The sequence below is a fragment of the Pelodiscus sinensis genome, chromosome 19 (genome assembly GCF_052426305.1).
Source record: "Pelodiscus sinensis isolate ZL-2025 chromosome 19, ASM5242630v1, whole genome shotgun sequence".
Classification (NCBI taxonomy): Eukaryota; Metazoa; Chordata; order Testudines; family Trionychidae; genus Pelodiscus; species Pelodiscus sinensis.
This window is the reverse complement of record NC_143070.1, coordinates 25,155,706-25,385,377: the sequence shown is the minus strand read 5'-3', so window position 1 is coordinate 25,385,377 and position 229,672 is coordinate 25,155,706. Positions and strand designations below refer to the sequence as shown.

Here is a 229,672-nt window from a genome sequence, read left to right as displayed (position 1 = left end):
CCACCAGTTCTCTGGCCTACCTGCAAAGCTCTCAGCCTTCTCTTGTTTCTCCTTCCCTGTCCATAGCAGGCAGCTAAACAAGGGCAAGTCACCAAACCAAACAGCCCTGTGGCTAGAAACCACAACCTTGGTGTTATTAGCACCACTCTCTAACCAACTGCACTCACCAGCCTACAGAAACCTATCTCGTAAGTAACACTTTCAGGGGGGTATCACAGGCAGCTGCAGGGATGCCTCTGCAGCTGCTAAGGGCTCTTCCCTGGCAGAGACACTAGTGACTCACTGTGATGTGGGCTGGCTAGTCCAGATGCTTTGAGGTTTGGTCAAGGTGGCTGGTGGCCAGCATGGCGCGCTGAGACCCAGGGCAAAGAGGCAGCCGGAATCTCTTGCTGCCAGCACCTTGCCTCCTGGCTTCTTCCCTGTCAGCAGCAGCCGCAGCCCCTTTCAACCACATGGTCAGGCCAGGAAGGGAGGCAGGAATGGGGCCAAGTAGCGAGTCAGTCTGAGGAAGGCAGGAAAAGCTCGTCTTGCCTTGCAGGGCCGCTGGCAACAGCTTCTCTCTTGTGTGCTGCTGAGGAGAAAAATGCACTGAGAGGGACCATAAAGACCAATTTAGATGAGCACTTAGAGGTGGGCACCTGTTAGCGCCATCGGGACAAGAGTTGGAGTCTTGCAGCTGCTGGAACCACACGTGAGAACATCAGGGGAAGCAGCAAGCTCCAGCCAGATTGTAAGTTCCAGGGCCCATCCGAACCAGAGACTGAGCTCCGGGTGTGTCAGACACCCGGCCTCTGGAAAAGGAAGTCAAAGCACAGGAACTGGAAGGGCTTACACTTGTCAGAAAAGAGCGTAGCTGTTGCACAAGAAGCCCTGTCTTCTGACACCGTACTGTAAATCTCCTTGCGCAAGAGTAGGTGGACGGTATGGATGCTCTGAGGATTCTTGCGCAAGAACAGCCATTCTTGAGCATGAGCCCTCCAGTGTACACATAGCCTTTGTGTGTTAGGCAAATGTGAGAACCACTACGCCACAGAAACACCTATAAATCCATTTTCTGATGGACTTCAACTTGGACAAATATTCCACAAGGTTCTCCGATAGGTTCCTGGCCTCACTCATCTCTCTTCCCCAGGCTGGCACCAAGACTCTTGGTCACTGGAGGCAAAAAAAAGACTTGTCAGGCAGTGGTGAACACTTGGCTCCTGATACCCTGTAATGGGGTGTGAGAAGGCTTTTTGGCACCCAAACTGCCTAGCTCAGTTGGTAGAGCATGAGACTCTTAATCTCAGGGTCATGGGTTCAAGCCCCATGCTGGGCGATTCCCCTTCTTCAAGTCACATTCTCAGTTTGCAAACAATTCACTTGCAGCTTTCATCAGGGTTTTAGAAAGAAAAAGTCTAGTTCTGGGGTCCAGCTTTAGGAGAACCAGAGAGAGAACAAACTGCAATTTCCATCTTCTGAGGAGAAGGGAAGAGGATTTTCTTCTCCTCAGTTCTAGCCACATCAACCCAGGGAGGAGAAAAAATAACCCTCTGCCTGCTGATTGTCCCTGTCAGCTTCTGTAGCTTCACCTCCAGCCACAGCAGTGCCAGCTTTGAGCTACAAATCTCAAGGGGCTGGTGAGGAAATGAGGAGCTGGCAGCTCGGGTTAGTGGCTTCCCTGAGAACAAGAGGTGGAGTGTTCACAAGGTGCATTCGCCTCCCCTGCAGAGCAGGGTGTTGGAAAGAGCCAGGAACAGAACAGTCAGCCAAGTTCCACCCCTATTGAGTTATGTTTCTGTGGTGTAGTGGTTATCACATTTGTTTAACATGCAAAAGGTCCCTGGTTCAAAACCAGGCAGAAACACAGGTTTTCCTCTTATTGCTGCTCCCCTGGGTGGACAGGTAAGTGCAGCTCCTGCTGCCAGGCCTGTGCCTGAGATGAGCCCAAATCCCATGTGATAGGGGAGTGACATCAGCTGAGAATGCCCCTTGGTGCCAGCCTGGGGAAGCCAGATGGGTCAGGCTGGAGGCTTGTGGCTTGGCCTCCCCTGCCCTTGGAGGCTGGCGTATGGGGTTGGCTCTTCCCACTGTCTCCCTTGTGTGACTGGCCCATGAAGGAAATGAGGCAGGAATGGGGCAGAGGAGGGAGGCCAAGCTGAGGGGGGCAGGGCATGAGCTCAGCACCTCTGTGGGATTCAGTGGGGTGAGCAGAGCCCCTCCCCTCCGTTCTGCCAAAGCCTTTGGGGTGGGGCCGACTGTGGGGAGGCAGAGTCCTGTGCCTGTCCCAGGGAATCCCAGGGATACTCCTTGCAGCCCAGGAGAAGAAGTCAGAAGGAAAACAAGTAAAGCAGGTCCCCGTGGGAATGACCTGGGGCACCAGTTTGGCCCAGTTGAGTGAGGGGTGGTTGGTTCAGGTCCCATGGTGTCAAGGGCAGCGCTCAGGACTCTGAATCCTGCAATCTGAACCCTAACCCCCTCCCCCACTTCCTAGTTGCTCTCCCCAAAAACCAGCCATGCTGGGGCAGAGAGCTGTTGGACACTAGCCCTCCTGGGCCAGGCAGTGCCAGAACACTGGAGGCAGGGGGCAGGTGGGGCAGAATTAGCTCCATTGGAAAAGTGCTGCCTTTGTGCCCGAGAGGGAGCTTTCCCAATCTCCACTGGTATTTCCTTGGGCTCTGTGTAGGGGATTGGGCTTGGCCATCTTCTCCACTGGAAATGCCTCTTCTTTGGTAAGCAGCTCCCAGGAGCTCATGGAACTTCTTCTTCTTCTTGGGAATGGGACAAGCAAGGGGCGACGGGACAGGGGTTTATGTGATGATGACGGGTGCAGAAATTATTTTCTCTCCTACTAAAGAACCAGGGTGACAGAATGAAACTGATAAGTAATCAAGTTAAAAATAGACCAAAAGGAAGCATTTTGCACCCAGTGGAACTCCTTGCCAGAGGATGTTGCAAAAGTGAAATCTGCAAGAAGGGCCAAAACAAAACTGGATAATTTAATGCAGGAAAAGTCAATCAATGGCATTTAACCGGGATGGACAGGGCAGGTGTCCCTAGCTGGTGCATTCCAGAAGCTGGGAATGGGAGATGGGAAGGATCACTTAATAACTGTCTGTCCTGAGGATTGAAATTGGCTGCTGTTGTGAGACAGGATCCTGGGCTAGTTGGACAACTGGCATGGCCCAGTCTGGCTGCTTCGATGTTCTGTTTGGCTGTTCTTGTCCCTCTGGACAAGGGACAATGGTCCCCCCCCCATCCTGATGTGGACAGAAAATGGCTGGCAAAAAGCTAGTGTAGGTGAGCAAAGAGGTATGTTTTATGTGTCCCTGATGGTCTAGTGGTTAGGATCCAGCACTCTCACTGCTGTGGCCTGGGTTCGATTCCCAGTCAGGGAAGGTAGCCTCAATCTTCACATGACAACTGTCTAGCCATTTTTCTCACTATCGCATGTTACAGCAGCTGTGACCCAAGAGGTTACTTCAGGATTCTTCCCACCTCTCCCTCACTGCTAAGACAACACTTGCCATTTTCAGAAGGGGCAGAGCTGGTGACTCAAACTGCCCCTTTCCTCTTCCATGTGGGCAGCCCTGCAGGAAGCTCTGTGGCACACACAGCACTATCCCAGCACAGTGTCAGGTTGGCACAAGATCCATTGGTTTGCTTTGATTGTTGAAGGAGACAACCCAGAACTGGCTCCAGCCCCCACTCAGTAACCTGGGGAAATGACCCACCAGGCCTGGGCCCCTTGGAGAGGCAACGATTCCCCACTGGCCAGGGCAGAGCCTCCCTCTGACACAGTCATGGAGCCTTCTCCTCCTGGGCCTGCCTCCCCCTTCACTCAGCTCTCACTGCTCGGTGCTGCCAGGGAGGGGCCTCACTGCTGGTCAGTGTTCCTGTTCCTGGAGCAGGGTGAGTTTCGTCTTGTGCACCAATATTGAGTCTGTGGGCACTTGTTTGGGGGTGAGCCCCCGCGGCACCTGCCAGTTACTAACAAATATCTTAGCTACAAGTTATGGGAGAAAGACACTAACCCAAGGGATAATTAACACCTGGCTGCGACTAGTCTCTGCCTCCCACAGGGCCACTAGGGAACAGATGAAGAACAAGGAATGAAGCAGATCCAAGAGGCTGGCTAAGTCCAGTGTGAGAAGCACATGGAAAAAGACCCAAAGGCAGGTGAGAGAAGCGACATCAGGATCAGGACCAGAGTAGCACATGTAAAACCAGGAACTCAAGAAAAGCCAGGACAGGATTATGAAGTGAAATCCCTCCTCCTCTCTACTTCAAAACTAATTTTGAACTTTTTGACAGTAGCCAACCACTCAGCCTGTGCTCTCTTCCTCCAGCTTCCCAACAGGAAAGAAGGAACAACCATCAACAGCAGACAACAATTACATCAAAGCCACACTATCCACTTGCTTCATGCTTAGAAGAAAACACTATCACTCCTTCTCATGGCTAGCAAGACCAACCACTTTCAACAGCATTTCTCTAACTACCAACTATAGAAATGATCCCTGAAAGTAAAGTCTTAACAGCAGCCTGCTCGCTACACACTCACCCTCATGTGCATCCACTTTCTCCTCATGGGGAATGTTTTCACACAACACTTAGAAAACTAAAGAACAGAAATAATCTCAGCAAAGTGCTTGTCCCATTCAAACACTCTCCACCAGGTTTAGAAATCTGCATATTAGAATATGCTCCATGTCCCTGTTTACAGCAACACGCCTCCTGATTAGCATGTGGAGCACCTGGCAGCCAATCAAAATCTCCTGCTGTTTCTTCCTGAAACTGCAGTTCCTGGGGCTCCTCTAAGTCAGTGGTAACAAACTGCCAGTCCACGGACCAGCAAGGGGCTGAAAACCCCCTGCCTGCCAGGCAGAAGTGGAAAGTGACTAAGTAGAAATACTTGATTACACTACGCAAGACCTTTTTTGAGTATTTGTACTTTACTCAAGTAATTTATTTTTGTCACACTTTGATTTTTATTCAAGTTATTTTTTTAGACAATATTGTACTTTTTACTCCACTCCCATTTCCAGAGGTGCTGGGTTACTCACGACTTGCATCGTTCTGATTTGCTAAAGCCCAGCTGCATGTGCAAGCACCAGTCATCCAAGGAATAGCCAATCCACAAGCACAATGCCCCTGCCAAGGAAGAAGCCTTTTAATAGCTGCTCCAACACCTTGTCATTCAAACCCAGTATCCCTGCAGGCCCTGCCAGCCTGAGACCTGAGCGAGCAGGGCGGCTGCCCAGGGCTCCGTGCTGAGGGGGGTATATGAGCAGTCTCATGTGACCTTACCTGGGGCCAGGCAGCTAAACAGGAGGGAACCCAGCACCTGGGGTCACGGGGGACAGAGGCACTTACTTGTGCCGGGTGAATCCTCTGCTCTGGGGGGAGCAGCAGCAGGGTAGGTGGGTGCCGGGGGCAGGGGCTCCCCATTCCCCCTGGGACAGAGGCCCCTGTGGAAGCCCTGTGGGGGGTGGGGCAGGCTGTGCTGGAAGAGGCTGGGGGTGGGTGGCTGGGGGGGGATTGAAGAAGCGTCTGTGTGGGCACTTGGGCAGCCAGCTCGTCAGTGAGCAGCAGAGCACACGGGCCCGTCGCGCCCCCCCAGCCGAGCCCCCCAGCTGCTCTCCCAGGGCTGTGGCCGACCAGCCTGCACTGCTGCCAGCCCGGGCTCAGCTCTGCCACGACCTGCCCAGCTGCCTCCCTGCCAGGGGCTGCAGACGTGTCTGGTGGGGTAGAGAGGAGGGACGTGTCTGCCCAGCCAATGTGAGGGGTGCACCTTTGGGACAGAGAATTTCTGTCCCTTCTGCTTGCTTCTTGTCTGGCCCCAGTGGCCTAATGGACAAGGCACTTGTCGCTGGAGTTGTAGGTTCAAGTCGCACCTGAGGTATAGAACTGTGACCTTCTGAGGGTTGATTGGGAAGCCCTGGCTTGATTTCCCCCCCATGGGAACTGAGAGATGGTTTCCTGAGAAGTGCCACATCCCATAGGACAGCAGCTGTCTAGTCCCACCAGCTCCAGGAGTGACTCAGAACTAGGGGGCTGAAGCAGAGCAGGGTCTGTCTGGTGACAAGGCAGAGGCTGAGGACGGGCAGCTCTGGCTCAGTAGGAGCAAGGGGGGAGCTACTTTGGCCTGGCCCTTTTACAAAGCCCTTGAGCATGGGGCTGGCATTGGGGGAAAGTTCCCTCATCAATGGGATGGGGAGGAGGCTGGGCTAGGAAGGCACCGTTCTCCCTGCTCTTGCTCCCAGATGACATGGCTGCCAGGCCTGGGTGCGGGCAGACTGGCAGTTGCTGCACCAACACGGGCAGGAGGCCCCGCTGATGGGGGGGAGGCAGCCCCACCAGCAGGCACAAGGCTGGGTCAGCATATGGTGGGAGCTGTTTGATTGTGTTTCCCTGCTGACATGGCGCTAAGATTGCCAGGTGTCCGGTTTTGAACCAGACAGTCCAGTATTTGAGCTTTCTGATCAGGAAACAAACTGAGAAAATAGAAATGTCCGTTAGTTTCTAAATAACAATAATAACAATAATGTCGATTGTGATGTCATGTCAAGTGTCTCCGGTATTTTTGTAGAAACCATCTAGCATCCTACACAGAGCCCAGGTGACAGGACACCTCCTAGTACTCACTGCTGCTAGCAACACCCTCACACCACTCCTCACAGCTCCCCCCACCATGGGGCAGGCAGGAGGGATTGTTCCCCCCAACTGACAGAGGGAGGGACAAAGGCTGAGAAAGGCAAAGGGCCTTGTCTGACCTCACACAGCCAGTCTGGGGCAGCGCTGGGCACAGGACCCAGATGCTGAAACTCCCCCTCAGTCTGGAGTTTCACACCCTGACTGATCAGAATAACGTGACCTCCAGTGAGATACAGCCCCACAGCCCAGCCTAGGGATGGCTCAGCCAGTGGGGTAGAAGCACCGGGACACAGAGAAACTCAGGAGCTGCTCAGAAACAACCACTGGCGAGAAACAAAACAATTCCCCGAGCAGACGAGAAGTTCTGGCTCATTTGCTGGGACTTAAGGAGAACAAGGAAGTCCTGAGTCTCCTCCCTGTGACTTCCTCCCAGCTCAGCCAATCAGAACTGGGACTAGAACTGGAAGGCTATGTCCACACTGATGGGCTATGTCAACACAGGCGGGTTATTGTGCAAGAAGGGCCGTTCTTCCGCAGAGCATCCACACTGCCCACTCGCTCTTGTGCAAGAAGTTTTACAGTAAAGTGTGGTAAGAAAGGGCTTCTTGTGCAAGAGCTACGCTCTTTTCTAACAGGTGTAAGTCCTCTTGCGCAAGAGGGCAGTGTGGATGCAGGACAAGGGTTTCTTGCCCTATGGCTAAAATGGCCATCAGAGCTTTCTTGCACAGGAGAGCATCCACACTGCCATGGATCCTCCTGCACATGGCAAGATGCCACCAGACATAGCCAAAGGGACCTTCAGAGATCAAGTCCAGTCCCCTGCCCTCATAGCAGGGCAAATCACCATCCAGATGGATGTCTGTCTAAAGGAGGAAGCTACCAGGAGTGGGGTTTGAACCCACGCAGACAAACATGTATTGGATCTTAAGTCCAACACCTTAACCACTCAGCCATCCTGAGGATAGGGGGAAGGCTAGATGTGTGCATGTTCTCTCACCAAATAGCCCAGGGACTCGCTCTCAGAGCATCTTCCAGGCCCATCCCTGTACCAGGGCTTCCCACAGAAAGGGTGAGAGAGCCTCCCCCTTCTCCCCAGTGAGGAGGAAAGCAGGGAAAGGGGAAACCAAACAAGACAAAACCCAACATCCCCAGGGATTCCGTGGGACAAAGGTCTGGTGGGGAAAATACCCCCCACCTTCACCTAGGCTATGTCTACACTCCCAGCTTCTTGCGTGAGAAATATGCAAATGAGCCTAAGTGTGGAATATCATGGAGCCTCATTTACATACTTAATGAGCCACCATTTTTGCAGAAGAGGTTCTTGTGCCAGAAGGAGCTGTCTACACTGCCCCTTCTTGTGCAAACAAACCCCTCTTGTGCAATGTCTTTCTTCCTGAAAATAATAGATGTAACGGCATTGCACAAGAGGGTTTTTCGTGCGCAAGACGGGGCAGTTTAGACAGCTCCTTCTGGTGCAAGAGCCTCCTCTGCAAAACTTGCAGCTCATTAGGTATGCAAATGAGGCTCAGCGATATTCCATGCGTAGCCTCATTTGCATGTTTCTCATGCAAGCATCTGTGAGTGTAGACAGAGCCCTAGTATTTTCCCTGCCTTGCATTTGGCCACCCCCTATGGATCAGGCCAGTGATTGCTAACCTTTTTTTTATACCATGGACGGACAAATCCATTCACAAACTTTTGCCAGACCGGTAACATTACATTTACATATCTGCATAACCATTATGCAAATAACAAATCTGCAAATATGGAAAAAAAACTGTTACCAGTCCCTAACAGATCAGTGTTTGCAGATATCTACACTTAAAAAACAGAAACAATTCCCCTCAGGATGCTGGAGGGGGCAGCTCCTCCCCCGGGGGGACTGGAGCCTGCAGAGGGAGGGGCGCAGGGAGAGGCACCCACAGAGGCAGGGGGCATTTGCGACACACTGGTTATAAACTTCAGAAAATTTATTGGGGCAGAGAAGTTGGTGCCCCCAAGTGCCACCACCAGTCACCTCTGCCCCCCCTCCTGCCCGATGGGGCTGGGGGAGCTGCTGTTGTATCTTTCCCCGTCTCCTTCTGTACAAGCCCTGCCCTGTGTCTCCCCCTCCCCCAGCCAGGCTGCTCTTGCTCCCCCAGTCTTCTCCCAACCTCCTCTGCCCCCTTTCCCTTCCTGTGATCCCCCCAAGTTTCCCTCCATTGCACCCCTGCTCCCAGCCACCCCATGTCTGGCATGATCCCCCCAACCTCCCTTCAGCATCTCCTGCCTCCCCTTCCTGCCCCACCTCACACATCCCTGTTCCCCTTCACCTCTCCTATCTGCCCCACCCCTCTTGATCCCCCTTCCAACACTCTCTGGGATGGCTCCCCCCGCCCCGCATGAGCTGGTAGCAGCTTCCCTGGCCCCAGGCTGGGATCACAGCCCCCTCTGCTGAGAGCAGCCCTGGGCCAGAAAACCCCACTGCCACCCTGGGGGGTCTGCTCTCTGGGAAGGGAAGGGAAGGGAAGGGAAGGGAAGGGAAGGGGGGGGTCTCTCCTACCTGCCCCCCCGAGCACTGCCCACCCTGGGGCGGGGGCTGGCCCGGGCAGGGACTGGCCAGGCTGGGGGCGCTGCCATGGGAAAGGTTCCCAGGGAGCAGCTTTCTACATCCCACCAGCCCTGCGGGAGATTCCCCCTACTGGCTGCAGCCCAGGCTCCGGGGGCCCAGCAGTGCTGCACCCAATGCTGCGGCTCAGGGATCCGCCCGGAGTTGGTGCCAGGGGCCCTGCAAGCAGAGGGCAGGAAAGGAGCCAGGCTGAGGCTTTGCAGAGAGCAGGCCGGGGACCTGGCAGGAGGAGGCTCCAGCGAGCACAGAGCCTGCACAGGGCCAGCCTGCTGGGAGGGGAGCAGGAGCATCCAGCACCATTCAGGCCAGCGGCAGCCGACACTGGGGAGCTCTGAGACTCCAGGGCAAAGGCCTCCAGCCCCCAGCCCCTGGGATTAGGTGCCCTGGAGTAGCATTGTGGCCAGGGGGCTCTGACCCACAGGGAGGCTGGCCCCAGAGCCCAGGGCCTGGGAGTCTGGTCAGCAAGTGAGACTCGCCCGTCAGTCCCCGGCTGCCATTCCTGCCTGACCTGTGCCAGCGCCACGCAGGCCAGTGCGGCAGGATGGGGGGTGTCAGTGGGGCCCTGCTCTCAGTTGGTCCCTCACAGGCCCTGTGGGCTGCTCGAGGGCTGAGCCCATCACCCAGGCCTGGAGCAGAGGTGGAACATGGGGCACGTTTCCCCCTGTGAGCGTGTGCGGGGGCAGGAGGGAGCCACACGGGCCCGGCTGAAGGTTTTGTGCTGGGGCTGGAGGCTTAAGCCCGAGCTGTTGGCCTCTGCTGGACTTGCTCCTCCCCCCTCTCCTGCCTTGCTGCCTCCTTTGGCCAGCAGCGCTCAGGGGCAGCTGGGAGGGCCAGGACCAAGGGCAGAGGAGGTCAAGGCCAAGGCCTCTGGCGTGCAGGGGAGGGATGCCAGGCCCAGGCAGGAGAAGGGGCAGCAAGACACTGTGTTTCTGCCTGGTTTCACTCAAGGGTCCTTCTGCAGGTGAAGCGCCCATTAGAGCCCCCTGTGTCGCTGGGTTCTCCTGCCCCAACACTCACCCAAGGGCCACCTGGGCAAAGCAGCCTGCCCCAGGCCCCCTTCCAAAGCTCAGCTGGGGCAGAGCAGAGGCCTGTGGCTGGGGATCAGCAAAAGCCCTTAGGTTGCTTTTTTTTGGCCTATCTCCTAGAACTGGAAAGGATATCAAGTCCAGTCTCCTGACTTCTCAGCATGACCAAGTACCATCCCTGATGAATTTTTTGCCCCAAATGGCCTCTGCAAGGATTAAACTCATAACCCCGGGTTTAGCAGGCCAATGCTCAAACCACTGAGCTATCCCTCCCCAAACATCTCTGTAGTCAGCATGGGGCTTGAACCCATGACCTCTGTATTATTAGCACCAGGCTCTAACCAACTGAGCTAACTGGCCTACTGATTTAACTCCACCTGAAAGGAGAGATTCCTCTTCCTCCCCCTGGCTGCAGGCCAGGCCTTAGGACCAGGCGGCTGCCTTGGGTCTGTCCCTTTGGGGCCTGGGGCTACAATTGCCAAAAAGGTTTTGGGTTCCAGCTGCCAATCTAACGTCTTAGGCTGCGCAGACCTCAGGACACAGCAGGAGCTAGAGGGGAACGGTGAACGCCTGCACTTTGGAATGGGAACATGTTCTCTGGAACCATAAAGTAGAACAGTTTGAGGGCTGTTTTGAAGGAGGGCGCCATGGCTTAGTTGGCTAAAGCAACTGCCTTGTAAGCAGAAGATCCTCAGTTCAACTCCCAGTGGTGCCTTGTGGTGAGGCCAACGTGTCTCTTCTTTCCAACACATATCTGGAATTGGTTTTAAGGTTTGCTGGTGTCCTAACAGTGGAAGTAGGGTGGCAGCAAAGAGCTGGTGCTGGTGCCCTCTGGGTTTGATTTATCTAGACTTGCTAAATCAAACTCTGGGAGATGGATTGCAGCAGAAAGCTCCACCTGAGTGAAGACATTGCCTAATGGTGCAATTAGTTAGATGCTGACCACAGCCAGTCTGAGCCATTCTGGTGCTCCGGGCATGTGGCACTGCCCCCTGGCACATGGTGCATGTGCAGCTCCACCTGGGTTCCCAGTGCATATACAGCCCCTCCCCCTCCATGCATGGAGCTTGTGGGGGCAGGATGCTCTTGTGCTGCACACCCTGGCCCTGCCACCACCGCTGGCGTGCAACCCAGGGTCCCCTGGGGCAGGCCATGCAGAGCCCCACAGCTGCATGGGGAAGGGCACTGCTGACAGGTGCTGTGGAAGTTAATGCAGCCCCAGGGAACTGCTGCAGCCTGCCAGGAGCCAGTGCCTGATGGCAGCTGCCCCACTAGCTCAACCCTTAATCCAGTCCTGATGCCAACAGTAACAGCCCCACTGCTCACAGAGGCCCTTGCTGCCAGAGGCCCTTGCTGCCCGAGGAAGAGGTGTGGGCAAAACACAGACCACGCTGTGAGCAGGATTTGAACCTGCGCAGGGAAACCCTATTGGAGTTCTAATCCAACACCTTAACCACTCGTCCATCACAGCTCTGGGCAAAGTGGATACAGGGAAACTGGTAAATAATCCCAGTGCACAGCCCTAATGTCACCTGCCACAGAGTTCACACAGCAAACCTTTGCAACAGCTGTGCAGAGGAGTCCCGGCCGTTCTGCTCTAAGGCTGCCTTGGAGGTGAGTTCTGCTTCAAGGTCTTCCCTCCTCCTTCTTGGTCTTCCTTTCCCTTTTCCTTCCTTTTCTCTTCTCCTCTTTTCCTTCTTATTGTTGGTGTCCTTCTTGGATCCCAGTTTATAAAGAGAAATTCAAGTACCGTTTAGTTCTACCATAACCAATTATTTTAGTATAATTTCACTATCCAGTCGGCTAAGATCGAGCGCTTCCAGCCTCTTGGAGAGCCATGTCACAGGCACAAGCCCCCAGAGACCCCTCTGGCCCTTCCAGGGATACATCGCAGGAGCAAGCAAGTGGCAGCAAGTGCCGGGCACTGTCATGGTAGGGGCCTGAGATAAAGCTGTGGTCCAAGGAGGAGTCTCTGCAGTCCAGGCGGAGGAATGCAGATATTTATGGCTGAATGGTTGACGGCCTTGCAAAGAAAGGCCACCTCCCCCCACCCCAGACCAAGTCAGAGCCAAGGTCAAGAAATTGCAGCAGGGGTATGTGAGGACCTGTGAGCGCAGTTCCCGCACTGGGGAAGCATCGCAGCACTGTGCATACTATGAGGAACTGGACCAAGTCCTGGGGGTTGGGGAACCCTGTCTCCAGGGACAGTTGTGGAGTCTGGGATGGAGACACCTGGGCAGCAGCGGCCGTAGCTTCAGGACGACAACCCTGCTGACCAGCAGCTCCAGGATGACAACCCAGATGACCAGCAGCTCCAGGATGAGGAGAAGGAGGATTCCAGGAACGTCGTGACCCTCACCCTGGAACCGGTCCCCCAGATGGAGGAGGCCTCCCAAATGTCTTCAGGCACCCGGGGAGGGAACATCAGGTGAGTGTTGTGAGGTTGCAACACACACAGGGCAGGTGGGAGCACAGGGGATGATGCGCTATCGTGACGTGTCGTGCTGATTGTAGGTGGGGGGACACCACACATGTCTGACCCCATAGAGGGCCGTCCTCCCCCCGCCATATGTGCAAGGCACCACCTGCTCCTGCAGACAGTGCTGCCAGCGGCTAATTTCCTAACACTGGATGCAAACACGCAAGTGTAACAGGGGTGTAGCTCAGTGGTAAAGTGTTTGACTATAGGCAAAAGGGTCCCTGTTTCAACTCCAAGTGCCCCCTGAAAGGTTGATCAACTTCTTTGAAACCTTTGCATCTCCAGTTGCATCTCACTCTGCATTTCTGATGTGCAGAGATTACTACAAACCCCTGGGCTGTGTCTACACTGGGTCACTTATTCCGGAAAAGCAGCCTCTTTTCCAGAATAACTTGCCAGCAAACCTATCTGAACTGAAACAAGTTCAAATCTGCTGTGTCTGGTTTCTATTCCCATCAATTCAGCAAGGGTGTGATCTGAAGGTCCTTGGTCTACCTGGGCTGTGCTGTGCAGAAGAACAAGAATCACACCCAGTGGGGGAGGAATGGCCACTATCTTTCAATCTTCCGGAGTTTGATTTAGCAAGTCCAACTAAGACTCACTAAATCAAATTCAGAGGGTATCCCACCAGCTTCCAGTACTTCTGCTCTTTGCTCCCTTTGGGTTCCTGAAGTAGGGACACAGCCAGGCTCAACTGACGGAGGCCAACTCTCGCTATGTAGGGTATGTTTACACTTGCACCCTCTTTCCAAAACGGGATGCAAATGTAAAGAGTGAAAACTGTAAATGAAGCCACCAGGGACACATACAATGGGCCTGCAAAAAAATGAACCAGCTGAGCACTTTGCAGAGAACAGGCCATCGCCCTGCTGGGAGAGGCTCCATCATGCACAGACTCTGCGCCGAGCCAGACTGCTGGGAGGAGGCTCTGGCCATGGACTTTCCTTCCCTCTCTGTTACCTCCTGCACCTGGGGCTGAAAGGGACGTGGGCTGCAGGCTGGTCCTGTCCAGCTGCCTTCCCCAGTGGGAGCAGAAAATGCTCATGGAAGGGCTCACACATTGTCCCCAATGCACTCGCCTGAGGGCCTGAATTCTTGCTGCCCCTGGGTGCACCCAAATGCCCTTCTGGCGGGGCAGGTTCCCCAGCTCACACCCCTCCTGTCACACAAAGCTTGCCAATGGGGTTGATTTTCCTCCATCTCCCCTTGCTGCTGCGCTAAAAGAAATCCTGAACCCGAACCCTTGTCCTGTCACTGGAGAGATGGCCCTGTGCTGGGATATGAGAGAGTATCCCAGTGATGCTCCTCGCAGCCCAGGAGAAGAAGGGGGCTCTGGGTGGAAGGAACCCAAGTAAAACAGGTCCCAATGGGCATGAACTGGGCACCAGCTTGGCCCAGTTGAGTGAGGGGAGGTTGGTCCCATGGTGTCAAGGGCAGCGCTCAGGACTCTGCTGCTGCTGGCAGGGAAGAAGCTGGGAGGCAAGGTGCTGGCAGCAAGAGATTCCGGCTTCTCTTTGCCCTGGGTCTGCCGGCCGCCAGCCACCTTGACCAACCCTCAAACCAGCTGGACTAGCCAGCGCACATCACAGTGAGTCACCAGTGGCCCTGTCAGAGAAGAGCCATTGGCAGCTGCAGAGACGTCCCTGCAGCTGCCTGAGGCGCCTCTCTTGAAAGGGCCACTGGTGAGCTGCACTTTCATAGGCTGGCTAGCTCAGCTGGTTAGAGCATGGTGCTAATAACGCCAAGGTCATGGGTTCAAGCCCCATGCTGGCCAAAGGGATGCTTGGTTCAGTAACTTCTCTTTCTTTAGTTGCCTGCTATGGACAGGGAAACAGACACAAGCAAAAGGCTGAGAGCTTTGCAGGAAGCAGGGCAAAGAGCTGGTAGGGGGAGGCTCCAGCCTGTACAGCACCAGTGGCTAAAAGGGCCTTGGCCTGGCTTCCTGTCCCCAAAAGCAGGGGAACTGATGCCCAAATTCCTGCTGCTGCAGTGGCTACCTCAAGGCAGCAGCTGGGGCGCAGGCTCTGGAGCCCAAGCCACACGGGGAGACTCAATATGACCGGGAGGCCTGGAGCGTGTGAGCCCTGCACAGAGGCTGCTGCTAGGGGCCTGCTTCAGTGGCCCAGCAGCTCAAGTTCCTCTGAACCAGCTTCTCCCCCTGGAGCCACCCCCCAGCGCTGCTGAGGCCCCTGACATGAGGCAGTGGGACCATCAGAGGAAGGTGCCAGCCCCAGCCCCAGCCTTAGCCCTTCCTCCCAGCCTCCTCCCCCTCCCAGGGTCTTTCCCCAGCCCCTCCCCAGTTCTACATTCCCCACATAAAAACCAGAGAGTTTGTTCTTTCAACAGGGAAAAGTCCTGATTGTGTTACCAGCAGAGGGAGGGGGAGGGAGAGGGAAGGGGATGTGTTGGGGTGTGTTGAGGTTGGGAGGGAGGCACAGAGGGCAAAAATGAGGAGTAATGTTAGTTAGTTGGAACCAAGGGGCTGGGTTTGAACTACTGCAGAAGAAAGGACTCTGCCCCTGGAGCTGCCCTGTCCTCTCCAGAGCCCTTAGGCTGGCACTGGGGAGGCCTGAGTCCAGGCAGTGCCCAGCCAAGGGGGAGGGGTTAGGGTTAGCCCCATGCTAGGTCTCAGCTGCTGTAATATGTGGCAAGAAGATTGACTAGGAACATGTTTTGGGAAAGTTGCAGCTGGTTTCCCTCACTGGGAATTGAACCCAGGCCACAGCAGTGAGAGTGCTGGATCCTAACCACTAGACCATCAGGGACACATGAAACAAGTCTCTTTGCTCACCTACACTAGCCTTTCGCAGGCCATTTTCTGTCCACTTCAGGATCGGGGGGAGGGTCCATTCTCCCTTGCCCAGAGGGGACAAGAACAGCCAAACAGAACATCAAAGCAACCAGACTGGGCCATGCCAGTTGTCCAACTAGCCCAGGATCCTGTCTCAGGACAGCAGCCAATTTCATTGTCCAGAGGGAATCCTCAGGACAGACAGTTATTGAGTGATCCCTCCATTCCCAGCTTCAGGTATACACCAGCTAGGGACACTTGCCCTGTCCATCCTGGTTCAATGCCATTGATTGACCTTTCCTGCATTAAATTATCCAGTTCTGTTTTGGACCTTCTTGTAGATTTCACCTTCACAACATCCTCTGGCAAGGAGTTCCACTGGGTGCAAAAATGCATCTTTTTTAACTAGGTTACTTACCAGTTTCATTCTGTCACCCTGGTTCTTAAGTAGGCGAAAAAATAATTTCTTATTTGCTTTCTGCACCCCTGTCATCATCACATGAACCCCTGTCCTGTCACCCCTTGCTTATCCCTTTCCCAAGCTGAGAAGAAGAAGTTCCATGAACTCCTGGGAGCTGCTTTCCAAGGAAGAGGCATTTCCAGCAGAGAAGATGGCCAAGCCCAATCCCCCTACACAAAGCCCCAGGAAATACCAGTGGAGACTGGGAAAGCTCCCTCTCGGGCAGCGCTACAGAATGGATCCGGCTGGCCATCGGGCTGACTAACGCCATCAACAGACGAGTCCTCGTGAGACTTCTCAGCCCAAGTGCAGAGACTGTGGAGTTTCCCACTCCCAGCCCAGTGGCAGAGGGGCAGCGCCCTGAGGAGGCGGGTCCCGAGGCAGAGGAGACCTGAGGCAGAGGGAACAGAGACAAGGGAGACGTGTGGTGAGAGGAAGGGGAACAAGTCGCCTCTTCTCAAGCGAGACGTGGTGGGAAACTGGCGGTTCCGGTGCAAGCCGAGCTCCAAGGGCTGGTTCCTGCCCCAGTGGCTCCTTGCAGGGCCTGGCTTGAGACGCACCAAGAAGTGCCATGTGTGGCCAGGAGAGAGGGTGTTTACAATCCAGACAATCAATGTTTGCTGCACTTCTCCCTCCCCTCAGTGATGCTAAAGCTCAAGGCCAACTCCCCAGGCCAAGCAGCTGGTGGAGATGTGCATGTCAGAGCCTCTGCCCACTGAGCTGTAGCCTTCTGTGCCCAGGGAGCCAGACACCGCCAGGGCTGGAGGGAAATGGGGAATGGCTGCACTTTGGGAGGCAAAGGTGTTGTCTGGGACCATAGAGTAGAACAGTTTCACCAGGCTCCCTGAAGAAGGCACCATGGCTTAGCTGGCTAAAGCACCTGTCTAGTAAACAGAAGATCCTGGGTTCAACTCCCAGTGGTACCTTGTGGTGGGCTTTGTTTACTTTTTCCTATGTCTTTCTGGCCTCTGACACTCCAGCACTGGGGCACTTGAGCCCGTCAGCCAGATTCAGACCAGACCGGTCGGAGTCTCTCGCGCTCATCGAGGGGGATTCTGGACTTGCTGCTTTGGGAGCCAGGGTCACATTGCAGAGCTCCCCCGGGGCCGTCCCACGGTGCCACCAGCCCAGCACCAGCTGCTCTCTCTGCCCTCAGCAATGTGGCTGCATTTCATCCTTCCCCTTCAGTGACAACCGGCCATTCCCTGCCAGCCCCAGCCCCTGTAGCACCCGTTCCTTTCCCCAGGAGCAGCGTGAGCACCAGTGCAGTGCCCTGCTGAGGCTGCAGCTGTGGGAACAAGCCCCTGGCTTTGGGAGGGACACATGATGTCAAGGTGTTAATTTTCACCCATGTCTAGTGTGGGGTGACCCACACTTGGGGGGCAGCTGGAGGTGCCTCCTGAGAGCTGATTTTCAGCCCTTCCTGTGTTTCTGGATCCTTCCAACAGCTCGACTCTGTTATCTAAATATTGAGGAATGTGTATTGGGAAGAGGGAATTTCTGCCTTTTCAGTGTCAGTAGTGTGGCCTAGTGGACAAAGCATTGGTCTCTTAATCTTGGAATTGTGGGTTCAAGTCCCATCTGAGGTGATAGTTATGACATTTCCTAGTAGGTGCAATTCTCTTTGGCTTCCTTTTTGCCATATTATCTGTTAGATGTTTGAACACTGGAGAAGTGTCCCCTGGAACTGCCATTCCAGGGTTATGAGTTTAATTCTTGAAGGAGCCATTTAGAGATGTCTGAGGTAAATCTGTCAGGAATGGCTCTTGGCCCTGCCATGAGCATGGGGAGTGGACTAGATAACCTCTCAAAGTTCTCTCCAGCTCTATGAAATGGTTTATCTCCTTATAAAGAGCATCTGTGGAGACTCTCTTGTTCAAGAAAGTTCTAATGGCTGTTTTAGGCACAAGAAATCCCTCGTGCCTGTGCACACTGCCTTCCTGTGCAAGAAGCCCTCTTGTCCAATGGTTAACTGTACATTTTTTTGCGCAAGAATGCACATGCAGGGTAAACACTCCGCTAGTTTTTGCACAAGAATGGCCATTCTTGCGCAAAAGGCCTGCAGCATAGACAGAGCTGTGCAGTGTGAAAAACCTCACAATAAGAAGCTCAAACCAGCAGGTCCCACTGAGACTTGAACTCAGATTATAGGATTCAAAGTCCTGAGTACTGCCCCTTACACCATGGGCCCTACACACTGACCTCTTCATGGGCATTGGGGACACTCAGTTTTCTGGCTGGCCTCTGCACTCCTGGCTTTCCTCCTGCTGCTTCATCCCTCTGGCTATGACTACACGGCTCATTTATTTTGGAATAAGCTGTCCTTGAATAGTGATTCCAAAATAGTTTATTTCGAACTAGCACGTCTACACTGCAGGGAAACCTCAGAATAGTCCGAGGCAGGCTCCCCAGTGTAGACGACCTGTCTCAGAAGAATAAGTTAGTATGTCCACAAGAAGGGGCTAGTTCAAACTAGCAGCAGTGGCGCATCTACACAGACCTTATTGTGAAATAGCTAATTTGGAACAGGTGTTATTCTTTGTAGAATGAGGTTTGCAGAAGTCGGAATAAGCCATCTGATACTTCAGAATTATTTCAAAATAACCGAATTGCTGTGTAGACACTTGCATTGTTATTGTGGAATAACGGCCATTGTTCCAAAAGAACTTTTGTGTGTGGACAGAACCTGCACAGCCCAAGAAATGTGATTGGCAGCTCATCCCCACCATTGTTTTGTCAATTGCAGTGCAGGGTTCTGAAGACATGGACCCAAGGTAACCACCTTGGTTGTCTTCTGCTAAGGCCAGGCTGGAGGGAAAAGAACAGCTCCTTTGAGCTGGAGTTGAACCAGCGACCTAAGGATCGCTTGCCACACATACACTACAGTCCTCCGCTCTGCCAGCTGAGCTATCAAAGGGTACCTGAATACTACTTCTTTGTCCAGGTTGTCCTTTCTGCAAGTCTCAGGGCAATCGCTCCCCCCCAAGTATATGGCATTGCTGATGAGGGGCAGAGGTGCACAGAGGCCGTCACAGGTACTTCACATGCAGACAGACCCCTTCAGTGAAACCTGATCTAGATCCATCCATGTCACAGCAAAAGGAAGAAAGTTGGGTTCTTCTCATGTGTCTTCTTTGTTCCAGAGTCTCTAGGGGTGCGGAAGGGTCAGGTCTACAAAAAAACAAACCAATTGAATGAACCTTGGTCTAGAAACACCCCTGAGGGTTTCCTTCTATCTTTGGCCTGGAAAGGTCATCTGTAACAATATGGTTTCTCTGTAACCCTATTGGAAGGCCTGTAGCTATTCAGTAGGTCTAAACTAAAGCCTTCTTCTGCAGCCAGACTGAAGAGCAGCAGCAATTAGTTGTAAAGCCTGGAGTCACATACTCATATTCCAGCTAAATGACACTGAAATAGTGTCACACTAGGCTGTGAGAAGGGGATCCTGTCCTAATGGCACCCCCTGGTACCAGATAAGAAACAGACCTCAAGATGGGTAGAGAAAACTTAGTTAAACACCATTTTGTCTGGCAAGAAACTGCTTATCAATAGTTGTGGTTGTGCAATGGGCATTCTATGATTCTTGTCCTCCCTTTCCTATTGTTTGTCTGTGTGGTCGCTGTCTGGTTTGGATCTGTTTCTGTCTGCTGTAAAATTAATTTTGCTAGATGTAAATCAACTAAGGTGGTGGAGTATGATTGGTTAGGTAAATCACAATAGTATCTTATGACTGGTTAGTAAAATTATACTAAAATAATTGGTTAAGATATTGCTAAGCAGGACTCAATTTTCACTATATAAACTGGGGTCCAAGAATGAGACCAGCAAGAAGAACTCGCCTGTGAAAGAGCCTTTGACCAGAGCTTCTAGGACACCTCTGCACAAGCCTGAGTAGGGCAATAAGGAACCAAAGCAGTGAGACCCCCCAGCTCAGAGTAGAACATGCCTGGCCCATCAGAGAGGACACTTCAAGAACCTGTGTTTCTATAGGGCTTTGAACTAAGGAGCTGCTGTATGTTAAACAAACACAGTGATGGCTACACCACAGAGGCTTTTCTTTCCTCAATTTAAACTTGGGAAAATATTCTGTTACTAACTCTTTGGCCAACTCAGCTTGCTGCGGGGGAAGGAATTCTCTCTTGTTAATTCTGTGCCCTCAGGAAGGGACCAAACCCCTCTTCCCCATCCCAGGGACTCCAATCCAAACCCTGCCCTGGGGGAGCTCTGCAATGTGACCCTGGCTCCCAAGGCAGCAAGTGCAGAATCCCCCTTGGTGAGCGCAAGAGGCTCCAACCAGCCTGGTCTGAATCCATCTGAAAGGCTGGACGGCCCCGCTGCTGGAGTGTCACAGCCCTTGTCAACCAGCCCTGTGTTTGTCCCGTCTCTTTCAAGGAAGGGCACGGCAGGGCCCACACACCCACCAGGAGTCTCAGGCACGTCTCTCGCACCCAGCTGACCATGGAGCAGGTCTCCGTGGCCCATGTGTGGTACCCAGGGGCTCTCTCCTGTGAGCCCCCCCGAGGGGAGTCTCACGCAGAGGTCTTGGGATCACAAGCTTCCTGACACTCTCATCATGCAACAGGGGCAGGTCCATCCTGGTCTGTAAAAGCTGCTCTGGAAATCAGAGAGCAGCTAAAAGTGACTCCAGGGGGATTTGAACCCACAACCTTGGAATAACTAGTCTAGCTCACACTAACAGCTACAGTTTCTAATTCCAAGACCCTGACTATTGCACCACAGCTCACAGCAACCCTTGTCTTTTCACTCTGCTTTGCAGCAGGATAATTGCTGGGCTAGAATAAAGGGAAAAGCTGAACCAGAGGAACACACGCTCCCCCTCCCACACTCAGACCCCCCATATCCAGCCTCCTGCCCAGAGCCTCAGCTGTGGCTTAAACCTGGTTCCAGAGAGAAGAGGCCAATGCAAACAGCCCCATGGCAGCGAGGGAGTCAGCTCGTCGGTGGGTGGGGCAGGGAGCTGGCAGCAGATCTTGGCTCTAACTCACTAGGCGACCTTGGCCTGTTCAGTGAATCTCTCCCTCTCTCCATGGCCCTGTCTGTACAGCAGGGACAGCAACACTCACAGCCCCACAGGAGGGGGCTGGTTTAATGCTTCACCCCACGGCCCAGCAATGAGCCCCCAAACTCCTCCTGTGCTCGGGGAGCCAGGTTTGCTGTGTGAATTCTGTGGGGCAGGTGCCATCAGGCGTGGGCACTGGGATTATTTACCAGTTTCCCCGGCCCTCTGACACTGCTAAGATCAGAGCTGAGGCGGCCGAGTGGTTCAGGTTTTCAATTAGAAAGCCAATAGATTAAGCAGGTTCACAAAATCCACTAGTTCTGTAGCCCCAGAAAAGTAAATGTGAACCTCAGTCCTGCCTGTCCCTTCCCCTCATGCCATGGGGCTGGAACGCCAGAGGAGTGAGGTGTCTTAGTTGGGGGCCACATCACAGAGGGCTGGGGGCCTTTGGAGGAGTTTCTTTGTGTCTCACTTTTGTGGTCCCTGATTTTTCTGTGGGTCAGTGGCTCCCGACCCAGAAAAGGTTCCCCGCCCCTGCCATAAATAAAGCAACATTGAAACCTTGTGTGCTGGCTGTAATGTTTTCCCTTTCTTTAAAATGAAGTTTGATCAACTAACATGAGACAGTTCAAACGCTTAATCAATTTAATTATTTAAATGAAACTGTTCTCCCCAGCTGCAGCCCTAGCAAAATGGCTGGGGTGTGATTATGTCATTAGTGGCGAGTGTCCATTAGTAACCAAGAGTCCATGGAAAGGTTTGGGGAGGGCAGGGGCTCAGCAAAGGGGTGGGGTCTTGGGGAAGGGACGGGATAGATCCTGGCTTGCCCTGACATTTAAAAGGTGACCTTGGGGGCATGTGGCCCCCTGAGCAGCCTCTGATGTTCCCTGCCTGAGCCCCAGAACCAGCCCTGAGTGAGGGGGGCAGAGGGGCAGCAGCTCACACATGCCAAGGGGCTGGCCAGGGGCAGGACATGAGCCCTGCAAGGCAGCAGTGACATCACAAGGAACTTTTTCAGCACCTCAGCTCATTGGCTGGGAGGCAGTGACCTCACAGAGGGACCATGGCAACAGCCAGGTGGGACAGGCTGCAGGGCTGGGGCATCTCAGAGACCCCCATGGCCTGGCTGCCTGGAATCTCCTTTGTGAGGTTTCCCCTTGAGGGCAGAAGGGATTGAGGGTCCCATCTGGGAGTGTCTCTGTGGAGATTTCCCCTTTCCCCAGGCTGCAGAGGGAGGGGGTTGGGGCAGGCAGGGTCACAGGAGGGGCTGGCACTGAACTTCTGGGAGAAGCAAGAGGAAGGGCTGCAAACATCTAACGATGATGGGATTCGAACCCATGCATGCAGCACACAACGGATTAGCAATCCATCGCCTTAACCACTCGGCCACCTCATGTGAGTTGTTAAGGTTTGTTACCAATTACTGAAAGCCAGCACAGCCAGGAACTTTTGTGCCACTCGCAGGCTGGCCAGAGACACCCAGGGCGGGAAGGTTTTTGCTTTTCACAATGTTCCCTGGGCTGTTGTACAAAGCTCAGTGCTGGTAGCAAACCCAAACACCCCCTGGCTACATCTGCTCGGCAGGCTATTACACAAGAACTATTTTGTGCAAGAGTTCTTGTGCAAAATGTCTTGTGCAAGAGCATGTCCACACTGCCATGTGCTTTTGTGCAAGAATGTCTATGGCAGTGTGCACGCTGTCTTGTGCAAGAAAGCTCTGATGGCCATTTTAGCCATAGGGGTTTCTTGCACGAAAAAACCCTGTTGCCCATTCATACTACATTCTTGTGCAAGAGCCCTTGCACAAGAGGGTTTATTCCTCATGGGGAGAGGAATAACTCTTGCCCAAGAAGCCCTTTTCCTTCATTTTGCTGTAAATTTACTTGCACAAGAACGCACGCACAGTGTAGATGTTCCTCAAGTTTATGCACAAGAACGACCATTCTTGAGCAAGAAGTCTGCAGAGTAGACATAGTCCCTGGGAGCCCAGAGAGGGGCTGTCTAGTCACAGTCTGGCTCGGCGCGCTCTGCAATGGGAAGATGTCCACGGAGCAGGCAGATGGCAGCGGCACACGGATCTGGTGGGCCCAGCATCCAGAGGAGCGTTTCCGATATGAGTGTTTACTGACAGTGTCCGTCTCTGGTCTGATTTCACAGTGTGGTGAGACACTGGCACACACAGCAGCATAGATGGGGTGGCTGGAGGGAGTGGCTGGCGGGCGGCCGGTAGGAGCAGCGGCAAGTGGCCAAGGGAGAGGGTGAGCCTCATTTGCATTTCTAATGAGCCACCATTGTTGTGGAAGAGGCTCTTGTGCCAGAAGGTGCAGGGGACAATCAGCGGGCGGAGGGTTATTTTTTCTCCCCCCTGGTCTGATGTGGCTAGAACTGAGGAGAAGAAAATCCTCTTCCCTTCTCCTCAGAAGATGGAAATTGCAGTTGGTTCTCTCTTTGGTTCTACTAAAGCTGGACCCCAGGACTAGACTTTTTCTTTTTAAAACCCTGATAAAAACCAAGAGCCAATTGCTCACAGGCTGAGAATGGGAGTTACGGAAGGGCACCGTCCAGCATGGGGCTTGAACCCATGACCCTGAGAGTAAAAGTATCAGGCTCTACCAACTGAGCTAGCCAGGCTCTCTGTGAAGCATTTCCTACTATCCCATCACAGCATAACAGGAGCCAAGTGTTCTCCACTGACTGACTCAAGGCTCTTTCTTGCCCCTAATGTGCGGTTCTGGTCTGTGGAGAGGTTTGAACTCGAACCCCACTCCCGACACACCCACTTCTTTCCCCACAAGGAACAGCCCCATTTCCATCTCTCCAGGGACAGGAGAAGGGCTCTGGCCTGTTCTCTGCAAAATGCTCAGCCTGTTTCATTTTCTGCAGGAACGAGTGGGATCCATGCGCCATGTTCCCCAGTGAGAGGTATGTGTCCTCTTCCCCCCTTTCCACAGACACAGCAGGCCAGGGGGCTATGAGCCTCCAGAGGCCCCTTCCTACTTGGCCTCCCACAAAGCTGGGGTGAAAAGCTGCTAGACCCAGCCCTCCTGGGCCAAGCCATGGCAGAGGTAGCAGGATTCACTCCCATCTTCTCCTGCCTGTGCCCTGGTACTGAGGGGCCGGCCCCTTTCCTGCTGCCCCAACTCTTATTCCCACAATGCACTTTGTGCAGGGGCCGTTGGTGTTTGTGCCAAGGTGCGTGGCTGGGAGCCAGGACTCAGGACCCTTCCCCCAATCCCCCCTCTGACCCGCTCACACTGTCTGGCTGCCTCCAGCATGGGCTGGCCTCAGGGGTCAGGTGGGTGACCTGCCCTGCAGCTGTGATGGCATCAGGCCCTTCCCGCCAGCCTGCTCCGTCTGGAGATGGAGCTCCAGTGGCCTCAGACACCCAGCAAGAGGAACAAAACTCTCTTTATTGAACCTCAGGTGATAGAAGCCAAAAAACCTGAACCTTGTAACAACCACCTGAGTCTTAGTAGGTCCCACTGAGATTTAAACTCAGATTGCAGGATTGAGAGTCTGGAGTGCTGCCCCTTACACCATAGGACCTGAGATATGAAAGTGCAGTGGGCACCTCTGAGACTCAGCTCTCAGGCTGGCCTCTGCTCTCCTGGCTCCCTCCAGCTGCTTCATTTCCCAGGACTCCCTGTAAGAAATGTGTCACTTTCACCCCTGGGATCAGCTCAGCCATGCAAAGGGGCTGCCTGGGGCAGGACATTAACCCTGGAGGGCAGGGGTGGGTGTGGCAGTGACATCACAAGGGCCTTTTGCAGCCCCTCAGCTTATTGGCTAAAGGAGGTTGGGAGGTGATGACCTCACAGAGAGTCCATGACAATGGCCAGGTGGGACAGGCTGCAGGGCAGGGGCCATGTCAGAGACCCCCCCCATGGCTTTGCTGCAGGGAGTCTCCTTGAGATCTGCCCTTGAGGCCTTTTCGGAGCCTTCTCCTTTCCCACGACTAACTGACCTAGATGACAGACGTCGCTGTGGAGAAGGGAAGTGTCTCCAAGAAGGCCTCTGTAAATGCAGCAGGGGAATTAGCTCAAGTGGTAGAGCGCTTGCTTAGCATGCGAGAGGCAGTGGGATCGATGCCCACGTTCTCCAACTACAGCTCACCTCTTATCCCTTATTTTCACTGTCAGGGGCTCAGTGGCCCCCTCCCTCTTCCTACCTGCTCTCCCAAAAGAGACAGAACTGGCTCCCCTTTCCTTGCCACCAGCAATAGCCATGCTGCAAAGCAGAGAGTGGAGATATCAGGCTCTGTGGTGCAATGGAAAGCATGTTGGACTTTTAAGCTGCAGCAAAATACAGGACTATGTAGCACTTTAAAGACTAACAAGATGGTTTATTAGATGATGAGCTTTCGTGGGCCAGACCCACTTCCTCAGATCAAATAGTGGAAGAAAATTGTCACAACCATATATAGCAAAGGATACAATTAAAAAAACCGAACACATATGAAAAGGACAAATCCAATTTCAGCACAGAACGGGGATACCGGGTGAATCCTCTGCTCTGGTGGGAGCAGCAGCAGGGTGGGTGGGTGCCCGGGGCAGGGGCTCCCCATTCTCCCTGGGACAGAGGCCCCTGTGGAGGCCCTGTGGGGGGAGGGGGAGGCAGGCTGTGCTGGAAGAGGCTGGGGGTGGGCGGCTGAGTGGGGTGAGGATTGAAGAACAGGCCCCAGAAACCTGATGCTGAAACTCCCCCTTAGTCTGGAGTTTCACACCCTGCAGATCAGTATAAAGTGTCTCAAAGGAGCTACAGCCCCACAGCCCAGCCTAGGGATGGCTCAGCCAGTGGGTTAGAAGCACTAGGACACAGAGAGACTCAGGAGCTGCTCAGAGACAAGCACTGGCGAGAAGCAGAACAATTCCCCCAGCAGTCGATTGGTTCTGGCTCATTTGCTGAGACTTAAGGAGAACAACAAAGTCCTGAGTCTCCTCCCTGTGACTGGCCCCTGCTCAGCCAATCAGAACTGGGACTAGAACTGGAACACTGTGTCTACACTGGTGGGCTGTGTCTACACTGGTATGTTATTGCGCAAGAAGGGCCACACTGCCCACTCGCTCTTGTGCAAGAAGTTTTATAGTAAAGTGTAGAAGAAAGGGCTTCTTGCCCAAGAGCTCTTCTCTTTTCTAGCAGGTGTAAGTCTTCTTGCACAAGAGCTCAGGACAGGGGTTTCTTGCACAAGAGAGCGTCCACACTGCCATGGATGCTCTTGCACAAAAACACAGCAGCATGGATGTGATCTTGCACAAGAACCCACCAGTACAGATATAGCCCACAGGACCTTCAGAGACAAAGTCCAGGGCCCTGTCTCACAGCAGGACTAAACACCATCCCAACCAATGTCTCGCCAAAGAAGGGAAGCTACCAGGAGTGGGGTTTGAACCCACACAGACAAACATTTATTGGTTCTTAAGTCCAACACCTTAACCACTCGGCCATCCTGATGGTATTGAGTAGAATGGACATGAGAAAGGTCTCTCTCCAAACAGCCCAGGGACTCACTCTCAGAGCATCTGCCCATCCCATTCCTGTACCAGGGCTTCCCACCAAGAGTGCGAGAGCCGCCCCCTCCCTACAGCGAGGAGGGAAGCAGGGAAAAGGGAAACCAAACGAGACAAAACCCAACGTCCCCAGGGATTCCGAGGGACAAAGGCCTGGTGAGGAAAATACCCCCCCCCCTTCACCCAGTGTTTTCCCTGCCTTGGTATTGGCCAGTCCCCAGGGATCAGGCCCGTGTTTCCAGCCTTTGTGTTTGTACCATGGACAGAGACAAACCATTCACAAACTTTTGCCAGACCAGTAACATTTTATTTACATATCACTGCGCATGCGCAGACTGCACTGAGCACCGCACCGGGCTAAAATCTACTCACCACGGGCGGGCAGATTGCCCTAATTGCCGAGCCCTGCATATCTGCATGCACATTATGCAAATAAGTGTAGATATCGGCAAACACTGATCTGCTCGCTCCCCCAACCTCGCACGTGCTGGGAGCAGTTTCCCTGGATCCAGGCTGGGTTCAAACCCCCTCTGCTGGGAGCAGCCCTGGGCCAGATCCTCCTCCTACAGCCCAGGGGGGCTGCTCTCTGGGGGAGGGGAGGGGGTCTCTCTTACCTGCCCCCACAAGGGGCAGGGACTGGGCTGGGGGCACTGCCCTGGGAGAGGTTTCTACATTGCACCAGCCCTGCGGGAGATTCCCCCTTCTGACAGGTGGCACTGGGAAGCTCTGAGACTCCAGGGCAAAGGCCTCCAGCCCCCCAGGCCTGGGATTAGGAGGCCCTGGAACCAGGCCCCCTGGAGTAGCATTGTGGCCAGGGGGCTCTGACCCACAACGGGGCTGGCCCCAGAGCCCAGGGCCTAAGCTTGCCCAGGCTCAAACCAAGGGGCTTTCTGTGGTGCCGGGCGGGGGAGGGAGGCCAGGCCCAGGCCAGTGGGAGAAGGGGCAGCGCCTGCCAGGGCAGCAAGGGGAGCTGCAGGGAGCGAGACGCGGCGTTTCTGCCTGGATCACTCAAGGGTCCTTCTGCGGGTGAAGCGCCTGTGACACCCCTGTGCTGCTGGGTTCTCCTGCCCCTCCCCTGGGAGGCCGGCCCCTTCGGGGGGCTCTTGCCCTGGCACTCATGAGAGGGCCAACATAGGCAAAGCAGCCTGCCCCAGGCACCTTCCATAGCTCAGCTGGCAGAGCAGAGGCCTGTAGCGGGTGCTCGGCAAGTGTCCTTAGGTGGCTGATTCAACTCCAGCTGAAAGGAGAGATTCTTCTCCCTCCCCCTGGCTGCAGGCCCAGCCTTAGGACCAGGCGGCTGCCTTGGGTCTGTCCCTTTGGGGCCTGGTGCTACAATTGACAAAAAGGTTTTGGGTTCCAGCTGCCAATCAAATGTCTTGGGCTGCACAGACCTTGAGTCATGGGAAGAGCTGGAGGGGAATGGGGAACGGCTGCACTTTGGAATGGGAAGGGGGTGTCTGGAACCATAAAGTAGAACAGTTTTAGGGCTGTTTCTAAGGAGGGCACCATGGCTTAGTTGGCTAAAGCACCTGCCTTGTAAGTAAGAGATCCTGGGTTCAACTCCCAGTGGTGTCTTGTTGCCAGGTCAATGGGTCTTTTCTTCCCACTGTCCCTCAACATGTATCTGGAGTTGGTTTTATCTTCAGTTGAGCTTAGTGGTGCCCTCACAGTGGGAGTAGGATAGTAGCAAAGAGCAGTAGGTGCCCTAGGGCTTTCATTTAGTGAGGCTTAGCTAGACTTGCTAAATCAAGTTCTGGAAGATGGATTGCAGCAGCGATCTCCACCTGAGTGAAGACATGGCCTAATGGTGCAATTAGTTAGATGCCAACACTAACAGCCCCACTGCTGGTGACTCACAGAGGCTACATCTACACTAGAAGTTTTCTCCTTAAAAAATATGTTAATGAGGGACTCAATTGCATGAGTCACAATCTCATTTGCATATTTTCTGCCAATGGGATTGTTTTGCAAAAACAAGCAGTGTGAACCTATTATTTTTGCACAAAACCCCCTTTTTTCACAAGATTCTTATGCCCCCCCAAAAGAGGTATCCTGATCTTGCAGAAAAAGGGGGTTTTGCACAAAAAGAAAACTTCCACACTGCTTGTTTTTGCACAGCAACTCCAGCACAAAATCAGTTTGCCAGAAAATATGCAAATAAGATCATGACTCATGCAAATGATACCCTCATTAGCACCTTTATTGCTGAGAAAATTTGTACGGTAGCCATAGCCGGAGATTCTGGTGCTGATCAAGCAATAGAAGCACATTATGTTTAAACAGCTGCCGTATGAATGTACCTGAAAGTCACAAGGATCAATGATCTGTGTGAAAGGCAGGTGGCCGGTAATTAGAGCCCCAGGTATGTTGTGTGCACAAGGGATGGTAGGAATGTGCACGGGCAGTCTGATAACGGTGTTTAGTGTGTGTTTGTAACAGGCTCCTGCCCATCTCCGGTAGATTTGGGCAACTCCTCCACCAATTGCAATACACACTAGGCCGTTCCTCCCCAGCTGGGTGTGGTTCTTGTTCTTCTGCACAGCACAGCCCGTGGAGACCAGAGACCTGCCATTGGGCTTCCAAATCACACCCTTGTTGAATGGATGGAAACAGAAACCAGACACACCGCGGGTTTTAGCTGGCTCCAGCTGAGGGACGAGTTTGCCTGGTTTATGGGCATTGGCACAGGACAGCAGTAAGGATTCGTATTCATTTAAAGAATCCAAAAAATAGAAAAGTAGAATGTAATGGAATTGGAGAGAGAAATGTTTCCATTGAATGGTCAGTTGGATTCGAAGTAACGCTCATATAATTTGTAGTCTATCACTGAGCTACTCTCCCTGATGTTTGCACTGTTAGGAGTTGAGAAGGGAACAAGAGGCTTTTGCAGCCCACACACCTCTGGGCCTGTCTCCATTGCTTCTGCCTCTGCCAAGTGAAGGGAGGCCGCTGAGCCCAGCATCTTTCTACCCAACCAGGGCCGGCTTTTGGGGAGAGGGAGGGGCCACTGGAGGCACTTGGTCCCCTGGCTGTGTCCATGGGGAGGTGGCTCTGCTGAAAGCCAGACTGGTTTTCCTGTTGTTAGGCAGGACCCTGCAATCCATGTTCTCTCCTGCTTTTGTAGCCTCTGTTGCCTTCTGCAGGTGTCCCTTCTGATGGGACAGGCATGTTCTTCTCAGGGTCTGGGTTCCATGTTGCCCTAGGAAGGCGTGTGGCTAAAACACAGGCCTGGCTGTGAGCAGGATTTGAACCTGTGCAGGGAAACCCTATTGGATTTCTAGTCCAATGCCTTAACCACTCGGCCATCACAGCTCTAAGTAACAGCAAGCCAGGGAAACTGACAAATAATCTCAGTGCCCAGGCTTGATGTCACCTGACAGAATTCACACGGCAAACCCTTTTACCGGTCATGCAGAGGGGTCCTGGGCGCTCTGGTCTGAGGCTGGCTTAGAGGTGAGTTCAAGGGGAAACCTCACAAAGGAGATTCCAGGCAGCCAGGCCATGGGGGTCTCTGAGATGCCCCAGCCCTGCAGCCTGTCCCACCTGGCTGTTGCCATGGACCCTCTGTGAGGTCACTGCCTCCCAGCCAATGAGCTGAGGTGCTGCAAAAGTTCCTTGTGATGTCACTGCTGCTTTGCAGGCTCACGTCCTGCCCCTGGCCAGCCCCTTGGCATGTGTGAGCTGCTCCCCCTCTGCCCCCGTCACTCAGGGCTGGTTCTGGGGCTCACGCAGGGAACATCAGAGGCTGCTCAGGGGGCCACATTGCTAGGCCAGGGGCCCTCCTGTGGGGCTGTGAGTGTTGCTGTCCCTGCTGTACAGACAGGGCCATAGAGCCTCAGGAGGCTGTAGCCGTGGGAGACACTTCCCTGCTCTCGGGAGGGAGACGAGATGTCAGGGCCCATGACTCGGAGCCAGCTACAGATAGCCATGGAAAGCTGATTTTCAGAGGGGTGTGATCAGCCCTTCCTGTGTATCTGGCTTCTTCAAAGGGGCTTAATCAGGAGCTAAAAGTTGAAGAAGGGACATTTAGAAGGGTGAATTTCTGTCTCTAGCAGTTTTTTTCTGTGTACCCCAGTAGCCTAATGGACAAGACACTGGCCTCCTAAGCCAGGGATTGTGGGTCCAACTCCCACTTGGGGTGACAGTTCTTTCTCAGTGACAAAGAGTTTATCTTCCTCTACTCACTGAAACAGTTGCCAAGGATGCTCCCCAGTGGCTGTCTCCCTCTCTGCAGAAGCTGTTCAGACCCCTGAACGGGGGGGGGGGGAGCCCTGAGACTTCTCAGTGGTGCCTTGCCTGAGACCAGGTCATTGCGGCCACACAGTCTAGGGCCCACCCTGGCTGTGCACCTTCGGGGCAGTGTGGCTGTCACCTTTGATGCAAGACCCCAGCCACCCCATTCCCCTTGCTTTCTTCTCACCCAGCACCCCCAGCTTGCTTTGTTCCTGCTCCTTCATCCATGTTCCTTCTGCACCCTTTCTCCTGACCACACACGGCTCCTTGGCGCTTCTCAAGCCAGGCCCTGCAAAGAGCCACCAGGCAGGAACCAGCCCTTTGAGCTCGGCTTGCACCGGATCTGGTAGTTTCCCACCACATCTCACCTGAGAAGAGGTGACTTGTTCCCCTTCCTTCTGACCTTACGTCTCCGTTCCCTTCAAAGGTCTCTGCTGCTCGGGACCCGCCTCCTCAGGGCACTGCCCCTCTGCCCCTGGGCTGGGAGCGGGAGACTCCACAGTCTCTGCACTTGGGCTGAGAAGTCTCACGGGGACTCATCTGTGGATGGCGTTAGTCAGCCCGATGCCCAGCCGGATCCATTCCATAGCGCTGCCCGAGAGGGAGCTTTACAAGCGCCCAGTGTCCATTGGTATTTTCTGGGGCTCTGTGTAGGGGATTGGTCTTGGCCATCTTCTCCACGGGAAATGCCTCTTCTTTGGAACAGCAGCTCCCAGGAGTTCATGGAACTTTTTCTTCTCAGCTTGGGAAAGGGACGACTCAGGGGGGATGGGAAAGATATTTGTGCTGTGAAAACAGCAGGGCCCCCAGGGAAACTGGTAAATAATCCCAGTGCCCAGGCCTGATGTTACCTGCCCCCACACAATTCACACGGCAAACCTGGCTCCCCGAGCACAGGGCGAGTCTGGGGGCTCATTGCTGGGCTGTGGGGTGAAGCAGCAAACCAGCCTCCTCCTGTGGGGCCTGTGAGTGTTGTTGAATGTGGGCCCCTGCGCCTGGGCAATGGCAAACAAAAGGTCTGGGGGCCACACAGAGACCCCGCTGGGCTGAGCAGGAAGTGGCTGGGACTTTGCTTTGTCTTTGCCTGTGGGCTTGTCTGTCTGCAGCCTGGAAACCTCCTGGCTCCTCAGACCTCTGGTCTGGATGGAGCATTACCGAAGTGAGAATAATGGAATTGCTGTGTGGACGCTCCCATTGTTATTGCAGTGTAATGGCCGTTATGCCCAAGGAACGCTGCTGTGTAGATGCAGCCTCAGAGAAATGCTGAGCAAGGGCTCCTGCAATGTCAGGAAATGAGGTCACCTCGCTAGATATAAAACAGAACATGTGTCAGGAGTGGGATTTGAACCCACAACTCCATTTGGAGACCAGAACACCCAACTAAGGGAAAGACAGGATCTTGAGTCTTGAGTCTGAGGGAAAGACACATCCTTGCGTCTGGCGCCTTAGACCACTTGGCCATCCTGCCACCTATGCAATCACCTCCAATGGCAGTTTTCTTACATGTGTGAGTTGCTCGGGAAGAGGAGAAAACTCTGGCCGGCAGAACTGAGACTTGGGATTCTCCTGTGCCAGGGAGCCTGTGTCAGTGCACCTGGGGATCCTGAGCTGGGTGTCTCCTGGGCTTGTTGGCTCCAGACCAGGGGTGTCTCCTCTGCAGGGTGATGCTTGTTCCCGGAGCTAACGCTTATCTCTGGGACACACTTTGTGCAGGGACCATTGGTCTTTGTGCCACAGTACGTGTCTGGGACGTGGGAGTGAGGAACCTGCCTCAAATAGACACGTATCCACCCCCTGCAGTGCTCTGCTTGAGACCCCGGAGCCCTGGCTTTGACTGGTGCCGGGCACGTGGGGAATTAGATCTAGGGGGAGATTTCTAGTGCCCCACAACAGCTGCTGCTCACATGCAGATGTGCACATCTGTCTGGGGTTACTGGGCACCCAGCCTGCTTCCTGTCCCTGCCAGCCTGGGCAAAGCAGCATCACTGGCTCAGGGGTTCCTCTCCTCAGTGCGCTGCAGAGAAAGCCCTTGTGTGTTAAAGGACCTCAGGGAGCCCGGAGCAGAGGGAGCTGGGAATCTAGTCCCATTGATCCCCTCAACACACACACACAATCCCAGCCCCAAGCACCCCCACATCCCTAATCCTGTGCCCTGACTTCTGTATCCTTCCACATCCTCACCCCTGCCCTGAGCCCCACCCCCCACTGACACGCTCCCCAAGTACCTACCTTGAGCCTCCCATACTCCACTCCACACTTTAATTTCTTACAGGTACTGTCCTATCACAACCCCTCCCCCAACTTCCTGCCTTGAGCCTTCCCTTGCCCAAGGGGTGGTGCCCAATAGAACAGGCCCTGTAAGAAATGTGTCACTTTCACCCCTGGGAGCAGCTCAGCCATGCAAAGGGGCTGCCTGGGGCAGGACATTAGCGCTGGAGGGCAGGGGTGGGTGTGGCAGTGACATCACAAGGGCCTTTCGCAGCCCCTCAGCTTATTGGCTAACGGAGGTTGAGAGCCTGTGTGGGGGCAGGGAAGTAGCTGCCTGAGAAATGTGCTGGGCTGCTGGCCGGGAGTGAGCCAGGTAAGTCTCCCAGCCAGAGCCTGCCTCTGGCACCCCAGCCCCTCCCTTCCCTCAACCCACTGGTACCCCATGTAAACCAAACCCTCTGCCCCCATCCTGAACCCTCACCCCTCCCAGATCCTGCACCCCAATCCTCTGCCCCAGGTCACAACCCAACCTCCTGCAACTGCTCCTGCACCCCAGTCCTCTGCCCCAAGCTCCTGTCTGCACCAACCTGCATCCCAGACCCCCTCCTCCTCCATTAATAGCATGGAAAAGTGCAGCCCTGGGAGTAGGAATAAGAGATTCTCCGGAATAGGGCTTTATTCTGGAGGATTGGGCCAGTCTAGACGCTTTTTTCCGGCTTTTCCCCAAGCCGGAAAAAAAGCGGCGGACATGTTTATTTAAATCCCGTGGGGGATATTTAAATCCCCCACGGATTTCCCTATTCCCACTTTCAAAATTAGCATGCCCCTTCCGAAGAAGGGGCCAGTGTAGACGTAGCCCTAGTGTTTTCCCTGCCTTGCATTTGACAACCCCCCATGGATCAGGCCAGTGATTGCTAACCTTTTTTAATACCATGGACAGCCAAACCCATTCACAAACTTTTGCCAGACTGGTAACATATTTACATATCTGCATATCCATTATGCAAATAACAAATATGCAAATATGGAAATAAACTGTTACCAGTCCCTAACAGATCAGTGTTTGCAGATATCTACACTTAAAAATTCACAGAAGAAATTCCCCTCAGGCTGCTGTAGGGGGCAGCTCCTCCCCCGGGGGACTGGAGCCTGCAGAGGGAGGGGCGCAGGGAGAGGCACCCACAGAGGCAGGGGGCATTTGCGACACCCTGGTTATAAACTTCAGAAATGTTGTGGGGGCAGAGAAGTTGGTGCCCCCAACTGCCACGACCAGTCACCTCTGCCCCCCCTCCTGCCCCATGGGGGTGGGGGAGCTGCTGTTGTATCTCCCCCATCTCCTTCTGTACAAGCTGTCATGGCTCCTTCCCCACTCTGGCATGATAAATGCAGAAGTGGGGGCCAGCAAGTGTACCCCAAAGCCTTATCTACCAGGCTTTGGTATAAAACTTCCCCCCAAGATCTTAAAAACCTAGATCTTGGGAATAAAACTTCCGCTGCCACCACCCAAATGTTGATGAAGAAATCAGGGGAAAGATCATTTGGGAAATCTTACCCCTAAAACAAAAATCAGGGCACACAATTAACCACTGCCAGGTTAATAAAAAGAAAAGAAAGAACTTTTATTATTACAACAATATTCCTGTTGCAAGCATAATGACTAGATAGCAAGGTAACAAAATATACTCATGGAGAAACTCCATGGGCCTAGAACTTAGTTACAAAGAAAAGCCAAACCATCTTTAAGCAGTGCCAGATCTCAGATCCCATACCCAATCCTTAAAACAATAAAACCTAACGAAACTACCTAAACTTTACCCTACTTACAGAAAATGAAGAATGGTGTCTTGGAGAGAGAGAGAGAGACATGCTTGTCCCTCTCTGTAGCTGCAGAGAACTCTTTCAGAGAGACAAAAGGACAAAGGAAAAACCCAAATTCCTTTGTCCCAGGTTGAAACTCCCTCCTACATTCCTACTGGTCACTCCACCTGGCTAGGTGTAGTTAACCCCTTAATCCCCAGGCTGCTGGCTAACCCTCATAATCATGACAATGAGGAAGTGGATCCAATCAAGGAGGATGAGGCCCACTTCTAGTAGCTGATCTGGAGGTGTGAATTCCAAGAGAGGAGAAGCTGCTTTTCTAGTTAGCGAGCCATTCCCAGTCTTTGTTTGATCCAGAGTTGATTGTGTCAAACTTGAAGATGAACTGTAGCTCAGCAGTTTCTCTTTGAAGTCTGGTCCTGAAGTTTTTTTGCTGCAGGGACATTACAGGCTCTGGAACAAAGTAGGTGAGGTAGCAGACTCTTTCATGGGCAGGGGAATTAGCTCAAGTGGTAGAGTGCTCGCTTAGCATGCGAGAGGCAGTGGGATTGATGCCCACATTCTCCAACTGTAGCTTTGCTCCCATCTCTTATTTTCACTGTCAGGAGCTCAGTGGCCCCCTTCCTCTTCCTACCTGCTCTCCCAAAAGAGACAGACCTGGCTCCCCTTTCTTTTCCCCCAGCAATTGCCATGCTGCAAAGCAAAGAGTAGTGATACCTGGCTCTGTGGTGCAATGGAAAACATGTCGGACTTGTAAGCTGCAGCAATTCACGTGAGCCCCGCTAGCCATTCAAAGTCTGTGGATTCAAGTCCCACGAGTGTCACTTTAGCTGCTTTCTCATTTCCAGGACGCAGCTTTTACAGACCAGGGAATCCTTAGGGTGAAACCAGGGTAGGTTTGAGTCCAGACAGTTCCCAGCAGACCCCAGTGAGGGTGGAGGAAAGGGCTGGTTCTTGGGGTTGGGTTTGGGGTTTTTCTGAAAGGCTGCAGGTGCCGTTAGATCGTTTTGTCCCTCCCTGTCTCCTACTAGTGCTGAGCAACACTCAGGCTGTGTCTACACTGCACTGCTCTTCTGCAAAAAGCTACGCAAATTTCAAAACTTTCTAGCACCCTGCTCTGCACCTTGTGAACACTCCACCTCTTGTTCTCATGGAAGCGACTCACCCGAGCTGCCAGCTCCTCATTTCCTCACCAGCCCCTTGAGATTTGTAGCTCAAAGCTGGAGCTGCTGTGGCAGGAGATGAAGCTACAGAAGCTGACAGGGGACAATCAGTGGGCAGAGGGTTATTTTTTCTCCTCCCAGGGCTGATTTGGCTAGAACTGAGGAGAAGAAAATCCTCTTCCCTTCTCCTCAGAAGATGGAAATTGCAGGTGGTTCTCTCTCTGGTTCTACTAAAGCTGGACCCCAGGACTAGACTTTTTCTTTCTAAAACCCTGGTGAAAGCTGAAGGTGAATTGTTTGCAAACTGAGAATGTGAGTGCAAGAAGGGCTTCACCCAGCAAGGGGCTTGAACCCTTCCCACAGACACAGCAGGCCAAGGGGTTGTGCACCTGCAGTGGCCCCCTTCCTACTTGGCTTCCCACAAAGCTGGGGTGAAAAGCTGCTAGACCCCAGCCCTCCTGGGCCAAGCCATGGCAGAGGTAGCAGGATTCACTCCCATCTTCTCCTGCCTGCGCCCTGGTACTGAGGGGCCGGCCCCTTTCCTGCTGTCCCAACTCTTATTCCCACAATGCACTTTGTGCAGGGGCCATTGGTCTTTCTGCCAAGGTGCGTGGCTGGGAGCCAGGACTCAGGACCCTTCCCCCAATCCTCCCTCTGTCCCGCTCACACTGTCTGGCTGCCTCCAGCACAGGCTGAGCTCAGGGGTCAGGTGGGTGACCCGCCCTGCAACTGTGATGGCATCAGGCCCTTCCCACCGGCCTGCTCTGCCTGGAGATGGAGCTCCAGTGGCCTCAGACACCCAGCAAGAGGAACAAAACTCTCTTCCTTGAACCTCAGAGCATAGAAGCCAAACCACCTGAATCTTTTAACTACCAGCAGAGTCTTAGTAGGTTCCACTGAGATTTGACCTCAGATTGCAGGATTCAGAGTCCTGAGTGCTCCCTCTTACACCATGGGACCTGTGGTGGGAAAGTGGAGTGGGCACCTCTGACTCTTAGCTCTCAGGCTGGCCTCTGCTCTCCTGGCTCCCTCCAGTTGCTTCATCTCCCAGGACTCCCTGTCGTGCCCCAGCTCTGCTGCTTTCAGGGCAAATCCCTTGTTAGGACCAGTCACATTCTGGGGTCAGTGAGGGTCCCTCCCACCTGAGATGTGAGTCACACAAAAGCCTCCTTTCCTGCTCCGTTCCCAACACTGGATGCAAACACATGGTTGCTCTGGGGTGTAACAAGTGCCCCCTTAAAAAGCTCATCAATTGAAATGAAACTTTTACATCTCCAGGTGTGTCACACTTTGGATTTCTATTGAACAGGGATTCTTCAAATGACCACAAACCCCTCAAGTGCTCTAGTGCCAATGCACATAAACCAGACAAACCCGTCCCTCAGCTGGAACCAATTCAAACCGGCTCTCTGTGTGTGGCTGGTTTCTGTTTCCATCCATTCAACAAGGGTGTGATCTGATCTAGATGCCCATTGGCTCGTCCTTACTCTCCTTTGGCCGTGTCCTGCAGAAGAACAAGGAACTGGGGATGAATGGCCACAATCGATCTTACAGTGTTTGATTTAGCAAGTCCAAGTAAGACTCACTAAATCAAACCCAGAGGCCACCCCCACCAGCTTCCAGCACTTCTGCTCTTTGCCCCCTTCGGCTTCCTGCTGTGGGGACATGGCCAACTCCAGCTACGTAGGGAGGGATGGCAGGGAGAGCAGACACATTGGCCAGGCACCACTGGGGGCTGCCTCCCTCACCTCCCCCACACCCAGCAGCTGCTTGGCCAGCTTAGTCATGGGGCTGCTCTCTGGGACTTCTCTCCCAGCTCCTCCACCTGTTGCCATTGCCCATCCCAAGGGAGGGGGGGACGAGAGTCACTCTCCACGGCTGCAGGAGCTGCAGAGGTTGCACTCGCAGGGTCTCTGGGCACTGACACCCCCAGGGAATCACAAGGGCACTTGGCGCTGGCTCGCCTGTCCCAGCAATTGCAGTCAGAGCCCTGCCTTGCCAGTGTCAGGCACAGCAGCCTCTGCACCTGCTCCAGGCTTGTGGTTTCCTTCTTTCCAATGTTCCTCCCCAATCAGCCTTTTCCTGAACCAGCAGTTCCATGGGTGGCCAGGGGAGGCCTCTTCTGTGTCCCAGAAGGAAATAGAAAAATGTCATCAAAATCTACAAGATGGTACCACTGGGAGTTGAACCCAAGATTTCTTACTTACAGCATAAGTGTTGTAGCCAGCTAAGCCAGGAGGACCTAGGGAAATGTGAACTGCCACCACACATGAAGCCCTCACCACTGCCGGAGCCACTCCCTGTGCTCAGCATCTGGCTGCTAGCATGTGCAGGCTAGGATACTGTGTGCAGGCAGCCTGCACGTGCAGGATATGATGTAGTGCTCTGTGAGTGGAATGGCGTGGCCCCATTCCCGCCTCCCTTCCCGCACTGATCCAGTAGTTGAAAGGGGCTGTGGCTGCTGCTGACTGGGTAGGAGCTGGGAGGCAAGGTGCTGGCAGCAAGAGATTCCGGCTGCCTCTTTGCCCTGGGTCTCAGTGCACCATGTCAACCGCCAGCCACCTTGACCAAACCTCAAACCAACTGGACTAGCCAGCCCACATCACAGTCAGTCGCTAGTGGACCTATCAGAGAAGAGCCCTCGGCAGCTGCAGAAATGTCGCTGCAACTGTCTGAGGCGTCTTTCTTGAAAGGGCCACTTGTGACCTGTGTTTCGGTAGGGCTGGCTAGCTCTGTTGGTTAGAGTGTGGTGCTAATAATGCCAAGGTCACGCGCCTGCCCCGTAGCCAACCCCCCCATGCAGGGAAGCCCTGCGCGCATGCCTGCCCCAAGGCCGACACCCCCCATGCAGGGAAGCCCCGCACGCGTGTGCCTGCCCCAGGGCCAACCCCCCCCCCCATGCAGGGAAGCCCCGCGTGCACACCTGCCCCGGGGCCAACCACCCCGTGCACTCTGGGACCCCCCTGCACGCCTCCCATGGGGCTGACTCTCCCCTCCTGTGCGGTGCAGGGAGCCGATGCTCTCTCCCACAGTACACCCGGCAGAGCAGCTAGTGCTACTTCTGGAATCACCAGAAGTGACGCTAAGCTGCAGGACTTCTGTCCATCCCCGGGAAGCTGACACTACCTCCATTTTCACTTGAGGTAAGTAGTGGGGGGCTTCTCGGGGATGGGAGGGAAATGGGGGCGGGGCAGACAGGACGCCTCACGAGCGACCAGTCGAGGCCTCGCGATCGACCAGTAGATTGCGATCGACCTGTTGGTGACCACGGAACTAAACGAAGTGTGCTTGTGTGTGTGTGAGAGTGCATGAGTGTGATGTGTCATATGCATATGATAAACATTGATTAATGTATGTATGTTCAATAAATGTGGTGTGTTGCCTTATCCCTCTGAAAAAAATCCCGGGTGCTTTTTTTAAGCATAACACAACCACACTTAAGTTGCGGCCCTTGGCATGTGCTGTGGGTAACATTGTGCCTCCTGTGTGAGCAGAACAGAGGATTGGGGGTGCGGGAGATTCGTATATTTTGGGAAAGGGTCCTGAGTCCTGGCTCCCATCCAGGTGCCTTGGCGCCTTGGCACCTGTACAAAGTGCATGGTGGGAATAAGAGTTGGGGCAGCAGGAAAGGGGCCATCCCCGTGAGCAGGTGGGGGAAGATGAGAGTGTATCCTGCTTCCCCTCATGCGCAAAGGCAGCACTTTTCCAGGGGAACTAATTCTGCCCCACCTGCAACCTGTCTCCAGTGCTCCTGCCACTGCCTGGCCCAGGAGGGCTGGTGTCCAGCAGCTCTCTGCCCCAGCATGGCTGGCTTTTGGGAAGAGTAAGTAGGAAGTGGGGCTACTGGACCCACTTAGCTCTCTGTTTAGCTCTGACAATGAAAAGTAGACGGGGGCTTGCCCCCATCACTGGAGAATGTGGGCATCAATCCCACTACCTTTTACATGCAAAACAAGTGCTCTACCACCTAAGCTAATTCTGCTGCTATGGTACAGCCACCTTCTTGGAAGCTCTTCCCTTCTCCACAGGGACATCTGCCTTCTAGGTCAGTTAATCGTGGGAAAGGAGAAGGCTCCAAAAAGGCCTCAAGGGCAACTCTCAAGGAGACTCCCTGCAGCAAAGCCATGGGGGGGGGGGGGGCTCTGAGATGGCCCCTGCCCTGCAGCCTGTCCCACCTGGCCACTGTCATGGACTCTCTGTGAGGTCATCACCTCCCAACCTCCATTAGCCAATAAGCTGAAGGGCTGCAAAAGTCCCTTGTGATGTCACTGCCACACCCACCCCTGCCCTCCAGGGCTAATGTCCTGCCCCAGGCAGCCCCTTTGCATGGCTGAGCTGCTCCCAGGGGTGAAAGTGACACATTTCTTACAGGGACTGTTCTATTGGGCACCACCTCTTGGGTGGTGGGAGGCTCAAGGCAGGAAGTTGGGGGAGGGGTTGTGATAGGACAGTACCTGTAAGAAATTAAAATGTGGAATGTGGGCGACTCAGGGCAGGGATTTGGGGAGTGTGTGAGAGTGGGGGGGATCTCAGTACAGGGGTGAGGACGTGGAAGGGTGGAGAAGTCAGGGCACAGGATTAGGGATGGGGGAGGCTTGGGGCTGGGACTGTGTGTGGGTATTGAGGGGATCAATGAGACTAGAATCTCAGCGTCCTCTGCTCTGGGCTCCCTGGGGCCCTTTAACACACATGGGCTTTCTCTGCAGCGCGCTGGGGAGAGAAACCCCTGAGCCAGTGACACAGATTGACCTGGGTGCAGGCCAGTGATGGGGGTTTCAGTGAAGTTATATGTGAATGGATCCGATGGGGGCACCTGATGGCAGATGTAAGGGGCGTGCGGCATCCCTTAGAGCTGTCATCAGGTGTCACGTGCCCGGCTCCCACAGCCCCGGCCTGCCCGCATCCCCGCACCATGGGCCAGCAACGCCTTCCTCCCACGACCGCGGGTCCCCACATGGGCCAGCTCTGCTGGAAAAACTTGCCAGCTGTCTACACTGGCCGCTTGAATTTCCGCAAAAGCACTGACTTCCTACTGTAAGAAATCAGTGCTTTTTGCGGAAATACTATGCTGCTCCCATTCGGGCAAAAGTCCCTTTTGCGCAAAACTTTTGCACGAAAGGGCCAGTGTAGACAGCTGAGATTTGTTTTTCGCAAAAAAGCCCCAATCGCGAAAATGGCGATCGGGGCTTTTTGCGGAAAAGCGCGTCTAGATTGGCACGGACACTTTTCCGCAAAAAGTGCTTTCAGACACAGTCTGAAAGAGAAGAGGAACGGAGGTGGCCAGAGCCTCCCTCCAGCAGACTGGCCCTCAACAGGGTGGCTGTATCTACACAGCACCCTCACCTCAAAGTAAGCTGTGCAGTGTGAGCGGGCTGCCCAGGGGCCCCAGGGGAAGGTCTGTGGGGAGTTTCCAAAGCAACAACAACCAAAGTTTCATAATCTATACTCATGTGAATGTGATTTATTCCTCCACTAACAAAAGTGTCTCCGAAGGGATGAGAAATGCAGGGCCCAGGTGCAGGGAGTCGGGTCACATTCTCCTGGCTGAGTCTCAGTCCTGGCTGAAGCCTGGTGTGACGCCGAGTCGGGGTTCCCCCCTGTCCTGCAGCCCCGTAGCAGCAAGGACAGATTCCGCCAGCCAGTGGATCAGAGAGGGGGTTTATTGCTGCTCCAGGATACAGCACGGCACAGACGTGATGTGGTTACAGGAGTCAGGACCTGGATGCCTCAGACCCCTTGGATTAGGGGGTCCATTGTCACCCCTAGACTCTGAGCCCTCAATAAAGGCTGTTTCCTTCATGTTCTCCAGCCAGCCACTGACCTTTCCCCCAAACCTGGTGTTCGTCTCCACCTCCCTCCCCTTGTCTGTCCCCCTGGGGGGTGCCTTGTTATCTCACCCAGGCTGGGCCTGGGTGTTTGGGCTAATACACAGGGGGTGAGTCATTGGGAATCACACATCCTAGCGCAGGGGACACCGGGTTACAGAGCAGTCAGCACCCTCCCTCCCACACACACACACTACGCCAAACCTGGTTCCAGAGCAAAGAGGCCAATGCAAACAGCCCCATGGCAGCGAGGGAGTCAGCACGTGGGTGGGTGTAGAAAGCTGGGGGCAGATTTGGCTTCTATCTCACTAGGGGTGCGTTCCATAGCTCAAAATAAGTAATGCAAATTGTGTAGCTTATTTCAAGTCAAATTTGAAATAGCTTATTTGGTGCTGCCTACACAGCACTTATGTCGAAATAAAGCACAATTCCAAAATGTCCCTCACTCCTCATGCCATGATGTTCACAGGGGCATTGGAATAGCGAGCCCATTATGGCTTGAAATAAGGGGCTTGCTCTTAAGATGCGTCAGTGTGATATAAGCACCACGTTCTAAACCTCCGAGCTAGCCGGCCCACGGGTGTCAGTTTCACAAGTAGCCCTTTCAGAAGGGAGTCTTCGGCAGCCATAGGGATGTTGTAAGCTCTGGAACAAGGGGGTGGGGGAGAGGGGCAGGAGCACTGCTTAAATGCCGAGGATTTGGCTCTAGTGAAACAATACATAGGCAGGGGACTTAGCTCAAGTGGTAGAGCACTTGCTTAGCATGCGAGAGGCAGTGGGATTAATACCCACATTCTCCAAGGCTTTGTCTACATTGGTAGCTTCTTGTGCAAGAAAACATCCACACTGCCATGTGTGAGCTGTGCTTTTGCACAACAGCGCCCATGGCACTGTGGATGCTCTCTTGCGCAAGAAAGCTCTGATGGCCATTTTAGCCATAGGGCTTTCTTGCGCAAGAAATCCCTGCTGAGTGTCCACACTGCCTTCTTGCGCAAGAGCTCCTGTGCAAGAGGGTTTACACCTGTTTAAAAAGAGCATAGCTCTTGCGCAAGGAGCCCTCTCTTACCATGCTGTACTGTACATTTACTTGCGCAAGAGCGGGCGGGCAGTGTGGACGCTCTGCAGATTCTTGCGCAAGAACAGCCCTACTTGCGCAAGAAGCTGCGAGTGTAGACATAGCCCAACTGTAGATCAGTCCTCATCCGTTACTTTCACTGTCAGGGGTCTCAATGGCTCCTCCCTCTTCCTACCTGCTCTCCCAATAAAGACAGACCTGTCTCCCCTTTCTTTTCCCCCAGCAATTGCCATGCTGAAAAGCAGATACCAGAGCCAGCAAAGCATGAGGCTCTGTGGCACAATAGAAAGTCTGTTGGACTCTAAGCTATGGTGCTCAGTGTGTGCCAGACCAGTTATTCATAGGTTGTGGGTTCAAATATTCCCCCCCCCCCCCCCACACACACACACTCACTTTAGCTGCTCACTGATTTCCAGCACAGCTTTTACAGAACAGGCAATTGTTAGGCTGACACTGGAGGGTGCTTGAATCCAGACTGTTTCCTGCAGATCCCAATGAGAGCGGGGGCAGGAAGGGCTGGTACATGGAGATGGGGGCAGGTGTTCTTCTGAAATGCTGCAGGTGCAATTAGACCCTTTTGTTCCTCCCAGTCCCTACCAGTGCTGTGCAACGCTCAGGCTATGTCTACAATACACTGTTCTTCTGAAAAAAGCTATGCGTATTGTGAACCCCAATTTGCATGGCTTTTTCTGCTTCTTTTTTCAAATGAGGGTTTTCCAACATTTGGCCTGTCTACACTGAGCCAAATGTTGGAAAAAAAAACCCTTTTTTCGAACATCTGTTTTTCCTCATAAAATGAGCTCCAAAAGGATGGCAAAAAGCACATCTCCTCTTCCGTAATTTTTTTGGAAGAGCAGATGTGTTCTCTGGCCTAAAGTGTTGTCTCTGTAGTGTAGATACAGCCCTGATATAGCATCTTATTTCAAGTTTAGGGTTCAGTGTAGACGGAGGGTTAAATTATGATTCACAATTTGAGCTACAGAAGTTGACATTTTGAGCTTAGTTCGAAAATGCTTTGGTGTCTACACAGCACCAAATATCAAAATAACCTGCTATTCCAAAATGTCCTTTACTCCTCAAGGGAGGCAGCAGGAAAAGCTGGACCCATACGCCAGCCTCCGAGGGCAGGGGACACCCAGCCACAAACCTTCAACAGGTGCCTGGCCTGACTTATCTTGCTTCCCCAGGCTGGCACCAACGGGCATTATCAGCTGATGTCACTCCCCCCCCCCCCCGCCACATGGGATTTAGGCTCATCCTAGACACAGGCCTGGCAGCAGGTGCTGTGCTTACCTGGGCACCAAGGGGAGCAGGAATAAGAGAAGACCCTGTGTTTTTGCCTGGCTTTGAACCAGGGACCTTTTTCAGGAGAAACGAAAGTGAGAACCCCTATACCCCAAAATCCCACTTGGGGGTGGGGAGAGGGTGTGAAGCATGGATGAGTATTGTGTTACAAACTCTTTTTTCTAAAACCATGATCTGCAGGGGAGGGGAACGCACCTTGTGAACACTCCACCTCTTATTCTCATGGAAGCGACTAACCCCAGCTACCAGCTCATTTCCTCACCAGCCCCTTTGTCATTTGCTTAAATGAAGCACACAAGATCTTTTATAGGGGAAAAGGCGGTACACCACATTTATTGAGAATACAACAGTTGCATATGCTTTTCAATCACTGTAGCCAGACATGAACCCCATCTTGCTTTCCCCCCACCCCAGAGAGCAAGAGAAAGGCAGTCAGCCTTTGATGCCCTGGGAACGCAGGTGTGCTGTCTATCCCTGACTCTACCATAAACAGAAACTAGACAGTAAATGGGCTAGCTGACGACCCGAGGCCTCCCGCCGCCCTGATGGCTAGTACCAGTAATTGACACGCCTGCACTGTCCCAGGAGAGGAATCTTCACCCATCACATACCACAGGTGCCCATTGTCTGCATTTTCCCAGGTGTGAATTATGCTTTGCACCCTTCGTGGGAAACTTGGCATTCAAAGCCATTTTTCCTAATTGGCCACTTGAGACCAGGAAGAAGCCTATGTGACCCAAGCGGTATAAAGAGGGATTTAGTAGCCCACCCCATTTGAGCTCCAATCATCTATACCTGCTGGCAGGTATTGATTGACTCCCGAGGTCTGTGGGACACCCAACCTCGCCCTACTTCTTCCCGAGGGATTGAGAGAAAGACACTGGCCACGCCAAGTCTGGAACACAGGGGCGAGAATATATACCTGCTAGGTGTCTATTTTGCATGCATTTAATAAGAGCTCAGAGAACCAAAAGGGTTTCATGGTACCTGTAAGTGACTTTTGTTTTAAGTGTAATTTCTGTCCTGTCCTTTGTACTGGGTGTGTTATCTGCAACACAGTAGTAGCATTTAACAGCTAAGTTTACCCTGTAACAATAAAATAGTAACTGTTTAAGTTGTGACCTGACTCCTTCAGTTGCTGTAACAGAACCAAGCAAAATTTTAAAAAGAACTTCAGCCGGTCATAAGGGACAGGTATAGGAAGAGCTTGGGCGTTTGGATCGTGTCACTCCCAGGTGACAGATCCATTGGGGCATCTTTCAGTCTTCCCTAGACTGCCCGCTATGAAGGGATCCTGTATCCTAGCAGCTGAAATCTGAGATGTAATAAGCTCTTCCTATAAACTCGGGGTGTCTGTCAGCCTGTTGGCTGCCCTCTGCGACAGTACCCCGGTCCTAGCAGTAAAGTCATGGACGTTAAACTCTTTTCGGGACGCCCTCCAGTCTCCTAGGCTGCCCACTGCGACGAGACCTTGCGTCTCAACAGTTGAAGACTTGGGTGTAACACACACACATGCACTGCCCTGATCATCAGCTGACAATCACTCACACACACAGTCCCTCCAGATGATGTTATAGTTACCACTATCAATCTATTGGCTAGTTAGATGGATCACAGAGGGGGTGCAGGACCTCTGTCGGTTGCGCGATCCTCTGGAGTTGGTGGCAAGACAAACCCAAAGTTCCATAACAAAGCACCCTGCTTTTATAACCCTTTTCTCTGTTGAAATCAATGGATTCCGCTGTGTCACCTGTGACCGGAGTGTTATCTCTTGTTCCCAAAATATCTCCAAAGCTTATCCTGTAATCAATCGTCTTTCAGGGGTGCTAGCTCCCATTTAAGGCCATCAATCTGCCAATAGTACAATCATCCTATGAGTAAGGGTACACAGCGATGATTATAGATGTTCTTCCTAGATGCTGGGTTGTCTAGTTTTCACCCACGTTCACCCCTCCTTCTTCAGCCATTTGGTTCTGAGCAATAACTTTTGCACCTTTAGCTCAACACTTACATACCACTTTCACACAGAAACAATCTTTTACAAGGCCTTCTCGAGGAAGAGCGTAACAGAAAGATCTGGAGTGGGCAAAGCAAAAAAGACAGAGGGGGCAGCGAGGGGGGACACGGAAAGGGCCGATGGGGGGCAGCAGAGGGAACAACTCACCAGCCGCCCCGCCCCCACCTTGTCAGTGTTATCCCGGGAACCGGCTCTCCACACAGCACCGGAATCGGTGTCACGTGATCTCTACCCCCGCCCCCGCCTCTGATTTGGGGGAGGGGGCAAAACCTCCCCACGCTGCCCCGCAGCGATGTATCTGCCACGTCACCTGCTCCGCCCGCCTCCACCCGCCCACTTCACCTCAGCGCCTCCGAGTCCTCCTGCCCCGCCCCCCGCTCCGCGCTGACCGGAAGCCGAACCAGGCGCGCGGCGAGTAACGGCCCCAACGGCTCCTTCAGAATTCGCGCCACAGAGTCAGACGCCCAGGCGGGCGGGGCAGGGAGCGGCGGGCGGGACGCTCTGAAAACCCGGCGCGCGGCAGAAGAAGGGGGGAGGGGTCGGACCGCGCGTGCGCAGCGGGTCAGTGACTCCGGTCTGGGATCCGCGCCCGAGCTTAGCTCTGACCCGGAGCTGCCTGGCCCCGCCCCCGCCTCGCGCGATTGGGCGCCCGGTCCGGGCGGCAGCAGCAAATGCAGGGGGCGGGGCCGGCACCGCGTGTCACGACGCGGGGGGTTCCGCACGTGCCGCGGAGCCGGAGCGGGGGCGCTGCTGCGAGTTCGGCCCAACGGGGCCTTTCCCCGAGGTGAGAGCGGGGCGGGGATATTATGCCACCCCCACCCCCCCCCCCGCTGCGGCGGCCCCGCCCCCAGGGGTTTTTTGCCCTTAGTTAGTAATGGGGAGGCGAAGTGCAGGCTCTGGGGCCAAGGGAACAGCCCCCCCCACAGGCAGCAGCTGCCCTTGCTCTGAGGTGGGGGGCACCCAAAGCGGGTCACTGCCCGTGTCAGAAGGCGGCAGCTGGGGGGCACGGAGCGAGTCTGGTATCTGGGGGTGGCAAGGTGGGGGGGGGGCAGGAGCATAGGGCGGTCGGACAGAAAAGGGCAAACTGGGGAGGGGGTCGGATCAAAATGGAGCGAATCCCTGGGAAGCGCAGAGATACCCCCACACTCACCCCCAACGCCTGGCTCAGCCTCTGACCCAGGCAGCAGGGTGCCCTGGGGGGAGCATAGTCACAGGGGAAGGGTGGGGGGATGGAGCCAGAAGGCTCCTGGGCAGTTGGGGGAACTGTAGCAGGGGAGGGGCAGCAGCTGGGACGGGCAAAGTGGGGCTGAGTCTCAGTGGGGGGGGTGGCTCTGCCCTCAACCCCAGTGACCCAGTTTTGTGCTGTTGCTGGCACAGAACAACCACGTGCCCGCCCAGGTGCTGGCTGTGTCTGAGCGCTGGGGGGCAGCCACCCCTTGATGCCATTGAGCCTGAGCTTGTGGGGCCTGGGGGGGGGGAGGAGGAATATGAGGGGCTGGAGAAGGTGTCTGTGGCCATTCTGGGTCCTGCCCAGGGAAATGGGGCAACAAAGCAGAGAGCAGCCCCCTGAGGGGGTAGCAGCCCTTATCACCCCCATTCTCCACGCCACCTAGGGCCTGTTGGGGGTGGCCAGCCCTGCCTTAGCATCTGGGAGACACTGGTCCCCAAAGGGGTCCTGGCTCTGATGATCATTAATGATGGGGTGACACACATGCCTCAACAGCATGTCCCCTTTATTGGTGCAAAGGGGAACAGAATTTAATTGTGAAACGTGAGGGATAAATGGGGAGAGGGGTTTAATCCTTCTACCCTTTAGCCCCTCCCCCCCAAACAAGGAGCATGCCTCAGGGCAACAGCTCCCCTCCAGAAAGGAGATGATGCAGCAATTAAAAGCTGTGAGGAAAACTCCCAAACCTGACGGTGACCTTGAGGCCAGCCTGTTGATGACACTGAGCAAAACCCCACTGCCTCCACTGGACAGTTAATATACTCAAGCAAAGCAGGAGCAAACTGTCTGCATTGATGCTCCAGAGTTGCTCCCCAGTCCCCCCCGCTCGCTGTAAGGGACACAGTCCCTCAGCTCCTGCCTACGCTTATAAACCGGAGCAGCGCTGGCTTCTGGGTGCCTTAAGAAACCCCTGGCCCTGTAGCATCTGAGAGACTAGCAAAAAATTTGGAGAGTGTCATGAGCTTTCGTGGCACAACCCACTGCCTCAGACGGCAAACATGGAGAAGGGGGCAGTGCCCACGAAAACTCGTTTAAGCTTCTTTTAGTTGCAGACTAACATGACTCCCCCTGAGACTTTTAAACATACAGGCTGTGTCTGCACTGGCAAGATTTTGCGCAAATATTTTTAATGGAAAAGTTTTTCCGTTAAATATTTGCGCAAGAGAGAGTCTATACTGGCATGTGCCTTTGCTCAAAAGATTTGCTTTTGCACAAAAGCATCCGTGCCAGTGTAGACGCTCTCTTGCGCAAGAAATTAACGTTGCTGTCTACACTGGTCTCTTGCGCAAGAATACTTGCGCAAGAGGGCTTATCCCTGAGCGGGAGCGTCAGAGTATTTGTGCAAGAAGCACTGATTTTGTACATTACAACGTCAGTGTTCTTGCGCAAATACTAGCGGCCAGTGTAGACAGGCGGCAAGATTTTGCCAATGTAGACACAGCCACAGTGTCTGTAACTGCCTGGGAGTTTTCGGAGGTAGCTTGGTGCTTGTTTGGGGCATTTCTGGGGCTCTGACTTCTGTGGTGTGTTTTTCTTTCTGTATTTCCATCCAGCAAGTGTGATTGGCTCCCAGTTGTGCAACCTGCTTAGAGAGAAAAAAAAAACAGCCTGAACAGGCTACGCTGCTTCCTCTGCTCTCAGGAAACGAAACTAACCCACAGGGCCGGGTTGCGGAGGGGCCATGGCTGCCGGGGATCTGTCAGGGAGCTTCCAGGAGGAGGTGACCTGTCCCATCTGCCTGGAGTATTTCACAGACCCAGTGATGATTGAGTGTGGGCACAACTTCTGCCGGGCCTGCCTCAGCCAGTGCTGGGGGGAGTCAGAGCCCAACCCCTCCTGCCCCCAGTGCAGAGAGACCATCCTGCAAAGACACCTGCGGCCCAACCGCCAGCTGGGGAACCTGGTGGAGCTGGTGAAACGCCTGCGGCCCCTGGCGGGGTCAACGCCCGAGGGGCAGCCAGTGTGCGAGAGGCACCAGGAGGCCCTGAAGCTCTTCTGTGAGGAGGATCAAACCCCCATCTGTGTGGTGTGCGACAGATCCCGGGCGCACCGCGCACACACGGTGGTGCCCATCGAGGAGGCTGCCCAGGAGTACAAGGTAGGGACCAGGCTCTGCAGGGCGGGTCCTGGTGCCTGGTTTACGCTGCGGCATTAGGGCAACATGGGCAGCTCACGTCAACCTAATTATATCGGTGCTCACTCTACAGCCAGGGGCATGGGATCTAGGGCAACCCCCCCGTCCCTCCGAGCTGCACCCTGCCTCTGCTCCACCCCTCCCCCCAATCCCAACTCATGCTCTGCCCCATTGTCCCCTCACGTGAACCGGGTATCACTGGGTGGCCTTAAGGGGGGGGAGGGAACCAGCAGAGGTTGGCCCCCACTCCTGCACTCTCTATGGTGATGGGAGGTATCTGAAGTGGCCCAGCAGCCTGCTCTGCCCTGCTGCCCTCTCCCAGCCAGCCGGGCCTGGGTTGCTCTGCTTTTTGCTCTGTGGTGAAGCTGAGCACAGCCACCCGGAAGACCATGGTGCCTTGGAGTGGCGCAGGCTGCTCCAGCTTTGCAGGGCATCCTGCAGGCAGGGGCTGCTTGGACTGGGATGCCAGGGCTCCTTGGTCTACCACAGGCAAGGACGTCCTCAGCATCCCAGCTAGAGCAGCCTCTGTCCCTGGCGGGCCTGGGAGCCAGCAGTGAGATCCCGCGTAGTCTGAGTATCTGGCAAAGCGTTAGGTTAACTGGACATTTGACCGGTTAATGGGGATTTTGCAGCCCTCCCACAGCTGCGCTGGGCGAATGAATCGCAGGCTGCCCAAGGGGGTGAGAACGCTGGGTTACCACAGCCCAGGAGCAGTTACAATTACAGGTGTCTGCTCCCCCAGACCCAGGGCTCCCTTGTCCCTCGCCCGTCTCCAGCCACATCACAGCCGCCCTGCCCAGTTAATGAGGCTGCGCTGGTGTGAGGCCTTTGCTGTGAGGGAGGCCCCCTGGGAGCCTGGGGAGAGGAGAGTGTGGATCTGGTTCCTGGCCAGTGTCTGGGTCTGGGGTGTGGTGCAGCGATGTTCTCGCCCCAGCTCCTCGCACTCACCGGCTGGAGGGACATGACACCTGAGCTAACACACGGGGGAGGAGACCCCCTGAGTGGCTGCAGGAGGCAGAGCCTTTCTCGGAGCCGGGCATCTCTGCTCCCACGGTGCCTTTGGGGCTGGCAGAGCCGAGCGGCTGCCTCCTTCCAGGCCGGGTCCCTGCGTGTGCATGAAAGGCCGGTGTGTACGGCGCTCGCCGCCTGTCGGACAGGCAGATAACGGCTGTTTGTCGCCCACAATGCCCTGCAGGAGAAACTCCAGGGGACCCTGGGCCCGCTCAGGGAGGAGCTGGAGGAGGCCGTGGTGCTGAGAACTGAAGAGGAGGAGAAAACCACAGAGTGGCAGGTGGGTGTCTGGGTTTCTCTCCCGGAGCCCTTCCCCCAGCAGCGCTCCCAGGGGTGAGAGGCCGTGAAGCTCTAGGGCTCGGGTGTAAAGCTTCTCTGGTTCCTTGTCCCGTGACACAGGAGTGGTGCCAGCAGCATCAGGATGTGTCGCTGGTGGGGGTCTGAGCGCAGCAGCTCCTGACCCTGGTGGGGTGATGCAGACCCACTCCTGTGTGCTCTGATAGGGACACACTTGCAACAGTGGGCGCAGTGTTTTCATTATATCACGGATCTCACTTCACTCCCGCAGGTGGGGGGGGCACAGAGGCTATTGCAGCCAGTGGGGTTCAGGGGCCTCTATGAAATAGCTCCATGGTGTCTTTGAGCCCTGGAGGACACAGGGGTTGTTCCTTTCCCCTCCTCCACCCACAATGCCTGTAGTGCATCTGCCCAGGGCCAGACACTAGAGCTGGGCGGAGGATTTGCCCCCCTGAGAGAGGTTCAAAATCACTCAGCCAGTTGGCTGGGGCACGCTGAGAGCTGAGCTCTTCTGAGCATTGAACCCAGCTATGGGTGCTGAGCCCTTTGCGAAATCTGCCCCAGGGTGCGTCTTTGCAGGGCACCCACAGACAGCTGGGCCTAGTGCCTGAGTCCTTGCCCAGGGGCCTCGGTGGGCATGTTCAACCACGGCTGCTGCAACTCTCCTGCTACCAGCACCCGAGCTAGCTAGATCAAGGCTAGCTGGGGTGTGTCTGCGCTAGGGTTGCCAGATGTCTGCTATTCAACCGGACAGTCCAGTTTTTGGGGCCTCTGTCCAGTTAAAAAAAAATGCAGAAAATACCGGATATGTGCAATGTCCGGTATTTTCTGGTTTTCCGTCTGGGTGCCCGACAGAAGCCTGGCGGAGGTGGGGGGAGTGGCTGGGAGGCAGGGCGTGATCGGCGCTGGGAGCCCTCAGCTCATTGTGTCTGACGTAGGAGTGATGCCTTCGGGAGGAGGAGAAGCCCTGTATGTGCTCCTGAGCGCTGGTCAAGCGCGTTGTGGAGTCACAGCCGGACTCACTCGTGCTTTGCCGGGACTGTGCGTGGGACAGGCAGTGTCCTGGGATCTGCATGTGCCTGGGTCAGTCCCACTCCCCACCAGCACATTCTCTCCCCCCGCCAGCCCTGCTTCCTGCTGGCTGGTTCTCCTCCTCCCAATCTCCTTCGGCCAGCCACGACCCCCCCCCCCCCATTTCCCCCGGCCAGTCCCATTGCCCCCTCCTCCCCCCAGTCCTGCTTCCTGCCGGCCACCCCCTCCGGATCTCCACTGGTCAGCCCCACTGCTCCCGACTCCTTTCCCCCTGCCCCCTGGACCAGCCCTGCTTCCTGCCGGCAGCCCCCCCCCCCGATCTCCCCTGGCCAGCCCCGCTGCCCCTGACCCTCCCACTGCCAGCCCTGCTCCCTGCCCACTCCCCTCCCAGCCAGTCCCTTCCCCATCCCTCCTCATCAAGTGTGTCCGGTATTTTTTCTGAAGCTAGCTGGTAGCCCTAGTCTGCACATGGTGCTATCACACCTCCACTGCAGCCAGGACACCTCTAAAGGAGCAGAGCCGGGGGGGTGGGTCAGTGTGAAGCCAGGCAGAGCATGGTCACCTCACAACCTCTGCTGCCATCATGTGGCCACCTCATCCCATTCACCTGCTGCTGCTCCTGTGACCGTTGCTGGCCTTGTCTGTAGCCGGGGGATTAACCCCGGGACAAAGTGTGTGTGTGTGTGTGTGTGTGTCAGTGAGAGACAGTGACACCAGCAGCCGGGGTGAGAGGAGAAGAGGGTGTCTTGCTAGCCAGGTAGAAATGGCTGTTTACAAGGGCTGAAATGCGCAGGGCTGGCTGCCTCCGGTTCTGCGTCTGACGCTGTATTTAGAGCCCTGCGGCCAGGGGCTGATTTGTAGATGACTCACCCGCAGGTGCTCCTGTGGCCTGCCCGTGGCGCTCAGCTCCTCACACCATGCGGATTGAAGGGTCGTACAGTGAACACCATGGTTTGAGCGTGTCGGGCAAGGAGCCCAGCCAGTGCCATGGAGACGGCTGCCCTCGGGGACCGTCCCTGGTGGGGTTCTGAACCACTCATCATTGTCCAGGCAGAGCCAGTTACCTCTAGGTCACCAGAGCTCATGGCTCAGTGACCAGTGTCCCTCAGCGCTGAGTAACCGCAGCCCCAGTCAGATGAGGCCCTGCAGTCGCCGCCAGTCACTCACCGATCGGGGCCGGCCTGCGCTGAGGATCAGTCAGTGTCCAAGCCCCATAGGCAGACAGGCCCGGGGTGCTGGAGAGCTGCCTGGGGGTCGCGTTAGCCAGGTTACAGCACTCAAGCAGCTGCCTCTTCAGACACAGAGCACGTCCCCTGCCCAGTCACACAGTGGAGTGGAACAGGCAGGGCAGAGGCTGGTTGTGGGGGAAGGCCTGGGTTCCCCTACTGTAGTTTCAGGGAGGAGCTCTGAGGGCAAAGGGATGGGGCGGTGGGAGGCTATTGAAGCCCCTGGGAATGTTGGCATCTCAGGGAGAGGAAGAGGGACCTTCCTGAACATCACTGCTGCCCAGGTCACACTGGGGGAGGGAGGCAGGCTCACCCCAGGGCCACCCAGCACTCGGTGCTGAGCTGCAGGGGAGCTAGCAAGGCCCCGGGCAGAGCAGCCAGCCCCCACCAGCCCAGGAGCAGCACTGGCTCAGCATTGTCCCTGCTGGGCCTTTCAGAGGACAGGTGGGGATACCGCTGGCACCAGCCACCCTCTGCTCTGTGATGCTAGAGGGCTCCCAAAAGGCTGTGATCCCAGGGGCACTGCTGGACACAAGGGCACTCGGCCAGGGGGCCCAACACTCATGTGGGCCCCGAAGGGCTATTGGCACCTGCCCTCAGTGCTGAACGTGGCAGTCCTGGAAGCAAATTGTCAAAGAATGTCGCCCACATCCTGCTGGGATGGGTCCCTTGGGCGTGTGAGTGCCCAGCACTGGGCACCCAAATCCTGTACAGACACCCTGTGCAGACACCTTGTAAATCTCTCCTGTTCTCCCCCCCCCCCCCCCCCATTTCTTCCCACTCCCCTGTGTGCATCCCATGGCACCTGCAATAACAGACTGCAGCTTTACCTAGCACCCTGGACAGCCCCTCTGACCAAACCCAAAAACGTTATGGTATGTTTCCCGAAGAAGGAAATATACCTACAAACCAGACGCTGATCTAACATTCCCTGTGTCATGGACTGAGACCCCATCTGTATCTGTAACTCAGCATCTGACCTGTTTTCCTTTCTCCAGAGGAAAGTGCAGGCGAAGCGGGAGACAATTGCCCGTGAATTTAACAAGCTGCACACGCTGCTGAGGGAGGAAGAGCAGCTGCTTCTGCAGAGGCTGGTGGAGGAGGAGCGGGAGACTCTGCAGAGACTACAGGAAAATGTCACCAAACTCTCCCAGGAAAGTGCCTCCCTGCAGCAGCTGATCGCGGAGATTGAGGGGAAGTGTCAGCAGCCGGTTACTGAGCTGCTGAAGGTGAGACGGCATCAAAACTCTGCACCCAGCCAGAATTCCAGCTTGGATCCATAGGTTTGGAGCCCAGGAGTGAGAGTAAATGTGCCATGTGCTGTGCTCACAGGCGATATCCAGCCAAGGGCTCCATCAGCTCCAAACATTACAGCTCGTGTGGGAGGGGAATTCTGATCATGGAGATCCAGGGAGGCGATGGGAAATTAAATGGATGATGCAAAATGATACGGGGCTAAACCCATCCGTGCTGTGTGTCCAGAGCATTGGGCTCAACACAGTCGCTAATCACAGATACGGATGGGCTGGGTTCCTAGGAAGGGAAGCTACTGAGCTAAATTCCGGTGTCACTTATACAAGTGAAACAAGTGCTAATGCAAAATGGTGGATGAGATTTTCCCATCAAACCAATGAAGCCTGAAAGTGTTAATTTATTTTCTACATGAAAAGTTGGTGCCCAGTATGGAAAATGCTCCATTTCATGCCCCCGGTGCTAATACAGAGCATCGATTCTCTTTCTCCTTTCAGGATGTGAAAAGCACATTGAGCAGGTACGTGTCCCATTTTCGTTGCCCTCGTATTCCTCGTGGGGACCCTGCAGGGCAGCTGCTGATGCTGGGACGTTTGCTTCCTAGGAGTGAAAACATGGAACTCCAGGAACCCGAACCCATTTCTACTGACCTGCAGCGTGGGTATAAAATTTGTCTTGATCTGAGGGAAGCGCTGAACAGATTTGCAGGTGAGTGGAGCCCCTGGGACATCGAGCTGTTTGGTGCCGGGGACTCTGGGCAGAGCCTGGGGCACCCAGGACATGCATGGCCCCAGCTGACAGGCTGGGAGCTGGGCAGTACCTGGAGGCTGCTGTGCTCAGTGCTGGGGAGTTTGCCTGCTGCTCAAACCCATCTGCTGGCACATGCTCCCCTCTTCACCCCCTGCAGTCCCCTGGCATCTGCCCTTCCTCTTGCCCTCTGCTCACTGGTGTCAGCCCCTGCCCCAGCCCCTCTGCCCACAGTCTCCTGCCTCTCTCTGCCCCCTTCTGCTGCCCATTCATTGCTCCCCACATGGTACTGGCACCTGCCCCACTGCTCATCCCCCTTCCTCAGCTCCTGTCCCTTCCCTTGGGTCCCTGTGTCCCCTGGGGTCTGTTCCCTTTTCCTCTGCCTGGTCCTGCCTCTCACCGATACAGCCCCCTGGAACCCACCCTCCCTTTACCTCTCTAGCCTCCAGGTGCCCACTCCTCCTGCCCCCCCCCATTGCCTTGATACCTGCCTCTGTCCTCTGCCCCTCCCCTTTCCTCTCCCAGCAGCCACCTGTTTCATCCGCTGTCCCTCCCTCACTGTCTCCTTCCTATCCCTCCTCCTGCCCTTCCCCTCATGGTCCCCTCATAGGCAGAGGGACCCTGACTCCTCCCTGCGCCCCCCCCCCAAAAGCTGTTAATGGGAAGGCAGGTTAATTTCCCACTCCCAGGGACCAGTCCCTGCCCCCAGCACTGACTCAGTGGCTCTCTCCCCAGTGGATGTGAATCTGGATCCAGACACGGCTCATCCCTACCTCGTCCTGTCTGAGGGTTGGAAACGTGTGAAATGTGGAGCCACGTTCCAGGCTCTGCAAGACAACCCCAAGAGATTTGAGAAATATGCCATTGTCCTGGGCACCGAGGGGTTCGCGGGCGGGAGGCGTTACTGGGAGGTGGAGGTGGGAGACAAGCCTGACTGGGTTCTGGGGGTTTGCAGGGAATCTGTGAACAGGAAGGGGACGGTCACACTCTCACCTGTGAACGGATACTGGACCGTGTGGCTGATGGATGGGGAATACGAGGCCCTCACCTCCCCCCCGACTTCCCTCCCCGTGAGCGCCAGGCCCAGCCGGGTGGGGGTTTCCCTGGACTACGAGGCGGGCGAGGTCTCCTTTTACAATGTGACTGACAGGTCCCATCTCTTCACCTTCACTGACACCTTCTCTGGGACGCTCTTCCCTTATTTCTATCCTGGTCTCTATGGTGAGGGTAGAAACGCGGCTTCCCTGACAATCTGTCCGGCCCCAGCGCAGGCTGGAGGGAATCCCAGCACAGCCAGCTGAGGCAACAGGGAGAGATGAGCTCAGCAGGGAGAGGAGAGCGATTCGCTCAGCTGGGCTGTGGCAGCAGGGAGGGATGAGGAGCAATGTCTCCACTCCAGCTGGCCTGGGAACCCCCACAAAGCTCCTGCTAGTGCTGGCCCTGCCCTGCTGAAACTGGCTGGTGGCTCAGCTTAGTCCTTGTCTTCACTGCCAGGAGATTGATGCTGCGGAGGTCGATCTTCTGGCATTCAATTGAACTGGTCTAGTGAGGACCTGCTAAATCGAACGCTGAGGGCACCTCATTGACAGTTGCCAGGGTGAAGGGAATTTTCATGACTGGAGTTGTGTGTCCAGCATCAATTTTCTCCCCCAGTGTAGACCTGGTCTGAGTAACTCCAGGCTGCTGGGTCCCTTAGAGATGCTTCCTTGGCTGAGCAGTCCCAGCCATGGGCAGCAGGTGATTGCCCAGCTGGGGAAAGCAGCTGAAGCCCCACCCCTTCAAGGGGCATGGTCTCCGATTGAACAGCCTTCCCCTCCAGCCAAGTCCCATGCAACCCAGCTGAGAGCCTGGACTGCTGCATGGCACAGCAGCAGTCTTTCCCCGTGCAGCACTGCTCCAGCCTTCCCTGGCCACTGGAGAGATGGGCTGCCATGTGGCACCAGCCTTCCCTGGCTACTGGGGAGCCAGGCTGCTGTGCGGTGTAACCCCAGCATTCCCTGACCGGCAGATAGCTGGACAATTGCACAACACAGTCCCAGCTTTCTCTGCCCCCCTCTCCCATGGCATGGCCCTAGCCCTCCTGAGTTGCAGGGCAGTGTAGGCAGTTTTCGGACCTCGCCTTGCCTGCATTATGCACAGCTCATGGCACCAGCCATTCTGGCTCCACTTGCTGCAGCTGGGAGAGCAAATGCTGTTCCTGTGGGAAGACAGTAGTTGGGCTCCCTGCGTTTCCTTCTTCTAGCTAGAAAAGGAAACAGAGGGTACAGCTTGCACAGTGCTGAGGCAGGAGCTGATATGGGGGTGGAGAGAATTAGTGGGCAAGTGCCCAGTCACTGGAGAGGAATTATTCCAGTGACTGATCTGATACCGAGCTGGGCGGAGGCCTGGGGAACAGGAGAATTTCACTTTCTCTTTCTCCCAGTCCTAGTTGGGTATGGGTGTGGGGGAAGATTTCTGCTGCAGAAAAACTGTAGTTACTGTAATTTTTTTTTTTAAAGAATCCAAATAAATGTCTCTTCTCCTCCCCAAAACTGCCGTTGAAAATCACATTTTATAACTTTATAATCACAAAAATGACAGTGTTATTTATGCCTAACTTTTTATCGGATGGCATTTGAGAATTGTCTAACATACATGGATTGATTCAATAAATGCCACCCCCACAGCAGTGTAAAATGTTTGGATTTAGCTTTGTCTAGGAACATGCATTGCAGCCAGGGGTGAAAGTAACTCCCATGTCTTACTGGTTCTGTCCTGTTACAACCCACGCCCTCCCTTGGGCGGGCGGGTAGCGATGGGGAAGGGTGGGTTGTGATAGGACAGTACTGCTAGGTCACATCAGACCAGACGTGAAGCTATTCCACCTGACAAGAAGTAAAAGCTGAAACCTGAAGAGGATTTGTAATATCAGATACTGTGAATGTAAAACATACAGGGTATGTCTACACTACCCCGCTAGTTCGAACTAACTGGGTAATGTAGGCATACCGCACTTGCAAATGAAGCCCGTGGAACGAGGTGTACCGGTAGTTCGGAATAGGAAGCCTAGTCCGAACTACCTAGTTCGAGCCCCGTGTAGCCGCGCTGTATGGGGTTCGAACCAGCGGGGTTTTAAAAATGGCGGCTCCCCGCTTATGCAAATGAAGCCCGGGAAATTCAAATCCCGGGCTTCATTTGCAAGTGCGGTATGCTTACATTACCCTGCTAGTTCGAACTAGGAGGGTAGTGTAGACATACCCACAGTAATTGGAGCAATAGCTCTGATTTTCTGTTATTAATGCAATTTCATTCCCACTGGAATGTGTGCAGATGGGGGAGGCTTAAGGCAGGAGGCTGCGGGGCCCCAGGATCAGGGGGTGCCAGTAGCTCAAGGCAGGGGTTGGGAGTGGAGGTGGCTCTGGGCAGAGGGTGGGGTGTGGGGGTCCTCAGAACAGGGAGTCGGGGGTTAGAGGCTCAGGGCAAGGAGTGTAGGAGTCAAGGTGTGGGGGAGGGGCAGGGGGTTGTGGGATGGAGGGGCTCAGAGCAGGAGGCTGTGGGTGAGGAGCTCAGGACTGGGGCTACCTGCACTGCCCGGCGGCCATAACATCCGGACTGGCTGGGGCAGCAAGACTGCGCTTTCAGAGCTTCAGCCCGTGTGCTGGCAACATGAAGATCCCTGCCCCTGGCCGGCCAGTCTCTTTCCAGGATGCAGCCCTGGGGTGCATCAGCTTCTCTGGTGAGTGCTGTCCCTATGGATGCTCCACTTCTGGCACTGGGGCATCCTGGCGATGGGAGTCTTCTCGTAGCAGGACCCTGCCATGCCGCACGTGCACAGTGATGCTCTGTGGTACTGCTGCTGTCTGACTGCGCATGTAGTGTGACCCCTGTAGACTGGAGTTTTGATTGGGAATTTACTATGGGAATGCTTGTCAGTCTGACCGGAATAGTCCTGGGTTTGTCCTCCAGCTTGGCCACAGCAATGCAGAGCCAGACAGCTCTATGTTGGGATGCAGATTTTGGGAACTGCAGCAACAAAGACACTTAAACTGCTGACAATACAAACTGAGTAATTTTAATGCCAGGCATATGATGATGATACACAGTAAAAGACTTAAGGTAACTGCCACATAAAAGGATGTGAACATCTCAGGGCGCAACATCAGTGAAAATGGATTAAAAAGACTTAAACACAGTTCTATTTGTTTTCAAACACTTGTTTTGAGGCGGGCTTGGCTAGGTGTACGGCCAAGGCCGGGGGCTGGGCTGGCTCAGTTCGGCAGCCAATGGCAGGGCAGACAGATTTGAAGGAATGCAAGGTGGGTGTTTGCCCCGCTGAATTGAGCAACTCCCTTGGCTTGAGCTGGCATGATGCGGGGCTCCATTGGTCAGGCTCACCTTGGGTGAGGGGCTTGAACAGGGCAGCTCTGTTGATGGCCTCAGCTGATGGTGCAGAGGGCTCTGTTGGGGGGGGGGGGGGCTCAGCGGCAAAGGAGGTTCTACTGCAGGGCAGCTCTGTTGAGGGGCTCAGCTGGGGAAGGGGCTGGTGCAGGAGAGCTCCATTGTGGGGGGCTCATCTGTGAAGCTGGGGGTCCCAACGGGGGGAGAAAAGCTGGTGAAGGGGGCTCAGATGGGGGAAGGGCTCTGTCAGCAGGGTCAGCTGGAGGGGAGGGGCTGCACGGGCTGAGCTGGGGAAGAAGCTGATGTGGGGGGACTCTGTTGGTGGGTGACTGTGCCAGAGGGGAGGGGCTAATGCAGGGGGAGTCTGTTGGGGGAAGGGCTGAGCTAAGGCTAGAGTGGGGGAGCTCTGTTAGGGGGGGCCTGGAGCTGGGGTGAGGGGACCCACATAAGCCACAACATCAGGAGCTCATGCAAGTGCCTATCCTCAAATATGATATTTGCTGGCAATGCCCCTCCGCCGTGTACATTGGCCAAACTGCCACAAAGGATAAAAGGACACACATCAGAAATGGTCACACACAGAGACCTGCAGGGGAACATTTTAACCTGCCTGGTCACTCAATCATGGATTTAAAAGTAGCCATTCTTCTGTAAAGGAGTGTCACTAACCAATTACACAGAGAGTCTGCAGAACTGCAATTTATCTATAGCCTTACCCTAGGCCTAAATCAGGGATGGGGAATCTTTTTTGGGTTGGGGGCCACTGACCCACAGAAAAATCAGTCGGGGCTAGGGTTGCCAGGTATCCAATTTTGAACCAGACAGTGCAGTATTTGAGCTTTCTGTTCGGGAAACAAATTGAGAAAATAGAAATGTCTCAATAAGATGTAATGTAGATTGTGATGTAATGTCAACTGTGCTCGGTATTTTTGTTGAAACCATCTGGCAACCCTATTCAGGGACCATACGAGTGAGAAGCAAAAAGCAAACAAACAAACTCTCACTGACGTAGTCCCTGACTGAGTTCCCAAATTCCTCTTGCACACCAGAGCCTAGGGAGCCCAAGGGTGTGTCTAGACTACAGGGTTTTTCAAAAAAACTTTACCTGCGTCTGCTCTGTTGACAGTAAATTGAAAGACCGTGGAGGTTTTTTTGACAGTGATAAACCTCGTTTTATGAGGAAGAACACCTTTTTCAATAGAGATCTGTCGAAAATAGGTGTGTGTGGATGTGAGGGAGCCAGTTCTGTTGAAAAAAAGGGCCTTCAGGGAGAATGCCTGGTGGACAGTCCATCCTACATGCTGCACACCTCTGTTGTTCCTATCTGCAGTCTCTTAAAGTCACAGGCACCCAGACAGGCATTGCTGTCAGGAAGCCAGCCAGAGCACCCGAGCCAGCCATGTCCCAGCCTCAAGGCCCCCCTGGCCCGTCTCAGGACAGCGAAGAGGACCTACCCAAGAGCTCCAAAAAGCGGGCACCAGCCTGATCAGGGCCTGAAATAAAAAACCTCCTGGAGCTCTGGTCTCAGGAGGAATCTCTGCAGTCGCGCCGCAGGAACGAGGACATAGATGAGCACATGGCCCAGGGACTAGCCAAGAAAGGGCATCACCCCCGCACCCTGGAGCAAGTGAGGGCCAAGGTAAAAGAGCTGTGGCAGGGGTATGCCAAGGCCCGAGCTCCCGCTCTGGGGCAGCCCCACAGAGCTGCCCATCTTATGCAGACCTGGAGCAGATTCTGGGCCATGGGGAAGCCCAGACTCTGCTACATCTTGTGGAGTCTGGGTTCCTCCACTGTATTGTGGACCAACCCCTGAGGGAGGACAAGCAGGTAGGAGGGACAGTAGAGCTGCACCAGGAGGAGGAGGAACAGACAGCAGCGACCCTCTCCCAGGAACAGGTCCTCCAGACCCGAGAGGCCTCCCAGGCATCTTCGGACATGGCAGAGAGAACATCAGGTGAGTGCTTTAAGGGGTCACCATCCATGGAGGGGCTGGCAGTGTGGGGGGCCATCCAGTCCCATTGCCACTGTGGCTGCTGCCCAAATCTCACTCAGGCTGCTGCCCAAATCTCACACGACAATGTCATGTGTAAAACCTCAGAGTCTCCCGTCCGAAGGATGACCCCTTACAGTGACGGCCCTTGGGGACAGCGGGTGCACACATACATGATTGTCTCCTCCTCTTTTCCTCCACAGCTGGACCTCCCACGCAAGAGGGTAGCACCACACCTGCCTCATCACTATCCTGGACATGTGGCACCCGCAGGCACTGGCGTGTCTACACGGACCTGCTGAAAGAGCATGAAGTGGCCCGGCAGGACCTCAACAGGACTCTTCAGCAGAGGCCGGAAGCAGAGGCCGAGTGGCACAACCAGTACTTTTTTTGTGACAGTACTGCCCGGGACACAGTACCGGCACCTCCAGACTGAGCTCAACAACTTTCCCCCTGGAGTACAACACTTTTTTTTTTTTTTTAATAAAAAGCACTGGGTGCAACAGGCTGCTGGATGAGCTGGTCCAGCGCTGCATTTCAGTACGTGCCACTATGCAGGAGGTGCTAGTCTTGCAGGTTAACAAACATGCAGACAAGGGGGATCCAGTATACTTGGATTTTCAGAAAGCCTTTGACAAGGTCCCTCACCAAAGGCTCTTGTGTAAATTACATGGCCATGGGATAAGAGGGAAGGTCCTTTTTTGGATTGAGAACTGGTTAAAAGACAGGAAATAAAGGGTAGGAATAAATGCTAAATTTTCAGATTGGAGAGGGGTAACTAGTGGTGTACCCCAAAGTCAGTCCTGGGACCAATCCTTTTCAACTTATTCATAAATGATCTGGAGAAAGGGGTAAGCAGTGAGGTGGTAAAGTTTGCAGATGATACAAAACTGTTTAGGATAGTCAAGACAGAAGCAGACTGTAAGGGACTCCAAGAAGATCTCACCAAACTGAGTGATTGGGCAACAAAATGGCAAATGAAATTTAATGTGGATAAATGTAAAGTAATGCACATCGGGAAAAATAACCCCAACTATACGTACAGTATGATGGGGGCTAATTTGGCTACGAAAAATCAGGAAAGAGATCTTGGAGTTATCATGGACAGTTCTCTGAAAACTTCCACACAGTGTGCAGCGGCAGTCAAAAAGGCAAATAGGATGCTGGGAATTATTAAGAAAGGGATAGAAAATAAGACCCAGAATATCTTACTGCTCCTGTATAAAACTATGGTACGCCCACATCTTGAATACTGTGTACAGAGGTGGTCTCCTCACCTCAAAAAAGATATTTTGGCCTTGGAAAGGGTTCAGAAAAGGGCAACTAAAATGATTAGGGGTTTGGAATGGGTCCCATATGAGGAGAGGTTAAAGCGACTGGGACTTTTCAGTTTAGAAAAGAGGAGACTGAGGGGGGATATGATAGAGGTCTATAAAATCATGAGTGGTGTGGAGAGGCTGATAAAAGTTATTTATTAGTTCCCTAAATAGAAGAACTAGAGGACACCAAATGAAATTAATGGGTAGCAGGTTTAGAACTAATAAAAGAAAGTTCTTCTTCACACAGAGTGTAATCAACCTGTGGAACTCCTTGCCAGAGGAGGCTGTGAAGGCTAGGACTATAATAGAGTTTAAAGAGAAGCTAGATAATTTCATGGAGGTTAGGTCCGTAAAAGGCTATTAGCCAGGGGATAAAATGGTGTCCTTGGCGTCTGTCAGAGGCTGGAGACGGATGGCAGAAGACAAATCACTTGATCATTGTCTTCGGTCCACCCTCTCTGGGGCACCTGGTGCTGGCCACTGTCGGCAGACAGGATACTGGGCTAGATGGACCTTTGGTCTGACCCAGTACGGCCGTTCTTATGTTCTTATGCCACTGTCACTGCTCCTGGTGCACACCAGGACCCTGCCCCCCAAGCCCACCTTTCCCACCACCACTCCCTTCTCCCCCAGCCCCTCCTGCTGCCCCAGCCCTCACAGACCCAACATCTGCCCCCCCTCCCCCCGCCCAGCTCAGGACTGGCTCTTGCTCCACCTGACCCCAAGGCCATGGCAGTGCCAGGATGCAAAGTGGCAGGACCCTGCAATCAGGGAAGCAGTGACCTACTTGAGCCCCCCTCCTCCAGGTTTTCAGCTCCCTACCACCCAATGAAAAAACATTTCAGTGATGTAACAAAATCTTTTATTTGAGTGAAAAATGTAACATATAAACAGTAGAACAATAAAAAAGATGTTTTTTAACAGCACATTTTCCTCACTGATATTGTTTCTAATAAACACCTGGTTTTCTTTCTGAACAGATATTTTTTTTATGTATTTTTTATGGGAAGAGGGTGAGGGTTGTGGAGGGAAAGGTCTAGGTGGGTCAGGCCAACCCCCCCACCCCATGGGAGAGGCCCTGGGGAGTTCAGACTGTATTACAGGTAAGTTTCTGTCTGGCCTTGGCCTTCAGGTCAAAAAGTTGAAGCTCTGAAACAAAGGAACCAACTCAATACAGTGACAGCTCTGTTATAAAGCACTCATGGGGAATGGGGGTTGCCGGTATTCAAATGTGCTGGATACTAAAGCTTATTGCCCTGAGAAAACCATGACCCTTGAGAATGACAACATCAAGCCAGCTGGCTGGACAAAAGGGAGACAGGCCCTCCCACACAGCCGAGGATGCAGGGTACAGTGGCTGGGGGCACTGCCAATTAACCAAGTTTTCCAGATATTCAAGTGCTGAACAATAAAGCTTTTGCTGTATTAAAAAAGATCTTTAAGCCAATCTCATACATCTGGAGGGCCGGACACATTGTTTTCATATGCTTGGGGCTGGCAATGTGTGATAGCAGTAAAGAGGGTCTCTTAGCCACACATCTTTGCTTTACTTTTGATATCTCATATTGAAAGCGATATCGTAGAGAGCGTCTGTCTACAGCAGGGATGGGCAGAAGAGCCTCCATGGGCCAGATCTGGCCCATCAAGCAGGTTGATCCAGCCTGCGGAGGCTCTGCCACTCCCCTGCCCCCAGGCCAATTAGGACCTCGGGGTGGGGGAAGTGCACAAAGTTTCCTTTCCCCTGCAAGGAGCACACAGCCCTTCTAAGCACCATGCGCTCCCAGCAGGGCCGGAGGAAACTTCATGTCCCCCCCGCCCACAAGCCCTGATTGACCTGAGGGCAGAGGTGACATGAGGCCACTTCAAAAGTTTCTCAAGTGGCCCCCAGTAAAAAAATTACCTACTATAGAAAGGGTGGTGGGTACAGGCTCTTCTAGAGGACGGCTCCCAAAGAAGGGAACAATATTCCCACAGAAAGAGGATGCGAAAGTAAAGATTGGCTTTCTGCCAGAGGCTGTAACATCATAAAACGTGACTTTCTCCCCTTCATAATCCAGATAAACCCCAATGTTATTAGGGATACAAGGTAAGTCCAGAGCAGTCTTAGGTGAGGTGTGGGCCCAGGACTCAGACCCTGCACTCTGGAAAGCCCAGATCCCTCCCTGTGGGTTTAGGTTTGCCGCTCCCTCGTGTATCACAGACTTCTTGGCAATGCCCAAAACCCACGTGTCTTTGTGTCCACCTCCACTTCCCAGTAACATCTCCCTGAGGTGAAGCCCTTATAGCCCAGCACACAGGCCGAAGGGCAAAACCGGTTCTTGGCCCGTGCCCTCTCATTTCTATAGATCACACTCTCATCTCAGGACAGGAGGCTACAGGGGTTTGCCAGGTCTGGATCCGGAGTGACCTGCACTGGGAGAGGAGAGACACACAGAGAGAAGAGTGTTGAGCCCTGTCCACACTGCAGAGTTAATCCAGGCACTGACTCAGCTGCTAACCAGGGTTCCCCTTGACTTTTTCCATCCATGTGTGGAATAAATGTTGGTATGCACACTGAGCCATGTGTGGATGTGCACCACCAATAGAAACACACACTGGCAGCTGTGGGCTCTGCTAGTCAGCTGGGTGGCATTTGAATCTCCTGGGTGGCTGCCCAAGCGCTCAGCTCACAGGGAGCACTGCTGCTCACCCCAGTGTCCTTCCTGTCCAGACACAGGAACCTCTCACCTCAGTCGAGTGGTGCTTTTCACCCAGGCCAGCTGCTTAGCTAGGTTACAGCCTAACTTCCATTTTCTCTTGGGCTAGTGCCCTGCCCACTTTGAAGCGAAGACGCAGGCTAAACCACACCAGAATCAAGTTGTTAGAAGCTTTTTCTAAACATTGAAGCTGAGATTTTAATGAATAATTGTTGCAGGAAAATATCTGCAGGAGAACTTACCTCCCTTCTCAGCCTTTGATAGCAGATGGCTCAGTTGATAGGGCAGTGCCTCTGAAAAAGGAAGAGATCAGAAGAGAGGTGATTTCCCCCTTTCTTGTAGGGAAACAGCTTCACAAAAATTTAGGGCTCGATGGATTGACCCAGAAGCATAGGCAAGGGGGTGCTTTGCAGCACAGAACTCAATGTTTAGGCACCTGTGATCCACAAAACCTGAGTCAGGCCTGTAGGCTCCTTATACCACAAGAGAGCTGCAGCCTGGAGTTTCCCTAGTAATTGAAATTAGGCAGAGGATGTGGGGTGGGATGGCATGAGGACTGATGAGGGGTAAATCGGTCAGGGGCAAGGTGGGCTGTCTGGCACCACAGCAAAAACTGAAAAATATTTCACAACAATCATATTAGGTTTAATTAATGTTTTTAAAACCATCACAGAAATTAAATTTGGCTATACAAGCCTAATATGAAACTCTAGCTACGTTCTTCTTGGTTTCTTGTAATTTTGCACAACTCTATTAATGAACTTTGCAAATGCGGTGCACTCATTTCTGATGGCTTCTCATGTGTCCAGTACTTTAATCCTTCCAGTACATCATCACACCGAAGGTGACGTTTTTCAGACCACCACATTCTATTGAATGAGGAAAAAGAATGCCCAACTGTTGTGGCTGGGACTAGAAAGAGATGAATTCCTGCTTCTTTCACCCCAGAAAATGCAACACAAAAATCAGGTTGAACCACTAGTGATGACAGAGAAGAAGTCAAATCTCATTTGCTGATCATACTTCACGCTGTGTTCAAATTCTCTACTCTGTCCTGATGACATGGCAGCGCCATTACAGGTAGTGCTCACTCCACTGTGGGTGTTTTAGAAGATGGTCAGCTGTAAAAACTACCAAGAGGTTGACAGAATCCAGAAATTGGTGCTGTAGATTTGCAAGAATCGAGTCTCATCTCTCCCTTTCAGGAGACCAGTTACATGGCCCTGACCCTTCTGCCCAAGACCTCATCACTACCTCTCCTCCAGCACATCCGATCCATGGGTCCACCCCATCCCTGCCCCCAAAGGAGTCCTGGCTGAATTGACCTGGGCTGTCACTTGGCCCCCAGCCCCAGCACCAAGCTGCCAGCCAGAGCTGAGCTCCCTCCAATTTAGGGGAGTGGGTGGTGCATGGACTTGATCTGGGGGAGGCTTACCCTCTCCTGGCCTATTATACCCATAAGCCATGGAGATAATCCAGGTGGAGGCTGGAGAACTGGCATCAACTCTGAGGCCGCCCCACCCCTCCCTCAAAGACTTCTAGCTGTGAGGGATTGTGAATTCACAGGCCAGAGTCCATCTCCTCCCTCCACCAGAGGTGAATCTCCCCCTGCCACCACCATAGTATGAGCCCCAATGGCTCTTCCATTACCTTTGAATTTCATCACAGCCTCCCACAGGCAAACATTTCTTCGGGAAGAGACGCCAAGTCGCTCTCTCAGGTCCTGTGGCACGGCCACCGGTTTCTGGCATTTCTCCTTCTCATACTTTGAGCGGGGAAAAATCCTCAGATTCTGGTCTTTTTTGAGAGAATGAACAGTCCTGGGCTGCTCTCTACTAATTCCCACTGGCTAGTCCGCAGCCGCCTCACTCAAGTGTTTAGATGCCGAGAGCCTCAAGTGGGAGTTAAAGAGAATAAGGGGTTCACAAGCTGCCCCCTTAAGGGGCTGCTGCAGGACTCTGGAAACCTATGGCCCACACCCTGCTCTGCCACAGCCTCCATGCATGACCTTGGGCAAGTCACTTAAGATCCAATTTTTAAAGATGCCTTCCCGGGATTTTTCCAAAATACATTCCAAGCCAGGCTCCCAATTCCCACCGAGCACAATGGGAAGTGCCAAATGCACTTAGCTGTGTAGTAAAAACCCACCACATGCCTGTCTAGACCTTAGGTGTCTAAATACCCTGCCAAATCTGACACCAGGAGTCCAATCACTCACCAGCATCATGATGTGTTAGGAGGGAGGGGGAAGGAGCCACATACCTGCTCCAGGTGCTTTTGATGTCCTAGGAGAGGAAAGAGAAGAGAACTCAGTACCACATGCCACAAGTTGGGGATCCTTGCCACTCCGGAGAGGACTCGCTTTGCTGAGGCCAGCCCACTCTATAGGCAAAATAAGAAGCCACGTGGGGCACCACAAAACTTAGGGCACCAAATTGCCCCCAATGTTGTGGTGTCATGCACAGCTCCATGTTGCATATGCAGTGTTGCTCTCTCCAGGGGTCAGCCCCATCTCCCAGCCGGTCTCCCTGTGGGCTCTGCCCAGCAGAGCTGTCCCTATGAGGGGGCGGAGGCCTTGACAAAGCTCCAGCACATCCTGCCCCCGCTCCACCCTTTCCCTGAAGCCCCCACCCCACCTCTTCCCACCTTTGCTCCATCTTTGTTTTGATCTTCACTGAGAAGTCTGATAAAGGAGGAATGCTCAACACAGTGAATGCTAGTGGGAAGAGGGTAGTTTTAGAAGATGAAATAAAAGAGGAAGTTAAAAACCATTTAGAAAAGTTAGATGCCTGCAAGTCACCAGGGCCTGATGAAATGCATCCTAGAATACTCAAGGAGCTGATAGAGGAGGTACCTGAGCCTCTAGCTATCATCTCTGAAAAGTCATGGGAGACAGGAGAGATTCCAGAAAATGGGAAAGGGGCAAATCTAGTGCCCATCTATAAAAAGGGAAATAAGAGTAGCCCAGGAAACTACAGACCAGTCAGTTTAACTTCTGTGCCAGGGAAGATAATGGAGCAAGTCATTAAGGAATCCATCTGCAAACATCTAGAAAATAAGGTGATAGGCAGTGGGTTTTTTTGCTAGAAAAAAGGTGCAGATGCTCCAGGCCAAAGTTATTGAGCAAAAAAGCCACACAGCCACCAGCAGACACAAAACCCGCACTGGGGGCCAGAATGGAGTCATGGCCTCTTTAGAGGCCACGTCCCAAACAGGCTTCTGTCAGAGCCAAGCTACCCCCAGGAAAAGAGGTCCGGTATGCCTTTTCTGTGTGCTGGGAAAATAGGTGACAGTACACTGTTCCGGGCCATACCGTCACAAGAAAGCACTGGTGACAGGTAACCAATCCGAGAACTTTCTTTGAACGAGTCTTGTGGATAGGGGAGAGGTGGTGGATGTGGTATACCAAGACTTTATACGTAAGGCATTTGATACGGTCTTGCATGATCTTTTTAGCAATAAACTAGGCAAACAACTGTTCTCCTTGGCCTGGGATGACAGGACAAGAAGCAATGGGGCTTAAACTGCAGCAAGGGAGGTTGAGGTTGGACATTAGGAAAAACTTCCTGCCTGTCTGGGTGGTGAAACACTGGAATCAACTGCCTAGGGAAGCTGTGGAATCGCCATCCCTGGAGATATTTCAGAGCAGGTTGGACAGACACCTGTCAGGGATGATCTAGACGGTGCTGGGTCCTGCCATGAGGTCAGGGGACTGGACTCGATGACTCTCGAGGTCCCTGCCAGTTCCAGTGTTCTAGGAGTTTAGGATTCCAGGAGCACGGTGACCCTCACCCAAAAGCCGGTCTCCCAGATGCCTCCCAGACACCGGGAAGGGAATATCAGGTGAGTGCTGTGAGGGTCCAACACACACGGCAGGGGAGGAGGGAACAAAGAGGATGGTGTGGTACTGTGATGCGTCACGCTGCTCACAGCCTGGGGTGCCCCACTCATGGCCGACCGCAGGGACGGCCGTCCTACCCCTGCATGGGTGCGAGGCACCACCAGCTCCTGCAGACAGTGATGCCAGGTGCAGTCATGGGTTGGGGACCCTGGGACGGTCACACAGCTCCAGGCTTCTCAGCAACCTGTGGGAACCCCAACTGTGGCCTGACATTGGTCTGTGCTGCTTGGCCATGGTGGTGGTGGGGGGGGCAGGAGGCAGGATGGTGGCCTGCAAAGGCTTGAAACATCTACCTTTGAAACAGCAACACTGTTTTCATACTGGCAATATTGCAAAGGTCAAATTTTTCCCCTCATTCTACTAAAGGTCTCCATTTTGGAGGGGGACATCTCTGCCATCTGAATCGACTCTACAGTTAATCAGAATCTCACCCTTCCCTGGGCAGGGACTTGGGTGTCTTTAACTGTCTCACCTGCAGGAATTCGCTCGTTGGCTGCTGACACTTCAATCAAGTCACCAAGATGGGAAATCTCCTCAGACAGTTTGGCGACATTTTCATTCTGTAGCTTCACAATCTCCTCGTCCAGCTTCTCCAGCGGGGCCAGCAGGAGTCGCTCTTGTTCCCCCAGGAACTGCTGCAGCTGCTGAAACTCGGCCACAATCTTCTGCCTCTCGGCTTCTATCTTGCCCTGTGACGAAGGGACACGAACAGGAAAAGGACCGGTCAGGGACTAGGGTTGCCAGGTGTCCAGTTTTCAACCAGAACGTCCAGTCAAAAAAGGAGAACCTGACCCTGTCCAGTCAGCACTGCTGACCAGACACTAACGTCTGGTTAGCCAGTCGTGGGTGGCAGGTGAAGGACCAACTGGGGAAGGCAGCCAAAGCTCTGCCCCTTCTATTCAATTCCACACCTCTTCAATAACCTGCACCCCAACAAGCCCCGCCCAACCCCAGGTGAGGGCTGGGGCTGCCGCATGGCCTCAGTCTCCCCTGGCTGCTTGGGGGCCAGGTTGCCACATGGTTGTGACCCCAGCCCCTCCTGGGCAGCCGGAGTGTAAGCACTTTTGGGAAGACCAAACAGCTTGCCTACATTAGCTGCCACTCATGGGCATGTCCACGAGAGGCGTGTCTCCACGTTGTCCAGGGGTTATCCAATACATTATCGCTAACCCTGCGCTAAACTTGAGGGTTAGCACATTTTACCTCTGTTTAACTAGGCAAGACACATTAGGTTTAAAATGTTTGAACGTTACGGTTTTGTACTGGTCTAAGGATGTTACATTTAGTGATTCTACATTAAGGGATCTTTCAGAAAAGGCTTTATTTTCCAAAAGAGCCCCGTCTAGACTGGCGCTTTTTTTCCGGCAAAGCTCCGAGCTGGAAAAAAGCGGCAGCCATGTTTATGCAAATGAAGCGGGGGGGATGTAAATCCCCACTTCATTTGCAATTGCGATGTGTCTAATTTGCATCCCTTTTACGAAAAGGGATGCAGTCTAGACACAGCCTCTGTGCTTTGCCAAGGGCTGACACACTCCCCATAGAGAGAAACACCCGCCCTGAGGGAGGTCACTGCTGGATTGTCACCAGGGGCGCCTACCAGATAGTCCTGGCTCTGCTTCTGCCCATCCTGTTTCCACTCCAGAAGCTTCTTCTGCTCAGTCTCCAGGGCATCCAGGCAGGTTTGAATTTGTTCCTGAGGTGAGGAAAACAACAGCTTGGAGGGAGGCCCAGGAGCCTCCCCTCACAACACACCCATATGCCCGGCAGTGCTGATTTCACTCCCCGAGGCTGGGATTTCCTACGCGGCCTCAGGGCCTTGGGTTCTCAGGCTACCAGTGACTTTCCCTCTCCCACTGCCTGACGATGGTGCTTATGGCAACGTCACAAATTACCTCAGATCCCTTCTCCCTCTCCCTAGTGAGGAGAACTTGAACCGGGGGAGGGGGGAGGGCGTCTCCCGCATTTGAGGTGATGACAGCTCTCCCTCATGGATAATACTTAGGCAGGCCTCCCCCCAGCCATTGTGTGTGGAGCGATGCAGGGTCAGACACAACTTTGGTGCCTCTGACTCCACCACCATCAAAGTAGCTTCCATTGGCTGGGAACCGGCCAATGGGGGCATCACTGGCAGCAGCGTGGCATGGGGAGATCCCCTTTCCCCCTCTAGGGCTGCTCCCAAAGGGGATGTCTACACTGCAGAGAGGATTGAAGCTGCCGCTGTCGAACTTCCATGGTTCAAATCAGCGGGTCGAGTGAAGACAGCTAATCTGAGAAGGATGCACCGGTCGCTGCCACAAGTCCTGTTTCCACGAGGAGTAAGGGGAGTCAAAAGGAGAGTGCGCGCCCTTCGACATCCTGCGGTATGAACGGCGCTAAAAGCTGAAGTTAAAGTAGCTGAAGTTGCATCTTAATTCAGCCTTCTCCTGTGGTGTAGACATACCTGGAGGGTGCCAGAACTCAGCCAGACAGCTTCCAGGAGCCACATGGGGCACAGCAGAGGCCCCTGTGCCAGCCCCCTTATACTCTTCCAGAGCCTCACCAAGTCCTACATTAAGGACTCTGCTCCAGCCTGGACCCCCCTCCTGCACTCCGCCTCCCTCCCAAAGCTTTGAGGTACAAGAAGGAGTGAGGGGCATGGGTCTGGGAGCAAGTTTAGGTGCAGGAAGGAGCTTTGGTCTGACCAAGTCTGGCTGTTTCTATGTCCTTAGAGACTTTCTAGGTGCCTAAAAGACAGGCATTGCCAGGCTGAGCACCACAGTACCCAAGTCCATTTGGGGATCCAGCCTTAATCTCCTTTGAAAATAGCAGTTGGACTCTAAAGCCAGTTGGTGCTTTTGAAAATGTGCCTCTAGGATCTTCTGTAATTCCCCAGGGGTGATGTGTTGCAAAGCCACACAGAGGATTTAAAAGCACAATTTCTGTTCATTCCAATGGCAGCCGGGCACCTCTGTCCCCAATCTCAGCCCCGCGTCCCTCTGTGCTGTGTGTGTCAGGCTGCCAGGGAACAGAGGGGGTTTGGGGGCACTAGACCTCATAGAGAGGTGCAGGGACTCTGTATGGACACTAACTCCTCCAAATGCCTCAAGCCAGAGGGTTGAAGTCGTATCCATTTTGCAGCAGTGTGGGTTAGGGAATCCTACTCCCATGCAATGACTGGGAAAACTATATGAAGAGCTCTGGGCTTCGAAAAGTTAAAGCTGAGCAGCTTAGAAAGAAGAGAGTTGTGGTAAAAATGTTTAAAACATTTTTAAAAGTGCATATTAAGCTTCAGCGCCTAATGAACTCTTGGGAGAAAGAGACTCCCAGTTAAAAATTCAACACAAATGGCTCATAAATGTTGAGCTGGATTGTTTGGCCTGACAGAAAGGGCTTGTTCTCACTTTGGAGGTGCTCCAACATGGAGACATAACATGGTATGGGGAATCAGCCACTCTCCTCTTTGATTTTATTGTTCCATTAATATAGTCCACTTTGTCCTTAAAATAATAAGCTGGAAAAGTGGGTTTTGCTCACCAAAGCTCATGATACTTAATCTCATAGCACTGCTTGTTTTTAAAGTTATAGATTAACACGGCTACTCCTCTGAATCTATGTCCTTAGAGTTGCAGATAGCTAGGGCTGCCAGATGGTTTAACCAAAAATATCCCCCCTCCAAATATAACCAAAAAAACAAACCACGCAGGGGAAAAATTAGTTGAGTAAAAAAGCTGCAGCTCCACCCACAATCCACACAGCTCCACTTCCAGCGCTGGCTCCAGACCCACTGGCCACTGAGCCAACTGTAGCCCAGCTCCCAGGCCCCGAACCCGGGGGAGCCACAGGGTAAGGGAGACCCAAGGGAAAAGTGTGGGAACCCACTGGTTTAGAAGCTCAGCTCTTTGGAGCAGGGATTGTCTCTGAGTTTGCACCTAGCACAGGAGAGGGGGGTTGATGTTGATGCCTTTAGGAGCTCTGGTCAGAAACGCAGTACACACACCCAAAGGGAAAGAGTCGTCCTGCCCAGCAAATTCCTACCTTGTAGGCCTGGGCAGCCTCCTCTATGGGCACCGCGGTGTGGGCCCGGTGAGCCTGGGCCTCCCTGCAGATCACGCAGATGAGCTCTCGGTCCTGGCTGCAGAAGAGTGTCACAGCCTCCCGGTGCGCCGGGCACAGCCCCGCTCCGGCCGCCTGGTCGCTCAGCTGCTGGGTGATCCCCGCAATGTTCCCCAGCTGCTTGTTGGCCCGCAGGGTCCGCAGGGGGAAGGTCTCCCTGCACTGGGGGCAGGAGGGGTCTGGGTCAGGGCCAGCCCAGCACTGGCCGATGCAGGCGCGGCAGAAGTTGTGCCCGCACCCCAAGGACACGGGATCCTTAAAGAAGCGCAGGCAGACGGGGCAAGTCACCTCCTCCCGCAGGCTGCTCAGCGGGTTCACAGCCGCCATGAGTCCCTGCGGGCGGGCGGGGGGGGGGGACGGTCCCGTGTCTGAGCTCAGCCTGGCAGGGGTGCTGCGGTGAACGAGGGGCGGGAGGGAGGTGCCCTAGCGTCTGGCGCTCCCTGGAGCTCGGTCTCTGGCCCAGGCCCCCTGGGACGTACCACCTGACTACAGAAGCGGGGTGGGGGTGGAGGTGGGGATGAGCTTGTGTCTTTCGTTGCTGCCCCTGGTGCCCGCACGTCTGGTTCCTGCTGCTGCCAAGCTCCGTCCCTTCACTCCACCCCCTCCCTCACTGCGCTAAAACGGGATTTCGTGGCTGGAGCCTCCCCATTGACTTAGTTACCATAAAACGTGCAGAATTTTAAATATTGTGCAGAGAATATTGAATGTTCTGAGGGACATGGGGGGTGGGCAGTTGTGGGGGGTGCTGGTTGCTGGGTATCAGTAGGGTTGCTGATGGTTTCAACAAAAATACCAGACACACTTGACATGACATAAAATTGTAAAGCATGTAGAATAAAGCATGTAAAGAATAAAATTGTGAAGCATGTAGAAGAACATAATTTGTGGACAAAAGTCAACATGGTTTCTGTAAAGGGAAATCATGTCTTACTAATCTATTAGGATATGTCTACACTACAAAGTTAGTTCGAACTAATGGATGTTAGTTGGAACTAACTTTGATAGGCGCTACACTAGGGCTCCGTTAGTTCGAATTTAATTCGAACTAACGGAGCGCTTAGTTCGAACTAGGTAATCCTCATTCCACGAGGATTAAGCCTAGTTTGAACTTACTAATTCGAATTAAGGGCTGTGTAGACCCTTAATTCGAACTAGTGGGAGGCTAGCCCTCCCCAGGTTTCCCTGGTGGCCACTCTGGCCAACATCAGGGAAACTCTACTGCCCCCCTCCCGGCCCCGGACCCCTTAAAGGGGCACGGGCTGGCTACGGTGCCCGTGCCAGGTGCAAGCCTGCCAGCACCCAGCCAACAGACCCTGCACCTGGCACGGATCGAGCCAGCCACCCGATGCCCCCCAGCCCTCCCCCTCTTCCCAGGACCAGGCTGGCGGCTCACGGGAGCTTGCCCGGGACCGCAAGAGGCGGGCACCCACCTGGGCTAGTGCGGACATCGTGGACCTCGTCCACGACCTCCGCACTAGGCACAGGAAAGTGGCTGGTTAGGGCAGGAGAGCTGCCAGCCTGGCCACCCAGGAGCAGGTGTGCATGAAAATCAAGGTGGTCCACTGAGACCCCCGACCCTGAGCCCTGAGCTTACAATGTCCGTACTGGGTCAGACCAAAGGTCCATCTAGCCCAGTAGCCTGTCTGCTGACAGCGGCCAACCCTAGGGACCCTGGAGGGGATGGACCGAAGACAATGACCAAGCCATTTGTCTCGTGCCATCCCTCTCCAGCCTTCCACAAACCTTGGGCAGGGACACCACTCCTACCCTCTGGCTAATACCACTCCATGGACCCAGCCTCCATGACTTGATCTCACTTCCCTTTAAACTCTGTTCTAGTTCTAGCCGTCAGAGCCTCCTGCAGCAAGGAGTTCCACAGGTTGGCTCTTTGCTTTGTGAAGAACAACGGTCTGTTACTAGTTTGAAGCCTGCTACCCATTCCTTTCCTCTGATGTCCGCTCATCCTTCTATTATGGGAACTAATGAAGAACTTTTCTGTATGCACCCTCTCCACCCAACTCCTGCTTTTAGAGACCTCTATCCTGTCCCCCCTCCGTCTCCTCTTTTCTAAGCTGAAAAGTCCCAGTCTCTTTAGCCTCTCTTCATATGGGACCTGTTCCCAACCCCTGATCATTGTAGTTGCCCTGCCCTCTCCCAGCCTCTCTCTTCCCCTCTCCCACCTCCTTTTCCCAGTCTCCCCCAGTTTTGTTCAATAAAGACAGATTCCATTTTTGAACACAATTGTCCTTTATTTTGTACATCAAGAAAAGGGGCTAAAGAAGGGTAAGTGGAAGGAGGTGAGGGAGGAATGGGGTACGCGCCCCCGATGGGGAGGACTGGGCTGGCTCTGTGGGCTTCTGGGGGTGGAAGCTCTCCTGCAGCCCCCCAATTGCCCCCTCTCCCCAGATGGCAGCCTGCGGCAAGTGCAGCTGGTCTGATGGCCGAATGCTGTGATGTGCCCAATGTGGGTACTCAGGGCAATCCAAGCCAGGACTGCTTTGCAAACGGGGCACCCCTGAGAACTGTCTGTCCGGGGTGGGGGTCGGGTCCCTTTAAGCACAGCCCTCGGCTAGCCTGAGACAGCATCTTCACGCTCTAAGTCCTCCTCTGATGCCCTGCCGGCACTGCTTCCGGCCATCCTTAAGCCCAGTTCAGGGTCCACTTAATGTGGACATGCTAGTTCGAATTAGCAAAACGCTAATTCAAACTAGTTTTTTAGTCTAGATCCATTAGTTCGAATTAGCTTAGTTCGAATTAACTAATTCAAACTAAGTTAGTTCGAATTAACGTTGTAGTGTAGACGTACCCTCCTAGTGCTCTAGTCCCAGCAGGAAGAGCAAGGGGAGCAAGAACATCTCCCACTGACCCCACCTAGTGCAGCACTAACACAACCTAGCACAGATGGAGAGCCTCAGCTGGCTGTACTGTGATTCCCTTCAGCCTGTGCTGGGACCGGGCAGATTATCAGGAGACCGCTAGTGGTACTGATATGGAAATACGGGCGGAGCATCCCAGAGAAGGTGTCGGTGAATGTGAAGAGATGGGACCTGTCAGTCACATTGTAAAACGAGACCTCGCCCGCCTCGTAGTCCAGGAAAACCCCCACCCGGCTGGGCCTGGCGCTCACGGGGAGGGTAGAAGAGGCAGAGTATCGATCCCCATCCCTCAGCAAGAGTCTCCAGTAGTCTTTGTGTGTGAACTCCCCCTTCCTGCTCACAGATTCCCTGCAGACCCCCAGGTCCCAGGCAGTCGTGTCTCCCACCTCCACCTCCCAGTAACGCCTCCCGCCCGCGAACCCCTCAGCACCCAGCACAATGGGATATTTCTCAAATCTCTCGGGGTTGTTGGGCAGAGCCTGGCGCGTGTCTCCGTATCTCACACGTTTCCGATCCTCAGACAGGACGAGGTTGGGATGAGCCGTGTCTGGATCCAGCGTCACGTCCACTGGGGAGAGAGTCACAGAGTCAGGGCCGGGGGCAGGGGCGGGTCCCTGGGGTCAGCGGGAAATTAACCTGCCCCCCCCCGTTAATCGCTGTGCGGGGGGGGGGTTATTGTCTGAGGGGGGTCAGGGCCCCTCTGCCGGTGAGGAGACACAGAGCGGGAAAAGGGCGGGAGGAGCAGGGGAGGGGCAGCAAGCTGACAGTGGGGGGAGGGGCAGGGTAATGCTGGGAGAGGAAGGGGAGGGGCAGATGATGGGGCAGAGGGGGAGGGGTGGAGCAGAGGGAGCAACCGTAGGGCCAATGTGGGGCAAGAGGAGCAGGCACAAGGGGACAGAGGGGTGAGGGAAGGGGCAGTCCCCAGGGGGGCTGGGTGGAGGGGTAGAGGCAAGGAGGGCAGAGGGAGGGGCGGACACCAGGGGGCAGAGGGGGAGGAAGGGAGTAGAGGGGCAGACAGAGGGGTGAGGGAAGGGGCACAGGGGCAGACAGAGGGGTGTGGGGAAGGGCACGCCCTAGGGAGGCAGAGGGGGGAGGAGATGTAGGCACCAGTGTGGCAGAGATGGGGTGGGGCCCAGAGGACCCAAAGGGGGGCCCAGGGAGGAGACCCCCAGCAGGCTGAGGGGCAAAGGGAAGAGCAGGCGCCAGGGAGGCAGATTCCCAGGAGCGCTGTGAGCGAGACACAAGGAGTCGTCCTTCCACTCTGCTCTGATCAGGCCTCAGCTGGAGTCTTGTGTCCAGTTCTGGGCCCCACATTTCAGGAGAGAGGAGGAGAAATTGGAGGGTCCAGAGAAGAGCAACAAGAACGATGAAAGGTCGAGAGAACATGAGCTAGGAGGGGAGGCTGGAGGAATTTGACTTGTTTAGTTTGGAAAGGAGAAGACTGAGAGGGGACATGAGAGCAGTTTGCAAGTATCTAAAAGGTGTCACAGGGAGGAGGGAGAAAAATTGTTCCCCTTGGCCTCTGAGGACAGGACAAGAAGCAAGGGGCTCAAACTGCAGCAAGGGAGGTTTAGGTTGGACATTAGGAAAAACTTCCTGCCTGTTGGGGGTGAGACACTGGAATAAATTGCCTGGGGGGGTTGTGGAGTCTCCATCCCTGGGGCTATTGAAGAGCAGGTTGGACACACACCTGTCAGGGATGGTCTGGATGTTGCTTGGTCCTGCTGTGAGGGCCGGGGACTGGACTCGATGGCTCTCGAGGTCCCTGCCAGTTCTGTGATTCTGACGGAGGTGAAGGCAGAGAGGGGCCTCAGGGAGGCAGAGGAGCAGTGACCAGAGGGGCTTGTACCAGGGGCAGAAGGGGGATGAGGGATGCAGGGTCAGGGGGGCAGAGGGAGAGGGGCAGGGAGAACTAAGGGGAAGGTGGAGGAAATGTGAGAGGAGGGGGCAGGTAGCAGGGTGGGGGTGGGGGTGGGGGAGAGGAAAGGGGCTTGTGCTGAGGGGAGAGGGCAGGGCAGGAGGAGAAAGGGGAAGCAGGAAGGGGCAGAGTGGGGGAGAGACAAATGCCGGGGGACAGGGATGGGGAAGGCACCAGGGCAGATGGGGGAGAGAAGGTTTTATTCGCAGTGGGTGGGAAGGGAGGGTGACAGGGGGCTAGAGAGGCACTGGGGGAGGGATTAAAGGCAGAGGGCAGAGGTAAGCAGGTGGGATGGCAGCAATGGGGCAGGGGAGGGGCAGGCACTAGGGCTAACGGGGGTCAAGGGGGAGACAGCGAAGGGAACTGGAAGGAGGAGCGGGAGGGATGGGAAGGTGTCAGTGGGTTTGGGCTGGGGGGAGGGGACAGGCTGATGCTGGGAGAGGGAAGGGGAGGGGCAGACGAGAGGAGCAGAAGGGGGTAATGGCGTCAAGAGAAACAGGTACCATGAGGACAGAGGGAGGGGGGTGAAGGGAGGGGCAGGTTCCAGCCGGGATTTCCCTAGGACATCTGGGGGGGTGTACAGCAGTGCTCCCTCCAGTTGTTCCTAGCCGTGTGCGGAATACATTTTATGATGTGCACTGAGGCGCGCCCAGGAGACACACGGGCTGTGGCCATGTGAACGCTCTGCTGGTCCACTGGGCAGCTCCTGACTCTCCCCTAAGAGCACAGGGCAGGTGTGACAGCAGGGCCCGGACAAGCTCTCCCGGCTGCTGTCTGTGCCGGTGTCAATGGGGCTGATGCGGCTGCCCTGGCTGAACCACTAGGTAAGTCAGCATAGGGAAATCCGCGGGGGATTTAAATATCCCCCATGGATTTAAATAAACATGTCCGCCGCTTTTTTTCCGGCTTGGGGAAAAGCTGGAAAAAAAGCATCTAGACTGGCACTATCCTCCGGAATAAAGCCCTTTTCCGGAGGATCTCTTATACTCAGGTAGGAATAAGCTGGAAAAAAAGCGGTGGACATGTTTATTTAAATCCACGGGGGATATTTAAATCCCCTGCGGATTTCCCTATGCTGACTTACCTAATTTGCATCCCTTTTCCAGAATTTGTGGCCAGTCTAGACGTAGCCTTAGTGTGTAAACAGGGTCTGAGGGAGCCCCTCCCCCGGGACAGCTCATGAGGAGCCGGATTGGGATGATGCCAGGCCCAGCCTGTATTGCCAGGGACATGCCTGCCCTGCCTGGGGCCCAGCCCACAGAGCTGGGCTGCTCGGGATCCGTTCTGCCTGGGGCTGGGCACAAACCACTGAGGTGCCATGTGGAGTCAGGAAATGTTGGGGCCCTTTTAGTGTCTGAGTGACGGGCAGCAGCAGAGCTGGGCTGGGCCTGCCTGGGGGAGGGACCCTCAGAACCGAATCTGTGCTAGGGCTTGCCAGGGCTCAGCTCTGGCCCCTCTGGGCTCGTCAGTTCCCAGGCCCGGCACCTCTGGGCTCACAAAGTCCTGCAGCGCCCACAGACTAACAGAGAGACGACTGATAGAAATGTAGCCGTGTTAGTCTGGTGTAGCTGAAACAAAATTAGTATCAGAGATCCTAATTCAAGCTACCTATTCCATGCCACGTGTAGCCACGGGCCGGAATTTAAAAATGGCGGCGTCTGGGAAGATGCAAATGAAGCCCAGGATAGCCTAGGGGGCTAGTGTAGACATACGCAGAGAGATGACTAGATTTGATGTTGGTTTCTCAGGTGCTACAGGAGCATGCGTTGGTTTTTGAGGATTTTTTAAGATACAGACTCAATTGGCCCCTCTGAGACCTCTGGGCCTGGCAGTTCCCAGCCCTGGCACCTCTGGGCTTGGCCCATCAGTTGGGAAAATAACAAACATGCTGGAGCCCGGCCCCTCTCTGGTGACAGGTTAAGCCCTGGCCACTCCCACACGCCCTACGCTGGGGAGCAGGGTGGGGCTGCCGGGGGCTGGTGAGCAGAGGGCGGGTGGCCCAGGGGTTTGCTGGCCCCTCTCTCCCGAGCAGACAGAGCTGCCTGGGCCAGATGGAGCCTTTGGCTTGGTTCAGTGACAGCTGGAGCTGCAGTCACAGAGCTCTCAGGGCCGAGCCCTGCTGGGGACAGTGTGCGGGTGAGGGGGAGCCCGGCCTGCACCAGCCACGAGGTTCTGCGCTCAGAGCTGCCATCGCCCAGAGCTGGTGGGACCTTGAGGGACTGGCTGAAGGCACGTGGAGGGGGGCAGCAGAAGGTGCCGATGCCAGGCCATTGGGGACAGAGCAGTAGAGGGAACGGTGGCGCAGCAAACAGCAGCAGCCAAAACATGGGTCTGTGGGACTGTTTCAGAGACGTCACTCCAACGCCCTGCTTAGTGCCTGGGAACCGGATAGAAAAACACGTTTCCTAGGAGGCCAAGACTTTTCAAATCCATTCATTGCCAAGGCTGTTGTGTCACGACATCACTAGCGCGACAGGCCAGTGTCTGGGGGAGTTTCTGTATTAATGGTGTTGTTATTATAATTAATATTTATGCAAAATCAGCCAGTGTCCTGCCTCCTGCCACTGCAGCGCCTGGAGCAGCCAAAGGGAATGAGCAGAGGAGGGAATCGTCTCGTGATCCCTCCCCTGTCACCCACTCCCAGTATCCAGTCCACAGGGACTAGGGACACTCAGAACAGGCTGACGCATCCCTGCCTATCCTGGCTCAGAGCCACTGGCGGAGCGACCCTCCGTGACTGGATCTTGCCCTTTCTGACCATGCTGTGACTTTGGCCTTGACTCCCCCCTCCCCCGGGCAGAGCCCCGCCGGCCGACTGTGCTGCATGAGGAAACGCTGCCTTGTGGGGGTCAGTCTCGCTGCCTGGTCACGTCACTGGGTGCCCCTGGCTCCTGTGTGCAGTGAAGGGGAAATGACACTTCCTGACTCACGTTCTCCTCACCTGCCAGCATCCTCCAGGCCTCACGTGGCCCCAGGGGCAAGGAGGGGGTGGGAGACTGGCCGGCCAGGTGATGAGGGGAAATAGAGAAGTGGGACATGGGGGGCAGACCCCAGGGGGCAAAAGGGCAGCAAGAGGAGGGTGGTTATCAAGGGGGGAGGGGCATGCAGGACAGGTGCCAGGAGAACAGAGATGGGCAAGGGAAGGAGCAGTACCAGGGGTGGGGGGGGGGGGTAGAGCAGAGGGGCAGAGACAAGCAGGGCAGAGGGGAGCAGGGCAGGCACCAGGGGGCAGAGTGGGGACAAGGGAACAGGGGAGCAGAGGAGGGTGGAGAGTTGGGTGAGGAGAAGGGAGGGCACAAGGGGGCAGAGGAAGGTGAGTGGAGGGGCAGGACCCAGAAGTTAGGGGAAGGTGAGTGGAGGGGCAGGACCCAGAGGGGAGGGAAGGGCACCAATGGGCTAGAGGAGGAGGGAGGGGAAGGAGCAAACATCAGGGGGCTCAAAGGGGGCCAAAGGCAGGGACTTGCGCTGGGAAAGCAGCGAGGAGAGATGGGCCCAGGGGGCCAGGGGAGAGGAGCACAAAGGGGCTGGCACCAGTGGATTGGGGAGTGGGAGGGTGCAGGTATCGGGAGGCAGAGGGGAGGGGAGGGCCAGGCACAGGGGGTGAGGGAAAGGCTCATGCTGAGGCCTACGTGGGGCAGATGCCAGGGGCCAGAGGGCACAAGGGGCGGGAGGAGGGGCAGGTGCCAGGGGACGGGAGGGCAAGGGAATGGGGGGGATGTCAGGGGCTACAAGGTACAAGCAGCAGGTGCCAGGGCACAGGGGTGCAGCCTGGAGTGCGACAGGCACCAGGGCCAAGAAGGGGCCAGGTGTGAAGCAGCTACGGGAGGCTGAAGGGGGCAAGGGAAGGGAGGGCACCAGAGGGCAGGGGGAGGGGCAGGTGCCAGGGGAGAGAAGGGGGAAGGGAGGGGCAGACAAAAGGAAGGGGGAGGGGAGGGAGCAGTGGGTGCCGGGGCAGAGGGGGTGAAAGGAGGGAGCATGAGGAAGGTGGGGGTGGGGCAAGTCACATGTGAGGGTGCAGAGGGGCGTGAGGAGAACCGGGGGCAGAGGGCGGTGAGGGGCTGGGCACAGAGAAGAAGGAGGCAGGGGGGAGGTGTTGGGAGGGCAGTGAGGGAAGGAGGCGGAACCAGGAGGCTGTGGGGAGGGGAAGGGAAAGGGCAGGTGCCAGGGAGATCGAGGGGTGGAGCGTAAGGACGGACATAGGAAGGGGAGGGGACAGGCCTCCACCACCCCAGCCCAGCCCCCCCCAGGGCTCCTAGGAGGGGCAGGGCAGTGGAGGATGGGAGGGGGGTGCAACTGCAAACCAATGGGCTGTTGCTAATGAGGGCAGTGGGGAGGGGGAGGGGCAATTCCCCACTTCCTGCCCCCTCCACCTGGGAGAAGCTGCACTGGGGCCAGTCCCAGTTCACACCCACGTGGCCGCACTGGGGATTTGCACGGGGGCAGCTGCATCGGTGCAAGGGAACCCGGCTCCCACGGCCTCAGACACTGCTGTGCCGGGGCCGTGCCCCTCCCCTCACTGAGTTATGGGTCAGTAACTGCAGGTCACTGGGGCTGGACTCTGGGTTCCCAGGCGGGGCTGCCCCACTGTGCTGCAGAGCCAGGCTCACCCCCACGCTCTGCCCAGGGCCCAGGGCCGTGTTTAGACCCAGGGGAGCATCTGCAGCAGCAGAGACTGAGAGACCCCACGTCAGACCCCCAGAGCCCAGCGGTTCCAGCCCCCAACTGAGGGGGGACCCACATTCCCATCCCTGCCCCGCCCCACACAGGGAAGAGACCTGGGGCTCCCAGCTGGGTCCCCGCCCCTGGGCTACAGGCTGGAAGGGAAGCGGCGGCACCTGGCTCTGTCCATGGACACTCGCCAGCAAACTCAGCCTGGGGCCGGGAGCAGTTTCACTGGACCCCAAATCGAATTGTTCTGCCGATGAACCATTAGCACCCGATTGCCCAGCCCCTCTGCAAACCTGTCTGAGCAGCTGAGGCGCCCAGGCCCCAGTGACTGGCAGGGAGGGACTGTCCCCAGCCCGAGCCCCACGCGGTGACGGGCAGGCCGGGCTCAGGGCACCAGCTGGGACACTCCAGGGTGGCTGTGAAATGTGCCCTGGCCAGGAAAATCCCCCCCCCCCCCCCCAGCCCAGATCTCAGCCCACAGACCCGGCTGCCAGTGGAGACTCGGCTCCAGCCTGAACTCTCTGCCCAGAGCAACGTGTCCCCTGGGCCCTGCGAGCGGCACAGACCCTCTACCACTGCCCCAGCATCTCCCAGCGCGGGTACTGGCCACAGAGCCCCTCCCAGTCCCAGGTGTCCCCAGTTAGCGACTGCCCCAACCTCCCTCCTCCTGAGTCCCCTCACCCAGCTCTGGGGCAGACGCACTGGAGACTCTCACACCAGGTGCTGCAGACACGGCAGGTTTGCCTACATACCCGGGCAGCACCACCCATGCGTCTGAAGAGAGACACAGACACATTCCCAGGACCCCTCTGTGCAGCCCCCAACACATGGGCCCAGGCCAGGCCTCCCAGCACCTGCTCAATGGCCTCAGGGAGGGTCAGGGTGATGGGGCCAGGTCAGATCCCTGGCAAGTGCCAGCAGGTGGGTGTGAGCAGCAGGCAAATTCCCCAGCACTGAGCCCATCAGCCTCCAGCTACCGCACAGCTCCCAGCCAGGTCCACGTGTGTCCTGGGGCCCCAGGCTCTGCCCTGAGCCCCCGGCACCAAACAGCTCGATGTCCCAGGGGCTCCACTCACCTGCAAATCTGTTCAGAGCTTCCCTCAAATCAAGACAAATTTTATACCCGCGCTGCAGGTCGGTGCAAACGGCTTCTGGTTCCTGGAGTTTCATGTTTTCACTCCTAGGAAGCAAACGTCCCAGCGTCATCAGCTGCCCTGCGCCGGCATTGCCGCAGGGCCCCCACCAGGAATAGGAGGGAGGCAAAACTGGGACACGCACCTGCTCAACGTGCTTTTCACGTCCTGAAAGGAGAAAGAATCGATGCTCTGTGTGAACACCGGGGGCATAAATCAGAGCGATCCCCCACCCAGGCAGCAGCATTTCATACAGAGAATAGATGAACCCCCCCACCCTGTCCCAGGCTGCACTGTTCTGTGGCAAAACCTCCTGCGTCGTTTTGCATTTACACTCAATTCATTGTCTGTAGGTCGGACGGGAATTTAGTTAAATGATTCTTCTTCCTAGGGACCCTGCCCCAGTATCCGTGTTTAGCGACTGGTTGAGTCCAATGCTCTGGAGTCACAGCAGGGATGGGCTCATATCATTTTTGCACCAAACATTTAATCTCCCAGGGCCTCCCTGGATCTCCATGATTCCCTCCCACCCGAACTGAACCATTTGGAACCGAGGGAGCCCTTGGCCCAATATTGTCTGTGAGCAAAACACATAGCACATTTATTCTCATTTTTGGGATCCAGGCCCATGGATCTGAGCTGTGATTCTGGCTGGAGGCCGAGTTTTGATGCCATCTCACCTTCAGCAACTTGACAACCGGCTGCTGACACTTCCCTTCCATCTCTGTGATCAGCTGCTGCAGGGAGGCACTTTGCTGGGAGAGTTTGGTGACGTTTTCCTGTAGCCTCTGCAGAGTCTCCCGCTCCTCCTCCGCCAGCCTCTGCAGAAGCAGCTGCTCCTCCTCCCTCAGCAGCGCGTGCAGCTTGTTAAATTCACCGGCAATCGTCTCCCGCTTCACCTGCACTTTCCTCTGGGCAAAGGAAAATAGGAAAAACACAGAGAAAACACCAGTCAGATGTTGAGTTACAGGCTGGGCTTCTGTCTGTGAAGCAGGGAAAATCAGATCTGAGTGAGGTTGTAAGGACAGTTACTTCTTTGGTAAATGCACCAGGAGGTTTCAGCGAGGTAGCTGTGTCAGTCTGCTTCAGCAAACATACCTAGGAGTCCAGACTCCTTGTTGTTTGTACCATAAAGGGCTGGTTTTAGCTCAGAGTAAACAGGGCCAGTCCCCTAGCGGGGTTGTCCAGGGTGCTAGGTAAAGCTGCCGTCTGTTATTGCAGGTGGAATGGGATGGACGTGGGGGAGGAAAGAAGTCGAGGGAACAGGAGAGATGTACGGGGATGGGGGTGGGAGAGGCAGCACAAGGCATCTGCGGGGAAGGAGAGTTGGGTGCGCAGGGCACTCACGCACCAAGAGGACCCGTCACAGCAGGGTGTGGGCGATGCTCATTCTTGACAACAGGCTCCCAGGGCTGCATGTTCAGCATTGAGGGCTGGTGCCAATAGCCCTGTGGGTGTCGTCCTGGGGCTCATGTGGGTGTTGGGCCCTCAGGGCATTGCCAGCAGGGCCGGCTTTAGAAAGTGCAGGGCCCAATTCGAACAATTTCGACGGGGCCCCACAGCAAGTTTGGTTGAGCAAAAAAAAAAAAAAAAGAATACACACAAAAAATCCCTAGCTAAAAGCCCCGGAGGTAGCTAACACAACCCACCACCCCACCACCATCCGCCACCCCCCACTAAACTCTCACCTCCTGGAGTGCAGGTAGCCGCTGCACTCCTCCTCCGGGGCTGATGCTCCCTCCCTCAGCGCACCTGACACACTTTCAGGCAGGGGCAGCAGGTTTGTATAATTTTTGGTGGTGCCCCATTAGCCACAACCCCGACCGCTGTTAACCAGGTGTAGCCAGACACAAAACCCCATCTTGTTTTTCCACGAGCCCCATCTTGTTCCCCCCCCCCCCAGAGAGCAAGAGAAAGGCAGTCAGCCTTTGATGCCCTGGGAACACAGGTTTGCTGCCTGTCCCTGACTCTACCATAAACAGAAACCAGACAGTAAATGGGCTAGCTGACGACCCGAGGCCTCCCGTCGCCCTGATGGCTAGTACCAGTAATTGACACGCCTGCACTGTCCCAGGAGAGGAATCGTCGCCCATCACATACCAGAGGTGCCCATTGTCTGCATTTTTCCCAGGTGTAAATTATGCTTTGCACCCTTCGTGGGAAACTTGGTGTTCAAAGCCATTTTTCCTAATTGGCCATTTGAGATCAGGAAGAAGCCTACATGACCCAAGGGGTATAAAAAGAGGTTCTGCTGCCAACCCCATTTGAGCTCCAATCATCTATACCTGCTGGCAGGTATTGATTGTCTCCCGAGGTCTGTGGGACACCCAACCTCGCCCTACTTCTTCCCGAGGGATTGAGAGAAAGACGCTGGCCACGCCAAGTCTGGAACGCAGGGGTGAGAATATATACCTGCTATGTGTCTATTTTGCATGCATTTAATAAGAGCTCAGAGAACCAAAAAGGTTTCATGGTACCTGTAAGTGACTTATTAGTGTAATTTCTGTCCTGTCCTTTGTAGTGGCTGTGTTATCTGTAACACAGTAGTAGCATTTAACAACTAAGTTTACCCTGTAACAATAAAATAGTAACTGTTTAAGCTTTAACCTGACTCCTTCAGTTGCTGTAACAGAACCAAGCACAATTTAAAAGAACTTCAGCCAGTCATAAGGGACTCACTGCCCTGACCGTCGGCTGACACCAGGCCTCTGGAGGTAACACGCTCGGGGCAAGATGGACACATGACCAGAAGTAAAAGGTGTCATGTCACCCCTCTGGAAGGACTTTTCCCACCATCCTCCTACCAAAAAGGATTAGTTTGGCTCCCACCAAATCCCCCTCATGCAACTATCCTGTAATTGCATCAACCCAATGTGTGTGACATTAACTCGGGGGCAGAGAGGCTGGGGGAAGTGTTTCCTCTTAGGCTATATCTACACTCGTGGCTTCTTGCACAAGTACAGCCATTCTTGCACAAGAACCCACAGAGTATCCTCACTGCCCACCTGCTCTTCCGCAAGAGCTACGCTCTTTTCTAAGGGTATGTCTACACCACCCCCCTAGTTCAAACTAGGGGGGTAATGTAGTCATTCGGAGTTCCATGAAGCGTACAGCTAGTTCGGAATAGGAAGCCTAATCCGAACTAGCTAGTCCATTTCGCGTGTAGCCGCGCGGCACGGGGTCCGAACTAGCCGGCATTTAAAAATGGCACCGGCCGGCATCATGCAAATGAAGCCCGGGAAATTCAAATCCCGGGCTTCATTTGCAACTCCGAATGACTACATTACCCCCCTAGTTCGAATTAGGGGGGTAGTGTAGACATACCCCCACAGGTGTAAGCTCTCTTGCGCAAGAGGGCAGTGTGGATGCTCGGCAGCGATTTCTTGCGCAAGAAAGCCCTATGGCTAAAATGGCCATTGGAGATTTCTTGCTCAAGAGAGCGTCCACACTGCCATGGATGCTCTTGTGCAAAACCACAGCTCATACATGGCAGTGTGGACGTGTTCTTGCGCAAGAAGCCACCAGTGTAGACACAGCCTAAGAGTTTCCTGCCATGAGCAGAATGAATTGTGTTGTGCATGAGTACTGAGTTCATGTGGCTTGTTTGGATGTGCCACTGTGGCACCCAAGTTATTTATAAATATTTTAAAAACCTCTACCTTTTCCCTCTGCTGCCATGTCTCCTCCCCTTGCTCCATCAGCTCCCCTGGTGCCTGCTGCCCCCCAACCCCTCACCCTCCTCTGGTGTCCTGACTCCTGCCCTTCTCACTGCCCTCAGCCCTCCTGCAACCTGCCCCTCTCCACCAGCCCTTCTCTGCCCCCTGTGCCCACTTCTACAGTAGCCCCACTCTGATCATGTGAGCTACCCCTCCTCATCCCCTCTCCTAACACCTCCCTCTACACACCTGCCCTGCCTCTCTCCTCTGGTGCTTGTCCCTCCCCTGCAGGTGTCTGCCCTTCTGCTTCATCCCCAGAATCCCCTGGCACCTTCACCTTCCCTTAGCTCTGCACCCTCCTGGTGCCTCCCCCTTCTCTCACTGCCCCTGCCCCCTTTGCCCTCTTTTCCCCTGATGGCCACCCCCTTACCACTCTCTGCCCCCATTCCCCTCATGCCCCTCTGTGCCCTCACACATGACTTGCTCCATCCCCACCTTTCTCATGCCCACCCCTTCTTTCAAGCCTTCTCCCAGCACCTCCCCCTCCCCCTTCTAGCCCCCAATGACCTTACCCTCCCTCTCCTCTAGCAGCATCACCTTGTCCCCCCTCCCACTGACACCTCCCCTCCTGTCCTTTCCCTCATTGTCTGCACTTGGCCCCGACATTTGTCTCTTCTCCACCCTGTCCCTTGGTGCTTTCCCCTTTCTTCCCCCTCCCCCTCCGCACAAGTCCCTTCCTCTCCCACCCCTTCCCTTATTTTCCCCTTCCCATTTTCCCCTCCGCACAAGCCTCTTCCCCCCCATTTTCCCCTCCCCCTCCGCACAAGCCCCTTCCTCCCTCTTCCCCCTCCTGCCTCCGCACAAGCCCCTTCCTTCCCCTTCCCCCCTCCGCCCTCCGAACAAGCCCCTTCCTCCCCTCCCCCTCCCCACAAGCCCCTTCCTCCCCCTCCCATTTTCCCCTTCCCGCTCCACACAAGGGCCGGCATCTGCACTCAGGCCCCGGCCTCCGAACCCAGAGCTAGGCTGTGTGGTGCAATGTGGCACCGAGCAGTTTTAAAGTCCTGGGCTGTGACATCATGTCATGCCCGGGCATATCCTTGCTCTCCTGGAAACGCCACGCATGGCAGCAGCAGCCGGCAAGGGGGAGCCGGACTTAAAGCTGCACACAGCAGGGATGGGATGGGGTCGGGGGGGATGCTCTGGGGCTGGGATGGGAGGACGTGCAGGGGGGCCAGGGCCCACTCCAGGCAGGGCTGGGGGAGAGACCCAGCTCCACATATTGGTGGATCAGGGCTCCCGGCTCATATTGGAACATGGGCACCACAAGCCCATGTAACTCGCTGCCCATGCTTCTGGGTTCAGGGCGCGGGGCCCCTTTAGGTGCAGGGCCCGATTTGGGGGAATCGGACGAATCAGCCTAAGGCCAGCCCTGATTGCCAGGGCTGACATTGGCCTCACCCAGCCTGGCCATGTGCCCCGTGACCAGTCAGTATCCTCATCAGACCCCTACACCCTCAGCAGGGATCTCACGGTAACAGGCCGGGGAACCAGAAGGGACGTTCACTCCCTGGCTACAGACAAGCCCAGGGAAGGTCACAGGAGCAGCAGCAGATGACTGGGATGGGGGGGCCAGACGATGGCAGCAGAGGCTGGGACCCGCCCTGGCTCTGGTCGTTCAGGGGGTGTCCCAGCAGCAGTGGGGGTGCCGTCATGTCGATGTCACCATGGGAAGACACATCCACAACTAGCCTTGATCTGCCAGAGCAGGTTCATCGCCTTGTCCTGCAGCTTTCTGGCTCCTTCACCCCTGGGAGCGCTGACGGGGGAAGGGCTCGGGGAGAGAAACCCAGACACCCACCTGCCACTCTGTGGTTTTCTCCTTTTCTTTAGACGTCAGCACCTGGGCCTCCTTCAGCTGCTTCCTGAGCGGGCCCAGGGCCCCCTGGAGTTTCTCCTGCAGGGCATCGTGGATGACAAACAGCCATTATCTGCCTGTCCGATGGGCAGCGAGCGCCGTACACACCGGCCTTCCACACACACGCAGGAACCCGGCCTGGAAGGAGGCAGCCGCTCGGCTCTGCCAGCCCCAAAGGCACCCATGGAGCAGAGATGCCCGGCTCCGAGCAGGGGCTCTGCCTCCCGCAGCCACTCAGGGCAACTCCACCCCCGTGTGTTAGCTCAGGTGCCACGTCCCTGCGTGGGGGCCAGAGGGGAAATGGCTGGGGAGCCCCTGAATGATCCCTCCAGCCAGTGGGTGCAAAGAGCTGGGGCAGGAACATCGCTGCACCGTGCCCCAGACCCGGACCCAACTTGAGGGGTTGTGGGGCTGGGACACCTCCCCTCCTTCCAGGCCCTGCCCTGCACCTTCCCATCCCTGCTCTGCTCCCATGTCACCCCTTATCGCAAGCCCTTCTTGCCCCTCACACCCCATTTCCCACCAGTCCTGCCCCTTCCTGCCCCTCACATACCCCCTCGCACCCCCATTCACCCCTTCCCACAGGGTTCCCGAGTGGATACTGGGAGGGGCTGGTGCTGGCAACAAGTTTCAGTCCCCCCCACACACACTCACCATGGCAACAGGAAGCGAAGTGACCCGGCCTGGGTCCCACTTTCACTGCGGGGGGCAGGGGGAGGGGAGTGGAGTGGGCTGGGGCTGGGGGCTTCACCTCCTGCCACCCCAGTGAAGTGGGGTGATCTGACTGGGAGAGGGCAGAGCGTTGAAGGCTGCTGGATTGCTCCATGTCCCATGGCTCCCGCCTAGGGTTGCCAGGTGTTTTGTATTGAACCGAGGGACATGCGGGGGTGGGGGGGGGGTGGAGTGGCAGGGGAGTGGCCCAGAAATTAAAGGGGCCACGACTGCATTTCAGTGGCCCAGCAGGTTTTTGGGGGGGTCTGGTATTTTTGGTGAAACCATCTGGCAACCCTACTCCTGCCAGTGCCAGCCCTCCCAGTAATTCCACAGGCCTCTCTGGGCCTCATGCCCCCCGCGCCAAAGTGCAGGGCCCAGGGTGGTTGCCCCGATCAGTCCTATGGTTGGGGCGGCTCTGCCCAGACCCAGGCAGGAACCAGACCCACACTCCACTCTCTGTCAGCCCAGGCTTTCGCAACACTAGGGCACTGGGCCCTATAGCTGCCCAGGGTGGAGCTGTGATGTGGCTGGAGACCTGCCAGGCCCAGGGGACGCGCTCGCTCTGGGGGAACAGACACCGATAACTGCTCCTGGGCTGCCGTAACCCTGGGTCCCCTTCCCCTTTGACAGTCACCCGGCAGAGCGACGTGCTCCTGTCCTGTCAGCCCCGCTCTGGGCAGCCCCTCACGCCCCTTCCTCAGCCCCCTCCAGGTCTCCCCATTTCACTCTTTTCCCTCGAGCTCCCTCCTCTCCCTGCCCAAGGGCCCAGGCCGCAGCTTCTCCTGCCCCTGTGGTGCTGCTGCAGGGACACCCTGAGCCAGGAGCCGGCAGGGGCTGGTGAGAGAGAGGCAGAGAAGCAGCCTTTGCATCCAGCCAAACAGCTTCCTGAGGGTACGTCTACACGGCAGGGTTGTGGTTCTTATCTGCCTCTTCTGACTATCTAGTCTGTAGGTGCTTATAGACCATTTGTTTTTCCTGTTACATTCCAGCTCGGCTTTCCCCTTGATATTCTTATACCCATGGCCTCCTCTCCTCCCCACCTCCCCGCTTCTCCCATTCCTCCCCACCCTCTCCTCCCAGCCTTCTCCCCTATTTTATTTTAGTTTTGGACATCCAACACTCTGGTCATCTGAAGAAGTGGGTTGTGCCCACAAAAGCTCATGATACCATCTACATGTTTTGTTAGTCTATAAAGTGCTACCAGACTATTTCTTGTTTTTTAAGTTTATCCTGCACAGACTAACTCGGCTACCTCTGAAGCATCTTGTTTCGAGTTACGGTGCTGTGGAGACACCCTGACAGGGCCCAGAACCCCCACCCCCACTCCACCCCAATACCTCTGAACCCTGAGCCTTTCCTGGCCCAGGAGAAGCACTGAGGGTATGTCTACACTAGCCCCCTAGTTCGAACTAGGGTGGCTAATGTAGGCATTCGAAATTGCAAATGAAGCCTGGGATTTAAATATCCCGGGCTTTATTTGCATCTTCCCTTCCGGTCGCCATTTTTAAATCCCCTTAGTCTGAAGTAACTCCCCACGGCTAGACGTGGCAGTTAGACCTTAATTCGAACTAAGCCCTTAGTTCAAATTAACTGTTACTCCTCATGGAGTAACATGGAATGAGGAGTAACAGTTAATTCGAAGTAAGGGCTTAGTTCGAATTAACGTTTAACTGCCGCCTCTAGCTGTGGGCAGTTACTTCGAACTAAGGGGATTTAAAAATAGCGACCGCAAGGGAAGATGCAAATAAAGCCCGGGATATTTAAATCCCGGGCTTCATTTGCAATTTCGAATGCCTACATTAGCCACCCTAGTTCGAACTAGGGGGCTAGTGTAGACATACCCTTAGTGAAGGACCACACGGCTATATTAGAAATGGCTTCAGCTCTGGTAGCCACCTGCCATGCGGCCCACCCCAAGAGCAGCCAGGCAGCCACCATGTGGAAACTGGAGCCAGGGCATGACAGCTGCCCCGTTGCTCCTGGGGAGTGACCTCGTGGCAGGTGGCTGCCCCAGGCGCCAGCTCCAGCCCCAGCATATGGCCCCACCCCAGGAGCAACTGAGCAGCCACCATATGGCCTTGGCCCCCCACTCTCTCACCAAGCCCACTGCCAGCAGCAGTTTACCCTCCACGCCCCAGGACGGGGAGCGCTGGGGGGCTCTGCTGAGGTGGGTGGGTTCAGAATTTGTGTGCGCCCATGTACGGAACTTAGCTCAGGGGAGGGGTGTAATTTGCCTGAGTTACTGGGGAGTGGGGGGGACTTGAGCCAGTTCCGTGTTGTATTGTTGAAAGGGAACCCCCAGATATTGAGCCCAGCCCTGGTTGCTGCCCACTCCCCGTGGCAGGCGGGTGACAGGTGCACAGAGAGCAGCCGGCCCTGTTCTCTCTGTCAGGTTGTGGGGACTTCCAGTGTCGGACCAAAACAATCTGGATCTTTTCCCACTGCCCCTTTGAAAACCAGCCCCTTTCATTTAGCTGCCTCCCTTACAGCAGCCGGCTGTGAACTGTTGTCCCTGTATTGGGAGGGGGATAAACCTGGGGTCTGCAGGGCTTTAATTAGGCACAGTCAGCAGCGTCTCCTACCTTGTACTCCTGGGCAGCCTCCTCGACAGGCACCACCGTGTGGGACTTGTGGGCCCGGGATTTCTCACACACCAAACAAATGGCGACTCCATCCTCCTGGCAGAAGAGTTTGAGACGCTCCTCGTGTGTCTCACACAGACCCTCCATTCGCCCTGCCCCGGGCTGTGGGCCCAGCTGCTGGAGCTTCTGCACGATGTTGCTCAGCTGGGTGTTGGGTTTGAACTGCCCCTTCTGGAACGGGGCCCTGCACTGGGGGCAGGCTGGGGGGTTTGCTCCCTGTTGCTCACAGTGCCGGGTGAGGCAGGCTCGGCAGAAGTTGTGCCCACAGGCTATTGTTACCGGCTCTGTCAGATACTCCAGGCAGATGGGGCAAGTGGCTTCTTCTTGTATGTCTCCTGCTGTTGCTGTGGAGGCCACGGCCGTGGGGCGTGTGTCTGCTCTGCTGGGCACGGGCTTGTGCTGACACTGAGGGAGAAGAAGAAAGAGGAGTGGAAGGAAGGGAAGGGACAAAACATGAAAGCGAAACTGAAAAGAGGGGGCAGGGCAGAGAGAAGGGGGGAGGGAAACAGAACAGGAATTAAACAAAAGGAAAAACTATGCAGCACTTTAAAGACTAGCAAGATGGTTTAATAGGTGATGAGCTTTTGTGGGCCAGACCTACTTCCTCAGATCTGGAGGGAAGAGGGGAAAGGGGGGGGGGAGAATAGGATCACATCTGGTCGGTATTGCTGCAAGTCTGGCAGGGACAGCATATCCCCTGCTCCACAGGCAGCTTTGTGTGTCTAACCCACGGACGTGGGGCCTAGAGCGCTGAGCACACGTCTTCCCAGCTGTGCCTTGTAGGAGCCTAAACACTAGGGGTATGTCTACACTACAGCGCTAATTCGAACTAACTTAGGGTATGTCTACACTACAAAGTTAGTTCGAACTAACTTTCCTAGGCGCTACACTAGCGCTCCGTTTGTTCGAACTTAATTCGAACTAACGGAGTGCTTAGTTCGAACTAGGTAAACCTCATTTTATGAGGACTAACGCCTAGTTCGAACTAGCTAGTTCGAACTAAGGGCTGTGTAGCCCTTTAGTTCGAACTAGTGGGAAGCTAAGGCTTCCCAGGTTTCCCTGGTGGCCACTCTGGCCAACACCAGGGAAACTCTATTGCCCCCCTTCCCGGCCCCGGAGCCCTTAAAGGGCCACGGGCTGGCTACTCACTTTGTGCCAGTTGCAAGGCTGCAAGCACCCGTGCCTGCACAGCCTGTACCTGCCACAGTATGAGCCAGCCATCCGAGGGCTCCCAGCCCTCCACTGCTCCCCACGACCAGCCTGGCGGCTCTAGGGAGCCTGCCCGGGGGCGCAAAAGGCGGGCGCCCGCCTGGTCAAGTGCGGAGATCGTGGACCTCATCGAGGTTTGTGGGGAAGCCTCCAATGTCCATGATCTCTGCACTAGCCACCGGAACGCGGCCGTCTATGGACGCATGGCTGCCAGCCTGGCCGCCAGGGGCCACCAGCGCAGCCGGGAGCAGGTGCGCTGCAAAATTAAGGACTTGCGGCAGTCCTACTCGCGGGCCTGCCTGCCAGAGGCCGACCCGGAGGCCTGCCCCCACTTCCATGCCCTGGACCACATCCTGGGGCCTCATGCCGTCCCTGCCCCCCGGGACGTGATTGACCCCGGGGCAGAGGGACCGCTCCTGGACACGGAGGAGGAGGAAGAGGGCTCTGAGAGCCAGGAGCCTGCCGCCAGCCTGCCCAGGACCCGGGACCCCCGAGGCACGCCACAGACCCGCTCGCCTGCATCGCCTGTGAGTACCCTCGTGTTCCCCTTATGTGTACGGGGGGCTGGGGCGAGAGGGAGCCCCGGGACCGTGCGCCTGGGCCTTGCCCACCACGGAGCAGCAGCTGGGGATCCTGCAGGGGCCCTGGCCTTGCAGAGGGGAGCTGGGTTTCACACACCTGGGCCCCTGGGGAAATTGACCGCTGGTCTTCTTGCACCACAGCTGCAGCACCTGGGCCTGCAGGGCGCACCACACCACCTGCAGCAGCCGCCCGCGCCCGGGCAAGCAGGACAGCCAGGAACCAGGAGGACTACCAGAGGCGGCACCTCCGGTTCCTGGACCGACAGCTCCGTCTCCAGGACCACTGGGTCCAGGAGGACCTCAGGCTGCGCCGGAGGAGTCTGGAGGCCCTGGAGGAGCAGGGCCGTGCCCTGCGAGGCCACCTCCAGAGCCTGCTGGACCGCTTTCCATTTCCTCCTCCCCCTGCTCCCCCTCTTGCTCCCCCTCTTGCTCCCCCTGCTCCCCCTGCTTCCGCTCCTGCTTCCGCTCCTGCTTCCTCCACACCCCCTGTCCCCTCTGCCCCCCCCTCCACAACCATTCCCCACCGATGCCCCCGGACCCGCAGTGTGGCGAGACGGGAGAGGCAGCCGGACTCCCACCCCTGAGCTTTCCTTTCCCTTCCTCCCTTCCCTCCCCTCCCCTTCCAGCTCCCTCGTCCCAGGTTTCCCCCTCCCTTCTCCCACCTTCATTCCTCCCTCCCCCCACCCCAGTTTTGTGAAATAAACAGACGTTTATGTTTGAAAAACAGGTGTCTTTATTTGACAGTAGGTAGGGAGGGGAAAGGGGAAGGGGGGGGTAGGGTGGAAGAAGGCCCCGGTGGGGCATGCAGGGAGAGGTCAGTCCTCCTCCTCCTCCACCTGGAAGCTCTCCCGCAGGGCTTCCCGGATCCGAATGGCCCCCCGCTGGGCTTCCCGGACGGCGGCGGTGCGGGGCTGACCGTAGTGTCCAGCCATGCGGTCAGCCTCAGCCATCCAGGCTGGCAGGAAAGCCTCCCCCTTCCGCTCACACAAATTGTGAGGCACACAACATGCCGCCACCACGGGAGGGATGTTGTGCTCGGCCAGGTCCAGACGGGTGAGGAGGCATCGAAAGCGGGCTTTCAGTCGCCCGAAGGCCCCCTCCACCACGATGCGGGCCCTGCTCAGCCTGTTATTGAAGGCCTGGCGGGAGGGATTGAGGTGCCCCGTGTAGGGCTTCATGAGCCACGGCTGCAGTGGGTAGGCGGCATCCCCCACCAGGCAGACGGGCATGTCCACGTCCCCGACCCTGATGTGGCGGTCGGGGAAGAAGGTCCCGTCCTGCAGCCGCTGGCACACGGAGGAGTTCCGGTACACCCGTGCGTCGTGTGCTTTGCCGGACCAGCCCACATTGATGTCTGTGAACTGTCCCCGGTGGTCACACACGGCCTGCAGGATCACGGAGAAGTACCCCTTTCTGTTGACCTACCGGGACGCCGGGGCACGGATGGGGATGTGCGTCCCGTCGATGGCCCCCCCGCAGTTGGGGAAGCCGAGGGCGCCGAATCCCCGGATGACGGCGTCCGGGTCGGCGAGGCGGACCACCCTGCAGAGCAGCACCCGGTTGATGGCCTTGACCACCTGCGGAGAGAGACACAGCAAAGCGCCAATCAGTGGGGCGCTCGGGTGGCTGGGAGCGTGCGTGTCCTGGCAGTGCCCCGCGCCCTACTCCCGGAAGCAACCCCCCTGGCGGCGTGTAGTACGGCCGGGACAGCCCGACCCCTCCGGTGCGGGGCGCTTTCGCCTCCTCCCGCCCCCCCCTTTGTCCCTGGGGCGGCCCATCCCCTTCTCGCAGCCCCCCTCCCCCCGGCTCGGTGGCCGACGAGCGCCGTACCTGCATGAGCACTGCTCCGACGGTGGATGTCCCCACGCCGAACTGGTTCCCGACGGATTGGTAGCTGTCCGGCGTGGAGAGCTTCCATAGGGTTATGGCCACCCGCTTCTGGAGGGGGATGGCGGGTCTCATGCGAGTGTCCCTTCTTTGCAGGGCAGGGGCGAGCCACTCGCAGAGCTCCAGGAAGGTGTCCCTCCTCATCCTGAAGTTCTGGGTCCACTGTCGGTCCTCCCAGAGCTCCAGGACGATGCGGTCCCACCAGTCGGTGCTGGTGTCCAGACGCCAGATGCGGCGGGGCACGCCGGTGCCAGGGCGCCGCCGCGGCTCCTCCATGGCCCCTAGGGCGGCCAGGCGGAGAGGCAGGGGGCTGATGTTCACCAGGTGGTGCCAGGCAGCCTCGAGCCATTGTTGGCAGGCTTGCAGCAGCAAGTCCAGAACGTGCACCAGAAGGTGCAGGGCGAGCCGTGGCTCCATGTTGCCACCTGCGGCGGTCCCCCCCGAAGGGAAGCACCGACACAGACGGGCACCTAGACCGACGCTTTGCTGTCCCTCGGCGAGGTTGGCAAGCAAGCAGGAAAAGCTGAGAACCGGCTGTCCAGGGGGGGTCCCTTTAAGCTCGAGCCTCAGATAGCCTCAGACAGCAGCCACACAAAGCAACTACTGACCTGATGCCCTGCCAGAACCGGTTTCAGCTGCCCTTAAATGCCCCCCTGCGTCCAATCAGTGTGGACACGCTAGTTCTAATTAGCAAAACGCTAATTCGAACTAGTTTTTAGTTCTAGACGCGTTAGTTCGAATTAGTTTAGTTCGAATTAACTAATTCGAACTAAGTTAGTTCGAACTAGCGCCGTAGTGTAGACGTACCCTCAGAAAGGATGAGTAGGAATGGTGTCCCTAGCCACTGTTTGATGATTCCCTGTTGTGTTCATTCCCTTTGGGGCATCTGGCATTGGTTGCTGTTGGAAGAGAGGCAATTGGGCCTTCAGTCTGACCACCATGGCCATTCTTATGGAGCCCAGCTATTCTCAGTGGGGACAGGTGACAGAGGGTATGTCTACACTACAAAGTTAGTTCGAACTAACGGACGTTAGTTCGAACTAACTTTAATAGGTGCTACACTAGCGCTCCGCTAGTTCGAATTTGAATCGAACTAGCGGAGCGCTTAGTTCGAACTAGGTAAACCTCATTTTACGAGGACTAACGCCTAGTTCGAACTAGCTAGTTCGAACTAAGGGCTGTGTAGCCCTTTAGTTCGAACTAGTGGGAGGCTAGCCCTCCCCAGGTTTCCCTGGTGGCCACTCTGGCCAACACCAGGAAAACTCTATGCCCCCCTCCCGGCCCCGGACCCCTTAAAGGGGCACGGGCTGGCTACGGTGCCCGTGCCAGGTGCAAGCCTGCCAGCACCCAGCTAGCAGACCCTGCACCTGGCACGGCACAGAGCCACCCACCCGATGCCCCCCAGCCCACCCCCTCTTGCCGGGACCAGGCTGGCAGCTCCCGGGAGCTTGCCCTGGACCGCAAGAGGCGGGCACCTTCCTGGGCTAGTGCGGACATCGTGGACCTCGTCCACGATCTCCGCACTAGGCACAGGAAAGTGGCCGTCTAGGGCAGGAGAGCTGCCAGCCTGGCCACCCAGGAGCAGGTGTGCATGAAAATCAAGGGGGTCCACTGAGACCCCCGACCCTGAGCCCTGAGCTTACAATGGCCGTACTGGGTCAGACCAAAGGTCCATCTAGCCCAGTAGCCTGTCTGCCAACAGCGGCCAACCCTAGGGACCCTGGAGGGGATGGACCGAAGACAATGACCAAGCCATTTGTCTCGTGCCATCCCTCTCCAGCCTTCCACAAACTTTGGGCAGGGACACCACTCCTACCCTCTGGCTAATAGGACTCCATGGACCCAACCTCCATCACTTTATCTCACTTCCCTTTAAACTCTGTTCTAGTTGTAGCCTTCACAGCCTCCTGCAGCAAGGAGTTCCACAGGTTAACTATTGGCTTTGGGAAGAAGAACAACTTTCTCTTACTTGTTTCAAGCCTGCTACCCATTCCTTTCCTTTGGTGTCCTCTAGTCCTTCTTTATGGGAACTCAGGAAGAACTTTTCTGAATGCACCCTCTCCACCCAACCCCTGCTTTTAGAGACCTCTATCCTGTCCCCCCTCCGTCTCCTCTTTTCTAAGCTGAACAGTCCCAGTCTCTGTAGCCTCTCTTCATCTGGGACCTGTTCCCAACCCCTGATCATGTTAGTTGCCCTCCCCTCTCCCAGCCTTTCTCTTCCCCTCTCCCACCTCCTTTTCCCAGTCTCCCCCAGTTTTTTTCAATAAAGACAGAGTCAATGTTGGAAGAAACGTTATCTTTATTTTGTACATCAATAAGAAGGGGGGCTAGGGAAGGGTAAGTGGAAGGAGGTGAGGGAGGAATAGGGTACGAGCCCCCGATGGGGAGGACTGGGCTGGCTCTGCGGGCTTCTGGGGGTGGAAGCTCTCCTGCAGCCCCCCAATTACTCCCTCTCCCCAGATGGCAGCCTGCGGCAAGTGCAGCCGGGCTGATGGCCGAGTGGTGTGATGTGCCCAGTGTGGGCACTCAGGGCACTCCAAGCCAGAACTTCTTTGCAAGCGGGGCACCCCTTAGAACTGTGTGTCCAGGGTGGGGGTCGGGACCCTTTAAGCGCAGCCCTTGGCTAGCCTGAGACAGCATCTCCATGCTCTAAGTCCTCCTTTTATGCCCTGCCGGCACTGCTTCCGGCCATCCTTAAGCCCTGTTCAGAGTCCACTCAATGTGGACTTGCTAGTTCGAACTAGCAAAACGCTAGTTCGAACTAGTTTTTAGTTCTAGATGCGTTAGTTCGAACTAGCTTAGTTCGAATTAACTAATTCGAACTAAGTTAGTTCGAACTAGCGCTGTAGTGTAGACATACCCAGAATGAGGAGCAATGATCTCAAGTTGCAGTGGGGAGGTATACATTGGAGATTAGGAAAAACTATCTCTACATGAGTCAGTAATGCCAAGCTGTTGCCAAAAAAATGCAATGTCAGGTCTCATTAACAGGGGGAGAGCATTCAAGTCATAAGAGGTGATAGTACAAGTGTTTTTGGCACTTGTCAGGCCTCAGCTGGAGTGCAAGGAGGTTTAACAGGTAGTTCGATTTAGGTCTTTAATTCGAAATCCCTGCTGCGTGTAGATGCAGGCAGTTAGTCCGGAATTGTAAATTTCAAAAAGTGGCGACCGGCCGGGAGGATGAAAATCAAGCATAGGATATTTAAATCCCAGGATTGATTTGCAACTTCGAATGCCTACATTAGCCTCCCTATTTCGAAATAGGGGGTTAGTGTAGACATATCCATCTTGATCACCAGTGTATAGACAGGACCTGGAGAAATGGGAAAGGATCCAGAGGCGAGCGACAAAGCTGATGACGGGGATGGAATGCAGGCCTACGACCACAGGCTGAAGGAACTAGGCATGGTTAGTTTGGACACAAGGGGATTGCCAGGAGGACATAATAATCTACCAATACTTGAAAGGCTGCCACAAAACAGATGGTGCAAAGTTTTCCTCCCATACCACAGAGGGAGGACCAGAGGGGATGGGATCCAGCTGCAGCAGAGCAGCTTTGGATTGTATCTCAGGGAAAACCTCCAAAGTAAAATCACAGACGAGCAGCGGAACACAGAAGCCCAGGCAGGTTGTGGAAGCTCCTTCCCTGGGGGTTTCAAAAGGAGGCTGGAGCCTTTCTCGTATGGTTTGCCTCTTGGTAGGGGAGTGGGCTAGATAGTCCTTGTGGTCCCTTCTAGGTGATCTTCTAGGGGCTTCTAGGATTCTATGATTCTAGCAGAAAACACACATGGCGACAGCACAGCCGGCCTCGCCCACCCCAGCTGCCCCCATCTTGCTCTCCCCTGGACTCAGCTCTTCCCTGCTCCTGCTGAAAATGGCAGCTGCCTAACAAAGGCACAGACGTTACATTCCAGCAATTGCGCCTGGGACCCCAGCACCACATGTCCCTGCTGGGCCCCTCTCCCTTCCCTCCCGTTGTTCTCCGCTGCCCTCAACTTGCCCACTAGCAGCAAAATAAGATCTGGACAAAGCAGGGTCTGAGGATGCCCCTTCTGCTTCCCATGCGTAGACCAGCATGAATATAAGTCCTGTCAGTCAGGGGTCCTGGGCCTTGTCTCAGTGCAGGGGACTGTATGTGGTTATAAGGGCCCATCCAATCCAACATTTCTGTCTGTGAGCTCTGAACTGTCTGAGACTCTCCGGGCCTTGTAGGTGTCTGACCAGGTGCCAATGGCAGTCAAAGGTCAAATTCCCATTGGCCATTGGATATGGCCCTAATGATGATCTTATCACCTGTGCATTGTGCTGTGTGGAGTTAGGGGCTTAGCTCTTCTTTTATGTGGCCACATTTTTTCCAAGAACATAGGCTCAGTCCTGCACGAGAGAAAAACCAGCATTTAGAAATGAGGAAGAAAATTTACCAAGACACCTGAGCTAATGTCCAGATCTGACCACTGCTCCCAGGTCATTCTCCCCTCCCCTGTCATTTATGATCCTGCTGAGATGAGGAGGGACTGCGGGTATCAGTAGCAGGAAGATGGGTACAAAGGATAGCAATCAGTGGCAGTTAATTGAGGTGCAGAGGGGAGCGGTGTCCAAAGGGAGCCTCTGGGGTCAGAGTCTCCTTTTTATGGCACATCATTGAACTCCTATCTGAACAGCCGGGCTGAGCCCCTGCCCCTAGAAAAACGCTGAAAAGAAACATTAATTCTCAGCCCATTGCCTGCGCTGAGAGAGCTCGGGGGATCTGAGGTGGTTCAGGTGCGGCTCTGAATGGAGTTCCAAAAGCAGCCTCTGTATTTCCCTGCTCTGCTGCAGCCCCTGTGTGACCTTACCCAGATCATGTAGAGCTAGAGTTTCCAAGGTGTTTTGATGTCTGAGGATACATGTACACTGCACGGTTATTTCAGAATAAGAAGTACTCCAGAAAAGCTTATTTCAAAATAGTGTGTCTACACTACAAAAAGCTTCAAAACTGATCCCTAATGTGGATACATTACCTCAATTTAGAGCCCCAGGAAGCGGTGGCCAGTTATTACTTTCAATGGCTCTGAGAAGGAGCTATTTTAAAATAGCAGCAGTAGAGCATCCACACTCCCGCTATTCTGAAATAGCTATTCCAGAAGAGCCGTTATTGTTCATGGAATGGGGTTTACGGAATCCGGAATAAGCCTCCCGTTATTTCAATTTTGTTTCAAAATCATGGGACGTCCGTTATTCTGAAATAAAGTTGCTGTGCACATGTACCATAAAGGTGCAGATAGGTGCCCAATGGACTGTAGAAATGTGCCTGGGCACCGACCTTTCAATTGCAAATAGGCATGTAGGTGTTTTTGAAAATCCCACTAGACACCTAATTACACCTTTGGGGGCCGACAGACCTTCCAAACTTTCCCCCTTCTACGGATGCAGCTGGAGGCTAGTGGCACTTTCATGGGTGCTTGCCATGAGTTAGGTGTCTGACTCACATGAACATCCTCAACTGTTTTCTTGCTCCTTCTGCATTTATCCCAGGGCAAGTTCCATCAACAGCACTCGCTGGCAGGAACGTCCATGCAAACAAGGGATTTCTACTGAATGTTACACACTATTCATGGGCAGCAATGTCTGAACATTTAGGCCCTGATCCAACAAGGCCCTTAAGTTTGTGCATCACTTTTAGCCTGCAGTCAGCTTGCAGTCACCAAAGCCTTAATCACACATATTGGTGCCAAAAACCTGTTTCTAAAAGGCCAAACAAGAAACAGAAACAATGTCATTGATCAGTGTGTCTGGTCATAACTAACCCCAGTGAGCAATGCACTTCACAAACATATTTATCGTAACAGACAGAACTATGTAGCACTTTAAAGACTAACAAGATGGTTTACTAGATGATGAGCTTTCGTGGGCCAGACCCACTTCCTCAGATCAATATGTGGAAGAAAATTGGCACAAGCATATATACCAAAGCGATATCATAAAAATACGTATCCAATATTTTTGAACAACCTATAAATCTGAGGTCCGTTTGTGGGCTGCTGACAAACGGGAAGAGATGCTGAGCTCACTGGACACATTATATGCTGCACATGATCCCCCATCTCTGCTTTTAGCCCTGTTGTCTTTTCTTTGGCCCATATTGGTCTCGATCTCTTGCCTTCTATACATGCCTTTGCACTCCCTGAAGACTTACTGATGTCACTGTTATTCCATGTTATTTCTGTAGCCCTGCAGTGCCCTGGACATGTCGCATGGTCCCCGCCTTGGAGCTCCCAAGCAGGGCTGGGCTCAGGAACTCACTAATGGTGCGTATACACAGCAGGGCTTAACTTGAAATAAGCTATGCAAATTGAGCTACATGAATTATGTAGCTTATTATGAAATAGGGAGCATCTACACAGCACTTATTTCAAAATAGAGCACTCTTCCTCTGACTTCCCTTACTCCTCCTATTATGAGGGTTACACAAGTTGGAGTAAAAAGTCCTCCAGCTTGACATTAGTTTGACACTATTTCAAAATAACTGTCTGTTGTGCAGACAAGGACTAAGTTATTTTGAAATAGTGTTGCAGTGTAGATGTGCCCTAAGACGTGTGTGGAGGGGCTTGAAGGAGAAATCTACAGGCCTGGGGCAGATGCTCTGTGTGGGCATCCCAGGCATGGAGCCAGGCGCAAAGACGGAAGGATATCCGTTGGGGGATGGGCGAGGCAAGAGACTGATGTGGAGGTAACACATGGGAAGGAGGATGGGCGAGGGTAGAGACAGAAGTGGAGATACTACATGGGTGAGGGATGAAGTTTTTCCTGGGCGCCTTCCCGGGGGCTGGTGCCATTCACTCAGCTTGGGCTCCTTGATCCACAGTCCTGGGACTGGGCTCTGCCTCCCCTTTCCCTGTCTCAGCCACCAATTCCCCTTCCCCACCTCCTCTCCCCACACCTCCCCCCATGGGGTTGCCTGGGGGCCGTGGAGGAGGCACTAACACATGAGGATCTAGGTCTCCTTCCCAAGAGCAGTCAGAAAGTCTGCAGTGATCCTCTGAGTTTGATGCAATGAAAAAAAAAGTTGAGGCCAAACCCTGTCATGCCCATGTGGGACCCTTGTGGGGGAAGCAGCCCGGGAGGGCTCTCTGTGTTGCTCTCCCCATCCCACTGAAATGCTCCCACTGCCAGACTGAGCCCCTCAGGACTGCTAACCTTCTTTTGTTCTCACACAGTAGCCCTGCGAGGCAGGTCAGCACCAGGATTCATAGCAGTGCTGTGGAGCCCAGAGAGACCGGGTCTTGGTTTACAGCAGGGGCGGGGTCCTGTGTTGAGCCAGGAGCCACTGACCCACAGAAAAATCAGTTGGGGGCCTCACACAGGTGAGAAGCAAAAAACCAAAGCAAACCCTTAGTGACATTGTTTCTGGCTGAGAAGCGGAAAGACCCTCCACACATTCCCCTCAGATGCCAGAGCCTGGGGGGCCCAGCCTAGTACACGTTGTGTGCTCCAGCCTTGAGGGGGAACAAAGTGGGTCTGGAGAGCTAGTGCTGGGGGGAGCCCTGAGCCTCAGAGGTTGGATCCAGGCAAGCCTGGGGCCACATCCAGCACCCTGGGCCAGAGGTCCCCCACCCCTGGCTAACAGTGAGAAGTCATGCTGGCATGGCTATGTCAGTTAGATGTGTGATAAACGCACCCACACCACATAACTGTCCCAGCTCACGCCTCCCTGTAGCCCCCTTTGTAGGTACAACTTGTCCCCTTCAGGGGACTGATGCCACCTACACTGGGAATATCACTCACTGCAAATCTCAGCCGCCTCACTGCTTGGCGGGAGGGGCAGTAGCCCATCTAGCCACACAGACAAGGCCCAGCCTCCTCACCCCCAGGCACAGGGAGCTGATGGACCTGAGCTCGGTTCTCAACAGCAGCCTCCCTGCCAGCTATCTGCACCAGCTGCTCTCGCTAGGCGCAGCCTGGAGCACAGTGCGCAAGGCTCCTTCCCCAGCTCCCACCCACAGCCCAGCCGTGTCTGCAACAAGTCTGATGTCCTCGCAGTCAGGGAGCCAGTCTCGTGATGACAGCCAGCTGCTCCCACCCCTTCTGCCCCACCTCATCTCCCCTGCACTCTCCCCCTCCTCACTCCTACTGGAAGCAGCAGCTACCTAATACTGACAAGCATGTTACAGCCTCGCAATAGAGCCTCTTCTGGGCCCTTCTCCCTTCCCTCTGGCTCTCCCCTGCTGCCCTCAGCTTGCCCAGGATCCCCTCCTGTGAGCCCCAAAATACAGCCTGGATGTAGCACGGTCTGAGGATGCCCCTCCCCTATACAACACAGAGACTGGTTTGAAACCCTGTAGGTCAGTTTTACTGGGCCCTGCCACAGCACAGGGGCAGGATGTGGGGTCTTCTCGATGGCCTGTCCAGCCTGACATTCCTACCAGTGAGCGCTGGCCTGTCTGAGACCCTGCAAACCTTCTCGCATGACCTGGCCACCACAGCAGCCAATGATCAGATTCCCTCTGCCATTGGCTCTGGCCCTAACACATGTCTCATCCCCCTGTGTATTGCACTGTGTGTGTGGTTAGGGGTCTAAAAGACCCCTGGATTATTGTCACAGGCAGACACTGAGCTAACAAAATTCTGTTTTGTCTGGGTTTCTGCCATCCTGCCCCGAACATGAAATCGTTGGAAAGTAAATACAGCCAACAGGCTGATCTGAGTGAGGCTGCAGGGACATGGTGAGCTCTGTTGCTCCAGAGGCTGAGGTGCCCAGCCCAGCCCAGGTGCCAGATAAGACTCTGGCAGCAGCTTTCAGTTGGAATGTGGCAAACCTCACCTTCCTGAGGGGAAAGGAGGCGGGAGAAATGAACAGTGTGATTTTATCAGCTCTTCTTCTATGTAGCCACATTATTCTTTTCCCCAGAAAATAGGCCCAATCTGGTGAGAATGAGAGGGGAAAAAATAGCCTTTAAAAATTAAGAGGAAAAGTGACCAAGATCCCTGAGTTAATGCCCAGACCTGCCCACCATTTCCCAGGGCTTCTCCCTGCCCCCATCAGTTGTAATCCCGCCAAGTCGCCCGTGGGGACGAGCAGCAGGAAGATGCAGGTGGTGAGTGCAGGGTACAAAGGGCAGCAACAATCAGCAGTTAATTGAGCTGCAGAAGGGAGCGGTGTCCAATGGGAGCCTCTGGGGTCAGAGTCTCCTTTTTTATGGCACATCATTGAGCTCTTACCTGATAGTCACGCCCTGCGCCTCAGAACACACGGATAGGGTGTGTCATTAAACACTCTCCTACCTGTGCTGACATTGCTCTGGGTGGCTACGTCTAGACTACAGAGCTTTTCCGGGATACCAGCAATATCCCACAAAACTTGTGATGCATCCAAGGAACACGTCCGCTTTTCTGAAAAAAAATTCAGAAAAGCAGAAGCATTCTTTCACCAACCCTGTACACCTCGTTGTATGAGGAAGAAGGCATGTGTCAAAAGAGGTTTTTCTGAAATTTGGCCCCATGTAGATGGGCCAAATTTTGGAAAAGCCTTTTCGGAAGAAAAGTAGAAAAAGATACACAAATCTTTTTCTGACTTTTCTTTGTAGTGTAGACACAGCCGGTATCTGAAAAGAAGATTCTTCAGATGCTACTGTGAAGGGTGTACTATGGTTAAGCTGCAAAATTCCCTGTTCTTTGTCTGATTTCCTGTGAGACTTTAATTAACTTACAATTGGAGTTAGGCTACTAAATGCTTTTGAAAATCACACTAGGTGCCTAATTACATTGTTAGGTGCCTAAAGACCTTCCAAATTCTGCCCCTTAGTCTCTGAGGGTATGTCTATACTACAGCGCTAATTCGAACTAACTAAATTCAAATTAGTTAATTCGAAATAAGCTAATTCGAATTAGTGCATCTAGACCTAAAAAATAATTCGAATTAGCGTTTTGCTAATTCAAAATAGCATGTGCACATTGAGTGGACCCAGAATTGAAGGTAAGGCTGGCCGGAACCAGTGCCGGCAGGGCATCAGGGTCGGACTTAGTGTGTGAGGCTGCTGCTTCAGGCTAGCCAGGGGCTGTGCTAAAGGGACCCAACCCCCTATCTCAGACAGACAGTTCTCAGGTTTCTCTGCTTGCTGGTCTACCTTGCTGTGGGACAACAAAGCATTTGTGTCTCTGCGTGCTCTGCTTGCCCTCACTCGGGACACCCTGGCACTCTACAACATGGAACCAGACTGCCCCCAGGCACTCTGCTGCATCTCGTGGACACGTTGCCGGCAGCCTGGCTGCACTCTCTGCAGGCTGCCATCCGGGAGGACCATTGAGGGGCTGTCAGGATCCAGGGGGCCCTGCGGGAGAGTATCCACCCTGAGGAGTGCTAACAGTCTCCCCTGTCTGCCGCACTGGGAGCTTGTGCCCCATTCCTCCCTCTCGTCCTTCCACTTACCCTTCCCTAGCCCCCCCCTTCCTGATGTCAAATAAAATACACGTATTTTCAAAAATAACAACTCTCTTTATTGAACACAACTGGGGAGGGGGAATGAAACTGTAGGGAGACGGGGGAAAGGAGGTGGGAGAGGGCAGGAGAGAGAGTGGGAGAGGAAAGGGGGAAAACTGGGAGAAGGGAGCTGAAAGGAGGAAGCAAAGGGAAGAAGGGGGAGAGGAAGCTCAGAGATCGGGGTGGGGGTCTCCCTGGGCCAACTGCCTCCCAGCACGGCAAGAGAGGGAGCCTCAGCATCCCTGGGGGGATGGGGAGGAGGGTGTGGAGGTTGAAGTGGGGGGTATGGACACTGAGAGGGAGGGTGTGGAGGTTGAGGAGGAAGAGGTGGGAGGGGGGCAGGTGTGGGAGGAGGGACAGTAGTTGGGGGCAGCAGGCACAGGACCGGCATGGGGCACCATGCTCTGCAGCAGGGCCTGCAGGTGGCAGTTCCTCGCTCAGTCCTCCGCAAGCTGCTCCCAGTGGAGCTGCAGGTCTTCCCACATCCAGGCCTGGACGGTGCGGTGCAGGGCTCGCAGGGCCCCCAGGTGCTGGTCCCAGTACTCCTGCCGTGTGGTGGTGGTCCAGAGCAGGCCACAGGTGTAGGAGCATGTCCCGGGCGGGGTGGTGTGCCCTGCATGAGCAGCTGATGCAGCTATAGAGAAAGAAGAGAAGTGGTCAGTTATTGATCTGAGGGTGACCGTGCCCTGCACCGTCAGAGCCGATGTGTTTGCACAGAGGCCATGGTCAGGATGTCTGGCTCTCCCTGGGACTGGGAGCTTCCCCAAGACGGCACCCATGCCCCTGTGCTGTGTATAGTGTGGCTGGGGTGGGGGGGGGAGATGTCCCCTGCATCTGTGTAGAGGGGGCATGTGAAGGGAGAGCATCCTGCTGGGTCCCACCCCAGGGTTGGTAGTGTGTCAGGTCTCTTCACACATGCATGTGACTATTGGGCCACAGCCCCTCGGTGTCACGCAGCTGGAGCCACCTGCCCAAGGGTGGCATGGCATGTGCTCACATGGGCTCAGGTGGCTGTGTGATCCGTGGGAGGCATGGCCCACATGTGCAGTCCCTGGTCTCCCTCCCCACCTCTCTCCCGGGCAGCGGACAGTGCTGGCACTTACCCAGTATGGCCTCCCTGGATGACCCTGCCAACTCCGGTGCTAGAACAGCTGGTGATGGCCCTACGGTCCCGGCTCGCTGCCTCCCGGGCTGGCGTGCACCACCCTGCCCCCCAGGAGTTGGTCAAGGGAGGGAAGTAGGGGCAGGTGTCAGCCCCTGCTGTGGCGCCGCCCCTAGTGGCCCTGGTGTACGCCTGCCACAGCTCCTTCACTTTCAGGCGCACCTGCTCCTAGGTGAGCCTGTTTCGGGCCATGGTGGCTGCTATGCGGCTGTAAATGGCTGCATTCCTCTGCCTAGTGTGGAGATCATGGACATTGGGGGCCTGCCCCCAAACCTCAATGAGGTCCATGACCTCCGCACTAGTCCAGGAGGGCATGCACTGTCTACGGCCCCTGGATGGTCCCTAGGTGCTGGCTGTCATTGGCTGCCTGGCTTATCCTGGGGCCACTGGGTCAGGGGCAGAGACTGCTGGCAGGCCTGGCTCTGGCAAGTGCTGTCTGGCCAGAGTCTACCCCTTTAAGGGCACCGGGGCTGGGGGAGAGGAGAGGAGTTTTCCTGGTTTGGCCCAGAGTGGCTACCAGGGGGAACTGGGAAGGGCTAGCCTCCAGCTAGTTCGAATTAAGTGGCAACACAGCCCTTAAATCGAACTAGGCGTAACTCCTCGTAGAATGAGGTTTACCTAGTTCAAATTAAGTGCTCCGCTAAATAGATTTTGAAATAATGGGCAGCTTATTCCAATGCCCTGGTAACTCTCGTTCCATGAGGGTTAAAGGGAATTTCAGAGTAGCGCGTTGTTGTGAAATTTGACCCTGTGTAGACAGCACCAAATTATGAAATACGCTATTTCAAAATTATTTGAAATAAGTGATGCAATTTCTGTAGTGCAAGTCACATAGCTTATTTTGAGATAAGGGTGCTGTGTAGACGCGCCCCGATACACGCAGGGAGGGCTACAAAAAAGTCTGCAGGCTGGGGGCAGTAAATCAGGGTGGACATCCCAAGCACAGAGGCAGATACAAAGACTGAAGGATACGGAGAGAGATGAGCGGTGGCCTCAGCAAGAGGTTGGGTGGAGTTAATACATGGGGGGAGACGGCTGAAGAGCTTCTTGGGCTCCTTCCCCCCAGTCTGGGACCATCACTCACACAGTGCTGGGCTTGGGCTCTCCCTTTCCCCTTTCCTAGCCTAGCTACCAAATCCCCTTCCCCACCCCTCCCAATTCTCCACCCCTCCTTCCATCATTCTAAGAGTGGTTTCCTTGGCGCAGCTGAGTTGCAAGCACAAAGCAGCCCATACAGCAGAGACGGGCCTGCTCTCTCTGGCCCCCAGTGACTGTTTCTCTCTTTGCCGTGATCGTAGATTCCCTAGGACAGGAAATGCCTGGAGATTCCCTGCTGCTCGCTTGCCCAGTGGTACTCACTGAGGTCCTGGGCTTGGCTTTTTTTCAGTCAGATCATGGAATATTGGCCCTGGAGAGACCTGGGAATCTATCTGAGCCTGGCCTGAGTAGCAAAATCTCAATAGTATTCATCACCATATAAATTACATAGGTTCCTGCACCCATTTTATTGCTTATGTCTCATCCTCCATCTCAGTTTCCTTTCATGTTGAGGTTTGGCATTGTCAGTCATTTTGGAAGAAAACAAAAACTTTAATTTTTTTATGTTTGGTCAGTGGAATGTGGCATGCTTGTTCCTTGATGCAAGTATAGAGAAAAAGTATGAAAGACCAGAAGATACTATGAAAGATCTTTTATTATATTTAGCTATTGGCCCTTTTGAAATAAAATAATGTTTGTATTATGTTTGCATGGGGGGATATTTTGATACAAATTTAGAGAAAAAATAACTAGCAGGTCCATAAAGAAAATTTTGAAAAAAGAAATATTTTTGTTAGGATTTGCAAGATTTTTAAAGAGTAAAAAGAGAGGAAACCATAGAAAGGAACAAGAGAGTGGAATTTGTTATAAAGATCTGTAAGCCAGTGGGGTGTGGGAACTGAAAAATAATTAATGAATAAAAATACAAAATACATAATACAGGAAAATTTTGTGTTTAGTCAGAGTGGAAATGGTTTTATGGATCAGAAAGTCTCTGGTAATGTGAGAATGAAAAAAAATAAAAAGTATAGAACATCATTAAAGAACAAAAAAATCTGTATTTAGTAACAGTGTCATTAAGATAATTAAGACTGTCAAAATAGGACAATTAAAAAACATAAAAAATAATAGAAAAGAACTAAATAATAGAAAAAAGTATCTTTAGTGACAGTGGAATGTGTTGTAAAGATGAGTAAATGTCTGGTAAACTTACTTTTTGTTTAAATTAAACAAAACAAACAAGAAAAAGGCTTATTGCAATAAATTATTGAATGAGTATACCTGGCAAAAGAAAGGGCCTTGTAAAATATGTAATAAAATGGAAATTATTTAATAATCACATCTCAAAAATCTTCTCCCCAATCCAATCCTGTTAAGGAGAAATACTCCTTAACAGCTTGTGAATTAAGGATCAGAAGACAAAAGTTAGGTGACCAGAACATAACATGAAACCCTCCTAAACTTGCTTTTAAAGTACCTAAAAAGAAATTGTTCAAAATACAAGTTAATCTTAAAAAGTAACCCATTTTTTTTACCAGAAATAAGAAATAAGAATTCTGCTTTGTTTAGCTTGGTTAAAGATAAACGTTATTTGCAATATATTTTATTAGAAATAATGCTGTGTATAATACTTTCAAAGTATAATTGATTTATTAACTGCACAAAGAAGTAAGATAAACATTTTCTTTTGTTATGTGAAGAAGTCATTGCTTTGTAACTACACATTTTTCCTTGGAGTTGTGGTTGTGCATTGTCATGTAAATCGTGGGGCTACATTTGTTACTGGTAGTAAAAAAGAAGTGGCCTTTGCCTTAAAGGTTTTACTGAAAAAATAAGTATTGCTGGTAATTGTTGAGAATTTTGAAGGTGTATCTCACCCGTGTGGCATAAGAAGGAATAGCATTTTTTTTAAATTGTATTTGAACACCAAGGCTACGTCTACACTGGCATGATTTTCCGGAAATGCTTTTAACGGAAAAGTTTTCCGTTAAAAGCATTTTCGGAAAAGAGCATCTAGATTGGCAGGACGCATTTCCGCAAAAGCACTTTTTGCGGAAATGCGTCCGTGGCCAATCTAGACGCGCTTTTCCGCAAAAAAGCCCCGATCGCCATTTTCGCGATCGAGGCTTTTTTGTGGAAAAGAAATCTCTGCTGTCTACACTGGCCCTTTTGCACAAAAGTCTTTTGGAAAAAGACTTTTGCCAGAACGTGAGCAGCATAGTATTTCCGCAAAAGCACTGACAATCTTACATGAGATCGTCAGTGCTTTTGCGGAAATTCAAGCGGCCAGTGTAAACAGCTGGCAAGTTTTTCTGCAAAAGCAGATGATTTTGCAGAAAAAACTTGCCAGTCTAGACACAGCCCTTGTCTATCAGCACCATTAATAAAAGAAAAATTGTTTTAGTCTCACAGGGTGGGTTATGTGTAAAAGCTTCTGAAATATATATATATGGGAAATGTTTGTTGCTGTAAGTAAAAGGAACACACAGGAATATGTATTTAAAACATTTTGTTTGTCTGACTTATCAGGTGTATCCTAGCAGAACACGTACGTAAGGAGACCATGGGCCAAGAAATTGCCTTCTGAAGCAATTACAGTTTCCAGTGTTAGAAACAAGATCAGGCTTCTTGATTCTGAACAGTCCTGCACATCCAGTACCGACATTACCCTGCCTGTGTCTACTCTGAGAGATAAGATCCACTTTATTAAAGTTGATTTTTAGCACCCGATTTTGTAAAGTCGAAGGTGCATGTCTCTGCTGTGTGCAAGAGTTTGACATAGTGCATCTCCAGTGGTATGCCTGCCATTGACTTTGACAGTGGTGCACTGTGGATAGCCGTCCCACACTTCCAGCTACACCTTTGCTTTCTGGGTTAGGCTCCCAGAGGGACACAAAGAGAGCAGTGAGTGGTTCTGGGTGCATGTTGTCAGCATTCCCTAATGCAATGACGGCCTCCCTCTCCCGCACTTCAAAGCAATGGAGAAGAGTCTTTTCACACCCCTTTTGCTCTGGTTATTCATACGACCATAGCAGGGCAAGCATGAACCTCACTCAGCTGCTAAGTGCTCTGGTAATTATTGCTAACATCTCGTGACTTTGGCTGTGGCATGTCCAGGGCCTAGCCAGGAGCCACGGAGTGAGGAAGAATGTGATGAGGCCATGAACATAGACATGTCTGAAACTCTTGAGTGGAACAGTCAGCATACGCTGGTGGCGGTTGATCCATGTGACACAGTGCAACAGAGGTTCTGGTGCCGTAAGACAAGCACAGTCTAGTGGGACCACATAGTGACACAGCTATGGGACGATCAGCAGTGGCTGCAAAACTTCTGAGTGATAAAGGCCATTTTGATGAAGGTTGTGAATGGCTTTTCCCACCTAAAAGACAAAAATATCAGAAACTTCGGGGAGTACCTGAGTTAGTCTGTACAGGATAAACTTAAAAAACAAGAAATGGCCTGGTAGAACTTTATAGACTAACAGAACATATAGATGGGCACAGCCCACTTCTTCAGATGACCAGAATTCTGAGTTTAGGATGTGCAGAACCAAAATAAATAGGAGAGAAGGGAGAGGGGGTAAGGGAAAAAAGAAGGGGGGAGGGCAGAAAACAAGAGGCAGAGGGCATGAAAATATCAAAGGGAAAATAAGTAGTCAGAACTGAAAATCTATAAGCGGGGCTTGACAAACTATAGAATCTACTCACCCGTGGCAAGTAGGTTTCAGCTGCGCACTCCGTTTATCAGTGTCGCGCACATGCACAATGTGGCTCTTTCGCATGCGCAGTGCGGGCTGGCGAGTGGCTTTCACCACCATTTGTCAAGTCCTGTTTATAAGCACCTAAAGACTGGATAGTTAAAAGGAAGCAAATAAGGATCATAGGATAGCAATAGATAGGAAGAGTACTAACTCAAGAATCTACACAAACAGCTGTTGGCACTTCCATTGAATGTTAGGTAGATGATGTCCCAGTTGGTGATAGAAGGTGCCTTTGGACATTTAAAGGGAAGTTTTTGCAAAAGTAGCATTCCCATCATTGCAGCAGCCTGACGTGTGCTCCATAATATCTGTAACAGTAAGGAGGAAAATTTCATGCCAGGAGGAGAAGAGGGAGGGGTCAAGGCAGATCGCCCAGCCCTAAGTATGAGCAGCTAAACACCAGGACAACAAAGAAAAGACATCGAAGGGCACCACTAGTCAGATAGGCTTTGAGAAACAGCTTTGTGAATGACCAGAAAGTGATATAAACAAGTGATCCTGTGGCACCTTAGCCCTGGTCTGCATGAGGGAGTTATTTCGAAACAACCAGAGCGTCCACACAACCAAGTCCATTGATTCAAAATAACGGGTGAGTTATTTCAAAGTCTGTACTCCTGCTTTCCTCGGGGGATGATGCTTATTTTGAAATAGAATTAATGGGGACCCTCCACTGCTGCTATTTCAAAATAATGACTCCCCAGAGTGATTCAAAGTAATTGCTCCCCAGTGCTTCCAGGGGCTCTGAGTGGAGGCAGTGCACCACAACAATGGAACCTGCCTCAGACTAATTTCAAGGCTCCCCCATAGTGGAGACACGCTATTTCAATGTTTTTATTTTGGGAATTACTTTGATTTTAGTTATTTCATAATAATTTCCTAGTGTAGACATACCCTAAGGGTACGTCTGCATTTGTTCCGTAGTTCAGACTAGGGATGCAAAGGTAGGTGACCAAAATTGCTAATGAAGCAGGGATTTAAATATCCCATGCTTCATTAGCAAGGTCTCGCCGGTACACAATTTTGAATCACAACTGATTCGAACAAGGAAGTGTGGGCCAGAATGCGATAGTTTGAACCAAAGCCCTTGGTTTGAATTAACATGACTCCTCAAAAAATTGAGACGTACCACCTGTCAAATGCAAGACCTGCATAAATGAGGCTAATTAAGTGGTCTGGATGTGTCCCATTCATAGCTTTTGATGTGGAAATGCAGATGTTGATGTCAGGAGAGATTAGTTTGTAATGTGCCAACTGTGTAGGCCAGGAATGGGGAACCTAAGGCCAGGGGGCCGGGTGTGGTTCTTGGTTTGCCTGGGTCTGGCTCTGAGGCTCAGGGTTCCTCCCCCAGCATTGGGGAGCCCATGCTGGCACTACAAACCCCTCCCACCCCACTGCAGTGCAGGAGCCACAAAATCTACTCTCTTGGGCTCCCGAGGCTCTGGTGTGCGAGGGGAATGTGGGACCTGTCTTTATTCTTCTCTTTCAGGGACCACGCCAGTAAGAGTTTGTTTGCTTTTTGCTTCTCATTTGTATTGTCCCTGACGGATTTTTCTGTGGGTCAGTGGCCCACAACCCAGAAAAGGTTCCCCACCCCTGATTTAGGCTTAGGGTAGGGCTATAAATAAATTCCAGTTCTGCAGACTCTCTGTGTAATTGGCTAGTGACACTCCTTTGCAGAAGAATGTTGATTTTTAAATACATGATTGAGTGACCAGGCAGATTAAAATGTTTCCCTGCAGGTTTCTGTGTGTGACCATGTGGAGGGGTCATCCCCTATCCGGGGTTAACCCCCCCTTTTGGGGGTCAATCCCCCTAACCAGTCGTTGTAACCACCTCTGGTTGCCTTAGTGTTTGGTAGTCTTTGGCTAATCGTTGGGTTGCTCGGTACACCCTGGTGAGCGCTGGGAGGGAAGGGGGTCCTGGACCCTCCCTCTCTCCAGGTCCCAGTCCAGGACCCTAAGAGCAGGCGCAACTGATGCCCGACTTGGCCAGGGGGGCAGATGCCACAACTCACCGACCCTCGGGTCCTCCTTGACCTCATCCTGGGCTGCTTCCTTCCTTCAGGCTGTCCTCTGTCTTTGCTGCTCCGGTCCGCCTTTAACTCAGTCACCTGGTGTCTCTCTGTCCTTGGCGTCTCGTGGCTCCATCGCCCAGTCCTGGAGGGTCCGCCATACGAGTCCCAGCTACTGCCCTGACTCCTGCCCTCTCCCTCCCTTTGAGGGCAGGCACCCTTCTTTTAAAGCCAGTGCCACTTCCCGGGATGCCGGCGCATGCACTTTCCGGCCCCTGTGCCCTGGCGCGTCTGCTGGGGGGAATCCTTGCGCCTGCACAGGCGGTGGCTGCCGAACAGGCTTGGCAGAGTCGCTTGCTCACTGTGGCGTCAGGGACCCATGCCGCTTGGGTGTGGGATGCAGGGCTTAACCCTTCTGCCCCGGCCGCCCATCACAGACCATTTCTGATTTGTGTCCTTTTATCCCTTGTGGCAGAGATTGTCCAGTTTGGCCAATGTACACGGCAGAGGGGCACGGCCAGCAAATACCATATTTGAGGATGAGCAGTTGCATGAGCTCCTGATGTTGTGGCTTATGTGGTTCCCCTCATCCCAGCTCCAGGGCCTCGCCCAACAGAGCTCCCCTGCTCCAGCCTTGGCTCAGCCCTTCCCCCAACAGACTCCTCCCCTCTGGCACAGTCCCCCACCAACAGAGTCCCCCCACATCAGCTTCTTTCCCAGCTCCGCCCCCAGCCCCTCCCCTCCAGCCAACCCCTCTGACAGAGCCTTCCCCCCATCCGAGCCCCCCATCTGAGCCCCCTGCACCAGCTTTTCTCTCCTATACGGGACCTCCAACAGAGCCCCCCCCACCAGCCCCAACTTTGAGCTGAGCCCCCCGCAATGGAGCTCTCCTGCTCCACCCTCTTCACCAGCTCAGCCCCTCAACAGAGCTGCCCTGCGCTAAAACCTCCTCTGCAGCTGAGCCCCCTGCCAACAGAGCCCCCTACACCAGTCCCTCCTTCCCAGCTGGGGCCATCAATAGAACTGCCCTGTTCAAGCCCCTCACCCCAGCTGAGCCCCGCCAATGGAGCCCCCCATCATGCCTGCTCGAGCCAAGGGCATTGCTCACGTCAGCCAGGGAAACACCCACCTTGCATTCCTTCCTGTGTCACAATTACTCCATTTGTGTTGTCAGGGGTCTAAGTATCTTTGTTGCCACTGTTCCTGAAATCTGCTTCCCGCCTAAGAGCTGTCTGGCTCTACATTGCTGTGGCCGGGGTGAAGGACAAACCCCAAATAGTCTGGTCAGACTGGTGACCCTGCGATAGTGAATTCCCATTAAAAGCTCTGGTCTACGGGGGTCATGGCACATGCACAGTCAACAGGCAGCAGTGGTACCACAGAGCATCACTGCGCATGCGCATAACAGCAGGGCCCTGCTAGGAAAAATCTCCCATCACCAGCACCAGGACACACCAGCACCTGAAGTGAAGCACCCACAGAGACAGCAGTCGCTGGAGAAGCTGGTGCACCCTGGGGCTGCCTCCTGGTCAGAGACTGGCTGACTGGGGCGGGGGCTCTGGAGGCTGCCAGCACACAGGCTCCAGCCCTGCTGCTCCAGCAGCGTGGTCTCACCGCCTGGCCAGCCCCACTGCTATGGCAGCCGGGCAGTGCAGCTGGCCCCAGCCCTGAGCTCCTCACTCACAACCCCCTGCCCTGAGTGCCCCCTCAATCCTCTGCACTGAGCCACCTACACCCGCAACTCTGGTGCCCCCCAACACTTCTAGCCCCCTGCCCTGGGCCACCTGCACCCACGCTCCCAGCCCTAAACCTTCTCCCTCCCCCCAGCATTTGCTCACACTCCAGTGGGAATGAAACTGCATTAATAAGAGATCACCTGGGGGAGAGGGTTGGAGGGGAGATGGTTGGGGGCCAGCGGCTCTGAGAGGAGAAATTCGAGTTCTTAAGTCGAATTTCATTATTTCAAAATAGTTTCAAAGTGTAGACGTGGTCTAAGGGTTTAAAAAGTGCTACGGAGACAGCGCTTTAACGTGGCAGCGTGGCCACGGCAGGGCTGCTGGCAGAGAGCTCTCCCAGCACTGTAGGTGAACCATCTCCATAAGGGGAGTAGCTAACAGCACTAGCAGCCTGTTTACCTGGGTACCAGTATCCCTCTGAGTTTTTTCATCCAGGAGCGGAGTGAATTTTGTCTTGTGTGCCAGCAATGAGGGTGAGGGCACTTGTGTAGATGGATGCCACCATGGCACCCACCAGCCGCGTGGCTCTCTGAGAAACTCTTCCAGCTAGTACCCCCCCTCCCCACACACCATGTTGCTCCCTATGCAGTCTGTGTGCAGGGCAAGGAAAGCCCCAGGCTGCCCCTCAGGGAGCTGGCTGTGAGCCCCCACCTGGAGCGGGGAGGGTTGGGGGTAAGGGGGCTCTGTGGGGAGAAAGAGAGGTACGGAAGGGGGCAGCCCCAGGAGCAGCCACACCACAGCCTGGCTCCAGCTGTGGGGAAGGGCTGGAACTAGGCCAGGGAGCAGACCGGCTGCCGGAACAGATCTGGCCTCACACCATGTAGCAGCCTCCCTCCCCCCCCCCTCTCCCCCTCCCCGAGCAACACATGACCTCAGTGCAGGCCTCCAGCCACTGGACCAGGGCCCTGGCTGCCAGAATGGGCCCTGATCCCCCTCTCCCCCACAGAGCAGCCCCCAACATGCAGCAGGCCCTGGATCCTCACCGGAGTAGCTCCCCTGCCATGTGGCAGACCCTGGTCCACCCACCCCCACCCCATGCAACATGGCCTGGCTCCCTGCTGGAAAAACACCCCCCCTCACCACCACATCGCAGACTCTGGCTCCCTCCTGAAGCAGCTCCCCCATCATGTGACATGCCCTGTCCTCCCATCAGATCAGGCCCTGGCCCCCCGCCATGCAGCAGCTCCTGGCTCTCCACTGGAGACCTCCCCCATCCTACAGCAGGCACTGGCCCCCTCACCACATGGCTGAAGCAGGCCCTGATCGGCTGCCCCCATGTGGCCTCAACACAGGCCCCAGCCTCCAGACCAGGCCTTCAGTTTCCTCCTACCCCAACATGAGGCCACAGCAGCCTCTGCTCACTGGAGCATGCACCTCTCACCTCTGCGGAGGTGGGGGGCGGGGGTGGGTGGAGAATTTTTTTTGTGCAGCTGCACAAGTGCACGCCTTAGAGGAAATCCTGCCCAGCACTTTGCAGCGCTGTCCCTCAGCTCATGTAGACCACCCCTTTGACAGCAGGACGTGTTCCGAGGACACGTAAATCTCTTCGTGGCCTTCGCAATAACCAGCTCAGCCTTGCCTACCCTGGCCCATAGTGACACATCCTGCTGTCAAAGGGATGGTCTACACGAGCTGAGGGACAGCGCTGCAAAGTGCTGGGCAGGATTCCCTCTAAGGCGTGCACTTGTGCAGCTGCACAAAAAAAAATTCTCCACCCACCCCCGCCCCCCACCTCCGCAGAGGTGAGAGGTGCATGCTCCAGTGAGCAGAGGCTGCTGTGGCCTCATGTTGGGGTAGGAGGAAACTGAATATCCATATAGACATGAGGGAAGAAAAGGGTCAAAATTCCATTTCTAAAAATAGATTTTTAATAAAAAGCTGTTGAACTATAAAGGAAAATGTTCTTGTGCTGACACCTTGTTACAATAACAACAGTTTCTAAATTAGAAAACGTTTTTTCTTTCATATTTGACACTGAGATTTCACAGCAGTAGAACACTCTGACAGGAGTGAAAGTCCCCTCCCCCCTCATCTGGGGCAGGGGACGGGGCAAGGTGAGGGCAGCAAACCCCACCCGCTGTCTGGCCATGTTTCTTACCAGCCTCACCCTGTGCTGGGGTGGAGCAAACCCAGGGTGGGGGGGAAAGGCAGCCTGGGTTCTTTCCAGCCAGGGGATCCCATTCACCAGCCTGGGCTGGGCTGCCAGGTGTCCGGTTTTCCACTGGAGGCTCCAGTTGCAAAGGGAAAGGGGCAGCGACCGGTTGGCACAAAACATCCAGGTACCTGCAGTAACCGGCCCTGCCCTGGGGGAAGAGCCGCAGCGCTGGGAGGGGCCAGTCGGTGCCGCGGGGTCACTGTCAGGGGCAGGGATTCCCTCCCGCCTGGGCCGGCACCGGGCAGATGGTCAGGGGAGCCGCATTGTAACCAGGGTGGAAATAGGGGCGGAGCGTCCCGGAGAAGGTGCCGGTGAAGGTGAAGAGATGGGACCCGTCAGTCACATTGTAAAACGAGACCTCGCCCGCCTCGTAGTCCAGGAAAACCCCCACCCGGCTGGGCCTGGCGCTCACGGGGAGCAGAGTGTTGGGGAAGGTGCAGGCCTCGTATCCCCCGTCCCTCAGCACCACGACCCAGTATCCGTTCCCAGGTGTGCGTCTGACCGACCCCTTCCTGCTCACAGATTCCCTGCAGACCCCCAGGTCCCACTCAGTCTTGTCCCCCACCTCCACCTCCCAGTAACGCCTCCCACCCGCAAACCCCTCGGCGCCCAGGACACAGTAACAATAATCAAATCTCTGGGGGGTGTCGGGCAGATCCTGGCGCGTGTCTCCGAGTCTCACACGTTTCCGATCCTCAGACAGGACGAGTTTGGAATTTGCCGTGTCTGGATCCAGCGTCACGTCCACTGGGGAGAGAGTCACAGAGTCAGGGCCGGGGGCAGGGGCGGGTCCCTGGGTTCAGGGGGAAATTAACCTCCCCCCCCGTTAATCGCTGTGCGGGGGGGGGGGGGTTATTACCTGAGGGGTGTCAGGGCCCCTCTGCCCGTGAGGAGACACAGAGCGGGAAAAGGGCAGGAGGAGCGGGGGAGGGGCGGCAAGCTGACAGTGGGGGGAGGGGCAGGATAATGCTGGGAGAGGAAGGGGGAGGGGCAGATGATGGGGCAGAGGGGGAGGGGTGGAGCAGAGGGAGCAACCATAGGGTCAATGTGGGGCAAGAGGAGCAGGCACAAGGCCACAGAGGGGTGAGGGAAGGGGCAGTCCCCTGGGGGGCTGGGTGCAGGGGCAGATGCAAGCAGGGCAGAGGGAGGGGTGGACACCAGGGAGCAGAGGGGGAGGAAGGGAGCAGAGGGGCAGACAGAGGGGTGTGGGGAAGGACAGGCCCTAGGCAGGCAGAGGGGGGAGGAGAGGTGGGCACCAGTGCGACAGAGATGGGGTGGGGCCTACACCACAGGACCCAAAGGGGGGCCCAGGGAGGCCGAGGGGCAAAGGGAAGAGCAGGCACCAGGGAGGCAGATTCCCAGGAGCGCTGTGAGCGAGACACGAGGAGTCGTCCTTCCGCTCTGCCCTGCGCTGATCAGGCCTCAGCTGGAGTCTTGTGTCCAGTTCTGGGCCCCACATTTCAGGAGAGAGGTGGAGAAATTGGAGAAGATCCAGAGAAGAGCAACAAGAACGATGAAAGGTCGAGAGAACATGAGCTAGGAGGGGAGGCTGGAGGAATTGGGCTTGTTTGGTTTGGAAAGGAGCAGACTGAGAGGGGACATGAGAGGGGTTTGCAAGTATCTAAAAGGGCATCACAAGGAGGAGGGAGACAAATTGTTCTCCTTGGCCTCTGAGGGCAGGACAAGCAGCAAGGGGCTCAAACTGCAGCCAGGGAGGTTGAGGTTGGACATTAGGAAAAACTTCCTGCCTGTCGGGGGTGAGACACTAGAATAAGTTGCCTGGGGGGGTTGTGGAGTCTCCATCCCTGGGGCTATTGAAGAGCAGGTTGGACACACACCTGTCAGGGATGATCTGGATGGTGCTTGGTCCTGCCGTGAGGGCAGGGGACTGGACTCGATGACTCTCGAGGTCCCTGCCAGTTCTGTGATTCTGACGGAGGTGAAGGCAGAGAGGGGCCTCAGGGAGGCAGAGGAGCAGTGACCAGAGGGGCTTGTACCAGGGGCTGGAGGGGGGATGAGGGATGCAGGGTCAGGGGGGCAGAGGGAGAGGGGCAGGGAGAACTAAGGGGAAGGTGGAGGAAATGTGAGAGGAGGGGGCAGGTAGCAGGGTGGGGGTGGGGGAGAGGAAAGGGGCTTGTGCTGAGGGGAGGGGGCAGGGCAGGAGGAGAAAGGGGAAGCAAGAAGGGCAGAGTGGGGGAGAGACAAATGCCGGGGGACAGGGAAGGGGAAGGCACCAGGGCAGATGGGGGAGAGAAGGTTTTATTCGCAGTGGGTGGGAAGGGTGGGTGCCAGGGGGCTAGAGAGGCACTGGGGGAGGGATTAAAGGCAGGGGGCAGAGGTAAGCAGGTGGGATGGCAGGGGAGGGGCAGGGGAGGGGCAGGCACCAGGGCTAACGGGGGTCAAGGGGGAGACAGTGAAGGGAACGGGAAGGAGGAGTGGGAGGGATGGGAAGGTGTCAGTGGGGCGGGGCTGGGGTGAGGGGACAGGCTGATGCTGGGAGAGGGAAGGGGAGGGGCAGACGAGAGGAGCAGAAGGGGGTAATGGCGTCAAGAGAAACAGGTACCATGAGGACAGAGGGAGGGGGGTGAAGGGAGGGGCAGGTTCCAGCCGGGATTTCCCTAGGACCTCTGGGGGGGTGTACAGCAGTGCTCCCTCCAGTTGTTCCTAGCCGTGTGCGGAATACATTTTATGATGTGCACTGAGGCGCGCCCAGGAGACACACGGGCTGTGGCCATGTGAACGCTCTGCTGGTCCACTGGGCAGCTCCTGACTCTCTCCTGAGAGCACAGGGCAAGTGTGACAGCAGGGCCCGGACAAGCTCTCCCAGCTGCTGTCTGTGCCGGTGTCAATGGTGCTGATGCGGCTGCCCTGGCTGAACCACTCGGCTACGTCTAGACTGGCCACAAATTCCGGAAAAGGGATGCAAATCAGGTAAGTCAGCATAGGGAAATCCGCGGGGGATTTAAATATCCCCCGTGGATTTAAATAAACATATCCGCCGCTTTTTTTCCGGCTTGGGGAAAAGCCGGAAAAAAAGCATCTAGACTGGCGCGATCCTCCGGAATAAAGCCCTTTTCTGGAGGATCTCTTATACTCAGGTAGGAATAAGAGATCCTCCAGAAAAGGGCTTTATTCCGGAGGATCGTGCCAGTCTAGATGCTTTTTTTCCGGCTTTTCCCTAAGCCGGAAAAAAAGCGGCGGACATGTTTATTTAAATCCGCGGGGGATATTTAAATCCCCCGCGGATTTCCCTATGCTGACTTACCTAATTTGCATCCCTTTTCCGGAATTTGTGGCCAGTCTAGACGTAGCCTTAGTGTGTAAACAGGGTCTGAGGGAGCCCCTCCCCCGGGACAGCTCATGAGGAGCCGGATTGGGATGATGCCAGGCCCAACCTGTATTGCCAGGGACACGCCTGCCCTGCCTGGGGCCCGGCCCACAGAGCTGGGCTGCCCGGGATCCGTTCTGCCTGGGGCTGGGCACAAACCACTGAGGTGCCATGTGGGGTCAGGAAATGTTGGGACCCTTTTAGTGTCTGAGTGACGGGCAGCAGCAGAGCTGGGCTGGGCCTGCCTGGGGGAGGGACCCTCAGCACCGAATCTGTGCTGGGGTTTGCCAGGACTCAGCTCTGGCCCCTCTGGGCTCGTCAGTTCCCAGCCCCGGCACCTCTGGGCTCACAAAGTCCTGCAGCGCCCACAGACTAACAGAGAGACGACTGATAGAAATGTAGCCGTGTTAGTCTGGTGTAGCTGAAACAAAATTAGTATCAGAGATCCTAATTCAAGCTACCTATTCCATGCCACGTGTAGCCACGGGCCGGAATTTAAAAATGGCGGCGTCTGGGAAGATGCAAATGAAGCCCAGGATAGCCTAGGGGGCTAGTGTAGACATACCCTGAGAGATGACTAGATTTGCTGTTGGTTTCTCAGGTGCTACAGGAGCATGCGTTGTTTTTGAGGGTTTTTTAAGATACAGACTCAATTGGCCCCTCTGAGACCTCTGGGCCTGGCAGTTCCCAGCCCCGGCACCTCTGGGCTTGGCCCATCAGTTGGGAAAATAACAAACATGCTGGAGCCCGGCCCCTCTTTGGTGACAGGTTAAGCCCTGGCCGCCCCCACACGCCCTGTGCTGGGGAGCAGGGTGGGGCTGCCGGGGGCTGGTGAGCAGAGGGCGGGTGGCCCAGGGGTTTGCTGGCCCCTCTCTCCCGTGCAGACAGAGCTGCCTGGGCCGGACGGAGCCTTTGGCTTGGTTCAGTGACAGCTGGAGCTGCAGCCATGGAGCTCTCAAGGCCGAGCCCTGCTGGGGACAGTGTGCGGGTGAGGGGGAGCCCGGCCTGCACTAGCCATGAGGTTCTGCGCTCAGAGCTGCCATCGCCCAGAGCTGGTGGGACCTTGAGGGACGGGCTGAAGGCACGTGGAGGGGGGGCAGCAGAAGGTGCCGGTGCCAGGCCATTGGGGACAGAGCAGTAGAGGGAACAGTGGCGCAGCAAACAGCAGCAGCCAAAACATGGGTCTGTGGGACTGTTTCAGAGACGTCACTCCAGCGCCCTGCTTAGTGCCTGGGAACCGGATAGAAAAAACACGTTTCCTAGGAGGCCAAGACTTTTCAAATCCATTCATTGCCAAGGCTGTTGTGTCACGACATCGCTAGCGCGACAGGCCAGTGTCTGGGGGAGTTTCTGTATTAATGGTGTTGTTATTATAATTAATATTTATGCAAAATCAGCCAGTGTCCTGCCTCCTGCCACTGCAGCGCCTGGAGCAGCCAAAGGGAATGAGCAGAGGAGGGAATCGTCTCGTGATCCCTCCCCTGTCACCCACTCCCAGTATCCAGTCCACAGGGACTAGGGACACTCAGAACAGGCTGACGCATCCCGGCCTATCCTGGCTCAGAGCCACTGGCGGAGCGACCCTCCGTGAATGGATCTTGCCCTTTCTGACCATGCTGTGACTTTGGCCTTGACTCCCCCCTCCCCCGGGCAGAGCCCCGCCGGCCGACTGTGCTGCATGAGGAAACGCTGCCTTGTGTGGGTCAGTCTCGCTGCCTGGTCACGTCACTGGGTGCCCCTGGCTCCTGTGTGCAGTGAAGGGGAAATGACACTTCCTGACTCACGTTCTCCTCACCTGCCAGCATCCTCCAGGCCTCACGTGGCCCCAGGGGCAAGGAGGGGGTGGGAGACTGGCCGGCCAGGTGATGAGGGGAAATAGAGAGGTGGGACATGGGGGGCAGACCCCAGGGGGCAAAAGGGCAGCAAGAGGAGGGTGGTTATCAAGGGGGGAGGGGCATGCAGGACAGGTGCCAGGAGAACAGAGATGGGCAAGGGAAGGAGCAGTACCAGGGGTGGGGGGGGGGGGCAGAGCAGAGGGGCAGAGACAAGCAGGGCAGAGAGGAGCAGGGCAGGCACCAGGGGGCAGAGTGGGGACAAGGGAACAGGGGAGCAGAGGAGGGTGGAGAGTTGGGTGAGGAGAAGGGAGGGCACAAGGGGGCAGAGGAAAGGTGAGTGGAGGGGCAGGACCCAGAAGTTAGGGGAAGGTGAGGGGAGGGGCAGGACCCAGAGGGGAGGGAAGGGCACCAATGGGCTGGAGGAGGAGGGAGGGGAAGGAGCAAACATCAGGGGGCCCAAAGGGGGCCAAAGGCAGGGACCTGCGCTGGGAAAGCAGCGGGGAGAGATGGGCCCAGGGGGCCGGGGGAGGGGAGCACAAAGGGGCTGGCACCAGTGGTTTGGGGAGTGGGAGGGTGCAGGTATCGGGAGGCAGAGGGGAGGGGAGGGGCAGGCACAGGGGGTGAGGGAAGGGCTCATGCTGAGGCCTACGTGGGGCAGATGCCAGGGGCCAGAGGGCACAAGGGGCGGGAGGAGGGGCAGGTGCCAGGGGACGGGAGGGCAAGGGAATGGGGGGGATGTCAGGGGCTACAAGGTACAAGCAGCAGGTGCTGGGGCACAGGGGTGCAGCCTGGAGTGCGACAGGCACCAGGGCCAAGAAGGGGCCAGGTGTGAAGCAGCTACTGGAGGCTGAAGGGGGCAAGGGAAGGGAGGGCACCAGAGGGCAGGGGGAGGGGCAGGTGCCAGGGGAGAGAAGGGGGAAGGGAGGGGCAGACAAAAGGAAGGGGGAGGGGAGGGAGCAGTGGGTGCCGGGGCAGAGGGGGTGAAAGGAGGGGGCATGAGGAAGGTGGGGGTGGGGCAAGTCACATGTGAGGGTGCAGAGGGGCGTGAGGAGAACCGGGGCAGAGGGCAGTGAGGGGCTGGGCACAGAGAAGAAGGAGGCAGGGGGCAGGTGTTGGGAGGGCAGTGAGGGAAGGAGGCGGAACCAGGAGGCTGTGGGGAGGGGAAGGGAAAGGGCAGGTGCCAGGGGGATTGAGGGGTGGAGCGTAAGGACGGACATAGGAAGGGGAGGGGACAGGCCTCCACCACCCCAGCCCAGCCCCCCCCCCAGGGCTCCTAGGAGGGGCAGGGCAGTGGAGGATGGGAGGGGGGTGCAATTGCAAACCAATGGGCTGTTGCTAATGAGGGCAGTGGGGAGGGGGAGGGGCAATTCCCCACTTCCTGCCCCTCCACCTGGGAGAAGCTGCACTGGGGGCCAGTCCCAGTTCACACCCACGTGGCTGCACTGGGGGTTTGCACGGGGGCAGCTGCATCGGTGCAAGGGAACCCGGCTCCCACGGCCTCAGACACTGCTGTGCCGGGGCCGTGCCCCTCCCCTCACTGAGTTATGGGTCAGTAATTGCAGGTCACTGGGGCTGGGGGCTGGACTCTGGGTTCCCAGGCGGGGCCGCCCCACTGTGCTGCAGAGCCAGGCTCACCCCCACGCTCTGCCCAGGGCTCAGGGCCGTGTTTAGCCACAGGGAGCATCTGCAGCAGCAGAGACTGAGGGACCCCACGTCAGACCCCGGAGCCCAGCGGTTCCAGCCCCCACCTGAGGGGGGACCCACATTCCCATCCCTGCCCCGCCCCACACAGGGATGGGACCTGGGGCTCCCAGCTGGGTCCCCGCCCCTGGGCTACAGGCTGGAAGGGAAGCGGCGGCACCTGGCTCTGTCCATGGACACTCGCCAGCAAACTCAGCCTGGGGCCGGGAGCAGTTTCACTGGACCCCAAATCGAATTGTTCTGCCGATGAACCATTAGCACCCGATTGCCCAGCCCCTCTGCAAACCTGCCTGAGCAGCTGAGGCGCCCAGGCCCCAGTGACTGGCAGCGAGGGACTGGCCCCAGCCCCAGCCCCAGCCCCATGCAGTGACGGGCAGGCCGGGCTCAGGGCACCAGCTGGGACACTCCAGAGCGGCTGTGAAATGTGCCCTGGCCAGGAAAACCCCCCCAGCCCTGATCTCAGCCCACAGACCCGGCTGCCAGTGGAGACTCGGCTCCAGCCTGAACTCTCTGCCCAGAGCAACGTGTCCCCTGGGCCCTGCGAGCGGCACAGACCCTCTGCCATTGCCCCGGCGTCTCCCAGCCCGGGCACTGGCCACAGAGCCCCCCTCCCAGAGCCCCAGGGGCGCAGGTGTCCCCGGCTAGTGACTGCCCCAGCCTCCCCCTGGCTCCCTCCACCCAGCCCTGGGACAGACACGCTGGGGGTCTCACACCGGGCTCTGCAGACATGGCAGGTTTGGCTACACAGACAGGCAGCGCGTCCCAGAGCCAAGGGAGGGGCAGACTCTGGTTGTGGGGTTTGTGCCCCAGCACTAAAGAATCCTGCAGAGCTTGGGGCTCTGTCACTGCCGATCTCACACGACCTTCTCTGCTGAGCCCCCCTAGGAATCAGGGCCTGCACTGACAAGGCGGCCCCCTGCTGTGTGCTCCCGCCCCCCAGCTCGGAGATTCGCTGCCCTGGGCCAAGCAGACAGACCCTTTGGCTATGGCTTGCGCAATAAATATGCAAATGAGGCAAAGTGTGGAATATTGCCACACCTCATTTGTATAATTAATTTTCAGCCGCTTTTTGCACAAGAGGCTTTTGCGCAAAAAGGAGTCGTCTCCACAGCTCCTTCTGGCGCAAGCCCCCCTCTTGCACAAGAGCCGTTCTGCCTGAAAAATAAAGCAGACCCTCTGTTTGCCTTATTTGTCTTTTCCTAAGACTCCCCCTCTCCTTTATTTTCACATGGCACTGCTGGGCATCCCTGGCATGTCCTCTCTCCACCACGCCCTTTGTGATCATCACATAGATACTTGTATTTCGTTTGCTGGTTCAGAGCTCCGTGAGAACGGATTCTTCTCTCCACTCCTTCAACCTAAACTCCTCGTGTAGACCAGGCCGAAGTGACCATGGGTCGGGGAGCTTCATAATCAGGTTATAAAAACATCAGCTCCAGACAGGAGCAATGAATTATGGACCTACAGTGCCCAGACTCCACCAAATATGTGGGGCAAGATCTCGACCGTAGTTCTGCCTGCTGCCCCCCTCCAACACCTTCCTAGGTACATATCCTGGCCCTCCCTTCTGCCCCCAGATTTGAAAGTGCCCAGAAGTCCCCAGTTACCACCAAAACTGGCAGTACAAAGAGGGCTAATGGTGGCTTCCTGTCTTCCCACCTTGAGCCGCTCCCTGCCCAGGGAATGGTCTCATTATTCAACACTGTCCCAAAGCAAAAGAGCAGAAAGCTTACAGGGGTGCTGAAGTTTTGAAAGATCACATTCAGCAGAGTTTACAGCAGTTACCTGCATGTTGTCTGGCTTTCTCCCAGCCTGAAATCAAGCAGAGAGAGAGATGAGGACTGCCCTGAGCACAGACTTGCTGAATAGAAAATAATCTCAGATAAAGTTTATGACAAGAGAAAAATATAATAGCTATTGATAACTTTTCAAATAGGGTGTGACGGGCCGTCAGCGGCCCGCACGCGGAACGGCCCGGACCGCTGGATGGAGGGCGGAGGCGCGGGCCAAACCCCTGGGACGGCGCTGGGAGGGGCCGTGGCGGAAATTGACAGCTGGGCGGCTGCAGGGGAAGCCGCCATGCCGCTGGAAGGGGGGAGCCCCAGGAGGTGTCCGGCACGGCGGACCATTGTAAAAAGGCCCACAGGTGCGCGACCAAGGCTGGCTGGTGGCCCGCCCCTGTCCTCGGGACTCTCGAGACAGCCCCCACAGCCAGCGGGCAGTCAGTCCTGGGTCCGCGGACGGCCGGGATAGGCCCCGACACCCATCGGAGGAGCAACTTGGCCGGGGCTGGACCCGTGGCTACGGCAGCCCCATGGGGCTTGGACACCGCGACCTCAAACCGGGACCACTGAACCGCGGTAGGTCGTACAAGATGGCGGGGGTACCCGAGGGGCTAGGGAAAGGGAGGAAGCAGCCCCGGGCAGGAGCCTTCTGGCATCCTTGGGCAGATGCATTGCGGGAGGAAACACTCCCAGTCTGCCGTGCAGGGGAGATCACAGGCCCCTGCACTTAGGGCCCCGGGCTGGGATCCGGAGAGAGGGCGGGTCCAGGTCCCCCTCCCTCACCCCCACTGGCACCCAACCCCTTTTTGTGAACCTGGCCGCCATCTGGCGTGCGGACAGCAGCGGCCGGGTGGCAGAGACGGCTAGGGCCACGTCCCGTTGAGGGGTGACACTTGGGGTGTGGGCCCCCTCTTTTGCCGCTGAGGTGGGACACTGTTATCGGGTTCATTGACACCCCCCCCCCCGTACCGTGGAGAGGGGGTGATCGCACCCGCCAGCTGGGGTGTCTGACAGGGAGCCCCGGCTGGAGAGTTGGACAAGGCAGGGAGAATGGGACAAAGGGGTCTGCTGAGCCCTCCACCCACCAACACACCCCCACCCCCGACCTCCCACACGGGGAAAAATGTGAATGTATTTACCTGCATTTAGTAGGGCTCTTCTCCACTCTGAAAACAAACACAGAGACATGAGACCTCTCCTGAACACAGAAACGCTGAATAGGAGACAATTTTGTAGCAAGTTTTACATTAGTAATAATAATAATAAAAAACTTACTGAGCTCACCCTGCAGTTTATCTAAAAGCAAAGGAAAGAAAAATGAGACCCACATGTTAAAAAGGAGGTATTCAATATGTTCCCACATTAAAGAGTAAACAAATTAAAATCTTCTGACTCAGAATCTAGGTTGACGGTGTAATCTACTCAGTTACAGAAAGCACAGTTCATACCTGTGCTTAAGCAAAACCAGAAGTAGAAGGGGATGAACTCCCTGGTCTAGCTAACTGGCAGGTGCCAGAGGTAATTAGAACCAATCAGGGATCATTCAGTAAACAGAAGTCTAACCTGTGTCAGATAAAGTATGAAGTGGATTGTTGGAGGGCCCAATGGAATCTGAAGAGCAAACAGCCAAAGGTGCAGAAATAAATACCAAGACATTTGTCAAGCAAGACTCCAGTGGAACAACAGGTGAATCAAACTGGAGCCTGGTAGGAGGTGAGCAAGGTGATAAAATAAAAAGACCGGGAGAATGAAAACAGGAGATGAGAAGTGAGAAAAGTACCTTGTGCAGTAATAACAGTTCTTCAAGATGTGAATCCCCGTGAGTGCTCCACTGTTGGTGACAGGTCGTCCCAGTGTGGTGAAAGGTGGCAACTGCTGCCAGGTGAACTTGGAGAGAAGCTAAGGCTAAGGCCTGATTGTTTTAAGGAGCAGATATAATCCAAAATTTAGTGTGGTGGTATTGAATGCAGGTCCAGCCGTTTGTCTGTACACCATGACGCAAATCTGCACCACTTTCGGAGGGTGGTGGAGCATGTAGTATGTTTCCTGCTGTGCATCAAGACCTCCTTAACCCGATCTGAGGTTAGGAAGCCTAATTCGAACTACCTACTCTGTGCCGCGTGTAGCCGCGGGCACGGAGTCCGAACTACCGGGGATTTAAAAATGGCGGCGCCCGGCAAGATGCAAATGAAGCTCGGGAAATTTAAATCCTGGGCTTCATTTGCAACTTCGGATGCCTACATTAACCACCCTAGTTCGAACTAGAGTGGTAGTGTAGACATACCCTTAGAGTTCTTTGAAGGGGTTAACAAACATGCAGACCAGGGGGATCCAGCAGATATAGTATAGTTAGATTTTTCAGAAAGCCTTTGACAAAGTCCCTCACCAAAGGCTCTTGCGTAAATTACATGGCCATGGGAAAAGAGGGAAGGTCCTTTCTTGGATTGAGAACTGGTTAAAAGACAGGAAACAAAGGGTAGGAATAAATGGTAAATTTTCAGAATGGAGAGGGGTAACTAGTGGTGTCTCCCAAGGGTCAGTCCTAGGACCAATCCCGTTCAATTTATTGATAAATGATCTAGAGAAAGGGGCAAGCAGTGAGGTAGTAAAGTTTGCGGATTATACTAAACTGTTCAAGATAGTCAAGACAGAAGCAGACTGTGAAGATCTTCAAAAAGATCTCACAAAACTAAGTGATTGGGTAACAAAATGGCAAATGAAGTTTAATGTGCATAAGTGTAAAGTAATGCACGTTGGAAAAAATAACCCCAACTATATATATATTATGATGGGGGCTAATTTGGCTACGACAAATCAGGAAAGAGATCTTGGAGTTATCATGGATAGTTCTCTGAAAACGTCCACACAGTGTGCTGCGGTGATCAAAAAGGCAAATAGGATGTTAGGAATTATTAAGAAAGGGATAGAAAATATGATACAGAATATCTTACTGCCCCTGTTTAAAACTATGGTTCACCCACATATTGAACACTGTGCACGGATGAGGTCTCCTCACCTCAAAAAAGATATTTTGGCCTTGAAAAGGGTTCAGAAAAGGGCAACTAAAAAGATTAGGGGGTGGAACAGGTCCCATATGAAGAGAGGCTAAAGCGACTGGGACTTTTCAGTTTGGAAAAGAAGAGACTGGGGGGGGAGGGGGCGGTATGATAGAGGTCTATAAAATCATGAGTGGTGTGGAGAGGGTAAATAAAGAAAAGTTCTTCATTAGTTCCCATAATATAAGGACTAGAGGATACCAAATGAAATTAATGGGTAGCAGATTTAAAACTAATAAGTGAAAGTTCTTCTTCATACAGCGCATAGTCAACCTGTGGAACTCCTTGCCAGAGGAGACTGTGAAGGCTAGAACTATAACAGAGTTTAAAGAGAAGCTAGATAAATTCATGGAGGTTAAGTCCATAAAAGGCTATTAACCAGGGGATAGAAATGGTGTCCCTGGCCTCTGTTTGTCAGAGGCTGGAGAGAAATGGCACGAGACAAATCGCTTGATCATTGTCTTCGGTCCACCCCTTCTGGGGCACTTAGTGGTGGCCACTGTTGGCAGACAGGATACTGGGCTAGAAGGACCTTTGGTCTTATCTAGTACGGCTGTTCTTATGTTCTTATATATCGGCTGAGACATTGTTGATGCTGGGTAAATATGATGCTACCAGTGTCACCTTGTGAATTGCCTTGATGCACAGGGAATGGGATTGGACACCTCCCTCGTGATTTATGTAATGTGTTGTCATCATATTGTCGGTAAGTATCCTGACCATATTTTGAATGCGTGTGGAGAAGTGCTTATGTAACCCACACACCTAGTGTGGTTACGGAGTACTGCAAGTATCCTGACTGTATTTTGAATGCGTGTGGAGAAGTGACTGCTCTCCGTTTTAAGAGACTGATGTGGAACAAGGTTTCTTTGGTGGACCATCAGCCCGGTGACCATCCAAATGCTCTCCCCATCCAAGTATGGAAGCCAGCCAGTGCAGTCGTGCATGAGAAACCATGTTTGTTGTGGCTGCCATGAGCTGGAGACAGGTAAGTACTTGTACTATAGGCTCATGGTGACCATTGCTATGAGGTCTGGTATTACCTGGAACCTCTGCAATAGTGGGTATCACCGTGCTGAGGTATAGTCTAAGCAGGCACCTGTACATTTCAAGGACTGAGCAGGACATAGAGGAGATTTTTGATCACTGCTGTGAAGGCAGGAAAAGGGAACAAGGGAATTTGTGTGAAGCCATCTTGGTCTTGTTAACGAGAGAGCAAGAGTCAGGCTAAGTCTGGCCTGACAACACGAGATCTGTAATTAGACGCTGCCTTCACCTCTCGCCTCCATACGGAGATAAGGATAGAATGCTGACTCTGGCAGGGACCTTGAGATAAGGAGCATCTGTGTGGAACTAAATAACTGTTAGCCGTTGGTGTTTGTAATGGGAAGGAGACTAATTGTTATTGTTGTTATATCTAATGGACAGTATAGAAACTGCTTCAGAATTGCTTGTATTCAAAGATCTGCCTGGGAGGGGGGGGGAACTCCCGCCCAGTCCAAACCAGTTTTTCCCTTGCTGCAGCTCATAATAAAACTGCCTCTGGCTACTTGTTGCTTACAAACACAGCGAGGACAATGTTTTCTTCCACACTGATGATGAGGCCCAGGGATTTTAATATTTTCCATGTTGCATTCATGGATTCAAAAGTTTCTGGGAAGGAAGAGCCTTTTATTAGGCAGTCATTGAGGTACGGGAATATGTTAATTCCCTTGCTCCATAAGTAATCTGCAATGACAGCAAGCAGTTTGGAAAATACTCTGGGTGCAGAAGACAGGCTGAAGAGTAGGACAAGATATTGGAAATGTTCTGTAGCTACCGTGTATCTTAGGAAACGTCTGTGAGCAGGGTGGATTGTGATGTGGAAATAGGCATCTTGTAGGTTGAGGGCTGCAAATCAGTCCCTCCCATCTAGTGCAGGGATAATAGAAGCCAAAGTCACCGTTTTGAACCGGTGTTTGCAAAGATATCAATTGAGTCTATGGAGGTCGAGAATGGGTCTCCAACTGTCTGTCCTTTTTTTGTGTGAGAAAGTAGTGGGAATAGAAGCCTCTGCCCCTGAACTCATCCAGTACCCTCTTCTGCCCCCATGGAGAGGAAGCGTTGGACCTCTTGTTTTAATAGGGCCTTGTGAGAAGGCACCGTGAAGAGGGACAGGCAGGGGGGAGAGGGTAGGGAAAGGGATGTAAACGGAATTGTGTAGCCCAGTGGTTCCCAACCTTTTTGAGCATATGGACCCCTTTTCAATCTATTAAAATTTCACACAACCCCTCCTCCCCCTCGTTGAGAGAAAAGAAAAAGATAAAGGAAAAAAAGAAAAGAAAATGAAAAGGAAAGAAAAAGAAAAGAAGTAAGGATCTAAACATTTAAAACTTTCCACGGACCCCCTGAAGTACTGTCACAGACCACCACGGGTTTGCGGACCACAGGTAGGGAACCACTGGTGTAGCCTGATGCTCTGAGCTCGAGGATTCAGTGGTCGGTTGTGATGACAGCCCATCGATGATAGAATGGTTTTAAGCAGTAATGAAAAAGAAGGAACCTGGTCTTGGCGTGGACAGGTGAGCGGGAGATCTTGCATGCCCTCGACTAATGCATCAAACCTATTGCTTATTGTTCTGCTCGTTGGACATCAAATTATTTTGTGGATGCCTCCTTTGAGGGTGTTGTCTCACATGGGATTGGTTTAATCCCCTGTTCTGATATCTGGGGTATGCAAATTCATGGTGCCTTTGGTATGGCACATACTGTTTTTGTTGATTGGGGTCATGTACATGCCCCCAATCTTTACTCGTATGGAGGACCTCACTGGTCCTTTCGGTGAATAACTTTGTCTGTTGAACGGGAGGTCCTCTACTTTGGACTGTAGCTGATTGTAACCAGGATACTCTTCCACTGATTTGGCAGTAGATTGTGCTGCTGTGTCTGCAACATCAAGAGCCATTTGTCAGGCTGTCCGTGTGGCAGCACAGTGCTTCTGTCCTATGATTTCAAAGATTGGTGTTTTGTTATCTGTTAAATGTTCCCTCAGAACAGTGAGCTTATAATAATTGTGGAAATCATGATTTCTTAAGAGAGCTGCATAGTTAGCAATGCTCAGTGATAAGGTTGATGAGGGATAGATCTTTCTACCAAAAAGATCTAAGCGTTTGCTCTCTTTGCCTGCTGTGGCGTTCTTGTATTGCGGCACTTTAGCCCCCGGTTGTGCTATGTCGACCACCAGGGAATTTGTCTGGGGATGAGAAAAAAGAAAGTTCGTGCCCTTGGCAGGGATGAAATTCTTTTTATTGGCCCTTTTGTTAGTAGGTGAGATGGAGAGTGGGATCTGCCATTTTTCATTGGCCACCTCCATAATGGCCTAATTGATGGACAGTGCAATTTTTGCCCTTTGGAAAGGTTTCAAGCTGTCCTGTTGTTAGTCTTACAGCAGGCCTTAGATGGTGCCAGTGGTTTACTTAGTGCTGGTGGTGCTGTAGTAAGAGGTTGTAGTTCAGGCTCCCTGGATTTTGTTGGTTATGTTCATAGCATTTTCTGATGCAGTCCAAAAATCCAGTGGGAGAGTCTCTCAGATGATATATCCCTTCCCTTATTATGTTCTGCCAGTAGAATAAACAGTTTAGGTCAGGGTGGGCAATAATTTTTTGCCAGGGGCCACTTCGGAAATTTTTGAAGTGGTCCTGGGCTCCACTGGAAGGGGTGGAGCATCAAGTGGAAGGGGGTGGGGCCAAGGTATTTCCAGGTTCCCCACCCCCGATAAAGACTGGCCTTTGACCCCACCCTAAGTTCCTTCTGTGAGCCATGCCCCAGGCGTGGGAGGAGACTTCCTGCACCTCCCTATACCCCTGGGCCAATTAGGGCTGGGGGTGGGGAAGTGCACGAAGCCTCTACCCACCCTGCCAGGACCATGTGGTGCTTTGAAGCACCAGGCACTGCTCACGGGGTGGGGGCAGAGCGGAGAAGGCTTCACGTGGTCTTCTGCCCCCAGACCTTAATTGGCCTGGGGGCAGGGAGCAGCAAGGCCTCTGTGCACTGGATCTACCCACTTGGCGGGCCAGATCCAGCCCACAGAGGCCCTTGTCTAGGTGAGGATCTGAAGGGCTTTGCTCTAGATATATAAAAGGAAAGTGCCCTGCGGAAGTTGAGGGGATGCATTTTTGCTTCAAACTGATTGGTGTGAGGGTTGGGAAAATATACTGGGAGCTGAATGGTCTGATGTATATGGAAAGAAGAGTGACTGTTAGGTAGGAATTCAGGATGAGTACGTAGGGTTACCTTGTCTTTGAAAAAAATGGTATCTGGGGGGTCAGCCATTAGCGCCACTATTTCTCCCACACACCTGGCGGAAGTAACGACCACTAGAAAGGCAGTCTTCACCAAAAAGTGAAGCAGGGAGCATGTGGCCATGGGCTTGAATGGTCGTTTAGTAACTGTGTTAAGAACCAAGTGCAAATCCCATGGCTCAGCTGTGGGAGCCACGTCGGGGTGCAGGGCCTGGAGGCCCTTCAGGAACCATTTCATCACTGGATGGACTAATCTGGTAGCATCGTCTATTTTTGTGTGGAAAGTTGTGATCGCTGCCAGGTGGACCTTAATCGCACTCCTGGAAAGATGGGATTGTTTTAAGTGCAGGAGATATTGGAGGGAGGAAGGTAACGGGGCCACCTCAAGTGGAATGTTACGTGATGTGGCCCATCTGACAAATTGTGACCATTTCTGGGCATATGCATTTTTTGAGTAGACGTAGCCCTGCTATGTAGTAGCACATTCTGTACTTGTTCCAAGCACTGGCGCTCTAACTCTGAAACGGTCTCTCTGAGGATAGTCCCAGTGACAGTAGATTGTTGACAGCGCTGTCACTCATCGGTCACTTTTGCTTTTGAAGTAGGGTTCTGCTGAGTGCGTAGGCGGTGGTATTTAAAATACCTGGGAGGTAGTATGTACTGATAGTAATCCTGTGTTTGAGGCACCTTTTCCAGAGGGCAATAGCTTCTGTACATAGCAACTGGATCACAAACATTTCATTCATGTTTTACAAACTCATGTGGCTATATTATACTTCAGAGTCCTAGAGTAACGGATTATTTTCAAGCATTTACAATTTGGAAAGCTTGGACTTTCTTATGAAATTTGAGCTCAATTATTCAACACATTTAGAAACCTAACTGATTTTAATGAGTGAGTTTACTGAACAAACATCTATAACAACCTAGCCACTAGAGCTTTGTCCTGCTTCCTTATCTCTCGTGCATTCTCCTCGGATTTGCCAAGAGTGCCAAGGGTCCAAACAGTGGTATTCCTGAACCTCAGATTATCAGAATTATTGTTTTGGTGGAATGTGCATTTAGTGCTTGAACCTACATGCATTGAAATCAATGGAAAATATTTAATCTTTTAAGATTAAAATATTCCCCACAAAATAATACACAAATTAAAAAACACCTTTATAAGGGGACATAATTATACAAAAGGTTTCCCCATTGGAGGAAAGAACACAACACTTACCAATTTTTCTATCCCGATCAACTAAAAAAATAAACAGAAATAAAGATAAGTTGTTGTTAGGAGCATTTTCTCATTTTTACATGGCTGTCTGACTTCTGGGAACGTTAAGCACTGATTGTCTACAATTTATGGGTCTTCGATAGGTTTCTTGCTGTCAACACTAAGAGGAGAAGGTTTTTACTTTCTCCATCTTTTACGTTCTGCTCTACACTACTGTCAATACTCAAGTTTAGGCAGAGGCTTCATTGCTATTCAAACCCCAATTTTCTACTGCATCTCACTTTTCCAGATTACACCTACGGGGACAGCATTTATGAGACTAGGTCTCATCCCAGTTTTTTGTAACAATAAATTCAACCACAAACTGCTCTCCTAATACAAATCACACCCAACATTCACCTGCCAGAGGAGGGAGAAGGGCCTTTCCTCATTCCCTAAGCCCGCTGGCATGGAGCAGGAAATAACTGAATAGATGGGGCGGGAGGAGTCAGAAGAGGATGGGGAGCAGACAGGGGTTTGGCTACTCTGCTTCTGCCTCCTCCACATGCTCCAGTCAATTTATTTGATCCAGTTCCAGGGGAGAAGTCCTTGGTGCCTATTAATGGGCTGACGCAGATCACTGTCTCCCGGATCAAAGGATGAACTTAGCAACCCTGCAGCAGGCGAATATAATTCACCAGGTTCAGTCTCCTCTGGATTTATTTTTAAAATGAAATTAAATAACGGCTCCCGAAATAAAGGTACACGTGGGCTGTAACATGATCCAATTCTGACCAAACTATTTACTTGTCAGAAGAGTGGAAGGACATTGGGCCACAGAGTCCTCCTGGCTTCCCGCTTCATGTTGCCTCCAGCACACGGTGAATTTCACCCTCACAGACGATACATTTTAAAGATTTGTGGCTTCCCATTACCTCCATACTGAATTGTTCAGTTCATTATGTCTGGCATGTCTTGTGATTTTAATCTTATTGTTGTCTTCTTAATTACTGTTAATTATAAACATTAATTAAACCAGTAAACTACCTCAAATCAAAGCTCAATTAACAGAAAATTTGAACGAAATATTTTCAAGATATCTCACTCATCACAGTAAATAAAGCAAATAGAGATAAACAAACAGTAATTTTGAATATTTTCAGTGAATGGAGATTTCACAATTTCAGATTTCAGAAATTCTAGAACTTTGAAAATGATTAAACATTTTATTAAATTTGTGTCTACTCTAAGCTGAAGTATCAAAATAGAATAGATTATTTTCAAAATAGAATAGATTTATCATTCTAAAAATGTTGAGTTCCCTGTGGAATTATGGCCAGAATTTCAAGCTATTTAAGGTCCTTACTCCCACTGATTTCAATTGGCATTAGGTGTTCAAATACCTTTAATAAACTAGCCCTTATATCCCAGAACTGCTTCTTTGCTCATTACGTGTTCTCAATCACTTTGCTGGGAGCTTTAGGTATGAACAGAATGCAATATCAAGACTTAAAATGATCCGTCCAATAAAAGATCTTATCCTGTACCCCTACTCGTTCCCCCCCCCCCCCCCCCAACCAGCACGCTCTATAAACCGGCATTTCTGATCTACTTTGATATGCTGGTTATAATGCAGTTGTTGAGCAGCCAGCAGGGATTGGGACCTTGAAATATCCTGCCATTAAAGGCTTCTGTCTGAAAACTCTCCAAGATCAAAGATTCCGTGGCCCTGGATTGGTATTGCTGCCAGCAACAAATGCAAAAACCCTTTGAAAATTCAGGAAGACACATTTGGAAATTCTTCCTGTGGGCTACCCTCAGGCTCTTTAACCCTCCCTCTGGAGAGAGCTTGGAAAACTGATCCCTCCTAGTATTTTGGCTTTGCAGTCTTAGGTATGTGCACAGAGAATCTCCTGCCTTCTAGGACACAGGAGTAAGATCATGGTCTTAAAGCTATTTCCATTAACAACAACAGAGAGAAAACATTCTTGCTGAAACACTGCTTGGTTTCTACGTGTTACAGAGTAATGGGAGAAAAAAGTGTGTGTGGGGGGGGGAGAGAAATCACAGAAAATTGTTTCCCTGAGATTCCTTTAGGAAAGTTATAGTGTCTGATTCGGTCTGACTCTGTCTGACTAAACCTTTCTTGTTCTACTCACATACCTACTGTTCCAAAATTTAGTCCTTCCCTAGACATGGATGTCACTGAACCCTCCATTCCCTGCTCCCTGGCTCAATTCATGTTTGACAAGGTCTGCTCTGGTCACACAAAGACAGGAAAAGGAAGGTCACTGCTTCCAATTAAAAGATCCCACACTCTATTTCCATTGGCTCTTCTGGCCTCCTGCCGACTCACTTCCTGCTTCCGTAGCATACCTGGAGACTTTCTAGGACCCATTGTCTATGGCTTTAACACTTACAAGCAAGACAATTAGAGTTATGTTTCAAGAGTTAATCACTGTGAAAAGACTTTAGTTAACTGAATGGCTGGAACACCCAGAAAAGATTATTATCCCTCCCATTCGTGACAGACAGTTAAAGTGTTTGCTGTACTATTCTGTTAGTGATACAACTTACGCATTTAGTGTTTGATCCTACACTCACTGGTAAGAGGCCTGGCTCTAAGGTCATGTCTACATTATGCAGAAGATTGATGTGGATGAGGAGAGATCTGAGAGAGATAGGGAAACCACGTTTGATGGGCCCATAAGGAGGCTATAAATATTACTACTGCCCTGTTCCTGTTGATCTTCTCAAGGACTCTCTGGATTAGTGAGGTTGGGGAAAGGCATAGAATAGGGGAAAGTCTCAATTGAGGAGAAAGGCAACTCCTAGCAATCCTAGCCCCACTCCAGCCCTGGAGAAGTACTGAGGGCCTTTGGCTTTCTCATGTGAAGAAAAGAGAAACCCCCCATGGCAGAAGATGGGCTGAAGAAAGTGATGGTGCAGTCCCCAATCGTGGTCTATCACAAAATGTCTGCTCAGTGTATCAGCTGACACATTGTTGATGCCAGGTAAGTATGATGCTACCAGTGTCACCTTGTGGTGGATGCACCAATTCCATAGGTGAATTGCCTTGGTGCACAGGGAATGGGATCGGGCACCTCCCTGACGATTTATGTAATACATTGTCATCATATTGTTGTAGAGAAGTGTAGAGAAGTGGTTGTACATGCTGAATACTGCTCTCAGTTCTAAGAAACCGATGTGGAACAAGGTTTCTTTGGTCGACCACAGGCCCTGTACAAGGTGACCATCCAAATGCGCTCTCCATCAAAGTAGGGAGGTATCTGTATGGCGGACTGATCTCGGTGGAAGGGTACTCCTGTTGGTAAGTTATGTGGGTCGGTCCAACACTTGAGGGACATGACCACCATCCACTTGTTTGTGGATATTGTGCCTCCATGGTATGTATATGGAGGACAGCCAGTGCAATCGTGCATGAAACATGGGGACCAATGTCTCCTATAAGTTGGTGAGTGATTATATCGTGTAGCCCAATGGGGCGGGTGATCACAGTAGTATCTACGTCTACGATGCTCACAGTAGGATCTTGTGAGAGAAGAGTGTCTAGAGGAAAGGGTACTCCTACAATTGTCATGACAGACAGCGTGTGCTGATAATGTGGGAGATCTAGGGGATCTCACTGATCCTCCAGAGGAAGGAGGAGATAGTGATATCTGTCGAGGTGCTAGAACTCGAGATAAGTGGTGCGGCACTGGGGAGAGAGAGGAGATTGATCTGTAATATCTCCTGTCAGGGTAGGTAACACCACACACTGGTGCCAGTGAAGATGGTGCCAGTGGCGATGGAGAAGACAGAGCTGGAAAAAAGGTTGCTAGTTATGGATTAGGTAGGAGATGCAACTGTCTTTTTTTAGTCTTATAGCAGGCCTTAGATGGTGCCAGCGGTTTACTCAGTGCTGGCGGTGCTGTAGTAAGAGGTTGTAGTTCAGGCTCCCGGGATTTTGTTGGTTATGTTCATAGCATTTTCTGATGCAGTCCAAAAATCCAGTGGGAGAGTCTCTCAGATGATATATCCCTTCCCTTATTATGTTCTGCTAGTAGAATAAACAGTTTAGGTCAGGGTGGGCAATAATTTTTTGCTAGGGGCCACTTCAGAAATTTTTGAAGTGGTCCTGGGCTGCACTGGAAGGGGTGGAGCATCAAGTGGAAGGGGGTGGGGCCAAGGTATTTCCAGGTTCCCCACCCCCGATAAAGATTGGCCTTTGCCTGCACCCTAAGTTCCTTCTATGAGCCATGCCCCAGGCATGGAAGGAGACTTCCTGCACCCCTCTACCCCAAGGCCAATTAGGGCCTGGGGGTGGGGAAGTGCACAAAGCCTCCTCCCACCCTGCCAGGAGCATGTGGTGCTTTGAAGCACCAGGCACTGCTCACGGGGTGGGGGCAGAGCGGAGAAGGTCTCCTGCCCTTGGTCTCCTGGCCCCCAGACTCTAAGTGGCCTGGAGGGGGAGCAGCAGGGCCTCCGTGGGCTGGTTCCATCTGCTCGGCAGCCCGGATCCAGCCCACAGAGGCCCTTTTGCCCGTCCCTTGTCTAGGTGAGGATCTGAAGGGCTTTGCTCTAGGTATATAAAAGGAAAGTGCCCTGCGGAAGTTGAGGGGACGCATTTTTGCTTCAAACTGATTGGTGTGAGGGTTGGGAAAATATACTGGGAGCTGAATGGTCTGATGTATATGGAAAGAAGAGTGACTGTTAGGTAGGAATTCGGGATGAGTACGTAGGGTTACCTTGTCTTTGAAAAAAATGGTATCTGGGAGTCAGCCATTAGTGCCACTATTTCTCCCACACACCTGGCGGAAGTAACGACCACTAGAAAGGCAGTCTTCACCAAAAAGTAAAGCAGGGAGCATGTGGCCATGGGCTTGAATGGTCGTTTAGTAAATGTGTTAAGAACCAAGTGCAAATCCCATGGCTCAGCTGTGGGAGCCACGTCGGGGTACAGGGCCTGGAGGCCCTTCAGGAACCATTTTGTCATTGGATGGACTAATCTGGTAGCACGTCTATTTGTGTGTGGAAAGTTGTGATCCCTGCCAGGTGGACCTTAATCGCTCTCCTGGAAAGATGGGATTGTTTTAAGTGCAGGAGATATTGGAGGGAGGAAGGTAACGGGGCCACCTCAGGTGGAATGTTGCATGATGTGGCCCATCTGACAAATTGTGACCATTTGTGGGCATATGGTTTTTGAGTAGACATAGCCCTGCTATGCAGTAGCACATTCTGTACTTGTTCCAAGCACTGGCGCTCTAACTCTGAAAGCCATCTAGATACCAGGCTTTGAGGTGAAGCCTGGGTAATTGCGGAGGCTGAATTTGGAGCCCTGTTTGGTATAATAGGTTCGGGCTCTGCAGTAGAGCCATTGGGGAGAATATGGCCATCCAGTTGAGGAAGGACTGCTTGGGCCAAGAAGGGGCTATAAGTATGATCTTTGCTCTGTCCGTTCTTATTGCGTGTATTGTTCTGTGGAGAAGGGGAATCGGGGGATGGGGGTGGCATGGAGCAAATGATGGCTCTTTTTGAATATCAGGGCATCTCCCAGGGATCTTTTTTCTATGCCCACTCTGAAGAAATACAGGGGGAACTTCTTGTTGGGGGTTGTGGTAAAAAAAATAAGGTTCTGCTGAGTGCGTAGGCGGTGGTATTTAAAATACCTGGGAGGTAGTATGTACTGATAGTAATCCTGTGTTTGAGGCACCTTTTCCAGAGGGCAATAGCTTCTGTACATAGCAACTGGATCACAAATATTTCATTCATGTTTTACTAACCTACGTGGCTATACTACATTTCAGAGTCCAGGAGTAATGGATTATTTTCAAGCATTTACAATGTGGAAAGCTTGGAATTTCTTATGGAATTGGGGCCCAATTATTCAACACATTTAGGAACGTAATTGATTTTAGTGACAGTTCGCTGAACAACCATCTATAACAATCTAGCCACTAGAGCTTAGTCCTGCTTCCTTATCTCTCACACATTCCCGTCAGCTTTGCCAAGAGCACAGAGGGTCTAATGAGTGGTTTTCCTGGACCTCAGATTATCAGCATTATTGTTTTGGTGGAATGTGAATGTAGTGGCTGAACCTTCACGCATTGAAATCAATGGAAAATATTTAATCTTTTTATGATTAAAATGCTCCCCACAAAATAATATACAAATTAATAGACACCCTTATGAGGGGACACAATTATACAAAAGTTTTCCTCATTGGAGGAAAGAACACAACACTTACCAATTTTTGTATCCCGATCAACTAAAAAATAAACAGAAATACATATAAGTTGTAAGTAGGAGCATTTTCCCATTTTTACATGGGCTGTCTCACTTCTGTGAACGTTAAGCACTGACTGTCTACAATTCATGGGTTTTTGATGGGTTTCTTGCTGTCAACACCAAGATCAGAAGGTTTTTACTTTCTCCATCTCTTACGTTCTGCTCTACATTATTGTCAATACTCAAGTTTAGGCAGAGGCTTCATTGCTATTCAAACCCCAATTTTCTAGTGCATCTCACTTTTCCAGAGTACACCTACGGGGACAGCATTTATGAGACTGGGTCTCATCCCAGCTTTTTGTAACAATAAATGGAACCACAAATTGCTCCCCTAATACAAATCACACCCAACATTCACCTGCCAGAGGAGGGAAAATGCCCTTTCCTTGTTCCCTCAGCGCACTGGCATGGAGCAGGGAATAAATGAATAGATGGAGAGGGAGGAGGCAGACGAGGATGGGGAGCGGGCAGGGGTTTGGCTGCTCTGCTTCTGCCTCCTCTACATGCTCCAGTCAGTGTAACCGATACAGTACCAGGGGGAGAAGTTCTCGGTGCCTATTAACAGGCTGATGCAGATCACTGTCTCCTGGACCAAAGGAGGCAAGTATAATTCACCAGGTTCACTCTCCTCTGGATTTATTTTTAAAATGAAATGAAATAAAGGCTCCCGAAATAAAGATACACGTAGCCTGTAGCATGATCCAATTCTGACCACACTATTTACTTGTCAGAAGAGTGGAAGGACATTGGGGCACAGAGTCCTCCTGGCTTCCGGCTTCATGTTGCCTCCAAGACTAGGTAAATTTTACCCTCACAGAAGATACATTTTAAAGTCTGGGGCTTCCTATTACCTCCATGCTGAATTATCACTTCATGATGTCTGGCGTGTCTTGTGATTTTAAGCTTATTGTTGTTTTCTTTTAATTATTGTTAAATATAAACATTAACAAGAGCAGCAAACTACTTCAAAGGCAAAGCTCAACTAAGAGAAAATTTGAACTAAATATTTCCAAGATATCTCCCTAATCACAGTAAATAAAGCAAATAGAGATAAACAAAAGGTAATTTTGAATATTTTCAGGGAATGGAGTTTTCAGAATCTCAGATTTCAAAAATTTCAGAATTTCAGAAATTCTAGAACTTTGAAAATGATTAAACGTTTTTTCACATTTTTTTCACATACTGAACTCTAGGGGTATGTCTACACTAGCCACCCTAGTTCAAAGTAGGGTGGTTAATGTAGTCATAAGGAGTTGCAAATGAAGCCCGGGATTTGAATTTCCCGGGCTTCATTTGCATGATGCTGGGCGGCGCCATTTTTAAATGTCCGCTAGTGCGGACTCTGTGCCCGCGGCTACACGCGACACGAACTAGCTAGTTCGGACTAGGCTTCCTAATTCGAACTAGCTGTACACCTCGTTCCATGATGCATACAGCTAGTTCAGATTAGGAAGCCTAGTCCGAACTAGCTAGTTCGTGCCGTGTGTAGCCGTGGGCACGGAGTCCGCATTAGCGGACATTTAAAAATGGCGCCGCCCGGCATCATGCAAATGAAGCCCGGGAAATTCAAATCCCAGGATTCATTTGCAACTCCCTATGACTGCATTAACCACCCTAGTTCGAACTAGGGTGGTAGTGTAGACATACCCCTAGAGTTCAGTATCCAACAATAACTGATTATTTTCAAGCATTTACAATTTGGAAAGTTTAATTCCTTATGGAATTCGGGCCCAATTATTCAATACATTTGGGAACCTAACTGATTTTAGTGAGAGTTTGCTGACCAGCCATCTTTAAATATCTAGCCACTAGACCCTAGTCCTACTTCCTTACATCTCGCACACTGGCTTTGCTACGAGATCCGAGAGTCCAAAGAGTGGTATTCTTGGCCTGCAAATTATCATTATTATTGTTTTGGTGGAATGTGCATTTAGTTCTTGAACCTAGATGTACTGAAGTCAATGGCAAAGATTTCATCTTTTTATGGTTAGAATACTCCACCCAAAATAAATTAAGAGACACACTTAAGAAAGGGACATATTTATATAAAAGTTTTCCTCATCGGAAGAAAGAGCACAACACTTACCAATTTTTGTATCCCGATCACCTAAAAAAATAAACAGAAATAAATATAAGTTGTCGTTAGGATATTTTCCCATTTTTACATGGCTGTCTGACTTCTGTGAATGTTAAGCACTGACTGTCTACAATTCATGGGTCTTTGATGGGTTTCTTGCTGTCAACACCAAGAGGAGAATGTTTTTACTTCCTCATATCGTACGTGATACTTTTACACTATTGTCAATACTCAAGTTTAGGCAGAGGCTTTATTGATGTTCAAACCCCTATTTTCTACTGCATCTCACTTTTCCACATTACACCTATGGGGACAACATTTATCAGACTGGGTCTTGTACCAGTTTCTTTGTAACTATACATGGAATCACAAGCTGCTCCCCTAATACAAATCACACCCAACATTCACCTGCCAGAGGAGGGAAAAGGGCCTTTCCCAGTTCCCAAGATCATTGGGATGGAGGGGGAATAACTGAACAGGTGGAGCGGGCAGGGGCAGAAAAGGGTGGAGACTGGGCAGTGGTTTGGCTGCTCTGCTCCTGCTTCTTCCACGTGCTGCAGTCAGTTTAATCAACATAGTTCTGGGGAAGAAGTTCTTGGTGCCTATTAATGGGCTGATGCAAATCACTGTCCCCCAGAACAAAGGGGGAACATAGCAACATTGCAGCAGGTGAGTAGAAATTCACCAGGCTCAGCCTCCTCTGGATTTATTTTTAAAATGTCTAGACGGTCCCCTGTTGACATGAAAGCCCTTTATCGATCTCCCCAGTAAACCTCATCCTACGAGGCATAACAGGGAGGTCGATAAAGGGCTTTCAGGTCGGTGCGGGAGTGTCCAGACTAGCTCGCTGAGTCGACAAACAGCTCATCAGCTGTTTGATGGCTCAGCGTGGCAGCCATTTAAATTTAAATGAAGCCGCAATTATTTAAATCGCGGATTCATTTCCCTCTGCCAATCAGCCTAATCTACATGGCTCCATTGAGGGGGTTTAGACACACCCTCTTGAATTCCTATAAACTGGAAAATAATGAAACATTTCATTCACATTCTACTCATTTTGTGTCTACGCTAGAGTGAAGTATCAAAAAGTAACGGTTTATTTTCAAGGCCTTATAGCTTGGAAAGTTCTGAATTCCCTATGGAAGGAGGGGCAGATTTTTAACAGTAATCAGGTTTATTACAATTGGTATTAGATGTCCAAACACCTGTAAAAAGCTCACCCTTAGCGCCCAACACGGCTTCCTTGTATGTTACTTGTTCCCATTCACTTTGCTGGGAGCTTTGGGAATGTACTGACTGTTATATCTGGCTGGACAAAATGCACATTGGGTGATAGCCCCAGGGAGACCCCTATGAGCGAACCTGTCACAAAGGGAAGATGAGGATCACTGCTCCCTGAAACAAGGGGAAACCTTGGTAACGGATCCTTCCCTGTGCTGCTGAGGGCAGGGCAGTGCAGCTTCGTGCTTCCCTCACTTGGCCGAGTGTGAAATGTCCCATCCTCCCTTTTTTAATTTACTAACAGACAATTTCTCATTAATTTCAGACATTCTCCCCTGTGATATTTACCTTTTAGTTTAAACAGATAAGCAATGAGGCCCATGAAACCAAACAAAACCAGCAGGATCACAATGAGAGCCACCATCCAGGGACTTGCCCTCGGGAAAAAGGAATCTGAGAAACAGAAAACCCAGGACATGCATCAGTTTGGAAGCCGGGGTGAAAAAAATTATTGCACATAAATATAACAGGAGTTGCATGAGATAAGGGGGAAAGCAGGAGTTCACCTGCACTAGATTTTTAAAAAAGCCAGACATTGACTTTAAAATAACGCCAACCAACAGAGCTTAAGCATTGGTTGATCTGTGAGCATTTATCAGTACGGATTTATCTGAGAGTGATAAGAACAGTTTTTTACTTGTTTCAAACAGATAGTTGTACACTTGAGATTTGCCCTAATACAAATCACACCACAGCACCTAAATTGTTCATAGAGCTCAGAGGCAAATTTTCTGCCTATAAAACTCTGTTGACCATTCAGTGGAGTTATCCCAGCAAGTAATCTGGCCTTTAGGCTACATCTAGACAGAATCATTTTGTCGGTAGAGGCAATGCAAACGAAGCGCTCATTAGCATTTCTTGCACTGTCATTTGCAAAGTCTCTTTATTGCAGAAAAGGTTTTTGTGAGAAGAAAAAAAATAAAGCAGTGTAGACGGGGTCATTTTGTTCAAAAAAATCCTTTTGCACAAGATCCCTTATGAGTTACTAGCTGGAGTTACCCGTTGCTCAGGAAACCAAAGGAACAAAATGTAGAAAAAACAGTAGTCCATTATCTTGTTTTGAATGGTAGAAAAGTTGCACGGATTTCTATAGAGATTAAAACATAGGTCCGCGTCATTGGTGGGGGCAGGGTCCGCATTATCGGGCGGGAGGGGGTTCCCAACCTATGGGTCAGGACCCAAACATAGATCACCATTACATTTCAAAAGGGTCTCCAAGTATCTCCAAAGGTGGCTCTTCCTCCTGTTTTTTAATTGCCATGGATCAAGGGCCACACTCATCTGTGGGGGAGATGTGGGGTCTAGGATGGAGGTTTGGTGCAGAAGGGCACACGGGGTCTGGGACTGGGGTACAGGAAATGGTGTGGGTATTGAGAGGGAGCTTGAGTGAAAGATGCGGTTATGATCTGGGGCAGGGAATGGAGTTCAGGGTCAGGGAGGGGCTATGGGGTGCAGGAGAGCATTCTGCCCAGGGGAGAGATATAATAGGGGGTACAGGATGTGGGAGTGAGTTGTGACCTGGTGCAGGGGGTTTGGATGGTGACCTAGCGGAGGGAGTTGGGGTGCAGGAGGGACAGGGGTGCCAGAGGCAGGCTCTGGCTGGGAGGCACTTATCTAAGTGTCTCCTGGCCAACAGCCCTGCAGCACCCCCTAGGCAGGCTGGGCTACCTGTCTGCTGCAGTCCCACATCACTCAAAACTGCAGCTGCTCCCTCCATGTGGCTCACAGATCTGGGGCACGTCTGCACTGCACGCTTAATTTGGAAATTGTAATAAGCCGTCCGTTATTTTGAAATTATTTCAAAATAACAGAACTGCTGTGCGGATGCTCACATTTTTATTTCAAAGTAATGGCCGTTACTCCAAAATGATGCTGTTGTGTAGACATACCCTGGGAGAGGAAAGAGCCTTATATTACCTCCAGTCCCAAGGCCAGTCTTTCAACTCCTATTGGCTGGTTGTGTCTGGCCAATAGGAGCTGAGGATTGGGCTGGGGGTGGGGAGATCACCCAAGGCCTCTCCCCCCAGAGTAGAGACTCACACAGTGCTGCCCTGTTTTTAAAACAGCAGCTGATGTGTGCCTGAGATCTCAGCAGAGGGGCCTGGAGGCCAGATCTGGTGGCTTGGCCCACAAGAGGTATCTTGCCCACCCCTGATTTAGTCGTATGAAGTGGAAATCCATCAACTCCATGAAGAAACTTGCACAGATACAAAGAGACATCATCTTCTTCTCCAAGTGCAAACAGATGGACATCATCTCCAACGGACTGATCCAAAAGTTAGATAATGAAATTGACTGAATAGTGACCCTGTGAAGATATCAGCCTCCCCCTGCCAAACTTCTTTGTGTGCATGTAGATTGTAAAATATGCACTACAGAGTTTTCAATGTTTTTGTGTTTTGTTTTGTTTCTAGTAGTGGTAATGTAAGTGTGGGGTAGGGAAAGTAACTGACCTGCTATATAAATTGTTGATTCCTTTTCTTGATTGAGAAAGGTGTTCCTGATACAACAAGACAAGCTTTGGTTTGCTTGTTCTCTCATAATAATAGAGCTTTCAGTTCTAAACAAATCGTTATCCACTTGAGATTTTGCTTCTGACAGTGATGTTAAAAGGTGCCCGATGTGATCTCTCCACAGCACCTCAGGCTCTGGGTACCAACCAGCTGACTGACAAACTACCCGGATTCCTCCATCCTGGTGACCCTGAACAGAGATGAGAGGACTGGAGCCTAAAACTACAGGAAAACAACAAACGTGTCAATTCCAAGAGTGAACTTACAAACACAGGGGATGGGGACTAGATTGTGGCTCCCTTGTTCTCATTTGAGATCACTTACTCATGCAGATGGAACAAATGAAAACCAGAATCTCTGTATTCCCAACACTTAGACAGGGGAAAACAGGTCAACAAGTATTTATAATGATTTCACTGAATCACAAGAGTACCTGAGTGTTGAAACCCGACCACTTCATTTAAACACTTCTGATGGCCAGCGTACTGGATGGATGTTTTTCTTTTTCTTTTGTTTAAATAAAACTACCTGGCCCCTCAGCGAAATTGTCAGAGCAGAAGGGGACCAGTGCTCAGCTATAAATAGGAGTGATAAATACACAACTCATCCATTACCATTGTATGGCCTCAGCCAATCAGAAAACTGTAGCTGATTTTGACTGCACCCCTAAATTACAACCAGTCGTGACCAGAGCAGAAGACCATATAAACTTGGCAATGTCACCTGGGCCATGTATCCATAAAACGACAGCAGAGGAACTGGAAGACCTTCTTTGTTCAGAAGTCCTTAACCTCCTAACAAAGCACTCCTCCTTGTGATGTCAATTAAGAATTTATTTTGGCCCAGGAAGACTCCTGGCCATTCTGAAAATGTCTGTAACCAAACACTGGGAAAGTTGTCTGCATATTATGGAAAGGATTTGAATGTGGTTGTAACATGGTATGTTAAACAATTCACAAGTTGCTAGGTCATAGTTGTTGCAGTAGCAAGGAATAAAAACTGCAGACGATACTAATATAATACAGACAGGAGCTACTGACCTGCTACCTTCAGTTCCAACAGGGCTTCTTCGTACAAAGTACCATCTCGAACAAAACAGCGATACTGTCCTCTATCCATTGGTCTGACATTAAGAATCCGCAAGGACACATTGCCCTCTGCGAGACCAGCTTTCAAAAACTCCGTCCTTCCCTGATAGTCGGGAATCTGCTGCTCATATTCATCCTTCCCATCCTGATACAGGTGCACAAAGGAAAAGAACTCCGACCGGAACCATCTCACTTCCATGTTCTCAGCGCTCATCCTGGGGGACAGGTGACAGGGTAATTGAATGGCCTGACCCACAGTGGCCGTGACAGGGTGAGCAGGACCCAGCACTGTGAACTCGGCTGTGAAACACATCAAATCAAAAAGAGAACAAGCTCAGAGGAGAAAAAAATATTAACGACTGATTCAATAGCTTCACATTTTCAAAAAATTCAGCCTGGGACAGAGACCTGCAACTCAAATTTTCAACATGAAAATTTGAAATTTAGCAAAACAAGCAACTGGAAAAGTCATTTGTAGTAGAAAGTGACCATCCAGCTCAGGTGTGGGTGTCACGGATAACTCCCTGTACATCAGTGGTCACCAACCAGTCAATCGGGATCTACCGGTGGATCTTGGAGTCTCTGACAGGGGATCCTGACTGGTCTGGCCAAGAGGGTGTCAAGTTTTGGCCCTTCAGTTGCCCCTCCATCCGCTGTCATGCTGCTCCTTCCCTCTGCCCTGGAGCTGCCCCCAGAAGTCTCCTGTTTGCTGTGCAGGAGTGAGAAGAGGGAGGGCTGCTGTCAGGGTGTTCCTCCTCCCCCACTTCTGTACCCTGTCTTCTCACAGAGAGAAGGGGACGGAGGGAGCTTGGCAATGCAAATGTGTCATTCACTTACTGTGTGTGTCTCTCTCTCTCTCTCTCTCTCTCTCTCTCTCACACACTCACACTCACACTCACACTCACACTCACACTCACACAGTCCTTCCCTCTCAGCTCCCGACCCAACACACATGTGGGGGCTGTTATTACTTTTACTGCTTGCAAAATGGGTTATTTTGGGTTTGACTGGTCTGTGCATTTCATCCTTTTCATTTCTCTTGTACACTTACATTTAATCCTTTGAGTAAAATGCCTGACCTGCCATGGCTGGAGTGATTACCCCTGTGGTAATTGTGCTGCTGGAGGTCGCTGGCACGTCCCTGTAGCCCCTGAGAAAGTCAGGGCAGGGGACACTGCTCCTGCAGCTCCCATTGATCAATGACGGGGAACCATGGTTAGCAGAAGCTGTGGGGTTGGTGCCTGGCGATGAGGGGCAGCATATGGAGCCACTGCCGTCCATGCCAGCCGCTTTCAGGAGGGGCGCAGGCCAGGCCAGGAGAAAGCCTGACTTAACCCCACTGCTCCATCCCTGGTGTCAGGTTCTTCCATGGTGGGTGGACTCCAGCCCACAATCCTGTCTTCCCCAGGTAAGTGCCCTATCCCCATGGCCCCTCCAGAACCCACCCCACCACCCTAACTTCAGAGCATCCCTTATCCTGCCTTCCTAATGTGGGACCCAGCTCCATCCCTGGGGCAGCCTGTGTTGGCTGCCCAGCTGCCCCAGGGTGGACTGGGGGGAGGAACTCAAGCCCCCAACCCTGCATTCCCCAAGCAAATGCCCTTTCCCCATGGCCACTCCGGAACCCACCCCTCTTTGCTACCTTCAGGGTGCCCCCTCCTACACTCCGAACCCCTTGGCTGAAGCCCAGAGCCTGCACCCCAACCTTCTACCCCAGCCTGGTGAAAGTGAATGAGATTCGGGGAGAAAGGGGGAGGGAGTGAGAAGGGTGAGGCCTCGGCAGAGGGGCGGAGCAGGGGCAGGGCCTCAGAGAAGGGGAGGAAGGAAGCCAAGCAAGGGTATCTGGGTTGGAGATGGAGCTTACATTGCACTGAAATTGAAAAAGTGATCCCGTTAAAAAGGTTGGAGACCCCTGATTGACATCAGTTTGAAATGCCCCATGACTGCACAGGGGGGCCTGGTGAGATGTAGTGGGGGGGCTGTACACTTTTGTGGCCCTGGATCCGCTCTGGTTTGGCATTCACTGGTTGCAGTAGTGTGCTGTGCATGACCCCTACTGGTCTATGGTAATTTGTAGAGACAGAAGGACTGTGTCTACACTGGCACCCTTTTCCGGAAAAGGGATGCAGATGAGACAAGTCAGAATTGCAAATGCAGCGGGGAATTTATAAATAAAGCCTTTTCCAAAAGGTCCCTTATTCCTCTTAAAATCAGGAATAAGGGACCTTTCAGAAAAGGCTTTATTTTCCGAAAGATCTCTGTCTAGACTGGCGCTTTTTGCCAGCAAAGCCCCGAGCCGGAAAAAAGTGGCAGCCATGTTTATGCAAATGAAGCAGGGAAAATGTAAATCCCCACTGCATTTGCAATTCTGACTTGTCTCATCTGCATCCCTTTTCCGGAAAAGGGTGCCAGTGTAGACACAGGCAGGGAGTGTGTGTCTGTGGCCCGGGGGGGGGGGATGGTCCCTGAGGGGAGGCATCTAGGCATGGCCCAGCCGCCTGATACTCAGATATTAAGGTGCTATAAAGTACCTGCATAGACAAAGGAAGTTACCTCAGAAGCACCCGGTGGAGAATTATTCCTTTTGATGGGGTGGTGAAGAAGTGCAGCCTTAGGGTGTGTCTACACTGCAGGGCTTAGCTCAATTTGTGTAGCTTATTTTGAGTTTGACACAGCACTTATTTCAAAATAGAGCCCTCTTTCTCTGACTTTCCTTATTCCTCATGCAATGAGGGTTACAGGAGTTTGAGTAAGAAGTCCTCCTGCTTGACAGTGTTTTGACATGATTTCAGAATAACTCCCTGCTGTGTAGATGTAGATTACGCTATTTTGAAAGAGTTAGTTATTTTGAAATAGTGTTGCAGTGTAGACGTTCCCCTAGTCTTTACTGATACTGATTCAATCTGGAATCTGGTGCAAGGGGGTTTTGTCTGGTTTGTTTCAGTTACTTTTTGTCCCCACTACCCAATTTTGTACAAAGCAGTGGAATAGGCATGATTTATACATCACTTGCAAGCGAGGCCCTTCCTTGACAAGGCAAAGTTATTTTGCGTAGATTACACTTATAGAAAAGCTCAAGAACTGAAATATACAGAATAGAAATATTTATTAATGTGCTTGCAAAAAGGAAGTAAAAGAACTGTTTTAAATTGGTAGGATTTCAACTTCAAACAGTAATCATTTTATTGAACAATTACTGTACCTCATAAATATGAATGAGAACTTGTAAAGCTTCCACTATTCTTTCTATAACTAATTTGAATTATTTTGTGATTTGTAACACATTTTCTTTGCACTAAAATGACAGTTGTATAGAATAGTGACTCAATATTAGTTTTGTTAGCAGATATTTGTGAACTCTAATCATAATAGACATGATGAAAAAGAATAATTATTTAAAATAGTGTTTCTCAAGGTGGTCCACAGACCCACTGAGAAAGCTGGTACTGGGTGTGACGACACAGTCGGGGTTTCCCTGACACTGCACCCCGTAGCAGCAAGAACAGACTTCACCAGCCAGTAGAACGGAGGGTTTATTGCTTCTCCAGGATACAGCATGGCACAGACGTGATTTTGCTACAGGAGTCTGGGCCAGGATGCCTCAGATCCTTTGTGTTAGGATGGTCCATCACCCTTCCTAGACCTCCAGGCCCCCATTTAGGCTCACTCCCTCCTGTTTCCCAGCCAGCAACCTCAGTCTGTCTCCCTCATGGTTCCAGCCCCACTGCCACTGCCCCTTCACCCTAAACCTGGTGTTGGTCTCTGCCTCCCTGCCTTTGTCTCTCTCCCTGGGAGGTTAAGCCTAGGTGTCTGGGTTAATCCACATTTGGATGAGTCAGTGAGAATCTCACATCACAGCGCAGGGGGACCCCGGGTTACAGAGCAGACGGCACCCCGCTATGCCACACTGGGCTACTCTCCCCCCCCCCCCCCCCCAGAGTGGGTTTGCAAACCACTTTGAGAAATACTGATGTAAAACTTTCACCCAGCATATCCCAGTGTAAAAAGTAGTGCATTCAGCTAATTTAAGTGGCAGGATAGTTTATGCAAAGTTTGGTATCTGTAGGTAATTGTGGAGTATGACTATTTTGCACAAACAAACTCTTCAAAATATAGATGAGATTATGATAAGACAGATCCTATAAGCAGCAGGAGGAGAACTGGGATTCCTACCTGATTCCAGCTTCTGAATGTGATACGTAATGAAGAAAATGATCAAACCAGGCAGACAGGAGCTGACAGCAGAGCTACTACAGAATGAAAGAACCTTCATCTTCACTGTCACATGATCTGGGCAAGGGGACAGAGAAGAGAAAAATGCTTTAGCAAAACATATTTTGCAGTTAAATCTGATCTGCTAGACGAGGAACTATTATCTGTAGTCAGTGAACTGACCTGATTTGTGTCTGGTCACCAGGTCCTTCAAAATGTTAGGGAAAGTAGATCTCATCTTGTTATTATTGATTGGCTGGAAGATGAAAACCAACTTTCCTACTTTTTCCTGCTCCCAGCTCCCTTCTTATCAGTGAATGGATGAGTCATAGAACTGAGCTAGCTGGGTACATTGAAATGAAGAAAATATTTTCTCCACACCTGCAGAAGAGGCTACAGCTTTCAAAAACTGGCAGAGCCCTTCTGGTTCCAGGCGCTTAGCTAGTGACTGCCACCACTCTTAGAACTCTTTTTTAAAACTGATTTTTCAATTAAATTGATGCTAAATGAAAAAAAAATCAAATTGATTCAAAGTGAGAAAGCCTAATCAAGCAGAATAAAAACATTTTATTCACCCATTTCTTATCCTTTTGAAATAGAAAAAAGGGAGAAAAACAGAAAACTTAAAAAAAGAACCTAAAATCTAAATTTGTTTAGTAATATGATTAAAATTTAAAAATAAGCCAAGTGTTTTACACAAGAGAAAAACATAAAATAATATTTCACACCACGTTTGAATAGCTGTACTCTTACAGGTTTCCTTATGATATTGCTCCTTAAGTGGCTTTGCATACAGAGGGAAATGACCTGTTACACAAGGTGTACATTTCACCTTTCTAGTATGGCCCTACCCAGTGATCAGAATTAGGCACATCCTTAGTTCCCACTGATTTCGGAAAGAAAATAAACACGCTGCAGTTTTCTCTTTTTATTAATTCTGAGCAGGATTTTAGTTTTTACAAAAGCAAAAGGATTCATCTCCCCAGTCTGGAGGCGGAAAACTGGCTTTGTTCAGTGAATTACCAGCATTCAAGACACCGGAAGTTATTGGTTACAAATCTCCCCCGATAACCGTGCAGGGCGCACTCATCCTGACTACAATGCAAAGGACACAGATCCCTAGTTCAAGAAGCTGGAAGTCTCCTGTGAGACTCGGCCCTGCAAGCAACCGGCGCGGTGTGACCGGAATCCCCAGGACGCAGAAGTTCTGCGGTTTCCCGACGGAGCGAAGCGATCGATCCGGGGGGTTTTCAGCCCTTGTGTCCCAACCAGCTGCCCGGGCACCGCGCGTTAAAGGTTTGAAGCCGCTTTTCTCCGAAGCAAAACGCACCTGTCCCGGGGGATCGTCTCTGAACCTTAAAATCGGGCGGGTGCGGCCAGGCGCCAGGCCCGTGGCTGGGGCAGCGACATGTCCCCGGGCTGCCCCCCCCCGAGCCGAGCTGCTCCCTACTCCCGGCCACCGGCCCCCCGCGGCGCTTCTCGGGGCTTTTCCTGCATTTTCGCAGCGCGCCCCGATGGCTGCAGCGCTCGGCGGGCGGCGGCCGCTTGATGGAAAGTGAAAGTGACTTTGTAACTTTCAAACCCGGTCACGTGGGGCGCTTCCCCTCTTCGCTTAAAGAAACAGCCCGGCCCGGCCGCCCCCGCGTGTCTGCGCTGACAGGCGCCCCGCTGCTCCGGCGCCTGAGTCCCGAAATGAATCCACAGGCTCCTCTCCCTGATTTAGCTGAATGTAATAAACTGAACGGGAAACAGACACCCCGCCCCCACTGCTTGGGTGCGGGATGCAGGGCTTAACCCTTCTGCCCCGGCCGCCCATCACAGACCATTTCTGATTTGTGTCTTTTTATCCCTCGTGGCAGAGATTGTCCAGTTTGGCCAATGTACACGGCGGAGGGGCACGGCCAGCAAATACCATATTTGAGGATGGGCAGTTGCATGAGCTCCTGATGTTGTGGCTTATGTGGTTCCCCTCATCCCAGCTCCAGGGCCTCGCCCAACAGAGCTCCCCTGCTCCAGCCTTGGCTCAGCCCTTCCCCCAACAGACTCCTCCCCTCTGGCACAGTCCCCCACCAAAAGAGTCCCCTCACACCAGCTTCTTTCCCAGCTCAGCTCCCCAGCCCCTCCCCTCCAGCCAACCCCTCTGACAGAGCCCTCCCCCCATCCGAGCTCCCCATCTGAGCCCCCTGCACCAGCTTTTCCCTCCCATATGGGACCCCCAACAGAGCCCCCCCCACCAGCCCCAACTTTGAGCTGAGCCCCCCGCAATGGAGCTCTCCTGCTCCACCCTCTTCACCAGCTCAGCCCCTCAACAGAGCTGCCCTGCGCTAAAACCTCCTCTGCAGCTGAGCCCCCCGCCAACAGAGCCCCCTACACCAGTCCCTCCTTCCCAGCTGGGGTCATCAACAGAGCTGCCCTATTCAAGCCCCTCGCCCCAGCTGAGTCCCGCCAATGGAGCCCCACATCATGCCAGCTCGAGCCAAGGGCGTTGCTCATTTCAGCCAGGGAAACATCCACCTTGCATTCCTGGCTCTGCATTGCTGTGTCCAGGGTGGAGGACAAACCCCAAATAGTCTGGTCAGACTAGCGACCCGGCCCATAGTGAATTCCCATTAAAAGCTCCAGTCTACATGGGTCACAGCACATGCACAGTCAACAGACAACTGTGGTACCACAGAGAATCGTTGTGCATGTGCGGCATGGCAGGGCCCTGCTAGGAAAAATCTCCCATCGCCAGCACCAGGATGCACCAGCACCTGAAGCCGAGCACCCACAGGGACAGCAGTCGCCGGAGAAGCTGGTGCACCCTGGGGCTGCCTCCTGGTCAGAGACTGGCTGACTGAGGCGGGGGCTCTGGAGGCTGCCAGCACACAGGCTCCAGCCCTGCTGCTCCAGCAGCGTGGTCTCACCGCCCGGCCAGCCCCACTGCTACGGCAGCCAGGCAGTGCAAGTGGTCCCAGCACTGAGCTCCTCACCCACAACCCCCTGCCCTGAGTGCCCCCTCAATCCTCTGCACTGAGCCACCTACACCCGCAACTCTGGTGCCCCCCAACACTTCTAGCCCCCTGCCCTGGGCCACCTGCACCCACCTGACTCTGGTACCACCCCCACGCTCCCAGCCCTAAACCTTCTCCCTCCCCCCAGCATTTGCTCACACTCCAGTGGGAATGAAACTGCATTAATAAGAGATCACCTGGGGGAGAGGGTTGGCGGGGAGACGGTTGGGGGCCAGCGGCTCTGAGAGGAGAAATTCGAGTTCTTAAGTCGAATTTCATTATTTCAAAATAGTTTCCTAGTGTAGACGTGGTCTAAGGGTTTAAAAAGTGCTACCGAGACAGCGCTTTAACGTGGCAGCGTGGCCACGGCAGGGCTGCTGGCAGAGAGCTCTCCCAGCCCTGTAGGTGAACCATCTCCATAAGGGGAGTAGCTAACAGCACTAGCAGCCTGTTTACCTGGGTACCAGTATCCCTCTGAGTTTTTTCATCCAGGAGCGGAGTGAGTTTTGTCTTGTGTGCCAGCAATGAGGGCATGGCGTGTGTAGATGGGTGCCACCATGGCACCCACCAGTCGCGTGGCTCTCTGAGAAACTCTTCCAGCTAGTACCCCTCCTCCCCACACACCATGTTGCTCCCTAGGCAGCCTGTGTGCAGGGCAAGGAAAGCCCCAGGCTGCCCCTCAGGGAGCTGGCTGTGAGCCCCCACCTGGAGCGGGGACGGTTGGGGGTAAGGGGGCTCTGTGGGGAGAAAGAGAGGTACGGGAGGGGGCAGCCCCAGGAGCAGCCACACCACAGCCTGGCTCCAGCCGTGGGGAAGGGCTGGAACTAGGCCAGGGAGCAGACCGGCTGCCGGAACAGATCTGGCCTCACACCACGTAGCAGCCTCCCTCCCCCCCTCCTCTCCCCCTCCCCGAGCAACACATGACCTCAGTGCAGGCCTCCAGCCACTGGACCAGGGCCCTGGCTGCCAGAATGGGCCCTGATCCCCCTCTCCCCCACAGAGCAGCCCCCAACATGCAGCAGGCCCTGGATCCTCACTGGAGTAGCTCCCCTGCCATGTGGCAGACCCTGGTCCACCCACCCCCACCCCATGCAACATAGCCTGGCTCCCTGCTGGAAAAACACCCCCCCCCCCCCACCATCACCACCACATCGCAGACTCTGGCTCCCTCCTGGAGCAGCTCCCCCATCATGTGACATGCCCTGTCCTCCCATCAGATCAGGCCCTGGCCCCCCGCCATGCAGCAGCTCCTGGTTCCCCATTGGAGACCTCCCCCATCCTACAGCAGGCACTGGCCCCCTCACCACATGGCTGAAGCAGGCCCTGATCGGCTGCCCCCATGTGGCCTCAACACAGGCCCCAGCCTCCAGACCAGGCCTTCAGTTTCCTCCTACCCCAACATGAGGCCACAGCAGCCTCTGCTCACTGGAGCATGCACCTCTCACCTCTGCGGAGGTGGGGGGCGGGGGTGGGTGGAAAATTTTTTTTTGTGCAGCTGCACAAATGCACGCCTTAGAGGGAATCCTGCCCAGCACTTTGCACCGGTGTCCTTCAGCTCATGTAGACCATCCCTTTGACAGCAGGACGTGTTCCGAGGACACGTAAATCTCTTCGTGGCCTTCGCAATAACCAGCTCAGCCTTGCCTACCCTGGCCCATAGTGACACATCCTGCTGTCAAAGGGGTGGTCTACATGAGCTGAGGGACAGCGCTGCAAAGTGCTGGGCAGGATTCCCTCTAAGGCGTGCACTTGTGCAGCTGCAAAAAAAAAAAATTCTCCACCCACCCCCGCCCCCCACCTCCGCAGAGGTGAGAGGTGCATGCTCCAGTGAGCAGAGGCTGCTGTGGCCTCATGTTGGGGTAGGAGGAAACTGAATATCCATATAGACATGAGGGAAGAAAAGGGTCAAAATTCCATTTCTAAAAATAGATTTTTAATAAAAAGCTGTTGAACTATAAAGGAAAATGTTCTTGTGCTGACACCTTGTTACAACAACAACAGTTTCTAAATTAGAAGATGTTTTTTCTTTCATATTTGACACTGAGATTTCACAGCAGTAGAACACTCTGACAGGAGTGAAAGTCCCCTCCCCCCTCATCTGGGGCAGGGGACGGGGCAAGGTGAGGGCAGCAAACCCCACCCGCTGTCTGGCCATGTTTCTTACCAGTTTCACCCTGTGCTGGGGTGGAGCAAACCTGGGTCAGGGGGGAAAAGCAGCCTGGGCTCCTTCCAGCCAGGGGGTCCCATTCACCAGCCTGGGCTGGGCTGCCAGGTGTCCGGTTTTCCACTGGAGGCTCCAGTTGCAAAGGGAAAGGGGCAGCGACCGGTTGGCACAAAACATCCAGGTACCTGCAGTAACCGGCCCTGCCCTGGGGGAAGAGCCGCAGCGCTGGGAGGGGCCAGTCGGTGCCGCGGGGTCACTGTCAGGGGCAGGGATCCCCTCCCGCCTGGGCCGGCACCGGGCAGATGGTCAGGGGAGCCGCGTTGTAACCAGTGTAGAAATAGGGGTGCAGCGTCCCAGAGAAGGTGTCGGTGAAGGTGAAGAGATGGGACCTGTCAGTCACATTGTAAAACGAGACCTCGCCCGCCTCGTAGTCCAGGAAAACCCCCACCCGGCTGGGCCTGGCGCTCACGGGGAGGGGGGTGGAGGGGGAGGTGATGGCCTTGTATCCCCCGTTCCTCAGCCACACGGCCCAGTATCCATTCCCAGGTGAGAGTGCGACCCACCCCTTCCTGCTCACAGATTCCCTGCAGACCCCCAGAGCCCACTCGGTCTTGTCTCCCACCTCCACCTCCCAGTAACGCCTCCCGCCTGCGAACCCCTCGGCGCCCAGCACAATGGGATATTTCTCAAATCTCTCGGGGGTTTCGGGCAGATCCTGGCGCCTATTTCTGTGTCTCACACGTTTCCGATCCTCAGACAGGACGAGGTTGGGATGAGCCGTGTCTGGATCCAGCGTCACGTCCACTGGGGAGAGAGTCACAGAGTCAGGGCCAGGGCAGGGGCGGGTCTCTGGGCTAAGGGGGAAATTAACCTGCCCCCCCCGTTAATCGCTGTGTGCGGGGGGGGGGGTTATTACCTGAGGGGAGTCAGGCCCCTCTGCCCGTGAGGAGACACAGAGCGGGAAAAGGGCAGGAGGAGCGGGGGAGGGGCGGCAAGCTGACAGTGGGGGGAGGGGCAGGGTAATGCTGGGAGAGGAAGGGGGAGGGGCAGATGATGGGGCAGAGGGGGAGGAGTGGAGGGGAGGGAGCAACCATAGGGCCAATGTGGGACAAGAGGAGCAGGCACAAGGGGACAGAGGGGTGAGGGAAGGGGCAGTCCCCTGGGGGGCTGGGTGGAGGGGCAGATGCAAGGAGGGCAGAGGGAGGGGTGGACACCAGAGGGCAGAGGGGGAGGAAGGGAGCAGAGGGGCAGACAGAGGGGTGTGGGGAAGGGCAGGCCCTAGGGAGGCAGAGGGGGGAGGAGATGTGGGCACCAGTGCGGCAGAGATGGGGTGGGGCCTACACCACAGGACCCAAAGGGGGGCCCAGGGAGGAGACCCCAGGCAGGCCGAGGGGCAAAGGGAAGGGCAGGCCCCAGGGAGGCAGATTCCCAGGAGCGCTGTGAGCGAGACACGAGGAGTCGTCCTTCTGCTCTGCCCTGCGCTGATCAGGCCTCAGCTGGAGTCTTGTGTCCAGTTCTGGGCCCCACATTTCAGGAGAGAGGAGGAGAAATTGGAGGGTCCAGAGAAGAGCAACAAGAACGATGCAAGGTCGAGAGAACATGAGCTAGGAGGGGAGGCTGGAGGAATTGGGCTTGTTTGGTTTGGAAAGGAGCAGACTGAGAGGGGACATGAGAGTGATTTTCAGGTACCTGAAAGGGTGTCACAAGGAGGAGGGGGGGAAATTGTTCCCCTTGGCCTCTGAGGGCAGGACAAGCAGCAATGGGCTCAAACTGCAGCAAGGGAGGTTTAGGTTGGACACCAGGAAAAACTTCCTGCTTGTCCGGGTGAGACACTGGAATAAGTTGCCTGGGGGGGGGGGGGGGGTTGTGGAGTCTCCATCCCTGGGGCTATTGAAGAGCAGGTTGGACACACACCTGTCAGGGATGGTCTGGATGGTGCTTGGCCCTGCCGTGAGGGCCGGGGACTGGACTCGATGACTCTCGAGGTCTCTGCCAGTTCTGTGATTCTGACGGAGGTGAAGGCAGAGAGGGGCCTCAGGGAGGCAGAGGAGCAGTGACCAGAGGGGCTGGTACCAGGGACTAGAGGGGGATGAGGGATGCAGGATCTGGGGGCAGAGGGAGAGGGGCAGGGAGAACTAAGGGGAAGGTGGAGGAAATGTGAGAGGAGGGGGCAGGTACCAGGATGGGGGTGGGGGAGAGGAAAGGGGCTTGTGCTGAGGGAAGTGGGGCAGGGCAGGAGGAGAAAGGGGAAGCAAGAAGGGGCAGAGTGGGGGAGAGACAAATGCCGGGGGACAGGGATGGGGAAGGCACCAGGGCAGATGGGGGGGGGGGGGAAGGTTTTATTCTCAGTGGGTGGGAAGAGTGGGTGCCAGGGGGCTAGAGAGGCACAGGGGGAGGGGTTAAAGGCAGGGGGCACAGGAGGAGCAGATGGGCTGGCAGCAATGGGGCAGGAGGAGGGGCAGGCACAAGGGCTAACAGGGGCCAAGGGGAGACAGTGAAGGGAAAGGGCAGGAGGAGCGGGGGAGGGGTGGGAAGGTGTCGGGGTGGGGGAGGGAGGGGACAGACTGATGCTGGCAGAGGGAAGGGGAGGGGCAGATGAGAGGGGCAGAAGGGGGGCAATGGGGGCAAGAGGAGCAGGCACCATGAGGACAGAGGGGGGTGAAGGGAGGGGCAGGTTCCAGCCGGGGTTTCCCTAGGACCCTCCAACTGTGCCTAGCCGTGTGCGGAATACATTTTATGACGTGCACTGAGGCGCGCCCAGGAGACACACGGGCTGTGGCCACATGAACGCTCTGCTGATCTGCTGGGCGGCTCCCGAATCTCCCCTGAGAGCCAGGGCGGGTGTGACAGCAGGGCCCGGACAAGCTCCCAGCTGCTGTCTGTGCCGGTGGGGCTGGTCTGGCTGCCCGGGCCGACTCACTAGTGTGTAAACGGCCTGAGGGAGCCCTCCCCCAACAGCTCATAAGGAGCCAGATTGGGATGATGCCAGGCCCAGCCTGTGTTGCCAGGGACACGCCTGCCCTGCCTGGGGCCCGGCCCACAGAGCTGGGCTGCCCGGGATCCGTTCTGCCTGGGGCTGGGCACAAACCACTGAGGTGCCATGTGGGGTCAGGAAATGTTGGGACCCTTTTAGTGTCTGAGTGACGGGCAGCAGCAGAGCTGGGCTGGGCCTGCCTGGGGGAGGGACCCTCAGCACCAAATCTGTGCTGGGGCTGAGCCCCGGCCCCTCTGGGATCGTCAGTTTCCAGCCCTGGCACCTCTGGGCTTACAAAGTCCTGCAGCGCCCTCAGACTAACTGAGGGTACGTCTACACTACAGCGCTAGTTCGAACTAACTTAGTTCGAATTAGTTAATTCGAACTAAGCTAATTCGAACTAACGCATCTAGAACTAAAAACTAGTTCGAATTAGCGTTTTGCTAATTCGAACTAGCATGTCCACATTGAGTGGACCCTGAACAGGGCTTAAGGATGGCCGGAAGCAGTGCCGGCAGGGCATAAGAGGAGGACTTAGAGCATGGAGATGCTGTCTCAGGCTAGCCGAGGGCTGCGCTTAAAGGGTCCCGACCCCCACCCCGGACACACAGTTCTAAGGGGTGCCCCGCTTGCAAAGAAGTTCTAGCTTGGAGTGCCCGGAGTACCCACACTGGGCACATCACAGCACTCGGCTATCAGACCGGCTGCACTTGCCACAGGCTGCCATCTGAGGAGAGGGGGCAATTGGGGGGCTGCAGGAGAGCTTCCACCCCCAGAAGCCCGCAGAGCCAGCCCAATCCTCCCCATCGGGGGCTCGTACCCCATTCCTCCCTCACCTCCTTCCACTTACCCTTCCCTAACCCTCCTTCTTATTGATGTACAAAATAAAGATAACGTTTCTTCCAACATTGACTCTGTCTTTATTGAACAAAACTGGGGGAGACTGGGAAGAGGAGGTGGGAGAGGGGAAGAGAAAGGCTGGGAGAGGGGAGGGCAACTACAATGATCAGGGGTTGGGAACAGGTCCCAGATGAAGAAAGGCTACAGAGACTGGGACTGTTCAGCTTAGAAAAGAGGAGACGGAGGGGGGACAGGATAGAGGTCTCTAAAAGCAGGGGTTGGGTGGAGAGGGTGCATTCAGAAAAGTTCTTCCTGAGTTCCCATAAAGAAGGACTAGAGGACACCAAAGGAAAGGAATGGGTAGCAGGCTTGAAACTAGTAAGAGAAAGTTGTTCTTGACAAAGCAAATAGTTAACCTGCGGAACTCCTTGCTGCAGGAGGCTGTGAAGGCTGGAACTAGAACAGAGTTTAAAGGGAAGTGAGATCAAGTCATGGAGGTTGGGTCCATGGAGTAGTGTTAGCCAGGGGGTAGGCGTGGTGTCCCTGCCCAAAGTTTGTGGAAGGCTGGAGAGGGATGGCACGAGACAAATGGCTTGGTCACTGTCTTCGGTCCATCCCCTCCAGGGTCCCTAGGGTTGGCCGCTGTCGGCAGACAGGCTACTGGGCTAGATGGACCTTTGGTCTGACCCAGGACAGCCATTGTAAGCTCAGGGCTCAGGGTCGGGGGTCTCAGTGGACCCCCTTGATTTTCATGCACACCTGCTCCTGGGCGGCCAGGCTGGCAGATCTCCTGCCCTAGCCGGACACTTTCCTGTGCCTAGTGCGGAGATCGTGGACAAGGTCCACAATGTCCGCACTAGCCCAGGCAGGTGCCCGCCTCTTGCGGTCTCGGGCAAGCTCCCGGGAGCCGCCAGCCTGGTCCCGGGAAGAGGAGGTGGGCTGGGGGACATCGGGTGGGTGGCTCTGTGCCGTGCCAGGTGCAGGGTCTGCTGGCTGGGTGCTGGCAGGCTTGCACCTGGCATGGGCACCGTAGCCAGCCTGTGCCCCTTTAAGGGGTCCGGGGCCAGGAGGGGGGCATAGAGTTTCCCTGGTGTTGGCCAGAGTGGCCACCAGGGAAACCTGGGGAGGGCTAGCCTCCCACTAGTTCGAATTAAGGGGCTACACAGCCCTTAATTCGAACTAGCTAGTTCAAACTAGGCTTAATCCTCGTAAAATGAGGTTTACCTAGTTCGAACTAAGCGCTCCGCTAGTTCGATTCAAATTCGAACTAGTGGAGCGCTAGTGTAGCGCCTATTAAAGTTAGTTCGAACTAACATCCGTTAGTTCGAACTAACTTTGTAGTGTAGACATACCCAGAGAGACGACTGGATTGGTTGTTGGTTTCTCAGGTGCTACAGGAGCACTCGTTGGTTTTTGAGGGTTTTTTAAGATACGGAATCAATTGGCCCCTCTGAGACCTCTGGGCTTGGCCCATCAGTTGGGAAAATAACAAACATGCTGGAGCCCGGCCCCTCTCTGGTAACAGGTTAAGCCCTGGCCACCCCCAGCCACCTGAGCTGGGGAGCAGGGTGGGGGTGCCGGGAGCTGGTAAGCAGAGGGCGGGTGGCCCAGGGATTTGCCGGGCCCTCTCTCCTGCGCAGACAGAGCTGCCTGGACCAGACGGAGCCTTTGGCTTGGTTCAGTGATGGCTGGAGCTGCAGTCACAGAGCTCTCAGGGCTGAGCCCTGCTGGGGACAGTGAGCAGGGTGGATGGGGGGCAGGGGGGGCAGCCCAGCCTGCCCTAGCCGCGAGGTTCTCCACTCAGAGCTGCCATCACTCAGAGCTGGTGGGACCTGGAGGGATGGGCCCAGGGCATGGGGTGGGGTGGGCACCAGAATGTGCCGGGGCCAGGCCATTGGGGACAGAGCAGTAGAGGGAACAGTAGTGCAGCAAACAGCAGCAGCCAAAACATGGGTCTGTGGGACTGTGTGTCAGGAACTTCACTCCAGCACCCTGCTTTGTGCCTGGGAACCGGATAGAAAAACACGTTTGCTAGGAGACCAGGACTTTTAAAATCCATTAATTGCCAAGGTCCTTGTGTTACGACATCACTAGCTCGACAGGCCAGTGTCCAGGGGAGTTTCTGTATTAACTGTGTTGTGATTATTATAATTAATATTTATGCAAAACCAGCCATATTGGGCCAGACCCCTGCTCCCTCTGCCCAGTGTCCTGCCTCCTGCCACTGCAGCGCCTGGAGCAGCCAGAGGGAATGAGCAGAGGAGGGAATCGTCTAGTGATCCCTGCCCTATCGCCCACTCCCAGCGTCCAGCACAGAGACTGGGGAAACTCAGAACAGGCTGGCGCATCCCTGCCCACCCTGGCTCAGAGCAACTGGCAGAGCGACCCTCCGTGAACGGATCTTGCCCTTTCTGAGCCATGTTGTCACTTTGGCCTTCACCCCGCCCCCGGCAGAGCCCCGCCGGCCGACTGCGCTGCACAAGGAAACGCTGCCTTGTGTGTGGGTCAGTCTCGCTGCCTGGTCACGTCACTGGGTGCCCCTGGCTCCTGTGTGCGGTGAAGGAGAAATGACACTTCCTGACTCACGTTCTCCTCACCTGCCAGCATCCTCCAGGCCTCACGTGGCCCCAGGGGCAGGAGGGGGTGGGAGACAGGGCAGGTGACTAGGGGAAAGAGAGAGGTGAGAGGGGGATGGGGGGCAGACCCCAGGGGGCAAAAGGGCAGCAAGGAGAGAGTTGTCATCCAGGGTGGAGGGACATGAGGGGTGGGTGCCAGGAGAACAGAGATGGGCCAGGGAAGAAGCAGTCCCAAGGGAGAGAGGGGGCTGAGCAGAGGGGCAGAGATAAGCAGGGCAGAGAGCAGAGGGGCAGGCACCAGGGGGCAGAGTGGGGACAAGGAAACAGAGGAGCACAGGGGGGCAGAGAGTTGGGTGAGGAGAAGGGAGGGCACAAGGGCAGCAGAGGAAGGTGAGTGGAGGGGCAGTACCCAGAGGGGAGGGAAGGGCACCAATGGGCTAGAGAAGGAAGGAGGGGAAGGGGCAAACATCAGGGGGCTCAAAGGGGGCCAAGGGTGAGGACTTGCACCGGGCAAGCTGTGGGTAGAGACAGGCCCAGGGGAGGGGAGCACAAAGGGGCTGGCACCAGTGGTTTGGGGAGGGGGAGGGTGCAGGTGTCGGGAGGCAGATGGGAGGGGAGGGGGAGAACTAAGAGGAAGGTGGAAGGTGGAAGGGGGAGGGAGTGTGAGGGAAGGGGCAGGATGGGGGCGGGGGCAAGGGAAGGGCTCATGCTGAGGCCTAGGTGGGGCAGATACCAGGGTCTAGAGGGCACAAGGGGCGGGGGGAGGGGCAGGTGCCAGGGGCTCAGGGGTGCAGCCTGGAATGCGACAGGCATCAGGGCCAACAAGGGGCCAGGTGTGAAGCAGCCATTGGAGGTTGAAGGGGGCAAGGGAAGGGAGGGCACCAGAGGGCAGGTGCCAGGGGTCAGAAGGGGGAAGGGAGGGGCAGACAAAAGGGAGGGGGAAGAGAGGGAGGGGTGGGTGCCAGGTCAGAGGGGGTGAAAGGAGGGGGGCATGAGGAAGGCAGGGGGTGGGGCAAGTCACATGTGAGGGCACAGAGAGGCATGAGGAGAACTGGGGCAGAGGGCGGTGAGGGGGTGGGCACAGAGGAGAAGGAGGCAGGGGGCAGGCATTGGAGAGCAGTGAGAGTAGGGGGAGGCACCAGGAGGGTGTGTGGAGGGGAAGGGCAGGTGCCAGGGGGATTGAGGGATGGAGCGTATGGACAGATAGAGGGAGGGAGGGGTGGGACAGGTCTCCACTTTCCCGGCCCAGTTCCTCCATGAGGGCTCCTAGGAGGGGCAGGGAGGCAGAGGATGGGAGGGGGTGTAAACACAAGCCAATGGGCTGCTGCCAATGAGGGCAGTGGGGAGGGGAGGGGCAATTCCCCATTTCCTCCCCCTCCTATTGAGAGAAGCTGCCCTAGGGGCCAGGCCCAGTTCACACCCACGTGGCTGCACTGAGGGTTTGCACGGGGGCAGGTGCATCAGTGCAAGGGAACCCGGCTCCCACGGCCTCAGACGCTGCTGTGCCGGGGCCGCGCCCCTCCCCTCACTGAGTTATGGGTCAGTAACTGCAGGTCACTGGGGCTGGGGGTTGGACTCTGGGCTCCCAGGTGGGGCCGCCCCACTGTGCTGCAGAGCCAGTCTCATCCCCACGCTCTGCCCAGGGCCCTGGGTCGTGTTAGACCCAGGGGAGCATTTGCAGCAGCAGAGACTGAGGGACCCCACGTCAGACCCCCGGAGCCCAGCGGTTCCAGCCCCCACCTGAGGGGGGACCCACATTCCCATCCCTGCCCCGCCCCACACAGGGAAGGGACCTGGGGCTCCCAGCTGGGTCCCCGCCCCTGGGCTACAGGCTGGAAGGGAAGCGGCGGCACCTGGCTCTGTCCATGGACACTCGCCAGCAAACTCAGCCTGGGGCCAGGAGCAGTTTCACTGGGCCCCAAATCGAATTGTTCTGCCGATGAACCATCAGCACCCGATTGCCCAGCCCCTCTGCAAACCTGCCTGAGCAGCTGAGGCGCCCAGGCCCCAGTGACCGGCAGGGAGGGACTGGCCCCAGCCCCAGCCCCACGCGGTGACGGGCAGGCCGGGCTCAGGGCACCAGCTGGACACTCCAGAGCAGCTGTGAAATGTGCCCTGGCCAGGAAAATCCCCCCAGCCCTGATCTCAGCCCACAGACCCGGCTGCCAGTGGAGACTCGGCTCCAGCCTGAACTCTCTGCCCAGAGCGACGTGTCCCCTGGGCCCTGCGAGCGGCACAGACCCTCTGCCACTGCCCCGGCATCTCCTAGCACCGGCACTGGCCACAGAGCCCCTCCCAGAGCCCCCAGGGGTCAGATGACCCCGGCTAGTGACTGCCCCAGACACACACTCCCCCCCGGCTCCCCTCGCCCAGCCCTGGGGCAGACACACTGGGGGTCTCACACCGGGCTCTGCAGACATGGCAGGTTTGGCTACACAGACGGGCAGCGCGTCCCAGAGCCAGGGGAGGGGCAGACTCTGGTTGTGGGGTTTGTGCCCCAGCACTAAAGAATCCTGCAGAGCTTGGGGCTCTGTCACTGTCAATCTCACACGACCTTCTCTGCTGAGCCCCCCTAGGTATCAGGGCCTGAACTGACAAGGCCGCCCCCTGCTGTGTGCTCCCCCCCCCCAGCTCGAAGATTCGCTGCCCTGGGCCGAGCAGACAGACCCTTTGGCTATGGCTTGTGCAATAAATATGCAAATGAGGCAAAGTGTGGAATATTGCCACACCTCATTTGTATAATTAATTTTCAGCCGCTTTTTGCACAAGAGGCTTTTGCGCAAAAAGGAGTCGTCTCCACAGCTCCTTCTGGCGCAAGCCCCACTCTTGCACAAGAGCCGTTCTGCCTGAAAAATAAAGCAGACCCTCTGTTTGCCTCATTTGTCTTTTCCTAAGACTCCCCCTCTCCTTTATTTTCACAGGGCACTGCTGGGCATCCCTGGCATGTCCTCTCTCCACCACGCCCTTTGTGATCTTCACATAGATACTTGTATTTCGTTTGCTGGTTCAGAGCTCTGTGAGAACGGATTCTTCTCTCCACTCCTTCAACCTAAACTCCTCATTAGACCAGGCTTAAGTGACCATGGGTCGGGGAGCTTCATAATCAGGTTATAAAAACATCAGCTCCAGACAGGAGCAATGAATTATGGACCTACAGTGCCCAGACTCCACCAAATATGTGGGGCAAGATCTCGACCCTAGTTCTGCCTGCTGCCCCCCTCCAACACCTTCCTAGGTACATATCCTGGCCCTCCCTTCTGCCCCCAGATTTGAAAGTGCCCAGAAGTCCCCAGCTACCACCAACACTGGTAGTACAAGAGGGCTAATGGTGGCTTCCTGTCTTCCCACCTTGAGCCGCTCCCTGCCCAGGGAAATGGTCTCATTATTCAACACTGTCCCAAAGCAAAGGAGCAGAAAGCTTACAGGTGAGCTGAAGTTTTGAAAGATCACATTCAGCAGAGTTTACAGCAGTTACCTGCATGTTGTCTGGCTTTCTCCCAGCCTGAAATCAAGCAGAGAGAGAGATGAGGACTGCCCTGAGCACAGACTTGCTGAATAGAAAACAATCTCAGATAAAGTTTATGACAAGAGAAAAATATAATAGCTATTGATAACTTTTCAAATAGGGTGTGACGGGCCGTCAGCGGCCCGCACGCGGAACGGCCCGGACCGCTGGATGGAGGGCAGAGGCGCGGGCCAAACCCCTGGGACGGCGCTGGGAGGGGCCGTGGCGGAAATGGACAGCTGGGCGGCTGCAGGGGAAGCCGCCACGCCGCTGGAAGGGGGGAGCCCCAGGAGGTGTCCGGCACGGCGGACCATTGTAAAAAGGCCCACAGGTGCGCGACCAAGGCTGGCTGGTGGCCCGCCCCTGTCCTCGGGACTCTCGAGACAGCCCCCACAGCCAGCGGGCAGTCAGTCCTGGGTCCGCGGACAGCCGGGATAGGCCCCGACACCCATCGGAGGAGCAACTTGGCCGGGGCCGGACCCGTGGCTACGGCAGCCCCACGGGGCTTGGACACCGCAACCTCAAACCGGGACCACTGAACCGCGGTAGGTCGTGCAAGATGGCGGGGGTACCCGAGGGGCTAGGGAAAGGGAGGAAGCAGCCCCGGGCAGGAGCCTTCTGGCATCCTTGGGCAGATGCATTGCGGGAGGAAACACTCCCCGTCTGCCGTGCAGGGGCGATCACGAGCCCCTGCACTTAGGGCCCCGGGCTGGGATCCGGAGAGAGGGCGGGTCCAGGTCCCCCTCCCTCACCCCCACTGGCACCCAACCCCTTTTTGTGAACCTGGCCGCCATCTGGCGTGCGGACAGCAGCGGCCGGGTGGCAGAGACGGCTAGGGCCACGTCCCGTTGAGGGGTGACACTTGGGGTGTGGGCCCCTCTTTTGCCGCTGAGGTGGGACACCGTTATCGGGTTCATTGACCCCCCCCCCGTACTGTGGAGAGGGGGTGATCGCACCCACCAGCTGGGGTGTCTGACAGGGAGCCCCGGCTGGAGAGTTGGACAAGGCAGGGAGAATGGGACAAAGGGGTCTGCTGAGCCCCCCTCCCGCCCACACACCCCCACCCCTGACCTCCCACATGGGGAAAAATGTGAATGTATTTACCTGCATTTAGTAGGGCTCTTCTCCACTCTGAAAACAAACACAGAGACATGAGACCTCTCCTGAACACAGAAACGCTGAATAGGAGACAATTTTGTAGCAAGTTTTACATTAGTAATAATAATAATAAAAACAACTTACTGAGCTCACCCTGCAGTTTATCTAAAAGCAAAGGAAAGGAAAATGAGACCCACATGTTAAAAAGGAGGTATTCAATACGTTCCCACATTAAAGAGTAAACAAATTAAAATCTTCTGACTCAGAATCTAGGTTGACGGTGTAATCTACTCAGTTACAGAAAGCACAGTTCATACCTGTGCTTAAGCAAAACCAGAAGTAGAAGGGGATGAACTCCCTGGTCTAGCTAACTGGCAGGTGCCAGAGGTAATTAGAACCAATCAGGGATCATTCAGTAAACAGAAGTCTAACCTGTGTCAGATAAAGGATGAAGTGGATTGTTGGAGGACCCAATGGAATTTGAAGAGCAAACAGCCAAAGGTGCAGAAATAAATACCAAGACATTTCTCAAGCAAGACTCCAGTGGAACAACAGGTGAATCAAACTGGAGCCTGGTAGGAGGTGAGCAAGGTGATAAAATCAAAAGATCAGGAGAATGAAAGCAGGAGATGAGAAGTGAAAAAAGTACCTTGTGCAGTAATAACAGTTCTTCAAGATGTGAATCCCCGTGAGTGCTCCACTGTTGGTGACAGGTCGTCCCAGTGTGGTGAAAGGTGGCAACTGCTGCCAGGTGAACTTGGAGAGAAGCCAAGGCTAAGGCCTGATTGTTTTAAGGAGCAGATATAATCCAAAATTTAGTGTGGTGGTACTGAATGCAGGTCCAGCCGTTTGTCTGTACACCATGACGCAAATCTGCACCACTTTCGGAGGGCGGTGGAGCATGTAGTATGTTTCCTGCTATGCATCAAGACCTCCTTAACCCGATCTGAGGTTAGGAAGCCTAATTCGAACTACCTACTCTGGGTAGCCGCGGGCACGGAGTCCGAAGTACCGGGGATTTAAAAATGGCGGCGCCCGGCAAGATGCAAATGAAGCCAGGGAAATTTAAATCCCGGGCTTCATTTGCAACTTCAGATGCCTACATTAACCACCCTAGTTCGAACTAGAGTGGTAGTGTAGACATACCCTTAGAGTTCTTTGAAGGGGTTAACAAACATGCAGACCAGGGGGATCCAGCAGATATAGTATAGTTAGATTTTTCAGAAAGCCTTTGACAAAGTCCCTCACCAAAGGCTCTTGTGTAAATTACATGACCATGGGATAAGAGAGAAAGTCCTTTCTTGGATTGCGAACTGGTTAAAAAACAGGAAACAAAGGGTAGGAATAAATGGTAAATTTTCAGAATGGAGAGGGGTAACTAGTGGTGTCCCCCAAGAGTCAGTCCTAGGACCAATCCTGTTCAATTTATTGATAAATGACCTAGAGAAAGGGGCAAGCAGTGAGGTAGTAAAGTTTGCGGATTATCCTAAACTGTTCAAGATAGTCAAGACAGAAGCAGACTGTGAAGACCTTCAAAAAGATCTCACAAAACTAAGTGATTGGGTAACAAAATGGCAAATGAAGTTTAATGTGCATAAGTGTAAAGTAATGCACGTTGGAAAAAATAACCCCAACTATATATATATATAGTATGATGGGGGCTAATTTGGCTACAACAAATCAGGAAAGAGATCTTGGAGTTATCATGGATAGTTCTCTGAAAACGTCCACACAGTGTGCTGCGGCGATCAAAAAGGCAAATAGGATGTTAGGAATTATTAAGAAAGGGATAGAAAATATGATACAGAATATCTTACTGCCCCTGTTTAAAACTATGGTTCACCCACATATTGAACACTGTGTACGGATGTGGTCTCCTCACCTCAAAAAAGATATTTTGGCCTTGAAAAGGGTTCAGAAAAGGGCAACTAAAAAGATTAGGGGGTGGAACAGGTCCCATATGAAGCGAGGCTAAAGTGACTGGGACTTTTCAGTTTGGAAAAGAAGAGACTGGGGGGGGGGGGCGGTATGATAGAGGTCTATAAAATCATGAGTGGTGTGGAGAGGGTGAATAAAGAAAAGTTCTTCATTAGTTCCCATAATATAAGGACTAGAGGACACCAAATGAAATTAATGGGTAGCAGATTTAAAACTAATAAGTGAAAGTTCTTCTTCACACAGCGCATAGTCAACCTGTGGAACTCCTTGCCAGAGGAGGCTGTAAAGGCTAGGACTAGAACAGAGTTTAAAGAGAAGCTAGATAAATTCATGGAGGTTAAGTCCATAAAAGGCTATTAGCCAGGGGATAAAATGGTGTCCCTGGCCTCTGTTTGTCAGAGGCTGGAGAGAGATGGCACGAGACAAATCACTTGATCATTGTCTTCGGTCCACCCCCTCTGGGGCACTTGGTGGTGGCCACTGTTGGCAGACAGGATACTGGGCTAGAAGGACCTTTGGTCTTACCTAGTACGGCCGTTCTTATGTATCGGCTGAGACATTGTTGATGCTGGGTAAGTATGATGCTACCAGTGTCACCTTGTGAATTGCCTTGATGCACAGGGAATGGGATTGGACACCTCCCTCGTGATTTATGTAATGTGAAAGAAAGATGTGGAGAAATTGGAAAGGGTACAGAGAAGAGCGACAAGAATGATTAAAGGTCTAGAGAACATGACCTATGAAGCCAGGCTTCATGAACTGGGCTTGTTTAGTTTGGAAAAAAGAAGATTAAGGGGGGACATGATAGCGGTTTTCAAATATCTAAAAGGGTGTCACAAGGAGGAAGGAGAAAATTTGTTCCTCTTGGTTTCTGAGGACAGGACAAGGAGTAATGGGCTTAAAGTGCAGCAGGGGAGGTTTAGATTGGACATTTGGGAAAAATTCCTAACTGGCAGGGTGGTCAAATATTGGAATAAATTGCCAAGGGAGGTGGTGGAATCTCCCTCTCTGGAGATATTTAAGAACAGGTTAGATAGACATCTGTCAGGGATGGTGTAGACGGAGCTTGGTCCTGCCTTGAGGGCGGGGGGCTGGACTCGATGACCTCTCGAGGTCCCTTCCAGTCCTATTATTCTATGATTCTATGTTGTCATCATATTGTCGGTAAGTATCCTGACTGTATTTTGAATGTGCGTGGAGAAGTGCTTATGTAACCCACACACCTAGTGTGGTTACGCAGTACTGCAAGTATCCTGACTGTATTTTGAATGCGTGTGGAGAAGTGCTTGTACATACTGACGACTGCTCTCCGTTCTAAGAGACTGATGTGGAACAAGGTTTCTTTGGTGGACCATCAGCCCAGTGACCATCCAAATGCTCTCCCCATCCAAGTATGGAGGCCAGCCAGTGCAGTCGTGCATGAGAAACCATGTTTGTTGTGGCTGCCATGAGCTGGACACAGGTAAGTACTTGTACTGTAGGCTCATGGTGACCATTGCTATGAAGTCCTGTATTGCCTGGAACCTCTGCAATGGTGGGTATCACTGTGCTGAGGTACAGTCTAAGCAGGCACTTGTACATTTCAAGGACTGAGCAGGACATAGAGGAGATTTTTGATCACTGCTGTGGAGGCAGGAAAAGGGAATAAGGGAATTTGTGTGCAGCCATCTTGGTCTTGTTAACAAGAGAGCAAGAGTCAGGCTAAGTCTGTGGCCTGACAACGCGAGATCTGTAATTAGACGCTGCCTTCGCCTCTCGCCTCCATACGGAGATAAGGATAGAACGCTGACTCTGGTAGGGACCTTGAGATAAGGAGCATCTGGGTGGAACTAAATAACTGTTAGCCATTGGTGTTTGTAATGGGAAGGAGACTAATTGTTATTGTTGTTATATCTAATGGACAGTATATAAACTGCTTCATAATTGCTTGTATTCAAAGATCTGCCTGGGGGGGGGGGAACTCCCGCCCAGTCCAAACCAGTTTTTCCCTTGCTGCAGCTCATAATAAAACTGCCTCTGGCTACTTGTTGCTTACAAACACAGCGAGGACAATGTTTTCTTCCACTCTGATGATGAGGCCCAGGGATTTGAATATTTTCCATGTTGCATTCATGGATTCAAAAGTTTCTGGGAAGGAAGAGCCTTTTATTAGGCAGTCATTGAGGTACGGGAATATGTTAATTCCCTTGCTCCATAAGTAATCTGCAATGACAGCAAGCAGTTTGGAAAATACTCTGGGTGCAGAAGACAGGCTGAAGAGTAGGACAAGATATTGGAAATGTTCTGTAGCTACCGTGTATCTTAGGAAACGTCTGTGAGCAGGGTGGATTGTGATGTGGAAATAGGCATCTTGTAGGTTGAGGGCTGCAAATCAGTCCCTCCCATCTAGTGCAGGGATAATAGAAGCCAAAGTCACCGTTTTGAACCGGTGTTTGCAAAGATATCAATTGAGTCTATGGAGGTCGAGAATGGGTCTCCAACTGTCTGTCCTTTTTTTGTGTGAGAAAGTAGTGGGAATAGAAGCCTCTGCCCCTGAACTCATCCAGTACCCTCTTCTGCCCCCATGGAGAGGAAGCGTTGGACCTCTTGTTTTAATAGGGCCTTGTGAGAAGGCACCGTGAAGAGGGACAGGCAGGGGGGAGAGGGTAGGGAAAGGGATGTAAACGGAATTGTGTAGCCCAGTGGTTCCCAACCTTTTTGAGCATATGGACCCCTTTTCAATCTATTAAAATTTCACACAACCCCTCCTCCCCCTCGTTGAGAGAAAAGAAAAAGATAAAGGAAAAAAAGAAAAGAAAATGAAAAGGAAAGAAAAAGAAAAGAAGTAAGGATCTAAACATTTAAAACTTTCCACGGACCCCCTGAAGTACTGTCACAGACCACCACGGGTTTGCGGACCACAGGTAGGGAACCACTGGTGTAGCCTGATGCTCTGAGCTCGAGGATTCAGTGGTCGGTTGTGATGACAGCCCATCGATGATAGAATGGTTTTAAGCAGTAATGAAAAAGAAGGAACCTGGTCTTGGCGTGGACAGGTGAGCGGGAGATCTTGCATGCCCTCGACTAATGCATCAAACCTATTGCTTATTGTTCTGCTCGTTGGACATCAAATTATTTTGTGGATGCCTCCTTTGAGGGTGTTGTCTCACATGGGATTGGTTGAATCCCCTGTTCTGATATCTGGGGTATGCAAATTCATGGTGCCTTTGGTATGGCACATACTGTTTTTGTTGATTGGGGTCATGTACATGCCCCCAATCTTTACTCGTATGGAGGACCTCACTGGTCCTTTCGGTGAATAACTTTGTCTGTTGAACGGGAGGTCCTCTACTTTGGACTGTAGCTGATTGTAACCAGGATACTCTTCCACTGATTTGGCAGTAGATTGTGCTGCTGTGTCTGCAACATCAAGAGCCATTTGTCAGGCTGTCCGTGTGGCAGCACAGTGCTTCTGTCCTATGATTTCAAAGATTGGTGTTTTGTTATCTGTTAAATGTTCACTGAGAACAGTGAGCTTATTATAATTGTTGAAATCATGATTTCTTAAGAGAGCTGCATAGTTAGCAATGCTCAGTGATAAGGTTGATGAGGGATAGATCTTTCTACCAAAAAGATCTAAGCATTTGCTCTCTTTGCCTGCTGTGGCATTCTTGTATGGTGGCACTTTAGCCCCTGGTTGTGCTATGTCGACCACCAGGGAATTTGTCTGGGGATGAGAAAAAAGAAAGTTCGTGCCCTTGGCAGGGATGAAATTCTTTTTATTGGCCCTTTTGTTAGTAGGTGAGATGGAGAGTGGGATTTGCCATTTTTCATTGGCCACCTCCATAATGGCCTAATTGATGGAAAGTGCAATTTTTGCCCTTTGGAAAGGTTTCAAGCTGTCGTCTTGTTAGTCTTACAGCAGGCCTTAGATGGTGCCAGTGGTTTACTCAGTGCTGGCGGTGCTGTAGTAAGAGGTTGTAGTTCAGGCTCCCGGGATTTTGTTGGTTATGTTCATAGCATTTTCTGATGCAGTCCAAAAATCCAGTGGGAGAGTCTCTCAGATGATATATCCCTTCCCTTATTATGTTCTGCCAGTAGAATAAACAGTTTAGGTCAGGGTGGGCAATAATTTTTTGCCAGGGGCCACTTTGGAAATTTTTGAAGTGGTCCTGGGCTGCACTGGAAGGGGTGGAGCATCAAGTGGAAGGGGGTGGGGCCAAGGTATTTCCAGGTTCCCCACCCCCAATAAAGATTGGCCTGTGCCCGCACCCTAAGTTCCTTCTATGAGGCATGCCCCAGGCGTGGAAGGAGACTTCCTGCACCCCTCTACCCCAAGGCCATTTAGGGTCTGGGGGTGGGGAAGTGCACAAAGCCTCCTCCCACCCTGCCAGGAGCATGTGGTGCTTTGAAGCACCAGGCACTGCTCACGGGGTGGGGGCAGAGCGGAGAAGGTCTCCTGCCCTTGGTCTCCTGCCCCCCAGACTCTAATTGGCCTGGAGGGGGAGCAGCAGGGCCTCCGTGGGCTGGATCTACCCACTCGGCAACCCGGATCCAGCCCACAGAAGCCCTTTTGCCCGTCCCTTGTCTAGGTGAGGATCTGAAGGGCTTTGCTCTAGGTATATAAAAGGAAAGTGCCCTGCGGAAGTTGAGGGGATGCAGTTTTGCTTCAAACTGATTGGTGTGAGGGTTGGGAAAATATACTGGGAGCTGAATGGTCTGATGTATATGGAAAAAAGAGTGTATCTTAGGTAGGAATTCGGGATGAGTAAGTAGGGCCGTGGTCCCCAACACGGTGCCTGCGGGCGCCATGGCGCCCGCGGGGCATTTCAATGCGCCCGCCAGGTGCTCGGGGCTGGCCTGGCCCCGGGCACATGGCGCACGGGCGCTTGCAGGGAGAGCGCCGGGCGCGCAGCACTCGGCGGGAGGCGGCGGGGGGGAGCGCTGGCTCCGGGCGCTCGGCACTTGGTGGGAGGGAGGGGGAGCGCCGGCTCCGGGCGTGCGGCCCTTGAAGAGGGCCCTGCCCCCGGGCGTGCAGGTATGGGGGGCCCCGCCCCCGGGCGCGCAGCTAGGTGGGGCCCCGCCCCCGGGCGCGTGGATGGAGGGGTGCCCCCGGGCCCCGCCCCCTGGCGCCCGGCGGGCAAACGGCCACGCCCCCTGGCGCCCGACAACCTAAAAAGGTTGGGGACCACTGACGTAGGGTTACCTTGTCTGAAAAAATGGTATTTGGGGGTCAGCCATTAGCGCCACTATTTCTCCCACACACCTGGCGGAAGTAACGGCCACTAGAAAGGCAGTCTTCACCAAAAAGTAAAGCAGGGAGCATGTGGCCATGGGTTTGAATGATCATTTAGTAAATGTGTTAAGAACCAAGTGCAAATCCCATGGCTCAGCTGTGGGAGTCACGTCGGGGTGCAGGGCCTGGAGGCCCTTCAGGAACCATTTCATCACTGGATGGACTAATCTGGTAGCATCGTCTATTTTTGTGTGGAAAGTTGTGATCCCTGCCAGGTGGACCTTAATGGCACTCCTGGAAAGATGTGATTATTTTAAGTGCAGGAGATATTGGAGGGAGGAAGGTAACGGGACCACCTCAAGTGGAATGTTACGTGATGTGGCCCATCTGACAAATTCTGTCCATTTGTGGGCATATGCATTTTTTGAGTAGACGTAGCCCTGCTATGTAGTAGCACATTCTGTACTTGTTCCAAGCACTGGCGCTCTAACTCTGAAACGGTCTCTCTGAGGATAGTCCCAGTGACAGTAGATTGTTGACAGCGCTGTCACTCATCGGTCACTCTTGCTTTTGAAGTAGGGTTCTGCTGAGTGTGTAGGCGGTGGTATTTAAAATACCTGGGAGGTAGTATGTACTGATAGTAATCCTGTGTTTGAGGCACCTTTTCCAGAGAGCAATAGCTTCTGTACACAGCAACTGGACCACAAACATTTCATTCATGTTTTACAAACTCATGTGGCTATACTATACTTCAGAGTCCTAGAGTAACGGATTATTTTCAAGCATTTACAATTTGGAAAGCTTGGAATTCCTTATGAAATTTGAGCCCAATTATTCAACACATTTAGGAACCTAACTGATTTTAATGAGCGAGTTCACTGAACAAACATCTATAACAACCTAGCCACTAGAGCTTTGTCCTGCTTCCTTATCTCTCGTGCATTCTCGTCGGATTTGCCAAGAGCGCCAAGGGTCCAAACAGTGGTATTCCTGAACCTCAGATTATCAGCATTATTGTTTTGGTGGAATGTGCATTTAGTGCTTGAACCTACATGCATTGAAATCAATGGAAAATATTTACTCTTTTAAGATTAAAATACTCCCCACAAAATAATACACAAATTAAAAAACACCTTTATAAGGGGACATAATTATACAAAAGGTTTCCCCATTGGAGGAAAGAACACAACACTTACCAATTTTTCTATCCCGATCAACTAAAAAAATAAACAGAAATAAAGATAAGTTGTTGTTAGGAGCATTTTCTCATTTTTGCATGGCTGTCTGACTTCTGGGAACGTTAAGCACTGATTGTCTACAATTTATGGGTCTTCGATGGGTTTCTTGCTGTCAACACTAAGAGTAGAAGGTTTTTACTTTCTCCATCTTTTACGTTCTGCTCTACACTACTGTCAATACTCAAGTTTAGGCAGAGGCTTCATTGCTATTCAAACCCCAATTTTCTACTGCATCTCACTTTTCCAGATCACACCTACGGGGACAGCATTTATGAGACTAGGTCTCATCCCAGATTTTTGTAACAATAAATTCAACCACAAACTGCTCTCCTAATACAAATCACACCCAACATTCACCTGCCAAAGGAGGAAGAAGGGCCTTTCCTCATTCCCTAAGCCCGCTGGCATGGAGCAGGAAATAACTGAATAGATGGGGCGGGAGGAGGCAGAAGAGGATGGGGAGCACACAGGGGTTTGGCTACTCTGCTTCTGCCTCCTCCACATGCTCCAGTCAATTTATTTGATCCAGTTCCAGGGGAGAAGTCCTTGGTGCCTATTAATGGGCTGACGCAGATCACTGTCTCCCGGATCAAAGGATGAACTTAGCAACCTTGCAGCAGGCGAATATAATTCACCAGGTTCAGTCTCCTCTGGATTTATTTTTAAAATTAAATTAAATAACGGCTCCCGAAATAAAGGTACACGTGGCCTGTAACATGATCCAATTCTGACCAAACTATTTACTTGTCAGAAGAGTGGAAGGATATTGGGCCACAGAGTCCTTCTGGCTTCCCGCTTCATGTTGCCTCCAGCACACGGTGAATTTCACCCTCACAGAAGATACATTTTAAAGATTTGTGGCTTCCCATTACCTCCATACTGAATTGTTATCAGTTCATTATGTCTGGCATGTCTTGTGATTTTAAACTTATTGTTGTCTTCTTAATTACTGTTAATTATAAACATTAATTAAACCAGTAAACTACCTCAAATCAAAGCTCAATTAACAGAAAATTTGAACGAAATATTTTCAAGATATCTCACTCATCACAGTAAATAAAGCAAATAGAGATAAACAAACAGTGATTTTGAATATTTTTAGTGAATGGAGATTTCACAATTTCAGATTTCAGAAATTCTAGAACTTTGAAAATGATTAAATATTTTATTAAATTTGTGTCTACTCTAAGCTGAAGTATCAAAATAGAATAGATTATTTTCAAAATAGCATAGATTTATCATTCTAAAAATGTTGAGTTCCCTGTGAAATTATGGCCAGAATTTCAAGCTATTTAACGTCCTTACTCCCACTGATTTCAATTGGCATTAGGTGTTCAAATACCTTTAATAAACTAGCCCTTCTATCCCAGAACTGCTTCTTTGCTCATTACGTGTTTTCACTCACTTTGCTGGGAGCTTTAGGTGTGAACAGAATGCAACATCAAGACTTAAAATTATCCGTCCAATAAAAGATCTTATCCTGTACCCCTACTCGTCCCTCCCTCCCTCCCCCCAACCAGCACGCTCTATAAACCGGCATTTCTGATCTACTTTGATATGCTGGTTATAATGCAGTTGTTGAGCAGCCAGCAGGGATTGGGACCTTGAAATATCCTGCCATTAAAGTCTTCTGTCTGAAAACTCTCCAAGATCAAAGATTCCGTGGCCCTGGATTGGTATTGCTGCCAGCAACAAATGCAAAAACCCTTTGAAAATCCAGGAAGACACATTTGGAAATTCTTCCTGTGGGCTACCCTCAGGCTCTTTAACCCTCCCTCTGGAGAGAGCTTGGAAAACTGATCCCTCCTATTATTTTGGCTTTGCAGTCTTAGGTATGTGCACACAGAATCTCCTGCCTTCTAGGACACAGGAGTAAGATCATGGTCTTAAAGCTATTTCCATTAACAACAACAGAGAGAAAACATTCTTGCTGAAACACTGCTTGGTTTCTACGTGTTACAGAGTAATGAGAGAAAAAAGTGTGTGGGGGGGGGGGGGAGAGAAATCACAGAGAATTGTTTCCCTGAGATTCCTTTAGGAAAGTTATAGTGTCTGATTCGGTCTGACTAAACCTTTCTTGTTCTACTCACATACCTACTGTTCCAAAATTTAGTCCTTCCCTAGACATGGATGTCACTGAACCCTCCATTCCCTGCTCCCTGGCTCAATTCATGTTTGACAAGGTCTGCTCTGGTCACACAAAGACAGGAAAAGGAAGGTCACTGCTTCCAATTAAAAGATTCCACACTCTATTTCCATTGGCTCTTCTGGCCTCCTGCCGACTCACTTCCTGCTTCTGTAGCATACCTGGAGATTTTCTAGGACCCATTGTCTATGGCATTAACACTTACAGGCAAGACAATTAGGGTTATGTTTCAAGAGTTAATCACTGTGAAAAGACTTAATTAACTGAATGGCTGGAACACCCAGAAAAGATTATTATCCCTCCCATTCGTGACAGACAGTTAAAGTGTTTGCTGTACTATTCTGTTAGTGATACAACTTATGCATTTAGTGTTTGATCCTACACTCACTGGTAAGAGGCCTGGCTCTAAGGTCATATCTACATTATGCAGAAGATCGATGTGGATGAGGAGACATCCGAGAGAGATAGGGAAACCACGTTTGATGGGCCCATAAGGAGGCTATAAATATTACTACTGCCCTGTTCCTGTTGATCTTCTCAAGGACTCTCTGGATTAGTGAGGTTGGGGAAAGGCATATAATAGGGGGAAGTCTCAATTGAGGAGAAAGGCAACTCCCAGCAATCCTAGCCCCACTCCAGCCTTGGAGAAGTACTGAGGGCCTTTGGCTTTCTCATGTGAAGAAAAGAGAAACCCCCCATAGCAGAAGATGGGCTGAAGAAAGTGATGGTGCAGTCCCCAATCGTGGTCTATCACAAAATGTCTGCTCAGTGTATCAGCTGAGACATTGTTGATGCCAGGTAAGTATGATGCTACCAGTGTCACCTTGTGGTGGATGCACCAATTCCATAGGTGAATTGCCTTGGTGCACAGGGAATGGGATCGGGCACCTCCCTGACGATTTATGTAATACATTGTCTTCATATTGTTGGTAAGTATCCTGACTGTGTTTTGAATGCGTGTAGAGAAGTGGTTGTACATGCTGAATACTGCTCTCAGTTCTAAGAAACCGATGTGAAACACGGTTTCTTTGGTCGACCACCGGCCCTGTACAAGGTGACCATCCAAATGCGCTCTCCATCAAAGTAGGGAGGTATCTGTATGGCGGACTGATCTCGGTGGAAGGGTACTCCTGTTGGTAAGTTATGTGGGTCGGTCCAACACTTGAGGGACATGACCACCATTCACTTGTTTGTGGATATTGTGCCTGGATGGTATGTATATGGAGGACAGCCAGTGCAATCGTGCATGAAACATGGGGACCAATGTCTCCTATAAGTTGGTGAGTGATTATATCGTGTAGCCCAATGGGGTGGGTGATCATAGTAGTATCTACATCTACGATGCTCACAGTAGGATCTTGTGGGAGAAGAGTGTCTAGAGGAAAGGGTACTCCTACAATTGTCATGACAGACAGCGTGTGCTGATAATGTGGGAGATCTAGGGGATCTCACTGATCCTCCAGAGGAAGGAGGAGATAGTGATATCTGTCGAGGTGCTAGAACTCGAGATAAGTGGTGCGGCACTGGGGAGAGAGAGGAGATCGATCTGTAATATCTCCTGTCAGGGTAGGTAACACCACACACTGGTGCCAGTGAAGATGGTGCCAGTGGCGATGGAGAAGACAGAGCTGGAAAAAAGGTTGCTAGTTATGGATTAAGTAGGAGATGCAACTGTTTTTTTGTTAGTCTTATAGCAGGCCTTAGATGGTGCCAGCGGTTTACTCAGTGCTGGCGGTGCTGTAGTAAGAGGTTGTAGTTCAGGCTCCCGAGATTTTGTTGGTTATGTTCATAGCATATTCTGATGCAGTCCAAAAATCCAGTGGGAGAGTCTCAGATGATATATCCCTTCCCTTATTATGTTCTGCCAGTGGAATAAAAAGTTTAGGTCCGGGTGGGCAATAATTTTTTTCTGGGGGCCACTTCAGGCTGCACAAGAAGGGGCGGGGCATCAAACGGAAGGGGGCGGGGCCAAGGTATTTCCAGGTTCTCCACTCCTGACAATGATTGACCTGGGGGTGAGGGAGTGCTTTTTCCCCCACCCCACGTTCCTTCTAGGGGTCCATGCCCCAGGCGTGGGAGGAGACTTCCTGCACCCCCTTGCCCTCAGGCCAATTAGGGCCAATTAGTGTCTCAGGGTGGGGAAGTGCGGGAAGCCTTCTCCCACCCTAATTGGTCTGGGGGCGGGGGAGCAGCAGGGCCTCCATGGGCTGGATCTACCCACTCGGCAGCCCGGATCCAGCCCACAGAGGCCCTTTTGCCCATCCCTTGTCTAGGTGAGGATCTGAAGGGCTTTGCTCTAGGTATATAAAAGGAAAGTGCCCTGCGGATGTTGAGGGGATGCATTTTTGCTGCTAACTGATTGGTGTGAGGGTTGGGAAAATATACTGGGAGCTGAATGGTCTGATGTATATGGAAAGAAGAGTGACTCTTAGGTAGGAATTTGGGATGAGTACGTAGGGTTACCTTGTCTTTGAGAGAATGATATCTGGGGGGTCAGCCATTAGTGCCACTATTTCTCCCACACACCTGGAGGAAGAAACGACCACTAGAAAGGCAGTCTTCATCAAAAAGTAAAGCAGGGAGCATGTGGCCATGGGCTTGAATGGTCATTTAGTAAATGTGTTAAGAACCAAGCGCAAATCTCATGGCTCAGTTGTGGAAGCTACATCGCGGTATAGGGCCTGGAGACCCTTCAGGAACCATTTCATCACTGGATGAACTAAGCTGGTAGCATCGTCTATTTTTATATGGAAAGTTGATATTGCTGAGAGATGCCAGGTGGACCTTAATCGCGCTCCTGGAAAGATGGGATTGTTTTAAGTGCAGGAGATATTGGAGGGAGGAAGGTAACGGGGCCACCTCAGGTGGAATGTTACATGATGTGGCCCATCTGACAAATTGTGTCCATTTGTGGGCATATGGTTTTTGAGTAGACTTAGCCTTGCTATGCAGTGGTACATTCTGTACTTGTTCCAAGCACTGGCGCTCTAACTCTGAAAGCCATCTAGATACCAGGCTTTGAGGTGAAGCCTGGGTAATTGGGGAGGCTGAATTTGGAGCCCTGTTTGGTATAATAGGTTCGGGCTCTGCGGTAGAGCGATTGGGGGAAATATGGCCATCCAGTTGAGGAAGGACTGCTTGGGCCAAGAAGGGGCTAGAAGTATGATCTTTGCTCTGTCCGTTCTTATTCTGTGTATTGTACTGTGGAGAAAGGGAATGGGGGGATAGGGGTGGCATGGAGTAAATGATGGCTCTTTTTGAATATTGAGCACCTCCCGGGGATCCTTTTCCTATGCCTGCTCTGAAGCAACCCAGGGGGCACTTCTTGTTGGGGTTTGTGGTGAAAAGGTCTCTCTGAGGATAGCCCCAGTGACAGAAGATCGTTGACAGTACTGTCACTCATCGGTCACTCTGCTCTTGAGGTAGGGTTCTGCTGAGAGCATAGGCGGTGGTATTTAAAATGCCTGGGAAGTCACATGTACTGATAATAATCCTGTGTTTGAGGCACATTTTCCAGGGGGCAATAGCTTCTGTACATAGGACATGGAAGCGTGCACTGCCCTGCCTATATATATAGAACATGCATGCATTGCTGTTGATGTAGGCTGACAAGTCTGCCCAAGTAATACTGGTAGGAAGTGATGGCATGCAAGCCTGATCACTCTGAGTTCCAGGACATTTATATAGAGAATCCTCTCTGTTGGAAGTCATATGCTAAGTAACACCATGTAGTTCACTAACCTAAATTATAGGGTGGATGAATGTAGACTTTCCTCTGGAATACATCTAAGCTCTTGCTTTCTTTGTCAGCTGGGGCTGAATGAGGTTGTTGTTGTTTACTCCTCTGATGTGCTGCTTTCACCATCAAAGAATTGGGGGGGGGGAGTGTAAAGAGGAATTTGGATGACTTAGGAGGAACACAGTGCTTTCTATTCACTCACTTACACATAGGTGGAATGGTGACTGGGGTCTGCCAGATCATTTTTATGGGGTCCAAGACTGACAAATTTATGGGTCAGGTGATTTTCACCAATAGGGCTGTTTGGAGGATGTCAGTGAGCTTGTGTTGAGTTTCTGTGACTTCCTCCATGGCCATGTTCAGGTCAGCTGCCATTCTTTTAAACTGGTCCTGAAAAGTAGTGAAATCATCAGCTGGTAGTGGTGGCATCACTGTCTCATCGGGAGAAGATGATGAATTTGTGTCTGGAGATATATCCAGTCTTGATTCACAAGATTGTGGGTCCTGCACCACTTCCTCCATTCTTTGTGGTGATGGAGATTGCGGTGGGGGATAGGGGGAACAGGTTGTGTGTTTTGCTTATTGGTATGTTTATTTCTAAAATTGTAGGCTCCAATATTGCCAATGTATAGAGTATGGCATGGGTTGTGGCAACCATGAGTATGGTCCCTGTGATGGGGCATCAGGACCCCGCACCCATTTCAAGGACCCAGGGGGAGGGTCCGTGCCAGAATGCCACATGGCTGCCGGCTTGGAGCTGGTAGAAGAGGCGGCCAGCATGGGCAGGGGAGGAGGTGCGCAGCTGGCGGCTCTGAGCCCTGGCACCTGTGCCGAGCATGGGGCAGGTGCGGGGACGCTGGAGGCTGTGCCTGATAGTGCAGGGCAGGCCTGCAGGAAAGGACATGAATGGGCAAGAAAGGAGGGCCTGGCCCATAAAAAGGGGGAGTTGAGAGTAAAAGGGGGGTGGGAATGAAGAGAATCAGCGTTGGAAGGTGTGAGCAAGGAAGCAACCTGGGGCTACAGAGAGAGTGGGGAAGAAGGCTCCCCAGAGTGAGAATCACGGGGGAGGAAACGACGCAGGGCGGAGCTGTTGGTGGGCTGCCGAGTTGAGGCTGTTGGTGCCCCATCAGCCAGGTTGGGGAGAAGGCTCCCCGCCCTTAGGGCCCTGAGTTGGGACTTGGAGAGAGGGTGGTCCTGAGTCCCCCTTCCCCGTAGGGAATTCTATGGCGCTCTGTGAACAATCCTTGAGTTTGTGAAGTAAAAAAGGGAGTGAGGTGCGGCCCCTGGGTAGGACCGGCCCACTCAGAGTCCCCAATGTGGGATAGCGCTGCCCAAAGGGGATCTAAAGGTAGGATGAGTGGATGCTGCAGAGACCTCTGTGCCAGGTGACAAATGTGAAGCCCCCACAATCATCATTTTTGTTGCTGGATAGCTCCATGGGCTACCTGCAATGTTTTGGTACCACTGTGGCAAGTGAAGTTCTGGTGCCAAGGAATTGAGAATTAAAAGTGGAAGAGACCAGGTGCAGGTCTTTCTGATGTAGGTACCTCGGTGCCAGGGTAGACAGTGCTGTTGGAATCTGAACCATAGCCGGTACCAGTTCCAGGGGTGTAGTTGTTGGTGCGGATGTCTGCTCCAGTGCCACAGTGGTCACAGTATCGACAGGTGTTACCACAGCACTGTCATCCGGTGCAGATGATTGTTTCGGTGCCTTGTTGGCAGTTCTCTGCACCAACATGGTGACATCCTGGTTGCTCAGTACTGTGCTGGTCCCTGAGCTGTGTGAGGCAGGCATGGTCAGGCCTGTTGCCTCAGTACGGCTTCTGTGCACACCATGTTTGGAAACATTGTGATCAGTGCTGGAGATGCCTGGTGCATCGTATATGCTGATGTATGGTACCATTTGGGCCCTAAGTGCCGATTTTGTACTTGTGCACTGTTTGGGTGACTGAGGTTTAAGAGGCAAAAGAGGCGTGTTTCCTGGGGGACTTTTTTTTCTTATCGATTTGAGATTTATCAACCCTCTGGATCAGAGGCTGAGTGCTGGGACTTCTCCAGCATGATCATTTTTAGTTGGAGATGCCTATCTCTGCGGGTTTGTACTTTAAGCTTAGCACAATGATAGCAGTCCTGCTGGACATGGGATTCCCCTAGGCATTGGACACATTTTGAATGAAATACAGGCATGGTGTTATTGCAGCTTGAACAGCATCATTAGTTAGAACCTATGTAGTCTGAATAACAGCAGGAAAAAGATACCAACTTCGGGAAGGAATTTTTTTTTTCCAGGAGAGCAAACTTGGATCAAACGGGAAGTGAACGAAGTGAACGAAGAAGAAAAGAATAAAACTATCTACTTATCTACAAAGTTAATGATAAGGAGTGAAGAGCACTGCCGAGCTCCGTCTCAAGCCGGGGATGGTAAGAAGGAATAGAGGGGAGGGGAGCCATGCATGTGCGGTCAGGACACATGGCACATGCATGCCATAGTTGTCACACATGCACAGCCCCCCAGGCACTGCTGTGAAAACTCAGCTCGATGGCACTGGGACACATTGACACATTCTATGGAGCACCCACAGGGACATCTCTCTTGAAGAAGCTGTGTTACATGAAAACAAATCCTCAAAATAGTAAATGAGAAGTCCACCAACAAAAGGACCAATGAACAGGAAGAACGGCTGTTTGAACACCTACTGATGGAACATCACTCAAAGATGCCTAATTAACAAAGGAGAGCCAAATAGGTAAAGAAACCCCACTTGTGGATAAACTTGGTGAATTTCCAAGAGAATCTCAAAACTTTTTTTCAAGTGTTTTTTTGCTATTTCATAACTGAAATTGTTCATTTATTAAACTCTGTACTCAGCAAATCAGAAAACTGTTAATCAAAATAGGCGATCTAACCCCTTCTCTGCCCCTTCAAAACAAATCAAAAAAAGTATCAAGAAGATATTGACAGAAAGAGGGGGAGGTCAAGACAGGTTGGGCACATGCACAGGAATGGAACAGGTGGCAATGGAGGACTTAAAGCAATAAAAGACATGATGTCTTTCTCCTCTTTTGTGTTTTGCTGTGGAAAGTTTCCCATTTGTAGCAACACAAAGCAATAACAGAATATAATAGCCACACAATTATGATTAACACATTTAACTGTCTATGGTTCCAGATTAAATTAAATGGATCTTTAAACAGGCTTTTTTTCTTTCTACCCAGGCTTCTCCCAGCTGTCACACAAGCAAGAGAACCTTACCTGTGGATGGTGGCCAGCAAAATTCCTTCCCCAGCTGACCTCTGTCTTACAGGTACAGCTACTCCCCTGTGGTTATCTTCAGTATGCCATATTTTAGTGCATATAATCTGTGGGTTATATGCGTTTTTACAAACCCTGCACACACACACCCCCCACCCCGCGGGGTATACATGGGTGTCGGGTATACAATAATTTTTTTACTCACCTGGTGCGTTCCTGCGCAGCCGCCAGTCTCCAGCCTCTCGGCAAGGAAGCACTAATACCCCTGGTTCCCGGGCAGTCTCAGGAAGGGGTGAGGGAGTGCTCATTCCTCAGTTCCTGTGCAGCCGCAGGAACCAGAGGGATGAGTGCTCCCCCGCCTGGAGGCTGGAGGCTGGCGGCTGTGCAAGAACTGGGGCATTTAGGCTGGCTAGTTCTCCCTGCTCCCGGCACCATAAATTAGCTAATATACCCCAGCACAGTTTGAAAGAAGAGTCTTGTATACCCCGAGGGTTATACTCATGCGCGGGGTATACAAGATTTTTTTACTCAATTCAGAAAAACTGTGGGGTATACAGGCAGTCCCCGGGTTACGTACAAGATAGGGACTGTAGGTTTGTTCTTAAGTTGAATTTGTATGTAAGTCGGAACTGGTACATATTGTAGGGGAAACTCAAGCCAAACATTTTTTTAGTTTTGGATAGCATAGGGAAAGGTTAACTCCCCTCTAATGTTTGTTTTGCTGTCTGTTCCCCTGTTCAGAAGATTTCACATCTATTTCTGTCCCTGTGACAAACTCAGGACTAAAGGAGTAACTCACCAAATACCAAACAGCTCTGCACCATGCTTTGAGCTAATAGCTTTATTTCCACACACCACCCAGGGTTCTAGGAGGAGGGTCCTTTTTTTGCTAACACAATGAGGCCAGCACTTTGTTTGTTTTGGTGGAGTCTTTGTTTGCCCAGGGAGCCCAGCATGTATAGGGGGAGGAGGGGCGGAGAGGCTGCTTTTGTCTGCTGTTCGGCAGCCTGTTGCTCAGGGGAGGGGGCAGCCTGTTGCTGGCAGGGGAGAGGGGGGAGGCGTGCAGGATGCGAGGCCGCGGGGGGGAGGGGGCAGCGGGCGTGGGGAGGCACTTTTCCTCTGCCCGGCAGCTCTGCGGGATCCCTGTCCCTGTGGCCAGCTGCTGCAGGCAGAGGCCAGTTGGAGCCGGCCGAAGAGGAGGAGAAGGTGGATTCTAGGACCCAGGTGAGCGAGCCCCGGGGACGCTGCTGCGCTCCAGGAGCCCTGCATGTATAGAGGGGAGGAGGGGCAGAGAGGCTGCTTTTGTCTGTTTGGCAGCCTGTTGCTCAGGGGAGGGGGCAGGCAGGGGGGTGGGGGGGAGCAGCGGGTGTGGGGAGGCACTTTTCCTCTGCCCGGAAGCTCTGCAGGACCCCAGTCGGAGCCGGCCCGAGGAGGAGGAGGATCCTAGGACCCAGGTGAGCGAGCCCCGGGAATGCTGCTGCGCATGTGCAGGAGTTGCCTCACCCCGTTCGTATCTAGGGATCCGACGTAAGTCGGATCCACGTAAGTCGGGGACTGCCTGTATTCGGGTGCAAGGTATATTCACTAAAATATGGTATTTATGATTGGTAGCAGATCCCTACCTTAGAGTTTTATGAGAAATATTTGCATTCCAGGTATTTTCCTAGCACAACCCAACCCTGACCTTTGTTTAAGTTAGGATAAGAGGATGTTGCAAACCAGATTTGGTGATCCTAGCTTTTACAATTTAAGAGGAATTCTTGAACAAATGGATTCACGGACAGATAGACAAACAGATGCATAACCTCTCTCAAATATACAGTAGTTGTTTTCTCAACTTTAGGTCCATTTTAACCTTCTTTTCTTTTCTTGCACTGGAAAAGGTATTCATTCATTCATTCATTCATTCATTCATTCACTTGCAAATTCCATACATAAATTTAAAGAAAACACCCAAAGGGAATGGTAACATGTTATACTTCTAATATTTGAAAATATGAACTATATATGAAATAAGTATTAACTATAAAGACCTTTTCATTATTGTCATGGCCATGGTTGGATTCACCACCACATTGGCTGTTTTGCCCCACTCTGGAGCAGCACAAAGGAGCCTGTTAAACTGGGGTTTCTGCGAGTAGATTTCAGCCAGTCGCCCCGTTCACCGGCAGTGCGTGCATGTGTGGTGAGGGTGTGGTGCATGTGTGGTGCGGGGCTGGCGAGTGGGTTTTCATCACAGTCGTCAAGCCCTGCTCATCAGAACTGTATAGTTCCCCTTCTCCTGCATCCCTTAAAGTTGCAGCCACAGGGGAAAGGGCTTGTGGCAGGAAGCTGGCCCTGACTGTCTTCAGCCAAACTACAGCTGCCACACCAAGTGACCGGGACAGCATGAGTGACCCTCGAGCCCCCCAAGAGCCCTCCACAGCTCCCAGGAACCTGGTTCCACTGCCTCATGTGTGGTCCTAGCTCTTATGGTTTAGGAGAATCTCTTGAACAAATGGACTCATTTGTATATATATATATATTTCTAAAATATATGATAAGAAGTATGTATTAAATGAGTCACCTTTACAATTACTGTCATAATAACACTATTTCAGCAATAAGTTTTTGCCATTTTAATGGCCATTAAAATAACGAAGAGTAAATATTCATAAACACAATTAGTATAAACTGATAGTTACTAAAATTGAAAGTTATTATTAACACCAATAAGTCGAGATGTATTTTGGTTGGAGTTAAGAATGGTGTTTCATTTACTAATGATATTAGATATGATTTTTGTTATTAGAAATTGCACTGGACTTTTTAACCTTTACAGGCAGTCCCCGACTTACGCGGATCCGACTTACGTCGGATCCGCACTTACGAACGGGGCTTTCTCGCCCCGGAAGTCGGGGTGAGAAAGCCCCGTTGGTAAGCTGCTCCGGTACCCCTGGTCTGCTGGAGACCGTCTCCAGCAGACCAGAGGCACCGGGCGGGTTCCCGCGCTTCTGAGGCTTTGCCAGAGCAAAGCCTCAGAGGCGCGGGGAACCGCCGCTGCTGCCGCTTCAATCTGGGTGCCTGTGGTCTGCTGGGGACCGTCCCCAGCAGACCACAGGCTCCCGGACTGAAGCCGCAGCCGCGGCGAGGTCCCTCGCCTCTGAGGCTTTGCCAGAGCAAAGCCTCAGAGGCTCTGCTCCCCGTGTCCCTGGTCTGCTGGGGAGGGGGGGGCAGCTAGTGTGCTCCCCCCCCCCAGCAGACCAGGCTTTTGTTTTGGACTCTGGGGCAGAGCAGCTGGGGCGCTGCCGATTGGTCCTGCAGCGCCCGCTCTGGGCACTACTGGACCAACCCGGCAGCACCCCAGCTGCTCTGCCCCAGGTCCTGATTCAGCGGCTGCTGGTCAGTTTCAGCAGCAGCTGAATCAGGACGCCTGGGGCAGAGCAGATGGGGTGCTGCTAGGTTGGTCCAGTAGCACCCAGGAGCGGCGCTACTGGAGCAACCCAGCAGCACCCCAGCTGCTCTGCCCCAGGAGTCCCCAAGTCAGCTTCTGCTGAAACTGGCCAGCGCTGACTACAGGAAGCCCCAGGCAGAGTTGCTCTGCCCCGGGCTTCCTGGAATCAGCTGCTGATCAGTTTCAGCAGCAGCTGACTTGGGGACGCCTGGGGTTCTTAAGTTGATTCTGTATGTAAGTCAGAACTGGCGGTCAGTTTCAGCAGTGTCTGAATCTGGACGCCAGTTCCGACTTACATACAGATTCAATTTAAGAACAAGCCTACAGCCCTATCTTGTACGTAACCCGGGGACTGCCTGTACTTTATATTTCCTAAGTTGTTATGATTTGGTTTCTTGATGAGTGCAACCATAACTCACTTCAAATGTTTCTGAATAATTATTAATTAAGACCCTCCTTCTCCCTCAGCCACTGTCCATCTCTCAGGGTATGTCTAGACTGTGGGGGGTTTTCAGGATATCAGAAGTATCCCAGAAAACCCCTGCCGCATCCAGGGAATGAGTTTGATCTTTTGCTTTTTTTTTAACCCTCTGGTCAGACTGTATCCTCTCTTCCTGTCACTTTACCTTTCACTCGGTGCTGCCTCCAGAAGCAGTAACTGACCAGGGGAATGAGAACAGCCAGGAGAGCCAGGATCACACCCAGAGCCACCAGCCAGGGATTGACCCTTGGGAAAAACAGCTCTGCAAGAGAAAGTGCCATTAGTTTGGAAACAAAGTTCCACAAAAGCATTGTCACCTAAACCCAACTTTTAGCCCCACTGCGACCTGGAAAGCCTCTGCCTGCCATTTGTCCCACTAGGCACCTAAAGTCACTCAGGGTATATCTACACTACGTTAGTTCGAACTAACTTTCCTAGGCGCTACACTAGCGCTCCGCTAGTTCGAACTTAATTCGAACTAGGTAAACCTCATTTTACGAGGATTAAGCCTAGTTCGAACTAGCTAGTTCGAATTAAGGGCTGTGTAGACCCTTAATTCGAACTAGTGGGAGGCTAAGGCTTCCCAGGTTTCCCTGGTGGCCACTCTGGCCAACACCAGGGAAACTCTATTGCCCCCCTCCCGGCCCCGGAGCCCTTAAAGGGCCACGGGCTGGCTACACAGTTTGTGCCAGTTGCAAGGCTGCAAGCACCCGTGCCAGCAGACCCTGCACCTGCCACAACATGAGCCAGCCATCCGAGGACACCCAGCCCTCCACTGCTCCCCAGGACCAGCCTGGTGGCTCCCAGGAGCCTGCCCGGGGGCGCAAAAGGCGGGCACCCACCTGGTCAAGTGCGGAGATCGTGGACCTCATCGAGGTTTGGGGGGAAGCCTCCAATGTCCACGATCTCCGCACTAGCCACAGGAACGCGGCCGTCTACGGCCGTATGGCTGCCAGCCTGGCCGCCAGGGGCCACCAGCGCAGCCGGGAGCAGGTCCACTGCAAAATTAAGGACCTGCGGCAGTCCTACTCCCGGGCCTGCCAGCCAGGGGCCGACCCAGAGGCCTGCCCCCACTTCCACGCCTTGGACCGCCTCCTGGGGGCTCATGCCATCCCTGCCCCCCGGGACGTGATTGACCCCGGGGCAGAGGGACCGCTCCTGGAGACGGAGGAGGAGGAAGAGGGCTCTGAGAGCCAGGAGCCTGCCGCCAGCCTGCCCGGGACCCGGGACCCCCAAGGCACCCCACAGAGCCGCTCGCCTGCGCCGTCTGAGGCCGGGGAGGCGTCCACCTGTGAGTACCCTCGTGTTCCCCTTATGTGTACGGGGGGCTGGGGCGAGAGGGAGCCCCGGGACCATGCGCCTGGGCCTTGCCCACCAAGGAGCAGCAGCTGGGGATCCTGCAGGGGCCTTGGCCTTGCAGAGGGGAGCTGGGTTTCACACACCTGGGCCCCTGGGGTAATTGACCGCTGGTCTTGTTGCACCACAGCCGCAGCACCTGGGACTGCAGGGCACACCACCCCGCCTGCAGCAGCCGCCCGCGCCCGGGAAAGCAGGAGAGCCAGGAACCTGGAGGAGTACCAGAGGCAGCACCTCCGGTTCCTGGATCAACAGCTCCGTCTCCAGGACCACTGGGTCCAGGAGGACCTGAGGCTGCGCCGGAGGAGTCTGGAGGCCCTGGAGGAGCAGGGCCGTGCCCTGCGAGGCCACCTCCAGAGCCTGCTCAACCGCTTCCCATTTCCTCCCCCTGCTGCTCCTCCTGCTTCCGCTCCTGCTTCCTCCACACCCCCTGTCCCTCCTGCCCCCCCCTCCACAACCATTTCCCACCGACGCCCCCGGACCTGCAGTGTGGCGAGACGGGAGAGGCAGCCGGACTCCCACCCCTGAGCTTTCCTTTCCCTTCCTCCCTTCCCTCCCCTTCCAGCTCCCTCGTCCCAGGTTTCCCCCTCCCCTCTCCCACCCTCATTCCTCCCTTCCCACACCCAGTTATGTTAAATAAACAGATGTTTATGTTTCAAAAACAGGTGTCTTTATTTTACAGTAGATAGGGAAGGGAAAGGGGAAGGAGGGTAGGGTGGAAGAAGGCCCCAGTGGGGCATGCAAGGGAGAGGTCAGTCCTCCTCCTCCTCCACCTGGAAGCTCTCCCGCAGGGCTTCCCGGATCCGGATGGCCCCCCGCTGGGCTTCCCGGACGGCGGCGGTGCGGGGCTGACCGTAGTGTGCAGCCATGTGGTCAGCCTCAGCCATCCAGGCTGGCAGGAAAGCCTCCCCCTTTCGCTCACACAAATTGTGGAGCACACAACATGCCGCCACCATGGGAGGGATGTTGTGCTCGGCCAGGTCCAGACGGGTGAGGAGGCATCGAAAGCAGGCTTTCAGTTGCCCGAAGGCCCCCTCCACCACGATGCGGGCCCTGGTCAGCCTGGCATTGAAGGTCTGGTGGGAGGGATTGAGGTGCCCCGTGTAGGGCTTCATGAGCCAGGGCTGCAGTGGGTAGGCGGCATCCCCCACCAGGCACACGGGCATGTCCACGTCCCCGACCCTGATGTGGCGGTCGGTGAAGAAGGTCCCGTCCTGCAGCCGCTGGCACACGGATGAGTTGCGGTACACCCGGGCGTTGTGTGCTTTGCCGGACCAGCCCACATTAATGTCCGTGAACTGGCCCCGGTGGTCACACACGGCCTGCAGGATCACGGAGAAGTACCCCTTGCGGTTGACGTACCGGGACGCCTGGTGTTCCGGGGCATGGATGGGGATGTGCGTCCCGTCGATGGCCCCCCGCAGTTGGGGAAGCCGAGGGCGCCGAATCCCCGGATGATGGCGTCCGGGTCGGCGAGGCGGACCACCCTGCGGAGTAGCACCAGGTTGATGGCCTTGACCACCTGCGGAGAGAGACACAGCAAAGCGCCAATCAGTGGGGCGCCCGGGTGGCTGGGAGCGTGCGTGCCCTGGCAGTGCCCCGCACCCCACTCCCGGTAGCAACCCCCTTGGCGGCGTGTAGTATGGCCGGGACAGCCCGACCCCTCCGGTGCGGGGCGCTTTCGCCTCCTCCCGCCCCCCCCCTTGTCCCTGGGGCGGCCCATCCCCTCCTCGCAGCCCCCCTCCCCCCTGGCTCGGTGGCCGACGAGTGTCATACCTGCATGAGCACCGCTCCGACGGTGGATCTCCCCACGTCGAACTGGTTCCCGACGGATCGGTAGCTGTCCGGCGTGGAGAGCTTCCAGAGGGCAATGGCCACCCGCTTCTGGAGGGGGATGGCGGGTCTCATGCGAGTGTCCCTTCTGCGCAGGGCAGGGGCGAGCCACTCGCAGAGCTCCAGGAAGGTGTCCCTCCTCATCCTGAAGTTCTGGGTCCACTGTCGGTCCTCCCAGTGCTCCAGGACAATGCGGTCCCGCCAGTCGGTGCTGGTGTCCAGACGCGGCGGGGCACGCCGGTGCCGGGGCACCGCCACGGCTCCTCCACGGCCCCCAGGGCGGCCACGCGGAGAGGCAGGGGGCTGACGTGCACCAGGTGGTGCCAGGCAGCCTCGAGCCATTGCTGGCAGGCTTGCAGCAGCAAGTCCAGAAAGTGCACCAGAAGGTGCAGGGCGAGCTCTGGCTCTATGTTGCCTCCTGTGGCGCCCCCCCCCCCCCCCCGAAGGGAAGCACCGACACAGACGGGCACAGAGACCAACGCTTTGCTGTCCCTCGGCGAGGTTGGCAAGCAAGCAGGAAAAGCTGAGAACCGGCTGTCCAGGGCGGTCCCTTTAAGCTCGAGCCTCAGATAGCCTCAGACAGCAGCCACACAAAGCAACTACTGACCTGATGCCCTGCCAGAACCGGTTTCAGCTGCCCTTAAATGCCCCCCTGCATCCAATCAGTGTGGACGCGCTAGTTCGAATTAGCAAAACGCTAATTCGAACTAGTTTTTAGTTCTAGATGCGTTAGTTCGAATTAGCTTAGTTCGAATTAACTAATTCGAACTAAGTTAGTTCGAATTAGCGCTGTAGTGTAGACGTACCCTCAGGGATTATCTATACTAGTGGTTCCCAAACTTTTCAACATTGAAAAACCCTCCCACCTGCCAACCCCCCAAAATAGCAAAACTTGTTGGGCAAAAAAAAAAAGGAACTGACCAGGGCAGCAAACTTCCCTCCTGGAATTTCTTCACATGCCCCCCCAATTTGGAAACCCATGGTCTATATATAGTGGGGCAGAGTGGCTGCCCACAGACCTGGAGGCAGAAGGACTCCTCTTGGGGCCATTTTGGGCCAGGCCTGGCCCTGCCCAGGCACCGGACAGGAAACCAGGAGGCGGGGCAAGAGCTATAGAAGTGCAGCCTGAGGACTCAGTCTAGTGCTCCCGGCCTGGGAGGCTGAAGACTGGCCTGGGCCACCAGGCGTGGTTTGTCTGAAAGGCAGATCTAAACTTGGGTGCGGTTGTGACCTGCAAAGGCAAGAGGACTGGCCTGAACCCTCCACCATGCCTGACCCTGAGGGCCAGCTTGGACACCTACCCCACTCTGCACCCAGAAATTGTCCGGGACCCCGAGTCCTGCAAGGCCTGGAGGGCTGGCCTGACCACCCACACCGACTGACAGCTGAGAGCCAGCTGGGACCCCTGGACTTGCAGGCCAAAGAGGACTGGCCTGGACCCCAGCTGGACCTGACAATTCTCGAGCTCCTGAGCAACCAGCCTGCTACCCAGGTATGCACTGAGGGGGAGAAGGGAAGTGGCCCAGGGAATAGTGCGGACAGTTAAATGCCTGGGTCAGCGGGTTTTGGGCAGAAGTTGCCACTGCAGGTGAAGTGCCTACACCTCTACTGAGCAAGGAGACAAACCATTGATTAAACTGCTAGACTGTTACTGGTTGCCCTGCCTGAAACAGGGCCAGGGTGCTTTGAACTATTTACTGACTGTGGTTGTTTGCTGCCCTGCCTGAACCAAGGTCAGGATCTCTGAACTGCTAACAGTTACCGTACTAACTGTGTGTGTTTACTGCACCGCCCTGAACCAGGGCTCAGCCTATATACTGACTGTGGTTGTGGCCCACCCTGAACCAGGGCTGGGCTCATGTATTAACATTGTTCATTTGCTGCCTTACCCCCACCTAGGGCTGGGCTACCAAACGATAGGACTACTGATTTGGGAGTTTGTCTCATTTCCTGCAGAAGTGAGGTGGAATGGCTGCCCACTGACCCAGAGGTGGAAGGACCCCTCTGGGCAACCCCTGCACTTACAACCTAATTGGTTCCTGGAGAACCGCTGTAAGTCAAGCAGTCATAAGTCGAACCCTTATTTCCCATAGGCACAATGTTATAAATGGTGGTTCTGTTCCTGAAAATCCATTTCATACCCTAAAAATACCAACATTGACTACGGAAATGGAGGAAAACAACTTAATAGTTCAAATAATTCACAAAAATAACTAAAAAGTGAAGACCGATGTGGTGGAGACGCACGCAGTTCAAGCAGCAGCTGCAGACAGGTGAGTCTGACTGACTGTACATTCCCTGTTTTGGGATGATGGGTGGAGTCTGCGTCGTACACTGTCATAAATGCGAGTTTCAGATGTAAATTGGGGGGGGGGGGTTAGGAGCCATCTCTCATTTTTAAAATGGTTGTAAATGCAAGGGGTCATAAGTCGGGAGGTTGTAAGTCGGAGGTCGCCTGTACTACAGGATGGATCCATGCTATGTCTGTGAGTCATCAGGACATGTGGAGACATGCCTGTGAACAAGGAACTCCAAGAGCTTTTCTCTGCCCATGTGCTGGGAGTTTATGTTTGGGGCACAAGAAGTACAAGCCACACGGCAAAGGATAAAAAAAGGCAGCTGCATCTTCTCTATTATGTCTTCAGTCTGGCTCCTTACCTCTGGAGTAACTTCTCTACCAACAGAAGCTTTTCACAAAGGACTGACAGATCCACCTAAGTTTTGGGTGTACTCCAAAGAGACTATATAAGCCACCATATCACCAGTGCTGCTAAAAACCTTATCTATGATCTCTGAAGTCATATTATGTATCTGACTACCCTGACCATTAACAACTCTCTTCTTGTTCTTTTTTTTCCTGTTATAACAAACCTTTAGTTTTAGATACCCAGGGTATGTCTACACTACCCTCCTAGTTCGAACTAGGAGGGTAATGTATGCATACCGCACTTGCTAATGAAGCCCGGGATTTGAATTTCCCGGGCTTCATTAGCATAAGCGGGGAGCCGCCATTTTTAAATCCCCGCTGCTTCGAACCCCGTGTAGCGCGGCTACACGGGGCTCGAACTAGGTAGTTCGGACTAGGGTGCCTATTCCGAACTACCGTTACTCCTCGTTTCACGAGGAGTAACGGTAGTTCGGAATAGGACCCTAGTCCGAACTACCTAGTTCGAGCCCCGTGTAGCCGCGCTACACGGGGTTCGAAGCAGCGGGGATTTAAAAATGGCGGCTCCCCGCTTATGCTAATGAAGCCCGGGAAATTCAAATCCCGGGCTTCATTAGCAAGTGCGGTATGCATACATTACCCCGCTAGTTCGAACTAGCGGGGTAGTGTAGACATACCCTAAATGATTAGCTGTCAGCCTGCTATTTTGGGCAAGATCCAAACTAGTATTGCTCTGGGAATATAGCTGGCCCTCTGGGAGAATCTAATCTCCTTTTTGCATCCTGCCTTGACTTTGTTGTTTTCAGTATGGGCTGCCCTAGGCACCTCGAGTCACAAATATAAGTGACACTCTCGTCCCCCAGTCCAGAGCTCTCAGCTAAGCCAGTGAGAGTATTACTTGGGTCTGGACTATATGCCAGAGGTGGTTCTATGATACTAGTTTAGTTTTTGGCATGTACTACATGAAACCTGCCTAGAAGAGTGTCATGATCATGAGAGTTAGCCAGCAGCCTGGGGACTAAGGGGTTAACTATGTCCCTTACCTAAGCCAGGTAGAATCGGCCAATAGGAATGTAGGTAGGAATTTCAAACTGGGACAAAGGAATTTTTGGTTTTTCCCTCCTTTGTCCCTGAGTAGTTTCTCTCCAGCTACTGAGGGGGACAGACACTGTCTCCCTCCAAGAAAAGACTCTTTACTATCTGTAAGTAGGGTAAAGTTTAGATAAATCCATTAGGTTTTATTGTTTTATGGTTTGGGAATGGGAATCTGATGTCTGTGCATTTAAAAATGGGGTTTCTTCTACTATGTAACTAAGTTTTGGCCCATGGTGGAATCTCCCCATGAGTATATTAATTTGTTACTTTTCCATCTACCCCTTATGCTTGCAACAGGAATATTGTGGTGATAATAAAAATTCTTTTCTATTAACCTGGTATCGGTTAATTTTTGTGTCCTGGTTTTACTTTTGGGGCTGAGATTTCCCAAGTAGTCTCTTCCTGGTTTCTTTATTATTACTTAGGTGATGACAGTGGATTCTTTTATCCACAAAATCTAGGATTTTAAGATTTTGGGGGGAAGCTTTATACCAAAGCCTGGAAAGATAAGGTTTGGGAGTGCTATTGCAGGCCCCCACTTCTGCATTTATCATGCCAGAGTAGGGAAAAAGCGTTGACACAAGAGGATCTAGAAAACATGTAAACACACAATCAGACAGCCCCCCCATTGATGTCTGCTACATCCATTCTATCCACTGTGCAGTGTGGGTGGGCACTGACCTGCTATGGAAACTGTTGATATTTTCCCTTGGTTGATTTGTGGATTCCTGACAGAACAAGACAAATTCTGGTTGGAATCTTCTGTTATAACAATAGAAATCTGGCTGTGAAACAGCCCATTGGCCTCCTTGGATATGTCTTCAGAGGCAGATGGCAGCCGCTTCCCGTGGTGATCTCTCCACTGAACCTCGGGTTCTGGGTGCCAGCCATCCGATTGACATACCACCCGGATCCCTCCGTCCTGGTGACCATCCACAGAGATGTGGGGGTCCGAGCCTGAAACTGGAGAAGAGTGGAATGAACCTGCATTAATTATACACTATTAGCAAAGAGAACAAGAGGAGAAGGGAATTAATTCTCTCTCTGCATTCCCAGAACCCAGGTCTGACAGGGTGAATCACAAAACTCCCCTTATGGTTGTCCCCTGGTGTGCTCATCATACCACTTATGCCCAGCTTCCTGCTCTCTGAGGGTATGTCTACACTACCCCGCTAGTTCGAACTAGCGGAGTAATGTAGGCATACCGTACTTGCAAATGAAGCCCGGGATTTGAATTTCCCGGGCTTCATTTGCATAAGCGGGGCTCCGCCATTTTTAAATCCCCACTCGTTCAAACCCTGTGCCGTGTGGCTACACGAGGCACGAACTAAATTCAAATCCCGGGCTTCATTTGCAAGTGCGGTATGCCTACATTACCCTCCTAGTTCGAACTAGGAGGGTAGTGTAGACATACCCTGAGACTCCCCACCATCACCCTGTCCTGCTGGGCTAGATCCTCTGACAAGGCACAAAGTTGGGGTTACATAGCAAGGACACTCAACCAAGAAATCAACCCCCAAAAGGGACCAAATCCCCAAATAAATCTGTCTTACCCAGTGTAAAAGTTTTACATACAGAAAGCTTATCAGAGCTGCCCACTTCATCAATGAAAGATTTGCACAGTGATTGCTTCCTCGCATCCCCCCCCCACATAACAGTTATTTACACTAGGCTTGATAACAAACAAAAGTGTGTTTATTAAGTACAAAAAGTAGGATTTAAGTGGCTGCAAGTGAAAACAGGCAAAGCAAAGTAAGTTACTATATTAAAATTAACAAAAATACTCAGCTATTTCTACTCCACTAAGAAATTTGGAACAGGGGGCCCCCAAATTGTGATGCAATTGGTTCCTGGGGAAGTGTTACAAGTCAGGGGTGTTGTAACTCAAACCCTCATTTACGATAGGCACCATGCACCATCATAAATGTGGGCCATGGATGTAAGTCGAGGGTTTTCGGCCTCTTCTGCATTTACAAAAATGATTGTAAGTGTGGGGGGGTCATAACTCGGGTGGTCACAAGTCGGGGGCCTCTTGTACATTCAAATTCTTACCCTAAACAGCTCAGTTTAAAAGAAAGCTGATCTATACTTTGATGTGACTCTACAGCCTTTCAGAATTCTTCAGGTATCCTCTTAGAGTGGGCCAAGTAGTTTCCAAGGTCAGCTGAAGACAAAGGCTGATTGCTTCTCAGTGCTTAAATAGATTTTCCCCCAGGATGGGAACCTTTTGTTCAGCACATCCCCCCCCCCCCCATTTCCATGGAAAAATACCATATTCAAGATGGATTCCAGTGCCAGGTTACAAGGTGGCATGTCTTTCTAGAACCAATAACAGTTTAGGCTTATAGGATAAACTTGCCCATTCACAGGTTGTTGACTTGCTCACTGAGCCATTAAGTTTCTGGAGCACTAGTAATGGCCCTCATTATCAAATTCAGATCTATAAACAATCCCACACTTCATATTTCTAACTTCACATACAAAATAATACATGCACAAACATAGGATATACACATTTAGCAGATTGTAACATTAAGATCAATAGGTTAAATGAGGTATTTTGTTCAAAGCATCTTTCTATTGAAGATATCCTCAGGATCTAAGTTCCACTTTGAGAAACACTTGCTAAGCTTTTTGAAAAACGTGGAGGGCCTTTATACAAAATACCTCATGTACCCTATCAAATTTAATGTTACCGTCTGCTGGATCTGTAAATCCTATTTTGGTGTATGTATCATTCTTATATGAAAAGTTAGAAATATGAAATGTGAGACTGTTTTAAATGTTCTAATGAGAGCCATTACTGATGCCCTCTGGAAGCCTTAAGGACTTGGTGATCAACCTAGAGACTTGGATACAGCCTTGTTTGTCCTGTAAGCCCAAAGGTGATCAGACTAGTAAGCATGTGAGCATATCACCTAGTACTGGGGTTTCATTTTGACCGAGGTATTTTTCCATGGAAAGGAGAATGTAGAACAAAAGATTCCTGCCTAGTAGTGAAAAGAATATTTAAGCAAAGGGAAACTATCAGCCTTTTGTCTTTGGCTGGTGTGACAGACTCCAAAGAGGACTGGGGACCCAGGTCAAGATAAAAGAGGTTGTCTCTGACCTGAGGATAATGCCTAGAACAAGAATAACTCATTAGGGTACAAATCTAGAGCTCGCTATGCATTTTCTTTTCATTTTAACTTAGTAATTTACTTTGATCTGTTTACTTTCACTTGCAAACATTTAAATCCTACTATTTATACCTAATACAAATACTTTTGTTTACTTTCAAGCCCAGTGTAAATAATTGTTACCTGAGGAAATCAACCAGTGTGTGTGTCTCTCTTTCATTGATAAAGAGGGTAAACATCCTCATGAGCTTTATGTAAATCTTTTACTCAGAAAAAGATTGATTTATTTGGTTTTTTATCCCTTTTGAGAGTTGGTTTTCTGGGTGCTGTGCCCTAGAATTGCTTTCTCCAAGAGCTGAAGTGGTTCAGTGCTTGCATTGCTTTTCAGGGAGGTGGTATCATAGAATCATAGAACTGGAAGAGACCTCAGAAGGTCATCAAGTCCAGCCCCCTGCTTTAGGCAGGACCAATTCCAACTAAATCAATCCGGCCAGGGCTTTGTCAAGCCGAGACTTAAACACCTCTAGGGCTGGAGACTCCACTACTTCCCTAGGTAACCCATCCCAGTGCTTCACCACCCTCCTAGTGAAAAATAGTTTTTCCTAATATCCAACCTGGACCTCTCCCACCACAACTTGAGCCCATTGCTCCTTGTTCTGCCATCTGTCACTACTGAGAACAGCCTCTCTCCATCCTCTTTGGAACCTCCCTTCAGGAAGTTGAAGGCTGCTATCAAATCCCCCCTCACTCTTCGCTTCTGCAGACTAAACAGACCCAATTCGCTCAGCCTCTCCTCATAGGTCATATGCTCCAGCCCCCTAATCATTTTGGTTTCCCTCTGCTGGACCCTCTCCAATGCATCCACATCCAGATGCAGCCTCACCAAAGCCGAATAAAGGGGGAGACCAGTGGTTCTGGCCTAGAAGGACTGAATGGTGGATGTCCTAAGGTATATCTACATCAGTGTTTCCCAAACTATGGTCCGCGGCCCAAAAAAAATGCCGGGCTTCAGCGTGCCTGGTGGCTGCCAGCCCTTAGGCCGATTCAACCCATTTGGTCGAATTGGGCCCCGCATCCCTGCACCCGGAAGTGCTGGCGAGTTAAGAGCCGGGGCCTACTTCAGCGCAATGTGGAGCTGGGTCTGTCCCCGGCTCTGCCTGGAGCAGGCCTCGCCCCCAGAGCATCCCCTCGGCCCCGGACATCTCTGCTGTGCACAGCTCCTCCTTGCTGCCTGCTGCCCGTGCGCGGCGTTGCACGTTGGAAGGGAGGACGCCCGGGCGTGACGTGACGTCATGGCCCGGGGTTTTGAAACCTGCGGGAGGCACATGGCGGGGTCTGGCTGGCTCCGGGTTCAGCCTCCGGGGCCTGAGCGCGGACCCCGGCCCCGCAACGTGGAAGGAGAAGGTACAGAACCGGCTCGTGCAGCAGCGGCGGCGAGGAAAGGAGAGGGATGGAAGGAGAAGGGGCTTGGAAGGGGAAGGCACCAAGGGACAGGGGTGCGGGAGAGAGAGACAAATGCCAGGGGGCCAAGTGCAGACCATGAGGGAAAGGGCAGGAGGGGAGGTGTCAGTGATGGGGGGGCAGGGTAATGCTGGGAGAGGAGAGAAGAGGAGAGGAGAGAAGAGGAGAGGAGAGGGGAAGGGCACTGGAGGTTGGAGGGGGAGGTGCTGGGAGAAGGCTTGAAAGAAGGGGTGGGCATGAGGAAAGTCAGGATGGAACAAATTGTGTGTGAGGGCACAGAGGGGCAGGAGGGGAATGGGGCAGAGACTGGTGAGGGGGTGGGTATTAGGGAAAAAGAGGGGAAAAGGAGGCACCAGGAGGGTTCAGGGCTAAGGAAAGCTGCAGGTGCCAGGGGATTTTGGGGTGAGGAGGGGAGAGTTGGCCACCGGAAGCAGAACTGGACAGGGGAATCAGGGCAGGCTGGGGAAATTGAGGGGCCGGGGGAAGCAGGGCTGCCGGGGGGTGCGAGGTTGGGGGCATGGAGCTGGCCAGGGAAGATGTGGGGTGGGGGGTGGGAGAAGTGGCCGCTGGAAGGAGGGCTGGACGCAGGCAGCGGGGCTGGCCAAGGGAGATTGGAAAGAGAAGCAGGGGAGAACTGGCTGCCGGGGAGGGGGTTGGGGGAAGTGGGGCTGGCCAGAGGTGCAGCAAGGGGAGCAGGGGGGAGGAATGAATCGGCCTGCAGGGAGTGGGACTGACCCGACTCCGTTCCCCTCTTCCCCCCACCCACAAAGCACGAGTTAGTCCAGCACAGGGATTCTATTGTCGTCCCCTCTCCCCCCCCTCCCCACACAAACCCCTCGAGTAGTTGCGACCTGTCTGGCTGGTAGACACACTCATGCAGCCTGAGCACATTTACCAACCAGGCAGTTCGAAACTACAAACTGATACATCTAGTAATAATACAACTTACCTACTGAGAAAATACCAGACATGTTATATGTCATGTTATATGTCTGGTATTTTCTCAGTTTGTTTTTCATGTGTTTATATTTTTGGGCTGCAAAAAGCAGAACTGAAAAAAAAGGGTTCCACTTACAGTAAAAAGTTTGGGAAACCCTGGTCTAACCAGCTTTCTGTCTGTCTTACAGTCCATTTATCCAATCCATATTCCTTAACTTGCTGGAAAGAATACTGTGGGTGACCATATCAAAAGCTTTGCTAAAGCTGGCACTGGGAGATTTGGGAGGACCAGAAACAACTTATTTGAATATTCATCATTTGAGTAATGAATATGCAAATATGCAAATGAACATTACTGGTCCTCCAAAAGTTCGTGAATGGATTTACTGGTCCCCGTGTCAAAAAGCTTGGGAACCCCTGATCTACATTATAGAGGGAAGTTCAAAGCTGCTGCTGTCAATCTTCTAGAGCTTGAATTGGCAGTCTAGTTAAGACAGCTAATTTGAACTGGAAGGGGTGCTCTGTTCGATGCTGGTAACATTGCTTTCACAAGGAGTAAGGAAAGTTGAAGGCAGAGTGGTCTTCCTTTGACTTCCTGCAGTGCCGACAGCGCCAAAAGCTGAGTTAAGCTACTTTGACTTCAGCTACACAATTAACGTCGCTGAAGTTGTGCATCTTAATTTGACTTTGTCCCATAATGGGCTCATCTACATTGGCCCCTTTTCCGAAAGGGGCATGTTAATTTCACAGGTCGTAATAGGGAAATCCGTGGGGGATTTAAATATCCTCCACGGCATTTAAATAAAAATGTCCGCCGCTTTTTTCCGTCTTTTAGAAAAGCCGGAAAAGAGCATCTACACTGGCCCCGATCCTCCGGAAAAAAAGCCCTTTTCCGGAGGATCTTATTCCTACAAAGTGGCTTTTCCACGAGGCGTACAGATAGATCGGAATGGCTACATAGTTCGAACTATCTAGCCCGTGCCGCGTGTAGCCGCACGGCACGGGGTTCGAACAAGCCGGCTTTTAAAAATGGCGGAGCCGGCTTTATGCTAATGAAGCCCGGGAAATTCAAATCCCGGACTTCATTAGCAAGTTCGGTATGCATACATTACTCCCCTAGTTCGAACTAGGGGGGTAGTGTAGACATACCCCCTGACATCTGTTGTGAAACCAATACAGCAGTACACAGGCAATCCAGGAAGTTTTTGGAGAATGTTGGGGATAACGTCTTGGTACAAGTGCTGAAGGAACCAACCAGGGGACACACACAGCTTGACCTGCTGCTCACAAACAGGGAGGAACTAATAGGAGAAGTAGAGGTGAGTGACAGCCTGGGAAGCAGTGATCATGGGATGGTAGATTTCAGGATCCTGACCAAAGGAAGAAAGGAGAGTGGTAAAATACACACCCTGGACTTCAGAAGAGCGGTCTTTGATTCCCTCAGAGAACTGATGGGCAGGATTCCCTGAAATGCTAATATGAAGGGGAAAGGAGTCCAGAAGAGCTGGCAGTATTTTAAAGAAGCCTTATTGAAGGCACAGAAAGAAACCATCCCAATGTGCAGTAAAAAAAGCAATTATGGTAGGCCACCAGATTGGCTTACTGAGGAAATCCTTGGTGAGCTTTAACACAAAAAGAAAGATTACAAGAAATGGAAATTTGGACAGTTGACTGGGGAGAGTATAAATATATTGCTCGAGAATGAATATTCCCCTTTATTCAGCACTGTGGAGGCCACATCTAGAGTATTTTGTCCAGTCCTGGGCCCTCCACTACAGAAAGGATTGGAGAAGGTCAGGCGGAGGGCGACCAAAATGATTCGGGGACTGGAGCACATGACCATTGAGGAGCGGCTAAGGGAGTTGGCTTTGTTTAGTTTGCAGAACAGAAGAGTGTGTGTGTGTGTGGGGGGGGGGGGGTATGAGAGCAGCCTACAATTCCCTGAAGGGGGGTTCCAAAGAGGCTGGAGAGAAGATGTTCTCAGTGGGGGCAGACGGCAGAACGAGGAGCAATGGTCTCAAGTGGCAGTGGGAGAAGTCTGTGTTGGATATTAGGAAAAACAATTTCCCTAGGTGAGTGGGGAAATGCTGGGATGGGTTCCCTAGGGAGGTGGTGGAATCTCCATCCCTGGAGGTTTTTAAGTCCCTGCTTGACAAAGGCCTTGCTGGGTTGATTGAGTTGGGATTGGTCCTGCCTTGGGCAGGGGGCTGGACCCAATGACTGCTGACTCCTCCAGCCCTGGGATTCTATGATGCAGGGTCCTCTCACAATAAGCTCTCCTGCCACATTTATTATACTGCTAGGAAATTAAAAGAAGCCACACACCTGCCACCTGCACTTCCAATATGGCTTCTTCATACGAGACTGTAGATTGAAAGAAACACATGTACTCTCCATGATCAGAAAGCTGGATGTTGCGTATTCTCAGGGAAACACTCCCACTGGTGATATTGTCTTTCAGCAGCTCTGTCCTCCCTTGATATTCCGGCATCTGCTGTCCAAACTGATCCCGTCCTTCCGCATACCGGTGCACAACTTCAGAGAATTTCAGTCGGAACCACCTAAGCTCCATGTTCTCAGCGCTCATCCTGGGGGAGAGGTGGCAGGGCAGGACGGCCTCACCACCGAGAGAGACGGTGATTGGATGGTCAGGTCCAGTCACTGTGAACTGGGCTGTGAAATGTATCAGAGGGGAAAGAAAATTAAAGTTCTGGGACTTATATAGTGCCCATTTATAAAAAGGGAAATAAGAACAACCCAGGAAACTACAGACCAGTTAGTTTAACTTCTGTTCCAGGGAAGATAATGAAGCAAGTAATTAAGGAAATCATCCGTAAACACTTGGAAGGTGGCAAGGTGATAGGGAACAGCCAGCATGGATTTGTAAAGGACAAATTATGTCAAACCAATCTGACAGCTTTTGTTTGATAGGATAACGAGTCTTGTGGATAAGGGAGAATCGGTGGATGTGGTATACCTAGCCTTTTGTAAGGCTTTTGATATGGTCTCACATGATATTATTATCAATAAACTAGGCAATTACAACTTCGATGGGGCTACTATAAGGTGGATGCATAACTGGCTGGATAACCGTACTCAGAGAGTAGTTATTAATGGTTCGCAATCCTGCTGGAAAGGCATAACAAGTGGGGTTCCACAGGGGTCTGTCTATCAGTGATGGTCTGGATGGTGCTTGGTCCTGCCATGAGGGCAGGGGACTGGACTTGATGACCTCTTGAGGTCCCTTCCAGTCCTAGTGTTCTATGATTCTACGATTCTATGAACGGGTTACGTACCAAACACTTGGTCATAACTTGATCTGTTCATAAGTCAGAAGACATGCTTTTAAATGCAGCTGCACATTCATAACTCGGGAACGGGCTATAATGGGAAGTTGGTCGTAACTAAAAACAGTCATAAGTCGATGAGTTCGTAACTCAGGCTGTATTCTGGGTGTGCCCTGAGCTGTGTGGCTGCACAGTGGAGTGACAAGGTCTCCTCTCTCTGTATGTGCGAGGAGCCACAGGACAGCAGAGCTCTATATGAGAACTGTCATGATTATGAGGGTTAGCCAGCAGCCTGGGGATTAAGGGGTTAACTACACCTAGCCAGGTGGAGTGACCAATAGGAATGTAGGTGGGACTTTTCAAACTGGGACAAAGGAATTTGAGTTTTTTTCTTTTCTCCCTTTTGTCTCTCTGAGAGCTCTCTGCAACTACAGAGAGGGACAAGCATGTCTCTCTCTCTCTCCAAGACACCATTCTTCATTTTCTGTAAGTAGGGTAAAGTTTAGGCAGTTTCGTTAGGTTTTATTGTTTTAAGGATTGGGTATGGGATCTGAGATCTGGCACTGTTTAAAGGATTGGCTTTTCTTTGTAACTAAGCTCTAGGCCCATGGAGTTTCTCCATGAGTATATTTTGTTACCTCCCTATCTAGTCATTATGGTTGCAACAGGAATATTGTTGTAATAATAAAAGTTCTTTCTTTTCTTTTTATTAACCTGGCAGTGGTTAATTGTGTGCCTTGATTTTTATTTTAGGGGTAAGATTTCCCAAATGATCTTTCCCCTGATTTCTTTATCAACATTTGGGTGGTGGCAGCGGAAGTTTTATTCCCAAGATCTAGATTTTTAAGATCTTGGGGGAAGTTTTATACCAAAGCCTGGTAGATAAGGCTTTGGGGTACACTTGCTGGCCCCCACTTCTGCATTTATCATGCCAGAGTGGGGAAGGAGCCATGACAAGAACAAGAAGCAAACCCAGCAAGGAGGCCAGAGTTCCTACCTGACACTAGCTTGTGAGCCTGCAGAACGAGGCAGAGCGTGAGGTAGCCGGGCAGAGTGGAGCGCACTGCAGAGCCAGAGGAGAATGTGAGAATCTTCCGTGTCATCGTCACTGGGCCTGGGAACAGGAGAAACAACAAACCAGAGGATGAGTGAGTGGAAGGCAATGACAGTACCATGGAGTGGTGGGGAGGAGGTAAAAGCCCTGCTGTATCAGAAGGGAACAGATTCAGGGTTCATCTGCTCCTGCTCTGAGCTGGGATTACATGGCATGAAGGTTAAAATGCCACAGACAGTGGCAGGTTTGCAACACTTGTGCTTGCACTAAGGGTGTTAAGTATCAGGTAATTGACTAATCGAATAGTCGATGCATTTTGACTATCCTGTTGACTATTCAATAACCATTTGCTTATCGAATAGTCGACTAGCCCTTCACATCCCTAGCTTGCACCATGGCTACTATCAGTGGTGGCAATCCTGGGAAATATTAAGGGAAAAAGCCAGGGTAGACAAGGCCTTAGAGGGTAGTGGAGATGTTTTCTGCTCTTCCCATCTTGCCAATATTGACTGTATTGTTAGGATGAAGTGGCCCCACCTCTCAGTCACATCTGTGCCAGGTGTGGGCTCTCTGGGGAGCTCCCTGGCAGCAGAGCACCCCAGCCCTTGTGATTTTACATGTCAATGACCCACCCTCATTGTCTCTGGTCTGAGTATAACGTCAGAGATGAATAAATTCACTGTCTGTGCCTCCTGGGATCTGCAATATTCAAACTGCTCTGACAGACCTGCACAGCCCCAGGACGAGCGGGATAAGGAGCACCCTAATGGTAGGGTGGTGGGGCGGGTTCTGGTGTGGCCTAGGGGATAGGGCTCTGGCCTGGGGAGGACGGGGTCGTGGGTTAAATAAAGTGATAGTATCACTAAGGGTATGGCTAGACTACATGGCTCCGTTGACGGCATAATGGAGTGGTCGACAAAGGCTTCCCTTTGTCGACTGATCTATGTCTAGACTGTTGCGCTGTGCCAGATCAGCTGATTGTCCGCACTGCGCGGTGGCCATTTCTATTTTAATGAAGTGGGGATTATTTAAATCCCCACTTCATTGACTATGTTGGGTAAACTAGTTTACATGGCTCCGTTGACAGAGCCATGTAGTCTAGACACACCCTCAGGGTGAGTCTACACTGAAGGGCTTCACTTGAAATAAGCTAAACAAATTGAGCTACATCAATTGCGTATCTTATTTCAAAATAGCTTATTGGGAGTGTCTACACAGCACTTCTTTTGACATAGAGCCCTCTTCCTCAGACTTCCCTTCCTCCTCATACAATGAGGGTTACAGGAGTCGGAGTAAGAGGTCCTCCAGCTTGACAGGATTTTGACACTATTTTGAAATAACTGCCTGCTGTGTAGTTGCAGACTAAGGGTATGTCTACACTGACACCCTAGTTTGAACAAGGGTGGCTAATGTAGGCATTTGAACTTGCAAATGAAGCCCGGGATTTAAAAATATCCTGGGTTTCATCTGCATGTTCCCGGGTGCTGCCATTTTTAAATGCCCTGTAGTTCGAACTACCTTCCCACACATGGCACGGGCTAGGTAGTTTGAATTAAAGCTCCTAATTTGAGCTACCATTACTCCTCCTAATTCGAACTACCTAGCCCGTGCAACGTGTAGCTGCGGGCAGGTAGTTTGAACTACCTGGCATTTAAAAATGGCGGCGCCTGGGAACATGCAAATGAAGCCTGGGATATTTAAATCCCGGGCTTCATTTGCAAGTTCGAATGCCTACATTAGCCACCCTAGTTTGAACTAGGGTGGCTAGTGTAGACATACTCTAAGTGATTTTGGAACACAGCTAGTTATTTCAAAAGTGTTGCAGTGTAGACGTACCCCCAGGCTCATGCTGAACCCAGCCATGTGGCCCCCACCAGGCTGTGCAGTGGTGTCAAGTCCTGCCAGGGACATAAGAACATAAGAACAGCCAGACTGAGTCAGACCAAAGGTCCATCCAGCCCAGTACCCTGTCTGCCCATGGTGGCCATAGCCAGGTACCCAGAGGAAATGAACACAACAGGGAATCCTAGCATGATCCCCCCCCATCGCCCATTCCTAGCCCTTGACAAACAGAGGCTTGGGACACCCTCCCTGCCCATCCTGGATAATAGCCACTGCTGGGCCTAACCTCCATGACGTTATCTAGCTCTTTCTTGAACCCTATTAAAGTCCTGGTCTTCATGAGGCCAACCATGCGCTGTGTGAAGAAAAACTTCCTTTGGTTTGTTTTAAGCCTGCTGCCTATTAATTTCATTTGGTGACCCCTAGTTCTTATGTGATGGGAACAAGTAAATAACTTTTCCTTATTCACTTTCTCCACACCAGTTAGCATTTTATAGACCCCTCTTAGTCTCCTCTTTTCTAAGCTGAAAAGTCCTAGTCTTTTTAATCTCTCTTCATATGAGACCCGTTTCAAACCCCTAATCAGTTTTGTTGCCCTTTTCTGAACCTTTTCCAATGCCAAGAAATCTTTTTTGAGATGAGGTGATCACATCTGTATGCAGTATTCAAGATGTGGGCGTACCATGGTTTTATACAGAGGCAATAAGATGTTCCTGACTTATTTTCTATCCCTTTTTTAATGATTCCTCACATTCCATTTGCTTTTTTGACTGCTACTGCACACTGCGTGGACATCTTCAGAGAACTATCCACAATGACTCCAAGATCTCTTTCCTGATAAGTTGTAGCTAAATTAGCCCCCATCATATTATATGTATAGTTGGGGTTATTTTTTCCAATGTGCATTACTTTACATTTATCCACATTAAATTTCATTTGTCATTTTGTTGCCCAATCACTTAGCTTGGTGAGATCTTTTTGAAGCTCTTCACAGTCTGCTTTGGACCAAGCTGTGCATGGAATTTCCCCAAACCTGGGATAGCCACCTGACCCACAGAATGGCCAGGAAAAGAACCCAGAGTACAGACTCATGGCTTTCCCTTATGATACCCAGTGACAGAGCCCAGAGGGTGAAGTAACCCTGCCCTGGCAGACATCCACAGGGTGAGAAGCAGCAGTAACAGGCAATGGCCCTGCAGGCAGGGTGAGGCTGGGAGGGATTCTCTAAGGGCATGTCTACACTTGCACCCTCTTTTGATAGAGGGATGCAAATGCAGACATTAAAAATTGTAAATGAAGCCGGGATTTAAATATCCAACACTTCATTTGCATAATTGTGTTATGGCTCTATTTTGAAATAAAAACACTGTGTAGATGCAGTTATTTCGAAAGAAAAGCCTTCTTCCAAAATAACTGTTAAACCTCATTTCATAAGGAATAAGGGTTATTTTGGAAGAAGGGTTTTCTTTTGAAATAACCGCATTTACACAGCATTTTTATTTCGAAATAGCACCATAATGTGATTATGCAAATGAAGAGCAGGATATTTAAATCCCAGCTTCATTTACAATTTTGAATGTCTGCATTTGCATCCCTCTATTGAAAGAGGGTGCAAGTGTAGACATACCCTAAACCTGGATCCAGATTTTTCTCTTCTTTCACCATCCTTGCTCTAAAATATCACTTTAATACAGGACAGAGTCTGGCATTGTGAGTTCAGTGTTACAGTGAGGAGACCACAGGTATTCCAAAAGCCCAACTCAGTGTCCCCCACAATGAAGGGGAAGAGGTAGGTCCTTTAGGCTGCGGTTCACAAAATCCCGTGTAACCCAGGCACTTAATAAGGAGCTATCTCTTTAGGAGACCCCTGTGGGGGAGGTAGGAGTGAGCTGAGTGTTACTGTTGTGGGGCAGATTTAGCCTCCACCCAGAAGCTTCTGGAGTTGGGTCCAGTAGTTTGGGGTCAGAGTCCATGAGCAAGCAGGCAGGGCAGATGCTTTTCTAAGGCCTGTGTGAGCTGGAGGAAGCTAAGCCAGGAGCAGAGATCTGACTGCTGTTCCTCGCTCTGCAGCACTTTGTGTAGGGTTTCTGGATGTCCAGTTTTGAACCAGACAGTCCAGTATTTCAGCTTTCTGTTTGGGAAACAAATTGAGAAGACAGAAATAAGAAAATAGAAATCTCCGGTATTTTCTCAATCAGATGGAATGTTGATTGTGATGTTATGTCAAGTGTGTCCGGTATTTTTGTTAAAACCATCTGGCAACCCTACTTTGCAGCTGGTGGTGATGTTGTTAACCCTCTACCAGGGATCATGGGCAATGCTGCTTAGAGCTAGGAGAACCTGGGAGAGGAAATAACTTCTGTGTTCGTTGTCTGCTTTAAATGCTGTTTTGATTTTAGCCAAACTGTTTAAGTTCACTTTCTCAGTCAGTGGGATTCTCAGTCAGTGAGATTCTTCAGCTTCTCTGTAAATGTAGCAATGGGGAAAGAGTCATTTCTACGTGGTTATTCTCAGGTTTTATATTTTCTTGTACCAAGGTTTCTTTAAGCTTTTTCACTTGTGAGTTAACTGACTAGTTAATCAGTGAGCTGCCTGCCTAACAGTGATCACAGCAGGGGGAGAAACTGCCTGGACTCCAACTGAGGATTCCCTACAAGCAAGTGGAGAAACAAAAGGAAAAACTATGTAGCACTTTAAAGACTAACAAGATGGTTTAATAGGTGATGAGCTTTCGTGGGCCAGACCCACTTCTGCAGATCTGAGGAAGTGGGTCTGGCCTACGGAAGCTCATCACCTATTAAACCATCTTGTTAGTCTTTAAAGTGCTACATAGTTTTTCCTAGGGTGTGTCTAGACTACAGAGTTTTGTCGACAAAAGTGGACTTTTGTCGACAAAACTATACCTGCGTCTATACTACCGCTGAGTTCTGTCGACATAACGTCGACAGAACTCAGCAGTTTTGTCGATGCTGGTAAACCTCATTTTACGAGGCATAACGCCTTTTGTCGACAGAGTTCTGTCGACAGAAGGTGTTATTGCATGTAGAATTGTGTCTAGACTACAGGGTTTTGTCGACAGAACTGAATGTAGTTTAGACGCTCTATGTCGACAGAAGTTTTGTCGACAGTATCTGTCGACAAAACTTCTATCGACAAAACCCTGTAGTCTAGATGTACCCTTTGTCTCAGCAAGATCAGACTAACAGGGTTACCTCTCTATTACTATTCAACATGCAAGTGGAGAGATCATTCAGACTCAGCATATGGTGCAGATTTGATAATCAGAGGCACAAACTGAGGCTTTGTTAACTAAATCTAAGCTTTTGGGACCTCTCAGCCTTTTCTTACTGTGTCTATGTGGAGTGAACTGTGCAAATTTCACTTTTAGTTTTCTTTACTTATGTTTACTGTAATTGTGGACCATATCTGTGGGGTATAACATAGCTGTGTTCTATTGTAAGAATTAGATAATTTGTTTCTTCATAAGATTTTATGAAGTTATTTAATTAAATTCATTTCTTTAGTTTCTTTTGGAACTTGAATGTAGGGAGGCTAACACTGGGTGACCCTTGCTGAAATTCCTTACAGACTGAACTCTGGGTCTCCAGTACTGCTGTGGCAGTGGGGGTTTCTTTCAGACACTGGAGGAGGGCAGTGAAGTCTAGCCCACCCAAGGTTACACCAGCATACTAGGCAGGAGCTGCCCATGTTAATCCAGGGGATGTGCTAGCCAAAGGTCCATAGTGTAGTCGTAGCCTTATAAAACTGGAACGCAAGTGCCCAAACCCCACACTAAGACACCTAACTCCTTTTGTATCTCAGAAGTAAGGGAGGGTAAAAGAAAACTATAAGAAATTCTGTGAGTAAGGAAATCTCCCTCCAGAGCCCAGAGCTTCCTTACCTGCTGCACTTTGGAAAGAGGCTTCCCAGTGGTTTCTGTCTCTGCAGGAGGTTCCCATCCACAGCCATTCTAGGAGAAGTTTGTATCAATGTCTGTTTCACTTGCTGAGGCTCCCATTTCACACAGCAAGTCCCAAAGTCCTAGAGACTCTTCAGATTTTATTGTGATCAAAGTCCTCTTAGTAGGGCCCAGCCCTCAGCAAGCACCAGGATGGCAGGTCTGGTGCCAGCCGTCTCAGTGATCCAAACTGGGGCGTGTCACTTCTGAGACCTGCTTTTCCTGCTCTCCTCTGAGCATGGCAACAGCAATAAATTCTGTTCGGAAGGCATCCTCTGCTACAGCTTCTGCTTCTGAGGGAAGATAAAACTGTGTTACCCCTTTGCACCAGAGGAGCTACTCAAAGGCTATGTCTACGCTCGTGGCTTCTTGCATGAGAAATATGCAAGAAATATTTCTTATAAACATATAAAACCCTCTTGTGTAATGCCGTTATTCCTGAAAATAATCAGCGTAGCAGCATTGCGCAAGAGGGTTTTTCTTGCACAAGAAGGGGAAGCGTAGACAGCTCCTTCTGACACAAGAGCCTCTTCTGCAACAATGGCGGCTCATTAGGTATGCAAATGAGGCTCAGTGTTATTCCATGCTTAGCCTCATTTGCATATTTCTCACACAAGAAGCCATAAGTGTAGACATAGTCAAAGTTTGGGGCCTGCTGGTTTTCCAATTGGGAGGAGAAACTGAAGGTGGAGTCCGGGGTCTTTGGTGCAGTTTTGTTGATTTACAAGGAGTGGACAAAATGGTGTTTCCCTGAATACAGAAGGAGCCAATAATAGGGGGCAGCATTCCTGCTCTCAGCACTAGAACCGCTGTTCAGCCAAGCCCAGTACCGCAAAACTCTCCCTGGGCTATTTCCATGTACAGCTGGCTGCTTGTACAAGGGGCCAGATTAAGGTTCCGAGGGGTTTAAGGCTAATGGGAAGGAAGGGCCTAAGTATGAATTAGATATTGCAAAAAAATTATGAAGTCACAATTTAGCTCCATGCATATGTATATATTTATTTATTTATGTAAAATTAAGTGTATTCTACTCTTACTGCACTGAATTCTTCAAACAGATACTTTTGTGTAAGAGGTAGCGGGGGAGGCCAACAGAATTGCCCAGCCCCTGTGAGGAGACCAGCTCCATACCCTGAGAGGAGGCGGGGCCTCTGGTGAAAGGGGTGGGGTTGGGGCTAGTCTTCCCTCTCTCCCCTCATTAGCCCTGGAAACAGCATGAGGGAAGCTTCACTATCCTTTTCTTAGGCCTCCTTCCTCCTCCGTAGAGGAGGGCTCAGCTGTCTGAGGGTGAACACTGCAACATTCCCCATTCTGCTCATCTCTCCACCTAGTGCTTCCACCTTCATCTGTCCACATGGCCTTATGGCAAAGCCAAACCCTGCTGCAGGTGTTTGCCCCAAGCTATGGACACTATATCACACACTGTGTTTCATTCTGAACGCATCTTGGGAGGCTGCCCAATCCAGTGAGAACTAGGACCCAGGAGGCAGCATCCTGAAGCTATCTGCTCCTCAGCTGAGGAGATAGACACAGGCTACATCTACACTACAAGGTTTTTGCGCAAGACAGCTGTTTTTGCGCAAAAACTTACAGAGTGTCCACACCTCAAATGAGCTCTTGCACAATTAAATGGGCAGTTAAACGGCAGAACAGAAGGCTTTTTCCACCTTAGGTAAACCTTCTTTTCTGAGGCATAACTGCTTTGAGCGCTACAGCTATTGTGCAAGAAGGCAAGTGTGGATGCTCCAGGAAAAAGCACAGGTGTTCTGATGGTCATTCTGTGAATTGGCATCAGAACTTTCTTGCACAAAAGCGTCCATACAGTGTGGATGCTCTCTTGTGCAAAAGCACATGGCTTTTGCAATGTGCCTTGAGGTGTGGATGTGCTCTTGTGCAAGAAGTTTTTGTGCAAAAACTCTTGCGCAAAAGGCTTCTTGTGCAAGAAGCATGTAGTGTAGATGTAGCCAGAGCCTCAAGATTAAACACACCCACTGTTTTTTAACCTTTCCTCACAGGTTAGGTTTTGTAAACCTTTTATCATTTTTCCCTGTTGTCATTCACATGAATATGAATATTTTAAATAGAAAGGTGGGGTAAAAATATTTAAATAAAATAAATAAATAAATTTAAATAAAATTAATGAACCATTTTTGCTGAAATTTTCCAGAAATGTTCAATTAGAGGCAGACACCCTGCATGGAAAATTTTAGTCTTAGTTATTAAAGTTTGTCCAAGTTATCAGAAATTGAAAACAGGGTCTTCTATTGAGAACTGCCAAGCAAGCTTGCAGGTATCACTGCCTATAATAATAGCTAGCCCTAATATTCAGGCTTTTCAACAATAAATCCTCAAGTGCTTTGATAGGAGGATGAACATTAAAATCCCATATTTCTGAGAAGAGAACTGAGGCATAGAGCAATTAATGTCCCACTCAAGGTTTTCAGGCCCTGAAAGAATCCCCACCCCTCTTCCAGACTCAAGGTTGACAGGACTCCAGGACGTGTGTTGCATATTTTAGAGTAAATGTGAGACTTGCCTACCTAAATGAGTGCCCAGGTTTGCAGGGTACAGAGCAACTTCTGGTACAACTAATTTAAATGGCAGGTGTCAGTGCTCAATACTTGGAAAGCCAGTCCAGATACTGAGGTACTGAAATTTAAATGTTGGCTTCAAATTCTTTGTGAATTAGGGTATGTCTACACAGCAGGGCTAAACTGGAAATAAGCTATGCAATTTGAGCTATGCTAATTCCGTAGCTTACGTCGAAATAGCTTATTTCGAATTTTGGTGCTGTCTACACAGCAATTATGCCAAAATATAGTGCTCCTTCCCCAACTTCCCTTAGTCCTCATACAATGAGGATTACAGAGGTTGGAGTAAGAAGCCTGTTATTTCAAATTTAGTTTTAAATAACTGGCTTGCTGTGTAGATGCACACTACATTATTTCAGAATAACTGACTTTATTCCAAAATAACGCTGCTGTGTAGACATAGCCTTATTGTCCTCCAAGCCTTAGAACCACAGTTATATGCAGCTTTTGGAAGCAGGAATTGCTTTAACTTTCAGACTTGGCAGCAGTGACATAATATACAACTCCCCTTATCAGCTCTGAGTCTGTTCTCAACAGTCACATTAACTCTCTGTGCCCTGGGAAATGTTATTGTTAATAAAAGAAGGGAATAAAAGTACAAATAATCATCTGAATGGCTCTTTCCCCTCCCCCTATCCAGCACAGACCCCAGTATAACTAGTGACACTATCAATGTGTTAAAATGCCCACTTTGAAATATTTGCATTTGTCTCAGTTTGTTTAATGACTATTATTTCCAAGTATAAAATTTGATTTTGTGACCTTAAAGCCCCACAACAATGACCAAAGGAAACCAAAGGAAACCACGTGCTGTGGCCAGGCCTGGGCCTCACAGAGCAAAGCCGCGAAACAGGCGCATGAGTCAGGCAGGCTGGGGCAGAGCCCAAAGGCAGGCAGACGCTGCTCAAGGGGGTGCACTAGGATGGACCCACTGCTCCCCCTCATTTCATGGAGCGGTCACATGGTGATGCAGAATGACATGATAACATCACTCTGTCATCCCACAGGAAACTTTTTTTATATAGAGAGAGAGGTTAGCTACAGTGCTCCTGTCAGCTTAACTATAATATGCAAAACACCCGTAGGCTACATCCACATTGCACATTCTTGCACAAAACCCCCCTTTTCCACAGAAGTTGTTCTGCCTGAAAATAAGCAGCAGAAAGAGGGGGTTTTGCACAAGAAGGGGCAGTGTAGACAGCTCCTTCTTGTGCAAAAGCCCCTTCTGCAAAAATGGTGGCTCATTAGATATGCAAATGAGGTGCAGCGATATTCATTGCTGTGACTCATTTGCATATCTTCTTGTGCAAGAATGCACAGTGTAGACGTAGCCTAGCTAGAGTTTTCAGGTACCTTGGCAGCCCCTGGAATTACAATGATAGCTGCCCTCCCCCACCCTACTATGACATCTAAAATGGCCCCCTGATGAGCCAGGAGTGTCCAGGAGAGCTGTGAGCTCGGGCAAGATGCAACCCACTATCAGGGCCGCCCAGCCAATGCTTAAATTCTGATGCCGGGACTGAGCCCTGGTACCTCTTTTAAATTCCGCATGCAGGGGAGGCAGCTGGGACTGCGGAGATGGGAGAGGAGTCCAGGGAGCCCCTGAGGTTCAGAGTTGATGTGAGGGGGGGAGGAAGCACCAAAACAGAACTTCACCCAGGGCACCATTTTACTGAAGGCCCTGACAATGTCCAACTTCTTTTGTGCCCATCTCTGTTTAATAAATCACTCACTTAACAGCTGTGGCCAATCAGTGCACACCACGGGCGGATATAGGGCAGGGCGAATGGGGCGGCCGCCCCGGGCCCCACACTTCAGAAAGCCCCGTGCATGCACCGCGGCGCCGCTGTGCATGCACATGGCATCACTGCACATGTGCCGTGGCAAAGGGGGGGCCCCGTGGAATTATGCTGCCCAGGGCCCCGCAAAACAGTCATCTGCCCCTGGTGCACACAGACACACACAACCCCACATCGAGATAAGCATGTAGACACGTCCTTGTCTAAACACTTGGAAGTTTATGCCCCCAGTTGAGTGACTGAATCCATCCCTATTCAACAACACACCTAAAACAGTCTCTTCACTGCAGGCACATTTTGTATTTCCACGGATTTTAAAATGAGTGAAGGAGGCACTTTTCTGTTTGGGTATGTCTACACTACAAAGTTAATTCGAAATAACAGCGGTTATTTCGAATTAACTTTAATAGCATCTACACAGGCAAACTGCTATTTCAAAATAAATTCGAAATAGTGAAGCCCTTATTTCAAATCTGGTAAACCTCATTCTACTAGGCGTAACACTAAATTCGAAATAGCTATTTTGAATTAAGTGCTGTGTAGACACTTAATTCGAAAAAGGGGGCCTCCAGCCCTTCCCAGGGAGCCCTGGTGGCCAGTCTGGGAACAACCAGGAAAACTTAATCTCCTCTCCCCCAGCCCCAGAGCCATTAAAGGGGTAGACCCTGGCCACAGTGTCTGTGCCAGCTCCAAGCCTGCCAGCCTAGAGCCAGCAGTGGCCACCAGGGCCCCTGACCCAGTGGCCCCAAAACACGAGTCAGCAAGCCACTGGCAGCCAGCTCTCCACCGCTCCCCAGGAGCAGTCTGCCAGCTCCCAGGAGCCTGACAGGGCCAGGAGAAGGCGGGTGCCTTCCTGGTCCAGTGTGGAGATCATGGACCTTATTCAGGTTTGGGGGGGATGACCCCAATGTCCATGATCTCCGCACTAGACAGAGGAACGCGGCCGTCTATGGTAGGATAGCTGCCAGCCTGGCCACCAAAGGCCACATGCGAATGCAGGAGCAGATTAGCATGAAAGTCAGGGGGAGACCCCCAACCCTGAGCCCTGAGCTTCCCCTCCCCCTTCTTCCCCTTGCTTCCCCCCTTCCAGCTCCCTCTTCCCAGGTTTCCCCCACCCTCTCTCTTACCCTCTCCCACCTCCTTTTCCCAGTCTCCCCAGAGGTCCATCCCTCCCAGTTTTGTTCAATAAAACCAGTTTCTATATTTGAACATACATGTCTTTTATTTGACATCAGAAAGAGGGGCTAGGGAGGGGTAAGTGGAAGGACGTGAGGGAGGAATGAGGCACAAGCCCCTGCTGGGGAGGACCGGGGAGGCTCTGAGGGCTCTTTGGGGTGGATGCTCTCCCTCAGGGCCTCCTGGATCCTAATAGCCCCCCGATAGACTACCCAGATGGCAGCCTGCAGCAAGTGCAGCTGGCCTGATGGCAACAACCCCACGAGAGACACCGGCATGCCCAGGGGCAGCTCTGGCTCCATGTGGCTGAGTGCTGTGGTGTCCCAAGTGAGGGCACTCACAGACAGGACTACTTTGCTGTCCATCATTGAGGTAGACAATGACAGAGTCGGGGAACCCTGAGAACTGTCTGTCTGGTGTGGGGGTTGGGTCCCTTTAAGCACGGAGCTCAGTTGGCCTCAGGCAGCAGCCCCACACACTAAGTCCTAACCTGATGCCCTGCCGGCACTGGTTCCGACCAGCCTTAACTTCGGTTCAGGGTCCACTCAGTGTGAATGTGCTATTTCGACATAGCAAAATGCTATTTCAAAATAGTTTTTGTATCTAGATGCTTTATTTTGAATTAGCTTAATTCAAATTAACTATTTTGAATTAAGTTAATTTGAAATAGTGCTGTAGTGTAGACATACCCTTTGATTCTACATGTTATTAGACTTTTCTCCCCCCTGAGGCTGTCAGAACAAGAGGATTCAGTACACCCTCCTCCACCTCAGGAAAAAGCAAGAAACACAGTGGCAATAAGCAGCAAACTATAATTAGAACCTGGTAAATCCATGGATATCCGCTTCATAGCATCACCCTCCGTGGGTGTGGATGTGGCTATCAGTGTCTTATTTTTGCAGATACAGATGCATACACAGATACACGTTTTATCTAGAACTTTGCAAATGTCCGCTTTATATCCGTGGGCATCTGCATCTGTGCATGTAGGTGGGGATATCCACCACTCAGTTTTGTAGATGCAGATGAGGGTGTGGATCCATTTTGGATATGCACAGGGCTCTAACTACAGTAATGGCGGCTGGGTTTGCAGCTGTATGTTTCTTTCAATATGCTAAACACAGGAAGTTATTTTGTTACAAATCTTTCTTTGCCTTCATGGAATGCAAGATCTGGCCCTGCACTCCTGAATAATACACAACAACAATATCAAGAATGGCTAAGTCAAAGTGGTGTAAAAATGGTGTTAACAGTGCTAGGAAAATAATCTGAAATGTATTTTGTAATGACATGTTATGTAAAAAGTAACAGAAATTCTCATGAGATTACCTAATCTTTGTATTATTAACATTCTGTGCAAAAAAACAGTGGCTCCTATGTATGCTATAAGTCCTTTAGTTCAGTGGCTTTCAAGCAATCAAGATTCACTTACCTAATCTGAGAAGTTTTATGATCTGCAGGGTGTGACCTGGCCTTCCAAAATCCTCATTTCGTAATTAATAGTTCATATTCCAACACCCATTCCATTGTATCAATTTGCACGGTGTGTCTAGCTGAAAAATAGCTGCAGTTTTATTGCAGCTTTTCCTTACAGTTTTTAAAGAAATCCTTTTTGCTCCAATCTCGTAATTGTCCTTCTCTGATGTCGGCTGAGAATGGTTGAATTTGAAACTGAAAGTACTAGAGGAAACTTGAAATTGTCAGCATTCCAACTGATCTCCTGTCAGCAAACAAGTCTTCTCTTAAAGAAACAGCCACATTCCTGCTAGAAGAGAAGTGTCAGTAGCCACAGAGGAAAATGTCCCTGTAATCCAATTCACCTGGACGCAGTAAGGATTCTGAAGGGACTCTTCTTCTTGTGGTTATTTTATTTGTGTGTTTTTGTGAACTGCAGTAAATGTCACAAATAATAATAATTTACTTTTACATCTGATCATCACAATAAAAATTCTCCCATGGATAATTAGGAAGAGGATGAGCCGTGTCTGGATCCAGTCTTTCAATCACTGGGGAGAGAGAATCAGAGCATGAGGGGCCAAGCTCAGCACTGGGAAAGGCTGGGACTGTTTCTCACACCCTCCAGCAGCCCCTTTCTGGCTGGGCCCCATGGCGCTCCTGGAGTAGACACCTGACTGATTCCTCTGTTTGACTCCAAGAAACAGCTCTTTAGAGAGAGCTGGGGGAAAGGCTGAGTCTGCTGGGAGGGTGCTACGAGCATGGGCGGCAAGTTATATGGGCTCATGGTGCCCATGCTCCAGCACTATTCAGAGCCGGGGGCCCTGCTCCACCAATATTTGGAGCTGGGTCTCTCCCCCAGCCCTGCCTGGAGCGGGCCCTGGCCCCCACCTGCCAGGCCCCCCTGCACGTCCTTCCACTCCGGCCCCGGACCATCCCTGCTTTCAGTCTGGCTCCCCTTTGCCAGCGTGTGCTGCTGTTGCCATGCGTGGCATTTGAGCATGCTGCACAACAGGTGAGCGGGGAGATGCCCGGGTGTGATGTGATGTCACAGCCCAGGACTTTAAAACTGCTCAGCGCGTTGTTGCGCCGCGCGGCCTAGCTCCGGGTTGAGTCGGGGGACTTCTGGGGCCTGAGCGCAGACTCTGGCCCCACAAAGTGGAAGGCAGAAGGTAGGAGAGAGGAAGGGGGAGGAGAAGAAGGGGCTTGTTTGGAGGGGGAAAATAGGGGAAGGGGTGGGAGAGGAAGGGTCTTATGCAGAGGGAGAGGGGGAGGTGGAAGAAAGGGGAAGGCACCAAGGGACAGGGTGCAGGAGAGACAAATGCCAAGGAGCCAAGTGGAGACAATGAGGGAAAGGGCAGGAGGGGAGGTGTCAGTGGGAGTGGGGACAGGGTGATGCTGGGAGAGGAGAGGGGAGGAGAGGGGAAGGGCATTGGGGGCTAGAGGGGGAGGTGCAGGAAGAAGGCTTGAAAGAAAGGATGGGCATGAGAGAGGTGGGGATGGAGCAAGTCATGTGTGAGGGCAGGAGGGGAATGGGGCAGAGAGTGGTGAGGGGGTGGGCATCAGGGAAAAAGGGGGCAGGGTCAGTAAGGGAAGGGGGAGGTACTAGGAGGGTGCAGGGCTAAGGGAAGGTGCAGGTGCCAGGGGATTCTGGGACTGAAGCAGAAGGGCAGATACGTGGGCTAAGTCTACACTAGCAGGTTCTTGCACAAGAACACGTCCACACAGCCATGTGCTTTTGAGCAAGAGCGCCCATGGCAGTGTGGACTCTCTTGTGCAAGAAAGCTCTGGTGGCCATTTTAGCCATCGGGCTTTCTTGCGCAAGAAACCCCTGCCCCATGTCCACACTGGCCTCTTGCACAAGAGTTTTGTGTCTCATTTTTTATGTTTGTACTTTTTAAGTAAAGTTTAGTTGTTAGTTTAAAAAAATTAAGTTTAGTTAAGTTTTTAGTTTCTTTAGTTTTATGATTGAGTATTCAATAAATGTTCACCTTAAAAAAAAATTCCCTGGGTGCACACCCTAATGAAATGTGCTGCACACACATATGTGGCTGGGGGTATTGTGCATATTATCTGATTATTTTTAAGGTAGTAGTATATTCATGGTTTTTACGTCCTTAAGAAGCACTGCTGTAAAAACCTTTATAGTCCCCCAAGACTCTTAGCATGAGTGGATAAAATTCAAATTTCACAGCTGTGCTAACATTAGACCTAGGCCATTTTCAGTACATATTAATCACAAAATATTAAAACAACACTAATGGTCCGACAGAAGCCAACAAAGGCAAGAAAATCAGTATTTGGTGTGGGAGAAAAAGAAAACAAATGGGAAAAAATGGTCTTTCAGAGAAATTGTATGGGGTCTGAAATTCTTTTGGATAGACTGCCATGCCACTAGAACCATCAAATATTTGGCAAGCCTTTTTCAGCATAAAACCTTGTGATTCATTTAATATTCAATTGGGAAGCTAAACCCTAAGATATCACAATGGAAATTTATTCAAAAGAGTATTAATAACATTGATATTCTTAGTTAAATATTTTTTTCTTATGATAGTGATATTGTGCAATAAAGGGAAACTGTTAAACGCTTATGGTTTCCAGTCCATTTTTACATTATTTAATGAAATATATATCGGCTTATAGGGCAGCTTCCAAATACATACAGAGACTTGAAAGTTCATTGTGGCGGAGTGTGGGAGGGCAGGCTTGGACTTCGGGCAAGGTGAGTGAGGCGGTTGCCTTGGGCCCTGCGCATTCAGGGCCCTGTGCTGCTCAGCACCAACCCACCTGGCTATGCAGCAGAGCCAACCACAGTGCGCTGCCTTGCTCCCCACAAACACTTTGGCTGGACTTGGGTGGGGTAGAGGGACTGATGGCTGGGAAGCCATTAGTCAGCTCCCACCACTCCAGCCTCAGTCAAGGGGACTGGATGGGGCTGAGTCAATAACCCTGTGACTGCCTGATACCTTTTAACACCTCTCAGCCTCAATAAGGGTATGTCTACACTACAAAGTTAATTCGAACTAATAGCCATTAGTTCGAATTAACTTTCATAGGCGCTACACGGGCAAACCGCTAGTTCGAACTAAGCGGAGCGCTTAATTCGAACTAGGTAAACCTCATTCCATAAGGACTAACGCCTAGTTCGAATTAAGTAGTTCGAATTAAGGGCTGTGTAGCCACTTAATTCGAACTAGTGGGAGGCTAGCCCTTCCCAGCTTGCCCTGGTGGCCAATCTGGGCACCACCAGGGAAACTCGTCTGCCCCCCTCCCTGCCCCGGAGCCCTTAAAGGGGCACGGTCTGGCTACGGTGCCCATGCCAGGTGCAATCCTCCCAGCACCCAGCCAACAGACCCTGCACCTGGCACGGCATGAGCCAGCCACCCGCTACCACCCAGCCCTCCGCCTCTTCCCGGGACCAGGCTGGCGGCTCCCAGGAGCCTGCCCAGGGCTGCAAGAGGCGGGCTCCTGCCTAGTCTAGTGCGGAGATTGTGGACCTCATAGAGGTTTGGGGGGAAGCCTCCAACGTCCACGACCTCCGCACTAGGCACAGGAAAGTGGCCGTCTAGGGCAGGACAGCTGCCAGCCTGGCCACCCAGGAGCAGGTTTGCATGAAAATCAAGGTGGTCCACTGAGACCCCCGACCCTGAGCCCTGAGCTTAGAGCATAAGAACATAAAAATGGCCATACTGGGTCAGACCAAAGGTCCACCTATCCCAGTAGCCTGTCTGCCGACAGTGGCCAACACTAGGTACCCAGGAGGGGATGGACTGAAGACAATGACCAAGCCATTTGTCTCGTGCCATCCATCCCCAGCCTTCCACAGAGGCCAGGGACACCATTTCTACCCCCTGGCCAATACCACTCCATGGACCCAACCTCCATCACTTTATCTAACTTCTCTTTAAACTCTGTTCTAGTTCTAGCCTTCACAGCCTCCTGCAGCAAGGAGTTCCACAGGTTGACTATTTGCTTTGTGAAGAAGAACTTTCTGTTATTAGTTTGAAGCCTGCTATCCATTCATTTCATTTGGTGCCCTCTAGTCCTTCTATTATGGAAACTAATGAAGAACTTTTCTTTATGCACCCTCTCCACACCACTCATGATTTTATAGACCTCTATCATATCCCCCCTCAGTCTCGTCTTTTCTAAGCTGAAAAGTCCCAGTCTCTTTAGCCTCTCTTCAAATGGGACCTGTTACAAAACCCTGATCATTTTAGTTGCCCCTTTAGGAACCCTTTCCAAGGCCAAAATATCTTTCTGGGGAGAGGAGATCACATCTGTACACAGTACTGAAGATACGGCGTACCATAGTTTTATACTTCCCCTCCTCCTTCTTCCCCTGGCTTCCCCCTTCCAGCTCCCTCCTCCCAGGTTTCCCTCTCCCACCCTCTCTCTTCCCCTCTCCCACCTCCTTTTCCCAGTCTCCCCAGAGGTTAATCCCCCCACCAGTTTTGTTCAATAAAGAGAGTTTCTATTTTTGAACATGTGTCCTTTATTTTGTACATCAGGAACAGGGGCTAGGGAGGGGTAAGTGGAAGGAGGTGAGGGAGGAATGGGGTATTAGCCCCCGATGGGGAGGACTGGGGTGGCTCTGCAGGCTCCTCGGGGTGGAAGCTCTCCTGCAGCCCCCGATTGACCCCCCAGATGGCAGCCTGCGGCAAGTGCAGCCGGGCTGATGGCCGAGTGCTGTGATGTGCCAAGTGTGGGCACTCAGGGCTCTCCAAGACAGGACTGCTTTGCTGTCCCTCATCGAGGTAGACAAGCAAGCGGGGAACCCTGAGAACTGTCTGTCCGGGATGGGGGGTCAGGTCCCTTTAAGCACAGCCCTTGGCTAGCCTGAGACAGCAGCTCCACGCTCTAAGTCCTAACCTGATGCCCTGCCGGCACTGCTTCCGGCCAACCTTAACCCCGGTTCAGGGTCCACTCAATGTGGACATGCTAGTTGGAATTAGCAAAATGCTAATTAGAACTAGTTTTTAGGTCTAGATGCAATAGTTCGAATTAGCTTAGTTTGAATTAACTAATTCAAATTAAGTTAGTTCGAATTAGCGCTGTAGTGTAGACATACCCTGGGGCTACGTCTACACTGGCCCCTTTTCCAGAAGGGGCATGTTAATTTCACCTATCGTAGTAGGGAAATCCGCGGGGGATTTAAATATCCCCCGCGGCATTTAAATAAAAATGTCCGCCGCTTTTTTCCGGCTTTTAAAAAAGCCGGAAAAGAGCGTCTACACTGGCCCCGATCCTCCGGAAAAAGCACCCTTTTCCGGAGGCTCTTATTCCTACTTCAAAGGGCGCTTTTTCCGGAGGATCGGGGCCAGTTAAAAGCCGGAAAAAAGCGGCGGACATTTTTATTTAAATGCCGCGGGGGATATTTAAATCCCCCGCAGATTTCCCTACTACGATAGGTGAAATTAACATGCCCCTTCCGGAAAAGGGGCCAGTGTAGACGAGCCCCAGGTGTCTGAGAGCAGGCAGGCATCCAAGTTCGTTGTTGACCAGGACTGTTGTATGCAGTGTAGCTGTGAAGCATCTATGTAGCTGGGAACAGGTGGTGGGAAACCACCGCACAGTTATTGCACCAGACTGAAGTGTCCCTGACTCACTGAAAAGGTGGCCAAGGTGCTGAGTGAGGCGTGCAGTGTGGTCCTCCCAAACACAAGCCTCATGCCACATGTCCCTACATTGCTTGCTGACTCAGCATGTGTACTGGTGGGGGCAGGGAATGAGGAGGTAGGGGGCAAGCATAACCAGAGGGTGCAAGAGGCGGGGTTAGGAGAGGGGGACAATTCAAAGCGCCGCTTCTCTCTGGCCAGCAGTGCGGTCACCCCTGCTCCTCCTAAGTCCTCCAGCTCAGACACCCACCTCTTATTGCCACCTGCACTTCCTGGGTATGTCTACACTACCTCGCTAGTTCGAACTAGGAGGGTAATGTAGGCATACCGCACTTGCAAATGAAGCCCGGGATTTGAATTTCCCGGGCTTCATTTGCATAAGCGGGGAGCCGCCATTTTTAAAACCCCGCTGGTTCGAACCCCGTGCAGCGAGGCTACACGGGGCACGAACTAGGTAGTTCCACGAGGAGTACCGGTAGTTCGGAATAGGAAGCCTAGTCTGAACTACCTAGTTCGAGCCCCGTGTAGCCGCGCTGCACGGGGTTCGAACCAGCGGGGTTTTAAAAATGGCGGCTCCCGCTTATGCAAATGAAGCCCGGGAAATTCAAATCCCGAGCTTCATTTGCAAGTGCGGTATGCCTACATTACCCCGCTAGTTCAAACTAGCGGGGTAGTGTAGACATACCCCCTGACTGCTGCCCTGAGGCTGCTCCTGAGCCTCCCACCTGTCCTGCCCCAGGGCTGCCCGCTCTCCTGCACTGTATGCTGCTGCAGCCAATGGTGTCCAGTCCATCCGGTCCATGGAAGTTGGCAAATCTCTCCCCCCACATAGCTTCTCCCCCCACAGTTCTCCCTCCCCTGGGTGCCAGTGCTGGGCTGAGTCTCTCTTCAGACTGCAGGTGAGCGCTTCTATCACCAGGCTGAACACGACGAGTCCCTCTAATTTTGGACAGGCCCAGCTCTGCCGCTCTGCCTCTGAACTGACCTGCTGAACCAGGCCCTGAAGGCAAGGCAAGCAGAGGAGCAGCAGTTTGCCCTCCATTCAGGCTCATGCTATGGAGCAGCCAGGAGATGGGTGTGGGGGCCTGGCAGCAGGGCCCTGTCTACAGGCAGAATCACGGGCACTTAGCGGATCACTGCTGCAAAAACGTAGGAGCCAAGTAGGGATGTAAAAGATCATTTAAACGGTTAACTGGATAAACAACTAAAATATTAACATTTAACCAGTTACCTGCCTGGGCTGCTCTGACACTGCTGGGTGGGGAAGGGATGGGGGGGGGGAGGAGTTCCTGCTGGCCTACCCGGGCCAATTGGGATCTCCTTACTTTGGGGCTAGCCAGGGCCAAAGACCCAACTGCCTGTTCCACATCCCCAAGGCTGTAGTCACGCCAGGCCGTCTCAAGTGGTGGGGGCTGGGTGGTGGTGGTGGTTGTGCTGGACTGCTTCTGTGAGGTGAAGGGGTCACCACTAGGCCTAAGGGGGCAAAGTCATGCCAGGCTGCCCCATGTGACCAGGGGGACAGGAGATCCACCTGGCCACCCTGTGCAGCCAAGGAGGGGAGAGGCAGGACATGGAGTGCCCAGGTTCCTGCCAGCTGCCCCCATACAGGTGGGGTCCCACTGGTTGACACAATTGCAGCCCTGCCTGCCCTGTCTTCTCCCTAGCAGGCTGGGCTCAGACAGGGCAGCTCCAGTAAGCCAGAGTTGGCAATGAAATGGGTTAACTGGTAAATGCCCGGTCAGCCCAGTGCTCACTGGTCACACGGTTCCCCTTGGACATCTCTAGTGCCAGGGGTGCATAGACTGTTGCTACTAGTAGCAAATTCCATTGGGAGCAGTTCCTGACACACTGGCCAACTTCAGCTGCCTGGATCTCAGTCCCTGCCCTGCCAGGGACCCAGAATAGGGTTGCCAGATGGCTTAACCAAAAATACCAAACACCACCCATGTGGAAGAAAACATTGTCCTCACTCTGAGTTTGTAAGCAACAAGTAGCCAGAGGCAGTTTTATTACGAGCTGCAGCAAGGGAAAAACTGGTTCGGACAGGGGGGAAATCCCCCCCCCTCCCCGAGGCAGATCTTCGAATACAAGCAATTATGAAGCAGTTTATATACTGTCCATTAGATATAATAACAATAACAATTAGTCTCCTTCCCATTACAAACACCAATGGCTAACAGTTATTTAGTTCCACCCAGATGCTCCTTATCTCAAGGTCCCTACCAGAGTCAGCATTCTATCCTTATCTCCGTATGGAGGCGAGAGGCGAAGGCAGCGTCTATTTACAGATCTCGCGTTGTCAGGCCACAGACTTAGCCTGACTCTTGTGCTCTTGTTAACAAGACCAAGATGGCTGCACACAAATTCCCTTATTCCCTTTTCCTGCCTCCACACCCACCAGGAAAAAGACCCTGACACTTATTAAGCAAAAACTAAAAGACCAGCGTGGCCCCTTTAGGAGGAGGCTTTTATTTTTCTTTGCTGAGGTAATCTTGTTTTTCTGCTCCAGACACAAGACAACTCCCCTGCAGTACCAGGGAAGGTAGGGGTTGGGGGGGGGGGGGGGGGCTGGACCCAGTTGCTTCAGTGTGTTGTAGGGTTGCCAGGTGTTTGGTATTTTCGCCTCCTGGCAGGGAAAAAAATATCAGAAAATACCAGACATTTTAGGTCTCTAGTATTTTCTGATTTTTTTTTACTGGACAGGAGGTGAAAATAAACAACTGTCCAGGTCAATACTGGACACCCTTCAGTCCCCACTTTCAGATTCCCCCTCCCGCTGTATGTAATATGGAGCCCGATGAGAAAGCCGGGCAGGGTCCGATCCTGCAACCCCTCCCAGTCCAGCTATTGTGTGGAGCTATCGTGTGGGTCCCGGGGGTCTGGTGGGGCCGGTGGTTAGGAGAGGCCAGGCTGAGCAGCAGGGACAGGCCCCAGCTGGGCTGTTCGCTCCCCCTGCCCCGCTCCACAGCTTCCTCTTTTGGAAGGAGCTGGGGGACTCATGTGACTGGCAGGAATCCAGCCTGCTGGGGCCAAGGGCTCCTCCTTTCCGGACCTCTCAGTGCAGCGAGGGCCCTGCGGACTCCTGGTCCCAGCAGCTGCGTCCAGCACCCGCTCAGCGCCCCACCGACACTCACACGAGGTCCCTAAAACTCCCGGCGGGGGCTGGAGCCAGCCCGGACTCTGCTCGCCCCAGCC

General features: G+C 52.6%; 5 protein-coding genes, 11 non-coding genes and 1 pseudogene across 17 annotated transcripts; 6 read left to right on the top strand and 11 right to left on the bottom strand.

Annotated features, from left to right (window-relative positions):
- Nucleotides 1-1,773: 1,773 nt before the first annotated feature.
- On the top strand, nt 1,774-1,846 carry TRNAV-AAC (transfer RNA valine (anticodon AAC)). The gene has a single exon. It is a non-coding gene; the product is annotated as a tRNA-Val (tRNA).
- Nucleotides 1,847-3,305: 1,459 nt separating this feature from the next.
- Nucleotides 3,306-3,377, top strand: TRNAE-CUC (transfer RNA glutamic acid (anticodon CUC)). The gene has a single exon. It is a non-coding gene; the product is annotated as a tRNA-Glu (tRNA).
- Nucleotides 3,378-4,299: 922 nt separating this feature from the next.
- On the bottom strand, nt 4,300-4,515 carry LOC142820568 (small nucleolar RNA U3). The gene has a single exon (XR_012897795.2). It is a non-coding gene; the product is annotated as a small nucleolar RNA U3 (small nucleolar RNA).
- A 2,998-nt stretch (nt 4,516-7,513) lies between these two features.
- On the bottom strand, nt 7,514-7,596 carry TRNAL-UAA (transfer RNA leucine (anticodon UAA)). Its single transcript has one exon. It is a non-coding gene; the product is annotated as a tRNA-Leu (tRNA).
- A 4,062-nt stretch (nt 7,597-11,658) lies between these two features.
- TRNAS-AGA (transfer RNA serine (anticodon AGA)) lies at nt 11,659-11,740 on the bottom strand. Its single transcript has one exon. It is a non-coding gene; the product is annotated as a tRNA-Ser (tRNA).
- Nucleotides 11,741-14,448: 2,708 nt separating this feature from the next.
- Nucleotides 14,449-14,522, top strand: TRNAI-AAU (transfer RNA isoleucine (anticodon AAU)). The gene has a single exon. It is a non-coding gene; the product is annotated as a tRNA-Ile (tRNA).
- A 919-nt stretch (nt 14,523-15,441) lies between these two features.
- TRNAE-CUC (transfer RNA glutamic acid (anticodon CUC)) lies at nt 15,442-15,513 on the bottom strand. The gene has a single exon. It is a non-coding gene; the product is annotated as a tRNA-Glu (tRNA).
- Nucleotides 15,514-16,851: 1,338 nt separating this feature from the next.
- TRNAT-AGU (transfer RNA threonine (anticodon AGU)) lies at nt 16,852-16,925 on the top strand. The gene has a single exon. It is a non-coding gene; the product is annotated as a tRNA-Thr (tRNA).
- A 1,901-nt stretch (nt 16,926-18,826) lies between these two features.
- Nucleotides 18,827-18,916, bottom strand: TRNAY-GUA (transfer RNA tyrosine (anticodon GUA)). The gene is given in 2 exon segments: nt 18,827-18,862; nt 18,880-18,916. It is a non-coding gene; the product is annotated as a tRNA-Tyr (tRNA).
- Nucleotides 18,917-28,027: 9,111 nt separating this feature from the next.
- Nucleotides 28,028-28,101, top strand: TRNAT-UGU (transfer RNA threonine (anticodon UGU)). The gene has a single exon. It is a non-coding gene; the product is annotated as a tRNA-Thr (tRNA).
- A 1,655-nt stretch (nt 28,102-29,756) lies between these two features.
- Nucleotides 29,757-29,838, bottom strand: TRNAS-AGA (transfer RNA serine (anticodon AGA)). Its single transcript has one exon. It is a non-coding gene; the product is annotated as a tRNA-Ser (tRNA).
- A 16,863-nt stretch (nt 29,839-46,701) lies between these two features.
- Nucleotides 46,702-57,570, top strand: LOC149522389 (E3 ubiquitin-protein ligase TRIM39-like). Its single transcript, XM_089771138.1, has 7 exons — nt 46,702-46,954; nt 48,952-49,496; nt 50,728-50,823; nt 54,097-54,327; nt 54,847-54,869; nt 54,954-55,057; nt 55,832-57,570. The coding sequence occupies exons 2-7, from the start codon at nt 49,080-49,082 to the stop codon at nt 56,395-56,397; spliced, it is 1,437 nt and encodes a 478-aa protein (XP_089627264.1). The 5' UTR covers nt 46,702-46,954; nt 48,952-49,079; the 3' UTR covers nt 56,398-57,570.
- Nucleotides 57,571-64,361: 6,791 nt separating this feature from the next.
- LOC149522388 (zinc finger protein RFP-like) lies at nt 64,362-73,816 on the bottom strand (annotated as a pseudogene). The gene is made up of 7 exons (XR_016347371.1): nt 73,394-73,816; nt 70,977-71,072; nt 69,829-70,068; nt 67,737-67,763; nt 67,129-67,237; nt 65,721-65,771; nt 64,362-65,194 (listed from the first exon to the last, which is right to left on the bottom strand). The product of XR_016347371.1 is annotated as a zinc finger protein RFP-like (transcript).
- A 1,974-nt stretch (nt 73,817-75,790) lies between these two features.
- On the bottom strand, nt 75,791-93,228 carry LOC149522387 (E3 ubiquitin-protein ligase TRIM39-like). The gene is made up of 6 exons (XM_089771160.1): nt 92,934-93,228; nt 89,581-89,676; nt 84,747-84,977; nt 84,212-84,234; nt 84,010-84,113; nt 75,791-76,915 (listed from the first exon to the last, which is right to left on the bottom strand). The coding sequence occupies exons 1-6, from the start codon at nt 93,078-93,080 to the stop codon at nt 76,383-76,385; spliced, it is 1,134 nt and encodes a 377-aa protein (XP_089627286.1). The 5' UTR covers nt 93,081-93,228; the 3' UTR covers nt 75,791-76,382.
- A 25,829-nt stretch (nt 93,229-119,057) lies between these two features.
- LOC149522386 (butyrophilin subfamily 1 member A1-like) lies at nt 119,058-154,262 on the bottom strand. Its single transcript, XM_089771081.1, has 10 exons — nt 153,817-154,262; nt 153,595-153,711; nt 149,374-149,721; nt 148,274-148,555; nt 146,109-146,213; nt 144,549-144,569; nt 128,913-128,933; nt 128,777-128,803; nt 127,639-127,665; nt 119,058-119,736 (listed from the first exon to the last, which is right to left on the bottom strand). The coding sequence occupies exons 1-10, from the start codon at nt 153,869-153,871 to the stop codon at nt 119,192-119,194; spliced, it is 1,548 nt and encodes a 515-aa protein (XP_089627207.1). The 5' UTR covers nt 153,872-154,262; the 3' UTR covers nt 119,058-119,191.
- A 4,641-nt stretch (nt 154,263-158,903) lies between these two features.
- On the bottom strand, nt 158,904-221,054 carry LOC149522384 (butyrophilin subfamily 1 member A1-like). The gene is made up of 10 exons (XM_089771082.1): nt 220,834-221,054; nt 213,779-214,128; nt 207,979-208,095; nt 206,020-206,367; nt 198,857-199,138; nt 191,372-191,488; nt 169,928-169,948; nt 169,790-169,816; nt 168,656-168,682; nt 158,904-159,594 (listed from the first exon to the last, which is right to left on the bottom strand). Exons 2-10 carry the CDS (start codon nt 213,834-213,836, stop codon nt 159,050-159,052), a joined length of 1,542 nt encoding a protein of 513 aa, XP_089627208.1. The 5' UTR covers nt 213,837-214,128; nt 220,834-221,054; the 3' UTR covers nt 158,904-159,049.
- Nucleotides 193,131-196,756, bottom strand: LOC149522385 (uncharacterized). The gene is made up of 3 exons (XM_089771444.1): nt 196,709-196,756; nt 194,359-194,821; nt 193,131-194,104 (listed from the first exon to the last, which is right to left on the bottom strand). The coding sequence occupies exons 1-3, from the start codon at nt 196,754-196,756 to the stop codon at nt 193,335-193,337; spliced, it is 1,281 nt and encodes a 426-aa protein (XP_089627570.1). The 3' UTR covers nt 193,131-193,334.
- Nucleotides 221,055-229,672: the final 8,618 nt, after the last annotated feature.

Bases quoted from the DNA above. Each gene is read 5' to 3' on its own strand.
- LOC149522389 (XM_089771138.1), top strand. From the start codon at position 49,080: ATGGCTGCCGGGGATCTGTCAGGGAGCTTCCAGGAGGAGGTGACCTGT. The intron at 54,328-54,846 runs GTGAGACGGCAT...TTCTCCTTTCAG, and splicing joins CGGTTACTGAGCTGCTGAAG to GATGTGAAAAGCACATTGAG. The intron at 55,058-55,831 runs GTGAGTGGAGCC...CTCTCTCCCCAG, and splicing joins AGCGCTGAACAGATTTGCAG to TGGATGTGAATCTGGATCCA.
- LOC149522387 (XM_089771160.1), bottom strand. From the start codon at position 93,080: ATGGAGGGTCTGTGTGAGACACACGAGGAGCGTCTCAAACTCTTCTGC. The intron at 84,114-84,211 runs GTGCGTGTCCCA...TTTGCTTCCTAG, and splicing joins GTGAAAAGCACGTTGAGCAG to GAGTGAAAACATGAAACTCC. The intron at 76,916-84,009 runs GTGAGTGGAGCC...CTCTCTCCCCAG, and splicing joins AGCTCTGAACAGATTTGCAG to TGGACGTGACGCTGGATCCA.
- LOC149522386 (XM_089771081.1), bottom strand. From the start codon at position 153,871: ATGAGATCTACTTTCCCTAACATTTTGAAGGACCTGGTGACCAGACAC. The intron at 153,712-153,816 runs GTCAGTTCACTG...CCCCTTGCCCAG, and splicing joins GGTGACCAGACACAAATCAG to ATCATGTGACAGTGAAGATG. The intron at 119,737-127,638 runs GTAACTGCTGTA...CTCTCTCCCCAG, and splicing joins GAAAGCCAGACAACATGCAG to TGGACGTGACGCTGGATCCA.
- LOC149522385 (XM_089771444.1), bottom strand. From the start codon at position 196,756: ATGACAGTGTACGACGCAGACTCCACCCATCATCCCAAAACAGGGAAT. The intron at 194,822-196,708 runs GTACAGTCAGTC...GAGGCAACATAG, and splicing joins ATCATCCCAAAACAGGGAAT to AGCCAGAGCTCGCCCTGCAC. The intron at 194,105-194,358 runs GTATGACACTCG...CTCTCTCCGCAG, and splicing joins TCGGAGCGGTGCTCATGCAG to GTGGTCAAGGCCATCAACCT.
- LOC149522384 (XM_089771082.1), bottom strand. From the start codon at position 213,836: ATGGGAACCTCCTGCAGAGACAGAAACCACTGGGAAGCCTCTTTCCAA. The intron at 206,368-207,978 runs GTAGGAACTCTG...TACATTTCACAG, and splicing joins GGCTCACAAGCTAGTGTCAG to CCCAGTTCACAGTGACTGGA. The intron at 169,817-169,927 runs GTAAGTTGTTTT...GTTTGTTTTCAG, and splicing joins TAAACTGCAGGGTGAGCTCA to AGTGGAGAAGAGCCCTACTA.